Here is a 288358-nt window from a genome sequence, read left to right on the forward strand (position 1 = left end):
TTAATCCTAAATTGTGTGCCTAAACAATTTCCAGGGGTGCAACAGCTGAACTAGAGTTTGGAGCAATTTTCGGAGCAGCAAAATGTTACTTTTAGAGCACTAAATTTTTACCATAAAAGACAGAATTTCGAGAAGCTTGAGAAAGAAGGCTTAGATTCATATATATATATATATATATATATATATATATATATATATATATATATATATATATATATATATGCAAGCCGTTTAACATTCCCTAAATCATGCACAGTGAATATGAGCACTTCTATTTCAACAAAGTAGTATTTTCTTTATTCAACCCACTCAGCAAACAATGATGAAGTCCACATTACAAGTTACCAGGCCTGTCAAATTGTTTGAGATTTCAAATGTTGCTTTCCCAAGATGGTGACCATAACATTCGTAAAACTGAAAAAAAACTGACTTTTTGAGCAGCAGATATGTCATATTGTACTCCCAATTATTTTGGAGTAACTTTTTTAGGCATCAGCGAGCATATTACTTTTCACAAATATGTGGCATACACATACATCAATCATTGAACAAACTGTGCAATGTCTAGAGACTACAACTATAAGCCCCTTCTATATATTATAACGCTTTTCCGCAGGCCACTCATGTACTATAGCAAAGGTCGCTTAAGCGGTGTTTCTGCACAGGTTAGAACATGACCAAGAAATTTTAAACCATACCCCCCCCCCCCTGCATTTTTTTTCACGAAGAGGTCAGGTTTACGGCACTGTTTTCTGGCTTGCTTGCAAGGCGCGTTTGACCAGATTAAATAATAATGGCACGCGCCAGCTGGCCTCGCAAAGACACTGGATAACTATGGCATGTGGCGTTGCTATGGCAACTGACGTGGTCACGGCATGATCTAAAGTTGGTAGTGTACAAGCTCGATATGCCGAGAGTTTGTACACTTCCAGCTTTAGTTCTTAATGATTCCTAACATGGCGTGGCCGCACTTTCTGACAACAAAATTCATATTTTCAACGAAGTGTTGCTGGCTACGGCAACACATCTTTTGTGTTGTAGTTGCGTCGTCCCGCCGGAAAATATCTGCTGTGGTAAGCAGACTGACAGGCATGCGGCATTGTTACTTCATCTGGTCGATCGAGTTTCGCGAGTGTCTTGACCTAATGAGCTGCTATCGTACATTGCGGTTTAGTGTTAGGATCTGCCCGCATAGATTGATGATGCAAACTACAAGTGGCTAAAGTGGTCTCCATTTCTCGCCAAAAATAGGGCAAATGAGAAAATTTTGAGGCTCGTCGGGCGTTTCGGCGCAGTGTGGCGCAATTTCGGCAAATTTTATGGTTTCCGCACAGCTCGGCGCACAAATGAGGAATTTTATCAAATTGGCGCAATCAGCGCAGCTGTTGCACCCCTGTATTTGAGCATCACGTAGAAATTTTAAAATGTCTTTTTCGTATTTTCACGACATTGGCTCAATAAAATTTTCCAACCATCGTATGCTAGGTCTAGCACCCACTGAACACAATGTACTTCATTTTTATGGAGTAGAAGTTATGTGGGACTCCCCTAGTAGACGACTTCAATATTTCGATCGTCACTGTGTTTGGCACGGAATCTTAGTGTTATCTCGACCCAAATTCTCTTCTTGCATGTTTTCTCCGTTGCCGAGCAACATGTCGCGCAAGAGAGGTGTTTTTGGGATAGTGAAACTACTGTTACTACTAGGCAAAAAATTGTTTTGCTCTTTAGTGACCCTTTAAAGAATGAAAGCGTACTTCTCTTTATGACAGAACTGCTGCAGGAATTAAACCTTCAGTTTTCTTACCTAAAGCTAACGCCTTACTCAAACTAGGATGAGACAGCTGAAACTAAATTAGGAGCAGTTTTTGGAGCAGCAAAATTTAAATTTTGGAGCAGTTAGCAGCCTTTACTGAGTGGCGCTGGGAGCTTAAAATACCTAGGTTTAGCATAGTGGGGGCACCAGTGCATATTTTATTTGGCTTATAGTACACATTTCAATGAAACATACTTTATAGGAAGTTTTTGAACAGATTATTGCTTTGTATGAACTGGACTACTTTTTTACATAACACACACGTGACCTATCTAACTCTCGTAACACATGAAATAATATCTAAAAAGGTTTTGTTGAAAGCTAGGTTCTGCAGAAACATTTAAATATAAACACACATCACACTCAAAAAGAATATAAAAATTGTGATTGCAGAAGAATCTTAGTGACGTAACAGTGGTCGTTCGCTTAAAAAAAAGCCTGACAAGATAGCGTCAAGAGCCTTTAACAAACAAAAGCATGCTGCACTACCGTTCGCGGCCACCTCATGCAGGACCATCTCCAAGAGTGCAACGCGAGAGCCAAGAAATCTCGCCGCATAGAGTATCTCGTAAAGCACGCGCATATGACACTAAGTGATAAGCGAGTGATACCGATAACGCCTCTCCACATGAGCAACCACGCACTAATATTAGGGCACAAGTTGGCCAGTTTTATATTTTTTCAATATCTATAGGTCATCACCGTCGATGAAGAACTCCCAATAATAAATCGACTTGCGATTGCTGCCTGTGCCGCTCCTTGACTCGCGTAAAGTGCTCGCGCACCACAGGTGAAAAAATCCAGGTCTATGCAAACAAACCGCGGATCATAGAGAGGCAGGTTGTATTGCAAAAAAAGAAGAAAAGAAAGAAAACGAAGTCACAGTGCCGCCGACCGAAACAGTGATTGAGATAAGCCAAAAGCTTGTGTAGGCCAGGGCCGGCACGCATGCAGCGACACCTCTTTAAGCACTTGTTGCGAGTTTCAATTACAAAACGAAGCAGTCACGAATCGCCATTATTGAAAACTGTGCCCAAGTGATTGCCGATGCGTAATGAGTGACGAATAAAGCACCAAGGTACCCTTTATTATCGTTTACAATAGTTTGAACACTCGTTTTGTCACCGCGGCTTCGCATGTAACCGAGTGTTTTTCTCTACCTGCAGACACTGATGTGCGCAATTCATTTGCGACGGCTTTTTAAATGCAAAATTCAATGAGAACTCGCCAGTATAAATAAATTAGTAGCTGACGGGTGTCCACTGGGAATAGGTTGCACACATTCTGCCGCTTACGGAACCCATTTTGAGAACCCATTGGACGTGCCAGAGCATCTAGGAGACGCGTTGGATGCAGGGAAAAATAACTCCACGTTTACAGCTACTCGCTCACAGCAAACACGTACTCGTAGGTCACTGCATGCAGCAGCGTCAACATGAAAGTCACAATGCTTGAAGGAACCCGCTATGCACGACAGAGAACCGGAGAGTCAACCCCGCTATGCTTGCCACCCAACTCGATGGTTTTCGCTAGCCGACAGTGGCACTAGTCCACAGAGCCTTGCTAGTAGAAGCAGCAAGCTCGATGCAAGGCAGCACAATTTTGTGGGGTCACGCATATTTTCTAAAGTTTAAAGATTATGGCTGCATCATGGGAGCCTTTGTGACTAGAAAGATGGAAAGCGAAATAAAAAACACATTTGGGGGCGTCTTATTAGTCGAACTAACTTTTTTTACCCTGTGAAGCTGAGGTCGGCATCAAAAATTTAGCTTTCCAGGCTAATTCGGTGCAGTTCAGTGCAGTTTTCTTGATTACTATGCTTTTAGTGCAGCTTGGCGCAAAAAAACCCCCAAAACCGATGATGTATTAAACATGCGCATTGTGAGCAGCTGTCTCACTCCTTACTAATGCATGTGTGTTGGCTGTACAGGCCCAGGTCACAACAGCCTCTTTTTCCTTACACATTAGCTTATTACAAAGTTATCAAAGATGGATTGGCTGCATCTTCGACACAGGAGGTTGTGTGCAAGTCTTGTGTGCACAAGGTATTGAGCAGTGCTTATGCTCAGATCCAGAGGTTTCAACAGCAGGGTTTCCAGATGATTCGGTCATTAGATCCTGCGAAAAGGTGGCGAGGTGGATCAAACATTTAGCAAATGCGAAGTCTGTGAGAAAATCATGAAAGCCGCTTTAGCCTCCTGCCCTACGTTCAAGTTCTTTATTGATACAAGTTCTTATTAGTACATGAAAGTATACAACACTTGTTAGGCTTGTTCACAAGACGGCGCACAATTAGGAGTGTCACATCCAGATATGATGCGACAGTGGTATGTACGGCTCTCAAAAGGCTGGGCAGCACTTGCACTTTGTTAAGCTCGGGGCCAAAGGCAAAACCAAAAATAAAGGTGAAGGCAGTCTGAAACATCGAAGCTCCTCCATTTCTTGTGTTACAGGAGTAGTGTACAAGACTCCTCAGTCATGTGCCAACAGTCATGCGCCAACATGCACCTACCAGTCTGGTAGGTGCATGTTAGATTACGGGGGCACCAGAAGAAATGCGAAAAAAATATCCGAATACAAGCTTGTCTGCTTATTGAACACAGTGTCACTGAAAGCTAATGTTTAACAACATCAGCGGTGCAACAGGTGAAAACAACTTGCAGCAATTTCAGGAGCAGCAAAATATTACTTTTGGAGCACTAAAATGTCAACTTCGAGCAGGCTACAGGGAAAAAAATATACGATTTTCATCACTAGATACCAAATTTTGAGCAGTATAAAAAAGAAAGCTTACATTTAGGAACAAAATATGTATAAACCATTGAACATCACCTAAACTGTGCAGTGTACACATGAGCAGTGCTACTTAAATGAAAGTGGTATTTTGAACCATCCCACTGAGCCAACAATGACAAAGTCCATATTAGCATTTGCTGTGCCTGTAAAATCATTTGACAGACTCTGCGAATTTAAATATTGATCTGCCAAGCTTGCGACTATGAAATTTGGGAGATTCCTAAAACAGAAGAGCACAGGTGGTGAAAAAAAACAACATAAATCTGGTGAACAATTTAGTTTGCTTTTAAAGGGAAGAAATATCATACACTGCTCCAAATTATTTCCAGTAGCATATTTAAACATCAGTGATTAGACTGATACTCATAATTAGGCAGTGTACAAAGGCATGAGTAAGTGAACATAATGTGCAGTGTCCCGTGACTAGGGATAACAGCCCCTTCGAAATATCAATACGCTTTTTCGCAAAGCAACGGTGTAAAATGGCAAAGGTGGCCTAATTAGGATTCCCTGCACGGGTTAGAATCCCAAGCCAAAAAAGTTTTCTAATCACTACACCTCCCCTTTTTCCCACCGCGGGGTTAGGCATCGCTTCGGCTCTCCCTTGAAGGCGCGTTCGAACAGGTAAAGTGACAACGGCGTGCACCCGTTGACCTAGCGACAGTACCGCAAATGTCTATCGCCAGGACAGTGGCCGGGACGACGCAACTTCAAGACAAAAAAAAAAGGAGGGGAGGGGGGATCAGACCTTTCTATGAAATAGGGAGTGTCCAGGTTTTTAAGCTTTATTCACAAACTGTGCAATGTTATACGGCAGCTCTTGGAAGATGAATCAGTTTTCGAATCTTACCAATTTTTCGCCTGTAGATCAAAACAGCGTTCAGAGGAAGTGACAGTGGCTATGGGCCCACCCTACAGACGTAATCTATAGGCAAAGAACCGTGTGAGCTGAGGTCGTAGATGGCGAAGGCGTTGCCAGAAATTTTTTTCGAAGAGGGCGCCACCTTGATTAGAATGGGTCTCATCTAGGCAACTAGATGTGGTAGACCGTTATTTTCTGCGGCCCTATATACCATAGGAAAATATTGGGAGGGCAGAGGCACGGGCCTGGTGTGCCACCCCCTCGCTACGGTACTGGTGGATGGAAACCAGTGTGGTCGAGTACACGCATAGAGATGGAGAGCCGGAGAGGAGGGTTGGAGTGGTACAGGCTACTGTTAGGTTACCTTGGTGAGAGAAGTAGCTCTAAGTGGGGCGGCACATGTATGATGTAAGAAAGAAGGTTTCGTCCAACGTGCTGGCCGAACACACAGAAGCAACTGACAATGAAATAGACTGTAATAGGGTGAAATCACCAAAATAAAGGGAAAAGAATTGGACTTCCGGGCTATATCTAGACTCTGACAATTCAGACAACAACAGGGCACATTCTTGAGTGTAATGACAATGACAGCAACTTCCCCCAGATATACACACCTACATCCTATTTTGAAATATAGATATTTGGACTGTTCGCACATTAATTTTTATTTGTGAGCGTGGCTCCCATGCGGAAACTTGAATGTTTCGCTTTTATCCGAGCATTCATGGTCGGTGCTCACGTTAACCCCATAGTTGAATAACAGCGACAACACAAACAGAGAGAGGTGAAAGTGGTACTGCAAGCCGCCGTAAGAGTACCCTCACGTATGTAGTGCACTGTGGCATGCCGCCGGTAGCTTTTGCTGTCTTTCCGGATTGTGTAGTCTGCAGAAGTCTGCACACATGGAGCCAGAGCAAAACAACGCAGTTCGAAAATGAAGACACTGCAAAGTCTCTGTAAAAGCACACATGCAACTGCCAGCTTTCCTTTGCCAGTGCGAGGCAAGATCACGTGACCCAACCCTGCACGTCACAGCGATTGCAGCACTCGCGCCTCCCGTGGTGGACCTCACGCCCAATATGTTATGGAAACTGCATGACCGACCCTTGGTACACTGGATGGTTCAGCAAGTAATAGAGGAAGACAAGAGTGGTCGATGCAGGGTGAATCAGTGGTCGAAAAGACAGTGACAAGAGACTTTTCGAAAACAGTCAACCATAGATTCTTGGCTTTCTAACCCATTTGTAAGTAGTGTAAATAAACATTTTGTATATTATAAAAACCAAAAGTCCGTGAATTGCTGAATCAAACCCTTTTATGGCATATTCTGTCCTGTCATGCAAGTTTTGGTTCATGTCAAACATTAGTTGGCAAAAAATAAGAGCTCACTTATACACACAAAAATTAAAGCTCACTTATACACACTTCGCGCCTGGGGCTCAATCTGACCCACCAAAGGTTTTTTTAAACTAGACTCGTTCGGTCTCAAGCTCCCTAAAATAATACTTACCCTTACTCACTCAAGCACATGGCTTAATTTGAGTATGAGTGTGTCTAGACTTAGTCAACTCATAAGTGAGTTGCTGACTTAAGGTGTCGAGTTAGGGAGACGATCACAGAGTGCCCAAACTTAATAAGCGAGATTAATTCGATCGATCAGATAGATACTATACAGACCGGCTGACAGACAGATATGGTTAAGGTGCTTCTAGGTCGCTCAAAATGCTCTGCTTTAAAGAGCAGGTGACTACCTGGAGCTCAGCCCTTAAGGGAAGCGTCACTTTGAGACTTCAGCTTTTCTGGTTTCTATGAATAGAAAGCATTTACGAGACATTTTGAAACTTGCCACTCTGTACTAGCACTGGTGTCCAAGTGATAGCCGACACACTGCCCTAAACAATCCTTGCAGTGCAAACCACAGGTGAACAGCACGAGAAAAAGGAATTCCTTGTTATCATGGTAGGACGACAACACTTGCTAGGCTAAAAAAAAAGAAATAATTGGAAAACTGATGTGTTTTTGAAACACCCTACAGCGTTGGACAGACCTTGTGTAGAATGTACTGCCATCTAGCAGGCACCTAGCGCATTTCTGCAATGTTGAAGGCTGGGCGCGCTCCACCTCTGCAGGCACAGAATGTCCATATTAACGTGTGGTGGCAGATAGGGGTGGCAGTGCCAACAAATTTTCGTATGCCATGTTTCTCAGACTAAGGAAACTAGGATGCTAAAAAATATTTCCAGGAAATCAATCTTTTTGTTATTAGACTTCCTCGTGGCTCACGCGAAGGGCCAGATCAGTTGCTTATTTTACTGCTTACAATTAAATGCCTGTTTATGTTCTCCGATCTATCCAGATGTGGGACAACACAGGCATTCATCACAGCATGTTCTTTCATGGCATGCCGGAATGAAACAGTTTTTGCACCGTGTGAATGCAGGCACAGACAAACCGGACTTGTTCACAAGCTTCAAAGCTGCATCACGGCTACTGATGCTTGACTCTGCTGCTGTTTACAGGAATACTTTGTCGATTACATTGCGATAACAATTACACATTAGCTACGTAGCTTCTCATGTCATCGATTCGCATATAATGGACTGGTTGTGCTCGAATATGTTGCTCATTGTTACTTGTTTATTGTGGAGTTTATAAGGCAACAATTGGTGGTGTGGTTTGCACACGTATTGCATCACTATGTGTACTTTTCAAGCATTCCTTGTGCTCTTTCAGAGGGGGTGGCCAGTTTCATAGGGCAAACCGAATGCTGTGACCCTCCCCCTGTTACTTTTTTATACCCCAAGAAGAGAAAATATGTTATTTCAAATGGTGATCCTCCCTCATAAAAAAATCTTGTATCCACCTCTGTGTACCGTAAAATGTTAATAGATGTTTCAAGTGTGTCAACACTGTTAAAAACTAAAAAAATACTGTTCTGAAAAATCTGTTATCCTTAACTGTGGGTGCGCTCTCACTGTTTAGGCACAAAGGTGGTTTCGCAAATGTTCAGTAGGTGATACACAACTGCCCTGCTGCAAACGGCGTGAAATTGTAAGGTGCGAATAAGCCCCAGAAGGGATGATGTGAACCAAAATATTTTTCACCTACTGTGCTGTTTCTGAGCACATGCCCCCCAAAATGGTATTCAATGAAATACCAGCTAATCAGCACGTACTTTGACGATACGCTTTTCATTTTTCTTTTTCACGCATAGAAGACTAAAAGTTTAAAAATTTTTGCTTGTATGTTAACGCTATATATAGCGTACGTTGATGACTAAAGCAGCAAGGAATTATTTATTCGAAATATAAAGAAATAATAAAAGGTTTGATTTCAAGTTAGATGTGCGAAAAATCGGAGGGGCTATTTTGTAGGTATTCTATCTAGAACAGAGAAGACATGAAAGAAAAGAATAAAATGGAGCCACACTAGCTTGGTCAGGCTATTTTTATGGTCAAGTTATAAGAATAGCCATAGAAGATGCATAGAACAGGTGGAGGCTGCATTGCATCTATAAACTGGAGACAAAATGGCATCCCAACAACATAGATTCGATTGAAATGAAGCGCTTGAGCCCAAAGAATAGAATTTGCCTGTTTGTACCTTACTTACCATAATTCTGCTGCAAAAATCACTACAAAATGGCTCCTCCGACTTCCAACATCACCTAGCTTCTACTCAAGACGCAAATAAATAGCTGAAGTCATCCCAGTCTGCAAACTCAAGCTTTGAAAAACAACACGTGCCAATATTCATGATGTGCTGTATTCATTTTATATTTTTACATGTGTTGAAAGCATTTACGAATTCTCTTAGCTTGTCTACAAGCTTTTTGATTCCTCTTGTTCTTTATTCTATCTCCTCCAATTCCAAATAAAACGCTTACGAATGAACCCCCACGTCGACATAGGCCGTTTCCAGCAAATTACGCTTGGCAATGGTGTAACAGAGCTTCCTTAGCCCCCAGCTGTATAGCCTCTTCTCAGCCACCCTGCACCTCATGAATAGCAAATAACTAAAGCAATCCTTACCTATCATGAAGCTTTTAAAAATGCGGTGACCACTACAGTCCAATTAAAGGGCCCTTAAACTACCTCCGATAATTTTTTTCGAACGTTTGAAGTAAACACGTGCATCATATGCAAAATGCTGCATGATCAATGATTATCCACGTGGAGGCGCAGCAAGCCACCAGTGCTCCACAAATTCCAAGAAACGATTCCCCCATGCCTTTGGGGCTGGCACGTGACATCAAGGAGTTGAATCTGACGTGCAGAATGAATATGCTGAAATTAGTCAAGCAAGCACCTATGACTTCCTACTAGCCTGCAAGAAGCTGTCCACGCCACTCGTCGTTTGTCGAGATGCCCGCATGCACGCACGTGCTTGCAAATCAGGTACTGTGGTCCATAGGACAGGGTTCATACCGACCCTATTCGTATAAGCACTGGCTGGTACAGCAACAGGGATTCGCCAACAAGCACACAGTTGACAGAGCGCGGAGTCGCGGCAACCGTAACAAGACAGTGTTTGGGGCAATATGTCATGGGTGATTTATGCCGCGCAAGATTGGGAGAGGTGCTCGGCAAGAGCGCAAAGCGACTTCGGGAGAGGTACCAAAGGAGGGTTGTGAAAAAGAAGAATGAAAGGAGTGATTACTGTGCTTAGATCATCCAACACATTTAGCTCCGTTATTACAGCACCTTTTCCAAATTTTTAACGCCTTTATGGTTGTTGTGCACTTGTGCACAACGTCTTCACCAGAACTGAATTTCAACCACTGGGTGGGTAAATATTGCATCTGGTTTTTGGCTGCATGGAGTATAGCACTTATTGCGCGCCAGCACTGTTCAGGTAATAAAATGATCCTTGGTGTATGACTGTGAGATTGGTGGCCTCCAAATCAAGCGGCCAATGTTTAGACCAGCAATGCTATTTCCACTGATACACACTGTCAAACGTGCGACTCTGGTGTAGCATGACATCTACATTGATTTTATTAGGATGGTTCAGAAAACTTAGGTTGGCAGACTTGTGCACAGAAGCAGCATCACTCGTTGAAGAATGGGGGGCGTTTACATTATTAAAACCACACAAAGATAACAGACAAGGCAAACATAGAAATTCAGATGAATTATTACTTGAAATTTCATATTTTGTTTCTGACTCGCCACGAGTGAATTTTCAAAACGAACTGAAAGGTATTGTTGGGCTTGCAAAGCAAAAAAAAACGAAAAAGTAACTCAAACCTCCTTTTGTTGTCTGCCAAGCTAACCCCGCTAGTAGCAACATAATTACCACCACAACTTTCTTTGCTGCGAAGTAACTGACATAAATGTTGATGCTACTTTGATTTACTCGTATTGATGTCACGAAGCTTTTAAACGTCACTGTTCATTTTATCTAATGTGGCTAGCAAGTTACACAAGCCTTGTCTAGCGTTGTAACCTCCTACACAGAGAACTGCCTCTAGTTGCAATGGGCCACGCTCCACATAATGGCCACGCTGAACCCACGGCAGACTGCGGTAGTTGGCCTTGTTTTAGGTGCATCGTAAAGATGCGGTTATACCAAAAGGTGCAATATGTGCTACGTGCATGCACCATTTAGCGCACACTGCCGATCTACTGCACAAGTTTGGCACCCATACACATAAAATTAGCATTGGTGACAGGCAGACACTTTTCTAAAAGATACCCGAGACATAGGCAGATGACATAGGCTCCCGTCATGTTGCGGTAAACTTAGACAAATTGCAAATTAAAAGATTGTCTGTACTCTACTATGTACCCTCGAATCGAAATAAAAAAGATCGTTCACTCGGGCCACACGTACGCGACTAGCTTCGACTGTTCGTCCTACTTACTCGCACACTGCGTTGTGCGGTTGATTACGGTGCACGAGAAAGGTATGAACAAGAAGGCACTCGTACAGAAGAACAGTAACTTATACTCACAAATGTAATATGGCTCGTCACTGGCGTTGCTGAGGCAGCTAAAATTTTCTTTTCTCTGCCCAGAACCCGGATGACAAAATCAGTGTTGCCAGGTCTTGGCAAGGAAGCGTTGACAAAATCGGACAAAATCGCCCGAAATGTGGCCAGGGAAGTATTTATTCACAACAAAATTAAAAATGATTTCAAGCCTCCTTAACAAAAGTGATATTTAGCACTCAGAAAGGCAGCGATGGTGTAGTCAACCAGCAAATGCCAAAATCTTCTGTCGCTCAGCTTGGCGAGCTGGTATCATGGCCGAGGTGGTGGTTGTGAAACGAATTTCACAATTTCAGTCTCAAGTGAGACTGTGAAACGAATTTTTTTAAATGAAGTAGCATGCGATTGATAGCTTTTATGCAGCACCAGCTGTCTGTATCACCAACGAAACAAGCGTACTACTTCTTGCGACTTTGCTATGCTTGTGTTGCGTGTCACACGGACACCTATTATAGCGGCGAAAATAAGACAGTTGCGATCTGCGCATCGCAATTTCCGACTCTTATGCCGTAATTTAGCTAACATCTTCGCCAAAGGTTTGCGTGATTCTGCGCCAAACACAACCTGAGAGGTCTGATCACGATCGAAAGACACCGTTACAAAGCATCAGCAAGAAAAATCTGGCGATCCTCGCAAAATCGCAAAAACCAGCATCAGCTGATCCGATTGCAGCATATATTTCATTTCATCATGCCGGAGTTCCGGATGGTATGTAGCTGCAGTAGTCTTGAACTAGACACGTTTGAAAAGCCACGGTTGTACGTGCGAGATTGACGCGTAAATACCAAGCGAGAATGACGGCGGTAAAGTGGTGAAGAAGCGCACAATTTTCGTCCTAATTAAATTAAGTGGTAGTATAAGGCGCTAGGCGTTGCCACAAGGTTAGGTTCAAACTATACAGTTCAATACAATACCGGATAAGCCACACCGTGGCTTCGATGCTTCACCCAGAAATAAACACTGACTACGCCCTTGAAAACGTGACTTAACATGGTCACATGTTTGTGTACTTTCAATCTCAGATACACCTCGCTCTGATTGCGACATACACCAGACCGCGTGAGCACAATACGGCAGCACGTAAAATACAATAACTAAGCGTATACACGTGCATGCATCATTAGTAAGAAATGTGCAAAGCCATAACAGTCCATCTACGCCTGTCCGCTATTAACTTAGTCCTAACAACATTACATGTATACACTCTGAGAAAGTACCTAATTATGCTACCAGTGAGCGTATGAGCAAAACGTCACAAAATTAACGAGGAATATGGTAGAGTGTGCACGACACGAGCGCTAATTTGCAACATTTTTGACAGCTCTGCTGCTCGGTTCGAAGCGATCGGTCGAATTATTACTTGTGTTTTAAGACATAGCAATTGTACCTGCTTCTTTTCGTTGCAACAATAATATAGCACACTACATTATCACTGTTTCATATATTAAACCATGGAGCCACCACAGCAGTATGGGATGGTTGTTTGAGATAGAGCTCTAGTCTCAGGGCTCTGATGACAGAGAAACAAAGAAGAAACAATTTTGCATATGACAACTCAACCATGAAATTTATGTACTACATAAATTATATTAGAAGCATTATCTCGATCGGGCTGCAATTGAAAAGAATTTTTGAGGCAACTTTACCAAAGTACACATATATTTACAGATTTCACCGACTTTACTCAGCCCATTGTGTGCTGTGTGTTGGTGTTACTGTGTTCCGCGAATGGTGCTGAAGTCTAAATCAGGATGCTGACAGCATAGCACCAAAAGTCAACTGAGCCTAGCTGTTTCAACTGAGCACCTCATATTCGTATATTATTTATTTTTATTTATTTAATTACAATACTGCCACTCTAATCCGAGAGCATAGCAGGAGGGCATACAAATGTGTGTACAAGAAACATGTGAATCTGCAGGCTTGATTCATGAGGAAGAACAAAAAAGAACATATGCACACAAAGACAGAATAATTGCACAACTTTACGCATAAACCCGCCTATATTGCAAGCTGTAGTAACAAGAAGAAGAAATAAACCAAAGAAACAAGCCCATCAAAAAGGTAAGAATAGTTCCAATACAAGGCTGCAGCAACGAAATACACAAGAAATTAACAGATTTGTAAGCTGGAAATGCTACACGTGTGCTGTTCGGTTAGCGCAACAATAAGTGTTATTTCTACACTGAATAATCAAGCATTTCGACGAACTTAGATAACAAGTCAGATATATGATGCATATTTTCTCCGAAATTCGCCTCAAGTGGTTCAACCATCAAATCCTTTAAGAAAATGCGTAGATTTCAAATAACATACTGATAGCGACACCGTTCATCGTGTCTGAGCTTCTACATGCGCCATGTGGCATGACCGATTCCACACATACATTCCAGCATTTTCCCCAGTCTTGAATTCTATCATGCTTGCCTCGACAACCTACTCATCGCGAGTTCATCAGATCAGCAAAGTTCACATCTGAATTTTGTAATCCAACATCTGAACAAGGCACAATTTTCAGCGTAAGCAGGTGTGCATTTGATGTCCAAAAGCTAGCCTAGTCCCATCCTCATGTTCTCACCATCCAGTATTCAGCTCTACCCAGGCAAATTTATAGGTGTTGAGAGCTTCCCACCTCCGAATAATAGATGCTGATAAGCCCTACAAGCTCCTTAGTTTTATTTTTGTGAACTACGTACTATACTAACGTTTTGTACCATGGTGCAGGCCATTATACATATTTCCTCCACTTCGTGCTATTGATACGCAGAAATGCTACTATATTGAGCTCCCTTAGACCAAGAACTCTCATACCAACTTTCAGGGATCAACAGATGCTTGCGCGACAGTTTATGCTACTCCCCGAATATCCAATGAGAGTTCCACTATACATCATCGTACCACATCTTGAATGCAATTTGTGCTAAATCACCGACTCGTCAAAGGAGTGCATATGGCGGCCAATCAGTTCCCTGACATGTCCTGAAAACTTATGCCATTATCTGAGCAGCATCACAGCATTTTTTTGTGGAGACTAAAGCCAATATATTCTCAAAAATGTCACTGTATCATGTAGGCGGCCCTGTAAACATACCCTGCAATGTGACAATGCGACTGAATCTTGAAGTGCCACAAAACAATTTACTCAGGTGATACGTACACCCACCTGATGCTATACTACACCTCGAGTTATTTGCCTGGGAGAGTCTGGATTTCCCGTGTGCTTAAGTGTATGTGAAAGACTCTCTAATTGTGATATACTTAATTGTGCTTACAAGTGGGCATGAATGGTAAGTGCTAATGTCATTACATTATTACATGGAAGAAATTACGTGATTTCTTTGTCATAGAATACGTGAGTACATCTCTTATTGGTAAATGTTACACTGCCTCAGTTACAGTTGTCGCATCGATATTCCCATGAACTGCAGCAGATGTCAAAAATATTCAAAACATATTATAGGAGCTGTAAGATTGTCATTGATGCCCTGTCACATAGCCCAAACAACATGTTCAACTGTCCCAGAGAAATATACACCTTAAAAAAGTGGCGACTGGTTGACATGACAACAAATTCTGCCACCTGCAAGAAATATGAGCTTCGACGCTGCTGGACTTTCAGTGGTGCAGGATTGCTTGCCAGTAACCGGAAACATATTAGCTTCAACACATGCTGTGACTCAATAACTGACCATTTATGCCCACTTGCAAGCCCAATTAGGCATATTACTGGACTGTCTTTCATGGCCAAATACGCGGAAAATCCAAAGGCTTCGCCTGGCAGATAACGTAAGGTGTATGGCATCACGTGGGTTCACGTACCATTTGTGTGGAATGCTTTGCAGCACTTCATTGTTCAATCACATTGTGACATTGCTGCATGTGTTTGCAGGCCCAACCACTTGATTCAGCGTCGTTTCTGGGGATCTTATTGTGCCATTGACTATATTGCTGCCTTGCAAAAGACAAACTTGTAGGTTTGCGTTAAATTGCGTGGTTCAGTGTTGGGTGGAATGTATTCTTACTTCAGACATTTCTAGGTCACGCACTGTTGCTCCTGATTTTGTAGCTGCTGGCTGCATCACTCATATCTTCCTTGGTCCCAACAGATATAGAAAGCCAATATGGACCAACATTATTCCACTAAACCCTACCTCCCGATAAGCAATGGAATTAATGAAACATATATGCGTGACATTCAAGGCAGACATTCGTTACAATACTGTGAAATTTGGTTTAGGCCTGAATGTAGGTCTACCCAGTGACCGTGTTCTTTTACTCTGATCGACACGGAGCCCACCTTCCTGCCAGTAACTACACATCTCGTCTATGTTACATCATAATGAAGCTTCTACCTATAGCTGTATGACAGCGCATGGGAAGGCACATATGGTAGCAGTGAACTAGACTCATGTACACGCAGGCACAATGAAATGATATGGTCTAACCATCCCTCATTGGTGTCATGTTGCCAACTCTAAAAAATCTTTCTCTCAAATAACTTTTACTGAGGTTTCATGAAAACAAGACAGATGATTCATTTCCTATGCAGAATTCGTCATCAGTGCGTAAATGGCCTCAAACAGCAAAAATATCCCACTTACATAACATCAATAAGCATTCCCCACAATGCCAAGATTAAAATTGCATGTTAACTGGTTGTCAAGTCAGTCGGGCTAATAAAGCCTTTACCAGCATCATCTCTTAAGGCAAAGTGAAAATATTTTTTCTGTGTTTTATGCATTTGTTATATCTGAAATAATAATTTATGTGCGAAAATTGCCCCATTCAATTTGTGACACATGAGTTATGATGGCTACAAAAATTATTGCATAACAGATGTAATGTTATCATATGATTCAGTAAAATCTATGTTTTGCATGGGTTTACATATGTGCTAGTTCTCGAGTGCCGCAAATAGAAAGTGAGATTGTAATTAAAATTTTTATTACCTGGTACTTGTGCTCAAGTGCTAAGGTAAACAAAGTGTAGCTTAATGTTTGCTGTGAGCTTGACCCCTGCAACCAGACCTCACTTGAAAAAGGTTGAGCCACTATTCTAATTACCTGAATTTTCCATAAGTTGGAATAAAAAAAAGACGGTGTAGTTTTGCATCTTCAGCTTTGTCTCATTTGTAGATCAACAAGCTCGTGGTCGAAAGTCATGCTTAGTTGTCGTTCTTAACTTATTCACATCATAAAAGTGCTGAAGCTTGTGAAGCCACATTTGCAAAAATAAAGATTAAGACCGCGCATGTGTCCCTGAACAGCAAAAAGCAATATTGACGCAACCAATGTGATGAATGCTGTGAACCCTGTCGTACATCAAACGGTCCTCCAAACATTTGAGAGGCATGCTTGCTCATAACTCTGACATGGTTTAGTAATACAACTATAGGAGCCGGAAGGTTGAATAAAACTCACAGATCAAGTTGCTATGGATTCATGATATTAGAACAGTACAACGAAGAAGATAAAAAACAAATGAGTCTCAGGAACACAAGTGTCGATTCGCGGCTGAAGTTTATTCAAAATTACAAAACAGATATATACTACTACATTCATATGGCAATGTGCGAAATTAACCAGCAATACCAAAAAATAAAAAAACAAGTTGCACACAAAGTGAAGGATTTGTTTACCCTGCAGTATATTTGAAAGAAAGGTGATGCATGATTGTTTTTCATTTTGACTGTACCTTCTCAATTGGTTCCTTTTTTTTTCAAAACATCATCACAGGACAACTCGGGAAGCCTGTGCTCGCGCACGTTACTTAAAAGTCTCTTCTCCTTCTTTGTCATGCCATTCTCAAACTAGAAAGCTCACTGGATCTCAAGATCAGTGATAGTATTTCTTCCCCTACTGGTTTATGTGAAAATCAATCCACTAGTAGGAGCTCTTTTCGACTCCACTGTTGCCATAATTGTTGTGTATCTTCTGCCTGTGTAGTTCTTTTTTGAGTCAATTCTAGCACACTGAAATATAGCTACTATTCAAACTCCCGGCAGTTTTTACCTTTTTTCATTTTATTTTTTATTTCGGCAAAACACATATAGGGTTTGCACACGAGGTAAGGCAAAAGGAGGACTTAAACCCCCTGACTGGGCCGTACCTCGCTGGGACAGCAGAGACAGCGGATTCGAAAGTTGCAATTTCACTAGAACATAATTAGTCAACATGAACATAATCACTAGTACAATAAGAACATAATCGCTAATTACAGTAAGAACGTAATGACAGTTGTCGCTGACAGTAAGTCAGTGCAGCAAATTTTCCTGCAGTTTACTGAATAAAACACACATTCAAGGCAAATGAAGTAAGAGGACAGCTAGTGAGGGCATTTTTTCATATTGAAAAAGTTGTTTGGAGCAAGGCACAGCATTAGATTTTAAGAAAGGCTATATAAATATAGGAACAAGTGAGCTCTATCTGTATACAATATTAATATAATAATAATAATAATATTAATATTAATAATATTAATAATAATAATCTAATAATAATAATAATAATAATAATAATAATAATAATAATAATAATAATGAACATGAGAGCCGAGTCTGACAGGGGCTATACGAAAAAGCACGTTGATTCTCATTCTCTGATCAGCTTCCCAGCCTCACTTTCGCTTAAGCAAGCCTGGCTTTATCCACTCATTGCAAACACAGTACAAATGTTTCTCTATATTATACACAGTCTCATTAGAGCAACAATTTGGTTTTTTTAATTCCAACACAGTTCAATTTTGCAATAATTAAAAGACGTCTCAAAGTTTACATGCCTCTCTTACTGATAGGCACAACTACTACACTAACATGTCAACGTGAATATAACAAATGGCTCAGACGTGAAAGGTGTTCAAAGATGACCACGCAGGCCATTGCTCATTTATTCGAAGAGCACCATCTGCATGCAGCCCCACCAGTGCCCTCTATAACATGTAACATGTAAGAGTGCCCCAGCAACGATGAAGGTGGTGAGCTTACTACAGAGAAATTTGGTGAGACAGTTTCTATAAACCTGAAAGCAAGAGTATTTTAATCACGTAAAGATGACTTGTGTGTGTGTATATGCCCCTCTTTGACATCATGGCGATAGGCAACAGGTCATCAGAACATTCTTATTGTGTTTGTGAGGTCGAGATTTCGGTTGGGAATGTTAAGTGTTCCCAGTGTTCAAGATCTCTTGCGGCATCCATTATAGCATAGGTTCATGGTTGGTGGTTAATGCGTTCGTTATGTCGCATTGTAGTCTGCCTTCATGTGTCGTTCACTTGCAGTCAGCACTTATGAGGGTATGTTAAAGAGTTGTACTGAGGCCATTGTTAGGAATCCAGCCAAGTATCTGCCATCAGTGCATAAGAGCCGGATTTGAGTAATTCCTTTCTTTTCCATCAGTGTGTATTCCTTTTATTGTTGTCTTGCAAGAAAGGCATCGAAGGTAGGTTTTCATGACTTTTCAGTGCTGTGCATGAACTGCTGGCATGCCTAAAAGGTTTTTTTGTTGTTGTTTTAGTGTTGTCTCAAACAGGGTCATACAGCCTCCTGTTTTTTTATAATATTTCGCTTCGTAGGATTGCTCTTTGCATGCTTCTTCAGCACTTTGTACTATTATGAAAGCAGGTACTAGCAGGTGTGGACTGTGGTGCTTTTATTGCGTGTGCCACATACTTCTCGCTCGATCCATTTGCACAAAATGCGAGAAGTCAAAGTATGGTGGTAACATTTGCTTTGAGTTTTCTGTTATTCTTATTTTAGTTTAGCCAGGTTTGGTGCCAGGATTGGTCTATACCGGGGGTGCACACAGGTTAAGCGAGGTTCTTCAGGAGGAGCAGAGAGGTGGGCAACTTGGCCATTGTGTTACGACTATGTTTCATCTTGGAAACATAGTCGTAACACATAGTCATAACACAACACAGGGGTCAGGAAAAAATTGGGGGATGGGGAGGGGCTCCAGTCTAGCCTCTCTGTGCCTGCCCTGGCACCACCCCCGATTCCAGCCTGTGTCATTTGACTGCTGACGACCTCGTGTGACAGCTCTCCCTTGCAATGTGCACTCATTGTTTGTGAGTTACTTACTCGCCTTATCAGTTGAAGGCTGTTCAAGTGATGAATACGAACCTCCGTCAGTTCTTGCTTAGTCGTTCTCTGATGGCGTATCCTCAGTATCTTTTCTCAGTCTACCCTTATTTTACTTGGCTGGAAGATCAGCAACATTACAACTTTGACCTCTTAGCATGTTTTTATGGTCTGTAAAAGTCATCACCGATCATTTCTCCGGCATTCCGTTTTGGATGGTTGGCACGTCAATAATTCTCTCAGCTGGTGAGTGTTTTGTAAGTAGGAATTTGTCACTGCAGCCTTCTGGTACTGGATGCAGTGCTTACTTAGCCAGCCTTATTGGCACAGCAGGAAACATTAAAATATGTGGACTAATAACTGCAGGTGCGCACTTTCTTGGTTTCGGCTGGTGTATCTTTGCAGTGGTGAGGTCCTGAGCATGTATTACTAGCTCGACAGGCAAAGCCTCTTCTTTTAGTTAGCTGCAAATCACGTGCAAAGATTACTAGTAACACTCGCTAAGATTGTAGCCCCTTCAGGTGTGAATTATGATGCACTGTCAACAGATGTGGCAAATTCAGATAGCATAATCACAAGGCACTCAATATTACATTCCAAGAAAGAAATTGATGTGTTCTTTTGTGTGAGCTTGAGCAAGCTATTACAATTTCTATGAAATTAAATACTTCATCATTCTGCTTTAAGTTATATTTAGCTTTGATATAAAAAGAATGAAATCTTATGCTCCTGATGTGTGTGCATTTAGTTGTTCATTGAATTATTTGAGGAGAAGAAAAGCAACACTTGACGTTGGTTTTAGAACAAGATTTGAATGACCCATCAAAGATAACAATTCCTTCACTAGAGTGATCATTTACAATTGTGAGCAGCAGACTGAGGTCAAGTAGGGATATACTTACTAGGGAGAAGGTTCAGTTCATCAAACGAACAATGTATTTTACTCTATTTTGGCATCAAGTTCACAAAGCTAGCATAAACAAATTGCATACACAAATGTGGCCACTGATGCTAAATGTTTATATTTGTTTCTCTTAGAAAAATGTTTCCATTTGAAAACATAAGGTCGCAGAAACCTTGAAAAAATGCTCGAACATGGGCCGTGTACTTATAACCTGTGATATAGGCGGAACTTTGTGTGGTGGAGGAATAGGGGGATGATGTCTTTGTTCTTCAGTGCAGGCAAGTCGAGTATGTTTTATTTGGTTCTCGGTATTCCATTGCTGAAAATTTCAAGGGTGGGCCATTTGCCCAGTGTCCCATTCCTCGGCTACACCACTGCCTTAACTATGAAGCACACATCTTGCACTTTTGCGACTTCAGTGGCTTAACAATTTAACTGCCTCTCTGGTGGACGAGACCATTTTAGCCGTTGATAATACAGATAAGCTAAATATTTTGATCTGCATGTCAAACTAAAAGCGAATAGGGTCGTTTCAGTTTTAAAAGCATTGAAGGAACATTTTCATATACCACATGAATATGAAAACCAACGAGAACATTATGTGTGTAGAGCAGTATAAGTCACAAAGATATAAAATAATGGAAGAGTGATATGCACCAGCTACTTTAACCAACTGAGCCGTTCCCTGCTTTTAGTTCTGTTTGACTCTCTAACTAATTATAGGACGTCCTGAAGACAAATACACCACAAAATTGCACACAGAGTATGTGATAATTAAGACAAATGAACAAGTTATTCGCTGATAACAATAATCCTGTTTGCTTTATACACTGAGTCTGGAGAAATAAAACTATAAAAATGTAACTAAGCTAGACTGAGAAACACTGTGAGAAAGAAATAGAAACATCTCACATGCAAATATACAAAAAATATGCACAGCTGCTGACAACACAGGCAACAGTCTTCAGTACTACAAACAGTCACTCACTCGTTGCTTAAGATTTATTCATAGATATTGCCTTTCAGTTGTAAGGACCAGTCCCGACACAAGCTGTCAAATGATCCTCCTGAAGTTTCGGAGATTACAGCAATTTTTGACACATTTTCCGGTTTGTAACATGTACGTTCATTTATTTTTCAAAAGACAGCCAAATGGTTTTAGCCACCCCACTAAACAAAAAATTTATAAAGTACAGTGAGTGTGCAATAAAACTCTCTACTTTACAGGAACCAGCTTGTCATATATGTGCAGAACACTTCCTTCTTTCCACGGACTTGAAAAAAAGCAGGCGGGATGGGGGCAGAGAGGGGTCTGTGGTCCTGTATTTGATCAAAACAACACGACGCCGTAAGCGTGCGTGTATCTTGTTTATAAACGATTTAGCCTACGTGTTATGTGTTGTATGCATCAGCACATATGAACTCACGGAAACGTGTTTATTGCGCGTCGTACTGCGGGTTCAATTTAGTATGCGTACTGCGTAAGGTAGCTGATGTTTGGTCTACAGTAGGGCAGTGTATATATATATATATATATATATATATATATATATATATATATATATATATATATATTGAAATGATCTACAAAAAATGTAGCACAACAAAAATGTAACTCGCGATGACCCACAGAGACAAGGTGCCCGACGCCCACGCACTCCATCACACTTTACTAACCGCTCGCTGCGATCTTGTAGGCAATTCGTGTGGTCATTGTGATACAAGATGCGAGCGTCGGTGCGTGTGTCAGATTACGGCAAATGCGTGGGTTGTACGATTCATTCAACGTAACGCAACTGACAACTCCAGATCCCACACGTCAAGAACTTGTGTGTCGTTAACTGGTACAGCGCTGTGAACGCAAAAAAACTAAATCGGTCGTAGCGACAGTATAGAAGGACACACGATACGATACGCTTTGCATCCGATATTCATGAAATCGAAAGCGCTTGGCATGGCATCGCCGGCATGATCCGACAAAACGAACGCCGGCGCACACGCGCGCCGGGTCCCGTCGAAGTGGGTCACGTACGGCAGTGGCATCCGCGGTTGCTTCAGCGCACAGATCTGCGCGATTTTCATCTGGGAAAGCACCGAATCGGATGTCTGACAGGCGACAAACACGATAAATGTTTATCAGTAAAATAGTCTACCTTGCACAACTTCAATCAACAATCTTACATATCAACTAGCTGTGCATGATTTATTGACAAAAATATATTACACACGCGCCCGGCATAATATTCTCTCGAACTTGAAAAATCGACACGTGAGCGGGACCAGAACAGCGCAGACGCAGAAATGAACTCATACCGGTTCAATGTTAGGCCAACGAAGTTGACTATTTAGCTGACGCCGGCAATAACGTTTGAACGACGGGCCAAGAATGCCAGCCTAATTGCATGGCTTCGCCCATAATGGATGCTGGTTGTACAACTCGGTCCAATGTGGCCGTTCTATTGCGCTGGCACAGCCAATAATGACGGGAATTTCTGAATTCTGGTCCCACAACACCGTTCTATTCGGCTGGCACAGCCATTATTGGCGGAATGTTGTCAAAGCTGGTCCAACGTCGCCGTTATTGTAGGCTGGCACAGCCATTACTGGCGGTACGTTGTCAATGCTGGTCCAACATTGCCGTTCTATCCGGCTGGCTCAGCCATTATTGGCTGCATGCTGTCAAACCTGGGCTATTCTCGGGCCATGAACTGCCGATCTATCCCCAACATTGGGCCAACGTTCTGTGCTGCCTGGGAGTGGGCCAAGTATTGATCCCTGCGGAACACCCTTGTTTGTTATTTCGAAGTTAAAAAGCGAGGAACCAACACACACAGCCTGTTGTCTGTCTGTTAAATAACTCTTTATAAGCTTCAGCACGGAATCGTCAACCCCTACTGCCCGTAGTTTAGAAATGAGGATGTCATGATTGATGGAGTAGAATGTTTTCAATAGATGTATGAAAATTGAAAACTGAGAACTGAAAGCAGTTATATCAATACCAACAATTCAAAAACACCCATATAGATACCAATTCAATCCACTGAAAACGTATGCCAGGGAGTCAGTTCACGAAGGCGTACCGAATTACCAACTGAAAATTGCGTGTTGTTACATAGCAGTCAGGCAAGTACCGGCTAAGTGTGGCCGGCAGCTTTCGGTGACAGCCAGCGTAGCTTACAGCGCGACGTTGGATCGTAAGCGCTCCTTGTGCGGACATCAACACAAGACAAATAGTTGATTGGGCTTCATGGATGTCTAAACTATACTTTACAGTGATACTCACACTTTAACGTTGTGTATACACGAAGAAGCGCCGGCAACATATATAGCAAGGTGGCCGCCACAACAGGTTTATTGCTCGCTGGGCCGGGCATTGGGTAAGACCGCTCTCGATGCGGTGAGTTGGAATAGTTAAAGATTCTGCATTCGAGTTTCGGAACATTTCCGATTCTTACCTGAAGTGAGTAGAACGATAAGCATGGCCAGACATACATTTATGCAGTGTAGCCGAATTGAACGACAGCTTTTTTTCTCACCTCCGCTGGGAAACCTTGCGAAGCGATCGAGAGAGCTCATTTACGTTTTGTCAATTTAGCGGCAAAAACGATTTTCTGTTTGTGTTAGAAGTGGTTTGCAGCTTCAGGTTTAAAAACACTGCAACTTTTAATCGTTACAGCAATACACAGATGATGCGGAAACGGCTGGTATACGCAGCGGCGCGAAAAAGGTGCATTATAGTTGCTGCGACACGTACGTGCACCGCAAAAATTACGTATGTTTGGTATCTGTTAAGGTAGCTTCTCTCCGTGCCGTCGAATCAAGCGTTTTTTATTCAACAACACCGAAAAATACCATGGCACACGCTACAATAACGTGCACGCTGCGCTGTGCTGGGAGAAACAGTACGTGCTCCAGTATTCACCAGCGCTTGCCAGTGAAAATTCCAGCGCTTCCAGCGCTTCACAGTACGCACCAGCATCACAGAGGTTGAGCCATTGCCCCTACCAGTGCGACACAGCTTTTTAACAGTGCGCCCAGCGAAGTCCCAGCGATTACAAGCGTGTACCTGTGCCAGAAAACGCACTGGCATCACGCTGTTTTTGCAATTGGGATTGCCATATCTTACAGATAGCTTGCACGTTTCATAGGTCTTTTATACACTTTTTTCACTATGAGCTTGCGCGATGGTAATTTCTTGTCTTTGCTTTTATTTTTCATATGCTATTTATTCGGCTTCTTTTTGGAATAAAGTTTAGTTGCGAGTCTGCGCCGTCGTTCGTCTTTTCTTTCTCATCCCTGTTGTCGTCGCAATACCATTCGTTTAAGGTGAAAATGTACCAACTCACTCAATTGTCCTTTCTTATTCAGTAGATGGGCTCTGACTATTGTAGGTGCGTTACACAAACAGCCACATTAAGCCTATTGTTCGAAGGTTAACGCGATCATGAAGTTAATGTATGGTTTTTAAGATTGCAGTGATCAGAAGCAGATCTGATGGGGCTGTGTACATCCCGTTGAGCGCATTTCATCTCTCATTTGTGTCGAGTGCTTCGAAAGCTCAAAGCCTTCAAAATGACGTTGTGGAATAATAACTGATCACAAGGCACGCGCTGCTAGCCCAGCTCCAGCCTATCAGCAGCGACTGAACTGAACAATACAATAGATAAACACATCGAGAAGAGTTCCCCTCGACTATAGGTTCGAGCAGAGGCATGCGATAAAATTTTTATTTCCACTGGGCATAACCGTATACGAAGTACTTGGCTTGGTTACATGAACCAGCAAGCATATCTTTAAGCACCTGTCTTCTTGAGTACTAAAAAAACATTTTCTTTTCAACGTGTGGTCGACCCGTACCTGCCACAGACGACTACAACAAGACAGCATCCACATTGGAATGACGCGGCGAAACATGTAAAATGACCACGACACATCTCCGTCTAAGTTTTTGACCCTGCCTGTGGGACCTGCTATTGCAGGTCAAAGCAGCATGTTCAGTCGGCAGTGACCGAACGCAGTGAAGTTTTCACCTGCAACAGCAGGTTCAGAAGTGGTGACTTGCTCTTGCAGGCCACCACTTCGAAGACCTCGAGCTTTACAATTCAGTCCAACTGGAAGTACCCAAGAGACAGAAAATATGAATTGATACCTTATTTGCAAGCTTAATACACTCCAACACGGAGCTATATTCGCTTCAAAAGGCGCTCTTTTGTTTATGCGTTATTTTCTAACTTACCACTGTTAAGCTGTGGCTTCTTTCAATAACAATAATTCAGCAAAAGGCACATGCCATACTCCGCCACACTGCCTACCACCCGCTTTTTCACGATTTACTTTTTTCCTTCCGACTCACCCTATTCACCACGGCGGCCAATCATTGTCCCCTCCACTACCTTTCATTTCGCAGATGTCCTCTCCGCCTCCTTTGTTGGGATTAATAATTTAGATACTCATTTGATTTGCATACATGCATACACAAGGAGACTCAGAGAAGAGAGAGCAAGCTAGCATCTGCCACCTGGAGGGATACAACACCTGGAAGAGAAAAGAGCCAGAGGAAAGAGAGATAGGAGTAAAGAAAAATAAAAGATGGGAAATGGGACAGGATTCAAATCATATGCACACCTGTGTGAAAGACATCAGTTGGAGATTCGAAAAAGACGAGTTCACTTGTAGAAACGTAGGCTCCTGCACCAATCTCCTCTTTCATCAGTGTGTATTGCCGTAGTTTGCGTTTCTGTTCCCCACCTAATAATCAGCCTCATAAAATGTTTCATCCTTGAACTACCCAACTTCGGCCTATTCTACGTCATGATCCAGTCATAGTGTTTTAGAAAATTCATTGAAACAAGTGTGGACGTCGAAATCAACTTCAATATGGGAGTGAGTGGATATTTATTCACTTCAATGCATCTGTGTCTCCTGTAAGAGCTACGGTAATATTGGCAAGCTCAATTCAACCACCAGGTCCCACAATAGAGTATCAGTGACATGTATCGAAATCGGCAAGTCTGTGCTTTCTGTGACATGGATATTCTGATAACAAAAGCGAGAGAAATGTCACTTGTAGCTGTAGTATAAGAATATGTGTCTAAGACAATAGGATGCAAAATATATTATAGAATGTTTTTGAAGTTTTTTTATCTGATACTGGAGGTTATACTACATCTGATACTATATCTGATACTACATCCTATTTTATATCTGACATTACAGGTTTATCTGATACTACAGGTAAACACAGGAGTATCTCCTTTGATGCTTAAAAAAACCTATATTGATATGAACCTAAATAAATAGAAGTTTTGTTTTTTAAATGTTTATTTTTTATAACATGAACAGGTGAATATCATATGTCTATCACAATCATTCTCACTGTGCTGAGCAGATGGCTGAGAAAACCTTAGTGAATAAGCAGCCAAATTCCTTCTGCTGAGCAGACTACATGAGTTTCTGCATATGTGATGGTGTAGATGATAAGCCGGAATATTGCAGTAGCGATGAAGCATTGACTAACCTGGTTCCTATCAGCAAATATATTCAGTACCCGTAAATGCAACTATTACGAACAGTTCCTTTTATTAGAAGCTGTGACACCAAAACGTTAGGGGAAATAGCACTGCACCTCTTTTCATAAGATCTAGCATCTATTAGCGAGCGAAAAGTACTCCTTGTGGCTGCATGTTAACATTGTTCCGACATTTAAACTGCATAAAGTGGCACACCATGTCTTTCTGGTGCATGAAATAAACATACTGGCTCATGAATTAAAGCCGTTGGCAATTGGACTAAACTTCGTAGGACTTGTATTAAACTCACTGACACGCGGCCTAACTAAGTTGGCGCTCGGAATAAATAAGCTGGCTCTTGGAATAATGTTTGGCACATGACATAAGCAGCTTGGCACTCAGAATATTTCAGTGATGATTGATAGATATGTAGGGTTTAACGTCCCAAAACCCCTATATGATTATGAGAGACGCTGTAGTGGAGGGCTCTGGAAATTTTGACCACCTGGGGTTCTTTAACATACACCTAAATCTGAGCACATGAGCCTACAACATTTCCGCCTCCTTCGGAAATGCAACCGCCACCGCCGGGATCCGAACCCGCGACCTGTGGGTCAGCAGCAGAGTACCTTTGCCAATAAACCACCGCGGCGGGGCCTATTTCAATGGCGTGCGGAATAATTAAGCTGGCACATATATTAAAGTGAGTGGAAAACCTGTAGTTGTTACCTCTGTATGCTATTGTCGAATGAAGCACACTCTTGCAAAATAGAGTGACGTTCTCTCCATTTAGGGAGTAACGGGGATGTCCACAATGTTCATCTTTAAAGGGCGAAACATTCCTACCTTTTCCCACGAAGAAACTGATTCTCCTTGTCTGAGTCAAGATGGCTGACCTCGCTAACCCAGGTTAGCGAAGCCGCCAGGCTTAGCGAATGTATCGATTCTTGACTGATATGGAGTACACAGCACTGACAATCAGAAAAAAAACGACCCCGATGATCTTGTTATGAAATAAAATGACTATAACAACAATCAGACAAACCTGTGCTGATGAAGACATCTCGAAACAGAACGACGGAGCTTGGAGGTTTCGATCGGCCAGTGATACGGCGTTAACTTTGGAACACTGCATGCTAGGCTTGCAGTATTTATATTTCGAAGATTCACATAGTGTAGTGATGTTATCCGCAATCTTACGGGGCCATAGGTCACGAGATGAGCCTTCAAATTGTAGACTCGATTGCAGCGAACCGATTTCGGCTCAGTAGTACATATGTTTGATGGATAGATGGATGTTCAACGTTATAAGCGGCTTGAGGTATACGAAAGGGCCACAGCCATGAAGTACAGGGTAGCTGACGCGATCAGGAAGAATGAAAGGATAGTAAAAAAAGCTCCCCGTGGCGACGTTCGTTAACGCACCCACATGAGTCTTTCGCAAATAGTTGTTGAGTCTGCCCATTCATAGATTACTCACTTACACTGCACGGCTGATGTACGCTGATGCAACACGTATATGCACATGCACATTCAGACATATAGTACATACACAAACATATTTAAATACAGAGCGAACTCAATAAAGACTTCAATCGTACGATCAGAGTACAATCAATAGTTTGCCACAGCGTCTAACACTTCGATGTGTTCGCTCACACCACTGTACGAAAACGCATAAGCTTATATAGCAACGACTTTCGACTGATCATAGCGGCACAAATTAAAAGAAGTCTTTGGTCAACGTTTTCTATCTTTCATGACCACAGAACAAGATACGCACAAATAAATATACTCTATATGATCGCTAGACAACTTCACGTTTATCAATGGTAGCACAATAATGAACGGCGCAATTACTAGAGCTTATGAAGTGTCCTCGAAAACGATGATCCCAGACCATGCATAAAATGCCAACAGCATTTCCAAGGCTGCGCCATCTCTCGAACACTGCCACAGGTTATTTTTTTCTGAAGCGTCCGAGAAGGCAAACGCTGGCCGCGTGCTTGCCATTTCGGAGGTCATGTCTTTTTTTCTATTTGTTGCATGAAGAGGGCCCAGCAAGGGCTCTGGCCAGATCTTGCGTTCATCGTCACATCGACTTCGTTTAGTTGTCCCACGTTAACGTTTGTTTGCAATCTATTTACGCACTTTCCAGAAGTGTGATCGTTAGCCATGGATGCAGTACACTGCCAGCACTTCAGTGACTCTGCTTTCGGTGCGCTAACGGCCATCTCAGTGGGGTACACGTACATTGCAACGCAAGTTGAGCGAAAGAAATAGGAGAAGATTACGTCGCACCAGGCTTTGTTATATCGTGAGTGACCTCATCGGCTGTTGGCGTCGCCGCAGCTCAAATACGTCACGGAGTGAACTAGCACTACAGTGCAGGAACTGAATCAAACATTATAGCATAATGTGCCTACATTTTTTACTCCTACAGATATGTCTCACGATTTGCTTCGCGTGTCAACTTGTGGTCATTGTGCCGCAATTGTGTTCTTAGAGGGGTGGCTGTAGTAGATACTGTTACTCTCTGAAATACTCTTTTACAAAGGTGAGTGAGAGCATTAGTACTTACTTGTTGTACACTGCTGTTACTAAATGTGAAGTTCTTGTTGAGTTTCATACGGCAAAGCCGAATAATGTGGGTGGGAGGAGCACACTGTACGCGTGCATAATTCCATTCTAATTCTCAGTGCTGGCATAAGCAATTCAAAACGCAAGTGATTAAACTTTTGGTTTTTTTGACAGAAGCCATTGATTCAGTTTTTAGAAGTGTAGTTATAATGCTCTTCGACGTTTCGCATTATTGTAACCCAGTCTGGCAAAGAAACGTTCGGTGAAACTTTGCACCGGTTTCCCTTCGTGCTGTCACCTGCCATGGTAGCTTAGCTGCATAGGGTGTCGTGTGATTATGATTGGGGGCCCAGGTTCAACTCCCGGCCATGGCAGCTGTATTTGAATAGGGGAAAATGCAAACAGCACCCGTGCGCTTATGTTTGGATTCACGGTAACGAATTTCAGTGGGTCGAAATTCATCCGTAGACCCCCATCACGGGGTGCCTGACTATCATACGGTGGTTGTGGCACGCTGAACTCGAGCAATCGTACATGACCGCGGTTTCACTCATGAACTGTGGAGTGGTGTCACGTTTGCTAGAGTGTTGAAAAATTAACTGTCATGTTTCTTTATGGGCCTCGTTGAATTGATGAGTGCTATTAGTACTGTGCGAAACTACGGACGCGTATGTTTAAAATGTATGTCAACACAAAAAAATCTATTATTTGAGTACAGTATATTGTATTCGATAAACCAAGACTGTTTAGGGAAGCAGAGCTTCCCTAAACAGTCGTGACAAATTTGTAGTATATTCGTGACAAATTGGTAGTATAAACAATGCGAGACACACATCGAAGTGTGAGAGCATCACGCAAGTGGCTGTAGACAAACAAAAAGAAAAGGATTTCACTGTATACCAATAAAACAAAACAAACGTTATTCCTGCATTGCTTTCATCAATCGCAGGTAAAAGTAATCGCATGCGACTTGCTGCAGCCGGCTAGGCTAGGCGTGCACATGTGCGCGTTCGAGACCCTCCGGTTTAGGGAAAACTGGAGCACTGTAGGAGAAACTTTGCTCCTTTGGGTCCTTGCCACGAAAGGACGCAACGTGTAAAGCGCCCGAAAGGGAGAAAGTCACTGCGCCGAAGGAGAAACCGAGCCCATTGCTCAATTCTCCTTTCCTCGTTTTTAGACTGTTTAAGAACAATTAGCGTACTATAGTTGTTCAATCTGTTAGCCACGCTCATGAAATCAGTTTTTATTTTAATTGTTAAAATTTGTTTTTTTGACAAATAAATAATTACCTTTGACATGGGGTATATAGATTAGCCAAGTCACAACAGCAGGTCCTGAAGCAGGGTCGAAAGCTTTGACGCAGATGTGTCACAGTCGGCCATACGTATTTTGCGCGTCATTCGAGTTTGGGGGCTGCATTGTTGCAATCGTGCATGGAAGGTATGGGGTGACCACACGGTGAAGAAAGGTTTCCTTTTTACTTAAGAAAAGAGGTGCTTAAAAATGATTGTTGGTTCATGAAACTAAGGCAAGTATTCCGGAAAAGGTTACGCCCACGTGAAATCAAAATTTCACCGCATGCCACTGCTTAAGCAAATATTCCTATGTAGGGTAAGTATTATGGATGTGTTGATCTAATGTATTGTCCATTTAAGCCGCTGCTGATAAGCTCGATCTAGGCGAACAGTGCGTACCTTGTACTCAGTTCATCCGCAACATATATTTTTGAGGCCAAGAGCTTTTAAAACACTTGAAAGAAATGACAGATGAAAGGCGCTGCAACGCAATGTACACAGCCTTATGAGATATGCTTCTGACCGCAGAAATCTTGGAGGCAGTACATAAACTACGTGATCGTGTTCGCCTTCGAACAATAGGCTTAATGTGGCTGCTTGTTTAACGCACCCACCATGGTCAATACGCATCGACTGCGTCGTTCATTTCTATCGGATGGACACACTAGCAATAGTTCCTCTCGAACGATCGGTGGTGAAAATTCAGAAGAAATCTATTGTGCCTAACCCTACTACACCAGAACTATGATGTGACAATAGGATGTCCAGTGCATTGCTGCTGTCTACCGGCACATTGTGGCGCAGCTCAGAGACTTCATAATGAAAAAAAACACACCTTTGTAGTGTGCGCTACTAGCTTCTAGAGTGACACCTGACAGACAGTCTGGTTAGCTCATAGAGAATCAGCGCTGGAGATTGCACGGTCACCCTGGTGGTCAAAGTGCGCACTTCTCAGCCGCTTCCGTAGCCGAGAGTGGCAGCGGGTAGAGGTGGTGCGGGCGCGCATTGCCATAAGAAAACCAAAGGGCGCTGGTGGTAATGCTGGAAATTTAAGTAAAAAACATGTAGAAAGAGGGAGGACGTATCTCTGTATGTTTTTTCTTATTCATATCAATAAGAAAGGAGGAGTCATTGCATCCAACTAGTTAGGCGAGCAAAGTATGTTCAGCTCTCACTCTCCGGTCTAGCTGTGTCGGGCTGGTTGCTTAAAGGCCAACTACAGCGGTTTTTCGACCATGGGAAGGTAATGATGTTTCTATGTTTCTGAGGCGCTCTTGTCATGAGCGCAATAGCTGAAATGCTCAGGAAATATGAAAATAAATTTGATATGCAAAAAAGTGCAATTTCGAAACCAAACCGGGCGACTGTGTGCTTATGACGTACTCATTGGCAAGAACCAGAGTCTCACCGGCGTGGAGTATAAAAACTATGATAACCAGACTTGCGAAGCACCGGCCAAAGAGCACAAAGGAAAGAAGAAAGCTTTCCTGTGCTATACCCGTGCCAAACACCGCCTTCGTCGCCTTGTGGCCGCATAATAAACGCTGTAGCGGCATAAGTAGCAATGCCAACGGCTGCGTCACTTCCGTTGACAGGCCAAACATGACGTCACACAGACAGTGTTGCGAAATATTCTGGCATGCGAGGTGAGCTTTTCGAGTCTATCTTGAAAATTTATTTGCAAACCATCAGTGCTTCTCTCAAAACTGTAATTTGGCATAAATGACGGCATTGTGCAAACGAATGTACCCAGAGAATTTCATTGAGATCCATTGACCTCAAAAAAATTGTCGGAGTTGGCCTTTAAGGGAATGGTGCGTGTCTGCTACATTTATTTGATCGTGAAGACAGACAGCTCTGGAAACAACGGCCAAGCAGTAGAAGGTAAAGGGCGTTTTGCTGGAAATAAAATTGGCATATACATGTAGCATGCGGCGTATGAAAATTTTTTATTTATCAAGACAGCTGAGCGTTGAGCCATGCACCTCAGTACTAACAAAGTTTCTCACACATTCATTCATCTGACCAACATCACTAAACTCCATCTCATGACATCGCGTGAAGAGAATGATATGGCAGGTAGTTTACAATACTTGTAAACAGGTACCTATAAAGCACATGTGCCTTATCCGCAATATTTTTGTGGGGCATGTTCTCCCACGTCTCCTAACATATGTATATTATGCTCTCGTAATAAATACTCGATGCTGAGATGCTTCTATGTGAATAACTTTGTGATATATACAGTGTTCTTGTTACGAACAAAGCAGCGGACTACTTGGAGCTTTGCTTTGTGGAGCCAGCCGATGGGGTAAGCTGATTTTTCAATGACTGCCAAGACTAAGTAACATCGGAATTGGTTCCTTGCTCATTGGTTCCTTGCAGGAACATTTTTTTGTTAATTTTTACTTGTCGTTGATTTCATCCAACGCAGAGTTTGTTTTCCTGCTTGCCTGTGTCGACTTAAATTAAGGGTGTCTGTTCAACATCAAGAATTGCTAGGCTTTCATGTACCAGACGTTTATAATTTTGAGGCACGCTGTAGTGTGGGTATCATGAATAATTGTGGCCTCTTGCAGTTCTTCATTGCGCACATATATATGTTGGTTCACGGGTGTTCTTTGTATTTGAACCCCATCGAAGTGCCGCCACCGTGGTTGAGAATCTAACCCGCGCCTTCATGCATACACAGCACATTTTTACACTCTTAAGGGTGTAAACTGGCTTGTCGCCAGAGGCATACACAATGAGTGTTTTCAGATACACCCTACTGAAAGGGTGTTAGCTGAACACCCTATACGAAGGGTTTCCAGCAAAACGTTAGGGTATTCTTATACTGCAACACTCTTCTGACAGGGTGCTGAAAGGGTGTGTTGTGCACCTTCTATATCTACTCGCACAGAACCACAAATAGGTATACGCACGAGACACGCTATCAACTGGAAAGGGTAATAACAAAATAGGTTCTCAGTTCTTGTCACAAAGAAGGCTAGTTGCTATATATATATATATATATATATATATATATATATATATATATATATATATATATATATATATATATATATATATATATATATATATATATATATATATATATATATATATATATATATATATATATATGATGCTACGATGACTGGGTGACGTGGGCCCGGCTCATACTCCATGTTTATTCTAATCTCTGACTTCTTCCTTTTCGGCTTCTACCAACCATCGCTTCCTTCATACGTCACATGATTCCCCCTCCCCCCGAAAGAAGGCATGGATTACGCACAACAAAAAGTAAACAAGGAGAGGTTGAGAAGTCACAAATGTCAAAATGCACAATTGGTTTCTTGGCCCCGTGGTGTTCCGTAAACTCACAAAACTTCAGAAAAGAGTGCAGCAGCCCGGTGAATGGGGGAGTTCTGGTGGGCGAGGTTGGCTGTGGGGTTCTGGAGAAGGTAACCGCGTCTTGTAAAACTGCACTGACCATGACGTGACTTGAGCACCTGCGAGGAACGAACAAGGTTGGAAGTCCTTGGAGCATTTTAAGGTCGAATCTCGTAGGCGCAGAATCCTCTGTCGTACGCGCTGTATTCTGTGTCGCGGCTGAGACAGAATTAGTGCTTGCAGCCTGCGTGTACAAGAACGGAAGTTCAAGGAATTATGTCTAGGTTCGTGCATTGTACAAATTATAGCGTTCAGTCTCTTTTGTACTTTTCTGTGGCGTTGGCTCCGTTGTCATGAACTAATGGGATGGTGTCTGAATCTTTGCGTGGTAGAACTGGTGACTTCTTGTCTTGTTCGGTGTTTCCTGAGGTTTCGGAGCTGTAATCTTGGGCGCAGTCTTGATATTTTGTGCCAAATGCGTTTCTGGCGCCGATCCCTTATGCAAAGATGCCTGACGTCTTGAATTTGTTTTAAGAGGCTGACTTTGCGTCGTCGTCCTTGTCGGTGTATCCGTTGGAGTGTCTGCGATTCTTGGACTTGCTTTTGCTGGCGTTGCTGATGTTGCTGTGGAACGCACTGCGGTGAGATCCCTTCTTGAACATCGCGCTCGTTTTCTTCACAACTTGATGTGGGCCCCTGTCGGCAGCTGGTATTTTGTGGGCTGTTGTCATGCACTTCGGGCAATGAAGATAATGCTTCAGAATTGGTAGAAAGTTCTTCAGAAGCTTCTTCTACCCTGTTCACTATAATAGGCTCTTGCGCATTGCAGCGTGCGACGTTTGATGCGTCGGAGCCGTCGGTGTTTCTTCCACTGTCGAGTGTGTATGGACTGGATGGCGATGCATGAACCCGTGTGCAAGGAGCAAGGCTCGACAGGGTATTTTCCCGATGCGCCAGGTCATCTACCATAAATACGGCGTCCTTATAAGGCAAACAGTGAGCGTTAGGAGCACTTGAAGAACCTCGTAATGAAAACCCAGGTGGTGGACCACGTATGCCAGACGAAGAGTGAACGGCATCAGGTGGTTGGGCAACATCTCGGGTCATATGCTGAAGCGATGACTTCGCAAATGCCGACTTTCGTGCATAAGGGAGGCGCGCTCGATGGCTGTGTTTTTCCCAAGATACGCGTTGTCGTCTGCCACTGAACTCGTGTGCCACTTCGTCTTTTGTCAGAGGTCGAATCTTGTTGTGCGTTCGAATGGTTGAAGACTGCCTGTAAAATTGACGACTGAGTGCAGTTGTCTGTGGATGGTGGGCTACAAGCAAGTCTTCGTCGTAGTCGTCATCGTATTTTTTAAACCAAACGGTCATTTCTTGTTTTATCTTTTGCCAAGACTCATCGTTGTCGAATATGTGGGTGAGGTAAAATTTAAATGCCTCACCGGTGACGTAGTCGCTGAAGTTCGTAACCATTTCCCGTTCCGACCAAGATGCAGCGGTAGCGTGGAACTCGAACAGGTCAAACCAGTTCTGTACAGGTCCGTCGTCCGCTGCTCCAGTGTACTTGGGGATGGGAAGGTCGGTCGATGATTCTGTCATGGTGCTGGTCGCTGTGGCGGCTAGGAGATGATTCCGTAGTCGATGTATGGTCAGGGCGTCTTGTGTAGAACTGCGTCGATGATGAGACACTGATGAAGTGGCTGGGAGGTCTTCATTCTGTCGACTCGTGTGATGCTACGATGACTGGGTGACGGGGGCCCGGCTCATACTCCATGTTTATTCTAATCTCTGACTTCTTCCTTTTCGGCTTCTACCAACCATCGCTACCTTCATACGTCATATATATATATATATATATATATATATATATATATATATATATTATATATAGATCTATACGTATGTATATATATATATACATATATATATATATATATATATATATATATATGAAAGCTTTTTGAAATACAGTGACATAACTCATAGCTTTTTAAAGCCAACTATACAAGTTCAGACTGCCTTTTATGGTTATACAATTAAATGCAAATACTTAGTGTTCAATAGCATAAGTGTCTTCGGTACATTTATTGGTGGCTCAGTGAGTCGATACAGCAAGGGCCCCAGTAACGCAGAATGTTATGCCAACGTTGAATGAAAGCGCCCAAATGTCAGTCAGCAACGTTGCCTAAAACCGCCTAATGTCCTCTTTTTTGATCACATGATAACGTTTTTGTAACATTCAGGACGATATGGCAACGTCCAGGATCACATTTTTATGATCACCGCAATGTCCTCGCAACATACCAGACACATAACGTCAACATACCAGCAACGTGATGAGAGCATACTAGTAAACTAATGTCAACGTTGCTGTGTGGCGTGTTCACTTTCATACGATGTGCGCAGAAAATATATACTACTGTGTGTGCGTTAGTATTAAACCTTGTTGACTTGTTACCGGAACCACCCCGATGCTTCTGGCTAGAAAACAAGCTCTGGTATGGTGTAAAAAATTGCATTACTATTGTCCATGCACAAAAACTGTTCCCTAACAGCTCTTTATCAACACATTCGTACATGCATAAACAAACGGTGTTGGAACAGCCAAGCTATAAAAATGTCAAAACACACTTGCGCCTGCCCGTAAGACCAAAAACACACTTTTTAAATCCCAAAGCTTCCAACACTTGTGATATACATACTCTATCTTTAGAGCATTGAAAAATGTGGTTTTGCTCTGTGTAAGCAATGACTACAATAAGCGAACATTTGTTGAGGGTGCAGTATTTTTATGTGCAGATTTGTAGCAATCACGAGGACATGCAGTCACACCGCATAGGCAGGAAAGAACATGCTGAAGTGCCTAATTGTCATATCGAAGAAAAAAGAAGAATTTATTACAAAGATTACTTACTTCTTATTTATCTGTCGTTGTCACAGAGCAAGACATGAATAGAAGTGCTACAAAACACATTTTAACCATTCAGTATTAAGTATGAACAGGGCACGTAGCAAGTTTCTTTCATTATGTCAACTGCTGGGTCGTAAAAAACAAATACAGGTGCGAAATTAAAACACAACTTGTTTATACAATCTTAGCCAAAAATTGACGAAAAAGGCTTTTAACTATAGTATTTATGATATCAGCGGGAAAGTGAATAGGCAAGGAAGAAGGCACTGGTGAAACTGCTGTGTGTTAAATACATAGGAGGACACGAATATCATCGACAGCCATTGCCTTGTCGATAATTTTTCAACAGTGATGCATGCATTTTATACAATATGGTTGCCACTGCTGTTGACTGTCTATGTCATGGTTTCATGAACAGAGACAATGTAGCAGCATTAAAAAACTGGTACATCCTACTCACGTGCAGCTTATTTTGGCGGAGCTTAAAAGGTTCAAAACAAGGACCTGTTTTCACCAAAACAAGAAAACCTGACAATATCTGTGCAGCAAAACTTGTTGCACATCAAAAGAAGCGTATCAGTTTGAAAGCAAATGAACTTCATGATTACTACCTGACACGCATTCAGTGAAAAGCGGCTAATTAAATGTGGCTGATTGATTACATGAAAAAATACGCCTTTCAAAGTTAAGGTAGCCGACACCCGGTCAGAAAAAGCGAAACGCGATCAGTGGAGCAACTGCTCAGTGTAATTCACGCATAACAGTAACATTCCAGCCACAACCAAGCGAGAAATATTGATCACAAAACAATCACAAATGGCATGCAACTATTTTTGTTTAGTTCATTACCAAGTTGTTGTCGTTTTGTCCATTGGATGATCAAACTGCCTTGACACAAATATTCTTGTTCGTTCAGTCCAGATTTTATTAATTTGTGTCTAGAGGTGAGCTCAAGTTATCTTAAGATTGTTATGCACTGCTCTACGTAACTGCCTAGTATTTTTCATTTATGCATTTTTTGTGTTGTGTGCGCCTCTAATTTTAGCGTTTTAAATTTTTTGGACTTGCAGTGAATGCAACTTCCAAGTTGATACTTTGTAGCGAGTGGTTATGTGCATCTTTGGAAGAGTGGCAGTGTACTCTCACTTGTTTTCGGTAATCGTTACGAAGGAAGTTGATTTTTTGAAGGTATTCAGAACGAGTGGAGTGACTGAGTACCCTATTTTTCACAAAAGTCATCATCATCATCAGCCTGACTACGTCCACTGCAGGACAAAGGCCTCTCCCATGTTCCGCCAGTTAACCCGGTCCTGTGCTTGCTGCTGCCAATTTATACCCGCAAACTTCTTAATCTCATCTGCCCACCTAACCTTCTGTCTCCCCCTAACCCGCTTGCCTTCTCTGGGAATCCAGTCAGTTACCCTTTATGACCAGCGGTTATCCTGTCTACGCGCTACATGCCCTGCCCATGTCCATTTCTTCTTCTTGATTTCAGCTATGATATCCTTAACCCCCGTTTGTTCCCTTATCCACTCTGCTCTCTTCTTGTCTCTTAAGGTTACACCTACCATTTTTCTTTCCATTGCTCGCTGCGTCGTCCTCAATTTAAGCTGAACCCTCTTTGTAAGTCTCCAGGTTTCTGCTCCGTAGCTAAGTACCGGCAAGATACAGCTGTTATATACCTTCCTCTTGAGGGATAGTGGCAATCTACCTGTCATAATTTGAGAGTGCTTGCCGAATGTGCTCCACCCCATTCTTATTCTTCTAGTTACTTCAATCTCGTGGTTCGGCTCTGCGGTTATTACCTGCCCTAAGTAGACATAGTCTTTTACAACTTCAAGTGCACTATTACCTATCTCGAATCGCTGCTCCTTGCCGAGGTTGTTGTACATTACTTTCGTTTTCTGCAGATTAATTTTAAGACCCACCTTTCTGCTCTCCTTGTCTAACTCCGTAATCATGAGTTGCAATTCGTCCCCCGAGTTACTCAGCAATGCAATGTCATCGGCGAAGCGCAGGTTACTAAGGTATTCTCCATTGACTCTTATCCCTAACTGTTCCCATTCTAGGCTTCTGAAAACCTCCTGTAAGCACGCGGTAAATAGCATTGGGGAAATTGTGTCCCCCTGCCTTACACCCTTCTTGAGTGGTATTCTGTTGCTTTCTTTATGAAGCACTAAGGTAGCAGTTGATCCCCTGTAGATTTCTTCCAGAATGTTTATGTATACTTCACCTACGCCCTGATTTCGCAGTGTTTGCATGACGGCTGATATTTCTACTGAATCAAACGCCTTCTCGTAATCTATGAAGGCTATGTATAGGGGTTGGTTATACTCTGAGCCTTTCTCTATTACCTGATTGATAGTATGAATGTGGTCAATTGTTCAGTAGCCTGTTCGAAATCCTGCTAGTTCCTTTGGTTGATTGAATTCTAATGTTTTCTTTACTCTGTTAGCAATTACCTTTGTGAATAGCTTGTATACTACAGAGAGCAAGCTGATCGGCCTGTAATTCTTCAAGTCCTTGTCATCTCCTTTCTTATGTATTAAGATGATGTTAGCGTTCTTCCAAGACTCTGGTACTCTTCCCGTCAGGAGACACCTCGTAAACAGGGTGGCTAGTTTTTCTAACACAATAATTTCTCCATCTTTCAGCAGATCTGATGTTACCTGATCCTCACCAGCAGCTTTGCCCCTTTGCATGCTCTCCAAAGCTTTTCTGACTTCTTCTATCATTACTGGTGGGGTGTAATCTGGGTTACTGCTAGTTCTTATAGGATTAAGGTCGTGGTTGTCTCGGCTACTGTACAGATCTCTGTAAAACTCGTCCGCTATTTTAACTATCCTATCCATATTGGTAGTTAATTTGCCTTCTTTGTCCCTTAGTGCATACATCCGACTTTTGCCTATCCCAAGTTTCCTCTTCAATGCTTTCAGACTTCCTCCGTTTTTCAGAGCGTGTTCAATACTTTCCATGTTATACCTTCTTACATCGCATACCTTACGTCTATTAATCAACTTCGAAAGCTCTGCCAGTTCTATTTTGTCTGTTGTACTTGACACTTTCATGATTTGACGCTTTTTAATTAGGTTCTTCGTTTCCTGGGAAAGCTTGCCAGTGTCCTGTCTAACTACCCTGCCTCCAACTTCCACTGCACACTCCGTAATGATACTCGTCAGATTATCATTCATTGTATCTACGCTAAGGTTGGTTTCCTCACTAAGAGCCGAGTACCTGTTCTGCAGCGACACTCTGAATTCCTGTACTTTCCCTCTCAGTACTAGCTGATTGATTAGCTTCTTGAGTATCAGTTTCTGTCGTTCCTTCTTCAAGTCTAGGCGAATTCGAGACCGTACCATTCTATGGTCACTGCATCGTACCTTGCCAATCACTTCCACATCCTGCACGATTCCAGGGTGTGCACTCATTATAAAGTCGATTTCGTTCTTATTTTCGCCATTAGGGCTCCTCCATGTCCACTTGCGGTTTTCTCATTTTCGGTAGAAGGTATTCAAAATCCGTAAATTATTGCGTTCTGCGAATTCTACTAGTAGCTCTCCTCTGGCGTTTCTAGTACCGATGCCATAATCTCCTACTGCCTGGTCTCCAGCCTGATTCTTCCCTACCTTTGCATTAAAGTCGCCCACCACTATAGTATACTGTGTTTTTACCTTACTTATTGCCGATTCCACGTCTTCATAGAAGCTTTCAACTGAAGCGTCATCATGGCTGGATGTAGGCGCGTAAGCCTGTACCACCTTCATCTTGTATCTTTTATTCAGTTTAATTATGATACCTACCACCCTTTCATTAATGCTATAGTATTCCTCTATGTTGCCAGCTATGTTTCTGTGAATTAGGAACCCCACTCCCAGTTCTCTTCTGTCTGCCAAGCCCCTGTAGCAAAGGACGTGCCCATTCTGTAGCACCGTATAGGCCTTATCTGTCCTGCTAACCTCACTGAGCCCTATTATATCCCATTTAACACCCTCTAGCTCCTTGAATAGTACAGCTAGACTTCCCTCACTAGATAAGGTTCTAGCATTAAACGTTGCCAAGTTCAGGTTCCAATGGCGGCCTGTCCGGATCCAGAGATTCTTAGCACCCTCTGCTGCGTTGCAGATCTGACCACCGCCGTGGTCAGTTGCTTCGCAGCTGCTGGGGACTGAGGGCCGTGAGTTATTTGACGTAAGCATGTGGGTGGTAGTGGCCAGATACTGCACCAGGGTGGCCAATCCTTCTCTGGTGAGGGAGTGCGTTCTCGGCGGTGTTTGCCGGTGAGGCCGCACCCCAGGCCTCTTAATGCAGTTCCATCAACACGCGGATTTTTTTTAATCCGGTTGGGAACTGCGCGGTACCGGGATTTGAACCACGGACCTCTTGCATGCGAGGCGGATGCTCTAACCCCTACGCCATCGCCGCATCTCATGGCCGTGATCGTATAGTGGTTAGTACCTTGCGTTGTGCCATAAAAGACACCTCATACAAAAGACAAGACTTGCTGCACCTTTTTTATAAGGGGTTCAACTGCAATGCCAGCCATAACCATCATATGCTTTGAGAGTAGGACAGCCAGGAAACCGTGTCTTGCTTTATGATAGCTAAAGATGAGGTTGACAAAGTATGAAAAGATGCGGCACTGCCCCCAACACTGCTTGACATGTCCGCACTACTCAACATGTGCGATGAAATAAATCAAAACGTACATCAAGCCTTATCATAACAGTTTCGTCTCGCACCAACAATATTTCTTCTATGCTATACAATGCATTAAAAACCTTTTTGGGTGATAATAAGAGCTAGAAAAACTTAATATTTAGTTTGTTACATAGAATAAATTATTTCCATTGTAGTACCACGGTTCAGCTGGGATACCTAGTGACCTATGATGGTACAAGCAAATGCGATTCAAATGCGATTCAGACATCGAGCGAGCTGTATATACGTGCGCGGCTCGGCTGTAGCACCGAAGAGGTAGAAGCGTGGGAGGGGGGGAGTGCAGTGCCTGCAGAGAGAGGGGGGGGGGGGTTCAAAAAAAGAAGCCACCCGCACACTGCAGCTAGCCAGTTCGGCGCGTGGTTCGGGTTTCTACCCCGTGCGCTGCTGCTGTAGAAAAGGTGTGTGTGCGCGTGAGTTTGGGAGAACGTGGGGCCAGCGTGACGGGGGCGTCGTGCATTTCGGGAGGGGGGTTCGTCAGAGGGGTCTGTCGCCGCTGAAAGCCCGCCCGGGGCGCGACTAACGGGCCTGCTGACAGATATACCACTCGAGCCTCTCCATTCTTCTGGCAGGATAGTTCCGCCTTTTCACTTGCCCCGATTATATACTAGTCTCTCTTTTTTTAAAATACTTTATTTACTTTAGAGCTGTTCTACTCGAGGCGTGGCACACGGAGGCACGCGCCTGTTTAATCGGTACGCGATACCGCGCCCTCTATATACGCCGGCTGCGCTCTGTCGCTGGTGGTCCCCGAAGACCCCCGGTGCCTCTCGGTTGCGTGTTACAGCCCAGCGTGGTACAACGCCGAGGCCAGTCAGCCGAGAGTGCGGCGACGCTCCAACGGTGCTCGGGGGTATGAATACAATGGCCCCCTTTTATCTGAGAGGGATAGGAGAGTAGCCTGCTCCCTCGGGACAAGATGTGAAGGTTGTCGAATGCTCGCGGTTCATTTTTTGTCGCCGTGTTCCTCGGTGATGTCGAATCTATATCCACAACGAAGTTGTATGGGCGGTAAGCAGCCAATATGTTTTTCTTTTTCGAACTTCATTGATAACGGGATCCCCAGAAAGAAGGAAAAATTCAGGCGCCCGCCTGCCTGCCCACTTACTTCCCTATAAGTCGTCCGTCTAAGGAAATATTAAATGCGCAACGAACGTAGGTTAAAAAAAAACTGTGGCCGGTTTCGTAAAGTTATCTTTCGCTGAAATTGTTCGGAAGGATAAGTGTCACACAAATGTGACGACGTGGGTATTATTAACGAAGAATGCCAATTGATGACAAACAGCACTTGCAGAAGAATTCGGTCCTGGGACCTTTGCAGAAGTTCTCCAATGAAATACCAACTAGCCGGCACAGACAACCTTGTTGAGTACCTGGGACCTTTATTCACAATGTCCTCACGTTAGAATGGCTCGCAAGACTAATTCTGGACAATTATGGTGCTGTAACAGTTCATAGTGCAGACATGCCGATCATTGACAAAGATAATCGGATATATATCGATACAAGAAAATTCACTTTATATTTAGAACCGGGCGCGTACATTTCGGATAGATGAAGTCAATAGCAGGGACGCAGAAGTGTTACAGTAAATCATGTAGGACATGCACAGTCGGGAAACCTAGTTAACTGGGGAAATTAGAAAGACCGGTTAGCATTATAGACCTCAACTTCGCTCTTTCAAGCATCTAACTTCTTCAATATGCGATGTTGATAAAGCAAAACTGTGACGTCGTATTGTGAGGGACATTATGGTCATGATTGAACGATGAGGACAGGTGTGTTTAATGAAAGAGCCAGTGTCAAACAATATACATCTTTTTATGTTGCAATACATGAAATTTTCAGCATCTTGATATGCACAAAGGAAAAGCAGTGCATAGTCCACGAGGACAGAAAAACGTAAGATGAGACACATGAGGCTGAAATATATATAGATTGGTGTTTCTGGAGGCAAACGGCTTGGATGCTTCATGTAACGCAAAAAGTGACCGTCGGCATCGGAGGCTTTAACACTGATGATGCAAGAAATTATCATCATGTGATGATGTCGTCCTGTGGTGTCACAGGATGTCAGAATTTGTGCCGTCACATCACGTCACAACTCGTGACGACGCCTTTACACAACATCGCCGCTTGGTCCACGTTAGTTGTGGCAAGCTGTACTGGAGCCAATCAGTATACACTCGACAGACAAGGAAAAAAAAGGGACTTTGACAAGTGCATGAGAAACCACGAGACTTTTTTTCTTTTTTTTCTCCTGATTTTTGGCGAATGCACACAGTGCAGCTATCCGAAACAAAGCCTAATAGGCATTATAAAGTGAAATACAATAGGAAACCATTATTACCCTGCGCTCGATAGGAAACAGGACTGTTTATTTAGAATGCTTAATGAAAGAGTACATATACTCGCGCTGTTGTCGTTCAGGTTCGCGATATTTATCGCCTCAGTGATGTTCAGGAGAAGGGATCGGCTACCGCATCTTTCAAAGCTGGAATTCGGCTTTGGACTTCAAAGCGTAACACTTCGAATTGTGTTACTGATTCGCCGAACCGGCTAAACAGAGGCTGAACACACGTAGGATTTATACACATATGCTTGCGTAAGGGCACTCAACGGCGATGCTCAATGTACCTATATGGTGTGAATATATCGATTTAACAGTCGTCGGATGTAGCTTCGGTATATTTGCTACCGTACATACTTAATTGCTGCGTTATTGTCAATGTTACAGTTCGAAAGGAATTATAGGGTCGTGAAGGAAATAGTTTTATCGGACTGCACTTAGACGAAATTAGCAACACCATAAGTCTGATTCATCGCACCTCTACCTCTGGCCTTCTTTCTAATAGCAGTACCGGAAGATAAAGCAAAGAAAAAAAAACACGCCTGGGAGGCAATATTCCGCGCCCCTATAATGCCACATCAAATGTAGCGCCGTCCACGTTCGTTGACAGCAATATACTTAAGCGGCGCCGAAATGCGTCAACTCCACCGAGAGGAAAGCCAGAAATCTCGGTAACAATGACGAACCGAATGCCCCCGAGCGTCACGGATCGCCACTCGAGTGGCTCGACGCAGAAAGGGAGCGGAGAAGTGCACACAGCATCCAGATTCGGCAAGTATAGCGCTAATGGCCCCCCGACGAGCCATCGGCAAAGTACACTCCGGCTCGCATTCGAAGCCCCCGCCCCCCCCCCCCCCCACACACACAGGGTGCGGACCCCTTACCAAAACAGAGAAACGTCACTGCAGGCTACGCCGAGCAGCGTAAAGCGACGGGGATAGTCGACTCGCTTTGGCAACGCGGCTTAAAGCTAACCTCTATTCCGGGCAAACCGAATTTGTTCCGGCGCTGCGCCAGCTATGGGCCCCCGGAGCGGCGGCACCCCGTGTTTCCTCGTGATCGCGTCAGGCAATGGCGTGGCGCCCCGTTTTATTTCAATACTGACGTCGCGTGCATGGCTGACACCGAAGCCCGTCCTATAGCTGGACGAGTCTGGAGCGCCGGCGGCGAATGACGTGTAGCGATAAGCCCATATGGCCGCGTCGAACACGTCGCCTGCGGGCGTGTTACGCGCAGCGTGATGCACACACATGCAGCGATTGCCTGACTCGTGCAGCCTTCCTTTCAGCTTGACTGACATCGTGGAGAGGTGCGCTATAGCTGGTGTTGTTCCAGTTTTCCGTGTTTTTCGTTGGCTGTAAATGATTCGATAATTTCGTATTGTAGACGCGTATTGCAACGAAGCTGAGAACGAAGATCCTGGAGCTCGAAATCGTGCTGCTGTATGCGTGCAGGTGCTAAAACAGGTATTACTGATCGTACACAACCTTCGTCCGTAAGCGAAACGATTACTGTTGAATGATTAAGCATGCGAGCGAACTGTGAATGATGTCGTAGAATGCGTCCTGCGTGAGAGATATATAGTCGGAGTGATTCGGTGAAGCTCAGCGCGCCACCTTACTTGCTGTACAGTCACTGGCAAGTGATCGTTCGTTTTATATTCATTTTATTGCGTTGAAGAGATGTCGTGTTCGATGATGGTAAATCAGAAGAAAAAAAATCACAAAATTTACGCTTGAAGCCAATGATATCCTAATCAGACCCACCTTAGCGGAAGGCTCCAGTTTAATTTCTACAACTTGAGATGATGCGCGCCAAAATAAATATACACACGTACACCCGTTGACAAAGTAAGTAGGGACGTGCGAGTGACGAACGCAATCCCACTCAAGTGCCTGGATATTTTTAGAAAAGTACCGCCATTCCTTTAACCTAGCCGCCGCACCGCCCATACTCCTCTCCCGCCTCTCGGGCCGCGACGAGCATCGCGCGTGTTATGAGCGTGACATAGCATTCTTGATAGGAAAGTGGAACGAGCCCGGTTATAGGGGCGGCGCCCGCAGGGTGGCTTTTCGGGACAAAAGTACAACATCATAAAAGTCAACTAAGGATACACATACAATCATACTTGTGGGCACGGGAACTGTATCAGGCACCGGAAATGCAATCTTTTAGAGTAGAATGATAATGAACACTAACCTGCATCACCAACAGAGAAGCAACTAACAGTCATACCGCCAGAACAGTTCACATGCCCTGTGGAGTTCACATATGCAAACTGAGTAGCATGTTGATATTGCCTGTCTTTGCTCGAAACTTTCCTAATGTGGTTCGACTTGAGTGAACAAGATCGCCAGGTCAGAGATGTCCAAGAGGAGTACATTGTCGACGATGTCGGCAAACAGAAATTGCATGGTGATGGCTCTGATGACCGTGGAACAAGCCATGATGCGAGGCAATCACTTGGCAATGAGGGCCTGCATTAGGAAGAGGAACTGATTAGACCCATACTAGTAGCTTATCAAGCAAACAGATTGTTTAAACGAGAACACTTCTCTAAAAAATGCAGAGGATCAGCTGACAATATCTGTCTGCAACATCTTATGAAAGCAGTGCAAGGACCGAAAGAAAGCTACGTAATCCCGGCTGCGGCAGCTGCATTTCCGATAAAGGCGGAAATGTTGTAGGACCGTGTGCTCAGATTATGGTGCACGTTAAAGAACCCCGGGTGGTTGAAATTTCCGGAGCCCTCCACTACGGCGTCTCTCATAATCATATGGTGGTTTTGGGACGTTAAACCCCACATATCAATCAAATCAGAAAGCTACGTAACAATCCAGCAGTGCAAAAAGACATCAGTGAGAAAACCTAACTAGTGCAGAGATGAAGTTCGTGAAGCTTTATTGAGCTGAATGATTGGCTCCTTACTCATTATTGATGGCAAAGAATACATTTCCAGCCTTTTTATGGTTTTATTTCAGTTCTTCAGCTTAAACATATTCAGTCTGCCTGGTTATTTTCAGGGTGGAAGGTTTGTTGAGGTATTTATATAAATGATGCACAAAGAAAATTGTTAAAGTTTAAAATTGCCATATTATATACTCCTTACCAAACATATGGCACTTACAGCGTAGTATTCCTTTCAGTCACTCATCAGTTGATTGTTGGCAAAGTAAGACGAAATTCCGCTGCTCCTTTTCTTCTTACGGCACGTGCAAATGTACCTTAAATGAACAAAAAATTTCATCCAAGACATTAAAATTAAATTATCAGCATGTTTTTTGGTACACCACCATATGCAGCAGAGTTATAACTATGGAGCAGATGTAAAATTGTTCCAAAAGGCTGGCCAGTTCAAGTTTAAAATTATAGACACATACTTAACACAGCAAAATATAGCAAAAACTACATAGACGCTTCGCCAAATATGCAGCCGGCATCCTCAGCCTGCCCTGGCACCAAATGAGCGGAGGTTGCACAGTTTCCTGCTTGTTTCGTAGGTCGCTCAGTATGCGGGCGCGGTCGCTGTCACGCGCCAGCTTGTCACACTAATGAACCATGACTCAAGAAGACTTCTCTTGCCCTACTTTTGTTGCCGAGCTGGCATTGTCTTTACTGAAGTCGAAGGCATGTCTCGTCGTCGAGCAGTGTTCGACGAGTTTTGGTCTTATGATGCACGGCATGGGTTGCTTTTGCAATGTCTCCATTGTGCTCTTTGAGTATTGTTGGTCGCTTCCCACCTATTTCACTCATGCGCTTGGTGTCACATACATCACTGATCAGCACTTGCAGTCATATAGATGGAAAACGTGGTTGGTGAATTGTAACGAAGCCATTATCTGAGCAGGTTTATCAACGATACCCAGAAACACGTGCAAAAGGGAACAAGGAGTGAACCACGAGAAAACGCACCCATTATTTCTCTACCTTACGTTGAAGGTTTTTCGGACTCTGTTCGAATAGCACTCCGTCTACTGGGAATTAAAACAATTTTCAAGCCTCATTGTACCTTGGTAAGCAAGCTCTGTAATCCCAAAGACAGCACCCCTGCGAATGATCAAAACAGCGTTGTTTACAAATTTCTGTGCAGTGGCTGCGACACCACTTATATTCGCAAAACTGGTAGGAAGGGGTGAACGAGTTTTATTGAACGCAAAGGGGACATCACAAAACTACGCATTTCCGGACAAAACTCATCAAACACTGCTTGAAAACGGGGCATGCCTTCACCTTCAGTAATTCGATGACACTGGCTCGGGAACGAAACAAAGGGAAGAAAAAGATTTTTGAGTCGTGGTTAGACCATCGTTACCAGCCAGTGTTCAACATCAATCACGGCCTTCATCCGCATGAGTAGACAGATACGAGAAAATCAGTTCATTCAGCCACCTCCACACATTTGGTGCCAGTGCACACTGAGTATGCCACTCAATTAGGAGTCGAAGTATCTGTGTAGATTTGTCATAATTGGTTCTGTAAAGTCGGAGTACATATTATAAACACTAAGTAGGCGTGTTTTATTTCCTTGTGAATTTGGCATATGCTCAGCTGTTTGAAGAGAAAAAATTGTTTATTCAAACAAAAAACAAATATATATAGACTTGCTTTCTATCTTTGCCTACATAATTCCCTCCCGTGGCCAATAAACATCGCTACTCGGCATTCATGTTAGCGTTGACTACCGATAATCTACCATCCAATAGTTATGCTATTGCCAGAGATCCGTTTTCTTGGAAATTGTTATCTATGCGTCTCTTCTTTTTGACTATACCACCTGTGTTTATTCAAGAAGTGGAACAGATGAATACCAAATTTTTGGTTAGTAGTTAGTTCAACGATTGCGGCTCAACCTACCAAATTGCTCCTTTCAAACTTAAAGCATCAAAACAAACTGGACCCGATTTCATGCGTACTCTTTGAGTGAAATTTCTGAATTTTTGTAGATTAGGACAAGCTTAGTTTTTCGCTCTGCACTTTGTCGTATAAGATTACAAACTTATGTACTTCCTCGTCATGAAGACAATGTATCAGTGGCTTCGCAGAGGCATTCCCTTCAATATCACGCTAAGCTGCAAATTCAGAACAAATCATGGCTAACTCTTGTACAATGCTTCATTATACTGGTATAAACTATGTTATAAACTTTTTCTCGTGCAAAGCAACAGAATAGCTGCATTTTACGACATTTTGCTTACAATAATTCATCTCGCTGACACTCAAATTACTGTAATACGCATCACTCAATAATGCCTCTGTCGGAGCTTCAAGCACACTGAACAAAATAGGGAAAAAACAAAGAAAGCATCGAAATTCCACTTGAAAGCAGCTTCTGTTACAATAAACCATTTACTTTCAGTGTTTCTGAAGATTTGCCTGTATTCTTGAAACATTGCTATCAAGCCGCAGCTGCACACCAGTCTTTGTGAGGCAGCACCTTGATGGGCATGATGTCAGATGTCCCTGCGACATATGTAAGATTCTTGTTCTGCTAGTTGCCTTTCTGCACATCTACACTGTGCACTCTTCCTTCAACAGAAGCGCAAAAATGGCACCCTTTTCGTTGCTTTACTCTCCAGCTGGTAACTATATTCACTGTTGGTGCTATTCATAATCGTTCTAGGAACCCTGCAGGGGGAGTGTAGTGAGTTGAGAGACACGAGAGATAGCTGGCGAGGTTCGAAAACCTGTTTAAGGGGATGTAAAATGTCACCTCCTCTACTTGATCACGTGGCTACTAGATGTGGCAGTTTGTATAAACAACGCCAGAACAAGTGACACGTGCTCTGGCGTTCTCTTTAACAGTGGACCCCTCTGCACATATACTGCGGGTGCTGTGCATAGTCCGCTTGATACTTATGTCGCTACATACAGAAGCTACCCGAAAACTGTCTTTTATTACGTCTTGGCTATCATTACACAAATCCCCTTTTTCATGCCTTGAAGTGAGTGAAAAAATGGTGATTTTATGGACATGAATGGCGGAAGGAATTTGCCAGCCGAAACATTACTAGCCTCATGCATCGCTAACACATGTATTGGTTGCCTTTTTCTTTTTCTTTCTCACATAGGCACTTGAAACCTTCAAGAGATGAATGGGGATCGCGGCGACATCGGTCATGATGTGGTAAGAGCATGGTGAGCCGACAGAGGGAAAGGTGAGGCCAAGCAGCACAACATTGATACTTAGAGGGCAGTCTCACAGTTACATACACGAATCCAGTGCTCAGATTCAGTAAAACATACGAGGGTCTATTCTTTCAGCTGTAAAACGAGTTCCACTCGAACCGCAATTAATTCGTGAGACTGATACAAATTGCACCCACTCAACTTTGAACAATGAATCTAATGATATAACATTCACGCAGATTGCTAATCCAAAAAGTGATAATTTAATTTGATATGCCTAAGGCAGTATTCAATTCAGTGTAAAAGTTACTAATATTCGCGCACTCCTACAAATACACAGCACAGTACACATGGTCGGGAAAGTTTAAAGGACTAAGCAAGCGAGAAAAATGCCTGTCGCTGTCTACACAAGTGCTAAAGAAAACATTGGTTGACATCATAGATCACCAAAATTGTTCAAATCATGACGCCATCAAGTGACATCGTCACTTCGTCTGAATTGGGCAGATCCCCGCGAAACGGACAAACCGCATGAGGTGCGGAAAGCTTTTGGTCAGGGAATACAGTCGACCGAGAAGCAGAAAAATATGGCTGCTTCGGCGTCCAAATCCTCAATTACAAACGCATATGGGATCTTGGGAGTCTTTTTAGGACAGAACTTTTACACCGCACCTGCGCACTAACTGCGCTTTCATGAATGTGATGGTGGACCTGTCAGAATCTGATCAGTTTGTGCGCATAATGCTGCAGATATTTTCATTCCAGTTTTAGAACAGCGGGACAGTGATGTGGTATGCGAAGTGATCGCACAAAACGATTGCTTCATTGGTGCTCACGTATTTGAGTCCTTGTAGCAAGCATGTGATATGGTTATCGCGAAAACTCACGCACAGTCTTTTTTTTCACGGTTCCAATTCTTTTGTTTCAAACTTAAAATTGCCTCCCCCTCCAACCCCCTTTGTGCTTTTACCATTTTGATCAATACGTTTTCACCACCATAAGCACGTTTTTTTACCATCTTGAGTATCTGGACAGCACGCTAGCTCATCGGGACCCTTGGCTTAGTGAGTGGAAGCGGCAAAACCAGTCCGGGTATTGCATTTGTCATTTGGGAAGTGTAGGGTAATAGGCGGCTCACATATTTGCGGCTGCACCCAGTGAGCACTCGACGAAGTTCATTGAAGAATTACGCTTGAGTACGTCTACGTTTTCTGCGAACGTCTCATTTTCTAGGTGTCTATGGAGGCCGATGCTGAAAGTGAATGCGTTATGTCCCGCTATGGTCAGTGAACGCCGCGTGCCTAGAAAGTAAGATATAACGTGGCCTACATGAGCGAACAGATAAATTGCCAAAGCTTAGCTTTGCTGGGGGTAAATGATAACCATCTTGTCTGTTTCGTGCATTTCAAGCTTCATTCCTGCTACCTCTGCTAGAAAAGCTAAAACAGATTTGCTAAAACAATCAAATGGCATCACATCAATGATCTTCAAGGACACAATGATCATTTGCAATACCTGCGTTACCATAATTTGAAAGTAAGTATTATGCTAGCAAACACAATTTTTATCAAGAAGTTGGCATACTGAAAATATTGTTTCCAAACTTCGGAAGGCGTCAAGATCCTTAACGTTTGTTTTGCTGCGCGTGGCTTGAACGCTGTAGAGCTCTGGCAGCCATCCGCACTTCTTCTTGCAGTCACGAAATCATGGCTCAATAACTCACAGTTTATAATATAGTTACTGCGCACATGCAAGTTTGTTTTCCACCAACTTGCCCGCAAACTATCCACTAAATTGTCTTAAGGCCCTTTTCAAGTCTGAAAGCGCCTCTATGAAGGTCACCAAAATCGAAACTGGGGGTCCGTAGCCTCTGAAGGTATCCGCCACGCACTGCTAAAAAAATCTGAGGGCTTAGTATTTTTCAGGAATGATTTGCAGACGATTCAAGCTACCTCTCAGCAACTGTCACCACTCTGTGCAATGTTTATAGAGGCTTCTTGGCCTTGTGACCTCCCCTCCCCCCCCCCAAAAAAAAAAAAAACGTGACGCGCGTCATGTCGCCACCCCTTCACATGTGCAGATTAGTCTCTCGAGAAAGGTCCATTATACACTACCCTTCAATCAGTGTCACGTGGAACACACACTGTCAAACATTCCTCACCTACCCGCGACACCATGTAATGTCCTACGAGTCTCAAAAATAGAAAAAAAGTGCCGCCATATCCACGAAGTGAATGATGATGAGTGGGCGAAGCTCTGGAGGAAAACCTGGTAAACCATGAATCTTCCGTACCTTTTGCCAGCTCGATTTTATTACAATGCTCCCCCTAGCGTACGTCGCCGCACTAAATCGAACGATTGCCTTTCACCAATGATGACACGTGCCCTTTGTGACATTATTCCTGTTTTATAACATCTCGCATCTTTCATCATCAACTACAAGTACCGCCGTCTAGTTTATAACATCTTGCATCTCTTCATCATCAGCTACAAGTCCCGCCATCTAGTGAACACTGAAAGAACTAAACAAGAGGTGGCTACATGCAGGAGACGGTGCCGCCATCTAGTGAACACTGCAAGAGCTAAACGAAAGGAGGCGACATACAGGAGACGGTACCGCCACCTAGTGACACTGCAAGAACTAAACGAGAGGTGGCAACATACAGGGGACGCACAGCCCACGCCTTAAGGAGCTTCGCCCCTAAAAGGCAAACTCAAGTTCTCTGTGTACATCCGAAACGCTTCTGCAGTCCCCTGGCTACAAAGGCGAGCAGCGAAGCAGGTCCTAGAATCCTCGGCACATTTACTAAACCACTTGGTCAGGAATGTGGCACGCTTTGTCCCTTGTGTCTTTCTGTCACTCCGCCCCGTCTTTTCTTTTTTTTTTTCAGCGGCCTCTTGGGGTTACATTGTGTATTGGAGACGTATCGACTACATTTAACCACTGGGCTAGGCACTGAAGTCTGAAATCTGGACAAATAAAGCATACGTGTTTCGGCGGCACAGTCATGTTTAGCAGCCTCACTTTTGACAAACGTCAGAACTGACACGAGACAACTTCATGGTTCTTTTCACAGGTTACGCGATACATGTTATTTTTGCGATACATGTTATTTGTTCAAAATATTTTGAGTCAAGTGTTGCTACGCAAAGTTAGTGAGCACTGGTATATACAAAACATGATGTAGTCCTGCTAATGTGCGAGAGATGTGAATTGGCAATAAAATAAAAAAAGAAACTTTGTACAAACCTGGCAAGCAGAACATGAGCGAACTTCGCTCTGTCTTACATTTTTATAATTAACTTATGACAATTTTGTCTGCATGAAAGGATTGCTGCTTCAATATTGAAAATTGCGGATTTCCATCTTGGACATTTTTTTCACCTTGTCCGTTATGCCTGAACAAGTTGATCCATAATTTTATTAATTCAAGCAGTTATTATTCATGAGCTCTTCGTCAGAACGTAAAACAACTTCGCATAGACATTGGGTACATTGTAGCCTAGAAACACTTCAATATAGTGGTTCTACACTAAAGAAGAAAAAAAATATGCACTCATAAACTTACATTGTTCTTTTTTATTGAAGCCTACATAACTTTTGATTGCTTTACCGGCTACAATTTTCATAGAAACTTTGCACAACGCTTTATAAAAAGGCTCAGGAAATTTTATTTAGTTATGTTAAACAGTTTTGCCACACTTCCAGTGCATTGGAAGCTTTTGCAGCAAAAGCACAGGTGTTTGCTCGCACTGTTTTGAGTGCTATGCAAAACTACTTCGGACTAGGCGACGATACTAGCAGTCATTAGCAAGTGGATAATGTAAGCTTTCTAATGCAATACAAGTCACGTCAATGGGCTGAGCGTAGAGCGTCAGCGAAGAGTGAATAAAATGCAGAGCGGATGCTCCCAGAGTGGGACCGCCATCTAATTAAATCATTTTGTTCATTTTGTTGAGCTAGTTGGTTCGTGCTTACTTAATTCTAAAAAGCTGCATACCACCGGGAAAGAAAATTAAGGACAGAACACAAAGGGCGTCACTAACAGCTAACTTTATTCTCTGAAAATCAGTGAAATATATAAGCGTAGCAACCTTGCGTACGCACATTGCTTGACATGCTAGTCAAAAAACACGCGATAAGAACGACAACAAAAGAATTATGACAAAAAAGCCACTAAACAAGAAAAGACTATGAAGAATGAAATTCCCCACCAAGCAGAGACACAGATGTAATACTAACATACGTATCACTTCTTTTTAATGTATTATGATTCCATACTTTGCGTGCTAAGGTGTCTATAATCTTTCAAAGGAAGGATACACTAAAAATCCTAGTCTCACACTTGCACGAACCACAATGCAATTGTGCCGGCCAATGTGCCGGTGCCCAAAGAACAGATTCAGGGAGCAAAAACTTCCTGTGAAAAATAAACTTTCGGCATATTTGCCAGCAAATTGTGGTTTCTGCAAATGTGAGGCTAGGTTTCTCAGTGTATCCGTTCTTGGAAAGATTAATGATACCTTGGCACGTCAAATTATGGAAGCATTCCACATAAATAGAAGGAAGATATGCATGTTAGTGGTATATCTGTGGCTCTGCGTGGTGGGGAATTTTCGTTTTTCGGAACTTTTTTCGTGTAGTGGCTTTTTTTGTCGTCATCTTTTGTTCTCAATCTCATTGCATGTTTTTTGACTAGCATCTGAAGCAATGTGTGCGCGCATGGTTGCTACGCTTATGTATTTCGCCGATTTTCCAAGAATAAAGTTAGCTTCGATTGACGCCTTTTCTGTTTTGTCCTCAATTTTGTTTCCCGATGGTATGCATCTTTGCATATTTTAGTAAGTACTGTTATTTGTCAATAACGAAACTCTTGCAACACCGAATTTTTTCTGTTTGCCTGTCCATCTAGTTACAGCAAGGGTAAGCTGTATACAGAAAAAATACAAGAAAGTAAAGCATCAAACCATGCACCAGAATGAAAATATTAGGATAAGCGAAACGAAAAAGATGCTGCCTAACTGCTCGCATCTCTAAATCTCACCAAAAGAGAATGCTCTTTTTTCAAAAGTGCAACGATAGCATGGTTACACAGGCGTCAGTTGACTTTGCAATCTCCTCCACCTCCAACTACTATCTCCCTGACCTTTTGATCTGGAATGAGTGCAGGAAACGCACTGTCTTCGAAGATGGGCCTAACCCATCAACTCACGTAAGGATTCCAAGAAACCTTTAAACTGCTTGTTATAGAGTGTAATGGTGCTCACAGAGTGTATCATAATATAACGTTCCTGTCAAAGCCACTGATCTTCTTGCATGTCACAGAAGAAAAGGAGCATTAAAGGGCTCAATTATCTTTTATAGACACAGCCTGAGCGCTCACACAAAATATTTGCATATCAATTTTTCTGTTGCAATAAGTAGTTAATGACACACTCATCGCGGATAGAACAGTCAGTTACCTAGAAAAATGTTTTACAGTGCTCCCTCACGATTTCGGTGTCAGAGGGCGCTAAACAAGTAAGATGGGACGTAACGTGGTTTCCATGCGAACATACCTGGCTACACGAATACAAAACCACGTGGAGGTGGTAACCGCACAGACAACTTTCCTGAATGAAGCCTTCCTGGGTGCAACAATAATTGCCTCTGACATGTAAATATGCATGACCCATCAAAATGCGCAGCCAAAGCAAAGACATCAGTCTTTGCGCTGACATGCAAGTTTGCTCCCTCTTCATTTGAAGAAGTCTGCTAGGAGAGCACTTGCAAGTGTAGTGGAATCCAACACAAACTTACGACGTAGAAGGCAGTGGGTTGTTTAGACAGAAACCAACGGGGTGTTCGGCAGTATTGGTATGACAAGCACTGTAACGTTGATTTTAAATGTGCTGTAGCATATATCACTTGATATTTTGAAGACAACAACCGTGCCTCCGCATATCTATACAACAAGTTAACTCAACTGCAAAGGCTGCTCGAGGCAAATGCAATTGGAGGGACAAAAGATACAAAGATGCAGCACCATCTTACAACTGAAACTTTTACAAAGCAGTGCAGATGTATATACTGTACTTTAATGAGAACACACAATCAACTCATGAAAAGTATAGGAAACGTGATTAGTAGCTTTTTGACTATATTACAGCAATTACGATAAAAATGTTCAGAAATAAAGGTGGACAAACACAACTTTCCAACGGCAAAGGCTGAACCTACAACCTTCGGATATTGGTTTAGGTGCCCTTACCAATTAGATAAAGCGGCGGCTGTCCTCTTGTAGATATTAGCGAGTGTTTCTGAGCACGTAAAACTGGGAGTGTTAGGGGGCACGCTTCGTTGCACGTTATCTTTCTGCGTGTTATTAGCTGACAGTAAGCCCTCCTACACTACCTAAAGGCATTAAGTCTACAGGAACCAGACCCTCGCTATGAATGAACAAAAAGAAACTTCAGGGGCTCATTTTTCTTTGTTAATGATTTTGTGTTCACCATGAGTTTAAAATATGTTACACACTTCTCCCTGTGATCAGAGCTGCAGCCTATTTAGTTCATTCAAGAGGTGGATCTGCACAGGCAAGAAAGTACACTGCCTGTACTTCAACACTTTCTCGTGACCTCCTTGAGTCTGCGAGAGACACTGTACATGCGCTGGACGCAGTTGCCTTATTCCTTTCTTGTGCCTTCGATGTGGCCAGTCACTTCTCTTCCCTCCTAGGATCCATCACATACGTAAGCAAACTCACAGCTACCAACAACAACACATCTTGAGTGAAACCTGCAATTTTAAAATGGCATGCTTACTCGGAGAATGCATCATCCACCTTGTTTGAGATGAGTCGATTGCCACAGAGCATTCTGCAAAGGCAAGTGCATGTTCTGCCTTTTAGACACTTTTGAATACCATGACACAAAAGCAGCATTGGCTTCCAAGCATAAGGATCATACCACCAATATGAGTGTTATTCTCTGAGAAATCGCCTTAAGTTCAAGAATTTATTCGCGGCTCATTCAAGAAGCAGCTAGGCTATTTCAGGAAGCTGGACCACATCCCAAGAAAGCTTCAAAGTGGGCATGACAGTCTACTCCCAGCCTATTGATTCTGCCTAGTGAAACACAAAAAAATCATCCACAAACAGGAGGATCTTACAGCACTAGAAGTCATCACCCTTTCTATATTATTTTTTTCTTTCAGCACAGGTCAAGTACAAGTTATTAAAATCAATGCAGTGATTAATGAAATACAAACAGCCTGTCAGCACAAAGGATCTACTGCTCTGCATCAAGGATGCTATAAAATTTCTTTGAGCAGTATCCTTCCCTGAAAAGTGTTCAACGTCACTGGCAGGTGTTTGGAAGTGTTTCTCACGCTGTTAATTGAGTCTACTTTTCCGGGCTCGATCATAAAAGTATATTTGTAACAGCAGGGTACTAGTATTGAATAGAGCACTGTATCAATTATTAGAGACCTGCACTTGACCAGTATTTAGAGGAACAATTATAACATATTGCTGGGTTTCTGTGCTGCACAATCTCTTGCTATGGGGATAACTTTTTAATGTTTATTTTGGTAGAATCTGTGAACTGCAAGTAGGTCGTCAAGCCCAGTATGAAGGTTTCGCGGCACAGGCTCCAGCATCTTGTTGCGACACGTGAGATTCCCGAATGTTCCATAGTCGAATCCCTGCACTTAACACAGCTTTTTACAAAATAGTCCATACGTTGGCTGTATAAGTCTCATCCATGCCCGGAAATGAGGTTCCGCATGCCCCCTAAATTGAAACGGCAACTCACAAGTATGATCCACCGCATTCGTCTTGGTGTAGCGTACACCAGACGATACGCACATATCATCGGTCGCAGTGACACCGGTCCTAATTGTGAACACTGTGATGTGCCAGAAACACTTGAGCACATATTTTGTGTCTGCCCAGCATACTCACGTGAACGACAAACACTGATTTTTTTCTATTGAACTATATCGCAATAGGTCATTAACTGATGAGACCATGTTGGGCCCTTGGCCAGACACCAACAGTGCAACTGCGGTCACAAGAGCAGTTATAACCTTTTTGGAAACAACTGGACTATGTGCGCGGCTATGAAATGTGTCTCAGCTAGAAAGAACACTACATACTCACCTCTCTATCTCACCATTATCATTCATTAATTTTTGTTTTCCCCTTTTCCTTCCCCCAGTGTAGAGTAGCAGGCTAGAGCAAGCTATCGCTCAGGCCGACCTCTCTGCCTTTTTGTAAATAAACTTACCTCCTCCCTCTCATCCATGGAAGCCATTGCTGCCTTTCTCATTGGGGCACACAAAAAGGGCCAGGAGGGCGGCCATGCACATGACTTTGCAGAGTGCTCTGTGTGGATCACTTTACCACAAGGTGGTAGAAGCGATTTCCAAGTAAATGTCCTGACTTCATATTGCAGGTTCAACTCGAGACGAGTTGCATCTAGCCGAGGATTTGCTTAGGCATGCGAGGTATCCTAGGCGTATTAAGGAGCTACAGACCATCTGAAGGACAGCAAGAAACGAAAACGGCTATTGCACTTAGCATGCACAGTGTTTTTCACAAACTCTACTAAAAAATAGGGAGAAAGTGCTGGAGTAGAAGTAGTGTTTACGGCCACCGAAACTTTCTGACCTACGCAGATTCATCAATCAGATGAAAGGATGAAGCACTGCCGCACTCATCACAGGCAAAAGCATGTAACCTGTGTTGAAGGCATGATGTACACAATCACTGACATGCAGCAGGAGCTACATGGGTCCGATGGGACGCTGTATTAAGGATGGACTCCGTGAAACCTTTATAGCATACAAACAACAGTGACAAGGCATTTCCGAATCTATAGGCGGGATTGTAGGTGTCTTTGAAGAAAGCGTAATACTTTCAAGTAGTCTTTATCAGGCGGTTATTCCACTCTGTTAATTTTTAAACATTAGGTCATTCAGGTTATGGTCAACATTTGAGTGATTAGCAATCGAGTGTCGATATTGGTTACACAATTATTCACAGAGTTGAAATAATTTATTCACTTTTCAATTATTTGCAAGCGGTTAAAGCAAATCAATAGTTGGGCCGCACGTCACCACGTTAATGGGGATACGCTTTACAGGCTGCGGTTGTATGAACTGCCATAATAGACTCATACTTTTTCTCCTCCCAGACTGATTAGAGTAAAATTACATTATTGCTATAAAACTAAGAAACCTGTACAAATATAGTAATGCTGACTTGAGCCAGACGCAGAAGGCCATGATAACAGACGCGACGGAAGAGTTTACGCCAAAACTGGTGGCCCGGGGAAACATGGCGAAACCGTTGTTTAAACGAACAAGGGGCAGCCACTCTTTCAAAGCGCCAGTTTTTGTAGCGTTAGCTACACTGGCCTCGCTGAGCCAATTTCGCGTGGCACTGGTCTGCGCATGCGCAATGATACTCTGCCACCGCCGCACGCGGCTCACCGATAGTGTGCGCGCAATTCGATGTGCTGTGCAGACGATCAGTGGTGTCGCGCACCGGAGCCGGCACCTCCCTCGCACTCGGCCGCGGCTGTGCGCGACTCGCCGCCGCCGGTGGTGTGCGCTTTCAGGAGGAGTGCCGTCATAGCCTTGGTAGACATATGGACGCCGACGCGCGCGGCTTCCCTGTGCAGTCGCCATCTGACACTGCGCTGGAGCCGCTTGATAGCGCTTTGACTGGCGTTTACCATGGTGGTATAGCCATAGAGAAGGAGAGTGCAAATGCTGCTCAACGGTACAGTAGAGCGGAGAAGCTTAACTCATCGAATCCCGAAGTAGTTGCCCGGCACAATAAATATATATGTGCCACATAATACGTATACCGTGTGTGTGTCAATGAAACAGCTGTAAGCATGATCATCAAGCTAATCCTAGACACTCTCGAAAGCTAAGAATAATCAGTTGAACCTTTGCTAACGCTACGTATATCCTGGCATAGCTGAGCTAAGCCACTGCCATTTTTTAAGACCTAATCACACATAGCAACCTAACAATACTTCTATTTTTACTTTATTTAGCGCATACATTGTATACACTACATAAATCAAGATATTGGAAGTGAATCTACAAAAAAATGACACATTTATTATTTTTGTTTGCACACAGTAGATTGCATCCATGTCACACGAGCACTTTTGCTCGCCAGAAGTGTTGATTTCGAAGTGCGGCAGTTTGGGCTAGTTGGTATGACATGACGATAGTTATAGCGCGAGAACAGAATGACGACGGGTCTTATTTCTCTATCGTGATCAACAATGATCGTTTCCAAGCGGTGCGAATTGATCTGGATCGAGTTAGCCCTAAACGAGAGTCAAACCGCCATTTGGGAGCCAAATCAAGATCAACACACGACAGCAACAGTTGGGAAGGCCAATATGGCGGCCAACAAGACAACAGGCCTATCGGGTATATACTTCAGTCGGACTCAGGGCAGAAAACAGAGCTGGATTTGAAGGCAAGTATGTTATCATTCTTTATTGTACTCTACTTGTCGCGTGTGCGAAACGGATCGCGCTTGCCGGCAACGGGCTCAGTCGTGTTGTATATCGCATGCACGAAATGCATCGTGAAGGTCAGCTTCGGCGTCTGCAGTTCACCTGTGCTTTGCGACCGCCTGGAATTCTGCCGCCATTGCCGTCGTCCTCCCGCACGCTCGCTCATCGAGTGCTCGCCTTTCATCGCCGCCGCGATGAGCACCAGGCTGATGATATTGGGTGGAGACCTCGTCGCTGTATTGGGAGTCGTCGAAAACACGTTGCGGGTTCTCGTAAAGAGCTTGCTTGTAGTATTTCGCGCGCTGTAAGTACACCAGCATGGGCTGGCGGGGCCTTTGCTAGCATCGGGACTCATTGAACATTGGTCGCCATTATAGTTGGCTTTCCCGTCAGTCGGTCTGAAGCAGCTAAGCGCCGTCCGTTGGCCGTGGCGACAGACTCGCGTTCGCGCGCTGCACTCGCTCGAGCTTGTGAAAAAAGGCCGCATTACCATGGATTTCTTCGGCGCTAGCTCAAAACCAGCTCGGCGCTGTTCTTGGCGGCGGCCAAGCGTACGCTGGCTCTCCTGTTTGAAGTTCGCTGGCGGCAGACACTCCGCGTGTAGCGCCGTGTTTGGTCTCGCGTTCATTTTTTTTTCATTTTATTGAGGTTGTTATGACTACATTTCTAGAAATTCACAACACTGATTAGACCCATAGCCATAGTCTAGTACGGGGTCTAACGGGAGAAAGTATACAATCAGAATACAATTTGTATATAAAAAAATCAGAACAGCAAAAAACGTTGATTTTCCAAAAACGAACAAAAATACAAGAAGATATCATTGGAATTTCAGGTGAAGTAAATGTTCAGAAGTGTATATAGAACACATTGTTGCACTTGTTCATAAATAACGAAATAATCAAGAACAGACAAACTTTAAACTATGTGTAAGGCTTGGTACATTGTCATTACTATTGATCTACATGTAGTAAATATTTTTAGTGTGCTCGAGAAAGCCTTAGAATCTTTAATCTGCAGTGGTATATTATTCCACACTTTAGGTCCTACGAACTGTAGTAAGCGCTCACCATATACGTTTTTGGTAGGTGGAACATGAAAATTCCGCAATGTCATGCATCTAGTGACGCGGGACGAGGAAGAAAAGATAGATACACCGAAAGGTACACTGTGTGCAATAACATTATTGATGGGGACTGCGGTTTTATGCTGCCGTAAATAATCAAAAGGTAGAATATCCAACTTGTGAAACACAGACGCACTGGGTTCATTATATGCCGCATAATTTATTATTCTAAGTGCACGCTTTTGTAATAATCGGATAGGATCAAGTTAAGTTTTAAAGGTCCATCCCCATGAGTCTAAGCAGTATGATAGATTACTATGAACAAACGAAAAATAAAGGACTCTGAGAATATTTCTGCTAAAATAATTTCTAGCAGCCAGTAGCATACTGCATCCAGGTGCTAGCTTAGCACAAAAAGAGTTAATTTGTTTTTTCCAGTGTAATTGGCTGTCGAACACTATACCGAGATATATAAATTCTTTTACATGCTCAAGTTGGCAGTTGTTCATTGTAAGTCGAAATGACTCACAGTTTACATTTCGGTAACGGGAGTGAAAAATGGTGTATTTGGTTTTGTTTGCATTGAGTGTTAATTTGTTCACTGTAATCCACTTAAAATATTTTCTAGTTCTTCATTAGCTCTACATTATAGATCGGCTATGTTACCGGCGGTAACTAATAAAGCTGTGTCATCAGCGTACACTAGCATCTCTGCCGATTTGAGTATGCATGGCAAATCATTTACGTATAGTGAGAATAACAGTGGCCCCAGGACCGACCCCTGAGGTACTCCTGTCGTTATGTTTAATAATGATGACGTAAGATCTTGCATGTTGACCATTTGATGACGTCCATCCATGTAGTTAGAAAGGAGGCTAAAACCTTTGCCGCGGAATCCATAGTGTTTTAATTTCATAAGCAGAATATCATGGTCGACGGTATCGAATGCCTTTTTTAAATCAACGAAGACAACTGCCACAAGAAGGTTGTTGTGCAGTGCCTTGTTAATCTTCTGTGATAACCATAACACAGCTGTTGATGTGGAATGGTGTGATCTAAATACATGCTGCTCCAGGCAAAAAGCATTACATTTTTTAAGAATAGGCGCATTCGTTTACCAAGAATCTTTTCGAATATGGTGTTTATTATGCTTAACACAGATATGGGCTGATAGCTTGAAGGATCAGAGCGATCGCCTTCTTTATCGACCGGCACAACTTTGGCGTTTTTTTACAAGATGGATACGTCGACGTGCGCAAGCAATGGTTGAATACGTGGCACAAGATGGAACTCAAAATATCAATGTTATCTTTCACTAAGCGAGCAGTAATACCATCCATTCCACTGGCTTTGTTCGTGCTTATATTGGCAACAGTGGCATGAATTTCATCCTCACTGATGTAGTGAAGAGCAAACGTATTTGTTAAGGTGGTTGAAAAACATTTCATTTCTCTACTAGAGAATTTCGCGGCTAAGGTAGAGCTGATTTCAGTAAAGAATAGATTAAATTTATCAAGTATACCTGCATCGACTACATCATGTGATACACGCTGTGTTGGTTCTTTACCGACAACTTCTTTTACAATTTGCCATGTTTGCTTTGAATCGCCTTGTGCTTGGAAAATGAGTCGAGAATATTAAACCTTTTTTGGTTGCCTCATTAGATTCAAGGATTGGTTTCTTAACAATTTGAATTGACCTAAATAATATTTATTTTCTTTATGCTGTCTCCACTTGTGGTACCACAAGTCTTTCTTCTTCAGCAATGCAAGGATCTCTGTTGTCATCCAAGGAGTTGGCGGGGTGTTATATGAGCGTGAGGACACGTTTGAACGACTGCATTGAATGGCATGGCGAAGGGCTTTTGTTATGTTTTTTAATTCAATGTTGGCGTCATCATCATAAAATGTTTCAAAATCGATGGAGAGAATGTGATTCCGTAATAAGTTGTAATTGATTTTGCTTGCATTGCTGAAAAATTGTGCATTCTTGTTTGGAGTTTTGCTTATGGAAACAAAGGTAGAAAGGTGATCTGCAATCGGTTCATTATAAACACCAGCGTTCACTTTCGATGGTACGTTAGTTAAGATGTGATCAATCGTTGTTGCCGACATACTAATTACTCTCGTAGGGGTATGCATGAGATTACGAAAACTGAATGAACTAACCGATTTTGTGTAATGAGTGTAACTAGTGTTTGCGGTGTCTATGTTCATATCCCCAACGATGACTGCTCGGTTCTGGTACTTAGTTGAAAGACAGAAAAGAATTTCTCCCATCCTATCGAGGAAATGCGCTGCGCTGCATTAGAATTTGGTGGACGGTAAACCACGCCAATTATGCCAAAACAGTGGTGTCTGATAAAAAGTGCTTCTAGATCGGGAGAGCTGTGGTTGAGGGAGGATATAACTGTATATGCGCAGCCTTTTTTTTTCACAAAAAGCGCCACTCCACCACCACGTGAACATCAGTCTCGCTAATGTGATATGGTTTCGTATCCGGGAAGGTTGACGTTCTCTCCTTTTTTCAACCATTTTTCTGTAGTTGCTAGCACATCAAAGTGGCTTGTATTTTTAGATAAGAAAGCAAGAAGCAAATTTAGAGTTTTCTTTATACTGCGGATGTTGCAGTGGAATATGTTAGTGTATGTCTTATCTATGAGCTGATCTACTTGAGCTATCGTGACAGCCATTTCTCTGAAAATTCTTGTGGCAAGTATTCAAGAAGAGCAGCTACACTAGTTTCGCGAGATCATCCTCGCATGTAACGTGAACTACCTTCGAGTTCTCAGACTTCCTAGCAAGGATTTTTCCTTCAGAAACCCAGACGAATCTCCAGTTCCTATCTTTCTTTTTCTGTATAGCCTTACCTAATAGAACATTATTTTCAAGACACAGATGTCCGTTCACGAACAAAGGTTGATCTGTACTGAAACCAAGAGTTGACGAGTTAAGCCTGTTATTTCTTGCTGACTTTACTAATAAATCTCGTTTGAAGCGAGACAAGAACTTAACGACAATTATTGGAACATTGTTTGTCTTCGTCGGCACTCGGTGAACAACATCAATATCTTTGGCGCTGACCTCGCTTGCTTGAGCTGAACGACATCGCTCGCTTAGGACTCCCCGACTTGTTAGCAGGATGGAGGTTCGCGCAGATGTGGCTTTGGCCGCTGCTCCTAAGCTGTTGCGCTACGGGGATCGAAATGAGTCTTTGACGATGGGTGACATCACGGTGAAACTATTACCATGTCACATCTCACGTATGTTTTAATTCAACCTTGCACGCATTTCTCATATGCATTTGTATTCATCCTATGTCACATGTGACTCACTATTTTACATATTTATTGCGCAGCCGTGGGCACACACCGTGCTGAAGACTGTGTGCGCTGCCGTATGCGATGCCTGTCATCCATCTATTTCGTCAGAGCAGCTTCAGAAGGACTGTGCGAGATGTGATGGTAAAGTTATTTGTGTGTTATATTTTAACGCTTGCTTTATATTAACGTGCACGTACTTGTCATATGCGTTCATCTTTATCTTCTGTCACGTGTGTCTAACTATTTGTACTATAATATTGTACGTGCAGCCGTGGGAACAAAACACACAGAAGGCTGCGTGCGCTGGCATCTCCAATGCATGTCATCTATAGCTTCCGTCGGAGGAGCTTCCCAAGGGGTGGACATTATTTAGACAACAAGACTGGCCTTGTACTCTTTCTCATCAATTCACTTAAAAGAATGGAGAAACTTCATGTGTATGTAGCAAAATAAAAGATTTCGATGTCTCACTTTTGTTTTTGTTGTTGCCGTAACTGCTAAAGCAGTTACACTGGGGTGGCTAACTACATTTTAGCGCGTTCTTTTCTGCGCAATTTTTCGCTCACTGCGCAAAAAAACAGGCAAATAAAGTATTAGGCTTGGAGGAAAATAAACAAAAAAACAATTTTTGAACTGGGACAAAAAGTTCATCCGATTGGAGTATTTGAGTGGGTCAACCGTTCGTCCGGCCGGGTGCAATTGTGAGGGATAACGGTTGCCTGGTAAGGTTCAAATGTGGGGATTCACAGTTTCTCTATAAGGTGCGAATGGGAGGACTAAATGTTAGTCCTTAGAGGTTAATTGTGCGTATAATGGTTACTCCCTAAGGTGTAAATGTGAGGAATAAATGTTAGCCCCTTAAGCTCTTCTGTTGGGACTAACTGTTAGATCCGGTGCCAATAGTATTTAAAGAAGTTATTTTTGTCACAGCCCCATTAGTCCCCAAAAGGGCGAATCACGCGCCCTTTTAACACCCTTTTGCCTTAGAGTGTGAGGTTGGGAAAAAAAGCAAGTGAGTGCGTAACTGAAACTTCAGTTGCGCTGTACAAGTTATAGCGTTGTCCTATGGATATTTTAGTGCATACAGTAAATAGGTCCTTTGCAAACAACCTTTTGTATCTCTTTTTTTATGCTGCTTTCCCTGTTTTTTCTTTACTGTTAAAAATCACTTTAAAAATGAAGTTGAAAGCGAAACTTGTGCGATTTCGATTTCGACTCACAACTGGTAGGTGTTCTGTGGACTAACTATCATCGTCGTCAAAATCCTAACAAAGTAGCATGGAGCATCTTATTTTTGTGTGTTCTCTCCCTGCGTTCTCGGTCAAAGGCGTCAAGTTAGGGTGGCTTAGTCAAGCGTGGGGAGTTGTTCAAGTGTGACCGATAACGACAACCTCTAGTACAGTACAGTACCCCCATGCAACAGCTAAAGATCATCAGTTAGCTCACTTGATGCGGGTCTTCCTACACAAAATAACGTTCACAGCAGAGACATGTGAGCGCATAGGTGCATGATCGGTGAATTCTGAGCAAACTTGATGCTGCTCACAAAGCGAATTCAGCTTTATTTCACCGTTTCAAATCAAGAAACTGCATCTATTGAACGGACGGTGGTACTCCGACTATCCCTAGCCGGTGAGCTTGTTGCCCTTATCTACAACGGTTAAGATTTCGGTCCTCCAACTGAGAAACTCCACAACCAGAAATGAACACGTCATGCATCCTCTACGCCGACACGCAACAAAGGGTTTACCTGCTGCACCCTTCGCTGCTTAAAGTGGCAAGGTAAATAACGTCTCGGCTCTTCTCCAACAGCCTCAATCCTAGAAGTGCATGATTGTAACAATGAGCAGCAGTGCGACAAGATGATCAGACAACAGACTTCCCCAGGTATGCATCACCATTTGTGCGAACTAAAGACAATTGTCCATAATTGTCATTTATAGAGCTCGCCAAGGTCACCAGCAGTTGCAGCTCGCACACGACTTCCAGCTCCAATCAGCCTCAACCTAATTTAATAGTTGACTGTTTGATAAATGCAGCTAAGCCTTTTGTGTTGTGACCAACTAGAAAAACACTGCAGTTGACCAAATGTATTATTCGTCCAGACAGCTGCATAAACGATGTGATACTTTCGCATGCACATCACGCTGGTACAGAAAGGGAAGCTCGCTTAACTGCTGACAGGTTACTAAGCCTACTCTGTCGACAACAAACATTCTACTTAAAGTACCTACCCTGCACTAGCATACTTAGTAAAAAAAATGGAATTAGGAAAAAACTACTACAGAGAGAAGGCATCGAAGCTTCCTTTACTGAAGAAAGAAGACTCCATTAAGACTGCAACCATTCATGTCTTGAACCCTAGAGGAAAAAGGTGGTGTTATGGGACAAGTAACGGCCAGAATCTACAACATTGAACTGAACGGTAGCATGTTAAGGAGAAAGAAGCACACCTGTGACATATGCCTCAGCCGTTTGTGTTGTGACCTACTATAAAAACAATGCAGGTGTATAAATGTCTCAGTCGCCCAGACAGCTGCATAAACATGGTGCTACTTCTACAACTACTGCATATAAAGCTGCGTGAAGTGATGTGAAGATAAAACGGTATCTCATTAGAAACTATGCCTGAGTTGTGTGTCTCCTCGCTGGACCTTCTCGATCAAGAGAATCGCAATAGGTAGGTGCATTTGTTCAAGCCGACATAAGCCTCACAGTCAAAGCGAAGCTGAAGCCAGACCTTGGACAAATGACAAGAGGACTGCAGTGATCTGGTGTTATCGGTGTGCTGCATAGTGTGCTGTGAAGGCTTGGCACCTCCTTGTTGGCGTCTCCCAGATTTGCTGTTGATGATATTGTTTGCAGATTACTGTGCCCTTTCACGATACTGCAATTTGTAGTTTAGGTTTTCTTACCAACACAGTGTTTTCAGTAGGTGTACTTTCTCTCTGTTGGTGTCTACTGTGCTTATTGTGAGTGATCGGCCTTCTCTATTAGTGTGCCATTTCAGCATGGTGCAACTTGATGTTTATATTTGCTTGCAGACAGTGTGTTCTGCAGGCCTGGTGTTTGCTGCGTGTTCCGTGAATGATAGATTTGGCAGTGACAGCGTAACATGCTTTTTTACGATTGCTTAATTTTTGGCTGATGTTTACTTACAGGCAGTTAATAAAAACACAAGAAATGCTTTCATGACGATGCGAGTTCCCAACAAAGCTATAGGAGCAGAGCACGTGAAATAGCTGCTCTACTGCATTTTCATCAGTCACAGACACTACCAGATACATGAGTACTGCAAACAGCTGTCAAGGCAGTTTCGAATTACAATGGGCATCCTTTTTTGTCCGAAAGTTAAGCATGTCTATAAATTTATTTCGACTTCAAGCATCCTTTTAAAATTTGTGCGATCGACCCGCCTCATCGAACGTTTGTCATATTCTAGTGTGTGTGTGTGTTTTCACTTCCTCCCGCTCTCTTTTCCTCTCTCATTCTGTTTTCCTTACCTTTCCGTCTTCCTTCCCAAGTGAAAGGTAGCAAACCAGATACTTGCTTTCCGGTGAACTTCCCTGCCCTTCTTCATACCATATCTCTCTCTTTTTGACCATGATTTTACTTTATTACAATATTCAATTACAGATTTTCCTGTTTGCATTTTTTCTCAAATCATTGCAATGCTTTTCGTGTTCCCCAAGAGTAAGGGCTCTGTGAAACAGCTGTTTTTCAAGCTCCATGGTTCCCATTGGGTCCACTTCCATAATTTTTGCCAATCGTAGGGTTTGTTGTGGCTCTTGCCTTGCATCATGCAAGCATTCAGGTTCCGTTTTAGTTGACCTGTTTCGTATGTGTTTAATTTGAAGCACTCTTTAAACCATGATTGTAGTGATACATCATAATGAAGGCACAGTTTGATTTAACTACTGCTCAGTTACTTCTTAGTATAATGGTTATGTTATTTTACAACCATACAGTAATATTTAAAATAGACAGGTAATTTATTCTTCAAGTCTGCATGCATACATGTTAAGATGAAGCCTGCCTACAACGGGCTTTTTGTAGCCTGGAATATCGGCGTCCTAAAAGGCTTGCCCTTGCACTTATCTTTTGTCATATAAATTCACTGTGTTTAGTGTATCTAGCTACAGACATAATAAGGCAAACCAACGGTCTCCACCACGTGTTTGTGTTGTTGTGTGTCTTTTTTGCGAATGCAGTCACTGTGTGTGAAGAACGTGTGGTGCGGGGCTATTGAGGCCTAGTCAGGTGACTCACGGTGGTGTTCAATGTATCCTGCACTTCGGTAATCATGCATTGTCAAATAAATAAATAAATACATATAGTGCAGATGTTTGCAGAAATCATATTCATAGAAGTATTAGTGTGTGATGAATATAGGCTGAGCTGTTGTCTGTTGTCTCTACTCAACCACACTTACTAGACTTCGTCAGCAAATAATGAGATGAGTACACGAAGCTGAAAATGTTGCTGCGCGTGCTATTGAGTGTTTCAGCGATTATGTTCTCCGTGTTTTCTCAACAATCGCCGTTAAACATGGGTTTTATTTCTATATACAATGTTGATGCAATGTGATTATTTGATTGTTGTTGCCACATTAATGCCATCACGTTATGGCAACGTGATAATTTGAATGTTGTTGCCTCGTTAAAAACAACACATTACGACAACGTCATTATTTGAATGTGGCTGCAACGTTAAAATACACTGTGTTATGGGAATGTAGTACTATAAACGTCGGTGCAATGTTATATTTTACCATGAAACGTTGCCTGACATTTGTTACATTAAGTCCACATTGAGTCAACGTTCTGAAATACCTGGAGTGCTTGGTATGCATACGATTGTGTAGACACACGAATACATTATACGATTGTGTAGCATACGATTGTGTAGACACACGAATACCAAAAGCAGTAGCCGGTCACTTCAACCAACAGAACCACAACTGTGACCAAGCAAAGCTTCATTTTCTAAACAGTGAGATGGGACGTATTGGTATATAACATAATAAAGAGTGCTTACCAATGCAAACGACAGGACAGGAAGGGCAGGAGGACAGACAAGACAGAGTGCTGAACTACCAACAATTCAATTCGTGCGAAGGTCTTCGCTTTTATACAGTTACCAGTCGCAATAGTCATGCGCGAAACACAATGAAAATGCATAAGTACATCACACCGACAATCAAAGGAACAACTTTTCCTTATCGGTGAGCGTGACAGAAAGGGTGCTAACACAAGCATCTTTCAATGAGCAATTCTTTTTGCCTCTATGATCTCGCGTGTGGTGCCATCCCTGCATCTAGCAACAATAGTACACTCTGAAAATATTGGCTGGCAGCCACACGTGCTGCAGTGAATGGACAGCCATCCTTGTTTATAGTGATGCACATTGTACATATGTTCCCTCAGCCTCTCATTTATACAATGACCTGTTTGACCAACGTATTACCTTCGACACGATAACAGCAGCTAATACACCACAATACAGATGCAATCTCTAACATTATTTGCATGTTTTGCACTGAAACGAGGGCGGGTGTGGACGGAGAACCGGACAGCTTGCACAGGCGACTCAATTTTCGAGAAGCCGTAACGACCATGTTCACATTACCTCGCTGTGCCACTTTCTTAATATTGTGCGCAAACTGATTTCTGTTATGTTCTACAAACTGATTTCCACTCACCATGAGAGAGGAAGCTCATGAACTCATATTTGATAGACAAATTAAAGTCCCTACACCCAACACGAATCAATGTAGCACGTGGCAATTTGGAATCGCTGAAAGCCATAGCATAATTGCGGCAGCATTTTGAGATGAGAAAGGTTGTACCTTTAAATAGACATAACCGGTATTGCATGGAATCACTCCTAGCCTACACATTGTACCACTAAATTATTTCTAAGTTTTTAAATTTTGTATATTGATATACATCTGTCTATATACACACCACTACGAAGTTTTTATTTTCTAAAACCTTTCAACTACAGCTTTCTTTTCTCTTTTGTCGCTTCAAAAACACTCCTACTGTGCCCCATTAAAGTCATTGCCAACCCACAAAGTTCTCTCTGTCTCCTTTTTTCCTCGTCTGTTAGCGCAAGCTAGCTACCTACCCCCAACCCGCCTTTTTCCATTCTTGTTTCTTTATTTTTCTGTTTCTCTCGGTGTGGCTCATTTGCTTTGAATTCTGGATTTCCCTATTTTTTGCCAACATGCCGCCAAATTTTTGAGGCAATTCCGTTGAGCGGACCACCTACGGGCATAGTGTAAGCACATTTTAACCAATGACCTTCCCAATTAAACACGTGCTCTTCCAATTACATCTGGTGCCACTTACCTTTGACATCTTAGCATTTAAAAGTACCTCACCTGCTTCTCCCTCGCTCCCTTTTTTAGCGCTCTTTTGTAATCAGTCTCTTTCATGGGTGTTCGAGGAGTGGCGTAAGTCGTTATCGTCGGTAGCCCTTTGTGATGGCTGGACGCGGGGACCATCTGCTGGCTTACAACTTTCTAGCGCTTTACTTTTTTCGTGTCTCTAGTGGCCACTGCTCCTACTTTGTTTCTTTATTCGTTTTTTTCCCTTTTTTATACCCTGCAAATACGTTGTGAAAATCTACCTGATAACTTCAAGTTAAGCTAGGACTGCACTCCTTTGCTTTATAGTTTTTTTCACACGGTGATTGCCAAGAGGGACATGCGCCACCACCAGGAGATGACGTCTCTACTAACCCCATTAAAACTAACATGTCGAGAATGAGAAGGCAAGGTACCTTTGATGAACATAGGGTCTCTTATCAAAATGTCAGCCAGCCTACCTGAGGACTTTCCACTTTTTCTCCTGGCTATCCCACTGTTCACAACAGTTTTTCTGATCCCAAGACAGTTTTCAAAGCATTCGAAACACTATGTGCTGCTTATATAAGCTCTGCACACACAAAATAGCCGTCTGATGTGCGATAAGCAAAGTATATTTGAGTGCCTTGTTGGGCTTTACAGGCTTTTACAGAGTATAAAAGAAGGAACACTCATAAATTCACACCTAACTCAGAATACATACAAGAATCATTAACTGTAGCAAAAAATTAGGAATGTGATAAACAACAACACACACTAAAGAGAGCTGCTCAAAAACATGTCTTGACAAAATACCCAATTAATGCAGTATATTAGGAATGCAAATACACAACATCAGTGCACTAGTAGAGATGCCCGGTTGGCAGCTAACTTCTGTGCTTAACATGCATCACGGAAGCAAGACCACAGCCCACAACAAATATATTCTTCACGTAACCCTTGAATGGTGAACTGAAGGCCGCGAAATCAAAGCGTGGCTGTGGTGACCGCGATTTCATTTGAGAAGGAAATGCTTTACACCTGCCTACTTTCACGAGGATGTATTTTGAACAACCCCAGGTTTTCAAAATTTTAGAAGCCCTCCAATCCAGTGTTCCTGATAATAAATCGTGGTTCTTACACGATAACATCAGTAAGTATTATTCTATATACACTTGATTGATTTGATTGATTTGTGGGGTTTAACGTCCCAAAACTACGATTTGATTATGAGAGACGCCGTAGTGGAGGACTCCGAAAATTTCGACCACCTGGGGTTCTTCAACGTGCACCCAAATCTGAGCACACGGGCCCACAACATTTCCGCCTCCTTAGGAAATACAGCCGTCGCCGCCGGGATTTGATCCCGCAACCTGCGGGTCAGCAGCCGGGTACCTTAGCCACTAGATCACCACGGTGGGGCATTCTAATTACACTTGACATGAAATGAAGCAAGGATGCATTTACCCCCCCCCCCCAATCCATGGACTCACGTTACAATATTCTAGTATGCCTTCTATCAGTTATTATTAACAATGTTAAACATGAATATGTATCACTGTAAAATATCCCACACGGTTGGGTATTCGCAAAGTTAGGTATGATGAAGTTCGACAGTAGGAAATCACTCTAATGCACTTATGAAACGAACTTCCCAAAGGCAATGAAATTACTAAGGTAACAAAAACATTACAATAGAATGTTCAGTGAAGGTTACAAAGAAGATAAAATCATTAATGTGCTGCTTTTAATCACAACACATAAAGTGTTTTGAAATGGCCAATGGCATATAAGGCATCAATTAAAACATGACATGTGAGTCTGGCGGGCAACTCACTCGGTAGATCTTGAAAAAACGAAATAGGCAATAAAGATCTTAGAAGGTAGCATGGCCACATTCATAAATGCGCTGTCTAGTTGAATTGAAATTTAGCCTTAAGAACAGAAAAAACACCTTGGCAGATTGTGTCCAGGAGGACACAAAGTAAAAAAATAATGATGTCATCTGCACAATCAACCAAGAATATTGAAATCTTACTAACTGAAATTTACTAACTGAAATTTTACTAATGGCTATTTTAAACCTTGACATTCGCCGCATCTCTAGTCTCAGCCTTTTTCATGAGTTTTTTTACAACACCCTTCGTCATCCCTAAATCGCCCCACCGGCCCGCATATCTCACCGCACGTGTCATTCGCTTCAAGTTGCCCGGCTGAGGATTAAGGCGACCACCTTTTGTATGTTCTTCTTTGCTCGGACAGCAAAAGACTGGAAGGACCTTCCCCATGATCTCGTCCCACTGAATGCTCATCATCATTTTTTGATCGACTATGTGTCCAATTTTTGTGATAAAAACTTTTGGCAACAAAAAAAATTATATGTTAACCCACCCCTTATGTGCTACACCCTCTAGGGGTCTCTAAGGAAAATAAAGTTATGTTATGTTATGAAATAAGCAGGTATGTTAGCATTGAAAAGTTGGAGGCAGTCGTGTTTCTACACAGTCTCACTTGAAAAATTCCGATTATATTGCTACGTGCCAGTGCATGGAGCTGATTCACGGTGCTCCGAGACAGCTTCTCACAGACCGTGGCCGTACATTTCTATCTTAAGTCATCGCCGACATTCTGCGTTCTTGTTCCACGCAACAAACACTGACAACCACTTACCACCCTCAAACAAACGGCCTCACGGAACGATTTACCCCCACTTTAACAAATATGCTCGCTATGTATGTGTCGCTCGACCACCGAGACTGTGACCTTCCCTTACCCTACGCAACTTTCGCGCATGATTCATCCCGTCACGACACAGCGGGCTTCTTGCCGTTCTACCCATTGTACGGAAGAGAGCCGACTTTACCACTGGACACAGTCATCTCAGCTCACACCTCGTCCACCAGCGAGTATGCCCGCGACGCGATTGCGCGAGCCGATCATGCCCGTCAGCTCGCTCGCGCTTGGCTGATGGCGTCGCAAACCAACCAATGCCGTCGGTACGATGCGGAACATAGAGACGTACATTTCGCTCCCGGTACCCTCGTTTTACTCTGGTCCCCTCATCGTCGGCTGGGCCTATCAGAAAAACTTCTGTCTCATTACACAGGACCCTACCGTATATTGCATCAAGTAACACCTGCCCCCTACGAGATCAGCCCCATCTGTCCATCATCATCTACCATGCGGCCCAATGATATAGTACACGTCTCGCGGATCAAGCCCTACAATAATGCGTCAAATAACGACCTTTAAAGCACCGGAACGGCGCCTCCGCCGCCGGGGTTCATGCTACGTGCCAGTGCATGGAGCTGAAGAAGAGAAAGCAGATAGACTGGCACGAGCTAATCTGTGGGGCTGGCGCTGCTCGCTTAACCGGCTGTAAATACATCGGTCAATTCCGCTCTGAGTCAGTCTCCTTTCCGTAACAATATTTATGCTCCTAGATATCCCGTTCCAAAGTTTAATTTTGCTTTTCATGATTACGCATGCAAGACAGTGAGGAACAGAACATTACTCCCTAGCGAAGCGAGCAGCCGGTTCTTGCTATCGCCAGCGAATAGCAAGAGTAACCGTTTTAATGTTTGTCCATGCCTTCAATTCATGATCAGAATAACTGCATGAAATCAGTCGGTGCTAGTGCTCGCTGTCCTGCACAAGTAATAATGCAAGCCGCAACTAGATTTCCAGCAGGATATCTGAGCACAGGCATGCTAGAATTCTTAAAAGTGATATTATGTAAGAATGTGACTGCCTCAAATATTCAACACATATGTGATCGCCTGCTGCGGTCACTATTAAGTTCCATAATTAAACTTAAGGGCACTGCTGACAGTAATAATGATTGTCTCAACTCGCGTCCTCTTGGATACATAGCTATCAGCATAGGCGGCTTTTGCATACATAACACACAGTGCTGACTTCTTTTTTAAGAAAAAAACAAAAGGGTTACTTTTGAACACCCAGAACATATTTGCTCCTTGAATACAGCTACCAGGTAACTCTGTGCAGCTCACTTTCCACAGGAAACAAGCCAAGCGCAGCTGCTGTGCACCAGCAGTCATGTTTTCCACAAGTCAGCATAGGTGATAGGCTAGTCCAGACGTCGTCCACACACTCTTCCTATGACGAGCATGTATAGGCTGAGAGGAAAACAAAAAAAAACAATCTACTGACGTGTCTGTTAGCGAAACAGAATTCGGAACTCTTTTTAGAATGATCAAGAACATTGTGTTTTAAAAGAGCAGGATGTACAAAAACAAGACATGTTACAACAGTATATATCCTCAACGTTTTTGGTGAACATGGCTGCAATCTTACGAAAGAATATGCATTTTTCACATAAGAGATGTGTCAAAAAATACTTGAATAGAGCTCTGGCAAAGTGCGTATACATGCCAATTCAGTGATAGGACAGGACATACATGATGGTATGCACTTTCATCAAGTATCCATTGAAGGTAACATATAAAATGAATTACGAAATTTATTTTGAACACGACAATTGTAACTTTCTTCCGGCTGCCTACATTAGGACGATTATACATATACCATCGAAAATTGGTTTCACTAAATTACTATTGTGTACTGCTAAATAATGGCTAATAGTTCAATGAATCCAGGTGGCTAAAAAAGCAGTGCCTTTCACTCACTCCTCGTATACCCATCTTTACAAGCTGTGTATTCAATAATAAAAAATGTGGAAATGCTAAGACAAAGCACCCATCTTGAACTACATACCATCCCAATAAAGCATGCAAGCTCTGCAACAATCTATAGTAACAAACATTCTGAAAGGCATTGGCCACGATTTGGCAATTCGCAATAAACATTTGATGAGACTCATTTCTGAAGTTGCATATTTCCTTCAATGCCAACAGCTTGGAAACATGCAGTCTTTATTCGTAATTGTCAGATGAATATATTGTACAATTTTTAATTTTCAAAGCAACACGTGCGTGCCTTAAGTATGCATACTATGATGTATAGCATTATTGCAAGGTTTGAGCGATAAATAATATATTCGTTTCTCCAAACACCACAGATCCCTTCTACAACTGTTGCATATGCCTAGAAAATATACTTAAGCTTGTAATCTGATGAAAAGACAATTAAAACATGCTGACCACGATTAAGAGCAAAAAAAAGCTTGACGTTTTGGCCCCCAAAAAGGAGCCCTAAAGGGCCACTCACCAGGTTTGAAAATTTTGAGCTGACAAGCGTAATGCGTACACGAGGCGTTCATGATCACGTCTGCCCAAATTTGCAACGCTACGCGTCGCGGAAATGAGTCAAATTTCCAGATGAACGCAGATTCCCCTCCCCTCTGCCGGCGTGCGCCTAGAATATGAGGGCATGACGTGCGTGTACGAATGGCCCTACGTACACGGCAACGCAATAATGTTAGTCCTCTACGTAGACGACTCTGCGCTGACGTTGCAGAAAGAGGTACGGGATATGGCAAAAATTATTTAGCACGGCATGCGTAGTTTATGTAATTTGTTGCTTGAAAAGATCAATAAAACTCTAGATAAATATTGATATGCAATAAGAAAATGCGAGCGTCTTTTTTTTCCATTTTTTTCCCATGAATTGCAACGAGATGCAGGGCTAATGTGTCGGCGTTTTGCATGCGTTCGTGCCCCCTCACACGGTCAGCGCATCGACCAGACGACCAGCGTAAAACGATCCTACGTGTTCGCACACTCATTGTGCTCTTCTATTCTAGCACGTCTAAGCCAGTGGTTCCAAACCATCTCGCAGAAACAGGCAGAAGACCACAAAAAAAAAACTGGCAGATTCCACGTACACTGGGAATCGATGGTATGCGAAGCGCGAATAAAAAGATGTTTATATTTCCCTTTGAAATCAGCACAACGTTACGAGGTCGAGGTAAGTGATGCCGTACATGACTATCGTGTCATGATCATCATGTTTGAATGTGTCGTTTACTTTCATCATCTATTCACATCACGTGATACCAAATTTAGTATATGTTGATCTAGCAAAACGGCCATGACCGCACCATGAGCGTTGTATGCTGTTATGTTTTTACATGACACGCGTGTCAGGATCATCATGTTTACACCAGTAGTATAGTTTGACATCCATCGACGTCACTTAACACCGAATTTAGTATTTGGAGCTAGCAAAACGGTCGCGAGCGCATTATGAAGGGCCCAATATACTCCAACGTAGCGTTGACGCGCGCGCGCGCTGGGCACAGTGACGCTACATTAGCAAAACGCGAGCACTCTATAGTCTGACGCCAGGCGCGACCAGCGTCCGCCGGCGCTGTCTGACGGCAACCGGCACAAAATGCCACATTCTGGATTTCGCGTCTATGCATTACCCAGACAATACTACGTCCCCCACTTTTCGGGACGGAGGGACGGCGGACACGCTGAAACGCGCGCGCGTCAAAGCAGTGCAGCGTGATGCGTGCCTGCGAGTATAAGGCAGGACCGGCGCATGGCGTGGCTACGCCGGCGTGACGCGACGAAATGAACGCCAGCGAGCGCGCGCACTGCGTGACGTCGAAATGTATTGGCGCCTTGACTATGACATGTAGTAATGTTCTCATATGACACGCACCTTATGATTATCATATTTGCACCAGTCACATACCATCGCCATCCATTGGCGCACGTAATACCGAATTTGGCTAATGTGAAGCTAGCGAAACGGCCACGAGCGCATCATCAGTGTGGCATGTAGTCATGTTGTTACACGACACGCATGTCGTGAATATCATGTTTGGATGTGTGTGTAATTTACCTATGTGATTCGCTCACGTCGCGTAATACCAAGTTTGGTACATGTGAAGGTAGCGAAACGGCCGCAAGCGCATCATGAGAGTAGCATGTAGTCATGTTGTTACATGAGACGCATCTCGCTTTTATCAAGTTTGCTCCAGTATCATACCTTCGTCATCAATTCACGTCCCGTAATACCAAATGTAGTATGCATGACGCTAACGAAACGGCCGCGAGCGCATTATGAGCATGGCATGTAGTGACATTGTTACATGACACACATGTCCTGATTTTCATGTAGAGGTCTGGCGCTTGCGTTTGCTATGCAGTCATATCATACCACACCAGTTTTGCAACATGCCATGTGAACGAATCCACCGCAATAGCTGCAGGATTAGTGAATGTAAATCATGAAATTCGTGACATACATATCATGATTTTCATATTGTGACTAGCCAAATATAATCTTCATACAGTGATGTTGTCCGTACCAAGTTTGGTATTGATACCGTTACCGAACGGCAAGGAGAGCTAAATGTCGTAGACGGCCAGATAGATAGATAGATAGATAGATAGATAGATAGATAGATAGATAGATAGATAGATAGATAGATAGATAGATAGATAGATAGATAGATAGATAGATAGATAGATAGATAGATAGATAGATACGCTCATTGTCGCCGAAGTTCGCTAAGAAATGCTTCGCATTTAATAACGCTCGTCAACAAAGCAACGTCACTCGTGTGCTCGAGGGTTGGAAATGTTTGTGAACGTCGTGCACACGTCACCTTTTGGTCGGATGCCGGAGAGGCTGGGGAAGAGATTTGGCTTGCGAAGGCAACGTGGAGGAGCGGCAAGGGTTTAGAGCTCGCCTCCCCTCCCCCTTGATTCGCGCAATTAAAAAAACCTGTTATCTCCACTCGTAATGAACCGATTCGAAACATTTTTGTGGCAAATTGTTCCTTATCGGACACCTAAAAACTTCCGATGTCTAACTAAAATTTGGTGTGGGGCCTCGTAAGTGGCCCTTTATTCATAAGTGACAAAGATTGTATTTTATTTGTAGCCAGTATGGATCTTAATGTTTTCTTGTGTTTTTGTGACCAGACGGGTATGAACTTGTCATTCATTAATAAATGCTATTCGAATTGGTGGTCTAATTGTTCTTATTGCTCGTAGCAGTAGAAATGCTTAGCAAAGTTTGAAAACCAAGTTTGGGCAAGGCGCATTTTGTAAATCACAACTAAATAATGAAATCTAAGCCTAGTAAAAACGAGCTGGATAAATAAACTGGGCTCTACCACCTGAACTACTGACCGAATCAGGGCTCGCACATTTAGGCAAGAGCGATTCGGCCATGCTAAGCCATCAAAATTTTGTTGGAAAATACAGTTCAAGTTTAATGAACGGCTCAAAGTTCATGGGTTCCGGGCGTATCAGGCAACCTTTGTTGCGGGTTTATAACGTAAGCTCAGATACGAATTAACGGGCTCCATGAACACCTAAGCATAGGTGAAGGTCTAGTGAGCAATAGCTAAGACGGGGCAACTTGCTGTATGCGAACTCGAGTAACACAGTAGTTCAAAGATGCGTGCCGGCGCGGATGCGTACACCGGCATGGGTCCGGCTACCCGCAGTAATTTCTTATGGCAGTTTTTTAAAAAAAAGGACGTACGACATATCAAACTGTCCTAGACACGTTGACTCCTATAGCACACAATATGAACAGGCATGCAAAAAAATCCCCGAATAAATAGATCCAAGCATTCGCGCCCTAGGCGTGATCATTCCTTAAAGCTAACTAACGCCATCTTCGCCAAATAATTATTTATCTAAAATATTGGTGTAATGCGCGAAGGGCTTCCTACCAACACCACTGCCGACAGAGGCGTACGCTGTCACAACTCTGCTCAAATCAGCCACCGAATTCCAACTGCGCACGCACGTGCCATGTGCTTCACACACCGAGGCATACTTCAATCGGAAGAAAAAGCTCACCCACGCTTGAATTCCCACAAAAATGCCTTCAACCTGATGAAATGACACACACAGAAAAGTTTTCTACATTAAAAAACGCCATTTATTGTCCAGATGAAACGAAAAACGTAGCACGGCGTCGTTTTCACACTCTCGGAGTTCAAACGCTGACAGCAGGAATGTGGTACATACCTGGAAAGTGCTCCAAAATACAACGCCACACATCTTCGCTTCAGGAGAGTTCATCTCCGTAATAAGAAGCACCGGCAGAACTCAAAACACCAATGCAGAGTGCAAGAACACCTCAAAAAAAACGAGAAAAATCGATGCAGAACCGAGCAGCTGCGAGCACACCCAAACACTTATCATGGTTCCAGCCCAGCAGACGCACATTGGCCACTAAAAAACTTTGGCGATCCATTCAATATAAAAAAGTATACGTAAATATATACACTCTAAATACGTGAAGCGCATACTAGTTTTATCTCTACAAACAAAAAATATAAAAGTGAAATTTGTGCGCGCAAATTTTAAAAAGTTTGTAGGTACAATACAAGTTTTAACAAATGAACAACAGTGGTAATAGTCACCCAAAAACACTCATGTCTTTTGAATTCCACTGTTGACGCGCCCCTTTACAAACAAGGTTTTATTGCAATGATTGATGGTGCTTATGCATAGGCGTGCCCACCATGGGGTGAGGGCGGCTCCTGGTTACTTAGGGGGCAATGTAAAGCCCTATAGATGCATAGAGAAATAGAGAGGGGGCACTGAAACACGAACAAGGGTTGCAGTGCCCGCTACTGATCACCTCATACATCACACCCCCCTGAAAAGATGTTAAACTGAATAGATAGCAAATATAAATTTTACGGCGTGCGCCGAAGCGTCTCATGCTATATATACATATATATGTATATATGTACGTATATATTGTTACGTAAAAATGACACGAGGTGTGTCTATTTAAAATCTATATTCAAAATGATGCGTATGACGTCGACTAAGATGGAAGCAGCACGCGCAACCCACAGACCACTTTTTCGTTGTCGTCTTTTCCCCGCTGATATACGTCAGCTACGTAGCATTACCCCCCGGCGGTAAAAGCGCCGTCTCGGTGCACATTAACTACGGTCTTCAGTAGGCAGGTGGTAAGGTTGTAGCCTGCTGACGTGCACAACATCACTGGGTGTGGTTGCAGGCAGGCTTGTGGTCTCAGATGCGGGAATAATCTCATAGGTGACGTCGGTTACCTGGCGGATGATACGGTAAGGACCCATGTAGCGAGACAATAACTTCTCTGATAAGCCAACTCGACGAACAGGGCACCACAGGAGAACAAGAGAACCGGGAGAGAAGTGAACGTCAGCATGCCGGCTGTCGTAGATGGCTTTCTGGGTGGCTTGCGAAGCCGAAAGTCTAGAGCGGGCTATCTGACGTGCGTGGTCGGCACGAGCAATAGCGTCGCGTGCATATTCGGTTGACGGCGTTGTAGTGGTTGGAAGTAAGGTGTCGAGTGGTAACGTCGGATCACGGCCATAAAGCAAATAAAAGGGTGAATAACCAGTGGTGTCGTGGCGCGAAGAATTGTACGCGAAGGTCACGTGAGGTAGCGCCAGGTCCCAGTCATGGTGGTCGGAGGACACATACATCGCGAGCATGTCCGTTAGGGTCCGATTTAGCCGTTCGGCAAGGCCATTTGTTTGGGGATGGTAGGAAGTGGTCAGCTTGTGGTGCGTCGAGGAAGAGCGCAGAAGATCGTCGATCACACGGGACAAAAATGCGCGGCCATGATCTGTGAGTAATTGGCGAGGAGCGCCATGCTGTAGGGTGACGTCGTGGAGCAAAAAGTCCGCAACGTCAGTAGCGGTGCTGGTGGGGAGCGCTCGAGTGATGGCATACCTAGTCGCGTAGTCTATAGCAACAGCAACCCACTTGTTGCCCGATTTCGACTCGGGAAAAGGACCGAGAAGATCTATACCAACACGGAAGAAAGGTTCGGTTGGGATGGAGATCGCTTGAAGAAGTCCAGCCGGGGGCGCAGTAGGTCGCTTCCTACGTTGGCATTTATCGCAGGAGGACACGTAACGGCGAACGGACCGGGCGAGACCGCGCCAAAAGAAGCGGCGACGCACGCGGTCCTACGTCTGAGATACACCCAGATGACCAGCAGTTGGTTCATCATGAAGCTCGTGCAGCACGGTTGAACGCAAATTTTTCGGCACGACAAGAAGGAGCTCAGGGCCATCTGGCTGGAGGCTACGACGGTACAGCATGCCATTCAGGAGGACGTACATGCGAAGTGACGTGTCGTTCGGAGCAGATTCGAGACGGTCAATAAGTTGTCGCAGAGAAGCATCACGACGTTGTTCGTCGGCAATCTGAAGCAACTGGGACATTGACATGACGCTGAGGCTAGGCTCGATGTCTGGTTCGTCAGGCTGATCAACAGGGTAGCGGGATAAGCAATCTGCGTCCAGATGGAGACGTCCAGACTTATATGGGCACGGCGGACCTTGCGGGAGCATGGCTCGTTTTAAGCCGTTTTTCTACCTCATGCAGGGCTTGTTAAGCTGCTTTGCTGCGCTGGCCAACCCGTTGGCCGCACAGTTCTCCTCGCCCTCGGACACTTTCCCGCCGCCCTTGCACCAGCGACTATCCGTCAAAGAGCCACATCGCCCACACGTGCCACATCTGGGTGACGTCATCGTCTCCCTGCTGCAACCTATGCAACTCGGGGCCGTGACGTCTACTGATGCGGTGCCTATAAAAGATCGTCTCCAACACTTTGTCTTCAATGGGCACGGCGGACCTTGCGGGAGCATGGCTCGTGTTAAGCCGTTTTTCGACCTCATGCAGGTTGGTTCAGTTTACACCAGTCTTAAAAGCAACAATCCTTTTCTGCTGGCCCTGCCGTGCCCCGATCAGTGCTGCAAATGTGCTTATGAATGCTTTCTTGTTCTAGAATTACTTCTTTGTGGAAATGTTGAAACCAATCCAGGTCCTAAAACCCAAGAATTATTGGTACAAATTTTGGAAGGGCAAGAGGCTCTGCGAGGAGAGGTGGCAGATCTGAAAGCGAAAACTGAAAGCCTTTTAGGGGACTTGAAGAGCCGTTTTTTTAGAATTGGATATTCACATTAACGAGCTTAAATCTAAAACTGCAAGATTAAACCACATCGACAACGCCATAAGATCCTTTTCTACTTCGGTGGAATCCCAGAAGCGCAAACTTGTCGACCTTGAAGACCGAAGCAGACGGTCGAATTTGGTGGTTTTTGGAATAACTGAAGACCGTAACGAAACAGAGGACGATCTTAAGCGAAAAGTCATTAAGGAAACATTTCAACAAAAACTGGGAGTTAAGTGCGAATCCGTAGGTCGAATCCACAGGCTAGGCAAAGGTCCAGTCAAAAGGCCAGTTATTTTGTTTTTCCAGGACTTTAATGAAAAAGTTGCTGTCCTCAAGAATGCAAAAAAACTAAAGGGCTCTAAAATTTACATACAGAATGACTACTCAGCACATACCCTGAAAAAACGAAAAATGCTCTGGGAAAGTGCCAAAAGTGAGAAAGCTGCTGGTAAAAAAGTTTACCTCGTACATGATAAACTGCACGTTGACGGCGATACTTTTTTCTGGAACGCAAAGTCTAATCAGCGGCAAAAAATCTCCACTCATTCTGATCAACGGCACGCGCCTTCACAATCCAGTGGGGTGATTAGCATTGAAACTCTCCCGGTTGACGTCGTAGACCCGTCTTCCGATGGTAACAGTAACAATCCTAACCCGTCCGCTCTGTGACAGTCATCTGAACTTGCCATCAGGGTCGTTAACTTAAATGCCCGCAGTCTCGTTAACAAAACGGCACAGCTTGAAGCCCTTTTGTTATGTCATAGCCCACATTGACCGTCATTAGGGAAACATGGCTTCACAGTGAAATACCTGATGACAACTTAGTTCCGCCAGGTTACAAAATATTTCGAAGAGACCGGCCAACTAGAGGTGGGGGTGTTGCAGTGATTTTAAAAACCAGTATCAAAGCATCCCTTCTAGCGCAATCACCAGATACTGAAAGCCTATGTTTAAGGGTTTCTTTCAGAAACAAAGTAATCATTGTCATCGCTGTGTACAGACCGCCTGATTCTGGGCCCAATTTTCTTGTAAATTTGCGATCTCATTTGGCCTCTTCCAGTAAAAATAAGCTTTTCATCCTAGGGGATTTTAATCTGCCCAACTTTGATTGGGACCGCTTGAAAAGAAGACCCGATTCTTGTCACAGTGACGTTATTCTCGACATTATGTTTTCACACAACCTTGTTCAAATAGTTCAGCAACCAACCCGAGTTTGTGGCAATTCATCCTCTCTACTTGACCTTGTTTTCCTGCCCAGATCTTTTGAAAAGTACCACGTGTCTGTGGAACACGGTTTCTCAGATCACAAAATTGTTTTTGCATCCATTTCCCTTCATTACAAAAATGCAAAAAGTTGCCCAGCTCTCAAAAAAGTGAAAGACTTTGCGAAAGCTAATGACACTGCAATTACTGAGTATTTAGAAAATACCTGGCCAAATTTCAATGATCACGATGTTGAAGTCCTTTGGAATAAATTTAAAAATATGTGTTTATTCTGTTTGCGAAACTTCGTACCCGATAAAGTCAAGAAGACCGCTAAATATACGCCCTGGATATCTAGATCTATAATTCACCTTAAACGCAAAGCCAAGCGCTTGCTAAAAAAAACGTACAGCGCCTCAACAACTCGCCGAAATTCGTGCTACCCTTTTCAATGCTATTACTCGTGCCAAAAATTTCTACTTTAACACTACTTTACCGAACTTCCTAAGAGAGGAACCACATAAATTCTGGAACTTTATTAGACAGCGCAATGAAAACATAACTGAAATTTCAGTCGACGGATCTAAATTGACTAATCCTCGAGCAATCGCGAATCACTTCAATTTGTTTCTCCATAGCGTATTTTCGCAGTCTCAGTTGAAACAGAGTATTTCAATAGCTTCATACCCTGATGTCAATATTGTTTCGCACAATGGTGTCTTAAATATGTTACTCCGATTAAAAAACAAATCGACGCCAGGGCCCGATTGCATCCCGAACGCATTTCTCCGTCGTTATGCTGAAACTTTGACGAAATTTCGTGCACTTATTTTTGAATCTTCTCTTCGTACGGCCACGCTACCTTCTGATTTTAAAATAGCCCGTATCGTACCTATTCCCAAAAAAGGCGACCCACTCTTAATTCCCAGCTACAGACCCATATCTATGTTATCATCCGCCTGTAAGTTACTTGAACACGTTGTTTCTACGTTCATTACACAATTTTTAGATACCCATCAAATCCTTTCTCCATTTCAACACGGGTTTCGCAAGGGATTCTCGACCGTCACTCAACTACTTACAGTTGTTCACCACGCTTCTTCAGTTCTTGATAAGGGGGGACAGGTTGACCTCATACCCTTAGATTTTAGTAAGGCCTTCGATCGCGTATCGCACGACAAATTAATCGATAAATTAGTTCAAATCGGGCTTCCAGCGTTCATCGTCTCTTGGCTAACTGCCTATTCAAGTAACCGTAGACAGTACGTCGACATTAATGGAAGCACTTCTGACGCTCTCCCTGTTACGTCTGGCGTACCGCAGGGAAGTGTGCTAGGCCCTTTACTTTTCCTTATTTTTTGTAATGACATTGTTAACGTTATAAACAGTCCGGTCCAAATACGTCTTTTTGCAGATGACTGTATACTTTTTAATGAAATTAATAGCATCGAGGACCAATTTGCGTTAAACTCGGCGTTAGAAAACGTTGCTTTTTGGAGTAAAACTACAAACATGCAATTAAACCATGACAATACAGTTTACCTCCGAATGACTAGGAAGAAACACCCCCTTGAATTCTCTTATTGTGCTTGTGACCAACCGCTTAAGCAAGTAGATGAACACAAATATCTTGGCGTAACATTAACCAGTACCTTAAGTTGGAACTCTCACATAACTAACATATACGCTGCCGCTTTCCGTAAACTTTGTTTATTACGACACAAACTCAAAACCGCTCCCTCTGAGGTAAAATACTTAGCATATACTTCTATAATTAAACCTAAACTTGAATATGCCTGCGTTATTTGGGATCCTCACACTAAAACCAATATCGAATGCCTCGAAAGAATTCAAAGAAGGGCCGTCCGCTTTATTTATGGTATGTACGGCCCAACAGACTCCGTTTCTGCCCAGATGGAAAGACATGGTATCCCAACATTAGAATCATGACGTAAATCATTTAGGCTAAAATTACTGCACCAAATGGTTAACCGGAAGCTCTTATTTGCTCACAGCCCCTACATTAGTCGCCTGGAAACATGGCGAGGTCGTCATTCACACTCCCTTGCCTTAACTCCGTATTTCTCCAAAACTAATCTCTTCAAATTTTCGTTTTTCCCGCGCACAATCTGTGAGTGGAACAATTTACCGTTTGCCGCCCTGCTATCGACAGATTCTATTGACGCACATGTTTTCCTGAGGATGTAAAAATGTTTTGCAGTTTTCTTTCTCTTACTTTCAGTGCCTTGTTGTTTCCCTTTGATTCCCTTTGCGATTCACACATTCCCACTTAAATCATCGCTGTTACGATAAGTTTGGTTGCATTGTTGTTGTATGTGTGTGATGATTGAATTATTGTATGCTGTGTGATGTTTGGCTTGATTGCCTTACTGCCTGTACCATTCCTGCTTGGGCTCCATGCCTGCAGTATCTTGTAAATAATAAATAAATAAATAAATTAAAATAAATAAGCAACCGAGTAGGAATACTCCCGTAGGCGTAATGCCCAACGACCAAGTCATCCAGTGGGGTCCTTCAGAGAAGAAAGCCAACACAGCGCGTGGTGATCTGTGATGACACGGAAAGGCGGCCATACAAGTAAGGACGGAATTTCGAAACCGCCCAAACAAGAGCGAGACATTCCCGTTCTGTTATAGAATAATTGCGTTCAGACTTAGAAAGCAGACGGCTCGCGTACGCGATTACACGGTCGTTGCCCCGCTGAATTTGCGCCAAAACTGCACCAATTCCGTGACCACTCGCGTCTCTTCGCACTTCTGTGGGAGCATCGGGGTCGAAATGTGCAAGAATAGGAGGTGTCGTTAGAGCGGTGATTAGCTGAGAGAAGGCGTCAGTGGAAGGCTCGTGAGATCACGACGAATAGAAATTGAAGGGTGTGGCGTCTGAACGTCGAGGGCTCGTCGGATGCATGAGCGCCGAGGTAGAGAAAGTCTGACGTGGTTGGTTTGACCAACGGCGGCGGCAATAGCGAGAAACGTGCCCAGGCTGGTGGCAGGAAAAACAAATAGGTCGGTCGTCGGGTGTTCGCCATTCCGAAGGGTTACGGAAGGGCATTGTTGGAGGTGAACAGCGAGCGTGTCCTCGGGAGTAGGACGGGACATCAGGGCGAGTCAGGGGACATGCTGAGGGAAGTCCGAGGTTCGCAAACTCCTGCCTCACCACAGCTTGTATTAACGCCACTGACGGCTGTTGTTGGTCAGAGGCGAGCGTTGCGAAAACGGGTGGCTGAAGAGGAGCCGGACAGGCGGCTTCGATTTCCCGACGAACAATACGTGTGACGTTGTCATACGTGGGGGACTGGCGGGCGGCTTCACACCATGAGGTCGCGGCCGTGTTGGGCAGCCGGGTGAATCGCTGAGTAATACGGCGGCTCTTGGCTTCTTCGAACCACCGGCACTCTTTAATGATGGCGTCGACGGTGGCAACGTTGTTGTAAACTAGTAGATTAAAAGCGTCGTCTGCTATGCCTTTCAGCACATGGGCCACTTTCTCCGACTCACTCATGTGCTCGTCAATCTGGCGGCATAGGGCGATGACGTCGTGAATGTACGCGACGTACGACTCCGTCGACGTCTTACACGGGTCGCCAATTGATTCCGCGCTGCGATCTGCCGCCCAATGGTGTCGCCAAAAAGGTCGCGGATATTTTCTTTAAACGAGTCCCAGCTCGTAATTTCCGCTTCGTGCGTCTCGAACCACACGCGCGGTGGGCCATCGAGGTAAAAAAGCACATTGGCAAGCATAAGAGTTGGGTCCCACCTATAGCTTGCGCTGACCCGTTCGTACCGGTTGATCCATTTGTCGACGTCAACGCCATCCTGACCGGAAAATACACCGGGATCCCGAGCAGGAAGTAGAACGACGTATGTAGAAGTCACGGTAGGGGCAGGTGGCGAAGACGATGGTTGTTCAACCTGTGACATGGTTGGACCTATGATGATGCGGCCGTTGCGGAGCTTCGTGATGAAGACGGAGAAGTACCCAGCACGCCCACCACAAAGATGTTACGTAAAAATGACACGAGGTGTGTCTATTTAAAATCTATATTCAAAATGATGCGTATGGCGTCGACTAAGATGGAAGCAGCACGCGCAACCCACAGACCACTTCCTCGTTGTCGTCTTTTCCCCGCTGATATACGTCAGCTACGTAGCAATATATATATATATATATATATATACATATATATATATATATATATATGTATATATATATATATATACATATATATATATATATATATATATATATATATATATATATATATATATATATATATATATATATATATATATATATATATACTGTGATGTAACGGTGAAGGCAACCTTTATTAGGCCCAGAAGACACGATGAAGCGACCACGCCCAAGGCACAGAACTCAGACAAACCAAGTCCCCACAGCAGATGAAGATGACGCCCACTCATGATGATGAATATGTGTAAAGATAGTATATGTGCTTAATGAATGCCTACACTAACTTCCACCCAACGTGAAAGCGGGCATCCTGACCGCAGTTCTTGGCCGCAGTTTAAAGCGAAGATGAACGCTGTATGGTAGGCTTCATGCGGGATACGTGGACTATTTCTGCTGCCCTGTAGCGGCGGTTCCTCGGAAGAAGAACGGGTGCCACGCGATAATTCACAGGAGACGTTTGCTCCAAGACAGTGTAGGGGCCAATAAAACGTAATTGAAACTTCTCGCACAGTCCGGGAAGGCGAATGGGTGTAAGAAGAAGGACTTCATCACCAGGGCTGAAAGACACGGCACGATGAGAGGCATCATATTCAAGCTTGCGATCCTGTTGGTTGGCTTCAGTGTTGACGTGAGCCAGCTGGCGGCAATGAAGTAGACGAGACACGTATTCTTCACTTGAAGATGAACATGGTTTGACAGGCGCAGAGAAGAACTAAACATCAAGGAAAAAAGAGGGGAAGCGACCATGGACGAGGTAGAACGGCGAGTAACCGGTTGTGCGCTGTACAGAGGTATTATACGCAAAAGTGACAAATGGCAAAATGGTGTCCCACTTTCTGTGGTCGGGTGCGATATACATCGCTATCGTATCTGACAGTGTACGATGAAAGCGCTCAGTCAGGCCGTTCGTCTGAGGATGGTAACTGGAGCTTGTTTTGTGTGTAGTGCCAGATGCCTTGAGCACTTATTCGACGAGTTCTGAAAGAAATACTCTTCCATGGTCACTCAGGATTACACGAGGAGCTCCGTGTCGAAAGATTATTGCTCGAAGGATGAAGTCGGCCACTTCCGAAGCTGATGCAGAAGCCACTGGAGCTGTTTCGGCGTAGCGGGTCAGGTGGTCGACAGCTGTAACTATCCAACGATTGCCCGTGACAGTAATAGGAAGCGGACCATAGAGGATGGTTGCAGGGGACACGGGAGCGGTTGTAATTGTCCACTTCGAGTCGATGTAGGTAGCTTGCGACGCTGACAAAGGGCGCATGAGGCAACGTACTTCGCGTCACAGGTGGACAAGCCCGGCCAGTAGTAGTGACATCTTATGCGGTCATACGTTTTCTGGAAGCCCATGTGTCCAGCAGGCATGTCGTCATAATATGTCTTGAGGACTTGAGCCCGAAGAGAGCGAGGTAGAACGGGCACCCAGCGTTGACCATCAGGGTGGTAGATATGATGATACAGGATGTGGTTGTTGAGCTTTAATTGCGTCAGCTGTCGGCAAAGACGGGCGTTAGGGAGCCGGCAAGTCCCGTCAAAACGGTCCATGATGCGGCGACAGTAAGGGTCAGCATGTTGCTGAGATAAGAAGAAACCGCACTCGCTTGGAGAAGTTGGGTCCACAGTAGCTAATGACGAAACATGTAGGGGAGAGACGGTCAAAAGCTTCTCGAGTTCGGCAGTGGCGGGTTTGTTAAGCTGCTCCGAAGAGAGCGGGCAACGCGAAAGTGCGTCGGCGTCTTGATGCTTGTTTCCTGACTTGTATGTGATCATGAAGACGTATTCTTCTAAGCAAATAATCTAGCGACCAAGGCGGCCGGACAAGTTCTTGATTGTCGAGAGCCAGCACAAGGCATGATGGTCCATAACCACAGTAAAGTGGCAGCCGTGGAGATAAGATCGAAACATTTGTATCCACCATACGACTGCTAGGCACTCTTGTTCGGTGATGGTATAATTCTTTTCGGTGGGGGTCAGTGCACGGCTCGCGTATGCGACGACTTTCTCGCGTGAAGATTTGTCTCGCTGTAGGAAAATTCCACCGATGCCTCGACCACTCGCGTCTGTATGCAGGAGCGTAGGTGCAGTTTTGTGGAAATGGCAGAGGACTGGTTCGGATGTGAGTGCACACTTCAGTTGGGCAAACGCCGCTTCACATTCAGGAGACCACACAAAGGCGACGCCTGATCCGAGCAACTTGTGCAATGGTGAAGCTATTGAGGCGAAGTCTCGAATGAATCGGCGAAAATAAGAAGCAAGGCCAAGGAAACTGCGCAATTCTTGCCTTTTTCAGGACGCGGGAAGTGTTGGACAGCGGAAATCTTGTCAGGATCGGGACGAATACCGTCCTTGCTTACGATGTGGCCTAACCCTTTAATCGTATTGCTCGCAAAACGGCACTTCTTGGTGTTCAGCTGAAGGCCTGCGCTTGCAAGGCACGCAAGAACTTCGTCCAGTCGTTGCAAGTGCTGAAGGAAAGTTGACGAGAAAATAACGATATCGTCTAAATAGCACAAGCAAGTCTTCCACTTCAAGCCTTGTAAAACTGTGTCGATCATCCGCTCTAACGTTGCTGGAGCATTGCAAAGGCCGAATGGCATGACGTTGAATTCATACAGCCCTTCTGGTGTTGAAAACGCTGTCTTTTTTTGTCATCGTCGTGCATGGGTAACCTGAACTTGAACGCAGGTCTAGGCTTGAGAAGTACTCAGCACCTTGCAGTGAATCCAAGGCATCGTCTATGCGCGGCATGGGGTAGACATCCTTGTGGGTAATCTTATTAAGTGCTCTGTAGTCCACGCAAAATTGCACGGAGCCATCTTTTTTCCTTACTAAAACAACAGGGGATGACCAAGGACTCGTGGAGGGACGTATAATGTCCCGTTGCAGCATATCGGCTACATTTTGTTCAATGATCTCACGCTCGGACGAAGACACGCGATATTATCAACGGCGTACGATGGAAGTGCCATCGGTCCGGATACGATGCCTATTATTGAACGTCTGTCCCAGAGATGTGGAATGGGAATCAAACAATCCTGTATGCTTTTGTAGCAAGGCAAGCAACTGATCTCTCTGTGAAGAGGTCAGTTCTGGACTAATAGTTGCAGCAAAAGCATAAACGCTTGATGAACGTCCAATAGAAGGAATGTCAGAACACGCTGGCATAAGTGGGACAACAGAGACAGGTTGAGATTCAGAAACGCAAGCCGTTGTGATGCCTTTAGGAATGAGAATTTTCTCAGAAGTCTGGTTTGTAGCATAGAGAAGTCCGGAGCCATTGTGGAACCACGAACTCAGCACAGCAAATTGCACAAAATGAAGAAGAAGAGCTATGAAAACACGAGCGGTGCACATAGCGGTAGGTCTAATGGCGTCCCCTTGAGCAGTGTACAGTGTGCTCCATCATAAGGGGTGGTGACTTTTCGCAGACGTGAGCACAAAGAACGATCGATCACAGACAAACGAGCACCAGGTTCTATTAAAGCGTCCAGGTACACACCTTCTATTAAAACAGATATTGTATTATATGGACGCACTGGAGGAATTTCTGTCTTTTCGCTCGATGCAGCTTTTCCTCCAAAAGCTGTAGAGGTTAGTTTTCCGGGCGTTGGTTGGTTAATTGCGAGACAGGTCTCAATGAAGACGTGGAAGGGTGGAGGGGTAAGGGTGAGCGGCGTCTAGTAGAGCGGTAAGAACTGGTTGGCTCAGATATCGCAGTTGGAGACGGTGAGCGACGTAGCGGTGGATCATGAGGACGACGTTTGAGAGCGTACCAGCTTGTCCCATCATACCGTCTGTAGGTGTCTTATCCACGACGCTCGTCCTGCCGACGCTTCCGGCGGACGCGTGCAATGTGGCCCCGATAGCCGCAGTAATAACAGATCGGACGAGGCGGCCGCCACGGTGGGTGAAAGGGCTGGCTAGGCGCACTCGGAGTCAACGAAGCCTGCGGGACAGGCGTCGAGTGTGCGGGCTTCGGTTGTACGACGGGTGGTGAGCCAGCGAGGACTTGTGCGTATGTCGGCTGGAGTCGAGGTACTGGAGAGTATACATACGCTGGCCTGGTCATGGACGCCAACTGTTCTTTGATAACGTCGCGCAAAACAGTGTTGGAGGGGGGAGGTGGACTCGGTGTCATTGAGAGGCCGAAATATCGCAGCTCTTTCCGTATAATCGCCCGAATCATGGCACGCAATGAGGCATCAGTCGGGGTGGTGTTTTCAGTGCTGTCCGGCGGTAACCGTTGAGATTCAAGTTCCTCTAGGCGTTGGCACGTGGCAACAACGTCAGCGACTGTAGTCGGGTTTTGAATGACCAAGGCATTGAACGCGACCGTGCCTATTCCTTTCAATAGATGACGAACTCTCTCTGATTCAGACATGGACGTGCTGAAACGGTGACAGAGAGGAAGCACATCCTCTATATAGGATGTGTAGGACTCACCGCATTGTTGCTTGCGAGCATCCAGTGTGTTCTTCGCGAGAGCTAAACGAATCACCAGGGTGCCGAAAATTTGGCGAACTTGTTGCTTGAAACGTGTCCAGTCCGTAATGTCCGTTTTATGATTCAAAACCATGTTTTCGCTACGCCTGTCAGATAGAAACATGGCGAAGCTCGGTGGGATCATCCCAGTTGTTAGTGGAACACGCTTGATGGAACTGGTCCGACCAATCATCCACATCTTCATCTCGAAGTCCGGCGAACGTGGGCGGCTCACGCTAGTGCGTGGTGATAATCCACGTTGGATAGGCCGCGGTAGCTGGGGCCGTGGAGGTAGACGCAGAAGCGCTGGTTGGCTCGTCCTATAGGCATGTTACCGGACACCTGGCACAAACGATGACCTGAGCGGAGCTCCAGGAGGGAGATCGGGCTGGGAGAGGACAGAAGATAGTAGAGCACACTCCACCACTTGTGATGTAACGGTGAAGGCAACCTTTATTAGGCCCAGAAGAAACGATGAAGCGACCACGCCCAAGGCGCAGAACTCAGACAAGCCAAGTCCCCACAGCAGATGAAGATGACGACCACTCATGATGATGAATATGTGTAAAGATAGTAGATGTGCTTAATGAATGCCTACAATATATATATATATATATTGAAATACAACGGTGCAGCTGACGCTTTATTGAAGCAACAGCAAAATGGCGCTGATCATGAAGAGGAACGTGCCGAAGACTGATGATGATAATTGATAGATGAGGAAGATGACGTACAATGAATTCTCACACTAATTTCCCCCGTCGACGGAAGCGGCCAGCCTGGCCGCGAATTACGCTGTGGAACGCATACAATAGGGCTTGAGACGCGAAACATGCACAATCTCTGTCCCGCGGCAGCGTTGGTCAGTGGGAACATGAACAGGTGTGACACGGTAGTTCACCGGTGAGGTCTGTTCGATAACTTTGTAAGGGCCAAGATAGCGTGACTCAAACTTTTCGCATAAGCCAGGCGTTCGCGCAGGAGTCCACAGAAGTACATTGTCGCCAGGGCGGTAGAGAACGACGCGGTGAGTGGCATCGTAACGATGTTTGCGATCTTCTTGGCTAGCTTCGGTGTTTACGCGGGCAAGACGACGGCATCGAGCAACGCGGGACAGAAACTGGTCCCAAACGAATGGTGAAGAGTTGACGGGGCCAGAAAAGAATGAAACGTCGAGTGGTGATGTCGGTTGGCGTCCGTATACTAGGAAAAAAGGGGAATAGCCTGTGGTTCGTTGAACTGACGTATTATATGCATACGTGACAAAGGGTAGTATGGCATCCCAATTGCGATGGTCCGGTCGGATATACATGGACAGCATGTCACACAGCGTGCGATGAAATCTTTCGGTTAAGCCATTGGTTTGCGGGTGATAGCTAGATGTTGTTTTATGAACTGTTTTTGATGCTTGAAGAACTTCACTGAGCGTGCTTGAAAGAAATGCCTTTCCCCGGTCGCTCAAAAGGACACGAGGGGCTCCATGACGTAGATAAATAGCATTCAAGAAGAAAGTTGCTACTTCCGAAGCACTTCCTGAAGTGATTGAGGCCGTCTCAGCGTACCGGGTCAAGTGATCAACCGCGGTGACTATCCACCTCTTGCCGTCTGATGTAGTTGGGAGGGGCCCGAAGAGGTCAATTCCGACGACAGAGAACGGCTCCGATGGACAAGGAAGTGGTTGTAGGGTCCCGACTGGAGGAGTAGTGGGCCGCTTGCGGTGTTGGCAAAGTGCGCACGAGGCAATATATTTAGCTACTGTCGTGGAAAGACCTGGCCAGAAAAATCGACTGCGGATGCGCTCGTATGTTTTGTAGTAACCCAAGTGTCCTGACGTCGGGTCGTCGTGGGAAGCGCGCAGAACTTCAGTGCGTAGTGCGCGTGGTACGACGGGAACCCATCGGTGGCCTTCCGGGTGCAAAATGTATCGATATAGCACATCGTCCTCCAACTTGAATAGTCGGAGTTGTTTCCGGAGCCTGGCATTAGGGGAAGACGAAGCACCGGTAAGCCGACCAATGATGTCAGTGCAATAAGAATCGGCTCGCTGGTGAGTAGCAAGTGCTGACGGACGGGTGGATGAAGGTAGAGAAGAAATGGATGATATCGACGAGGCGTCCTCCGTATAGCCAATTTGACAAGGGGATGTGACGTGCACCGAAAACTGCGGCAAAGGGCATCGTGACAAAGCGTCGGCATCTTGATGTTGTCTTCCAGTCTTGTAGATGACGTCAAAGTCATAAGATTGTAATCGGAGAATCCAGCGGCCAAGTCGTCCCGACAAGTTTTTGATTGTGGACAACCAGCAAAGAGCATGGTGGTCTGTCACAACAGTAAAATGTCGACCATGTAGGTACGGACGAAATTTTTGGATGGACCAGACAACAGCCAAGCACTCTTGTTCGGTTATCGAGTACCTCTTCTCTGCAGTGGTCAGAGTGCGGCTTGCATACGCGACAACTTTCTCGCGAAAGGCATGGTCGCGCTGGAGCAGTACGGCGCCGATTCCTTGTCCACTCGCGTCAGTGTGTAATATCGTAGGTGCCTTGTCATCGAAATAACAAAGCACCGGTGGGGATGTCAGTGCCTGCTTGAGTTCTTGGAATGAGGCTTCGCATTGATCATTCCAATCGAAGGAACCGGTACTAGCAAGGAGCTTGTGGAGAGGAGCGGCAATAGTGGCAAAGTTGCGAATGAAGCGGCGAAAGTACGATGCTAGTCCAAGAAAACTGCGTAGTTCTTTGGAGCGAAAGGGTCGCGGAAAGTTGAGGACTGCGGAAATTTTGTCCGGATCGGGCTGGATGCCATCTTTAGTAACGAGATGTCCTAGTACTTTTATAGCTGTGTTGCCAAAATGGCACTTCCTTGTGTTTAGTTGAAGTCCAGCGTTGGAGAGACATGTAAGCACTTGATCTAGGCGTTGCAGATGATCATCAAAAGTGGAAGAAAACACGACAATATCATCGAGGTAGCATAGACAAGTTTTCCACTTGAGGCCACGAAGAACAGTGTCGATCATCCTTTCAAATGTGGCGGGAGCATTACATAGACCGAATGGCATTACGTTAAACTCGTAAAGACCGTCCGGCGTAGAAAAGCCGGTCTTTTCTTTGTCTGCTTCGTCCATTGGTATTTGCCAATACCCGGACCGAAGGTCAAGGGTGGAGAAGTATTGGGCGCCTTGCAATGAGTCAAGTGCATCATCTATACGGGGCATCGGATATACATCCTTTCGGGTAATCTTGTTGAGCGCGCGGTAATCAACACAAAATCGTACCGATCCATCCTTCTTTTGTACCAACACAACGGGTGATGACCAAGAACTGGTAGAGGGTCGTATGATGTTTCTGTTTAGCATATCGGTCACGTTCTCCTCGATGATTTTGCGCTCGGCCAAGGAGACTCGGAGACTCGGTAGGGACGACAGCGTACAACAGTCTGACCTTCAGTGTCGATGCGATGATGCGCAACTGTGGTCTGTCCTAGTGCCGAAGCATTGGCGTCGAAGGAGGCCTGGTGTTTCCTGAGCAAATTCAGCAACGCCTCACGCTGAGAAGCAGAAAGGTCAGGATTTATCCCGGGAGCAAAGGAGGAGGACGTAACAGACTGGGCCTGTTGTGGCTGAGCCGTCAAGGCGTCAAGAGAGACCAAAGAAACTGGTTGGGTATCCACATAACATGACACTGCAGAACCTTGGGGTAGGAGGACGGGCTCTGGGGTAGGGTTCAGGCCAATGATTATCGCTGCACTGTCTTTGAACCGCACCAGGCTGGAGGGGACTACTACGCCGCGAACTAGACAGCTGCTGGAAGGGGTGATGAGGACGTCACCATTGGCAATATTCGGAGAAGTGATGGTGATGAGTTGCTCTTGACCCGGGAGTAGTATGGATTCGGAAGCTGTGAAGAAACGCAATGGTCTTTCGTCGACGCGTTCGCTGCAGTGATCGGTCTCAGTCATTTCGACTACACGTTGACGGCAAGAAATTAATGCAGATGCTGATGAGAGAAAATCCCAGCCTAAAATTAGTTCATGAGCACATGAAATTAAGACAGCGAAGGTGATGTGATGAAGAATACCATCAATGAAGACACGCGCTGTACATTGGGCCGATGGTCTAATTATTGCTCCATTGGCCCCAATCAAAGATGATCCAAGGTAGGGTGTCTTCACTTTCCGCAATCGAGAACACAAGTCGGCACGCATAACTGAAATAGTTGCTCCCGTGTCCACCAAAGCCAACACCCGCACACCTTCCACAGTTACCAATAACATGTTTGACGGTCGTTCAGGAGGACTTGGGTCATTTCGCCGCGATGCAGTTTTCCCTCCAAAAACTGCACTGTTTAGTTTTCCGATCGCTGGGCAGCGAGTTGAGAGACAGGCCGAAGTGGTGAAACAGAGCGTCGGAGTGGCGAAGGGGAGCGTGGTCGGGATGCACGTGTATTGTTGGTCGTGTTTGAAATGCGCACAGGAGACGGTGATCGGTGGTTGGAAGGACTGTCGGCATAACGGTAGTAACCTCGAGCATATGTGTCGTCTCGTTCAAAAGCGGCATAACCACGACGTTCATCTTGCTGCCGACGTCGACAGACCCGGGAAATGTGTCCTCGAATTCCACAGTAGTAGCAAATAGGACGTGGGGCCCGCCAGGAAGAATGGTAGGTAGGGTTCGGTGGACGGGCGACTAGAGGTGCGAGATGTTCGTGATCAGGTACAGGTGGTGGTGCTTGAGACGGCGAGGGTTGCATTGCAGCGATCTGTGCATACGAGGGGGGTTGGGCGCATGGTGGAGCACGGTGAATGCTTTGGAACGCTGACATTTCTTCCCTAATAATTCCACGCAGATCGCTAGAGGCGGGTTGAGCGGGAACGTTGTTAGAAGGAGGTAAAGTGTAGGCTTGCAATTCCTCACGAATAATGTCTCGAATGATGGTTCGGAGCTCCATACTGTTTGCCAGGGGGTTCTCAGAGAAGTCGGGTCGTAGGCGGGTTGACTGCAGGGTATCAAGCCGCTGGCATACCGAGACGACGTCGGAAACCGTCGAAGGGTTGTGTGCGACGAGGGCGTTGAAAGCGGTAGGTCCGATACCCTTCAGAAGGTGCCGGACACGATCACCTTCTGGCATGGTGTCGTCGATACGGCGGCAAAGTGCAAGCACATCCTCAATGTAGGAAGTGTAGGACTCACCGCAATGTTGAACGCGTTCTGCCAGTTTCTTGCGAGCAACTTCTGAACGGACGGTTGGTGTACCGAAAATGCGTCGGAGCTGGTCTTTGAAGGAAGACCAATCGCGGAAGTCGCTCTCATGGTTCAGGAACCACGTCTTGGCAACCTGAGAGACGTAGAACTGGACGCGTGCTAATTTCGATGCCTCGTTCCAGTTGTTGTAGACACCTACGCGGTCATAGTTGTCGAGCCAGTCTTCGACATCTTCGCCAGGCAGACCGGAGAAGGTTGGAGGCTCCCGAGGGGGGTTGTTGACCGGGCTAGGGTTGGCGGCTGGTGGTTGCGCCGGCGGGTGGTTCGGTTGGGCTTGCTCTTGGGCCATGGTGCTCTGCTGGCGCAAGCGACGTCCCGAACGGAGCTCCAGGAGCTGGCTTTGGATGGAGAGAGGTCGAAGAGATCGGGAAGCACCTTCCACCACTTGAAATACAACGGTGCAGCTGACGCTTTATTGAAGCAACAGCAAAATGGCGCTGATCATGAAGAGGAACGTGCCGAAGACTGATGATGATAATTGATAGATGAGGAAGATGACGTACAATGAATTCTCACAATATATATATATATATATATATATATATATATATATATTGCTACGATACTAAGGGGGCGCGTGGAGGAAGAGGAGAACGAGGTTGTCACGAGGGGTGATCGGCCAGATCCCTGGACTCTAGCATTCATCATCTCCTGTAAATAAAGGCATCGCACCGTAACAAGATTGGTGGAGGTGCGGGGTACAGCGGAGCTATCCAAGGCGAACGATCACGGAAGCGCTACCTCAAGAACTACGCCGAAGCCGCCGACTGGCTGGTCTACCACCGCTCTCTATGAATTCGATTGCTGACGGCGACACCACGCACTCTTCGTCTGGCGCTGCGTGGCCCCGACACATGGTACCACGAAGCTTCTCTGGGAGGGTCGGAGAAGACGTCGACGAATGGCTGAAAGACTTCAACCGTGTGAGTAAGTACAACTGCTGGGATGCGGCCTCCCGGTTGTCCAGCGTCGGATTGTTTCTTCAAGGGACGGCGTTGGTGTGGTTTGAAAACCACGAAGAAACAATAATGACCTGGGAAGCGTTGGAGAAAGAAATAGCGAGCAGCTTCGGGGACCCATTGATGAAGAGGAAGCGCGCTGAGCAAACTTCGATGCAGCGTGCTCAAGTCCCCGGTGAAACATGCACAACGTACATTGAAGAGATTCTGAAATTGTGCAAGTCTTTAGACCCACGCATGAAAGAAGATGACAAGGTAGGGCATCTTCTCAAAGGGGTTGCTGAGGATGTCTACAATTTCCTCATCGGCAAGGACACCTTGGCGTCGGTAGCGGACGTAATACAACACTGCCGCACGTTTGAGACCCTGAAGGCTAGGCGCATCACTCCCAAATTCGGTAGACTTGCCAACGTCACCACCGTCGCAAGTGTCGACGTCCCTCCAAAATCCTCCTGTGATCTTGCCTCAATGATCAGGCAAATCGTGCGCGAAGAACTTGGACGACGTGATGCTGTCAACCCGCCGAGAGCACCTGCTATCAACACCTCCCCGCCATACAACACAATGTGTGCTGCCGTTGTTGCCACGCTATATGATGTGCCCCAATCAAGAGCACCAGAGCCCCCAACCGACCACTTACATAATCGCCGTGGTTTCCAGAACGCCTCCCACCAACCACCCACAATGGTGTCTTCGTGGGACGATCATGGGCACATGGTGCCTCGTGGAAGGTTTGGCGACGTGCGTGAGGCCCCTGTGTGCTATAACTGCGGTTACCGTGGACATGTGGCTCGATTCTGTGGTCAAAGGCGTCGCCCCCAGCAGCGCTACTACGAGGGATCATGAGCTTCTTCTCGACAAAACCGCTGGCGCGGTGGTATGCGTTCAGTGCGGGACGCGTACGTTGGGGATGGCTTCCAGCAAACGACTCACAGTGATACACACGTAGGACGCAATTTCCACCGGAATTCACGCAACGACTCGCCTTCCTCCGTGCGAAGCTTGACGCCCCCCACAACACGGCGGCTCCGTTCCCCATCTCCTGGTCGAAGCGTCACCTCCCCGCCTCCGGGAAACTAGGTGGTGCAGACAATGGAGGTGAGGTCGCCGAACATTTGTCACTACATCCGCCTATGCTTCCACCCGTTTTTATGACGCAAAATAGGGTCCCCGTGCTTATTGATGGACTTCCTACAGTGGCTTTGATAGATACGGGAGCAGCTGTTTCAGTGATGAGTCTTCACTGCATATTGCGGCTAGGACATAAAGTGATGTTTCGCTAGGACAGTTGTGCATCATTTCGTGCAGTGAGTGGGGAGACATTGTGCCCGATCGGTGTGTGCGTTGTTAGTGTCACTTTGGGTGACAGATCTTCGAGGTTGAATTCGCCGTCCTGACCAGCTCCACCCATAGCATCATCTTCGGCATCGATTTTCAACGCGAGTGCGGGGCTACTGTAGATTCAGGTGCTGGCGAGATTATGCTATCGGCATTTGCTGACGATCCTAGGTGCTGTCAAGGATCTATCACCGTCATTGAGGATGTTGTCTTGCCGCCCAACTCGATGAAGACCATACGCGTTGACGCCCCTGCCTCGCACGCCGGAAAGTTTGATATTCTTGTGGAGCCCATTCGTCTCAATTGCGCCAAGAAAAATGTGCTTGTTCCACATTGTGTTCTGTCGATCAGTGATAGGCGATCGGCCTTATGAGAGTCGAACTATTCAAATGAACCTATTATGCTACCCTGCGGATTGCGACTCGCCCGCTTCGAACAAAACGCGACCAGTTTTATTGCATCTTTAAGTCACGAGAGAGTAGATCCTATTCGTGCAACGTACCATACAGAAGCCAACTTTCTGAGTATGGTAAACAAGTCGCTATCATCAGAAAAACGTGAAGCTTTGGTCGAAGTCCTTGTGAAGCACGCTACTATATTTGACTTTGCGCAGAAAGAAGAGCAAATAAGTGCACCCGATTCGCGTACTCGCCATGGGATTGACACAGGATCCGCTCACCCTATCTGACAGAAACCATACCGTGTATTATCTGCGGAGCGCAAGGTCATTACTCAACAGGTAGAAGAGATGTTAAAGAAAAGGGTCATCTAAGAGTCGTGTAGCCCTTGGGCTGCCCCTGTGATTCTTGTCGGAAAGAAGGATGGTACATGGCGATTCTGCGTGGATTACAGACGGCTCAACTCTGTTACTTAAAAGGATGTCTACCCGCTTTCCAGGATTGATGATGTCATCGATTGTTTACATTCGGCATCGTACTTCTCCGTGGATTTGAGATCTGGTTATTGGCAAATCCCCGTGCACCCAAATGACAAAGAGAAAACGGCCTTCATAACCCCAGATGGTCTATTTGAATTCAATGTAATGCCGTTTGGCCTATGCAGCGCTCCAGCTACGTTTGAGCACTTCATGGACTCTGGGTTACGTGGACTAAAGTGGGAAGTTTGTCTTTGCTACCTGGATGACACTATAATTTTTGGCTGTACATTCGATGAACACAAACATCGTCTAGACATTGTTCTCACTTGCCTTGAGAGAGCTAAGCTCACCCTGAACTCTAAGAAGTGTCACTTTGGCAGCCGTGAGACTCTCGTTCTCGGTCACCTGGTGCACAAGCATGGCGTTTGACCCGACCCCCAGAAAGTCGCCGCAGTCAGCAGCTTCAAACAACCTCAGTCGGTACGAGAGCTGCGAAGCTTTTTGGGCCTATGCTCATACTTCCGTCGCTTCGTGCCCAGGTTCGCCGATCTCGCTTACCCTTTGACGTCCCTACTCAACAAGAACGCACCTTTTCGGTGGTCAGCGGAATGCGAGCCGTCTTTTTCGCAACTCAAGTTTGTTCTTACGTCAGGGCCTGTACTTCGCCTTATGACCTATATGCTGCCACTGAAGTTCATACCGACGCCAGTGGTGTAGGTATTGGCGCCGTCTTGGTCCAACGCCATGGAGCTGCTGAACACGTTGTTGCCTATGCCAGTCGCTGTTTTAGTGAACCGGAGCGAAACTATACTGTCACAGAGCAGGAATGTCTCGCGGTCATATTCGCCGTGCACAAGTTTCGCCCTTATATCTATGGACGCCGATTCTCGATTGTCACGGACCACCATTATTTATGTTGGCTCACTGGACTACGGGACCCATCAGGTCGTCTTGCTCGTGGGGCGTTACGATTGCAAGAACACGACTTTGAAGTCTGTTACAAGAGCGGTCGTCGTCATGCCAACGCCGATTGCCTTTCACGACTTCCCCTTCCGACAACATAGTGTGACGCTGACAACTTTGATGAATATTTGGCTGTAGTAGATACTCCGTTTCCTGACCTAACAACTTTTCGAGCAGAGCAACGCAATGACAACAGTCTCGCTTCTTTCTTTACTTCCGGAACGAATGGTCAACGTGGTTTCGTCGTAAAGGATGGCGTTCTTTACAAAAAGAATTATTCCAGCGTAGGCCCTCGCCTACATCTAGTTGTGCCTACAAGTCTTCGACAACACGTACTTCGAGCAATGCACGACGACCCAACATCTGGCCATATGGGATTTTCTAGGACATTTTATCGCACGCAAGAACGCTTCTTCTGGCCGAAGATGCGTAAAAGTGTGACTGCATACGTAGCGAGCTGTGACCAATGTCAACGCCACAAGCGTCCTACAACTCCACCAGCCAGACTACTTCACCCATAGCACCCCCAAGTTCACCATTTGACGTCGTAGGTGTCGACCTGCTCGGCCCTTTTCCGCGATCAACGAACGGCAACCGATGGATTATTGTGGGCGTTGACCACCTCACACGTTATGCCGAAACTGCGGCGATTCCTGCGGCAACGGCCACTCAAGTTTCACAGTTCAAGCTGTCACACGTTATATTACGCCATAGATTCCCCCGTGTCATCATCAGTGATCGCGGGCGGCAATTTGTTGCCGATGTAGTTGAAGACCTTCTTCGTCTTGCTTCGTGCCATTTTCGTCACACTACCCCGCATCACCCGCAGGCTAATGGTTTTAAGGAACGAACAAATAGGACTCTCGTCAACATAACTTCTATGTATGTTTATTCTGGACACAAAACATGGGACGCGATTTTGCCATTTATAACTTTCGCCTACAATACTGCACAGCACGAAACAACGAGATACAGTCCATTTTATCTGCTCTACACACGCCAACCCAGCACAGCTCTCGACACTATCTTTCCTTTTTCTGAGACTGATCAACCTACTCTCACCGAAACCATTTGCCGCGCAGAAGAGGCCCGGCGCATCGCCTGTCTTCGAACTTTCGTCTCACAGAAATGCTCCAAGAACCGTTACGACAGAAGTCACCGGCACGTATGGTTTGAGAAAGGGGATTTGGTGTGGCTTTGGACGCCGCTTCGCAAGCGCGGCCTCTGCCAAAAGTTTCTGGCCAGCTACACCGGTCCGTTTGTTCCCCTGGAACGTCTCAGCGATGTCACGTACGTGATATCTCAGCTGTTGTCAACTGGCCGCCGCTCAAGCAAGACCAACGTCGTTCATGTTGCCCGTCTAAAACGCTATCATCATCGCAACGAAGCCTAACTCGCCCGGTGGGCATCGTCTGCAAAGGGGGAATTGCTACGATACTAAGGGCGCGCGTGGAAGAAGAGGAGAACGAGGTTGGCACGAGCGGTGATCGGCCAGATCCCTGGACTCTCGCATTCATCATCTCCTGTAAATAAAGGCAAAGCACCGTAACAAGATATATATATATATATATATATATATATATATATACATATCTGTGTGTGTGTGTGTGTTTGTGTGTCACTGTATGTGTCTGTGGGGCCGAGAGGTGAGAGGCGTGTGTCTCTCCCTCCTATCGTGCCCTTTCCCCCTTATCTTCGCGAAGGCGCTTCGTGCGCTGGCGTTGCCATCATCATCATCAGCAGCAGCAGCATCATCCTCATCAACACCATCATCATTATCATCATCATCAGCCTGACTACGCCCACCGCAGGACGAAGGCCTCTCCCATGTTCCGCCAGTTAAATCGGTCCTGTGCTTACTGCTGCCAATTTATACCCGCAAGCTTCCTAATGTCGTCTGCCCACCTAACCTTCTGTCTCCCCCGAACACGCGTGCCTTCTCTGGGAATCCAGTCAGTTCTCCTAATGACCAGCGGTTATCCTGTCTACGTGGTACATGCCCATTCCATCTCCATTTCCTCTTCTTGATTTCAGCTATGATATCCTTAACCCCCGTTTGTCCCCTAATCCACTCTGCTGTCTTCTTGTCTCTTAAGGTTACACCTACCATTTTTCTTTCCATTGCTCGCTGCGTCGTCCTCAATTTAAGCTGAACCCTCTTTGTAAGTCTCCAGGTTTCTGCTTCGTAGCTAAGTACCGGCAAGATACAGCTGTTATATACCTTCCTCTTGAGGGATAGTGGCAATGTAACTCATATTTTGAGAGTGCTTGCCAAATGTGCTCCACCCCATTCTTATTCTTCTAGATACTTCAATCTCGTGGTTTGGCTCTGTGGTTATTACCTACCCTAAGTAGACATACTCTTTTACAATTTGAAGTGCACTATTACCTATCTCGAAGTGCTGCTCTTTTCCGAGGTTGTTGTACATTACTTTCTTTTTCTGCAGATTAATTTTAAGGCCCACCTTTCTGCTCTCCCTGTCTAACTCCGTAATCATGAGTTGCAATTCGTCCCCTGAGTTACCCAGAAATGCAGTGTCATCGGCGAAGCGCAGGTTACTAAGGTACTCTCCATTAACTCTTATTCTTAACTGTTCCAATTCTAGGCTTCTGAAAACCTCCTGTAAGCACGCGGTAAATAGCATTGGGCAGATAGTGTCTCCCTGCCTAACATCCTTGTTGATTATTATTCTGTTGCTTTCTTTATGAAGCACTATGGTAGCAATTGATGCCTGTAGGTTTCTTTCAGGATGTTTATATACACTTCATCGACGCCCTGTTTCCGTGGTGTCTGCATGACGGCTGATATTTCATACCGAATCAAACGTTTTCTCCTAATCTATGAAGGCTATGTATAGTGGTTGGTTATATTCTGAGGATTTCTCTATCACTTGATTGATAAAAAGATTCATAAAAGATTTGGAGAGCATGCAAGCAGGCAAAGCTGCTTGTGAGGATCAGGTAACATCAGATCTGCTGAAAGATGGAGGAACGCTTGTGTTAGAAAAACTAGCCACCCTGTTTACGAGATGTCTCCTGACGGAAAGAGTATCAGAGTCTTGGAAGAACGCTAACATCATCTTAATACATAAGAAAAGAGATGACAAGGGTTTGAAGAATTACAGGCCGATCAGCTTGATCTCTGTAGTATACAAGCTATTTACAAAGGTAATTGCCAACAGAGTAAAGAAAACAATAGAATTCAATCAACTAAAGGAACAAGAAGGATTTTGAATAAGTCTCTTAACAATCGACATTGTCATACTGTGACCTTTATTTCTCGACCTAAAGAATCAATTTCCGTGCTTCCGCATGGTTGCAGAAGGTAGGGTCTTGTTTTCCTTTTTGACCAACCACGTCTCGTCTTCGAGAAACTTCTGAGAACGACTTGCGCTCGAAGGGCTTTTGTCCAAGCAAGGGTTTGGTAATAAATTCAAGTTTTTTTCTCTATTGCTTCTAGACATGAGTATGTGCTGTCCGTGAATTGTGACAGCAGCCCATTCATTTATTCACACTTATTGTGGACGATGTAAAGTGGTAAAGCACGTCGAACGATACAGTGCAAAAAGTTATCTTTTACATTTTCTCGATTATTCTTCGAGTACAATGTAAAATATGGGAATGTCTCAATCATTTTGATTTTGTCACCCCTAAGACACTGTCATTTTAGAAAAGGCAGTACAACAGGCACGTTGGCTATGCGTAGTATTTTAACTGCAAGCGTGCCTGCAGCTCGATTCCTGCACGTGCACCACCCGCGCCGGTGGTCTGGTGCTTATGGTGCTCAACTGTTGACCCGCAAGTTGCAGGATCAAATCCCGGCAGTTCACGGCGGCAACGATTTCTGTAGAGGTGAAATGGTTCGAAACTGGTGTAGTTACACTTAGGTGCATCTTAAGGAACCGCCGATGGTTTGAATTTTCGGAACACTTCAGTATGACGTCTCTCATGATTATATGACAACTTTAGGACGTTACCCGAACACTTTTTATAGCAAATATTATTGTACACCCTTCAGCTCTTAAACACCATCTTGAACGGCGTAATAATACCCTTATGCAACTTACACATTTCTCTCAGGGTCTACCAGCAACGAAAAGAGTGTTACACTATTTCAAAAAGCGTGTAATGTTTGAAAACACCCTTTTTACACCCATAAATTTATTGAAACGATGTGTTTCGATGTTCAATAATTGCGTATGTTTCCGTAAGATTCTTACGGAAATATAGGAAAAATATATAGCAAACATATGTATTCTTACGGAAACATACGAAATTATCGGACATCGCACACGGATCGTTTCAATAGGGAAGGGTGCAAACAACTCTGTGACAACAGTGCAACGCCAGATATGCTATGCTGCCATGGTGGTTTGCTTGATTACCCGTCCGTGTGTACCTACCCCGAACAGGCACAAATACGGCCACAGAAAAAGAAATATACGCAGCTACCACGTTCCTTTTTTGTTTTACTTACAGATGTCACCTGCGTGGTATCGTCGCAGCTTAGACTTATCTATGGTGGCATGTCAGCCAACACTTTCCTAGCACAAAACCGAGCACACAACTAGAAAATAAGGATGAAGGACTCACCATCGCGGCTCCGCACTGTCCCTTTTATGCCATATGCATAGACGCCGTTTGCTTTGACGCAATTTTCCTTTTTAGTGCTTTTAAATGCGCCGCATTTCTTAGTCGGGCCTAGTCCTGCATCGTTGATGGCGTCCACGTGCTCTTGCAGTCGAGTCGCAGGTGTGCGTCTCTCCCTCCTCCCCTCCTCGCTTACACCAACAGCAGCGGCAAGCGCGCGTTTGCACGCGCCCCGTCGCTCTCAACAACAGCTGCAGCGGTGTGGGAAAACGCATCTGTGCGCACATGCGCAGCTCTCCCCAATAATCCTCTCCCTCTACTGCGCGCTGTGTATATAAGTGGCGGATTGAGCGCTCGGGGTCAGACGCTGCGCTCCTTGGTCGGTGGCACGTTGCTCGGGTTCCCGATGAATTAGAATCAACAAGAGGTATGATACAATGCAACAGGAGCATCATACCGCTCGTTGAAGAGAACGTTACCTCTGTACCATCAACGTCATCTGCAACGGCGGAAGACAAGGCTGCGAAACGAAGAGCATACCATGATGAACGCAAGCGTTTGAAACGAATTGCGCACCCGAAACTTCATGCTCGAGAAGCTGCTGCCAAGCGTCAAGGCTGAGCTTTGGATCCGGAATTTTTCGCATGACAAGTATCGTCCGTTCGTGAACGTCGTGCTGCAGATCTTTCACTCGGGAAACGTGAAGCTGCTTAAGGATCCGACCGCTGCTTAAGAATCAATCGCTGCATATAAGGATGCACTAACGATGCACTTTAGAGACCATAAAGCAGTCGTTCTCGCCATCCAATACAACAACAGCAACCAAAAAAGAATAATATGTCGTTCCATCGCCTAGTTCTCGAGTTCTCAAATAATTACGCAAATAAATAATTACACAACAACCTATCTACCCCAATTACCCAACGTTAACGCGCTACACAACCCTAATGCGCCGCATTTAATCAAACCCTCATCGGGGAAGTGCGGGTCATTTTTTTTATGAGAGTAGCTTTCGGGACAACCTGTTTCTTCTAAACTGCAGCGTATTATTAACCGCGAAAAGGCTTTCGAGCTGTTCTTTCCCCAATAAAACACAGCAGCGGCGTACACTGTAAAAACGTTTGAGCCTTATAGGGACTTTTTGGATTGTGTTCTAGCGTGCATCCCAAAGGTAAGGGAAACACTTTCTAAATTGAAGTTTCACTAAGACCCTTGTTTGCGGTGTTTTTGTAGTGTCTCTGGGGAGTTTTGTTTTTTCGTTTGGCCACCAGCACTATGAAGTACAATTTAGTGTTTATGGGTAGTTTTGTTTTCCTCGTTTGAACACCACGCTAAAGCGAGAGCCATGCACTTCGAATGTTTCTAGTGGTTCGCCTGCTTTATTAAACTCATTCATTGATCACACTTGCTCGTATTTGGTTTAAAATTCAGTATTGAAGCTTCGCTAGTTGTTTATTTCTGATAAACTAGCTTTGTTTTTCATATAGACGGCCGGTTTGTGTTGGCAGAAGGCTTAAAAACGTTTGCTTACAAAGTAAATAGGATAAAAAAAGGAATTCAGGAGAAAACGTTGGTGTTGTTATTTACCTCAATTCAATTTGATGCGTTTAAGAAGTGCTTCGGAAGTTTTTCTGCTTTTCTTGAAAGCCTCAAGACACCCTTTTGTACGTGCTCGAAAAAATGTAGTTCTGGCACGAAGTTACTGTTTCGGAGACATTTAGCGCTATTAATCATCGCAAAAACATGTTATGCATTCGTGCATAAACAAGACGTTTGCATACAAGTGTGCACAGCACAGGAATCAAGCTCTGGACTAAACGCACTGAAAGCAAACACGGTAACCATGCACCACAGCGCCACTACTATCTTCCCAGGTTTATCAAGGGCATTTATATTGTTACGGAAGAAAGACGCCGTATCTACGAGGCCATGGATGAAATATATTTCAAACCAGCAGCAGCAGCGGCGTGACCGGTAGACCAGACAGTGAGTGGAAACCACTGTTCGTCTTCCTCGTCAGGCGCACATGCGTTGCGCCCCCTGAAATCTCAATTTGCATGTATGTAGCACAATCCCCGGTGGCATAAGCGCCATCTCGGCGCATCTAATTGTAAACGTCACTAAGAGAGTGGTAGGGCTTCAAGCGCGCAACATCTACAATATCGGTAGCCTCTTGGGCACATGAAGGCGATGGGGCGACAGGACTGATTTCAAATGTCACAGGAGTACCACACGAAGAACTCAGTATAGACCTGTGTAGCGAGTAAGCAGTTTTTATGGCAAGCCAACTTGACAGGTCGGAGACCAGAGCAGGACTGAAGAACCGGGCGGAAAGTGTACGTCGCGTGTCGTTGGTCACACAAACGTCGTTGCTTGTCTTGAGAGGTCAGAAGGTGAGTACGGGGGATTTCGCGTTGCGTGAGCGGCCCGAGTGACAGCGTCCATAGCATATTCACTGGTTGGTCCTGCAGGGGACGGTATGGCGGTGTCTAGAGGCAATGTTGGTTTTCAGCCAAACAGCAGAAAAAATGAAGAGTAACCAGCAGTAACATGGCGCGAACAATTATAGGCAAATGTGACGTATGGCAACGCAAGATCCTAGTCGGTGTGGTTAGTAGAAACATACTTAGCGAGTATGTCTGTAAGCGAACGATTTAGACGCTCCGTGAGTCCATTGGTTTGCAGATGGTATGACGTAGTGAGCTTGTGTCTCGTTTGACAGGACTGCAAGATGTCGGCTATCACCTTCGACAAAAAGGTGCAGCCATGGTCTGTAAGTAGCTGCCGTGGGGCTCCGTGTTGCAAAATCACGTCCTTGAGGAGGAAGTTGGTGACGTCTGTAGCGCAGCTTATTGAAAGAGCTCGTGTGATGGCATAACGCGTGGCGTAGTCGGTGGCCACAGCTATCCACTTGTTACCCGATGAAGACAAGGGTAAAGGGCCAGATATGTCCAAGCCAATTTGGAAGAACAGTTCTGACGAAATGTCAAGTGGTTTAAGGCGTCCGGTGGCAAGTGTCAATGGCGTTTTGCGACACTGACATTTCTCAGAGACAGCAACGTATCTTCTGACTGAGCGTGCAAGCACTAGCCAGAAAAAGCGTCAGCGTATTCGGTCGTAAGTGCGTGAGACACCAAGGTTACCGGCAGTCGGAAGGTCATGAAGTTCATTTAGAACTTCCGAGCGAAGGTGTTTCGGAATGACAAGCAGCAGGGCCGGCTCATCCGGCTCGAAATTTCGGCGGTATAATACACCATCGTGAAGCACAAATGAGCGATGGGACTGATTGGAAGATGGTGATTCAAGGCACTCAATGATAACACGCAAGGACGCATCACGGCGCTGTTCATCACCGATACATGTCATTTGTGAAAAGGAGAAAACGCAAAGGCTGGTGTCGGTGTCAAGTATAGTGTTCGAGTCAGCAACCGGGTAGCGAGACAGACAGTCTGCGTCCTGAAGTAGGCGTCCAGACTTATACGTCACCGTGTAGGTACACTCTTGCAGTCACAGAGCCCAGCGCCCGAACCGGCCAATAAGATCCTTCAGTGACATAAGCCAACATAGCGCATGATGGTCAGTTACTACAGAGAAATTTGTGCCATATGATAATGATTGGAACTTCGAGACTGCCCAAACAAGAGCGAGACACTCACGGTCTGTAATGAAATAATTGTGCTCAGCAGCTGTGAGGAGGCGGCTAGCGTAGGCGACAAGCCGGTCGTTTTTCCGTTGGCGTTGGGCTAGGACGGCTCCAATCATATGACCACTAGCATTGGTTCGGACTTCTCTCGCAGCGGATGGGTCAAAGTGAGCCAACATAGGTGGAGTCGTCAGAAGCGTGATTAGATAAGAAAAAGCAGCAGCTTGATCGGTACCCCACGTAAACACGACGTCTTTCTTCAGATGCTCAGTGAGAGGTCAAGCGGTGGTTGCGAAACCTTTCACAAACCTTCTAATATAATAACAAAGTCCTACAAAACTCCGGACTTCTTTAACTGACCGGGGTACAAGAAACCTGGTGACTGCACAAATTTTCTCCGGGTCCGGCTGCACATCAGATGCGTGGACAAGGTTACCCAACACTGTAACTTGCCGGCGTCCGAAGTGGCACTTCGACAAGTTTATTTGTAGGCCTGCAGTGGTGAATATGTCGAGAATAGCTCACAAATGCTGAAGGTTGGTTTCAAATGTTGGGGAATATACAACCACATCGTCAAGATAACAAATACAAGTTGACCATTTGAACCCTTGTAGCAGAGAGCCCATCATGCGCTCTAACGTGGCTGGGGCGTTGCATAGCCCAAACGGCATAACCTTGAACTGATATGCCTAGGCCGTCTGGAGTTACAAATGCAGTCTTCTCTAGGTCTTTTTCGTCGACAGCAATCTGCCAGTAGCCGGAATGTAGGTCTAATGAAGAAAAGTATCGAGCGCCGTGGAGACAATCGAGAGCGTCATCGATGCGGGGTAAAGGGCAAACGTCATTTTTCGTTATTCTATTCAGACGGCCGTAATCCATGCAGAAGGGCTACGTGCCATCTTTCTTTTTAACGAGCACAACGGGGGACGCCCAAGGGCTCGAAGAGGGTTCAATGATTGCCTTGACTAACATCTTGGTGACTTTTTGTTGAATTACTTTACGCTCGGTGGCAGCCACCCGTTATGGTCGCCGAATAATGGGATGAAAATCACCTGTGTTAAGGCGGTGCTTGACGAGTGAAGTCTGTCCGAGTTGACGGCAGTCAATTCCGAATATGTCGTGGTATGAAGCCAGAAGATGGCAGAGCGCGGCTGACTTCTCAGATTAGTGGTCCGGGGCAATCATGGAGCGTAAGGTTGCATCCAAAAACGTGGCATCCTGCGAGTGACGTGGGAGATCGGGACATAAGTCTGCCACAAAACAGGTGACGTGGTCGTCAATTAAGGATCTTAGCGTGGCGACGGATATTCCTTGTGGTAGCACTTGTTTTATAAAACCGAAATCAATAACAAGTGAATATTTTCGGTTAAAGGCCATGGTTATGACGGAGTGTAGGACAGTAATGTCACGCGCCAGGAGAACATCAGGAATAGGCGTCACGATATAATCACCGTCAGGCACAGGAGAGGGTTTTGCCAATTCAACAAATGTGAGAGCTTTAGGTGGTATCTGGAAGAAGTCACTGGTGCACAGGCTGTTCGGGAGTTCAGGGTGAGAATTCAGGAGAAGAGGAAGTTCTAAACAGAGAGTGCCGGTGGAACAGTCATTCAGGCCAGAATGCGTCGATAAGAAGTCCATCGTAAAGATGACGTCATGAGGGCAATTGTCGAGCACGGTAAATAAAACAGGAACATGGTGGCCGGCAAGGCTACTACGAGCGGTACACATTCAAATGAGGGCTACAGTTCCACCATCGGCGACACGGACAGCTTGTGTTGCGGCAGGCGTGAGTACTTTTGTTGAGGTGGCGACACAGACGAGCACTAATTACACTTGAGCTCCAGTGTCAACTAAAGCCTTCAAAGAAAGACTGTTCACATGCACTTCCAGCAAGTTCTTATTAGTAGGTACCATCAACAGAGGATTTGGGTCAGTCGCACTTGATGCAGTTCCAGGAGCTGCATAATCTAGTTGTCCATCCGGGAAGCTCCATAGGTAGTCAGCGATGGATAGCGGCGAGGTTGGGGCGACGGAGAACGGCTGCGTTGCGGTGGTGGTGAACGCGCGATAGACTGGCTGTTAGGGGCGTCGGAAGCCGGATACTCACGGCTGGGCGAATACCGACAAGGGTCCGTGTATGGCCGAGGAGAAGAAAATTGGCTCCAACGAAGGTGGGGGGGGTGGGGGAGGGCGTTTAAGTGCTGCGGCAGCAGCGGAGACATGGCCAACTCGGTGACAGCGGAAGCAGATTGGCTTGTCGTCTGCTGTCCTCCTCTCTGTCGGATTGTGAAATCTGGGCAGAGTGTATGAATTGTGTCGTAGGGCATTTATTGGCATTGATCTGTAGTCCGGTCGGGAAACGGAGCAGGTGATAGGAAAACCAAGGTTAGAAATTTCTTGCCGCACAACTGCCTGAATAACTGACACCACTGGAGGTGTTTGCATAATGTCCTGGTCGAGTTGAAGTGCATGAAATGGCTCCGAATGGGCTGCCTGAAGCTCGCGCCGAACTATTCGTGTGACATTCTCGTGCAAGGCTAGTGCGGCACTGAGACCGGTACACGTTGACGTGACAGCCATGTTTAGGAGCCGTGAAAATTGAGCCCGAACTCGGCGGTTTTTGGCCATTCCGAAGCAGCGGCATTCCTTAAATATGATATCGACGGTCGTAACGTTGTTGTGCACGAGCAAGTTGAAAGCGTCGTCCGCGATGCCCTTGAGTATGTGGCCCACCTTGTCGCTTTCGGTCATTTGCTCGTTCACTTAGCGGCACAACGCGAGCACGTCCTGTATGTACGAGACATACGACTCGGTTAATGACTGTAATCGGGTGGCGAGTTCTTGTCGTGCGGCCGTTTGTCGACTGGACGGGTCCCAAAAGATGTCACGTAGTCGGTCCTTAAAGATGTTCCAGCTGGAGAGCTCGGCCTCATGAGCGTCGAACCATACACGTGGGGTGCCATCCAAGTAAAAAATTACGTTGGCGAGCACCAGGGTTGGATCCCATCGGTGAGACTGGCTAACACGCTCGTACATGCGGAGCCAATAGTCGACGTCGAGGGCAGGCAGGGTGGAGAACGTACTGGGATCACGGGGGTGGGACATCGCAAGGTACGCAGTAGCTGGCGCTCCAGGTGATGGCGATGAGGGGGGTTATCATTAGAAGCCATGGCTGGAGGCTGGTCGGTGCGGCCACTGCGAAGCTTCGTGGTGAGTACGGGCAACGTTCCACCTCAACCAAATATGTTACGGAAGAGAGACGCCGTATCTACGAGGCTGTGGATGAATCATATTTCAAACCAGCAGCAGCAGCGGCGTGACCGGTAGACCAGACACCGAGCGGAAACCACACTTCGTTCTTCACTTCAGGCACACACGTGCGTGGCCCTCTAGAATCTCAATTTGCATGCATGTACCAATATGTACAAAGGGCTACTAGCACGTCGGCGATACTTCAAACTTTTGTTCTAGTTGCAGCAGTATGTGTCATTGCTTGTACAAAGCCACTCTATAAACTGAAGGGTGTCATGCAGGCCACGGTAAACACCTTAGGCTTTGAACTATTCGGCTTGCCGTGTGGTGCCGCTAGACAAATGTTAAACGTGTGCCTACTTGGGCACTTCTCCATACGTCGACAGTGCTTCACTCGCCGGAAACTCATGAAAACCAGTGGGACAAAAGGTATATTCAGATGGCCGAACATATGTGCATTCCAATGGCGTATGCTGTGGAGATCTTTTCGGTATTTCTACCTCGGACTGCGCGCGTCCTATGGCAGTGGCATGTTTTCAGCTGTTAGAGACCACCTTTGTTTCCATTGTAAATGGATGTCTGAGACTGCCGCAACGCAGAATCTTCGAAGACGAGGACGAAACAATGAGCAACACATCTGCATTATTTCAAGACTGTGCCGCGACTGACTATGAGCGGCCAGAGCGAGCGTGCCATCCTGATTTGTTCTCTGCCACCGGCACGTTCACCACCGCCGCCGTTTCCCATAGCATACAATAAATTAAAGATAAAATTTGCACACAAAAATGCTCACTCATAAGCGTGCGCATAATTTTTATGCAGCGGGAAAGGAAATGGGCGAAGGTTTGTCGCAGCGCCTACCCTCCCTATTAGGTCAATGCACGGAGCGGACTTCGCAGACCCTCCCCCTAGGTGATACAAGGATACTAAAGCGCCTACACTAAATCGCTTTACTGCACGCGTACTGTCATGAGCCAAACGCAGGGGCAGCAGCACCTGCCTTCTGTGCAGCTGAACTATAATTAGTATCCTTGATTACCACTTATTCGAATGTTGTATTTTAGTGCAGCACACACAAACTCAATACTTAGTTCATTTAGCACTCGTTGACTCACCAAAATCTTAATAATCAGCCTTTACTGTTGAATAATATAAAAATGCAATAAAAATGCCTAAAACAGGCCCTAATGTCAAGTTCAACCACCACAAATTAGCCGTCTACAGGTCTTCCACTAAAAATGAAGCTAATTTACAAGGACTTTGCTCTTATGAATGGCCATGTGTAAAGAATGGCCATTTGTACTTGCCACTCTTGCTGGGCAGATTTTAGCACGAATTAAAAACAAGTGCAGCATTACAGGCTTCTTCTACGAAACAGCTGTTCTTCATTAAAAAATTGTTTTTAACTCCTAGTATACCATACGCACAGAAGAAGACAGGTTGGCTTTTTGCTATTCTGAATTTTGCAGACATAACAAAGACACCCCGAAGAGTGTATCAAATAGACAGAATACTGAAAATCTTACTCATCGTAGCACTGTGTCGTCACCTGCATGTTAATAAAACTTTATCGATTCAACACGCCACTTCAAGCCCCACCGTGGTGGTCTAGTGACTAAGGTACTCGGCTGCTGACCCGCAGGTCGCGGGATCGGATCCCGGCTGCGGTGGCTGCATTTCCGATGGAGGCGGAAATGTTGTAGGCCCGTGTGTTCAGATTTGGGCGCACGTTAAAGAACCCCAGGTGGTCGAAATTTCCGTAGCCCTGCACTACTGCGTCTCTCATAATCATATGGTGGTTTTGAAACGTTAAACCCCACGTATCAATCAATCAAACGCCACTTCAAATATGCTACGATTGATGGAGCACCCAGTACTGTAGGCTTGAACAGAGCAAAAACTTTCTCCCTGTTTGCCTGTCACCTACTTATCTTCCACAACAGTTTGGAAGAGTGAAACATCTGTTCGACTTGCTTGGTAATAAAAGCACAAGCCATAACATTGAGGCAGCAGCATTTAAGCAATTCCTAGTGCATGCCTTAAATCAGTGAACATACAATGTTGGAAATATTTTATTGAAACTATAACAGCATCAGTTGTTATATCAATGGAAGCTTATATATATTTACATATTTGCATACAGCACCTATACTTAATACAAAACACTAGAAACATACACTACACGGCCCAAGCAACATATATTCACTACAGTATACCAATATAAAACAAGAGCCAAAATCTCATCATAACACAAGTCAACTTGTGCACTTCGCAGGGCACAATCCAAAGAATTTAAGCACAATCCGAAAAATTGGATATACAAGAAACTTGGAATCAGTCTACACATGAAGGTTAGCAAATTAGTACAATAAGGCTGGCATTACATTTAGGAAATATGCAACCATCCAAGAAGGCATGTTGTAGTTTTCATTGCATTACCTTTAAAGGCATCAACACTTGTATGATATGATTATAAATTCAGTTTTTTGCATAAAAGTCTAAATGAGGCCTGTGGAGTGCATTGCACATTCACTTAGCGAAATTTGTAAAAGTGTTCAGTCCTGCCAACAAAATAACAACATTGCATTCATGTATTGCTTCACATGTGTACTTACAAATATCTGAAAAATAATGTAATTTGGTGAAATTACTTATGCTTAGGAACTTTTTGGCATTATCACACAGCTATAATACACCAATGCTTTATTTGTACATGCGATCAGTTTACAGTACAGATCAGTTTACAATACTTCCATGCTAGTCAATGTCAACTGCAATCTAAGATGTTCTTCATCTTTAATACCTCACTTGATAGCTTGTGCATAATTAGCACTATAAAATAATCCAGGTGCCTGGGCTGGATAGTGAACTTGAAGTTAAGCATTCACAGCCCTAAAATTCAGAACTTTCATATTTGACAGGTGGTGGTTAGCATATCGTGTCCTAGAGCTTGGTATGGCACAAGGTTGAAACTAGTTTTACAAGAGATGTATACAGAGTGTAAAGCAGTTAGGACTTCAGTCCACAGCAGAAAAAAGTGCAATAAAAAACCAACATAGAAATAAAAATGAAGAGAACAGGGCAACGCAGAACTAAAGCTGAAGTTTACCGCATGTATGGTTATTTTTGTCACGTTCGTACTCATTCTGCGCCTGCATGATACTTTAAGCTTGTAATTCTTTCGTACTATGTGTGTGTATGTTTGTGGTAGGCTTTACACTTCCCTTTCAAGTAGAGCATTGTCCTGTGTGTTTCAGTCTCATTCTACTAGTATGTGAGCCTCTTTTCCGCTCGTTATTCAACTATCATTACTCAACAACTCACTAAGCTGCCCACCTAGTAGGAATAAGTTTGCTGTATAAAGATGGTTCAACTCAGTGTCGTTTCTAAAAATGCGAAATTTTCAAATGGGCACGCTATCGGCCAAGTTCCATGCAGTGCCGTGCGCAACACTTTGTGTCTTTGACAAGACACCGTGACAGTATTATCTCAAAGAATGTAAGATGTATAAAATGTTCGAGTTGGCGTACAGTGAGCCACAGGAGAGCGTTTCCACAATCCGTTGTCTTGTACACATACAGGTGGGTGAGCAACTCCTGCTGCTTTCCCAAGAATGTCTTCCTAAAAAAGATACAGGGAAGTCGATTAATCTTTTCGTATGCATAAAAAGGGATGTCTTAACACTCACTCGCAGACTTTCTAACAAAACATGAAACAATTAAAAAATTGAGATGCTCTTAAGTAGTTCTTTGTAAAATTTTCACTTAAAAAACACAGGACGAAAAATACATGATGGTGAAAAAATTTGAAACATCATAAGTGAACTCTTGTCCTCTTCGCTAGCACACCGACAGCTTTTTATCTCAGTGTAGTAAGCATCGTAGTGTAAATTGATGCAAATGCTAGTATGATGTTTTAATAAACCCGTTCTCGATAACGAAAAAATGCTTGAGGCTCATGTCCTTCGATTTATGAGTAGATTATGGAGCTTCAGGTGGCCAAAAATTCTGCACCTACTTACTACAGTGCAGACCTGTGCGCCGGTACCAAAACTGTTGGTGGCGGCGCACCGGTGTTCCCATCATGGGCCACGGCGTGTCAACGGCGTGGGTTCCATCGAATCGCGGGCAGCGTGGCGCGGGTAGGAGGGGAAAGGGGGATATGATTGCGATTCAAGAGTTGGTGGGTATAGTAACGTGTTCCTTGAATTTTCAAAAAAAATTCGTTTCCACAAAAGGGTGAAGCACTTGAAGTACCATCGGCATGGCTTAATTTTATTTATTTACAAATACTGATCTTTCAGTTTTCGAAACATACCAGGTGTAAACACAAATGTTCACCACCAAAAAATAAACTATTCTACAATATACATGTTAAATCGTAAATAAGTGGTACGTGTTAATCAACCACGAACTCCTAGAGAAAGGTATATATACAAGCCTAATCTTGGCGGTAGTTACCTACGGAGCAGAAACCTGGAGGCTTACAAAGAGGGTTCAGCTTAAACTGAGGACGATGCAGTGAACGATGGAAAGAAAAATGATAGGTGTAATCTTCACAGAGAAGAAGAGAGCATAGTGGGTCAGGGAACAAACCAGGGTTAAGGATATCATAGTTGAAATCAACAAGAAACGGACATGAGCCGGGAATGAAGCACGTAGGCACGAAACTGCTGCTCATTGAGGGCAACTGATTGGATCCCAGAGAAGGGAAGCGGGTTGGGGGGAGACAGAAGGTTAGGTGGGCAGATGAGATTCAGAAGTTTCCGGGTATAAATTGGCAGCAGCAAGCAAAGGACCGGGTTGAATAATAGGTCATGAGAGTGGGCTCTGCCCTGCAGTGGGCGTAGTCAGGCTGATGATGATGATATTACGCAATTATGTTTTACCATTGCTCAGAACTAAGTGTGCGCAGTCACCCGTTAAGCTCATTTCAAAGATGCACGCTTCATAGAAAAGCAAACAACAAACAAAAGAAACAGAATCAAGTCATTGATGTAACAGGAACAATATTTCGAGAATCAAACCACCGGGTATGGTGAGCAGAAAATGCAAGGAAGGATATGGGTGTACACTGGAACACCCGTATCCTTCCTTGATGTTTATAAGATGGTGCACACTGAAACCAGTGTGGACCATCTTATCTATACGAGATTGTGACACAATTGTAATTGCGCCGATGGTGCTGCAACGATAAAACATGCGCATGCACAGTAACGAGAGCCACTGGTCAAAAAGATGAAATACAAGCAGCACTGCTTTTTTTCGACAGATTTTCAAATATGTCATGTCTGTGGTCAGGTCACCCAACAAAAAACGGATATTCAATTTTGCCCGAAATCTCATGCGTCGACTGTCTGGGTTTTCTTGTCTAGTTGCTTACCGTGTGTTCGATATACCGATGTTTTCGAAGATATTGTACTGTTCCGAAACACTGTCATTTTAAATTTGTTGGGGAAGTTACACCAATTTATTCAATTGCAGGACAAGTACTAGACTTACATTCTCATTAGTATATACTAAATAAAGGGTCCATTTATTATTTGAAAATGTTATGAGTACGATATTTTTTCAGGTGCTAGACAATTGTCATGTTTCACTCTTATTGCAAAACAACAAAATAAACAGTAATGAGTGCATCTTGATTGTATCTGAGATAATTTTACAGACAACGCGGTCGTAAGCCAGTATTTCAAGTTTATTTGGGCGTTACTAATGATCTCGGCTACGTCACCTATACAAATATTAAACAAAAGCGGCGAAATCTCTGAGCCTCCGGAGCCCCTGACGTGTTCTGTACGTCAGATGACTTCGCGTCGGGCGCGAAGCCAGGGGGTGGCAAACCGAGAACGTGCCCCGCATCCAACTACTTTGTTTCGCCATAACATAGAGAGTAAAGATATGGACATGTTAAGGGGGTGCCCTTCCTGAAGTCAAGGTAGTGAAGTAACGTATGATAGTAGTTGGTGTGTATCTGAGTAAAACAACGTTGGCGCAAACCTTCAAAGAAGGTGGAAAAAAAAGACACGGAAAAGCGCGAACTCGCAACTGACTTTTAATAAACCGAAGTTCATTTTGGGAAACCCTCACGCATGCGTGCAAGCACACAGAAAGCACAATTATCATCAAACCTATCAGATATAAAAGCGAATTCATGATCATAGGATCACAGGAACGGAACGCTGATAGATTTTTCGCCAAATTGCCTAATAAACATCGCCCTGCCAATTCACGTGCCACTTTGTATTTGCTTCTTCGCAAAATTCTTCTGCAGTGGAGAAGCGGTGCAAAGAGCAATCTTTACAAATATGCAGCAAATGCAAGCCTGTGGCGCTTCTCATTGACAGCGCATGCTCCCTTAAGCGATCATTTACACATCGGCCCGACTGGCCAACGTACACCTTCCCACAGCTGTGCCGGAACAAGTAGACAACACCTACCACACAATTCAAAAACATTCTTTTGTGCTTCTTTTCACAATCAGCACTAAGTGCACCACGCGAACCGGTATAAATACGTGAAAGCCTACGAGGTAGCGAGAATACTACAGGGACCGGAAAACGAGACGTGACGTTCTGCAACGAATGAGCCACTCTGTGCACATACGGAAGGACAACAGGGTCATTCTTATGTGTTTTAACTGCGAAGAACTTCTTAGCGAACTTCGCCGCTTTTGAGCGTATCTAACTGTTTATCTAGCCACCTACGACATTTAGCTGTCCTGGCCGTTTCGATAATGGGCTAGTTAAGTTAACGCGCTCCGAACTCTGAAGAAGCACAACCGAGTGCGATTGGGTGCGACACCTGGAGCGGTGTGCTTCAGGGCTTAACCGCGATATCAGCCGACTGCCTTTGGGGGCCCGACAGTGCGGCGGCGGCAGTAGGAACGAGTAGGGAAAAAGCCAGAAGCACGTTATTGTGGTTTTTTCGGTAGTCACAATAGGTGCACGCTTTTGTGTACCGTCTCAAAGCCGGAGCGCACAGAGCGCGCTCCGTTATTATGCACCGGAAGTTGCTTTTTAACCGTTAAGTTTGCAGGAGCACACTCCGTTGGCTAGAGCACGCTAGAGCTGAGAAAAGTAACGCGCCCAAAGGTGTCAATACAAAACTTGGTATGGCATAACCTGACTGTATGAATAACATATTTGACTAGTCATAACATGAAAATTGGGGCATGTATACATGCCATGAATGTCAAGATTCACATTTCATGGTCCTGCAGCTCATGTGGTGGTTTCGTTCACATGGAATGCTGCAAAATTGGTGTGATATGACATGCTTGCATGGTGAACACAAGTGGCAAAACCTAACATGAAATTCACGACATGCGTGTCATGTTACAACATCACTACATGCCACGCTCATAATGTGCTCGCGGCCGTTCCGCTAGCGTAACATGTACCAACTTCGGTGTTTCGGTACGTGAATGGATAACAAAAGTATGTGACTGGTGCAAACATAATAACCATGAGGTACGTGTCATGTAACAACATAAATACATGCCGGGCTCATGATGCACTGGCGGCCGTTTCGCTTGCCTGACTTATACCAAATTTGGGAGTACGGGATGTGAATGGATGGCGAAGGTACGATACAGATCTAATTATGATATTTATGAAATGCGTGTCACGTAACAACATGACTATATGCTACGCTAATGATGCTCTCGAGGCAATTTCGCTGGCTTCAAATGTACCAAATTCGGTATTACGCGAAGCGAACGGATGACATAGCTAAATGACAAATCGAAACATGACAATCACAACATACGTGTCATGTAAGAACAAGACTACATACCATCTAGTGATGCACTCGCGGTCTTTTCGCGAGCTTCACATACGCCAAATTTGGTATTACGTGACTCTAACGAATGACGAAGGTATGTGACTGGTACAAGCATATTAGTCATGAGATGCGTGTCATGTGAGAACATGACTAGATGCCACCGTGAGGGTGCCAATACAGTCTGACGTGAAGCGGTGCACGTGCTTGCCGGCGTTCATTTCGTCTCGTCACGCGGGCGTTGCCACGCCAGAAGCCGGTCCTGCCATATACTCGCAGGCGTGCGCCGCGCTGCGTTGCTTTGACACTTGCGCGTTTAAGCGCGTTCGGCGTCCCTCTGTCTCGAAAAGAGGGAGACGGAGTGTTCTGAATAACGCAACGGTGCGAAATGCAGCTTGTCGCATTTCGCGCTGGTTGCCGTTGGGCCGCGACGATCGACGCTGGTCGCGCTTGGCGTCAGACTATATATAGTGCTCGCGTTTTGCTAACATAGCGTCACTGTGCCCAGCTTGCGCGCGCGTCAACGCTGCGTTGGAGTATGATGGGCCCTTCAGGATGTGGTGGCTGCTGTTTTGCTAGCTCCACATACAAAATTTGGTGTTACTTTACGTCGATGGATGATGAAATATACGACTTCTGCAAGCCTTATAATCCTGACATGCGTTTCATGTAAGAATTTGGCAACATACCACGCTCAAATCGTGCTCGCGGCCGTTTCAATAGCTCCCCATGTAGTAAATGAAAATCACAAGACGTGTATAGATGACGAAGGTAAACGGCACATCCAGAGATGATAATCATGACAGGAAAGTCAAGTTGGGCATCATTTACATCCACCTCATAACGCTGTGCTGAATTTAAAGTGACATATCAACCTTTCTCATTCACGCTTCGCATATCCTCGACTGACACTTTACGTGGGATCTGCCTTTTTTTTCTTTTGTACCTTAATCAATGTTTGCGTCATGGCGAAATTTTCTCAATAAAGGTTATCCACGGGAACATCATACAGTGTGCATACACACAAAAGCAATTTATTTGGACTTTACACGCAAAATGACAGGGATGATGGAAGCCTGTAGAGAATGTTTATATTCTTTTCGGAATAAAAAAAAAGGCAGATCCCACGTACAGAAGGAATGGGTGATATGCGAAGCCCGAATGAAAAAGGTTGCCCCACCGCGGTGGTCTAGTGGCTAAGGTACTCGGCTGCTGACCCGTAGGGCGTGGGATCGAATCTCGGCTGCGGCGGCTGCATTTCCGATGGAGGCGGAAATGTTGTAGGCCCGTGTGCTCCGGCTTGGGTGCACGTTAAAAAACACCAGGTGGTCAAAATTTCTGGAGCCCTCCACTACGGCGTCTCTCATAATTATATCGTGGTTTTGGGATTTTAAACCCCACAAATCAAATCATCATGGAATGAGAAACGTTGATATGTCACATTAAAATCAGCACAATTCAACGAGGTGGAGGTATATGATGCCTTACTTGACTTCCTTGTCATGGTTATCATGTTTTGATGCGTCGTTTACCTTAGTCATTTATTCAGGTAATGTGATACCAAATTTAGTATATATGGAGCAAGCGAAACGGCTGTGAGCACGCTAAGAGCGTGGCACGTTGTGATGTTCTTACATGACATGCGTGTGAGGATTATCATGTTTGCACCAGTCGTATATTTAATCAACCATTGACGCACCGTAAAACCAAATTTGGTATGTGGAGGTAGCAAAACGGCAGTGACCACATCCTGAGGGGCCCAATATACTCCAACGTAGCGTTGACGCGCGCATGCTGGGCACAGCGACGCTACGTTAGCGAAACGCGAACACTATATATATAGTCTAACGCCCGGCGAGACCAGCACGATCAGCGCCCGTTGGCGCGGCCCGATGGAAAACTGGTGCGATATGCGACATACTGCACTTCGCGCCTCTGTTCGTGACGGAGAGACGGCGGACGCGCTGAAACTAGCATGCGTCAAAGCAACGCGGCGCGACGCGTGCCTGCGAGTATGTGGCGGGACCGGTGCCTTGCGTCGCAACGCCGGCGTGATGCGAAAAAATGAACGCCGGTGACCACGCGCGCCGCGTCACGTCGAAGTGTATTCGTACCTTGATTGTGACACGTAGTCTTGTTTTCATATGACACGCATCTCATGATTATCATGTTTGCATGTGTCATTTGCCTATGTCGTTCATTCGCATCGCGTAATAACGAATTTGGTAGAAGTGAAGCTCGCGAAACGGCCACGAGCGCATGAGGATAGCATGTAGTCATGTTGTTAAATGACACAAATCTTATGTTTATCATGTTTGCACAAGTATCATACCTTTGTCATTCATTCACGTTCCGCCATACCAAATTTGGTATAAGTGAAGCTAGCAAAACTGCCGCCAGCACATCATGAGCGTGGCATGTAGTCGTGTTATTACGTGACACGCATCTCATGATTATTATGATTGCAGTAGTCACATACTTTCGTCATTCGTTCATGTACCATAATACCAAATTTGGTATATTCGACGCTGGCGAAACGACCGCGAACGCATCATGAGCGTGGCATGTAGTCATGTTGTTACATCACAAGCATTTCATTACTTTTATGTCTGGGTCTGTTGCTTGTCTCCGCTATGCAATCGTGTCATGCCATACCAGTTTTAAAACATGCCGTCTGAACGAAACCACCGCAAGAGCTGCAGTACTATGAAATGTATATCATGGCATTCATGACAAACATGTCTTAACTTCCATGTTACGACTAGTCAAATATGTTATCCATACAGAGATGTTATGTCATACCAAGTTTTGTATTCATAACATTATCAAAACGGCAAGGAGAACTAAATGTCAAAGGCGGTTAGATGATAGATAGATAGATAGATAGATAGATAGATAGATAGATAGATAGATAGATAGATAGATAGATAGATAGATAGATAGATAGATAGATAGATAGATAGATAGATAGATAGATAGATAGATAGATAGATAGATACGCTCAGAGTCACTGAAGTTTGCTAAGAAATGCTTCTCACTTAATTGTATAGGAAATAGGCAAAAACCATGGAAATGTGCTGGCCTTTGTTATGAAGAGCTGCGTTATCTTCGCTGTGAGAATTCATTAGTTGGGGGAATGAAACGATTCAGATGCGTTTAGTTTGGTTTTTTTCTCAATTACAGTGCCCTACACTCTATTTACTACAATTTCTACAGACGTTTCTGCATTTATGTCATTATAAAGCATGGGTGCAAAGAGAGCGCTAAGCGTTGATTCTATGAAAACTTTGAACCTCTTGGCTACACTCTTCTGGTTTACCCTTTCTCAATCGGCAACTCACAAAATGTAACAAAACCTTAAGTTCATCGCTCATACTAATCCTGCGAGACGCGAGGAAGAACAGGTGTGGCGGGGAAAAATTCACGGCAAAGCAGGGTAGAAAACAATTTAACACTCATATTTCTCGTACATGGACCCTTCTAGAGCATGTAACGTAATCATGTCACGTGAATAACTGTTCTGGCGTCACGAAGGGTGCCAAAAAAAGTGCAATCGCCAAGAGAAAACAGTACGCTGGACTATGTCTCTTCAGAAGCTGTTTCAGGACTCTTACATGAACAGCGCATGTAAGCATTGAAAGATGAGAGCAATCACGACACCACGAATTCCATTATCAGAAATGTAAAGCTGTAGGAAACAAAATGAAGTAATGTATTTTATGCCCAGATTGCCCGCTCCGGTGAAAATAGCATAAACGTTGACGCGCCGCAAGTTGTTGTGTGGCGGCGGCGGCGGCAGTGTAGCCTTTCTCGGAACTTAGGTGGCGGCGCGAACGGCGTGAGCGAGAACGGGTGGCGGTGGCGGCGTGGCGTGGTGGCGCACAGCTCTACTACAGTATCACTGATGGCCATATGAAGGTTTTCTGACGTTAAACACCAACAAATATGCTCTCTGTAATGAAACATGTGAAACACAAACCTATTGAACAACCCAAGCTTCTCTGTTCTGGCCTCTGATTGGTTTACTTGTTATTGCTTCATGGCAAAAATGAACAGCACATTGTTAATGATGACAAAAAAAGAGCCAGACGCAAACTAGCAGTTTCTACCTTGCCGGAAATTGTCTCCACAGCCACAATACTCTGTACTGATCACAAGCCCTATGGCAACATATTGTAAAACATAAATAACCAGAACGAAGGGTCAAAAGGACTCAGTAACAAGATTCAACAGATTAAACTGACTCATATCAATGCAACTAAATTAGCCATGTATAGGTGACACATATCCTAAAGCTATAAATATTCACATGTATTCGTGGCAAGTTCCAGTGCTGATAAGTGACTAATGAAGTGACAATACCATAAAATTCACAAGCTTTTTTTAAAAACAGAAAGTCACTAAACACATATCTGTAACATAATATGGTCATGATTATGTTTTTTAACATAATTTATCTTTCTAGCTACATCAACACAATCTTATGATGCTACCGTACCTTGATATACAATGTAATTTCTTTCTCTACGAGGCAGTCCAAATGAACAATGCAAAATTGTTATCGTGAATTTTCTTACTAGCTCGAGTTCTGGGCATAAGAGTAGAATGAATAGAAAACAAAGTTGGCATTAATGCAAACTTCATCATAAGGCAGCGCGATAACGACGGTCGTTTTTTAAGTGTATACTCTCTTTATCGCAACCCGAGAAATTGTGTCGCAGAATTTTGACTCTTTTATTGTGCACTCGCTTAAATTGGCTGGCCACTAGAACCTTCTGAGATATCCACTAGCGTTTTAAGACGCGCACCATCCATTATTGTGTGAGCTTGCTAACTTCGTTTTTTATTTTTAATTGCTCTTTTTACACAACACAAAGTGCCTCCTACTGTTGCTCAAGCGATAATAAAGATGCGTGAACAGAGTAAACATAAGTATTACCTACCATTTGTGTTCGTCATTGTGCCGCGAACGCAGTGCGCCCAAGAGCTGCTCCGTTGTACAGTGGCATGCTGTCACGCTCGCTTGAGTCACAGGGTCATTGCCACACCATCGCACTGGCATTGCGGTGTGTTGCGCTATTGTGAAACCACAGATTTCACGTCCAGCGACGAGAGCACAGTAAAGCTGCCGCACAAAACACGCGCACAACATCGTGACACATAGCCGTGCAGATCAAATGCGTCTCTCTGAAGGCGAAGTTTATGCTGTGACGGCTTCGCTTCACTACCCCTCACACATGTCGCTGGCGTAGTCTCCTAATCTCTGCCGGTATTTTGGAACTTGAAAGGCTCTCTTTTTGCACGTTCTTTTTTTATTTCTTCGTGTGAGGGCGTGTGCGTCGGTTTCTCTCTCGCGAGGGGCCGTCGCTGTTCAAAAGTCGATGCAGAGCTCGGTCGAACGGCATATTTTTTCGCTTTGTAGCGGTCGCTTGAGATGAGTCCCATTATTTTCTTCATTTGTTACTTATTTTTTTAAATGCGAAACATTTCTTAGTAAACTTCGGCGACATTGAGCGTATCTATCTATCTATCTATCTATCTATCTATCTATCTATCTATCTATCTATCTATCTATCTATCTATCTATCTATCTATCTATCTATCTATCTATCTATTTATCTATCTATCTATCTATCTATCTATCTATCTATCTATCTATCTATCTATCTATCTATCTATCTATCTATCTGCTTACGTTTGCAGGCTCTCGTGGTCACCCCCTTAACTTGGCGTGAACCAAATTAGCATGGCAGGGTAAGATGGTTTGACGAATATGACGCGCTGACAAAGACATGAATAATAGAGAGTTTTAGTGCTGGGTACCCAAGCAGTTTACGTACCCAGGACGTTGGTGCGGCGGTATTGCGCATGCGCTTAACCCCAAACAGATGCGCCGCAAGATCGCCGGGGCCAAGGGGCCATGCGTCCGCGCGGCCATAAACAACGCTGCCACCACTGGCCCCTAGCGGAGATGAGCTGCTCTCGCACACATGCTGGCGCATCATCATCGTGATGTCATTCACCTTTACGGCGAGTCAAACTTTACACTCACCTTCACTGGCGGTGGATCAATTGTGATTAAATTGTTTCCGCCAGAACCAAAGCTAGAATGGCATAGAACATTGAAACCAAAAAACGTGCGAGCCCCCGACCAGCTGAATAGGTGGCGCCATCTAGCGGGGCTATAGTGAACCAGGCAATCACAAAACTGGTATTGGAGAAACACTGTGCATTGTACGTCTCGTGAAAAATCGCACAGTGGCGTTATTACAGCTGAGTTACTTTTTAAAAATTTTCACCTCGTAAACATTACGCGTAGGCCAACAAATTCATCACTGTGGTGGGACGAAGTATCACATGTAGACACCATTGTTACACTAACCTTTTTTTTTTTACCTTTTTGCCTATACCAGGATACTGTACACGATAAAAAAGTCTCTTTTTCGCGCAACGGCGATTCATAAACGAGTAAGTAAAATGCAGTTACCATCACCATTTATTACAGAATTTTGTGCTGGGTACGCAAGCCTTTGGGGCGTTGCGGAGTTTGGGGCACATGGCGTTGCGTACCCAACCTATACCCAGTTGGAATGCCTTATAGCATAGAGTTTCCCAATATACACTAGAGGGAATTCTGGCGCTAGTGTCTATGGGAGCTGCAATGCACAGCGCTTCAGCAAGCATGGGAATGATGGGTAGTAAACACATTTGACTAAACTTCGTACTTCTGACCTGCTCTTGGCTCCGTGTGTGTTCGTGTGGCTTGAAGCTGTTTTCTCACGAAACAAAAATCAGCAAATGTTCAGCGATTGCGCTTCACCACCCTATTTTTTTCGAATTACCTTTCCAAATCGGGTCACGAAGTTCAAAAGGGTCAAATCTTTTTTTCAACACAAAATCGAAACACAGCAATAAACGAAGCCGCAAGTACGATTCACCACCCGCAAGTACTAAGACTAGGCAAATGTGTGTACTACACATCATTACCATGGTCGCTGAACGATCGGAGCGCCACAGTGCCCTCTAGTTCATTTTGAGAAATTCTATGCCTTATAGCACTGCGCACGCGAACGCGAGCAGCACGAAGGTCACATGCGGTCGCAGCGCCACATCTTCTTGTCGCGTGAGTATTGTTTAAGTACTTTTACGATTTTAAATGCTGAATAAACATACATAGTGGCATGAAGTAAACTACTTTCAATAAAGCATTTTTAAATAATATGACAGTTAACAATCCGAAACAGACGACAACATTTTCGTATGTGCCGCAGTTGCGACTGAGGCCGGCACCACCGATTCCAAGCAATCCAGGCGGCCGGTCGTAGTCCGACAGCGGCGACAACGGAACAACGGTGTCACGTGTAACTCTGTGTAACTTTTAGCTTGTACGTATTCTTTTTTACTTCAACGTGTTACCGGATACCGGCTTGCGTTTACCGTCTTACCGAAACGCATGTCTTCAAACATAATAGGAAGTTTTAGTGCTGGGTACGCATTCTCTTGGGGCGTTGCGGACTTGGGAGCCCGCGGCATCGCGTGCCCAACCCATACACAACCGGAATCCCTTTTAGTTGGCGCCATGGTGGCACGCACGCAAACACAAGCCGCACGCAGTTCACACGTGCTCGCAGTGACATAGCGTCTTGTTGCGTAGGTATTATTGATGTCTTTTTATTATTTAAAATGTTAAATTAAACATACATAGTAATCAGGACACTTTTTATTGTGTACAGTAATCTGGTATACGCAAAAAGTGAAAAATACAAGGTTACTGTTAAGACAGGGTCGACATAATGGCATGATTTGGCCGCAAAAGAGACACACACAAGAAAAGGAACACTCAAACGACAAGCACCTGTTCCTTTTCTTGCGTGTGTCTCTTTTGCGGCCAAATCATGCCATTAAGTAAATACCAACTAGGCCAACAATCAGTATTATTACAGGGTCGACATCTTGGGACATTTCGTGCAACTGCAGTCATGAACATGTTAGCTTACGCGTAATGTTTTTGAGGTAAAAATGAATAAAAAGGTTTCTCATTCGTAATATTGTCACTGCGCAGTTTTTGCACCAGATGTACAATGCACATTGTTTCTGCAATTCCAAAGTTGTGGTTGTCTGTTTCACTATGACCGCACTGGATGGCGCCACCTATTCAGCTGATCGGGGGCTGGCATATGCTTCTCAGTATCTATGTTCCAAGCCATTTTAGCTTTGGAAATCTGGCTGAAACCGTGTAATCACCATAAGTGCTCGCACTTCGGCTTATTTTAACTCGACGGCTAGAGTATGCGCAGTGCGGATACCGTGAGTTCTTGCTAAGGTGGACCGCGCGGACGCATGGCCCCATCGCCCCAGCGATCTTGCGACGCACCTGTTTGGGGTTTCGCGCATGCGCAATACCACCGCCCCAACGTCCTGGGTACACAAGCTGCTTGGGTACCCAGCACTAAAACTCCCTATTAAGCTTGTGATACGTAAAGGTTTACGTACGAACGTAAACGCGTATACCTTTATGTTCTCGTGAACAATAAATAGTGATACTAACTGCATTTACCTTACACATTTTCAATCGCCCTCGTGGCGAAATCAAGAGACTTTTTTTTATCGTGTACAGTATCCTGGTATAGGCAGAAAGGTGAAAAAAAACAAGGTTACTGTAATCACGGTGTCGACATCTTGTGACACTTCGTCCAACCACAGCCATGAACACGTTCGCTTACGCGTAATGTTTTCGAGATGAAAATTATTTCAAAAGTAGCTCAGTCGTAATAACGCCGCTACGCAGTTTTACCACGAGACGTACAATGCACATTGTTTCTGCAATGACAGTTTTGTGATTGCCTGGTTTACTATGGCCCCACTAGATGGCGCCACCTATTCAGCTGGTCGGGGTTCGCACGTTTTTTGCTTTACGTTCTAGGCCATTTTAGCTTAGGTAATCTGGGGGAAATAATTTATTCACTATTGATCCGTTGCCAGTGAAGGTGAGTGCGAAGTGTGGCTCGCTGGAAAGGTGAGTGACACCACGGGTGACATGATGCGCCAGCATGTGCGCGAGGGCAGCTCATCTCCGCTAGGAGGCCGGTGGTGGCGCGTTAATTATGGCCGCGCGGACGCATGGCTCCATCGCCCCAGCGATTTTGCGACACATCTGTTTGGGGTTTCACGCATGCGCAATACCGCCCCCTCCCAACGTCCTGGGTACGCAAGCCGCTTGGGTACCCAGCACTGAAACTCTGTATTGTTCATGAGAACGTGAAGGTATACACGTTTACGTATGAGGAGCTCGAAACGTTGGAAGACATGTGTTTCGGTAAGACGGTAAACGCAAACCGGTATCCGGTAACACATTGAAGGAAAGAAGTATACGTAAGAGCTAAACGTTACATAGATTTACAGGTCGCACCGATGCTCTGTTGTCACGCTTCTCGGGACTACGACCGGCCGCCTGGATTGCTTGGGATCGACGGTGCCGGCTTCAGTCTCAACTGCGGCTCATACGAAAAAGTTTTTTTTGTTTTAGGTTGATAACTGTCATATTAATTCAAAATTATTGATTGAAAGTGTTTTACTTAATGCCACTATGTACGTTTATTTTAACATTTTAAATCGTAAAAATACCTAAACAATACTTACGCGACAAAACGATATGACGCTGCGAGCGCACGTGACCTTCGTACGGCTCGCGTTTGCGTGTGCATTGCTATCATCATCATCATCATCAGCCTGACTACGTCCACTGCAAGAGAAAGGCCTCTCCATTGTTCCGCCAGTTAACCTGATCCTGTGCTTGCTGCTGCCAATTTACACCCGTAAACTTCTTAATCTCATCTGCCCACCTAACCTTCTGTCTCCCCTTAACCCGCTTGCCTTCTCTGGGAATCCAGTTAGTTTCTTAATGACCAGCGGTTATCCTGTCTACGCGCTACGTTCCCGGCCCATGTCCATGTTCTCTTCTTTATTTCAGCTATGATATCCTAAACCCCCGTTTGTTTCCTAATCCACTCTGCTCTATTCTTGTCTTTTAAGGTTATACCTACCACTCTTCTTTCCATCGCTTGCTGCGTCATCCTTAATTTAAGCTGAACCCTCTTTGTAAGTCTCCAAGTTTCTGCTTCATAGCTAAGTACCGGCAAGATACAGCTGTTATATACCTTCCTCTTGAGAGATAGTGGCAATCTAACTGTCATAATTTGAGACTGCTTGCCAAATGTGCTCGACCCCATTCTTATTCTTCTAGTTACTTCAATCCCGTGGTTTGGCTCCGTGGTTCTTACCTGCCCTAAGTAGACATAGTCTTTTATAATTTGAAGTGCACTATTAACTACTTCGAAGTGCTGCTCGTTTCCGAGGTTGTTGTACATTACTTTCGTTTTCTGCAGATTCATTTTAAGACCCACCTTTCTGCTCGCCTTGTCTAACTCCGTAATCATGAGTTGCCATTCGTCCCCTGAGTTACTCAGCAATGCAATGTCATCGGCGAAGCGCAGGTTACTAAGGTACTCTTCAATAAATCTAAGTCACTAACTGTTCCCATTCAAGGCTTCTGAAAACCTCCTGTTAGTAGCATTGGGAAGATTGTGTCCCCCTGCCTTACACCCTTCTTGATTGGTATTCTATTGCTTTCTTTATCAAGCACTATGGTAGCAGTTGATCCCCTATAGATTTCTTCCAGGATGTTTATATATACTTCATCGACGGCGCGATTCCGCAGTGTCTGCATGACGGCTGATATTCCGGCTGAATCAAACGCCTCCTCGTAATCTATGAAGGCTATGTGTAGTGGTTGGTTATATTCTGAGCATTTCTATATTACCTGATTGATAGTATGAATGTGGTCAATTGTTGAGTAGCCTGTTCCAAATCCTGCTTGTTCCTTTGGTTGATTGAATTCTAATGTTTTCTCTACTCTGTTAGCAATTACCATTGTAAATAGCTTGTATACTACTGAGAGCAAACTGATTGGCCTGTAATTTTTCAAGCCCTTGTCATCTCCTTTCTTATGTATTAAGGTTATGTAGGCGTTCTTCGAAGACTCTGGTACTCTTCCCGTCAAGAGCACCTCGTACACAGGGTCGCTAGTTTGCCTAACACAATCGGTTCTCCACTTTCAGCAGATCTGATGTTACCTGATTCTCACCAGCAGCTTTGCCTCTTTGCATGCTTTCCAAAGCTTTTCTTACTTCTTCTATCATTACTGGTGGGATGTCATCTGTGTTACTGCTGAATCTTATAGTATTAAGGTCATGATTGTCCCGGCTACTGTACAGATCTCTGTAAAACTCATCCGCTATGTTAACTATCCTATCCATATTGGCAGTTATTTTGCTTTCTTTATCCCTCAGTGGAATTCATCTGATTTTTGCCTATCCCAAGTTCTCTCTTGATTGCTTCGACGCTTCCTCTGTTTTTCAGAGCGTGTTCAATTCTCTCCATGTTATACCTTCTTATATCGCATACCTTACGCCTATTATTCAACTTCGAAAGCTCTGCCAGTTAGATTTAGTCGGTTGTACTTGAGACTCTCATGATTCGACGCTTCTTACTGAGGTTCTTCGTTTTCTGGGAAAGCTTGCCAGTCTCCTGTCTAACTACCCTGCCTCCAACTTCCCTGCACACTCAGTATTGATACTTGTGAGATTATGATTCATTGTATCTACGCTAAGGTTGGTTTCCTCACTAAGAGCCGAGTACCTGTTCTGAAGTGAGACTCTGAATTCCTGCACTTTCACTCTCACTGCTAGCTCATTAATTGGTTTCTTGCGTATCAGTTTCTGTCGTTCCTTCTTCAAGGCTAGGCGAATTCGAGGCCGCACCATTGTATGGTCACTGCTTCGTACCTTGCCAATCACGTCCACATCCTGCACGATGCCTGTGTGTGCACTCATAATAAAGTCTATTTTGTTCTTATTTTCGCCATTAGGGCTCCTCCATGTCCACTTGCGGTTTCCTCTTTTTGGTAGAAGGTATTCAAAATCCGTAAATAATTGCGTTTTGTGAATTCAACTAGCAGCTCGCCTCTGGCTTTTCTAGTACGAATGACATATTCTCCTACTGCATGGTCTCCAGCCTGCTTCTTCCCGACCTTTGAAAAAAGTCTCCCATCAGTATAGTATACTGTGTTTTTACTTTACACATTGCTGATTCCATGTCTACGTAGAAGCTTTCAACTGAAGTGTCATCATGGCTGGATGTAGGCGCGTAAGCCTGTACCACCTTCATCTTCTATCTTTGATTGAGTTTAATTGCGATACCTACCACCCTTTCATTATTGCTATAGTGTCGCTCTATGTAGCCAGCTAAGTTTCTGTGAATTAGGAACCCCACTCCCAGTTCTCTTCTGTCAGCCAAGCCTCAATAGCAAAGGACGTGTCCATTCTGTAGCACCGTATAGGCCTCATCTTTCCTCCTAACCTCACTGAGCCCTATTATATCCCATTTAACACCCTCTAGCTTTTCGAATAGTACAGCTAGACTTCCCTCATTAGATAAGGTTCTTGCATTAAGCGTTGCAAAGTTCAGGTTCCAATGGCGGCCCGTCCCGATCCAGAGATTGTTAGCACCCTCTGATGCGTTGCAGATCTGACCGCCGCCGTGGTCAGTTGGTTCGCAGCTGCTGGGGACTGAGGGCCGTGAGTTATTTGACGTATGCATGTGGAAGGTAGTGGCCAGATCCTGCACCAGGGTGGCCAATCCTTCTCTGGTGAGGGAGTGCGTTCCCGGCGAGGCTGCACCCCAGGCCTCTTAATGCAGTTCCATCACCACGCGAATTTTTTTTTTGATCCGGTCAAGAGCTGCGTGGCACCGGGATTTCAACCACGGACCTTTTGCATGCGAGGCGGATGCTCTAACCACTACGGCATTGTCAATGCCCGTTTACCCTTAGGTGACCATAATAAGCATTGTTTTGATTAACCGATGACTTTTACTGTGCGACCCATAGAAATCCAGCCGTATGAGCCCGTTTAGTTTTGTTAATGAGGCATTTTTGTTTAAGCGAGTTTGGTTTTCGGGAGTCCACTGTACTTTTCCTGCATGATGAGGAACTGAGTCGCAAGCTCATAGGCCCATGCTATTAGTGTTGTTTTGAGAAGCGTCCTGCTCTTAGCGTTGAGGGACCGGAAACTGTTAAACTTTAAGCGCTGCCTTTTGCATGCGTGCCTGTTGATTCATCATCGCCATGTGGTGAAGTCACTGTCTCTAAGCACAATAAATTTGCCGAACTTTACGCAGTCGTGTGAGGCATTTCAGATAAATGAACTTTTGTCCCCCGTCGCTTCAGAGAAGTCAGCAGTAGAGCCAGCCATTTTCACCGAGATTTCCTTGTTTTTTGCTGCACCGTCAGGCATTTTCGTTATCTCTCGGAATGGTCCGCCACCTATTATGTCGCTCTGGTTACGCGGAGCCTTGAAATGCGATACATGCTCCATACAAGTCTGATACACCAACTTGCTATTCGAGACAAAACATCACACGCCCCTTTCGAGGCGCAGCCAGAAACAAAGCCGCTGACGCATGTATGTCGCGTCGAGGTATATGTGCACTGATTTACAAAGCGCGAATCAGCTAAACAAATACACTGGCAGGGTTCACAGCACAGGGCAACGTGTTACTAAATCACGAAAACCCATGCCCACAAACCTTAGAGAAAGATGTTCTTTGGCATGCGAATACCTGGCGTCCCATACAGTAGTGCCATCTCAACTCGCGTGACGGGGACTCGCTCGCTGGATTGCGTGCCAACCGGTTGTGCCCTCGCGATCTCCGATGTCAGCGTAGCTCTGGCCGACTGGGCTGGCCCTACGTCATCTGCTGACACCGACAGTGCTATAAGACATTCTAAATGGGTATGGGTTGGGTACGCAACGCCATGAGCCACCATGCCCGCAACGCCCCAAGAGCTTGCGTACCCAGCACTAAAACTCTGTAATGTCACAGTCCTGTCGCGTACGCCGTCAAACGATTCCCGCCAGACAGTGGCACATACTCACGGGCGTGTATTTGCCGCTGGTATTCGGGTATGTGCCACAGGTGATAGAAACTTGATGTCTACCTAGGAACGACGAGAACACAGAAGGGCAATTTGAATTCGTGAGCGTTCAGCAAAACCCAACATTGGTAGCGTCGACCCAAAGAAGGCATAGAATAAATGTCAGTGTTAAGAAAATCCTGACATATGCAGTGTTCACTTCCCAACGAATGCAAATAATAAATTTTAGGGTCCCAGCAGTAATTGAACCTAAGCGTTCTGCGTGGCTGTCAAGCGTTTTACCACAGAGCAACGCCAGGTCTAGGAAGTACTTTTCAAATAAACACTAATCTTCGTGAAACTTCAATAGTGGTTGCTGCTCTGTTTCCCCATTACAGCCGTCACGTCGAGCTAACGTCAATTGTAGCTAGGTTTCATGCGCTGAAGTTGATTTATGTAGCAGTGTCTAGGGCAAGCATCATCGCGAGCATCAGCGTTTCATATCAGCTTCTAGTGTTGCTAATACGCATGTTCCAGTTAGCATTTTTGCGCAAGTGCGAACAACTGCTTATATAAACATCTGCAACTCTTCAACATATGTCTGTGCGTGCAGCATTTCTACATACATTTAGCGTCATTTGATGACGTGTCGCTCAATAATAAAGTTTCAACACGGTAATTTTTTCTTCCCGTGCTTCCAATAACATCGATTCCCAGATACAGTGGGTCTGCCGAATTTTTAGCGTCATTTCGTTACGTGTCGCTCAAAAAAACATCAACTTGGTCAACTTTCCTCCGCGTCCTTTACATGATGTCGATTCCCAGGTACGTGGGATCTGCCGAATTTTTTCTTACGGGTCTCCTCAACACCTGGTTTTAACTCCTGCGTTGGTGCACGCCACGCCTGCCCAATACGTTATGCAACAGGGTATACTGAGTGTGTTCGGTACCGATCAACCACATCAAAGATCTGCAGGGCTTTCCTTTAGCATTATATTGACTTGACGGCAAAACAACATAGACGAAGTTGTTTTGTGGTCGCAGTGCTGGTTGAACCCGAGCCCAAACTGTCTGAAGCGTGCCCTCTTCAGCATTCCGCCCAAAATATATCCTAAAACGATAGAAAGAAAAAAAGTATTATTTAACGTTCTGTGAATTTGTTAAGCATTCTGACAAATTTGTGCTTTCGTGTGAAAACTCACATCTTCCCCCGCACAGCAAAAAGCATGCCGGCCAGCACTAAGTGCAAATTGCAAAGAGCTCCGGAAACAAATAAAAATAATACATGCAAAAGGAGGTGAAATAAATGATTAATGGTGGTCTCATTCGTAATGTGTAACGTCAGATCGTGAATTTACCTTCTTTCTCCCCTGAATTATCTGCGTTATTTTTCAAGGAAATAAAATTGTGTTTGCAGAATTTTATTGCCCTTCTTGGTTACACCATACGGGCGTGTATGTGTGAATAAAGATATTATCTTGCCCATAAAACGCCAAATTCATCTATTTTGTGTTTTCATTGTGCGCGCGTTCTACTTCACGGCACACTGTGGCAGGTCATTTGAGAGTGAATGGCTGAGTTGTTTCGGTACTCTCAACCAAGTGCTCTTTATCGACGCGCCACCTATCCAGCGCTAATCTTCCATAGACCAACTTTCTATGGTAATACGTGGCGGGAGGAATGCATCAAAAGGCACATGAGACTCACACTAGGCTCTAATGCAATTCAACCTCGCAGGGGCGTCTGCACAAGCAGGCATTTGGTTGGTCTTTAGCGACACCACGGACCTGAGCTAACGGGCGAGTATCGACTCCCTCCTTCGCCTAGGCGTGCATGGTTTTGCCGTGTACGAAGAAAAGGGGATTCTGGGGGTTGAGCCGACGCCAGGTGATCAGACCTTTAGGGCCCCCCGGCAGAGGCAACAAACCCCTTCGGCCCCTGCTTCACGTAGACGGTGCCCCTAGACTCACCTACCCAAGAGAAATCGGCAGTCGCCTTTTCCTATTGCTCCCTCTTTATCTCTCTTCATTTTCGTCTTGATCATCACTTTTATGTTTTTTCTCTTGTTGTTTCTGTCTTTTACTTCCAAATTTCGTGGCCTCGAAGGGTAATCCTGTGCAAATAGCCTACCTTGGTCTAGGCGCATTTGATTATAGTGGTTTTTTACGACTGGCGTTGGCATGTTTTCAGTATTTACAAACTTGTGGCGTTCCCTCGATAGGCTCCATGGTGGGTGGTCACCAGCGCTTCTGGATAAAAGTAAAACCGGCATGCATAGAGCGTTTCTCTTACTTACCGATAGCACGGGCTTGTAGCAGGTACGCACTGATGACATAAACTTTTTCAACAGGTCAATTTAAACATTTCCACACTTTCATGTCATTCACTGTGAGAAAACTGGAAAGCAAGCCAGGACCGTCTCTCGCTTCGTAGTTGCCAGATGTCTTACTGAATTTCTTGGCTCTAATTACAAGGTAACCAAATGGCTACCTGGAACCTCCTCCTAAAATTTGGGTTAAAGAACCATTAGAAAATCTAGACCATCTCTCAGCTTTCAGTGACGTACTGATAACCGTAACACCGCACAGATTAATGAACACAACTCGCAGAGTAGTATCTGACACGGGCTTACGTGACCTGACCAAGACTGAACTTTTGTAGGGGTGGAAGAGCCAAAATGTGGCCAATGTACAGAGAAATATAATCAGAAGAGACAACAAAGAAACATCAACAAAACTCTTAATACTCAAGTTTGCTTCTAGTAAATTGCCAGAAACTATTCAAACAGGGTACACGAACACCTCTCTCAGGCCCTACATACAAAATCCCCGTCGTTGCTTCCAATGTCAAAGATATGGCCATGGCTCTAAAAGCTGTTGTGGTCGCCAATCCTGTACACACTGTGGAATCCTGGGCCATGTGCCTGAGAACTTGAAAGAGCAGCCAGGCTGTGTAAACTGTTATGAAAGCCATCCTGCATATTCACGCTCCTTTCCATACCGGAAGAAAGAAAATTTTAAGCAAGCAAGGAAAATGGTCTCGCCATTCTATGGCTCAACATATGCTAATGCGTCGTGTGAGGGGACACCGCCACACCAGTCCTCGCCACTCCCTCGGCCCACAGATACCAAGCTGGCGGTTGTGGCACCTGCTTGCTCCAAGGCGGCTGTAGTCCAGACTACTCCGCCTACCCCCGAAGAGAGACCGCGTCCTTCAGGGTCCTCAGGTTTCAAGGCCTCACCTCACCAGGTGAGACCCAGAATTCGAACAGCCGCCTAACACGTGCGGGCATTCAGTGCCTTCGAGAAGAGAATGGATACGTCAGTAGATTTGGTGCCGAAATAGCGGCGTGACTCCTTAGAGCGCGTCAAGAAAAAAAAACAGATAACGAGCCCTGGTGACGGCCCTGTTACTTGAATTCAAACTTTCGCCTAAACAGCCACTCGCTCCTTGTACACACAGCACTATATTTCTTTCATCATGAACACACAAATTATACAATGGAATGTCAGGGGCCTTCTCAGGAACCTTGACGATGTCCAAGAACTTTTTGTACGAACACTCACAAAAAGTGTTGTGTGTACAAGAAACCCACCTAAATCTAAAAAAACACCAAATTTCTACGTAAATACGCAATTTTCTGAAATGACCGTGATGATGCCGTAACATCGTCCGGAGGTGTTGCCATCATAGTGAAAAGAGGGATTGCATGCGCACACTTTCAACTCCAAACATCTCTTGAGGCAGTGGCTATTCGAGCTGTGCTTTTCGACAAACTGATCACAATTTGCACTTTTTACGTACCTCCAAGCTATCACTTATCAAAACATGACGGCCAGTTTTTATTCCATGAACTTCCGGAACCTTTTGTTCTCCTTGGAGACTAGAGAGAGAGAAAAATAAATAGAGGAAAGGCAGGGAGTTTAACCAAGCTTGGCTCGGTTGGTTACCCTACACTTGGGGTGGGGGAAAAGGAGAATAATAGAACGGAAAGAGACAGTAAAAAAGAGGAGTAAGAAAGAGAAGCTTGGAGACTAGAATGCGCATAGCGGGCTATAGGGTGATGCTCGTTGCGACGCTGGAGGTCGACTCAATCAACAGTTCCTTTTCTCGTCAAGCGCGTGTCTTCTGAATCGGAAAGAACCAACCTATTATAACCTCGCTAACAATACCTATTCCTCCATAGACCTAAACATAGTATTGTCATCGCTTGCAATTTAACTTACTGGAAAGTCATCACTTATCCCTGCGGAAGTGACCATTTCCCCGTAGTTTAGAGCACACCTACAACAACTGATTGCCCGCCACAGGTTCCCAAATGGCTATTATGCAAAGCGGACTGGAAGCAGTTTTATACCATCTGTAATGATGAATGTAGTGGGTCAAGCATAGCTCGGAAAACACATCGTCAGTGCTAAGCACGGGACGCTCGCACCAGACGTTATCGCTGCCTTCGCTGGCTAGGCCTACGCTCCTACCTGGTTTCAAATGGCAGTTCTGTCTGTCAAAGGTCTTTATTGTATTTGGTGGAGTTTGTTTGATCTCCTCGCAATTCTGGAGTGGCGAAGCCGGACTCGACCAGCCGCATTGACCACTTCATCCGCCACGAGCCCTCCGCCTAGGGCTCCCCAGGCCATCGTGTGCTCCGGCGCGGTCCGTCAGTGGGACCCTTTCATATTCAGCCGCACAGACGATCACGACATCAATGACTGGCTGGCTGCCTACGAACTCGTGAGTGTCTTGAACAAATGGGACGAAGCCACGATACTGACCACCGTCGGCATTTACCTCCGTGGCATTGCCCACTTGTGGCTTCGGAACCATGAAACCGATGTTCCAATCTGGACAGTGTTCAAGACAAAGTTCAGCGAAGTCTTCGGTCGTCCTGCTGTTCGCAAACTTCGTGCGGAGCAGCGCCTTCAGTCAAGATCTCAACTGCCTGATGAAAATTTCCCCAGTTACATAGAAGACGTCATTGACCAGTGCAAACGCGTCAATGCGAACATGGCAGAGGTGGACCACACCAAGCATATCTTCAAGGGTATCGACGAGGACGCATTTCAGATGCTTATTTCAAAAAGCCTGGCTACTGTCGCTCAAGTTACCGAGCTCTGCCAAAGCTATGATGAGCCCGCCGGCAACGTTTCGTCACCCGCCGTGCTGTCCCACATCAGGAATCGATGTTCGGCTTGACTCTCTCGCAAGACCCCGTCGTCCTCTCACAGATAAAAGATTTTGTACGCGAAGAAGTGGCCCGCCAACTGTCGCTTATCTCCGGCCTACCGGAGCGCAGTGCGCCGCTTAGCCCTACTCTGCAGACAATTATACAAGACCAAGTGGCTGAGGTCCTTCCTCCACTGCTGGTGCCACCAGTCAATGCGCCATTGACGTATGCAGAAGCAGCAGCACGGCCACGACCACACACTTTCCGAGCGCCTTTGCCGCCGCCACCCACTCCATTCACGTAAAAACGCGCGTTCATATGAGTACGACCACACGTTTCCCTACACTCCAGACCCCGAATTGCACACTCTTCGACCAAACCAACGACCACCTTCAGATCGCCGGTCTCCTTCTCCACGTTGTCGCTCGCCCTCCCCGATGCGTCGACGCCCCGCTGCAATAGACGCGGAAAACTAATTGACGCAGTTCCCGAGGCAAGAACTGCGTCCTCGTCGCAAAACACAAGCCCTTTTCCTTCGTCGCCGAATGTGATTAATGCCGTTTTTAAAGGTGTACCTGTAATTGCCCTTATTGATACTGGTGCCGGCATTTCTGTCATTTCCGAAAAAGATTGCCGTGCAATTGGAAAAGTGACAATGCATGCCATACTTGGGTTCGTTTCTTCATACTGCCTCTGCACAGCCTGTGCAGCCTGGGGCGGAGTGTACTGCCAGACTTGTAATTCAAAGAGTGCCTTACACAGTGCAGTTCATAGTACGCCCGCACTGTTCTCACGACATCATTTTAAGCGGGGATTTTCTCTCCCATCACCTAGCCGTCATTCATTGCGCCCGTGCCGAAGTAGTCTTTTGCCTTCTTGGTATTGCTCTACCTGCGGACAATCGTACTTCCTACAAGAAATTGGTCATTGGTGACGACACTCAGATTCCCCCACGCACTGCCGCCTTCGCACCTGTGTCGTGTTCCGCCGTCGTCGACGCTACCGCATTCTTCACGCCTTCCGCTGCTTTTGTTCATCGCCACCTATCACCACTCCCAACCGCTCTCGTTACTCTTCAAGATGGCCTGACCGACGTGCCTGTGGGGAATCCGTTTCCATTCACAATTACGCTGCTTCGGGGCGATTGTATCGGCTCAATCGGATCATTCGAAACCATCGCTACACTTGACGTTCCTGATGGATCATAGGAAGTCAGCGCCTTCTCTTGTAGTTCCGAGATGGCCCTTCCACTGCCTACATTTTCAACCATGTAATCGACGAAGACCTAAACCCACAACAGAGGTGTGAGCTTCTGAGCGTCATGACAAGTTTCGGTCATATTTTGACAGTCACAGCACTACGTTAGGTCGAACGTCTAATGTATGCCACCAAAGTGACACAGGAAATCATCAACCACTACGGCAGCGACCATACCGTGTTTCACGGACTGAACGCCGTGTCATCGATGAACAAATAGGTGACATGCTAAAGCGCGGCGTCGTTCAACTATCAAACAGTCCTTGGGCGTCGCCGGTTGTTTTAGTTAAAAACAAGGATGGCGAAATACGCTTTTGCGTATATTATCGTCGCCTAAACAAAATAACACAAAAGAATGTTTATCCTTTGCCTCGGATCGATGACGCCCTCGACTCTTTACAAGGCGCAGACTTCTTTCCCTGCCTTGATCTACGCTCTGGGTATGGGCAAGTGCTCATGAATCCGAATTATAGACCGAAAACTGCCTTTGTTAAACCAGACGGCTTATACGAATTCAACGTGATGCCACTCGACCTAGGCAATGTGCCTGCAACATTTGAGCGCATGATGGACACTATCCTACGAGGCTTCAAATGGAACACGTGTTTGTGCTACTTAGATGATGTGGTGGTATTGTCCCCCGATTTTTCCACGCACTATCGTCGCTTGGAACAGGTTCTATGCTACCTTTATGCAGCTGACTTCCAACTAAACTTGAAGAAGGGTCACTTTAGAGCACGCAAGCTGACCATTCTCGGACACGTCATGTGAAAGGATGGCGTTCTCCCTGACCCCGCTAAGCTACGTGCTGTCAGCGAGTTCCTGAGGCCCGCGTCTCTCAAGGAGCTGCGTAGTTTTATTGGGCTTTGCTCATACTTCCGCCGCTTCGTCCGGGATTTTGCTTAGATCATAGCACTCCTGACAGATCTACTTAAGGGAGACCGCAATCTATCTGCGTGGTATGCAGCCTGCTACAGTGCTTTTGCGAAGCTCCGTGAACTGCTAACAACACGGCACCTCAAGCGACGACAGGCTTTTCTCCCTTTTTTTACTCTGCTTGAGAGCCATGATCTACAATCGACACCATTCTCCCCTACCGACCCGTCTCCTCCGAAGGCACACCAGCTTTCAAAGCCGCTCGGTATGCGAAAGAGTGTCGACAATTAGCTCGCGCCCTTACAACACAAGAACAAGGGCTTAAAAAATTTCGTCACGACGATGGACGGTCCCACTACCAGTTTTCGCCCAACTCTTTTGTTTGGCTGTGGGTACATCCCACTGCTGCTCCTGGTACATCTACAAAGTTTGTCAGCAGATTCCATGGGCCTTATCACGTCATAGAGAAAACTTCCGCTGTCAACTATTTCATCGAGCCCTTCACGCCTAATCCGGAGCTGCGTCACCGAGGACGCGAAATCATACACGTGGATTGTCTCCAACCATATCATGAACCACTTGTTCTCACTACACCTTAGAACGCCTACTTGGCTCCGTCTTCAGCGAGGAGGTAATATGTGATGATGAATGTAGTGGGTCATGCATAGCTTGGAAAATACATCGTCAGTGCTAAGCACGGGACGCTCGCGCCGGACGTTATTGCTGCGTTCGCTGGCTAGGCCTACGCTCCTACCTGGTTTCAAATAACTGTTCTGACTGTCACAGTTCTTTATTATACACCACTCATTTAGGTTGGTGCGACATATGCACTTTAAGAATTGATGTGGCTGTCAACTACTTCACAGCGTTTTTAATTGATGCAGCAGCAAAATGCATTCCACAAACAAATGGACACTCCAAAAAACGGCGTGTGCCATGGTAGAACTCTGAGTGCCGAAATGCGGGTAAGCAGTAAAACAAAGCATGGAGGTTGCTTCTGAACTCACCGACAGCCTAAAATCTTCACTCGTTTAAGAAATTGAAGTCTCAGGCCACGTAGGCCGGCCACAAGAAAAAGTTGACAGGAGGTTTAGCAAGGATCAATTAACATGCAAAAGAGGCAAAAGTCTGGAACATGGTTTGTAGGGTAGCAGCAAGATGAGTACACATACTTCCACTTGTAAATGAACAGGGTGACTCCTAAGAAGATCACGCAAACTTCCTCGGTGCGCACTTTGAACAGGTGTCCAGCTCGTGACAATATACTGATGCTTTCCAAAAATACAGAACGAAACTACTAAAGCAAAAACTTGAACACATATGTACAAGATACGAGGCGTGCAACCAAGGTTTCAGCTTAGGTGAGCTTCAAGCATCACTGCATTCCTCCACAGATTCCGCTCCAGATTCTGACCATGTGGTTTATGAAATCTGAAAAAGCCTTCCGATCGAAACGCAAGAAACCTCAATTTGTTTGCACAATGCAATCTGTTTCTCTTGCACTATCCCTACTTCCTAGAAAGAGGCTGTTAGTATTCCCATTTTGAAACAGGGCAGAGACCCTTCAGTTTCGAGGTATAGGCCTATTGCGCTTACAAGCTTCCTGTGCAAACTTCTCGAAAAAAATTATAAACTGCCGTCTTGTACATTTCCTTGAAACAAAAAATTTGCTCGACCAACCCCAGTGTGGTTTTAGAGATGATAGGTACATCACCAACCATCTCGTTTATATCGTGGCACAGATCCGAGAAGCTTTCTTACACAAGCAATACTTCCTTTCTGTGTTTCTCGACATCGATAAGGCTTATGATACCACATGGTGCTTTGGAATATTAAAAGACCTGTCCCACCTTAACGTGCGTGGCAGAATGTTTACTATATTTGAAAGTTACTTGTCGAACCGGACATTTCGCGTTCGAGTGGGCAGCATTCTTTCTGAAGCATTTGTCTAATAGATAGGCCTGCCGCAAAAAGATGTACTTAGTTGCACACTATTTATTATCAAAATGAATACTTTGTGCTTGTCCCTTCTGCGCAATATACTTTATTGTACATATGTCGACGACACCCAACTTGGTTTTAAGTCTTGAAAATGGCCATGTGTTGGAAGCAGGTTCAGCTTGGTTTGCACACAGTCTTCAGTCGGGCAGAAAAAAGCGTGTTAAGACTGAATCCACAGAAAAACACGTGTGTCTTGTTCTCCAGGAAGAAAGGCATTCATTGCGAATTTGATATTCAACTGCATGGGCAACGTCTTTCCGTTAATACCGAAAACAGATTCTTAGGCCTAATCTCGTACACGAAGCCAACCTTCATACCACAAATCGAATATTTAAAAAAAAGCGCATAAAAGCTATGAAAGTGTTGTCACGCACTACCTAGGGAAGTGACAATAAATGTTTAACGACTTTGTATAGGAGCTTCATATGGACCCGCCTAGACTATGGGGCAATGGCATATCAGTCTGCGACACCTACTACCCTTGCAATGCTTGACCCTGTTCGTCATCCAGGCATCTGTCTCTCTACGGGTGCTTTTCGCACTAGCCCCGTGGGAAGCCTGTACGTGGAATCGAACGAATAGTCACTCCACCTACAGAGATGATACATGTGTTCTAAATATTATCTTAATGTAAATGAAGACAAGGATTACCCCTCACATTCCACAATTATTGATATGTCAAGCCTTGTTGTGTTCGAGAAGCAGCCTTCTATGAGAGAGCCCTACTCACTCCATGTGAGGGGCCTAGCGAATGAAACCGGTGTGCCACTTGAACACCGTTTGATGGCTCCCGCAGTGTGCCTGCCACCGTGGCATTAGAAGGCGATAGACTATGACGTGCCTTTCTTGAAGGTTACGAAGCATGCACCCATTGCATATATCCAGACATACTTCCTAGAAATACAACAGAAATACACATGTCCTGAGTTATTTACGGGTGTTTCCAAGTTCAACACTTGTGCCTCGTGCAAAGTTTTCGGCCCATCTTTTTCGGAAGCTGGCGTTCTGCTCTCTGATTCAAGATTTAACCGACAAAGCTTATGCGATACTTCCAGCCGGTAAACACATAAAATAAAACTACAGAAGGCGATAATATATACAGATTTGCTAGGCGTAGTAAAAGCTCTGAAAACTCTTGAAAACACAAAAACTCTGTCTTGCCTTACTTTATCCACTCTTATGCACAGTCTACTCAACTAAACAGCATGTTGTAGTCGGCTGGGTGCATGGACACAGCAACATTTATGGCAACGTTCTGGCGGACCAGCTTGTTGGATTCGCGAACATTACCGCTTCCAATACATCGACTTGAAACCTTTTCTCAAACGAAAGCTCAGGGGATATTGCACAGCATATTCGACACACACACAGATAATAAATTGCATGTCATAAGGCCACAACTTGGTCAATGGCTGCCAGTATCAAAAACACGCCACACAGATGTAATATTTACAAGGTTAATAACAGGACATATACGCACACAACACATTAATTTCTTTTGTCTGTGCGCAATACACCTTCGTGTGATAGGCGTGGAGAAGCACTCACCGTACTTAGCATTCTAATGCAGTGCGAAGCATTAGACACGCTGAGAAGACAATACTTTCCGTTACCCTACCGACAGCAGATACCACTTCATCCTGCAATGTTTGTTGGTAGGCAACTACTTTTTACACATAAATCGTTCATAGCTTTTTTTGAGAAAAGTTTGTACTTTTCATATCACATGCTCAGGCATTCCATTGGGGGACCTTTCCAGACAGGCCTCCACTGCTGTGGCTACACTGAACAAAGCCCTTGCCTTATAGTCTTTGGACGCAAGGGTGTGAACAATTGAGGCACCTGTGCTAGTGCCCTACATATCCACCATGGTTTTTATTAACACAAACGTTCGTCATCTATTAACACAAGACAATTTTCATGGCATGGTCATAATTTTATTCCTTCTATCTTTTTACCCGTCTTAGAACGAGGAATTTTAGGGCCCTTATACATCCGCTAATCGCAATCAATGTCCATATATATTGCCCCGTGAGCTGGCGCTCTTTGTCCATGAAGTGACCCCTGCGATATAAAGCACCAAACATCATCATCATCACCAGTAACACGCTGCTCGAACGTCCCACTACCTAAGCAATGCTGGCCCCATGGTCAAGCGTAGAGCTGGACGCTGGTACCCAGTGGCACTGGGTTTCGCGATGCCACGTTACACTCACTTGGCAATTTTTTAAAACCCCCTTGTTTTTAGCAAGGTTTAGTGAGATTTGGGCTGCAGTGACATTAACTAGCAGAGATGAAAGGTGGCAACTAGACACGAAGCACAGCCCGTGAGGCAATGCGCCCGGGCCGCTATTCCAGCCCAGATGGGCTAAAACAAGGCTATTTTCAATGCGAAGCGTTTGTTAGCAAACTTCAGAGAGTTCGACCTTCTATCTATCTATCTATCTATCTATCTATCTATCTATCTATCTATCTATCTATCTATCTATCTATCTATCTATCTATCTATCTATCTATCTATCTATCTATCTATATTTACAAGTCTTGGTTCGGAAGACCTTTATTAGGCCCGAGGAACCGGCAGCCGACAGCTGAGATGAACGAACCAAGATGATGATGCTACGTGACAACGATGAGGATGCATGAGCACCACATAATAATATTGATAATGTACAGATGAAGAGGATTGGTATACTAAATGCCCACACTAATTCCCCCCACGTGAAAGCGACCAGCCTGGCCACGGCAAGTCAAGGGGACAAAGAACGTCGCATGAATGGCTTCATACGGGAGACATCGACGACCTAAGTAGTTCGATAACGGCGATCTGCTGGTGCTACAAGCGGCGTCACGCGATATTTCACTGGTGCAGTTTCTTCAAGAACTGTGTACGGCCCGATAAACCGTGGCTGGAATTTGTCGCACAAACCAGGTGTGCGAATAGGCGTCAAAAGGAGCAGTTCGTCTTCAGGTTGAAAGGATACAGCACGATGCGATTCATCATAAATCAGCTTTCTGTCTTGCTGTCGGGCTTCAGTGTTTACATGAGCACGTTGGCGGCTCTCTGCGAGCCGTAAAACGTATTCCTCTGAAGAGGATGGAGATGAATTCGCGTGGCAGGTAAAGAAAGAGACGTCCAGGAAAGAAGTAGGGGAGCGTCCATAAACTAGGTAAAATGGTGAGTAGCCGGTTGTCCGCTGAATAGCCGTATTGTAGGCGAAAGTGACGAATGGTAGAACTACATCCCAGTTTTTGTGATCTGGTTGAATGTAGGCGGCGATCATGTCAGCAAGAGTGCAGTGGAATCGCTCAGTGAGGCCATTAGCTTGGGGATGATAACTAGAGGCAGTCTTGTGAGTTGTGCCAGAGGCGCGAAGTTCGTTCACTAGTTGTGAAAAGAAGGCCCTTCCACGGTCACTGAGCAATACACGTTGAGCACCATGACACAGTATAATGGCTCGGAAGATGAAATCGGCAATTTCAGAAGCTGAACCGGTAGTGACGGATGCCGTCTCGGCGTAGCGCGTCAAATGGTCAACTGCTGTTACTATCCATCGGTTTCCAGCAGCACTGACTAGAAGGGGGCCATAAAGATCAATGCCTACAACTTAGAATGGTGTGGCTGGGCACGGAAGAGGCTGTAGTGTACCGGCTGGAGCAGACTTGGGTAGTTTTCTACAATGGCAGGTAGTTCAGGACCCAACGTACCGAGCTACACTAGTGGTAATACATGGCTAATAAAACCGATATCGAAGGCGATCGTAGGTTTTGTGGTACCAAGGTCACCAGCTGTCGGATGGTCATGAGTGCTCTGAGGACTTCGGACTGAAGCGATCGGGGTAGAACGGGAACCCAGCGCTGACCGCCAGGATGGTAAATTTTGCGGTACAGCACCGAGTTGTCCAGCTTAAACTGCGAGAGTTGGCGACGGAGCCTCGCATTATGTGGACGGGAACTGCCAGTGAGGTAGCCTATAATACGTAGACAGTATGGGTCAGCCAGCTGTCGAGAAAAAAAATTGTGCGGGTCGTCCGAAGGCAGCTGGTCCATAGAAGCGAGAGAGGAAACCGCCGTAGACGTGGACTCCGAGGGTGTGTTGTTCAAAGTGATTGCGGAAACACTCAGGGGAGCCGCTGGTAGTGGGCAGCGAGAAAGAGCATCAGCGTCGCTATGCTTTCTGCCACACTTGTATACGATGTCAAATCATACTCTTGTAGGCATAGAATCCAGCGGCCGAGGCATCCCGACAAGTTCTTGAGTGTAGAAAGCCAACATAAAACGTGGTGGTCGGTCACAATGGTGAAATGGCGGCCGTGTAGATAGGGACGAAATTTCTGCACTGTCCAAACGATGGCGAGGCACTCCTTCTCGGTGATCATGTAGTTCCTCTCGGCTGCGGAGAGGACGCGGCTGGCGTACGCAACGACTCGCTCTCGCGAAGAGTTGTCGCGCTAGAGGAGCACGGCTCCTAAACCGTGGCCGTTAGCGTCTGTATGGAGAAAGGTCGGTGCACCATCGTGAAAATGAGAAAGTACAGGATCGGTCGTGAGGGCACTCTTCAACCTGTCGAAAGCCGATTCACATTCCTGAGACCACTGAAAGGGCGTACTAGAAGCAAGTAGCTTATGGAGTGGTGTGGCTATGGAGGCAAAGTTTTGTATGAATCGCCGAAAGTAAGAGGCGAGACCAAGGAAACTTCGCAAATCTTTCGGCTTGCCAAGGCTAGGGAAGCGAAGCACCGCAGCAGTTTTCTCGGGGTCTGGACGAATTCCGTCCTTGCTCACAACATGACCGTGGACCTTGATAGATCTGCTGGTGAATTGGCACTTCTTGGTGTTAACTTGAAGACCAGCGACCGCAAGGCAAGCCAGGACCTCGTCCAAGCGTTGCAGATGTTGAGTAAACGTCAATGAAAAAACAACAATGTCATCGAGGTAACATAGGCAAGTCTTCCATTTCAGGCCACGCAGCATGGTGTCAATCAAGCGCTCAAAAGTGGCGGGCGCATTGCATAGACCGAACGGCATAACATTGAATTAGTGTAGGCCGTCCGGGGTTGCAAACGCAGTTTTTTCTTTTGTCATCTTCTTGAATGGGGATTTGCCAATAGCCGGAACGCAAGTGAAGGCTTGAAAAGAATTTAGCACCTTGTAAGGAATCGAGGGCGTCGTCGATACGTTGCATGGGGTATACGTCCTTCCTAGTGATCTTGTTGAGTGCTCGCTAATCGACGCAAAATCGTATGGAACCGTCTTTTTTACGCACCAGAACCACTGGAGACGACCAAGGACTGGTTGAGGGTCGGATTATCTCCCGTTGCAGCATACCGTGTACGTTTTCCTCTATGATTTTTCGTTCGGCTAGGGAGACGCGGCACGGACGACGATGCACAATGGATGTTCCGTCGGTCTGTATACGATGTGCTGTAGCAGTTGTCTGACCCAGGCTGGATGAATGAACGTGAAAAGAGTTTGCATGCTTTCGCAATAAATCAAGCAGCTGCTGCTTCTGCGAGTCTGTCGAGTCCTTGTTGATGGCGGCTGTAAAGGCCGAGGAAGCAGGATGATCTCCAGGATGGCCTTTAGAGGAGGCATGGGTAAAAGGCACGACGCACACAGGCCCCAGATCAGCAACGCAGGCGACAGTAGTGCCCCGCGGCAGTAAAATTTTATCTGGGGTGGTGTTCGTAGCAGCGAGGACAGCTGATCCATTGTTGAAGCGAGCCACACCTGATGCGAGAGCTATGCCTTTATTAAGGCAACGGGGCGATGGAGTGACCAAAATGTCACCAGAGTCGACGTCGTTGGACAAAACTGTGACTAATTGATGTTCGTTCGGGGGTAACTCGATATCTACAGCAGCAATGAGTCGAAGTGACCTGCAGGTTTCGTCACTAAGCAAGTGGTCTGTCAGTAAGATGGACAACACGTTGTGCACAAGAAATAGCCGCGGAAGCAGATGAAAAAAAAAGTCCCAGCCTAAAATGAGTTCGTGGGAGCACGGGGATAGCACAGCGAATTGTATATGATGAAGAATGTCGTCGATTAGCACACGGGAAGTACAGAGAGCGGAAGGGCGAATCATTGTTCCCTGGGCTGTAACCAGTGTTGCTCCATCATAAGGCGTCGTGACTTTTCGAAGACGGGTACACGAATCAGCACGAATAATAGAAAACCCAGCCGCAGTGTCCACCAAAGCATCAACGTCCACTCTCTCAACTGTGACTGCCAACATATTGTAAGGGTGCGCTGGAGGAATTGGAGTTATGTGTTGGAATGCAGTCTGTCCTCTAAAAACTGCATCGCTTAGTTTTCCGGACGCCGATCAGAAGCGAGGGAAGCAGGCTGAAGAGGAGAAGAAGAGCGACGGCAGGGCGATGGTGAATGGCGTCGGGTTGATCAATGACTACTGCGCAGTTCAGCGGATGCTGGCGGAGATGGAGACCGACGCGGTGGTGACGAATAACGACGGCCCTGGTACAAGGCTCCTGCGGTACAGTCTCGTTCGCGTATGTCGTACCCTCGGCACTCATCTTGCTGGCGCTTGCGGCAAAAACGTGAAATGTGACCACGATAGCCACAATAATAACACGCAGGGCGAGTCGATCGATAAGGAGGGTAGTAGCTTGTGTTAGATGCACCGGGAGAGAGAGCAGTGAGAGGGACAGATGATGGCTCAGGCGGTGGTGATGGAAAGCTCTTGGGAAAGCTTCTGGGAGGTACGGCAGCAACCGACGCGTACGTTCGTGGCGGCGACGTCAAGCTGAAGGTGCCTGATGGTGCAGCGACGCCATGCGAGAACGTTGGGAGAGTACGAGCGAAAGTGGGCTGCAGGTGGGCCATGTGGGTCATGGACGTGAGCTCCTCCCTGATGACATCCCGCAATAACGTTGAAAAAGACTGAATGGGACACACTGAAGATAGTGTGAATCCCATTGATTCTAATTCTTCGCGTATAATCACCCTTATTGTGTCTCGTAGGTTTGGATCCGTCGTAATACGGGCCGCGTCACTGTCCGGTTGTAGGCGCATAGACTAAAGTTCTTCGAGGCACTGACAGGTTGTCGCAACGTCAGCAACGGTAGCCGGATTCTGGATTGCAAGGAATTGAATGCGACGGGTGCAATCCCCTTAAGAAGCTGTGTACCTTGTCTGACTCCGTCATTGGGGTGTCAACCCGGCGGCAAAGTGAAAGGACATCCTCGATGTAGGATGTATACGACTCCCCGATGTGCTGTTTCCGCGTCGCGAGAGCTTTCTTTGCGAGAGCTGAACGAACAGCCGGGGTGCCAAAGACTTGGCGAATCTGATCTTTGAAGGCTTACCAGTCGGTGATGTCGATGAAGCGGTTGAGGAACCACGTCTTCGTGACACCCGTGAGGTAGAATGAAACGTGAGCGAGTTTGTAGGTGTTATCCCACCGGTAAGCAGCGCCGACACGTTCGAAATCGTCCAGCCATTTCTCCACATCTTCCCCGCGCATACCAGCGAAGGAATGGGGCTCACGCTGGAGGCTGTTAATGACCTGAAAAGGCGTGGCACGCGGTGGCACATTGGGAACGGCTGCAGCACTGACCTCTTCTTGGTGCGACATATTTCCGGACACCTGGCCCAAGCGGTGACCTGAACGTAGCTCCAGGTGGTAGAGTGGTCGAGAGGATGACGGGGGATCTAACAGCACCTCCACCACGTATGAAGTCTTGGTTTGGAAGACCTTTACTAGGCCCGAGGAACCGGGAGCCGACAGCTGAGATGAACAAACCAAGATGATGATTCTACGTGACAACGATGAGGATGCATGAGAAACACATGATAATGATGATAATGTACAGATGAAGAGGATTAGTATACTAAATGTCCACAATATCTTCATATGTCCATCTATCATCTATCTATCAAGCCACATATGACTTTTAGCTCTCCTCGCCGTAGAGATGCTGTAGTCTATACCGAAATTGATATGGTATAACATGACTCTTTGACAAACATCAGTGTGCCCCGCCGCGGTGGTCTAGTGGCTAAGGTACTCGGCTGCTGACCCGCAGGTCGCGGGTTCAAATCCCGGCTGCGGCGGCTGCATTTCCGATGGAGGCGGAAATGTCGAGGCCCGTGTGCTCAGCTTTGGGTGCACGTTAAAGAACCCCAGGTGGTCAAAAATTTCCGGAGCCCTCCACTACGGCGTCTCTCATAATCATATGGTGGTTTTGGGACGTTAAACCCCACAAATCAATCAAACATCAGTGCGTAGCCATAACATGAAAATCACGATTTGGTTCTAATGAACGTCAATATTCAAATCTCATTGTCTTGCTGCTCTTGTGACGGTTTCATTCACATGACAATCGCTATACTGGTCATGTATGGGATGACTGCATGGTTAACGTGGGTGACAGGCCCTCGCGTAAAAATGATGTCATACGTGTCATATAAGAACATGAATACATGCCACGCTCATGATGCGCTCGTCGTCACCATGAGTTATTAAATGTGGCCCAGCCCAGGATACTGGTCGCCTCTTCTACATCATGGACAGAGCCACAGGACAGCATTTCCTAGTCGATACTGGAGCGGACGCAAGCATTATTCCTGATCGACGCTTCGAGTGAAAATGGACACCTGAGTCGTTTTTGCAAGCCTTCGATGGTACCGAGATTGCAGTTTACAGATAAAGTTCTGTCACGCTCAATCTTGGCTTCCGAAGAGCGTTTTGCTGGATTTTCGTTATTTTAGATATACGACGCGCTCTCATCGTAGCTGATTGATTTGATTGATTGAGATGTGAGATTTAACGTCCCAAAACCACCATAAGATTATTTGAGACGCCGTAGTGGAGGGCTCCGGAAATTTAGACCACCTGGGGTTCTTTATCGTGCGCCCAAATCTGAGCACACGGGCCTACAACATTTTCGCCTCCAACGGAAATGCGACCGACGCCGCCGGGATTCGATCCTGCGACCTGCGGGTCAGCATCCGAGTACCTTAGCCACTAGACCACCGTGGTGGGGCATCGGAGCTGATTTTTTCTACTACTATTGGCTCTTTGTTGACATAAAAAGCACCGTTTTATCGACTCTGTCACCCACTGTTATCATTACCCGTGTCCTACAACCGCCTCATTACCAACAGCACCGAAATGTACTATTCAAAACGAACCGTTCGCCAAGATCCTCCAGAAATTTTTCACTCTGATGCGCACGACGTACTGGACTCAATTGGTGCAACATGACGTCCGTCGCCTCATAGTCACATCCGGCCCTACGTTCTATTTTTTAGCTCTTCATTTGTCTATTGAGAAACTGTACGTCACTTCTGCAAAGTTCAAGCACATGCTCGAACTCGGCATCAACCGACCTTCTAGCAATTGGATGTCCCCGCTTCACATTGGTTGCGAAGCTTTATTGTGGTCCTGTAAGGCGCGTGCCAGTGCGCAGTGGGCGACTCCCACGTCGGGATCATTTGGCCAAGCATATCAGGCGCTCCACGGGCCTGGTTAACGGCCCAAAGTTGGTCGGCCAGGAGGGAGCTGCGTAGGGCTGGCTCACAACTGACCGACGTAGCGTTGGGGTTAGTGTACATTGCCTTGCACTACCAGTGCATGTGTGCCAGCGTGGAGACATCCCCACATGCGGGGCAAGCGTCATTAGTGAGCACGTCAGGATAAATAGCGTGAAGAGATCTCAGGTTAGGGTACGTGTCGGTATGCAGTAGTCTGAGCGTAAGGGCCTGTGACCTATCAGGATTTGGCTAGGGAGTGGATATAGTCTTCGCGCGAGGTAAAAATGTTTTGTTATTTCGTTGTACGTGGCAGGCGCGTCCCTAGATCCGCAACCCCATTGGCCCCGAATCGTTGCCCGGAACCCGCGTGGTCTGTTAAAGCACGCGTGGCCTCATGGGCAGACTCGTTGAGGTTCGGGGGAGCGCCTTGGACCTCCCCAACATGTGCAGGAAACCAAATCAGTATGTAGTGCTTAATACCATTGCAGCCACCACTCTGAAGCACGCGCAGGGCTTTCTTGGAGATTACACCACGCTCGAAAGCACAAATAGCTGACGTAGAGTCACTACAGATGACCCCCTTCTCACCTTCCAGGATGGCCAGGGCAATGACCACTTGCTTGGCAATCGTCGGATCGTCAGTGTGAACCGATGCGCAGTTGGTGATTTGCTTTTTGGAGTCGACGACGACTGTGGAAAAGGCGTGGTTCCCACGGTCGCTGCCGCATCGACAAAGTTGACGCCGCGCTCCTCACTCTGAATCTGTTTAAGAGTGGCAGCTCTAGCCCGTCGCCTACCACGATAGTGCTCGGGATGGACATTCATCGGTATCGGTGCCACGGTGATGAGGTCGCGATTCTCACGAGGCACCTGTCTCATCTTCTCGTCCACTTCAGCCGGAGAGTGACCGAGCTCTCGGAGTAAATGTCTGCTGGTCTGGGAGCTCGAAACGCGCGCGAGCTGGGTCCGCTCTTGCGCTTCGGCAATCTCCTCCAACGTATTGTGTGCTCCGAACTGGAGCAGGTGCTCGGTGCGCGTCCTGATCGGGATACCAAGGGCCCACTTGGTAATCTTTCTGAGCAAGACGTTGATCTTGTCACGCTCGGCACACTGCCAGTGGTGCATAGCCGCGACATATGAAAAGTGGTAGAGCACAAAGGCATTGACCAGGCGGTTTAGGGTGTCTTCCTTGAGGTCTTGGTAGTGGTTGGCCACCCGCCGAACCAGCCGAACTGCGTTATTTGTCTTGGCGGTGAGTGAGTATAGTTTTGCCGTTGGAACCATTGGACTCGATGTTCATGCCGAGGACCCGATTGGTGTCGACTCTGGGCATTGCGCTGCATTCTCCGGTGTAGAGCTGGATATCACTCTTCGATATCGGCTGCCAGTTTTTGGGCTTGGGCCCTCGCGTAGTGGGTTGGTAGAGGAGGAGCTAGGACTTGTTTGGGGAACATCTCAGGCCTGTGGGACGGAGGTAACCTTCCGTGGAGTCTATGGCCTCCTGCAGGGAGCGCTCGACTGGCCCGTCGCTGACACCTGTGCACCAAAGGTAATATCGTCCGCGTAAATTGTGTGGTTAATGCTTTCGATACAGGAGAGCCTCTTGGACAACTCGATCATGACAAGGTTCAACAGGGTGGGTGAAATCGCTGACCCTTGTGGCGTGCCACGCGAGCCCAGCTCGATCCCCTGGGAGACAAGGTCTCTCACTCTGAGGGTGGCTCTCCTACGAATCAATGATTTGATATATTTGTAGAATCTGACCCTAAGGCCAAGCTCAGCAATCGACTGCAACACGAAAAAGTGAATAACATTGTCCAAGGCTTTCTCTAAGTCGAGGCCGAGAATGGCCTGCATGTCTCGAGTGTTGAAGTTGATGACTTGGTGCTTGAGCAGCTTCTTGGCGTCTTGCGTAGACAGCTTGGCCTGAAAACCAATATTGGTGTGCGGGTAGAGCCCATTGTCTTCAAGGTACCGAGTGAACCTATTGAGGGCCACATGCTCGGCTACCTTTCCCACGCAGGATGTGAGCGAAATGAGGCACATGTTGTCCAAGTTGGGTGTTCTTTCTGGTTTGGGAATGAGCGCGGTGCGTACGACTTTCCACGGGTCGGGGACCTCACCGCTTTTCATTGCTTTGTTGATCATTTCGGTGAGGTAGTCGATTGACCGGTCGTCCAGATTGCGCAGGGTCTTATTAGTTATGCTTCGGGGCCCGTGGCAGACCTCCCATTGAGCCCGTGGGGCGCCTGCCGAACCTCTTCAAGGCATATCTCGGCGTCCAGTTCAGTGTTGGCCGGTCCCGAGTACTTGGGGTACGTTGTTGCGGGGTTCGAGTCGACAGGGAGGTACTTTTGCGCCAGCTGCTTCAAAACCTCCTCTTCTGAAGAGGACTGCTTGGCTTAGTGCATGGCTCGCGCTAGTACGTTCCACTGGTTAGTTTTGGTGTTAGTCTCGCTGAGCAGGTGCTTGAGCAGGTTCTGTGTCTTGCCATTACGTATCTGGACATCTACCGAGTAGCACACCTCGTCCCACTGCTGCTTAGAGAGGACGCGGCGGTGCTCCTCGATGGTCATGCTTAGGTCGGAGATTTTCTTGCGCAACCTGCGATTGAGGCGCTGGCCTTTCAAACGGGCGAGAAGTGACTGCTTGGCCTCGGGCACGTGTGCAAGGCAGCTGTCTATTTTTTCAACCGGAAGATCAGTACTAATATTCTTCGTGGTACTTATGACGTCCTCTGAGCTGGCTAATTCACTGCTCGAGGCTTGGCCTGGTTCCAGTTAGGGGTCGGTCGTTGCGGACTGTGCGAAACTGGTCCCAGTTTGTCCAAAAAAACTCCCGTGCCCTCTGTCGGACCACTAAGAACTGCGTCATCAAGACGTAATGGTCGCTACCTAAGTCAATGTTCGAGTTGGCCGACTGTACATCGGGGAGATTCTTGACGAGTGTCAAGTCGGGAGTCGAGCCTCTGCAGGATGAGGTGCCGAACCTAAAGGGAACGGCCATGTCGGTGATTAGAGTCAGGTCCATGTCAGTCGCGTTCTGCCACAGTTCCGCGCCCTTGCTGGTATTGTACGGGTAGCGCCAAGTGTGGTGCGGAGCATTAAAATCACCCGCCACAAGCAGGGGGTAGGGACCCGCCAAGTTGACGGCCTTCTTTATGAGGGCCCTGAAGCACTGTCGTCGGTGCTTAAGTCTATTGTACCTGTTGAGAAAAAAGATACTGCTTCGGTCCAAGCTGTGCGGCAGAATCTCGGTCATGACAAATTCAGCGCTGCTGGTGGTCATTTTGAGGTTGTGAGAGATGTGTGTGAGCTTCTTACTGGCCAAGGTGCAGACGCACGGGCCATCAGAATAACGCGAGACGGGCTGGTAACCAGTCAGTGTGACGTTTGGGGTTAATGTTTCCTGCAGCAGAATGACGAGGGGTTTCTCGCTAGATCATCGAATGTACTGCTGCAAGGACGCCTTTTTTACTGGGTAAGCCCCTGCTGTTCCATTGCCGAATGAGAAACGTCTCACTTGGCTTGGCCATCTTGGTGCTTTTGTTGGATGGTGCTGCCCTCAGATTGGCTACGAATAGGGTGGACAATGGGGTCCATAGCGCCGGGCTGGGGTTGTACGACGGCGGTTGAGGTCAGAGCGGGTTTCACTACGCTTTCGAGAAAGGACTCTACCTCGGATACTCGGTCGTTTTCCGCGGCCAGGGTGATCTGCAGTTGGCCTAAATTCTCCCCGAGCCTATTGATGCTTTCACTGAGCGCGGATAGCGTGTCTCGAAGCTCAGACCTGACTCGAATCGCTACACCTTCCTATTCGTAGGTGACGGCCCTCTTCTTGGGAGCACTTCGACTTTCACTGATGCTGTCGCCGGCTTCAGTACTGTGCCCCTCCATGGGTAGGGGCATTGTATCGGCGACGCATGCGGTGGCGGGTTGCGGTGGTGGGTTCCTCGCGTTCTTAATCTCGACAATTTCTGACATAAGCCTGTTTATGGTTTCTCTCATCGCTGCGTTCTCGCGTTTCAGCTGGGAAATATTGTGCGCGCTCTCCGCGTGCTCTGGGAGTGACCCCGACAGTACCTCAGCTGGCCCTCCTCGGACCGTGTCGGCCCAGGTTATAGAGCCCGACTTCTTGCTTCTCGCTGACACCCCGCTAGGCTGCTGTTGACGCCCGGTAGACCTGGATCGAGATCTAGAGCGGTTCCCAGACTTGTAGCGCCGCGCTCCTCCTCGGGACCGGGAGTGGCTCCTGGACCGGGAATGGCCCCTGGAATGCGACAGAGAACGTCGCCTAGAACAGCCCCCGGAACCACGTGACTGCTGGAAGTCCTGCCCATCCGTGGAGGGTGATAGTGGTGCCATGGCTTGGCCTTGATCGGTGGTGCGAGACTTTTCCCAGCGCCCTCATCGCATGACATACGGGATCTGGAACCTTTGCCATCAGTCCTTGTCAGCCGTGAGGAACTGCCCACCGGACAACCTGCACTTGGGGGTACACTTGTGTTGTGCGTTAGGATTTGAAGCCCCGAAGCGCCGACATATGACTTTGCCTGGGCTGGGACACACATCAGCACGGTGACCGAGCCGACCGCAAGCGTAGCAAATGTCGATTTTCTTGCGATAAATCGAACATTTCACAAGAGTTGGGCCGTAGCGTACAAAGTTTGGAACTCTATGACCGTCGAAGGCGACGATTACCATACCGGTGCTGCCTATGCGCTTGGCTGCCAGGGCGAGTGGATTTATTTCATTTACGATCTTGTTGTCAATATCATTCAGACCGTCGACGAGTGGAATACCTCGGATCACTCCCTTGCACGTGGAATGAGGGGCGGCGTCGTAGGCACTGACCTCGTATGTTCGGCCCATGACTACGATTTGCCAAACTTTGATGTAGTGGTTGGCATTGTCCCTTCTAGGTGTGCAGACAACCATAATATTCTGCTGCACGTTGGGGCATAGCATGTCGCCCCGCAAATCTTGGGCGCAGATGCTTGTGGCCGCCAGGATTGCATCAGCCACCACAGTGCAGCCGGTCTTGACAATATTGAGGCCTGCGCGGGGCCGAATCACGATCTTGGTATCCTCCCTGGAGAGCTGGGGCCTCCGGCCAGCGCGGATACTTCTAGCCTTGATGTTATTGCCACTGTTGTGGCCTCACAGGGCCTTCACCGTTGTCGACTTCGTCTCGTTGAGAGTAGCACCGTTAGGATTAGCGCATGCCGAGCGCGCGCCAGCTCTTCTGGCACCTGCAGACTGCTAACCTCGGTCTTCTGTCACCTCTTCGGGGGTTATGTCCTCCCCACCCTTTGATATTACATTTTTTTCCGGAAAATAAGCCCCGAGAAGAGCGAAAATGGGAGCCGGGAACGGTGACACGGCTGGTGTCGCGCCAGCGTGGGCTTACCTCGTTAGGCTTAGCCCAAGCGGTGGCCGGCTTTGGAGAAAAAAACAATTTAAAACGTGAAAATAGTCCACTCACGCAGCAGGCTTTGGCATCAAAATAGTCCTAGCACTTTCACTGGGGCGACACACACAAAGCTGAACGCACACTCAAAAATTCCCTTGAAGATCAATGTAGGAAGCAGGAGCCGCTCGATGGTCGTATGAACAACACAGACGCCACGCCACGTCTCCACCACTTCACATGGTGCCTGAAAATATTGGGGATTGGCGTTGATGTGGCAATTGTAGGGAGCTCAGCAATATCACAGTTCCTGATCGCTACGCGCTTCCGAATATCAAAGACTTAACGGTAGCGCTGCACAGTGCGACGATCATTTCTATGGTCGATGTTGTTCGCGCGTATCATCAGTTGCCAGTCTCCTAGGAAGATATACCAAAAACCGCAGTGTCCATACCTTTTGTGTTTTTTTTCCTCTTTCCATGTGACTTACGGCCTACGAAACGCTGGCCAATCATTCTAGCGGTTCATTGTCTCCGTTACCTGAGGCTTGCTTACCATGTTTTCCTACATCGACAACCTCCTTGTTGTAAGTTATTCCGCTGAAGAGCATGTTCAACACCGGTGGTTGTTGTTTTACCGCCTTACCAGCCGAAGAATTGTCATCAACGCCACCGAAATTGAAATTCATCGACAGCAACTCGAGTTTCTTGGACATGTCGATGAGAACAGCATTCAACCATTGCCATTCAAGGTTTCCTTCATCTAAGATTTTCCCCAACCGACTATCGTAGTCAATTTGTCAGGTTCGTCAATTTCTTTCGTCAGTTTGCGCATGATGGTGCACAACTTGTGGCCCCTCTGGACCCTCTGCTAAGCTCCAAACGGAAACAAGCGCTTCAGCGGACTGAAGAGGCCACTAATGTATTCACAAGTTTTGGATCTGCACTCGCCAGCATAATACTGCTGAAACATTTAGAGCCAGAACTACTCATCATGCACTAGTCTGTCCGAGACTTTCAGCACTTTTTAGAAAGTCGTTAGTTCAGTGTCTTGACCAACCATAAGCCCCTTGTGGAGCTCATGAACTGGTCGGCGTCTTGCTACTCGACATATCTTCCACATCTGGGAACTCACAACAATATTCATCACGTCAAAGGCACCGACAACATTCCTTCCGATGTTCTGAACCGTGTTATTGCCGTCTCCACGCAAACCGCAGAGCCATCTATCATTGACGTCAGCCTACATGCCACCCACCAGCGTGACGACACCGAGATGCGTACCCTCGGAAATTCGTCATTGCCCCTATAACTGGAGGACGTAGTCTTGACTTATGGTGATAGATTGGTACTGTGTGATTCCTCAACCAGCCCACCTCGACCTTTCGCTCCGGCCCCGCTTCACAGATATCTGTTTGATGCTGTACACGGTCTGTCGCATCCTGAATTACGCGCCACAAAGAAACTTTTTTTTGGTTTCTACGTGTGGCCTCAGCCCAACGCGCACGATCGAGACTAGGTGCGCCGTTTGTTCCGTTGTCAACGCTGTTTATTTAAGTGCTCTTCAACGGACTCCTCAAGCTTCTCAGATCGCCAAGCATGCACACGATCGCTTATCGACCACCAATAAATGGGCTTTTCAAGCATTTACACAGGCATCTCAAGTCCTCCCTCATGGCACGTGCATCAAGAGAGCAGTGGTCTGACTACCACTGGTCTTGCTTGGCATTAGAGTCGTCGTCAAAAGTGACAGGTGCTTCTCATGCACCGAGTTGGTCTATCGCAGTTCACTAGGCCTGCATTGCGAGTTCTTCCATTCCCCGGTCAAAGCACCTGTGCCACTACTCGGAGACTACGTTTCCGAACTGCAAATCATCTTCCACGAGATGCGCTTCATGCCTCCTAGCCCGAACGATGCGAGAGCTTTTTGTGTCTCTGCAGCTCACCTCAGCTAAACGTATCTTGAGTGCAACTGTGCTGTGCGAAAACCCTTACAGCCACACTACTTCGGACTAGAGTCCGGCCACGCCAATGGACGCTGGTCACGCCTGGCGTCAGACTATAATGTGCCTGTTTTTTGCTAATATAGCGTATATTGAAACATTCACTACATAGTAGTATATTGGAACATTCAAATGTGCTCGCGGTCGTTTTGCTAGCTCTATATATACCAAATTTGGTGTTACGTGATGCCAATGAATGACGAAATATATAACTGGTGCAAACCTCATAATCCTGAGACGCGTATTATGTAAGAACTTGGCACCACACCACGCTCATAGCGTACTTGTGGCCGTTTCGCTAGCTCCCCATGGGCTAAATTTGGTATTATGTGCCGTGAATAGATGATAAAGGTAAACGACTCATCCAACCATGACCATCATAAAACGAAAGTCATGTACGGCATCAGTTATTTCCATCTCCTGATGTTGGGCTGCATTTGAGCTAACATATCAACATTTCTCATTCGTGCTTCGCATGTCATTATTTCCGACTGTTCCTAGAATCTGGCATTTTTTTGGTTTGAAATTTATTCTCAGACTTCGTTCCACTGTCAGTGTGGTGTATTTGCGTAATAAGTACATTTTTACTGATACTGCACGTGTTTCAATGGTTGCAGTTTTCTCGACTATTGCCCAACCCTGATTTACTTGCGAAAAACTTCAGCTTCTTGCTTCCTCAGCTTCACCACTCTATGCCGTATTACAATTGTTGCGAATATGCGACATTGGAGACCAGCTAAATTTTGGTCTACCAGAAAAAGAGCGAGTCCGGCATGAGTGCTGTGATTAGAAGCACTTGAATGACTCTCTGAACGCAAGCGCGCCGGCCCGTTAGCGTTTGTTGCCTCGTGAAAGAGCAAGCGTTCTCTTTAAGCCTCTTCAAATTGGCCGGAGAGCTTTCTAGACCACCACAAGCTTTTCGTAGAAAAAAAATCGTGTTCGTGAGGCAAGCACAAACACATTCTCTGCCGAATGGCTTTACACTGCACAAAATTCAACAGGCTCCGAAAACAACTGACTGCCAAGGGCCCGGTTCAGTACCGACACTATTCCACACATACTGGTACTGTTCCAGAGCGAATACACCACAACGGCAATCACTCCGCTCTGACATATTTACATTACATGCCTGGTCACGAATGTGGGCGAAACTACCTTCTTGAACAATTCTTCCTAACCGTTTACATGCCATCCTAGAAGAGGCTAATAAAGCCTCATCCTAGAGCTCAGACTCGGACTTAGGTTTTAATATCAAAGTTTTTTTCTCTTTCTCTTGTCTTCTCTCTGCGACGCTGCCGCAGCTGCCACAAGAGTGGGCTCCCTCCCTAGACTGGAGGAAAAGTCAGACGAACGAAGGAAACTCCGGGAAACACGATATATTCTGGGTGTGGCAGAAGGAGGCACCGTTCCGGAATGCACTAGCGTTGTGTGGGTGGCATCGCATGATGGTGTGGCTGAAAGCGATGTTGTATCGAAGCAGATTTGCGTGAGACGTTGGAGAACGATTGTGTCTGACCGTTGACGTTGACGACGAATGTCGACGCACGATGTTCGAGAACTCAATGTAGTCCGAAGTATTGTGGCTGTTAGGGTTTTTGCACAACACAGTTGCACACAAAATGTGTTTAGCTGAAGTGAGCTGCAGGTACGCATAAAAATGGCTTGCTTCGCGCGGGCAAGAAAACATGGGGCGTATCTGCTGGAAGATGTTTTGCAGTTCGGAAACGTAGTCTCCGGGTAGTGGCACAGATGCTCTGACCGAGGGATGGGAGAACTCGAAATGCAGGCCTAGCGAACTGCCATAGACCAACTCGGAGCATGAGCAGCCGAGGCACTGTTGCTGACGACTCTAATATCAAGCAAGACCAGTGGTGGTTGGACGACCCACTTGTGGTGTTGCACGTGCCATGAAGGAGGACTTGAGATGCTTGCACAAATACTCGACCAGCTCATTTGTTTGTGGTTGACTAGTGATTGTGCGCAGGCGTGTCGTGCTGAGAGGCTTCAGGAGTTCGTGGAAGAGGGCTGAAACAAACTGCCGGCCGCAACTGGTGAATATAAAAGATCGGCAGCTGAACCATGCAATCCATATTGACACGGAAGCAGCTGGAGCTGTGGGTGCTGAAACGTCGGCGTTGGGTGTAGCTTCTAGCCACCATGTGTGGCAGTCGACGCATGTCAGTATGTAGCTGCAGCCCATGGAAGGTGGTAGAGGGCCGACCAGGTCCAAGTGTATGTCTAAACGCGCATCCGGTGGCAGGAAGTACTTTGCTGGAGAGACGGTTTGACGCTGAATTTTCGAGTGTTGACACCGGAAACAACAGCGCACCCAGTCTATATCGTGCGCGTTGGGCTGAGGCCAATTGTAGCAACTATAAATGAGTTCCTGTGTCACGCGAAATTCAGCATGTGACAGACTGTGTACAACATCGAAGAGATGTCTGTGAAACGGTGCCAGAACGAAAGGAAGAGGTTGGCAGGTTGAGGTATCACACACTACCGATGTATCATCATAATTCAAGACTACGTCCTCCAGATTTATGGACGTCGATGTATTTTCGAGGGTACGCTGCTCAGTGTCGTCACGCTGGTGGGTGGCGAGAAGGCTGACGTAGATAATAGATGGCTCTGCGGTTGGCGTAGAAATGACATCAACGCGGCTCAGAATATCGGCAGGATTGTCGTCGGTGCCTTCGACATGAAGAATAATGTTGTGAATTCCGAGATGTAGGAGAAATGTCACGTAGAAGGACGCCAATTAGTTCATGTGGTGAACAAGGGGCTCATGGTTAGTCAAGACACTGAACTCACCACCTTCTAGGAAGCACTGGAGGTGTCGGACAGCCGAGGGCATGGTGAGTAGTTCTGGCTCTGAATGTTTCAGCAGTGTTACACTCGTGAGTGCAGATTCAAAACTAGTGAATACATTGGCGGCCTCTTCAGTCCACTGAAGTGCTTGTTTCCGTTTGCAGCTTAGCAGAGGGTCCAGAAGGGCCACAAAGTGTGCACCATCATGCATAAATCATCAATAGGAATTGATGAACCCGACAAATTGACTACAATAGTCAGTCGTGGAAAATCTTCGATGACGAAAACCTTGGAGGGCAGTGGTCGAACGCCGTTCTCGTCAACAACATGTTCAAGAAACTTGTGTTCCAGTCAACCAATTTCAATTTCGGCGCATTGATGACAATTCTTTGGCTGGTAACGCGGTAAAACAACAACCAGTGGTGTTGAACATGCTCTTCAGCGGAATAACGTACCACAAGGAGGTCGTCGATCTAGGTAAATACAGAAAGCAAGCCTAGGGCGACGGAGTCAATGAAACAGTGGAATGATTGGCCAGCGTTTCTTAGGCAGTTGCAATGTAGAAAAATTTAAAAACTCAAATTTATGGAGACTGCGGTTTTCGGTGTCTTCCTTGGTGAATGGCAACTGATGATAGGCGCGAACAAAATCAATCTTAGGAAAGATCGTCACACAGTGCAGCGCTTCCGTGAAGTCTTTGATATTCGGAAGCGGGTAGTGATCAGGAACTGCGATGTTGCTGAGTTCCCTACAATCACCACATCAATGCCAATCCCCAGTATTTTAGGCACCAGATGAAGCGGTGACACCCAATTGCTAGGAGGTCGGTTCATACCCAGTTCAAGCATGTGCTTGAGCTTCGCAGAAGCAACGTCCAGTTTCTCATTATACAAACGCCGAGGTCGAAAATAGATCGTAGGGCCAGATGTGACTGTGGTGACAGACATCATGTTCCACTACTTGAGCCCCGTCCGGCTGGCGCATCAAAGTACAAAATTTCCGGAGGAGCTCGGCGAACGGTTCTTTCAGCATAGTATAAATTGGTGCGATTGACGATGTGGTGCTTGTGGGACACAGGTAACGGCAACGGCGGTTGACAGGGTTGATAAGACAGTACTTTTCCACGTCTACCACGGGCCCGTAGTGGTGCAAGAAATCAGCTCCGGTGAGAGCACGTTGGATAGTGAAAATCACGATAATCCAGCAAAACGCTCTTCGGAAGTCTTAGATTGAGCATAACAGAACGTTATGGGTAAACTGGAATGCTGGTATCCTTGACGGCTTGCAAAAGCTACACAGACATCCACTTTCGCTAGGAGCATTGATCAGGAATAGTCCATACGTCCGTTTCAGTGTCGACTACGAAATGCTGTCCTGTGTCTATGTTCATAGGGTAGTAGAAGCGACTTGTGTCTTGGGCCGGGTCACATTTAGTTAGTCACGATGGCGACGAGCGTATCATGAGCCTGGTATGTAGTCGTGTTCTTATATGGCACCTATGACATGATTTCCACGCGAGGGCCTGTCACCTATATTCGCCATGCAGTCATCTCATACCTGACCAGTTTTGCGATTGTCACGTGGATGACACCATTACAGAAGCAGTAAAACCGCGAGGTTTATATATTGACCTTGTTTACATGAATATCAAGATTTTTATTGTCTGGCTACTAACTGATGTACGTCACACAGTCATGCTGTACCATATCATTTTTGGTATATTTTGCAATATCCAAATGGGGAGGAGAGCTAAAAGTCGTAGGTGGCTTGATAGATAGATAGATACATTGATAAATAGCTAGATAGATAGATAGGTAGATACATAGATAGATAGATAGAAAATAAATAGATAGATAGGGTTAAACTCTCCGAAGTTTGCTAACAAATGCTTCACACTGACAATAGCCTTGTTTTAGCGCGGCTTGGCTAAAAGAATGGCACCGAAGCATTGTCTTATGGCCGGCGCTTTGTGTCCATGTGCTACCTTTCACCGCTGCTACTTTATGCCAACGCGGCCCCACCCTCACTAAATCTTGCTAAAAGAAGGAGGTTGAAAAAATTGCCCAGCTAGTTCAACGTGGTATTGCGAAATCCAGCGCCACTGGGTACCAGCGTCCAGCGCTATCATTGTATATGGGGCCAGCGTTGCTCTGGTAGTGGGACGTTGGACCAACGTGTTACTGGTGATGATGATGATGTTTGGTGCTTTGTGGCGCAAGGGTTATTTGATGGCCAAAAAGCACCAGTTGATGGGACAATAGATGTGAACAATGATTGTGATTAGCAGCTGTATAAGGGCCTCAAAATTCCTGGTGCTAATGTGGGTTAAAAGATTGAACGAATAACATCATGACGATGCCGTGTAAATTGCGTGGTGTTACTGAATGAAGAAAGTTTGTGATAATAAAAAATGGCAGCATATCCACGGAGTGATTGATGGATAGTGGGGCGAAGCATCCGTCCGTCCATTCGTTTTTGCTTCCGTCCATTCATGTGTGCGTCTGTGTGGCCGCCCGTCCGTGCGTGTGTCTGTTCGTGTGTCCGCACGTTCATCTGTGCGTTCGTCCCTGCTTTTGTCCATGCATCCGCTCCTACATACGTACACGCGTCCTTCCGTCCATGCAGCCATCCGTGCGTCCGCTCCACGCATTTGTCTGTGTCTGTTCGTCCACCTATTCAACACTTCAAGTACTACCATCTCGCATCTTTTCATCGTATATCCTTCATATAAAAGCACCACCATCCAACGGACATTCCAAGGACTGAAGGAGAGGAGGCAGACGCACATTTCCTTACGGCTTGCGCTTCGTGTCTACTTCCTGCCTTTAACCAACTCGAGTTCGTGGTATACACTAGTTTACGGTATTCATGGCACTGCGACAAAACGCGCGCTAAACCTTTCTAAAACCTCGGAGGTTACGTCCAGCGAGTATAACGTAGCAACCCTTTCTTGTTTTCTGTGCATTGTTGAATAATAAAAAGTTCGCAGCGTGCACGTTAACTAGAAGCCGCCCATTCCCCCTTAGCTGCCATTAGCCTGTACATTGAGCACTATCTTTTATTGTTCAACAACACACAGAAGAAATCTTTCACCGGCACCACCTTGGAGGTTAAAATGTTATACTTGTTACAAACTTCTACAACAACTACGAGGGACGAACGAGTGCCGCTATAAGGAGCTTCGCCCATAAAACCTTGGTGAACATGTATGGCATTTTCACAAGTGCCTCAATCGTTCACACCCTTGCGTCCAAGGGCCATGAGGCTAGTGCTTTTTTCAGTGCAGCCACCGCAGATCACGTACCCGGGCATTCCGTGGTGTGACCTCTCTCTGGAGAGGTCACACTACGGAATGTTTGGGTATGTGATATGAAAAGTACAAACTTCTCTAAAAAGCTAACAACAATTTACGTGTAAAAAGTTGTCCCCTACCAACGAACATTGCAGGATGAAGTGGTATCAGTTGTCGGTAGGGTAACCCAAAATGTTGTCTTCTCAGTGTGTCCTAGTCTTTACACAATATTAGAATGTGTTCTACGGTGAGTGCTTCCCCAGTTGTATCACAGAAAGGTGTATCCCTCCAGACAAAAGAAATGAGTGTGTTGTGTGTGTATGTCCTGTGTTTAACCTTGTATGTATAACTTCCGTGTGGCGGGATTTGTATACTAGTGGCCAATGACCAAGTTTCTGCTTGATGACATGTAATTTATTACCTGTGTGTGTGTGCAAATCTTTTTGACGTCGTTTTGTTTTCGCGCTATAGCTATCGTCACGCTCTTTAACACTGTGCATGAGGTGGCTGATACTCACGGACATATCAACATTGACTCAATGGATGAGACAAGTAATGTCCTCAACAATTATAGCAACAGATTCGTTTGGCTTTGAATTCATTATTCGGGGAATCGTGGTGCGTTCTCCCGCCTTTCGGTGTTTGCGAAGGTATCTAGGAACTTCCACCGGAATTCGTCCCACGTTGACCGCATGCGATTTCTGAACCATGTGCGAGCCTCATCCTGAAAAGGAAAATGGACGTACCCCAACGGCTGTGCGGCGTTCCACCCCTTAACGTTGGCTGTGCGCTCGAGCTCCTCAAGCCAGTTATCCGAGTTCTCACATGTGTTGCCGTGGAAGTCTACAGAAATTTAGGGGTGAAAACCGACACTTGTGTAGTACTTGGGCTGTTCATGGCGGGGCTACTGCTTGCTGGCATGGTCATGTTTTCCGGCCAAGGACCGAACTCTGGGCTCAGGCCTAACAAGCGGCGGCTGGCGCGGCAAATGGGTGTTTCGACAAGCGGAAGTCTTTGTGTACTAGATTCCGGGCTGTTGGATGGTGTCCTGGACATGTACACAGCTCCTCCACCAGTGTCATGACGCAAACACAACAGAAGTCGGAAATGGTAGAGCTCAATTTATTTGCATGCAAGACACTCGTAAAGTGGACGGGGCAAGAACTTCGTCTTCCTTTCTTGCTCTTCTCTGCAAGTTAAATGCTGCAATGTTTGAATTGATGTGACGTGAATAACCAATGAGCATAAATATCAGGCGTGAACACGATAATGAAGACTAGGAAGTCATGTCCAGCGCAATTTACCGCCGCCTCAAAACGTAGTGCCGATTTTGATGTGAAAATCAAACCTTCCTCGTTCGTGCTTCGCATAATATCGATTTTCAATACTTGGAATCTACCAGCTTTTCTGCCACGCGAAATTCAGCGCATTAAGCCGAAGTCACAAGCGCCCTGTGTATTGAAACGATGTCTACTTTGGGCGCGCCACTGGACGCCACTCACGTCGGTTGCGCCTCACGTCGGAGCTCACGTTTCGCTAGCCTCGTATCGCTGGGCACTGCTGCCTATTAGCTCCCAGAACAAACACTGACGTCGCTGCGGTCGCGGCGATGTGATGTCACAGCAAGGACTCACCTGCTCCGCCGGTGCTTTACCATTTTCTGCGCTCAACGTGTACAAGGTACGTAGCGATACCATGTGATCAATCAATCGTTTTCCTCGATTTTGTGATGACGTAAATTTCTCAAGATACCAAATGCAAGGTTTCACAACTAATAGAAGTTTTTGAAGCTGTACAAAATTTTCATTATTTAGCTTAGAATAAGCAGACTAGCTTCTGAACGGAAGATTTACTGGGAAAATGGTGATACAGGAGACGTTCTTCGTTTTTAGCGTGTGCACCAAGGAATGGGTTCTAAGAAAATATCCGAAGTGGTAGTCATGTGATTACAACTTGGCATAGACTCCAAATTTAAAAAGTATTTGTGCCGAAGTATCACAAATGAAACTGGGACGTTTTGAATTCACTATATACATTGCACTTTACCGTGCAAGTTGCACATTCATCTAGGCATAATATAAACAAATTGACAGGACTTGACTTGCTCCAGCAGGAGGAATTATATAAATATGACTGTCATATATCCGCGCTTAACATTTTCTTCAAATAAGCAAAATAATACTGCCACACACAAAATGATTTCGCAAATAATGAGATATTTTTCGTTTACTAGGACCTTATGTACAGGTTTTTCTCAACAGTCGCCAGAGATTACGTAGTCGTATACGCTGATTAGAGTGAAATGCTGCATTTTTCAACCGCCGGGTCAGAAACCCTAATGGGAGTTCCACGTGGGAGCCCTGCTGATGGCAACAATTTCAACACAAGAGTCCGAAATTCTGAATGAACGTTTCTTTTCATCGTGATGTAAAAACCCACCACAAAGAAGGAAGACACAGGACAACCTATGTCCTCCTTCTTTTGTGTGTACTTTTTGCGCAGGTTTTTTAAAATAATGGAGCTTAACCAACTCGCCCAGTTATATATACGCTACCACAGAACATTGTTTTTTTTACGGTGCATTGACCGCCGTCGTCCATCCAGTGGCGTAACCAAGGGATGGCGCACTGGGCCTGTGCCCAATCACCAAAAGTTTTTCCCCATGCAGAGAAAAAAATGACCATTTCAAGGGAATGCCCTTTCCCTGAAACAAAATGAAACAAAGTTTATAGGCTTCTGGGTGCAAGTAATAAGTAAACAAGCTTCACCTCGATGAGGCGACACCTGGTTTTGCACGTCATGTCCACGAATAGATAATCATTTGCAAGTAAATTCAACAATCATGTGGATATCTAAACTGATAGTTAGCAGCGCCACCGCACCATAGATATAATTCTGCACGAAGAGAGACTTTTACAGCAATATAAACTTCCGCCCCTAACCTCAACCCCACTTAACCTCAGTTATTTCGGTCAAGTGACGCTTCAAAAGTATTGCAAGAGAAACGCGAAACTAAACAAAGTGGTGAGTGAGCAAGTACACGAGAAAAACACACAACAGTGGCGGTGGTATTCTAAAGGGCGAGCGTATTCCGGTATACGTTGCGAGACTCAATACTGAACGTGAGCCCGGGGCTTGTCGCACAGGCCTGTGAAATTTCTGTCCTTATAGATACGTTTATTCATCTGGTAGAAATTATTATAAGGGAGGAGAAGCCCTGATCTATGAGAATGGAGTCACCCATGCACATTTCAACCTAATAATGTACCCAGGTAACGCAGAACTTTGAGTCAACGTAAATTGAATGTAAAGATTGTGAGGCAACATTAGATGGTAAAATATAACATTGCACCGACGTTTATTGTATTAGGTTGTCAAAACACAGTCTTCCTAATGTTGCAGCAACATTCAAATAATGATGTTGTCCTAACGTGTTTTCAACTAGGCAACAACGTTCAAATTATCACGTTGCCCTTACGTAATGGTATTATTGTGGCAACAACAATCAAATAATCACATTGCATCAACGTTGTATATAGACATCAAGTCCATGTTTAACAGCGAACGTAGAGACAAAATGGAGAGCATGATCGCTGAAACATCCAATAACACACATGACAACTTTTTCAACTTCGCGTACTCATTTCATTAATAGCTGACAGTGGCTAGTTAGTGTGGTTGAGTAAGAAATAGAAGAAGCATGAACAATACAGACAAAAGTTCAGCTTATGTTTTCACACACTAGTCATTTTATGAATCTGATTTCTTTATATAGCTGAACTCCAAGTTTCTGTTTATTCGTTTGTTTCACAATGCATGATTGCCGTAGTGCAGGAGAAAAACAACCGCCAGGAGCCACCTGACTAGGCCTCCATAACTCCGCACAATACGTTCTTCACACAAAGTGACTGCACTGGCCAAAAAAATAAACACAAGAACACAATCACATGGTGAAGTCCATCACGTCACCTTCTTATGTCTGCAGCTAGATACACTAAACACAGTGAATTCATACGTGAGAAAAGTATGTGCAACAGCAAGCCTTTTAGCACCCCAAATTTCCCGACTACAAAAAGCCTGCTGTGGGCAGGCTTCATCTTAACATGTATGCATGCAGACTTGAAGAATATATTACCTGTCAATTTTAACTAATACTGTAGTGTTGTGAAAATAACATTGGAACAATTATACTATGAAGTAACCGAGCAGTAGTTAAATCAAACTGTGCCTTCAATACGCTGAACACCACAATCAGGTTTTAAAGAGTGCTTTCAGAATAAACACACCAGAAATAGGTATACTAAAACGGGACGATCATGTTTGCAAGATGCAAGGAAACAGCCACAACAAACCCTACGATTTGCAAGAATTAGAGAAGTGGAACCTATAGAAACCGTGGAGCTAAAAAAAACAGCTGCTTCACAGAGCACTTACTCTTAGGGAACATCAAAAGCAATCCAATAATTTGAGAAAAATATGCAAACCGGAAAATCAGTAACTGTATATATAAAAAAGTAAAATCACGGTCAAATGATAGAGAGAGAGAGAGAGAGATGGTATGAAGAAAGGCAGGGAGGTTCACCGGAAAGCAAGTATCTGGTTTGCTGCCTTGCACTTGAAAAGGGAGACAGAAAATTAGGGAAAATGATGTGAGAGAGAAAAAAAGAACGCGAGGAAGCGAAAACACACGCACACACTAGAATGTCACAAACGTTCGTCGAGGCGGGGCGATCGCAGAAGCTTTAGTTGCACGGTCGAAGTCGGAATAAATGTATAGACATGCGGAGCTTTGAGGACAAAACTCGGTGCCCATTCTGGTTTGAAACTGCCTTGACAACTGTTTGCAGTACTCAAGTGTCTGGTAGTGTCTGTGACTGATAAAAATGCAATAGAGCAGCTATTACACGTGCTCTGCTCTTACAGCTTTGTTGGGAACTCGCATCGTCATGAAAACATTTCATGTCTTCTTAGTAACTGCGTTTAGGTACACTTCGGCCAAAAATAAGTAGTCGCAAGAAAGTGTGTTATTCTGTCACTGCCAAATCTATCATTCACGGCACACACAGCAAAGAACAGACCTGCAGAACAAACTGTCTGCAAGCAAATATAAACATTAAATCGCTCCGCAATGAAATGCCACACTATTATGGAAGAACGATCACTCACAACAATTACACTAGAAACCAACGTAGAGAAAGCACGCTTGCTGAAAAGACCGTGCTGTTGGTAAGAAAACCTAAACCACAAATTGCAGTGTTGTGAAAGGGCACAGTAATCTGCAAACAATAGCACCCACAGCGAATCTGGTAGACGCCAACAAGGAGATGCCGAGCCTGCACAACACACTATGCAGCACAAAAATAACACCAGACCACTACAGTCCTCTTGGTATTTGTCCAAGACCTGGCTCCAGCTTCGCTTTGATTGTAAGGCTTATGTCGGCTTGAACAAATGCACCCAACGATTGCGATTCTCTTGCTCGAGTAGGTCGAGCGAGAAGACACACAACTGAGGCAAAGCTGCTCTTGAGATACCATTCTATCTTGACATGACTTCACGCAGATTTCTATGCAGTAGCTGTAGAAGTAGCACCAGGTTTATGCAGCTGTGTGGGCGACTGACACATTTAGTCACCTGCATTGTTTTTATAGTTGGTCACAACACAAACGGCTGAGGCATACGTCACAGGTGTGCTTCTTTCTCCTTAACATGCTACCGTTCAGTTCAATGCTGTAGATTCTGGCTGTTACTTGTCCCATAATGTCACGGGTCCCGTTAATTAGGGAGGCGATTGCCGGGCTAATTCTAAGGGCCGAAGTATCGGCCCCCCAATCCGCACCACGAAAGCGTGGACAATTTAGAAGTGGTCCTTTTTGGCGCGCCAGCGGACGCCGGCTGTGGCCCAAAGAACAAGTCGGAGCCGAGAGTTGATAAACAAAACAAATATTATATTCTCAAAAATGGCAGATCAAAAACAATACACAAGAATGCATACTCCACAATAGTTACATACAATACGTCACCAATCAAACAACGTACTACACAGTACAATCAGCACACTTAAAACAACGGACACAGACAACGATACGCACTACAATGCAGTCGCATGCATCGAACAACCAAGACACTTAAAGACTAAAAAGTTCCAAAACTTATTCAGTCGAAAGTTCTTGGAACAAAAGTCTGAATGATACTCTTCCGAGAATCACTCACTAAAAGTCCAGCGTTGTTGTCGTTCCGCTGCCCCCGAAGTTTCTCTTCAAGGAAGCCTCGCGTCTTCGATTGGCCGTTCTCAAAGCACCAAACTTCTTCGCCGGTAACACGTCGGCTTCCCACGTGCAGCCGTTGCCACGCGTCTTCGCTCGCTGGCGGTAGACACACACTCTTACCTGTAGCTCAAGTCTTCACCCCTCATGTGGAAATCCTCTTCATCTCCTTCTTTGTCACTGATGACAAAAGGCTTCGCCGACAAGGCGGAACACCCTACGCACTCTGACGCAATATTCCTTCTTCTCCTGCTTTGTCGCTAAAGACAAAACCTTCGCCGATAGACACTGCGGAATACCCTGCGCACTCCGGCGCATACTTTCTTCTCCTGATCTCCATCTCTGCTGCTCGGTTAAATACCTTCCGCGCGAGATTCCAGAAAATTCTCAGCATTTCGTCGGCGCGATACGCAGCGAAGGCTGGGGAAAGCGCGAGACGGTTCGAGGGCCGTCCGCGACAGATGACGCAACCCTGCATCACCACGCCCCTTTCCATTGAGAACTTTCCAGGGCTTGCTCCGCCGCTGATGTGAGCAGGTTCGTCGGCCAACCTACGCTTCCGAGGGAGAGAGACGCACGCCTGGGGAGTCGTTGTATGTTTGTTTTCTTTTTTTTATGGTTGACCTCGAGGCGTCTCTCCGGCGCTTCGTCGTGAGAATTTGGCGGCGCGCCCTTTTTGAGCGCTCGTTTTGTGGCACTGCCCCTCACTTGAGAATATTATCTCATATTTTTCAAAACCACAAAAACGAGCGCGAACAGTCCCCACACTCTAAAAGACTGTAATATAGTCCATCGCTCATCGCACGTCACAGCCACAATAGAACACTCAATACAATTGTATATTGTAATTTAATCTCACAACACATGAAATATAACCACACGTACATGACTACAACACTCCATCACATATTCTATACAATACAAATGTACAAAGTTCTGTGTTTACAACAATTGTACAATTTTAAACATCACAACACCGTAACAAAAAATTTGACTCACTCGACATACAGTTGTGACACCGGATAACAACCATATTAACTTAACATATTGCACTCAGCACTGTCAAACACACTCTGATTCGACCTCCACACCTATCCCGTGTACTTCGAGCGGCGCTTGCGCCCTTTCCTGCGGTGCTCGCTCGATCTCTCCTTGTTTTTCCTCGTTCTTTCTCGGCGAGCCCTTTCCAACGACGGTATCTAAGGCGGTGTCTCAGCCATCGTTGTCACTTCTAACACTGTTAATGGGTGATAACGTTCAACCGATTTCGTTCGGTTATTCACCCGCTTGTTCATGTCACGACATTGGGCCTGGCTGGCCGACCCCGCCACCTTTACACTGTCGCTCGGTTGAGGTCGTGCCGACGTAAGTCCAGCCGCCCAGCACGTGAACTCATTCAACACGATCATCTCCTCATTCACTGTCTCTTGCACCGCGGCTTCACCTTCGGCTCGAGTGAGATCCGTCACTGAATGCTCCTTCACTCTATCTCGCGGTCGCTGGGTTGGCGAGGGCTCTATCTTAGTGTCTTCTCTCAAACGTTCCAGATCCTTCAGCCCTCGCACCCCTTCTATGTTTACGATGACGAGGTCGTACAGGGGGGTCGTCATGCATAGAGCAGTGACCTTCCCGCTGAAGTATGGGGTTTCAACCTCAATTTCTGCTCGGGGAAGCATCCGAACCGTACTGTCAATTAGGCAAACTGGTTTCGTTTTGCCTGCTAACTCACTTTCGCGTACCAAGTTTCTCCGCACGATAACCGTGGAGCTACCGGTGTCTCTTAACACCGTAATCTTCTTGCCCGCAACTTTTCCAGGCAGCGTTGGCATTCCCTTCGTAACACCGGTTGGCTGTTTTGTCATTACAGCACCAAAATAGGAAATTTCTCCCCTTTTTTTAACTCTACCAATCCATCGGTGACGGCATCACTATCGGATATCGGTGCTGCTAGCACACAAGATACCTGGTGAGTTTGACTCGCTCCGTTACGACAAGCGTCTGCTTTGTGCCCAGTCTCACCACACTTGAAATATTTTACTACCGTAGGGCTCGAAAAGTTATTACGACAGCTGTTCGCGCGATGTCCCTCTCGGTTACACATAAAACATCGCGGAACGCTCTCAAGTGCACGCTTCTTTTGTTCGGATGCCAAATTTTTCGAATCTTCAGGACACTCCTTCTTGACTTTGGCTAAATCTGTGCCCCCTTGTGCTTCCGAAAATTGGTCGGCCAATTCAAGCATGCCTTCAAGTGACTCAGCCTTCCTCTCTTTCAAGAACAGCGACAGGCTTGGGTGGCAACTAGTAAGAAATTGCTCTCTAATTAGGAGCTCTCTAAGCTCATCATACCCCTGTGCTGCGCCCGAAAGTTCGATCCATCTGTCGAAATAATGGCTAAGTCGGGTGGCGTACTGCGTAGCCGTCTCACCATCAGCTGGCTTTCTCGTCCGAAATTTGTCCCGGAATCCTTCCACAGTAAATATAAATTGTTTCAGTAAGGCAGCTTTTACCTTTGCATAGTTGGCTGCATCGCTCGGCGTGAGCCTACCGTACACACTGAGCGCTTCACCACTCAAGCAAGTACTCAAAGCAGTTGCCCAGTGATGTTCCGACCAATTCTGGCTCCTCGCAATCGTCTCAAATCTGTGAAGGTACACGTCAAGGTCGTCCTTCATTTCATCAAACGCTACGAGCAGCTTGCTTGGGTTCAAGCGGAAGCCATGATCTTCCCGTTTGCCGCTTTCAACTCTAGCTTGGACGGGAGTTTCACTTCGCTGTTGCAAACAGAGCCGCTCGAGTTCCATCTCGTGCTGCCGCTGCTGTTCCTTTTCCTCTCTTTCTTCTTTCAGCTGTCGCTCCTTTACCTCTCGTCTCTCGCCCTCTCAGCGGCCAGCTTTTCTCTCTCCAGCTCTAACTTCAATTGCTGTTCTCTTTCTTCTTTCCGCTGATGCTCCTTTGCCTCTCTTTCTTCTTTCAGCTGTCGCTCCTTTGCCTTTCTTCTTTCTCTCTCTCAGCTGCCAACCTTTCTCTCTCCAACTCAGCTGCTTTTTCTTCCTTGGCCCTTTCAGCTGCCAACCTCTCTCGTTCCAACTCAGCTGCTTTTTCTTCCTTGGCTTTCTCAGCTGCCAACCTTTCTCTCTCCACCGCCTCTTTCTCCTTCTGGCTTACCCATTTCCGTAGTTCGGAGCCAGAAAGACCCATCTTCTCACCAAGAGCAACTAACTTTTCGAGATCCATGGTGTCTCGCAAATAAAGTCTTGCCGCGTGCGAAAAATATCTGCCTAAATCAGTATATCAAAACACTCTCCTGCACTCGTTAACGAGAACACCGAGCAACACACAAAATCGTTCCGATAGCAGTATCAACAACTCGAGGCTCTTTCTCACTACTTTGGACACACTGTGCTTCAAGAAGGTCCTGTCGTGGACGCCAGATTTATTGTCACTGGTCCCGTTAATTGGGGAGGCGATCGCCGGGCTAATTCCAAGGGCCAAAGTGTCGGCCCCCCGATCCGCACCACGAAAGCGTGGACAATTTAGAAGTGGTCCTGTTTCGCGCGCCAGCGGACGCACGCTGTGGCCCAAAGAACAAGTCAGAGCCGAGAATTGATAAACAAAACAAAAGTATATTCTCGATTGTGGCAGATCAAAACCATACACAAGTATGCACAATCGACAATAGTTGAATACAGTATGTCACCAATCAAACACCCTCCTACACAGTACAATCAACCACACTCGAAACAACGGACACAGACAACAATACGCACTACAATGCAGTCGCATGCATCGAACAACCAAGACACCTAAAGACTAAATAGATTGAAAACTTATTCAGTCGAAAGTTTTTGAAACAAAAGTCTGAATGATACTCTTCCGAGAATCACTCACTCAAAGTCCAGCGTTGTTGTCGTTCCGCTGCGCCCTAAGTTTCTCTTCCAGGAAACCTCGCGTCTTTATTTGGCCGTTCTCCAAGCACCAAACGTCTTCGCTGGTAACACGTCGGCTTCCCACGTGCAGCTGTTGCCACACGTCTTCACTCGCTGGTGGTAGACACACACTCTTGCCAGTAGCTCGAGTCTTCACCCCTAAGGTGGAAATCCTCTTCATCTTCTTTTTTGTCACTGAGGAAAAAAGGCTTCGCCGAGAAGGCGGAACACCCTACGCACTCTGGCGCAATATTCCTTCTTCTCCTGCTTTGTTACTAAGAACAAAACCTTCGCTAACAGACACGGCGGAACACCCTGCGCACTCCTGCGCATACTTTCTTCTTCTGATCTACCATCTCTGCTGCTCGGTTAAATACCTTCGCGCGAGATTCCAGAAAATTCTTATCATTTCGTCGGCACGATACGCAGCGAAGGCTGGGGAAAGTGCGACACGATTCGAGGGCTGTCCGCGACATGACGCAATTCTGCATCACCACGCCCCTTTCCATCGAGAACTTTCCAGGGCTTGCTCGGCCGCCGATGTGAGGAGGTTCGTCGGCGAACCTACGCTTCCGAGGGAGAGAGACGTGCGCCCGGGAAGTCTTTGTATGTTTGTTTTCTTATTTTATAGTTGACCCCGAGGCGTCTTTTCGGCGGTTCTTTGCGAGAATTTGGTGGCGCTCCCTTTTGGAGTGCTCGTTTTGTGACACATAACACCGCCTTTTTCCTCTGAGATTCAAGACATGAATGGTTGCAGTCTTAATGGAGTCGTCTTTCTTCAGTAAAAGAAGCTTCGATGCCTTCTCTTTGTAGTAGTTTTTTCCAATTCATTTTTTTCCACTAAGTCTGCTTGTGCAGGGTTGGTATTTTAAGCAGAATGTTTGTTGTCGACAGAGTAAGCATGGTTAGCTGTCAGCAGTTGGGCGAGCTTTCCTTTCTGTACCAGCGTGATGTGCATGCATAAGTAGCACATCGTTTTTGCAGCTGTCTGGACGAATAATACATTTGGTCAACTTCAGTGTTTTTCTAGTTGGTCACAACACAGTTGGTCACAACACAAAAGGCTTAGCTGCATTTATAAAACAGTCAACTATTAAATTCGGTTGATGCTGATTTTAGCTGGAAGTCGTGTGCGAGCTGCCACTGCTTGGTGACCTTGGCGAACTCTGTACATGATAATTATGGACTATTGTCGCTACTTCGCACAAATGGGGATTCATACCTGGGGAGGTCTGTTGCCTGATCACCTTGTCGCGCTGCTGCTCGTTGTTACGTTCATACACTTCTATGATTGAGGAAGTGGGGGAAGAGCTGAGACGTTATTTAGCTTGGCATTTTAAGCAGTGAAGGGTGCAGCGGGTTTACCCTTTGTTGCGTGTCGGCGTAGAGTGTGCATGAAGTGTTCATTTCTGGTTGTGGAGTCACCTCAGTTGGAGGACCGAAATCTAAAGTGTTGTAAATAAGGGCAACAGGTCCGCTGGCTACCGAAAGTCGGAATATCGCCGTCCGTTCGATAGATGCAGTTTCTTGACTTGCCACGGAAAATAAAGCTAAAATCGTGGTGTGAACAGCATCCAGTTCACCCACAAATTTTCGATAATGCATTTACGTGCTAAGATGTATCTGCTGTGGACGTTATTTTGTGTATGAAGATCCGCATCAAGTGAGCTCACGATGATGCTTAGCTGTTGCGTGAAGGTACTGTGCATTTTTCACTAGAGGTTGTCGTTATTGGTCACACTTGAACGGCTCCTCACGCTTGTCTTAGCCACCCTAACTTGACGCCTTTGACCGAGAATGCAGAGCGAAAACACACGAAAATAAGATGCTCCGTGCTACTGAGTTGAAATCAAAAATGCAAAAGTTTTGATATTAACTTCATTTTCAAAGTGATTTTGTAACAGTAAAAAACAGGTAAGGCACCATAAAAAAGCGAGACAAAAGTTGTTTGCAAAGGTCCGAATTACTGTACGCACTAAAATAACCCTAGGACAATGCTTTGACTTGTAAACTGAAGTTTCAGTTACGCACTCGTCACTTGCTTTTTTTTTGCCCCCTCATGGCGCGTTTTGCATGGTTTCAATGTTGCGCTTATCAGATGTGACCAAAACAAAAATGCAGTCATGATTGCAAATAATATTACGATTGGTACGAAGAATATCTAAAATTACCTAGTTATAAAACAAACAAAAGCCTTTAAGATTGGCACTAGCTTTATTAGTCTCGGAGGCTCTACATTGCCAAATTAGGTGCCGCCTTGCATCATAGGCTGGTATAAGCACGTGATAGCACTTCGTGCTCCAAATAATGGAGAGTTCCGCCACGGTCCCTTCACCAGTAGTTAACAATGTGAAATTTTAGTTCATATAGAGTCTGCGAGGCTGCATTTATCGGCTTTGTGTTCTGCGGTGCCCCCTCCTGTCCGTGTAGAACTAAGCAAGGCGTTCAGTGGCGGCAACGGCTTCCACCTGACCACTCCTCACTCTGCATTATTGGGTAAGTAGCGGGGTTTGCATTCTTCTATTTTCTAACCCTTTTTGCCATCGCATGTTTCGTCGCTCTAATTGCGACGTAAGTCACGTTCACTGCCGGTGTCAGACGGGCACTTTTGATCGTGATTTGGCACCTGAATTGCGGTTTGACTTCCATTTCGCGAAAACTCGTTTCAAAATGATTTGCACCACTTAGCAACGATCATTGTTGATCGCGATAAAGAAATCAGACCCGTCGTCGTTCTATTCTCGCGCTATAACTATAGTCATGTCATACCAACTAGCCCAAGCTGCTACACTTCCAAATCAACACTTCTGGCGAGCAAAAGTGCTCGTGTGACACGGATGTAATCTTCTGTATGCAACCAAAAGCTATAAATGTGTCATTTTGCGTACATTTACTTTCAATATCTTGGTTTAGTTAGTGTATATGATGTATGCACAAAATAAAGTAAAAATATATCAACTATTTATTCTCAGAATCATTTTAGGTTGCTCTGTGTGACAATGCCTACTAAATATTGGCCCTTCGTATGAGTAGCAGCCCGTTGTTCGTTTAAAGAACGATTTCTCCATGTTTCTCTGTGCCATCTGTTTTGCCGTAACCTCTTCCGGCGTGTCTGTTATCATGAACTTCGGCGTTTGGCTCAAGTCAGCGTTACTATATTTGTACAAGTTTCTTCGTTTTATAGCATTATTATAAATTTACTCCAATTAGTCTGTGAGGAGAGCAAGTATGATTCTGTTATGGCAGTTGAAACAACCGCAGCCTGTAAAGCGTATTCCTATCAAAGTGGTCACGTGCGGCACAACCATTCATTTACTTTAACCACTTACAAATAACTGAAAAGTGAATAAATGTATGCAACTTTGTTAATATATGTGTAACAAATCTCGACACTCGCGTGCTAGCCACTGAAATGTTGACCATAACCTGAATGACTTAATGTTTAAAAATTAACAGAGCAGAATAATCCCCTGATAAAGACTACTTGAAAGTACTAAGCTGTCTTCAAAGACACCTACAATCCCACTTATAGAATCGCAAAAGCCTTGTCACTGTTGTTTGTATGCTATAAAGGTTTCAAGGAGTCTATCCTTAACACAGCGTCCCATCTGACCTATGTAGCACCTGCTGCATGTCACCGATTGTGTAAATCATGTCTTTAACACAGGTTGCATATTTCTGCCTGTGATGAGCGTGGAAATGTTTCCTTCTTTTCATCTGATCAATGAATTTGCGTAGGTCAGAAAGTTTTGGGAGCCATAAATAGTAGTTCAACTCCAGCACTTTCTCTCTATCTTCTAGTAGAGTTTGCGAGAAACACTGTGCATGCTAATTGCGACAGCCGTCTTTTTTTGCAGCCTTTCAAAGGGTCTGTAGCTCCTTCCTACGCCTAGGACACCTCGCATGCCTAAGCAAATCCTCGGTTAGAGGCAACTCGTCTGGAGTTGAACCTGCAATATGAAGTCTAGACACTTGAAAATTGCTTCTACTACCTTGTGGTAAAGTGATCCACACAGAGCACTCACTCTGTAAGGCCATGTGCATGGCAGCCTTCTTCGCCTTTTTTGTGTGCCCCAATGAGAAAGGCAACAGTGACTTCCATGGACAAGATTTATATACTGCTGCTACGCAGTCTACGCAGTCACCCCTGGAAAAGCAACCGAGTCGGTTTTGAGGCGTCGGGTTTCTTCAAAACTTTCGGTTGGAGTCTAAACGATCTCTCAGTTTCATACCCAACCAGACAGACTTTTATCGAATGTTTACATTACCCCCAACCTATGCACCAGTTTGTAAAAAGCTATGTTAAGCGCAGGAATTCAATTGTAAAACATTCGGGAATCTGATGTGTTGCCACAAGATGATGGAGCTTGTGCTGCAAAATCTTCACACTGGGCTTGAAACCCCACTTGCAGTTCACAGATTCTACCAAAATAAACATTAAAAAGTTATCCCCATAGCAAGAGATTGTACAGCACTGAAACCCAGCAATATGTTATTATTGTTCCTTTCAATACTGGTCAAGTGCAGGTCTCTAAGAATTGATACAGTGCTCGATTCAATAATAATACCCTGCTGTTACAAATACATCTTTATGAACTATCCAGGAAAAGTAGACTCAATTAACAGCGTGAGAAACACTTCCAAACACCTTCCAGTGACATTCAACATTTTTCAGGAAAGAATACTGCTCAAAGAAATTCAATAGCATCCTTGATGCAGAGCAGTAGATCCTTTGGGCTTACAGGCTGTTTGTAATTTTTTAATCACTGCATTGATTTTCAATAACTTGTACTTGACCTGTGCTGAAAGAAAAATTATTATTGAAAGGTTGATGAATTCTAGTGGTGTAAGATCCTCCTGTTTGTGGATGGTTCTTTAGTGTTTCACTAGGCAGAATCTATAGGCTGGGAGTAGACTGTCATGCCCACTTTGAAGCTTTCTTGGGATGTGGTCCAACTTCCTGAATTAGCGTAGCTGCTTCTTGAATGAAGAACGAATAAATTCTTGAACTTAAGGCGATTTCTCAGAGAATAACACTCATATTGGTGGTATGATCCTTATGCTTGGAAGCCAATGCTGCTTTTGTGTCATGGTATTCAAAAGTGTCTAAAAGGCAGAACATGCACTTGCCTTTGCAGAATGCTCTGTGGCTATCGTTTCATCTCAGACAAGGTGGATGATGCAATCTCCGAATAAACATCCCATTTTAAGATTGCGGGTTTCACTCAAGATTAGTTGTTGGTAGCTGTGAGTTTGCTTACGTATATGATGAATCTTAGGCGTGAAGAGGAGTGGCTGGACACATCGACGGCCCGAAAAGGAACAAAGCGACGGTGTACATTGCATGTACAGTGTCTCTCGCAGACTCAAGGAGGTAGGGAGAAAGTGTTGAAGTACAGGCATTGTACTTTCTTGCTTGTGAAGTTCCTCCTATCGCATGAACTAATAAGGCTGCAGCTCTGATCACAGGCAGAAGTGTGTAACATGTTTTAAACTCATGGTGAACACAATATTTTAACAAAGAAAAATGAGCCCCTAAATTGTTATTTTGTTCATTTATACCGAGGGTATCGAGCCTGTAGACTTAATGTCTTTGGGTAGTGTACGAAGGCCTATTGTCAGCTACTAACACGTAGAAAGGTCACGTGCTACGTACCGTGCCCATTAACACTCCTAGGTGTATATGCACGGAGACCCTCAATAATGTCGACCAGAGGACAGCCGCCACTTCAGCTAATTGATAAGAGCATCGAATGCATTATCCGAAGGTTGTAGATTCCGTCTTTGCCGGTGGAAATTTTTGTGTTGGTCCACATTAATTTCTGAACATTTTTATCGAAATCGCTGTACAATACTCAAAAAGCTACTAATAACGTCTCCTATATTTTTCATGGGCTGATTGTCTGTTCTCATTGAAGGACTGTATATACATCTGCACTGCTTTGTGAAAAGTATCAGTTGTAAGGTAATGCTGCCTCTTTGTATCATTTGTCCCTCAAATTGCATTTGCTCGAAGCAGCCTTTGCAGCTGAGTTAACTTGTCGTATAGAATTGGGGGGGGCACGGCTGTTGTCTTCAAATTATCAAGTGATATATGATGGAACACACTTAAAATCAACCTTACAGTGCTTGTCATACCATTACTTGCAGCACACCCCTTTGGTTTCTCTCTAAACAACCCACTGCCTACTACGTTATAAAATTGTGGTGGCTTCCACCATAGAGTTTCTCAATATACACTAGAGGGAACTCTGGCGCTAGTGTCTATGGCAGCTACAACTCACGGCGTTTCAACGAGCATGGGAATGATGGGTAGGACACACATTTGTCTAATTTTCGTAATTCGGGCCTGCTTCTGGCTCCGTGTGTGTTCGTGAGGCTTGAAGCTGTTTTTTTCACGAAAACACAAATTAGCTATTGTTTGCCGTTTGCGCTTCACAACCTCATTCTTTTAGGCTTACAATTTTGAATCAAGTCACTAAGTTCGAAAGAGTTGACTCTTTCTTTCAAAACAGAACCGTAACCAGCAATACATGAAGCCGCAAGTACAATTCGTCGCTCACAAGTACGAAGACTAGACAAATTTGTTTACTACACATCATTCCCATGGTCGCTGAACGATCGCAGCGCCAGAGTGCCCTATAGTTAAAAAATTTTGGGAAACTCTATGGCTTCCGCAACTCTTGCAAGTGCTCTCCTAGCAGACTTCTTCAACTGAAGAGGGGGCAGGCTTGCATGGGAGCACAAAGGCTGATGTCCTTGCTTTGGCTGCGCATTTTTATAGGTCATGCATATTTATATCTCAGAGGCAATCATTGCTGCACCCGGAAAGCCTTCAATGAAGAAAGTTGTCTGCGGTGAACACATGTATGCGGTTTCATGCACACGTAGACAGCTATGTTCGCATGAAAACCACCTTACGTCTCACCTCACTTGTTTAGCGCCCTCTGAAACCGAAATCGTGACTGAGTTCTGTAAAACCTTTTTCTAGGTAACTATTTCATCCACAATGAGTGTGTCATTAACAACTTATTGCAACAGAGAAAAACACTACGCAAATATTTTCGTGAGTGTGCAGGCTGTGTCTATGAAAGATAATTGAGCCCTTCAATGCTGCTTTTGTTTTGTGACATGCATGAAGGTTAGTGGCTCAGACAGGAACCTTGCATAATGATACACTCTATGAGCACCGTTGCAGTCTATAAACAGCACTTTAAAGGTTTCTCGGAATCCTTGCGTGGGCTGATGAGTTTGACCCCTTTTCGATGACAGTGTGTTTCTTGCACTTAGTCCAGGTCAAAGGGTCAGGGAGATAGTAGAGGTGGTGGAGATTGCAAGGTCAACTGACACATGTGTGCGCATGCTATCGCTGCACTTGTGAGAGAAAGAGCATTCTCTTTTGGTGAGATTCAGAGATGCGAGCAGTCAGCCTGCATCTTTTTCGTTTCGCTTATCCTAATATTTTTATTTTGGTGCGTCGTTTGGTGCTTTTATTTTTTGTATTTTTTCTGTATACAGCTTACCCTTGCTGTAACTAGATGGACAGGTGAACAGAAAAACTTTGGTGTTGCAAGGTTTTCGTTATTGGAAAATACCAAAGTGCTTACTGAAATACGCAGGGATGCTTACCACCGGAAACGAAATTGAGCACAGAACAAAAAAGGCATCACTTGGAACAAACTTTATTCTTGAAAAATCAGCATAGCAACCATACGTGTGCACATTGCCTCACATACAAGTCAAAAAACATGGAATAAGATTGGCAACAAAAGAATGATGACAAAAATTCGCTAAACAAAAAAAACTCTAAGAAACAAAAATTTTCCACCACTCAGAGCAACAGTTGTAACTCTAATATGCGTATCTCCCTTCTTTTTAATGTAGAATGCTTCCGTAATTTCATGTGCCAAGGTATCATTACTCTTTCCAAGGGTGGTTACACTGTAAAACCTTGCCTCATATTTGCAGAAACCACAATGTGCTCGCAATTATGAAGAAAGTTTTTTTATCGGGAAGTTCTTGCTCCCTAATTCTGTCCTTTATGCCCCGGCACATTTTCCTGCACATTGTGGTTCCTGCAAGTGACAGGCTAGGTTTTTCAGTGTATCGTATCTTGGAAAGAGTAATGACACACTAGCACGCAATATATGAAAGCATACTCTAATAAAAGAAGTTATACGCACGTTAGTATTACATCTTTGTCTCTGCGTGGTGGGGAATTTTATTCTTTATAATCGTTTTTCGTTTAGTGGCTTTTTTGTCATAGTTCTTTTGTTGTCAATCTTATCGCGTGTTTTTTGACTAGCACGTGAAGCAATGTGCGTGCGCAAGGTTGCTAAGCTTATATATTTCGCTGATTTTCCGAGAATAAAGTTAGCTGTGAGCGACGCTCTTTGTGTTCTGTCCTCAATTTTCTTCTCCAATGGTATGCATCTCTTTAGAATTAAGTAAGCATGTACCGAATAGCCCAACAAAATCATTTATTAAGGTGGTGGTCCCATACTTGCAGCACCCGCTCTGCATTTTATTCACTGTTTGCTGACGTTCTATGCTCAGCCTATTGATGTGAATTGTGTTGAATCAGAAAGCTTACTTTCTCCACTTTTTAATGATAGCTAGCATTGTCGCCTAGTCTGGAGCGGTTTTGCATAGCACTCAAAACAGTGCGAGCAAAGACCAGTGCTTTTTCTGTACAAGCCTCTGTTACAGTGGAAGTGTAGCAAAACTGTTCAACATAGCCATATGAAATTTCCTGAGCCTGTTCATAAAGCATTATTCAAAGTTTCTATGACAAAACTTAGCCAGTAAAGCAATCCAAAGTCAAGCAGGATTCAATAAAAATGAGCAAAACAGTGTAGGTTTATGAGTGAATAACTTTTTTTGTGTAGAGCAATATTTAATGGGTTTCCAGGCTACAATGTACCTAATGTCTATGCGAGGTTGGTTCGCGTTTGGACAAATAGCTCATGAATAATAACTTCTTGAACTCACAATTTTATGAATCCACGTGTTCAGGCATTACCGAAGAAATGGAAAACTGTCCAAAATGAAAATTTGCAAGTTTAAAAAATGAACGAGCAAGCCTCTCGATGCAGAGAAAATTGTCATAAGTTAATTATAAAAATGTAAGACAGAGTAAATTTAACTCATTTTTCTACTTGCCAGGTTTGTAGAAATTTAATTTTTTTTTGTTTATTGCTAATTCACAATATCGCACAATAGCAGGACTGTCATGTTTTGTAATTACGAGAGGTCGTTACCTTTGCATAGCAGCGCTTGACTCAAAAGATTTTCAACAAATAATAAATATTGCAAAGATTTTTTGGTGGTGGCGTCATCTGTGGAAAGAACCATGAAGTTTCCTCGTGTCAGTTCAGAACTGACGTTTTTCAAAAATGATTAAATTTTTGAGCACAGTGATTAAATTTAGTCGCTACGTCTCCAATACACAATGTCATCCCAAGAGGCTGATGAAAAAAAAGAAAGAAAGAGATGGACTGAGAGAAAGAAAGAAGAGAACAAAGCGTGCGACATTACTGACTAAGTGGTTTGCCCGTTGTGCCGAGGATTCCAAGACCTGCTTGGCTGCTCTCCTTTGTAGCCAGGGGACTGCAGAAGCGTGTCTGAAGTACACAGAGAACTTGACCTTGCCTTTTATTTTTGAGACTCAAAGGACATTACCTGGTGGTCTTTCCTTCGCGGGGAGGTGAGGAATGTTTAGCAGTATGTGTTCCACGTGACACTGGTTGAAGGGTAGTATATCGTTGGACCTTTTCCGAGAGACTAGCCTGCACATGTGAAAGGGTGGCGACAGGACGCGCATCGCGTTTTTTTTTCTTGGGAGAGGAGGGGAGGTCACAAGACCAAGCAGCCTCTATAAACATTGCACAGAGTGGCGAAACGTCTAACTGAGAGGTAGCTTGAATTGTCTGCAAATCATTTCTCAAAAGTACTAAGCCCCCAAGATTTTCTACCAGTGCGTGGCGGATAACTTCAGAGGCTACGAGCCCCCAGTTTAGATTTCGGTGACCTACATAAAGGCGCTTTTCAGACTTGAAAAGGGCCAACTGACAAGTTTGTGGATAGTTTGCGGGCAAGTTGGTGGAAAACAATCTTGCGTTTGTGCAGTAACTTTGTTATAAACCTTGAGTTAATGAGTCATATTTTCCTGAGGTAGCAGGAATAAAGTTTGAGCTGCACAAAATAGACAAGATGGTCACCATTTACCTCTAGCAAATCTTAGCTTCGGCAAATAATCTGTTTGCTCATCTAGGTCATGTTACATCTTCCTTTCTAGGCATCCGGCCTTTACTCACCATAGCGGGACATAACCCATTTACTCTCAGCATCGGCCACCATAGACACCTAGAAAATAGGACGTTCGCAAAAAACGTAGACGTACTCAATTGTACTTCTTCAATGAACTTCGTCGAGGCCTCACTGGGCGCAGCCACAAATGTGTGAGCCGACTATTCCCCTACACTTCCCAAATGACAAATGCAATACCCGGTTTTGCAGCTTCCACTCGCTAAGCCAAGGGTCCCAATGAGCTAGCGTGCAGTCCAGATACTGAAGATGGTAAAAGCACAAAAGGGGTGGGAGGGGGGAGGCAATTTTAAGTTTGAAACAAAAGACTTGGAACCTTGAAAAAATAAGACTGTGCGTGAGTTTTCGCGATAACCATATCACATGCTAGTGCTAGGCGTACTCACATAGGTGAGCACTAATGAAGCATTTGTTTCGTGTGATCAATTCGTATGACACACCAATCTGCTGCTGTTCTAAAACTGGAATGAAAATATCTGCAGTACCATGAGCACAAACTGATCAGGTTCTGGCAGGTCTACCGTCGCATTTGTGAAAGCCCAGTAAGTGCGCAGGTGGGGTGTGAAATTTCTGTCCCAAAAAGACTACAAAGATCCCAAATGCGTTGGGCTTAGAGGAATTGAGCGCCGAAGCAGCCATCCTTTTCTGCTTCTAGGTCGACTGTATTCCCTCGCCAAAAGCTTTCTGCACCTCATGCGGTTTGTCAGATTCTCGGAGATATGCCCAAGACAAAGCCGCGATGCCACTTGATGACGTCATGATTTCAAAAGTTTTGGTGATTTATCATGTCAACCAATAATTTTATTTAGCACTTGTGCAGACAGCGCAAGGCACATTTTGTGTTTTATAAGGCGTCTAAACTTTCCCAACCATGTGCACTGTGCTGCTTATTTTACAGGAGTACGATATTATTAACTTTTCACACTGTATTGAATACTGTCAAAGGCTTATCAAATTAAATACCCACTTGTTGGATTAGAAATCGGCGTGAAATATGATATCTTTAGACTTGTTGTTCAAAGTTCCGTGGGTGCGATTTGCATCTGTCTTACAAATTAATTGCAATGCGAGCAGAACTCGTTTTATAGCTGAAAGAATTGACTCTCATATGTTTCACTAAATCTAAGCACTGCATTCGTGTATGTAAGTGTGAGAGCAACATCTAAGTATGAATGTTGCGCTGCTTGACCTCATCTTTACCTCTGTTGGCTCACCACGCTTGCACCACATCATGACCGATGTCACCTCGATCCCTATTCATATTCTCAAAGGTTTCATGTAGCTATGTCAGAAAGGGCAACCGACACAACTGTTTAGCGATGCACGAGACTAGTAATGTTTTGGCTGGCAAATTCGTTGCGCTGTTCATGCCCATTAAATCGCAATTTTTTCGCTCACTGCAAGGCATGAAAAAGGGGCTTTGTGGAATGACAGCGAGGAAGTCGTTAAATATAGTTTTCCGGGTAGCTTCTGTAGGTATCGACGTAAGTATCAAGTGGACCATGCGCAACAGCCGCACTATATGTTTAGAGGGGTCAACTGTTAAAGGTAACGCTGGAGCACGTGTGATCTGCTCTGGTGTTTTTTTACAGACTGCCACATCTAGTCGCCACGTGATCAAGTAGAGTAGGTGACATTTATGATCCTCTGAAACGGGTTTGCAAACCTCGCCAGCTATCGCTCGTGTCTCTCAACTCACCATATTCCCCTTGTAGGTTTCATAGAACGAATATGAATAGCATCGGCAATGAATAATGCTACTGGCTGCAGAGTAAAACCCCAAAAAGGGAGCCGTCTTAGCACTTCTGATGAAAGAAGAGTACACAATGTAAAGCAGAGGCGGAGAAAAAGAAGTAGCAGGACAGTAAGCTTACATATCCCGCAGGGACGTCTGACATCATGCCCACCAAGGTGCTGCCTCACAAAAACAGGTGTGCAGCGGCGGCCTGCTAGCAATGTTTCAAACAAACAGGTAGATCTTCAAAAACACTGAAATTACAAGGTTCAACGGAACAGAAGCTGCTCTCAAAAGGAACTTTGCTGCTTTTGTCTTTTTTCAATTTTTGTTAAGTGTGCTTTAAGCTCCGACAGGGGTATTAAGGAGCGATGCGTATTAGAGTAACTTGAGTGTCAGAGAGACGGTATGTTGTAAACGAAATGTCGTAAAATGCAGCCATTCTGTTGCTTCGCTGGAGGCAAAATGTTGCTAACAGAAGTTATACCAGTATAATGAAGGCTAGGCATTGTACGTGATCCGAGTTTGGCATGTTTTGTTATGAATTTGCAGTTTAACATGATATTCAAGGGAAGGCCTCTGCGAAGCCACTGATACAGTGTCTTCATGGCGAGGAAGTACATAAATGTTCTATCTTATACGAAAGTGTAGAGTAAAAACTAAGCTTGTCCTAATGTAAAAATTTGGGAAATTTCACTCAAGGCAAATTCATGAAATTGGGTCAAGCTTGTTTTGATGCTTTAAATTTTGAAAGAGCAATCTGATCAAGTGAGCAGCCCTCATTGAGCTAACAACTTACAAAAATTTGGTGGTCAACTGTTGCGCTTCTTGAAGTACCACAGGTGGTGGAGCCAAATAGAAGAGATGCATAGATAACAATTTCAAGAAAACAGTTCACTGGCAAGGGCATAATTATGAGATGGTAGATTATCGGTATGACCGACTTCACTGATACTCTCGTATGTGTCTACTCATCAGAATGGAGGCCGTGATTGTTGCTGCACGCTGGCTGGTCACGATGGTTTAACCACGACTCGAAAAGCTTTCTCTTCCCTCTCTTTTGATCCCGAGCCAGTGTCATGGAATTACGAAAGTCGAAAACATGCCCCATGTTCAAGCAGTGTTTGATTAGTTTTGTCTGAGGATGCGGGGTTTTTGTGATGTCCCGTTTGCGTTCATTAAAACTACTTGACCACTTCCTGCCAGTTATGGCAATATAAGTTGTGTCGCAGCCACCGCACAAGAACTTGTAAACAGCCCTGTTTTGATTATTCACAGAAGTGCTGTCTTTGCAATTAGAGAGCACGTTTGCCAAGGTACAATGAGGCTTGAAAATTGTTTTGTTTCCCAGTGAACAAAGTGCTATTCGAACTGTCTGAAAGACCTTCAACGTAAGGTACAGAAAAAATGATTTTGTGTTTTGTCGCGGCACACGCCTTGTTCTAGTTTGCATGTGTTTCTGTGTGTCGTTAATAGACCTGCTCAGATAATGGCTTCGTTACAATTTACCAACCACGTTTTCCATTTATATGACTGCAAGTGCTGATAAGTGATGTATTCGACACTACATGCATGAGTGAAATAGGCAGGAAGAGACCAATAAGGCTCAGAGAGGACAAAGGAGACATTGCAATAGCCACCAATGCCGCGCAATAGATAAAACTCGTCGAACACTGCTCGACAATGGGAGATGCCTTCGGCTTCAGTAATGAGACAACGCCAGCTCGGCCACAAAAGTAGGGCAAGAGAAATCTTCTCGAGTCGTGATTCATTAGTGTGACAAGTTGACGCGCGACAACAACCGCGGCCGCATCCTAAGCGACCTACGAGACAAGCAGTAAACTGTTCAACCTCCGGTCATTTGGTGCCAGGAAATACTGAGGATGCCAACTGGATATTTGGCGAAACGTCTGTGCAGTTTTTGCTATATTTCGCTGTGTTAAGTACGAGTCTATATTTTTCATCATGAACTGGCCTGTCTTTTGGAACATTTTCACATCTGCTCCTTAGTTTTACCTCTGCTGCATACTGTGGCGTACCAAAAAGCATGCTGATACTTTTATTGTGATGTTTTGGATAAATTTTTTTTATTTTGTTTTAGGTAAATGTACACGTACCAGAAGTAGAAAATGAGCAGCAGAAATTCATTTTACTTTGCCACCAATGCAGCTGATGAGGAGTGACAGAAAGGAATATTACGTTGTGAGTGCCATCTGTTAGGTAAGCACCATATTACATGGCAATTTTATACTACTAACAATTTTATTTGTGCATAACTTATAATTACTTCAACAAACACTGCCACCCTTAAAAAACTAGGTAGACTGAACATGTTTGAGCTGAAGATCTGAAATAAGACCGTAGAAAGCTCGAAATGTTCATTCTTTGCCATCATTATTGAGTAAGAAGCCAATGATTTAGCTCATTAAAGCTTCACAAATATGATCTCTGCACTATTGAAGTTTTCTCACTGCTGGATTGTTACATAGCTTTCTGTCAGTCCTGGCACAGCTTTCATGGGATGTTGCAGACAGATTTCGTCAGCCAATTTTCTGCATTTATTTAGAGAAGTGTTCCTGCTTAATTATTTTGTTTGCTTGATACGCTACTAGTATGGGTCTAATCACGTCCTCTTCCTGTTGCAGACCCTCATTGTCAACCGATTGCCTCACATCATGGCTTGTTCCACGGTCGTCGCAGCCATCACCCTGCAATTGCTGTTTGCCGACATTGTCGACAGCGAACCCCTTTATGACGTACCCTGACTTGGCAAGCTTGTTCACTCAAGTCGAACCACATTGGCAAATTCTCAAGCAAATAGTGGCAATTTCAACATGCTGCTCAGTTCGTATATGTGAACTCCACTCGGTATGTGAACTGTTGTGGCGGTATGGCTGTTACTTCCTTCTCTGATGGTGATGCAGGTTGGTGTCCATTTGTCATTGTACTCTAAAGGTTTGCATTTCCTGTGCCTGCTGCTGTTCCTGTGCCCACAAGTATGATTGTATGTGTATCCTTAGTTGACATTTGACACCGGCATTTGACACCGGGATTTGTCGACATTGAGAACGCCGGCGTGTTGCCCGAACAAACCCCTGCCATGCTATGTCGATGCTTAAATTGAATGCTGCGCTTATAGCAAGCCGCATTCTTTATCAGCTGTCCCTGATATCAGCATCACCAAGCAAGTTCAAACGCCTAGAGGCAATGCACAAAATGAGTCTTCGCTTGGCGATGGGAGTTCCTCAGGCGGCATCAAACACGGAGGTCACAAATGAAGCCGAGTCTCTTCCGCTCCACCTTTCGGCGTCTTAGGCCTTATTGACGCAGCTCTCAAGACTGGGGGAGTCTTTCGCAGGCACGGCGCTTCTCCGGTGGCTAAGAGCAACAACTGGCTCACATTTGAACGCGGCACTGAACACACTTCGATATTTAGGCTTGAAACTTTCTAAACAGCGCCCTATGTACCCGCTATGTTCTTTTGTGGATGTTGCGTGTAACTTCAGCGTACCCAAGCTACCAGCGAAGCACACCATTCCAGCTGCGGAAGCAAAATTTCTTGTGCTGAACCACTTGATCACCATCTACCGCGGCCACCTACAAGTGTATATCGACGGATCAGTGTGCACACAGACGGATACACAAATGGAAAACACTAGACAGTTATGCAGAGCACTGCATAACAATCTAAAGATAACTTGAGCTCACCTCTAGATACAAATAATAAAATCTGGACTGAACAAACGAGAATAATTGTGTCAAAACAATTTATTATTCAATGGACAAAAGGACAACTTTGCAATGAACTGAACAGAAAATAGTTGCATGCCTTGTGTATTTGTTTCGGGGTCAATATTTCTCACTTGGTTCTGGCTGGGAGGTCACTGTTTTGCGCGAATTACACTGAGCAGTTGCTCCAATGATCGCGTTTGGCTTTTTCTGAACGGGTGTCAGCTACCTTAACTTTCAAATGCGTATTTTATATGTAATCAATCGGCCACATTTATTGAGCCCCTTTTCACTGAATGCGTGTCAGGCAGTAGTCATGAAGTTCTGTTGCTTTCAAACTGATAAGCTTGTTTTGATGTGCAACATGCTTTGCTACACAGATATTGGCCGTTTTTTTCGTTTTGGTAAAAACAAGTTCTTGTTTTGAACATTTTAAGCTCCGTCAAAAGACGTTTCACCTGAGAGGGATGTGTAAGTTTTTTAATACTGCTATATTGTCTCTGTTGACGAAATCATGACATAAACAGTCCCCAGCAGTGGCAACCATCAATGTATACAATGCATACATTACTGTTGGAAAATTACCGATAAGGCAATGGCTGCCTATGATATTCGTGTCCTCCCCTGCATTTAACACACAGCAGTTTCGCCAATGCCTTCTTTCCTATTCACTTTCCCGCTCATATTGTAAAAACTATATATAAAAGCTTTTTTCGTTAAACTTTTGCTGAAATTGTATAAACAATTTTTGTTTTCTTATTGCACCTGTACAGTAAAAGCTCGCTAATTTGAACTGCAAGGTGAAGCCACCTCAGTTTGAATTAACGAAAGTTCAAACTAACGAAAGTGAAGAACAACGATAGTACACTGCGAGTAGGGCATAAGAATTTAATATTGAAAAAAATCTGTGATTGATGTGTGCCTTCTTCCTTTGAAGGCGACAGCCAGCACTTTTTGCTCTAATGAGCGAATTTGGCGGAGGCCTCTTCTCCACCTTCTTCAAAACTCAAGAGAAGACGGGCGGCAATCAATCTGGTCATGACTTCTGCAGCAGGGGGACGCGCTGGTGCTTCGTGCCCTCCTCATCATCGTCACTGGTTGCGACAGCTTCTGCACTTCTCACCTCATATATTATGTCGGCATCCGTGAGTGCACCATACACACCTGCACTTGAGTTCACATCGACGTAGTCCGCAAAGCAGACGCCTTCTAAAACGTCCGCCATGGGGTCGTTTACGGCGTTATCGAGTACTGGTAACTCGTCAGCTTGCAGAACTTCGGTGCTGAAGCGACAGTGGCGAAAGCAATTTGCTATCGTAAGTGCTGTCACTTGATCCCAAGCACGCACAAGCATGTGCAGTGCCCTTAGGAGTGTCACTTGGTAGTTATTGCACAAAATAATTCGTTCCAACATATGACGCCGATAAAATGATTTTAAATTTCTAATTATACCCTGGTCCATGGGCTTCTGTATGGCTGTCGTGTTAGCTGGAAGGAAGGCCAGCTCAACGGCCTTCGTTTCAACGTTGACTTTATGAGCCGAACAGTTGTCCACAAAAAACAGGACTTTGCGGTCACAACATTCGAAATTCTTGTTAAGCTTCCCCAGCCACTTCGCAAACATTTCCCCCGTCATGCAGGCCTTTTTGTTGGCCGCGTAGTCTGATGGGAGGGATCGGATGTTCTTGGCAACGAGGACTTCTCGATTTGCTTATCACAAACAGAGGCAACTTCTCGGTCCCGGTCATGTTTGCAGCAACCATCGCACTTATCCGTTCATTACTTTTCTTCCCTCCTGTGCTCTGGTCACTTATACACGTGATAGTTTTAAGGGGCAGCAATTTGAAATGTAAGACTGTTTCATCCGCATTAAATATGTCTTGTGGAGAATACTTCTCCATGTAGCCTTGAAGCACTTCGCAGCGCCAACATTCACACCTTTTCATGTTGACGGCGTTCATTTCGCCCTACACAGCACGAAAAACAAGGTCGTAGCGCTCGCGAAAACGGTGCAACCACCCATCTGAAGCAACGAAGTCATCGTAGTCTAGCTGCAGGGCGAAGTCCGCTGCCTTTGCCAGTATAACTGGGCCACTCAGTGATATGTCCTGCGAACGCACTTCCTCTATCCAAATGAGAAGCGCTTTCTCGAGGTCGGGATACTTTGCGGGCCGCAACCTCCTCCATTTGCTCGCAACTTCTGCCTCTAAGGTGTCTTTAATAGTCCTATTTTTACATAAATAGATAGCGTCGCTTTCAGTATTCCATGCTTTTTCGTGATATCTTGTTTAGGCAAGAGTCCGGCGTCCACTTCCCGCAGGGTATCAGCTTTTTCCTGAAGTGTTTTGGCACACGCCATCAAGTATTGGCCGCGGGCACATGCCATCAAGTCGGAGCAGCAGAATCGCGCCAGACGGGAAGCTACTACCGGCACTACCGCAACAAATGTTAGCCGAGGTATAACACCAACACAAAGAATCGTGACAGTCGCAAGCTACTCCCAGCTTCAACAACCGAGGTGTACGACGCACGCCCGAGACTGAGACGGCAAAGAAGGCTCGGCCACAGAACACTACACTACCATTTAGAGAAGGGAAACTGCACCTTTGACAGTGCAACGAAAATAAGGGTAAGGGTGGCGTTGTGAATTCATTTATTTGACCTAGAGACGGCGCTGGTAGGTCTATCATCATCAATGCGCTAAAGCGTTATGGCGGCTGCTTTGGTAGCAGTTGCGGGGGGTCGCGGTGCACGCCTGCAGGTTTATGGGTATTTATACACTGCTACTGTAATATAATAATAATAATAATAATGACTTTATTTCGCATCAAGGATACATGATGCAGGAGACCTGCAGAAAAAGCTGGCGTGATGCCAGCTTGACAAGGCCGCAGGCCCCCCTATTGTGGGGTAGTATTCGCGCACACGGCACCCTGACGTTACTATAAATATTTTAGCTATGCCGCCAGGTGACCGAGAGGCCTCAACTAGCAAAAAAACACGCCAAGCAATTAAGCTATCATTGTTTATAGACAATCGTGAATGCAGCAGTATACATGTATACAGGGAACACTGTCTCTCAAAGAGTTGAACAATACATAAAAAAGAAAAAAAACAGTGGTAGCCATCTGTTCATTAAAATTACCCGCTGGAATTGTGTAACTTTGTCGTTTGGCTCGTTCAGTCAGACAACAATATTTACACTGGACACCCCTTGCACAGTACTTGGTACTGTGCTGTTCATTGGCTTTCTCACCACACATGCTCTCAAAAAGTGCAGTGTAAGTACGATTGACCTGAGCCGCAATATGATATGTGACAATGCATTAGAGAGGAGCGTATTGCGTTTAGTAAGAAGAAATGACCCAACAATGTTGTGCTAGGTATCCCTGCATATAACATTGTTTTCACTATTTTGTTTAGAATCTGTGTTTTTACCTGCACGTCCGATCTTTTTGCGACTAGCTAGATCAACTTCCAGTTGTGGTAAGCAAGTTCATCGCGGAAAAACACATTTACAGGATCGTGTTGAAAAAAAAACTTGGTTTACGTTTCAAAAGAGGCACTTTCATTAGTAACAGTTGGCGAATAAAGAAAGCCTGAGTCGAAAAATTTTAGCAAGTCAACATTCTTGTCAAAGTTGTCACAGATGACAAGTTAAGAGAATTACTACCCTTGCCATTGCTCGCCTATTGTAGATCAGCTGACAGGCGAGATACAGGATGCGTGCTCGTGCTCCCAAAAGCACTCATTCATGAAAAAGAACTTATGCACCAGTGGATAGCACTCGCAATACGCTACACATGACATACATGCATACAATAAGGACATATGGAACACTAGTAACTCTATAGACAGCTGAGAAGTGCTTGAAGTCACGCTAGCAATGTTAGAAAAAGAGGCAGTGAACAATCATTGCAGTCAAATCTGCATGATGAAATTTTCTACGATGTTTATTCAAAGATTAATGGCTATTTCCTAATCTTTAAGTATTTGCGCGTCAGACTGAAGAGTTATGTGCACAGCGCAATCTGCTACTTCTCAGCGAAAGTGCTGAAGTGATTGTTCTGGCTCAGTAGCCATCTGCTTGATGAAGAACGCAGGCACCAATGTTGGCGAATATTGTCGATCCCACCTGTTGTGGGGTGCACACAGGATTTACGTTGTTGCATGCAAAATAATCACTAGCTTTTTGTAATTTATGAGGAGTTGTGCACAGTTCATGGACCAACTGTGAGGAGTAAAACAATCGTTGGGACTTGGTGTTGAGACTTCTGAAATGGCTGCACAAATGCGTACGAAAAAGAATGGAGCACCACGCCAAGCATCCAGACCAAGCAAACTGTTCAACTGGACAGGATATTGCAATAGGTTGAGGACTAACAGTTATTGGTCTGTAAGACAATGTTCCCTTTGTTGGCCTCGCTACAATTTGCACAAATGTAGCCGATATGTCCAGATATCACAAAGATAGGTTCCAAAAAGGCTTACCGACCAACTCAAAAACTAAAGGACATCAAGTGGATAAGCATTTTTGAACTGCCACCGATAAAACAGGGATGATTTGTTTTCTCACACTGTTGCACAGGTGACAACGCTTCATAGTGTACGCAATTGCAGAAACAACACAGTGGTGCCACCACTCCTTTACACAAGAACCAAAAAAATTCAAGCAGTTAGCTTAATTCAGTTAGAAAATGACGGCTAGCATTTTCCAAGTCAAAAAAGGAATTTTCAGTATATAACTTCATAAAGTGTGGGCCACACGTAGAGCTAACATATACTGTGAAACACTCACCACAGTAATAAGCACGATAAACATTGATGACATCACTAATTCTCATCCAGAATCGGCCTCCTACATGACAATGTACATCCTTGCGCTCCAATCAGAACCAATTAGAAGATAAAATATTTTTGGTAGGAAACACTAATTGGTCGCCCTCCTAGCCTGTGCCAGCACCGTGTGGTAATTTATTCTTCTTTCACTCGAAACAGTGGCTCGAGGTACGATTTTGAAGACAGTGCGAAATTCAAGATCACCGTTCAAAACAGGTTAAATTACTAAGTGGTGATCTTTTATTGAGATTAACTAAAGAAACTACTGCGATGGTACGACAAGCACAAAAAAGTTAGGAGTGATTCTGTGGAAAAGTGAAGTAGGTTTTCGCTAAACTAAGCCCACCAATAAATAATGCCACCCACACGTAGTGGGTCGACTGCAAGAGCGGCTCCACCATCTGGAGGAAAGAAAGAAGATTTGCGTGTCTCTTCTCGGCAAGAGAGCCAGCCACGACAGACGCATCGTCCTAGAGCTAGCTACCCGGTTGTTCAATATATCTCCCAGTACTTGTGACTCATCGTGACAAACTGGTGGAGGTGCCGGGTAGTCTCACGGATGCTGCAGACCCCCCCAGTAAGCCGTAATACGAGTCCAGTGCCAGTCAATACTCCCGTGCATCGGACGAGCCGCCGAATCAAGGGATTGCCTCTGGAAGTTAACGATACTGCTACCACCACGTCAACAAACATGACCAGCACTTCGGTACAAACCTTGCCAACCGGCACGGGAAGCACGTCGTCGAACCAATATACGTTGGAAAGCCCACGGGCACCGACGACGTTCCATGGTACAGAGAGCGAAGACGTAGAGGACTGGTTGGCGGACTTCGAGCGCGTAGCCAACTTGAATCAGTGGGACAACGCGGCGAAACTGGGTCGTGTCTACTTCTATCTCGAAGACGGGGCTCGCACGTGGTATCAAAATCGAGAGGAGCAGCTGACGACGTGGCCAGAATTCTCTCGTAGACTTCTGCAGACATATGCCAGTGCTGACCGCCAAGAAAGAGCTGAACGAGCTATTCTTGCCCGCGTCCAGTCGACCCACTACGTGTCTGCAAGAGCGCCGCGTCACGTTCTCAGCCCAGCGAGCAATCAACGTGCAGAATGACGGAATGCGTGTCGACGTACTCTGTATTTCTGAACAGAGCGTGACGCTTCCTCCCCGAGCCAGTGTTCTAGTCGACGTAACATGCTGTGGTTTGAGCGATGGCGATGTGGTGGCCGAGACAAATTTAGAGCACCTCCTGCAGCAAGGCATATGTGTAGCGATAAGTGTAATTCACGTTCGCGACGGCCGATCTGAATTGCTCGTTACCAACTTTAGCAACGAGCATCGACACCTTTTCCGTGGCACTTCGATAGCGTTTGCCCACGAAGTAGCAAACGTAACCAACTGTCCCACGTCAGAAATAGTGGATAACGCAGACACATCAATGAGCAACATTGACATCAATCCTGATCTGTCCACCGATAACCAGACTGCGCTGCGAGCGCTCTTGTTCGAGTACAGGTCTTGCTTCGCAAGTTGCTCAAAGATCCGCCAGACGTCTATCCCTCAGCACAGGATCATCACGTACGAGGACGCACGCCCACTACACCAGCCCCCCTACCGCGTGTCGGCTAAAGAACGTGAAGCGATACGTACGCAAGTTCGCGAGATGCTTGACGATGGCGTTATCGAACCATCCAACAGCCCGTGGTCATCTCCAGTCGTGCTTGTTAAAAAGAAGGACGGATCGCTACGCTTCTGCGTCGATTACCGAAAGCTCAACAACGTGACCAAAAAGGATGTATACCCGCTACCGCGTATCGACGATTCGCTGGATAGACTTCGTCGTGCCCATTATTTCACTTCTCTCGACCTCAAAAGCGGGTACTGGCAAATCGAGGTAGATCAGCGAGACCGCGAAAAGACAGCCTTCGTGACTCCAGACGGCCTATACCAATTTCGAGTACTCCCTTTCGGCTTGTGTTCAGCGCCGGCAACTTTCCAGCGAATGATGGACACTGTCCTCACAGGGCTCAAGTGGCAGACTTGTCTTGTCAACCTTGATGATGTGGTGGTCTTCTCTGCCACGTTCGAGCAGCACCTACAGCGCCTGCGCAGCGTGCTGGAGGCTATCCGATCGGCGGACCTCACTCTAAAGCCACAGAAGTGCCACTTCGGCTATGAAGAACTGAAATTTCTTGGACATGTAGTTAGCGCTGAAGGAGTCCGGCCCGATCCAGACAAGCTTGCCGCTGTTGCCGAATTACCAGCTCCTGTCAATAAGAAAGCCGTCCAGCGCTTCCTTGGTTTGTGCGCCTACTATCGCCGGTTCATTCATGGCTTTTCACAGATAGCAGAACCTCTGACTCGTCTCACAAGGGACGACACGCCGTTTGTCTGGGAAAACGAGCAACAAGCAGCTTTTCATGAACTGCGACAGCGCATGCAATCAGCACACGTTCTCGCTCATTTCGAAGATGATGCTGACACGGAGGTCCATACTGACGCTAGTAACGTTGGGCTTGGTGCAGTGCTCGTTCAGCGTCAAGACGACATCGAAAGGGTGATAGCCTACGCCAGCCGCTCTCTATCCCGTGCCGAGGCGAATTATTCCACTACGGAGAAAGAGTGCCTCGCAGTCGTGTGGGCAATCACCAAGTTTCGCCCGTACCTTTATGGTCGTCTCTTCAAGGTAGTGACAGACCACCATGCCCTCTGCTGGTTGGCAAGCCTGCGCGACCCTTCAGGACGGCTAGCACGGTGGAGCTTGCGGCTGCAGGAATTTGACGTCACCATCGTCCATAGGTCCGGCCGTAAGCATGAAGACGCTGACACACTGTCACGCGCACCCCTTCATGTCGTCAGTCAGGAAGCAAAGGAAGACGAAGGCTTCCTGGGCGCCATTAGCTCATCAGACTTGAGTAAACTGTAGCGGGATGACGCAGAGATTCGTCCGATCATCGATCATTTAGAGGGCCAGGGCACAATCATACCACGTCATTTATCCCGCTCGTTGCCGTCGTTCTGCCTTCGAGATGGTGTGCTGTACAAGAAGAACGCTCGTTCGAACAACCGTACCTACCTCCTGGTGGTTCCTCGAGACATGCGAGACGACGTCCTTGTCGCTTGCCATGACGAACCCACATCCGGTCATCTGGGCTACTCACGGACACTTGCCAGAGTGAGCGAGAGGTACTATTGGCCAGGACTTTCGGCAAGCGTCAAGAAGTACGTCAAGAGCTGTCGGGAATGTCAGCGTCGAAAGCAACCATCTGTTAAGCCAGCTGGTTTGCTTCAGCCCATTGAAGCACCCTGCACGCCGTTCGACCAAGTCGGCATGGACATTCTCGGGCCATTCCCCCTATCTGCGGACAGCAACAAATGGGTGATCGTCGCGACCGACTATCTGACACGCTACGCTGAGTCGCAGGCGATCCCACGAGCCACGGCTTCTGAGGTAGCACAATTTTTCATGTGCCACATCGTGTTACGACACGGTGCTCCTTCCAGTATAATAACGGACAGAGGGACGGCATTCACGGCGCAGCTTATGCACGAGGTTTTCAAACTGAGCAACACCAGACATCGAAAGACAACTGCGTACCACCCGCAAACCAACGGACTTACCGAGCGACTGAATAAGACCATCGCAGACATGATCTCAATGTACATCGACGTACAGCACAAAACATGGGACCGGATCTTACCTTACGTGACCTTCGCGTATAATACCGCCGTGCAAGAGACCACGCGATTCACGCCATTTCAGCTTCTCTACGGCCGCAAAGTGCAGACAATGCTGGACCCTATGCTACCGTGTCAAGACGAAGACGAGTTGGCAATTGACGCCGATGAATTCGCAGAGCGTGCTGAGGAAGCCCGGCAGCTCGCGCGACTACACATCGGCCAGCAACAGCAGGCAGACGCACGGCGCTATAACATCCGCCACAGTGAAGTATTTTACAACCCCGGAGACCAAGTTTGAGTGTGGGCGCCCGTCCGCCGCCGTGGCCTTAGTGAAAAGTTACTGAGCCGGTACTTTGGCCCTTATAAAGTGTTACGTCGCGTCAGTGACGTGAACTACGAAGTGGTTCCGGACTCAACATCGCAGGCACGGAGTAGGACACGACCGAGGCCGGATGTCGTTCATGTGTTGCGCATGAAACCATTTATTGCGCGTTGTTCATAACTTTTTTCTGGCCGTACAGCGTTCTTTGTGTTATTTATTTATTTTTGTGAACTTGCTTCTTCGTTCACCGATTTTTCCTATATTGGCACGCTCGTTCATTTCTATGTTTACTTTATCCGAATTTCCAATTTTTTTTCCGCGTGCCTATGTCGTAACATCGTGGTGGTGCTATGGACTTTTCTTTTCCCCTTTTGGGACTTTTTCTTTTCTTTTCGAAAGGGGGGATAATGCCACCCACACGTAGTGGGTCGACTGCAAGAGCGGCTCTACCATCTGGAGGAAAGAAAGAAGATTTGCGTGTCTCTTCTCGGCTCGAGAGCCAGCCACGACTGACGCATCGTCCTAGAGCTAGCTACCCGGTTGTTCAATATATCTTCCAGTACTTGTGACTCATCGTGACAATACTATAATTATTGAATATTTACTTTCTTGGAACCAAATGGCCCTTACTTTTTGAATGACCTTCAAAGTTTTTATGCTTTGCATGGACAGATGAATAAATGAGTTTTTTTTATGCCAATGGTGCGTAGTCATCAAAGACACTGCTCGAACGATGGACAACGGCACAAGCTGAATTTACATTTTTATTCTTCACTACTTCCTAACTGTCTGCCGCACTCTTAACAGGGGTATCATACAAAACTAGTTCTTTTGGCTACATATTTCACAGCAATATCAAGGAAATATCTGTTAGTAGACATTCGAATTATCAACATGTACAAAGACTGACCAACTTTGATTATAGCTACTAAGTGTACTCAGTCATTTTTCTGTTAAAATTAACATGCCTTTAAAATTACCTTGTCATGCGTCAGGTATTTTACATATAACAATTAATATTACAGTAAAAGGTCGTGGTTTCAACTTGGTTAAGAATATAGCACAGCCCTGTGTATTTCTTTTTTGGGAAATCTCTCGACAATTTGAACATATTGTTATCCACAACAGCTAATTCAAACTGGGAGCCCCTTGTTTTCGTTGCTGCTCGCACAAGTCTGTCCAGAGTGATCACAACATTTTACCAATTCAAACCAAACTAAATTAATTTGAGTGGAAAACCAACTGAACCGCAGCATTTCTGAGCCGATGAGATTACGGAAGCTTAACTGGAACCCTTGGACAAGCTAGAAATGATGGTCATGGGCTCACAGTGGAATAAATGCAAGCAAATGCAAATTCCTGATTACTTTTCATTTGGATTGCGTTAACTCTGTCTTGTAAAAAAACATGTTTTGGAAGCATAGGTATTTGCATACATTTCGACATTAGGGCTCACTGCTTGTGTGCATGTCGGTGCTTGTTTTTGGCGTATCATCAGCCTGATTACACCCACTGCAGGACAAAGGTCTTTCTCATGATCGGCCAATAGAGTTGGCCCTGTGATTTCTGCAGCCACGTTATACATACAACCTTTTTTGTCATTGGCCCACCTAACCGTCGGTCTTCACATCATGTGTTTTCCTTTTCTGTGAGTCCAGTTAGTTACCCTTAATGACCAGCAGTTATTCTGCCTGCGTACTACGTGCCCAGCTCATGTCCTCTTCTTGATTTCAACTAGAATACCTTTAACACCAATTTGTTCCCTGACCCACTCTGCTCTCTTCTTGCATGTTAAGGTTACACCTATCATTTTCCTTTCCATTGCTCGCTGCGTCATCCTCCACTAGAGCTGAACCCTCATTGTAAGCCTCCTGGTTTCTGCTCCCTAGGTAAGTACGGGTAAGACTCAGTTGTTATATACATTCCTCCAAGGTTAGTGGCGCATTATCATTAATGACTTGAGAATGCTTGCCAATTGTGATCCACTCATTCTTATTCTTTTTTATTTTTCTATGTATCTTACTCTCATGAATTGGCTCCGCGATTGCTATTTCTGCAAGGCATGTCTTGCGTAATAAAAGCACGAGTTCTTGCACAGTTTTTTAGAACTTTGATAGTATCACTTTCAACATGCACGTGCTATCAGTAACAGTTTCAACACTACTATAGCTGTACATACCCCTGCCTTGCATTCACAGCAATTTATACACAATGTCAAAAAGAAGTGCTGATGAATCTGCACACTACAAGCCCATTTGTTACCTAGATATATGTGATACTCTATGCTAAGTTTGACACGTAGAGTGAAGTACAGTATTTGCATTCCATGACATGCACTTTCCAAGAATTCTAAAGCCTGCACATTTCCTGTAAACTGAGTAATTCATAAAGCAAGAAACAACAATCTGTGCACCAAATTTCGTACAGCTTCAACATACCGTACGCTATCACTGTTATTCAGTATTAGGCTTCCATTTGTCCGCCTGGCATATTGGTAGCGCATCGCGTTGTCACTATGGCAACTGTAGACCTTCTTACGACTGGATATGCGTTGCTTGGAAATCAATGGTCTCTCTTTATTCCAGTTTTTTGAGAGAAAAAAAAACAGACTCATGAGCATGGTAAGACAGAATTGGTTCAACAAATTATGTTCAAAAAATAAAGTGGCGTCAACCATACCTTGCGAGGATTTTGGCCCATGAGCTTGCTTTCAGTAATGACACGTTATCCACTGACGAGGTAGGTTCAGGGTGATGAGGCACTGATATGAGCAATTCCTTGCTGGCTACGGTTGAGTTGTAAGAAAAAAAAACAGAGTCCTGGTTACTCTTGTAAAAGTGTGAATGGATTTGTGATGCATGACTAAGAAGAATCCATATGAGAACACTGTACATAAGAAACGCAGTGCGGATAACACTATGCTGTTTTCGTTAATTTGTCTTGTGGACTGCATTATAATGAATTTGTTTTTGTGACGTTCTTCAGAGAACAAAGCTAGGTGATTCTTCAACTCGATGGACAATATGAGTCATGCAAATGTATCATGCTTCATTGCAGACTTACGAAAAATGTACAAATGCGTATATGTACTAAATGTTCACTTGGCTCTACAACATATATAACTTATGAGCATATATTGCAGCAGACTCCTTTTGAGCAGAAACAGGTAGAACTTATGCCATGATCTGTGCAACAAACTTTAGCCGTAAAGAGATTTTCAGCGAATGTAACAACAAAGCAAACGATCTCAAACATTCACAAGGTGTGCATCCCAATTGCTGTACAAGTCGAAAATCCTTATGAAATGACAAAAACCGTAGCTAATGAAAAATAAAAGGACCATGTTCAGATGCAAAGTAGCGCATTTTAAGTCACCGGCGAACACACCCACATTGTGCAAGATTATTCCGTCTCTTTAGGCAGTCTCCGAGAAATTTGCCGGCGTTGAATTTTCCCGCTGGAGGCTGCGCAGCCGGACGTCGGTGAAGCGAAGCAGCTGACATGGTTCACAGCCTCTAGACACGTTCGCTTCGTCGTAGCGGCCCGTAAAGTCTGAAACACAAGCTCACATTGATATATCAAAGCTTAATTAAAACGGAGCCTCGCAATGCCGATCGAGAAAAAGTACCGCGGCTAACCACGGACACTTTGGACAAATCAACCGACACAAACGCAACTGATGCCAACGGGCTGCTGCTTTTCAAGCATCAAAATAGTCTCAATACTTGAACTAAAACAATCACCGCTCTTATATTATTTGTGAAGTTAAGACAAAAATATTTTATTCAGTTTGATATAAATAACGTGGTAGTAATTATTATATAACAGTGTTTCGATTCAATCTGAAATAAAAATTTCAGCCGCGTTGAGCGCCCCTAACAAGAAAAATTCACACTAACTTATCCGACCGCTGTAAGAAGAGTTAGTAGTTCCACTATACGCGCAAATAGTGAAACTCCCCGTGGTCGATTTTTTCGCTCTCTGCGGCTATCGCGGGAACTTCAGAGTTTCCGGGGCCTGGCCAGGTGTTCTGTGGCCTGGCTGGGCGAAGCTAAGACGCACCCGACTTGCTGTATGCTGGCCACGCCATCTGTCGCCTCACACTGGCAACTTCGCAAGATTTTCAAAGGCTCCGAGATTGGCGCAAAAAAAAAACAAAAAACAAATTTTCGAGGTTACTTGGGACAGAGAGCAGGCAGCCGCCGAGAGAGAGAGATTGTGGGGGCGAGGGGAGTGGAGTAAGTGACGCTATTTTCTGCACTCTGGCCTCCGTGCCAGTTTCTGCGTTTTTCTCTCCGCTCCCTGTCAACACCACCTCGTAACTCGGCCGCCCTATAGAGTGCCAAATAAGCCGCCGGCGTAGTGGCGCGTAGAATTACACACGACGGAACCTACTCGCGTTCGAATTAACGGACTTTTTTATTCATAGGCTTTTATGGCGCTTGGCCGGTCCATAACTTACAGTTAGAATTAACTATTAATTCGCAATATTGAAGTTCAAATTAACAATTTTACTCTGTTTTTTACGACCCACCAGTTGACATAGTAGGAAAGAAACTTGCATTGTGCCTTGTTCATATCTATTACTGTATGCTTAAAACGTGTTCTGTAACGCTCCTATTCTTGTCTTGCTCTGTGACAACGACAAATAAATTAGAAGTAAGTATTCTTGGTAAACAAATGTCTTCTTTTTTTCTTTCATATGGCATTCAGGCACTTCGTCTTGTTCTTTCCTGACTAAGCTGTGTGACTGCATGTCCTCATGGTTGCTACGATTCTGCACATAAAAATACTGCACCTTCAAGACATATCACTCATTGTATTCATTGCTTACACCGAGCAAAACCACAATTTTTAATGCTCTAAAAATTCGCTATGTATGTCACATGTGTTGGAAGCTTTAGGATTTGAAAAGTGCGTTTTTGGTCTTACGGACATGCACAAGTGTGTTTTGACATTTTCGTAGCTTGGCTGTTCTAAAACCACTTGTTTATGCATGTAAAAATGCGTTGATAAAGAGCTGTTAGGAAACAGTTTTTGTGCATGGAAGATAATAATGCAATTTTTCACACCATACCAGAGCTTTTTGCCTAGCCAGGAGCTTCAGGGTGGTTACCGTAACAAGTCAACATGCCTTTCATTATAACGCACACGCAGTAGTATATATTGTCTGTGCACGTCGCATGAAAGTCAACACGTTACATAGCAATGTTGACATCACGTTACTGGTATTCTGCCATCACGTTGCTGGTATGCTAATATCACGTTGCTGGTATGTTGACAACACATTGCTGCTGTGTTGCAAAAACATTGCCGTGATATTAAAAATTGGATTCTGGACGTTGCCGTATCGTCCTGAATGTTACAAGAACGTTATCATGTGATCAAAAAAGACGACGTTAAACGACGATAAAATTCTGCGTTACTTGGGTAGAAAGATGTCTTTATTCCTTGTCGAAATCGCATGATTATCCACTAATAAATTTTTTGTATGCCAACAGAAGAGAGTTCTTGATTTTCACTCCCTTCGGAACACAGCTGTCATGGCCACAAAAGGAATCCGTCATCGGAGTTAGCAGTGCGACACAGGCCTTTTCACTCCTCTCAGATGGCTACACGACACAGCACCTGATTGGGCAGAAGTAAACTTTTTATTCGTGCACCTGAAAGACAACCAGTTTTGTTTCTTCGTTCATCTGCAGCTTGAGACAAACAAACAGTCATCTCAAAACGCAGAGCAGCGCACGACGCGAGTGTAGGCGCGCTGTGGCTGGCATCGAAGAGTCTGTGCCATGACGTCATCCGCCAGGTGGCGCGACTCGAACTTCTTGGGGCTAATAGATTGTTTCAAGGTTGCAAGCATTGTTCTCTTATTGCTCACTATCAAAAAGTGTAGGCACTAGTTTTCAAACGTTGAATAAAGAATACGGCACAATACAAACGTATTTTTTCCGTTATTGTCTTGAAATGACGCTAAATTTAGCAGAATGGTAAGTAGTGGCGCTAAGTACCACCCCGTTTCAAGCAGTTACTGTTCCCATCTCTACACCACTATACAAACCTAAACGGCGCAACTTTTGCAGTCGTTCGCTCAGTCGAACGCAATCATTGCGGAGGGCAACAGCACTAGTAGCCAACAGCAGCAGGGGCTCATCTATGTTCCCCAGGCTCAGCGTGCGCTGGTGCTTGCCTTTATGGAAGAACATCCCCAGTTCGCGGCGAAAGCCATCGAGCTGCGGCACGGCGTCACCGTCGCTGACCGGCGGCGGCTGTGGCAAGAGCTCAGCGACGCGCTGAACCATGCAGGCCCTGCGCAGGAGTGGCAGGCTTGGTGGCGCAGGCCGGTGCACGAGGCCCGCCGTGACGCCGCCGCCATCAGAGAGGCACAAGCATGAGTGACCGTCGAATGGTGCGGGCGTTTCGTTTTTTGACATTGGTGTATATTTTCAGCTGGGGCACTATACTCGGCGACAGCTTTTCTTGATGTTGGAGCGAAGGCTACGGAGGCGGGGCCTCCGCACATTTGTGTTACTACGCAAGTAGTCCGGCAGCTTGCCGCCGATTTCGGTTCCAGTTACGGTTTTCGCTTGCTCGCTTTGCTAGTGTGCTATTATAGCAAAATGTATGCATGCAAAATGGGAACGTCAGAGTTAAACTTTGATGAGAGTGCATACATGCAGCTAGTTACTGTGCTAGTGATATACTGGTACATATAAAATTTTCGGTTGTTCAGAACGTTTTCCCAGCATTATTTAGCCTTTATAACAGGGAAGTTTAGGTTCCGTGTTCAGCCCAGTATATACGGGTACGCGCCACACGTGATCGAATGTTAACGTTTACGGTATTGAGCCCTGGTACAGGCGAAGCGGAAGGCCGGTTGCGGCACGATCTGGCCACGGGCCTGTCTTGTTTCAGTTTTGCTGTATTCGGTTTACGCCCTCAAAGGCTGTCAGCAATGATCGGCGCAGACTGCGCCTCAGTGTTCGAGAAGCTTCACAATTGTTGTAGATCGTTGTTAAGATTGCGCGCAAGACGCGAACAGTGAAGCTTATTTCAGAGCTTGCGCGGCCACCAGTGATAAGGCTGGAAAGTTCGATGCGTGATGTATAAAAGACGGCGCGTCCCAACGATGAGCAGCTTTTCCACGTACACTCCTTTTCCATGTACAGCGTCCCATACTTGTTCTATCCTTATAATGAAGAAAGTTTTATTTATTCGGGCCAAGTAGCTATTAGAATCAGAAAATAAAAATAGGTACTGTTTCTTGGCGCGCGCGCATGCAGGCGGTTTGGCTCTATAGCTTCCACAGTGCTGTCAAGAAAAGCTGTCGCCGAGTATAGAGGGGGTTGGCTGCCTAGCTTCCGTAACCAGGTTCTACAGTTGACTGGGATGACACGCTTCAGTGGCGTCTCTTGTATCCCCTATCAACAGGTAAGCACTCTGCCGCAACAATATCACGGGTTTGATAGGAAGTGCAGTGTCAAACGTGTTCAACGTCATCCACTTGTGTTACGTTATAGGCAAGCTGCCTATATATATATACGTATTCGTCTGCAAAATAAAGCCATTCTGCATTGGTTCATTCGGTCACTCTGGGCCAGCTCGGTCACCAGTATCACGGGATTGATAAGAAGTGCAGTGTCAAACGTGTTCAATGTCATCCACTTGTGTTACGTCATAGGCAAGCTGCCTTTATATATATACATATTCGTCTGCAAAATAAAGCCGTTCTGCATTGGTTCACTCGGTCACTCTGGGCAGCTCGGTCTGGGCTAGTTACTACAGTGGTGACGAGGATGGGATTCACAATTTATGAGCGCTTGAGGTAAACACTCACCACCACGGAACGTCGATGGGCATGACCATGGCTACGAGTCCCGGCACCCCAAGCTTCGACGAAAATTAAGATAAGTGGGAGATTTACTTGACTCAGCTGGAGGCCTTCTTTGACGCAAATGATGTTAGCAAAGCGGAAAAGAAAAGGGCGTTTTTTATTTCAACGCTATCAGCGAAAATAGTAGGCATGATTGCGGGACACTGCGCTCTACGCAAAGTAAAAGAGCTGAGTTACGAGGAAGCACTCGCTTTCCTAATTGCCCACTATGCGCCGAAGTGTAACGAAGTAGCCGCCAGTTACAAGTTTTTCACTAAAAATCAAACTGACACTGAATCTGTCCGAGACTATGTGGTTGAACTTCGCAAGCTGACAGATAAGTGTAATTTTGGCACCAGCCTTCACCAAGTGTTACGTGACCGCATCGTTTGTGGCATTCGAAATCGCGCTGTGCAGCAGACGCTGCTCGAAAGAAGTGAGCCCATGCTGGCGGAAGCGACAAACATTGCTACGGCTGCTGAAACTGCTGCGCAGGAGGTTAGCGCCATGACCAAACAGGATGTGGCAATGGTATGCGGTTTAACTGAAAAATCGCGCCGGTATAAAACCACCGTCAGCAATAAGAAGCAATGGGCTGCCGATTGCCCACGCTGCGGAGGATGTGATCATCAAGCAAATGACTGCCCGCACAAAAGAGAGCAATGTTTTTGCTGTGGGAAGACTGGTCATTTCGCAAGAAAGTGCCGCTCCAAATCGTGGCTCAAGGCTTGTAGCAGGCAGGCTGGCAGTGCTTAAGCTGTTCACACCGAGAACACTGAATCTAAAACAGAGGAAAGTAATATTTCAACAGTTTTCGCTGTACTATAGACACGGGAAAAGCAACGTTTACTACAGGTGTTTCGCAGGGTCATTCGTTGGGGGGACGTACCCTTAAATATGATCATTGTTACGGGTTTGCCATTTTCAATAATCCCTCAAGAAGTGTATATGAAACATCGCCTGAGCTGGCTGCGCTTATCAAAATACAAAAACGACTCTCAGCTGCTGCCTCGGCAAGCTGCCCATTGTCGGTGAACTGCAGCTTCAAGCTCAGTTTTCTGGCAAAACGGTCCCTGCCACCATGATCGTTATAGGGTGTTCTGTCCCTAGACTTTGCGGAAGGGATTTAATCCAAGCATTGTCAATAATTAAGAGAGAGTTCCGCGGAACAGTGCAATCAATGTCAGTCACTCGCGATAGTCTCTGCACAGAGTTACCTGCACTTTTCGAATCTAGGCTTGGAAGAATTCAGGGGCTTCCGGTGAAATTTCACCTTCGAGAAGACGTGCACCCTAAGTTCCACAAGGCATGGCCTATCCCGTACGCTCTTCGTGAGAAAGTGGAAAGGGAACTGGAACGCTTAGTGAGTGAAGGCATATTGTCACCTATAGCACATTCAGAGTGGGCGGCACCAATTGTGCCGGTAATAAAGAAAGATGGGTCCCTTCGCATCTGCGGTGACTTTGAAACCACAAATAATACTGCGTGCGTAACTGACCAATATCCACTACCCAACATCGAAGATATTTTCGCGTAATTTCGTGAGGGATCTCTTTTCACTACATTGGATCTGAAGGACACGTATAATCAGCTCCCCTTAGATCAGGAAGCGAAGAAGCTGGCCGTTGTGAATACGCACAAGGGCCTGTTCTGTTATACCCGTCTTTTGTATGGAGTTGCCTCGGCTGCCGCGATTTTTCAGTGCCGCATGGAAACCGCCCTGGCTGGTCTTCCAACCGTGCAGGTGTACTTGGACGATGTACTAATAGCCGAGCGTCAAGACGGTAACGACTCTGTTCTCTGGGATGTCTTACACCATCTGCAGGAAAACGGTGTCAAGCTGATGGCAGAAAAGTGTCACTTCCGTAAAGACTCAATCGTCTACTTGGGGCACCGGACTGACAAAACGGCTTACACCCGTTGGAAAGGAACCTCGCTGCAATACGCGATTCACCACGGCCTACTAGTTTAAGCGAACTGCACTCGTTTTTAAGTCTGCAGTCGTATTATCACACATTGCTACCGCACATGTCGGCAATCTTGGCCCCGTTGTATAAGCTGCTCGAAAAAGAGCATAAATGGAAGGGGGGTGCAGCTCAAGAAAATTCTTATCTAAAGGCGAAACGAACGTTTCTCAGCTCATCTGTGCTGGCATATTTTGTGCCTGACCAACCAGTGCGGTTGGAATGCGATGCATCACCGTCGAGTTTAGGTGCTGTCATTTCGCTTCGAATGGGCAACGTCAATAAACCCATCGCTTTCCGTTCACGCACACTGACGCGTGCGGAAAAAATTATTCGCAGCTCGAGAGGGAAGCTCTGGCGCTGGTGTTCGGAGTCTCAAAGGTTCAAGACTACCTGTTGGGCCGCGACTTTGTGCTGGTGACGGACCACCAACCACTTGTGGGCTTGCTACGACAAGATCGACCAGTGCCTCCAGTGGCGTCGGCGCGTATCCAGGGGTGGGCTCTGTTTCTGGGTTCATACCGGTACCGTATCGAGTACAGGGCCGGGAAATATAATGCCAATGCATAAAGCACTTTACCGTTTGCCAGTGCCGACACGAGAGGTTGTTCACTCCAAAACCTTGCCAGAATATGTGCTGTCCACACAGCAGCTTGACAGTACGTACGTGCCAGCGGGTGCTTTAAAGGCGCTTACCAGTGCGGACAAAGATCTTTGTATTGTCCAAAACTTCATACGTAATGGATTGCCAAAACGTCTCTCAACATGTCACAGTCATCTCGCACCTTATTTTTGAAGAAGACTGGAACTGCCGAGCGTCGAAGGTCTGCTCTACTAGGGTCATAGAGTTATCATACCCAGCAAGGCGCGGGAGCCCATGCTATCAGAGTTACACCGGTCACACCAGGGAGAGTCGGCAATGAAAACGTCTGGCTCCGACGTTGTTTTGGTGGCCAGGGTTGGATGGTAAGATTGAAAGTCTGTTTCGTTCATGCATGCCATGTGTACAAGCTCAAGCAATGCCGCATAATCAGGAGCCTATCAGTTGGACAGAAACAGGGATGAAGTGGTTACGGCTTCACATTGATTACGCTGGGCCAATTGAGGGGCGCATGCTGTTCATAGTCGTTGATCTGCACACGAAGTGAATCGAGGCCCTTTCGTCGGATCAGAAACTACCGAAGTCACAATTACATGGCGTTTTGGTAAGCCGAAAACTGTAGTGTCTGATAGCGGACCCCAGTTTGCAAGTCAGCAGTTTGTTATTTATTTATTTTTTATTTATTACATACTGCAGTCCTATAAAGACCAAGCAGGAGGGCAGATGGGAAAGTTACATGTATCGCATGGAAGCGGTGATGACATATTAATTAGCATGTTTTGGTCATACACACGAACAGTATAGGTATATAAACAAATACATACATACATACATTTATACACACATTTTCAGGCAAAAAAAAAACGTTGCACAGTGCAAAACTCATTGTAAACTAGAAAGTTGCAACGATCACACTGTCTCTAGGTCAAGCAAACAAAATAATTATACAGTAGAGCTCGTACATACAAGGACCATCCTAAATTTTTCAGCTTCAAAAAAAAAATCAAATACGCACTTTTCCTAAGAAAGAATGAAAACCCACGACTAAAACATCCTCAACCATTCGAGAGCTACACAAATACTAGAAAAGCACCAGCAATCGGTCAGCAAACCTCTGAAACAAAGACGATAATTATTCTAGGGCAGCAAACACCTTCGCTGAAAAAGCGGCCGCAGTTCGCGCAGAGAAAACCAAACTCGGTAATGCATTCCAATCCGCAATTGTCCGCGAGAAGAAAGAGTATTTGAATAGATTTGTGCGAGCTTTGTAAGGAAGAAGATTGTGTGAGTGGCGATGTCTCGATGCTCGAGGTAAGAACGGCTTGACATAAGGGTTTGCGTTAAGCTTCAGGTGGCCATGAAAAAGCGAAAACAAAACTTTTAGGCGGGCTAGTTTACGTCGCTGCTCTAAAGTTCAAATTCCATTTTGCACCATCAACGAAGATGGCGAAACAGTGGATCTGTACTTGTTGAAAATAAAACGCACTGCCCGGCGCTGCACCATTTCTAGCTTTTGCTTGTCTTTCTTAGAAAAGGGGTCCCAAACAGTATTGGCGTATTCAAGCTTAGGTAACACTAAGGTCTTATAAGCCAACAGTTTTGCTTCTGTAGGGGCAGCTTTAAGTTTGTGCCTTATGAACCCAAGCCTGCGCATGGCAGCCGCGCAGGCATTTTCAATGTGCTTATACCACGATAACGTATTGGTAATTGTCACCCCTAGATATTTGTATTCCGGGTTTTCTTTGACAGTCACTCCATCGATACAGTAGGAAAACTTAAGCGGCTCTCTTTTATTTGTGATTCGCAGTAGAACAGTCTTGTCCGAGTTTAACTTCATGAACCACGACGTGCACCATTGGCCAACACGTGTCAAGCTGTCATTTAAGAATATTTCATCCTCAGTACATGTAATTTTTCTAAAAATTATGCAATAATCTGCAAATAATTGTATTTGAACATCAGACGAGACAATTGAAGTTATATCTTTTACATAAATTAAAAAGAGAATTGGGCCCAAGACGCTTCCCTGTGGAACACCCGATGAGACAGGTAATGCGCCTGATGAGCACCCAGAGATCTCCACATATTGAGTCCTGTTGGAAAGGTAAGATTTAATCCAGTTAACAAGAAAATCGGGTATACCAATGTTTAGCAGTTTGCCTATAAGCTTATCATGAGGAACACGATCGATTGCTTTGCTGAAGCCGAGGAATACTAAGTCAATCTGGCTGGCTGAATCAAAGGCAGAGGCAATCTCGTGCACCGTAGCTATCAGCTGTTTGTGCATCGATAGCCCTTTACGGAAACCGTGCTGAAATTCGGAAAGTAAGCCGTTACGTTCAAGAAAGTCTGTTATGTAGTGAGCAACAATGTGCTCCATCAATTTACAGCATGTAGACGTTAAAGTGGTCGGGCGATAGTTTTCTATCCGTAATCGATCGCCCTTCTTGTGTGTGGCCAATATGCGAGCAACTAGCCAGTCATAAGGCAAAATGGCAGACACTAAGGACAAACGAAAAATTTCAGTTAAAATGTGAGATATTGGTTCGGCGTATCTGCGCAAGAATGCGTTGGGTATGCCATCTGGTCCACTAGATGACTTGTCTCGCACACTGACCAACAGTGATAACACGCCGTTTTGACATACAAAATCTTCAGGAGGGCAGGCTGTAGGAACCAAGGGATAACTGTCATCGTGTGGTGCGGAAAATACTGAATGGAAGTAGTCGTTTGCCTTGTCGGCCACTAAAAGGGCATCGGTAATAGGAGAATAATTATGTTGGATTTGTTCTAGTTTACCACTTTTGGAGGCTAGATAACGCCAAAATTTTTCCGCGCTTTATTGGATGACGTTTGGCAGCGTTATTCCAAAATATTTGTCTCTAGAAGTCGCCAGAGTTGTGGAGAGCTCAGTCTGCAGCGTCTGTATCTGCTGAAAACTTACGACCTGTTTTTTTCTTGCGCGTTTTAGTCTTCTTTTTAAGTGTATTACGTTCCGATCAATCCAGGGACTTTTGCGCCGTGACTTGATGTGGCGTAAGGGAACGTGCTTGTCAATACAGTCCTTCACAGTTCTCTTGAATGTTTTTCAAAGCGTTCGTGGATCAGTATCAGAAATATTGTCAACAAGCTTCCACAGTCTGTCAAGTACGGATTGATCATCAGCACGCGTAAAATCTTTGATTGTTTTAAGTACAGGCCTATTAGGTACACACTTATCAAAATCGCATGTAAGAAGTACTATTCAATGGTCCGATACTCCCGGCTCCAAACTTAATTCATACTCGGTAAATGCGTTGCTTACGAAAACAAGGTCTAATATTGAGCCGCTGTCACCATGTTTATGCGTGATCGTGCGTACTACTTGTTGTAAATCGCATGCTAGCATTATATCCACCAATGGGCAATCAAGCAAATCAGTAACATTTTTCCGAGACCAGTCGATTAACGGTAAATTACTCACCTGCCATTATAATTTTTTTATGAACCAGGGAAGACATGTATCTGTGCAGAGAAGATAAGTACTGAGATGGCGATGAGGGCGAACAATACGCAGCGCACACTGTAAGAATGTGGCCCCAGCAGTTGGCTTTTAGAAGTAAACTTTCATGTTCATCAATTTGGGGCAACACTGTAGCAAAAAACGTGCTCTTCAATATTATCGCTACCCCACCACCGCGGGAAACGCGATCGCGGCGAAATATCTGGTGCGAGGGACCGATTAGCATATCATCCGTGATCCCCTCGTGAAGCCAAGTTTCTGTTATGATTGATACATGCGGGTCATAGTTCAGAAGCAGATCTTCCAGTTTATCAATTTTATTTACAACACTGCGGAAATTTGCATTTAGGACACGCAGCTGCCTCGAGTCCCGCCGATGTACCTGTCAATTGGTTTTCCGTGACCCAGGAGCATTAATGATAACACGGCAGTTCTTGGAATCATCCCACGCATAAAGGGTTCCATCAAGTTTCAGCTTATCATGAATAAGATACGCTTCCTTGCCGTTAGCTTTACCATTCTTCGCTGTTTTCCACAAAGCTTACGCTTGCGTAGGGTAGCTCTGCTAAAATCATTTTGCACAAATATGTCTGTCCCTTTCAAGTTCTTCGCACGGCGCAAAATTGTCTCTTTCTCAAGAAAATCTTGAAAGTAAACAATAATTGGCCTTTTAGTGGCACCAGGCCTTAAAATGCGATGGATTCGAGCGACAGAGCTGCACTTCTGTTTAAGCTTCCGTTCGAAAATGCCGTCTATAACCTTTCTTCTTAAGCTTTCATCGTTTTCTTCGCTGTCCTCTTCAACGCCGAAGACGACAAGGTTAGAACGGCGGCTTCGGTCTTCCAAATCGACAAGTTTCTGAGACTGTTGCTCAATGACCCATTCGAGATTTGATACCTTTGTCTGTAGTGTGTCAATTTGCAAAGTTTTCTCCCGAACTTCAAGGAGCAGTTTGTCGAGATCATTCCATCGAGTGTCGAAATTCGCAACAGTATTTTCAGTCATTGTTAGTCGTTCTCGAACATCAGTAAGTTTCTTTAAGATGGTTTCCTGGCCACTCTAAATTTTCGCGAACGTTTCCTCAACGGTAGGACCTGGGTTCTCTTCCATGTCCCCACAAAGAAGAAGTACACATATACGCAAGCAGTTTTGAACATACAAGACACAGGACCGTGGGCACGGCAAAATAATCAGCATTGGATCATCGCAGCGAAGTGCCGACACGGTTTCACGAACCTGTGTGGTGAACAAAAATTTCTGGATAGGCGACATTGTTCCCGCTGCCTCGCCGCGCCCACTGGTGAACTGCATGAACTGCAGCCACGGTTGATCCTTTGTAGGTTGGACCGATGACGTCACAGTCGCGGGAAGACCCCAGTGCAGAAGACCGAGGCTGCGCAGCTGTGGTTGTTGGGGCAGCAGCAATGGTTGATAGCCGATGTCTTCGATGTGGTAATCTCGACACGTTGAACCCGTGCACGCGCCTACCTGAGTTGCGCAGGCGTATTCATCCGCTCCAAATACCGGTTTAGCGCCGATACTTGCGACGAAAAGGCAGACCTGTGTGGTGAACAAAAATTTCTGGATGAGCGACATGGTTCCCGCTGCCTCGCCACGCCCACTGGTGCACTGCAGCCACGGTTGATCCTCTATAGGTTGGACCGATGACGTCACAGTCGCTGGAAGACCCCAGTGCAGAAGACTGAGGCTGCGCAGCTGTGGTTGTTGGGGCAGCAGCAATGATTGATAGCCTTTGTCTTCGATGTGGTAATCTTCTCGACACGTTGAACCCGTGCACGCGCCTAACTGAGTTTCGCAGGCGTATTCATCCGCTTCAAATACCGGTTTGGCGCCGATACTTGCGACGAAAAGGCAGACCTGTGTGGTGAACAAAAATTTCTGGATGAGCGACATGGTTCCCGCTGCCTCGCCGCGCCCACTGGTGCACTGCAGCCACGGTTGATCCTTTATAGGTTGGACCGATGACGTCACAGTCGCTGGAAGACCCCAGTGCAGAAGACTGAGGCTGCGCAGCTGTGGTTGTTGGGGCAGCAGCAATGATTGATAGCCTTTGTCTTCGATGTGGTAATCTTCTCGACACGTTGAACCCGTGCACGCGCCTAACTGAGTTTCGCAGGCGTATTCATCCGCTCCAAATACCAGTTTGGAGCTGATACTTGCGACGAAAAGGCAGACCTGTGTGGTGAACAAAAATTTATGGATGAGCGACATGGTTCCCGCTGCCTCGCCGCGCCCACTCATGACAGATAACAACATAACGCAGTTTGCCCAGTTCATGACAGATAACAACATAACGCATCTGCGCAGTGCCCCTTACCACCCGCAATCGAATGGCTTTGCGGTACGCGCAGTTCACACTATCGAGGACGGTCTAGTTAAACACTCGCTGGTAAACGACCTCGACGGTTAACTAGCACGTGTATTGCTAGGCTACTGACGCACGCCTCTACCGTGCGGACATCTCCTTCGGAACTGTTGCTTAATTATCAAGTGCGTTCACGCTTGGATACTTGTGTGCCATCTTTCTCTCGGAGTCATTCGCAGCCTTCCAGATTCCAGCCTGGAGACCCGGTGTGTGTGGGTGCGCCACTTTGGACAGGAAAGGCGGTGTTGCGTAGGCGTCGTCAGAGGCTCTGAATGTTCGCGCATCGTGAAAGTCGACACACCAGAAGGGCCGAAGCAGCGCCACTTAGACCAGATTCATCCGCGAATGTCACCCGGGGCTCCAAAGGTGGACACTTCTGAATCGATACCGCCCCGCTGCGACAACGCGGAGCAGCAAGCGTCACTACGGGAGCAGCTATTAAGCCCGGTCACTCCAGCTCGCATGAACGCTGTTTCCGTTCCTTCTGCAACGCCACCAACATCTCTTCCAGCGATGGCTGCTTCTCCAACTCCTCTAGTCTTACCCGACTACGAAGGTCCGTGCAAAGACTCAATCTTTAAAAGAAAGGGAGAAGTGAAAAGAAGTGCAGTGTCAACCGTGTTCAACGTCATACACTTGTGTTCCGTCATAGGCAAGCCGCATAAGTATATATATATATATATATATATATATATATATATATATATATATATATATATATATATTTGTCTGCAAAATAAATCCATTCTGCATTGGTTCAAAGTCCGGCTCGGTCACTCTGGGCGAGTTACTACAGGGTTCCTGAGCGGTGCCGTGACAGAGTTGGATATCTGAAGGGGGGCCTTTAGCAGAACCTTGTTAAACGGGAATATAGCGCAGGAGAAAGAACTCAAAAGCGGGTAGGTTTGTTAACTAAAGTCTCAGTTTGCAGCCCTTGCAGTACAGGGTATTTATCATAAGACACGCAATGCCTGCTGGCAAGTGGATGCACTAAAATGGTAATAAATTTTATTCATGACCACTGAATAGCTGCAGAACAATTCGGCAGATGTTTAGTAGGTAAGGTTTTAAAATAGCCAGTGTAACGAATACCCACTTTCTGAAAGATCATGCTTACGACACTTTCCAGCAGGCGGATGTTGCCCCTGCTGTAGCTGAAATGGAGGTGGAGGCCACTGTAGCGGCTGCAGATGGCAGTGACACAGTAACACGCAAGCATCTGAGAACTGTGTGCTTTATTGAGCACAGGACCGGAGTCTTGAGCAAGGCGACAAGGTGCTCAAGGGGAGTAGACCCGTTGTTTGCATATTACATAAGAGGCGTAAACATTCTTCATGCTCTATCATGATGACTGAAACCAACTTGAACTGTAAATAAGAACCATGCATTGTATTGAGGCCACGGTACGATATGTGCAATGATAAACTACCGGGCAAAAGGTTGGGTAGCCCTGAAAAGGGCTGTTTGATGGCGAGAGATGCATTTGAGGAGATGATAAAGAGTACTTCCAGAAAATGTTTGTTGGTCCGCACTAGGAGGGCATAGCTTGTACACGAAGCTTCACACTTTCAAAGGATGCAATCAATCAAGCGGATCTTCAACTGAGGGGAAATTGTTGGGCCCGTTGCAATTCTTCGCCGCAGCAGCTTCCAGCCACGAGCTGGTTTAGAATTTACCGGCAGCTCACTTAAACATTTCCACCGCGATGACTCATCGCAGGTGCTCCGGAAGATGAAAACATACCACTCGCATCGCTTCTGCAGCATGGCGTATGGCAGCAGCACAGGAGAAGGCGGCAGCGGCGCAGGAGGGCGTCCTGCAGGCAGTCCGTTTCTTGGCACGGGCCATGGCTGAGGGCATTCTGCGAGAAAGGGGTACGTAGTTTATTTTTTGTCGTGTGTTTAATGTTTTTTCTTGTCGTCATTTATTATGATTTACCGGTTTCAATGTGTTTAGGTGCTGCTGTTGAAGTTCAATTTTATACGCTTTGGGAGACATATACATAGTTTAGTTTGTTTTTTGTCATGTTTTCAACGTTTTATCCTTCATTATTCGTTTGGTGTTTTTGGTATGTTTACGTGTGGCTGTTCATGTTCTAATTTATACATTTTTGTTCGAATTGAGTACATATTACTAGATTTAGGTTAGCATTTACATTGTACAAAGAGTACAGCATTTTTTATGTTCGATATATGCATTTCTCAATGTATGTTCGAGCTGCTCCAGTGGCCCTGTTTTTTCCCCACAATTCAAAGGTGTCTAATCAATCCCATGGAGATCACGAGTGTATAGTTGACGTTCTCTGTCAATGTTTCTGTGATATTTGTATTGCCCCACTGTTTTCTAGCTCACTGCGCTTTTTATGCAGCATTACCACATAGAATAATAATGTGATATCTTTTGCATCACACTGTTTTGAAGCTCACCATGATATTTTCATTTCAGCCCAATGAGCCTAAGGTACAACAACTACATTCTAAGTCTTTTTTGAGAGCACTATGCTAGTAAGTGGTCAATGCGCACAGTTTCCAAAATGAAAATGGTCATCATCACAGCAACATGCCAGCGATTGATTTCGTCTAGTTTTCATTGTATATGACTCGTCGCGGGAATAAATTTTGAACGTGGTATGGTTTGGGAGCCGCGAGATCGCTAAGTCAATTATTCATGTTGAATGTTACTAAAACAACTCGCCTGTTGTTTTCTGTCTTGATTTACGTATTTTTTTAGCATTGCATCATGACTGCAGTCGAGAATTCAAATCAAATGTTATTTCAACATTTATACAATGTTTAGGACGATGAACAAAAAACCAGCACAACTTGACGAGCAGAATTTCTCGTCAAGCCTGGCGTGCACAATTGAATGCTTGTAGTCAGTCAATATTGGAAGAGACTGACTTGTGTATCATGTGTTCATGTAACAAGTTACTAATAGAATCGCAATTTTTATGCGTTCTGGTGAAAGAAAATCTGTGACGTTGCTGCATTGTTCGAACAATTTTTCATGGCAATTTACAGCACAAGGTGCCGCTCATATATGCTTGCTTCAGTCTAGTTTGTTGTGACTGTGATCACTGATATGGAAAAGGGTGTTTCTGTTGCATATTTCATGGGCCATTTAAAGAAAATGCAGCATTTTCACATGGCCACCATGTTTCATATTGAAGCACAAGTACTTTGTGTACTCAAGTGTGGCAAACACAGCCCTGTCATGTCTAGATTCACTAGAATCAGTATAAATAAATTATGTGTGTGATATGAAAGCATAAAAACTCACCGTTCCTGTGTATTTCAAAAAAGGCTCAAGACAGCGCTGCGCTGATGCTGTCTCTGAGCAGCACGTTGGGTGGTGTGAGCATACGGCTCTCTCTTGGCTCCCCGTCGTCATTCTCAGCTGGTGGCATGTCCCCAACATACTCGTCCAAGGTCCAGTCACCAGCATGCAACGCAATATTGTGGAGAGCAACGTAAGCAAGATGATTTGCGCTGCTTAATCGGGGTAGAGAGCATCGTTCGATAGTGCTGCAAGCAGCGGAACTTGCTCTTCAACACTGCGATACATATTTCCACAACATTGCGCATGAATGCGTGTTCTTTGTTTTATCGGCCTTCGGAAGTGTTGCACGGTTGACTGCCAAGGACTGGAAATAGGAGCCATGGCTCTAGGGGATACCCTGCGTCTCCTGCAATAAAAACATAAAAGCTGAGTGCTCTGTCCCAGTTAAAGCACATTAATACTTACCAAGCAGATATTCGCCAGGCTGCAGATGTGCAGCTAGGCGTGCATGCAGTGGGTTGTGATCCCACACCCAGAAAACTTGGCACGAACCTGGAAATTGTGGGTCCATGGCTAGGATGCGCAGTCATGCGTTGCACACCTGCGATGAGATGCGATATAAAATAAAACTGCAATTATACTCAGAATAAATCCCTTTTTTCTACACATATGCAGGAAACAATGCGCACTAGTACAGTCATTGGTACAAGAAGCTTCATTTAGAAGGAAACACAGGGTGTAGCACACTGAGGAGAAGGAGAGGCAATAAACCGTCCTCTGCTGTACACACGGCTACGACTTCCATTGAATGATCAATAAGTGAAAATTCCAAAGCCAGCTCATGCAATTGTGATTGTAAGCACTTTCGTGTAGGAAATACTTCCCTGTTGTGTATATATTTCTGCTACGTCTGCTGCCCATACTACTGGTTACCTCTAAAATGCACAACTCAATTGCGCATGCACGCCAGTACAAAAACGGCAACTGGCTCACGCACAAAACACTTTCCACGTATTATTACCGAGGCCCCTCGAGCCACCAACTAGCTCGCACCCAGTTCCCTGCAGGTTCTTTTTTATTTGTTGCATTATTACTTTTTCCAGCTTTGGCGTCACAACTGAACAATTTCTCTGATAGCCGAGTAAGAAAGGATCCTAATGGTACTTACGAATATGACTTTCAGGGCGTCATAGCCCTTTCTGGACATGAAGCTCGCCGTGTCAGCCAGTCTGAATCCCTCTTGCTTGCGAATGGTGACCAACGTGCCTTCAACACACGCCAGCACGCCTGGGATGCAACCGCGTAGCACAAACTCCGCCTTTGCCTCATCCTTATCATCTGTAAGTAGGAAGTCCACCTGCTTTTTTCTAGCAGCAACCAGAAGCAACCGGTGTCGAAAAATCGCAGTGCACGCAACACTTTCCTCTCTGTGAAAAAGCCACTGGCTCGCTGGCATCCGATGATAGGGACAAGTTCGTCGCACAAGCTACGCACTGTTCGATCGGACAGACGAGAACATTGCCGGAACTCTTCTTCAGTGAACTTTTCAAATGCATCTATAACCTCACTTAGTCATCTCTGATCGGCTGCAGCTTCCGCACAGGCGAGACGAAAAACCGTGGCAGAGGGAAACGCCATGTTGTCTTAGTGCCTGGGTGCTGAAAAGTCGCTAAGCCCTTACATTTCAACCCAATCCAGGCCACCTTGCAGCCATTTCGAACTATCCTGTTCGTTTCGGACGGTCTCTCCGAGTGTTCCTTCGCCTTGCTCCGAAAACCGGAGAAAAACATTCACGTGACACCCCAGCCCACGTCTCTCAAAACGTCACAGCATTCGTCACGGCTCGTATGGGCAAATCGCATGCGACTGAATGGAACAGACCGCCTTTGTCCGGATTTGGAATTTGTATATAATCGCACCACAGGTGTTATACCATAGGCCCAGGCCAATGGTCAAGAATGGTCTGGAAAAATACAGCGTGAACGTCATGCAGTATAACGTCTGATTATTATTGCATCCAACCATGAAAGTGACGCCTTATTTTTATATTTTTTGTACAACTAACAGAAGATATCTCTCTAACGCACATAATTTTATGTGATAGAAGCGTTGAAATACTTCAGATGTCTTAACATGTGAAATACGCAACGAGTGTGTGTAAGAAAGGCCTAGCTATTACAGAGCTCCCAAACCTATGTTAGCTTGTCGCTTTACGCATACGCAGAGAGCCCTTCGCTGATTGCAAAAGGAACAACTATCGCGTAGTTCCACTTCACAAATGTACTTTCAATATGGTGGTTATAATCAGTCAATGTCACACGCAGAGCCATCGGTTCCCTCACGGCAACGTTTCACCAAACAGCGAGACCGAAGCTAGGCTAGTAATTGAGAACGGGATTCGCACAGGGCCCGATAACACATTGTTGGCTCCTCTTTAAGACGAAGCTCGTGAAGCAAGGTTTGCAATTGTGTTTGTAACTGTTGTCCAATTCTTGTTACACCCTATACTTAACGGTGTCACTACTGCCGTGTCCGCCAATTGCGGCAATATATATATATATATATATATATATATATATATATATATATATATATATATATATATATATATATATATATATATATATATATATATATATATTATGACGACTCGGTTGTAACGAGGTTTATTCGTCGTGAACTCGGGAACGAACAAGCGCAACGGACCCGACAAAGAAGCCCTTGTGCCAAGAAGATGATGATTGTCAGCCAGAACATATGATGATGATTGACTGCTGTTTAGATGAGGATGAAGCGCATAATAGATGCCTACACTGATTCCCCCCCGCCCCCGTGGAAGCGGCCAGCCTGGCCGCTGCGGGCGGGTAGTCAAGGTGACGAAGAACGTCGTGTGAAATGCTTCATGCGGGAAACGTGTACAATTTCGGTGCTGCGGTAACTGCGGTCAGTTGGCACGACAAGAGGCGTCACACGATAGTTGACAGGTGAAGTCTGCTCTAAAACAACATATGGGCCGATGAATCGAGGCTGGAACTTGTCGCAGAGACCAGGTGTGCGAATTGGTGTCAATAGCAGCACCTCGTCACCCGGTCGGAATGATACCACACGATGAGAGGTGTCGTAGACGGCCTTCCTTGCTTGATGCGTAGCTTCCGTGTTCATACGAGCGCGCTGGCGGCACTGGGCAAATCGAGAAATATATTCTTCGCAAGAAGATGGTGATGTAGGGTCATTGCTGGTGAAGAAGGAAACATCGATAAAGAAAGTAGGTGAACGTCCGTAAACGAGATAAAACGGTGAGTAGCCTGTTGTGCGCTGAACAGCGGTGTTGTAGGCGAAAGTGAGGAATGGTAGAAGTTTATCGCAGTTTCTGTGATCCGGTTGAATGTATACGACGATCATGTCGGCAAGGGTTCGATGAAATCTCTCGGTCAGACCATTTGTTTGAGGATGGTAGCTAGACGCCATCTTGTGTGTGGTACCAGAAACGCGAAGAACTTTCTCTGGCGTTTCATTCGTAGCAATGACGAGCGCGGAGCCATGGTGAAAGCGTACGACACCTGATTCAAGGGCTATGCCTTTTGCGACACAAGTCGACGAAGGGGACAGCAAGACGTCACCGTGGTCGATGTCCTTAGAGATCAAGGTCACAATTCGTTCTTGATGTGGCGGTAGTTCGAGATCTTCGCGAGCGAACAGGCGTAGAGGCTTGTAGACGCCTTCGTCGAACATGGAGTCCGTATTAGTTTGGTGCAGAATCTGTTCACCACAACATATAGCGGCTGAAGAAGAAGATAGGAAGTCCCACCCTAGAATTAGCTGGTGAGAGCACCGGGTAAGCACAGTAAACTCGATTGAATGCAAAATGTCATCAATAAACACACCAGCAGTACAAAGAGCAAAAGGGCGGATAGCGTTCCCCTGGGCTTCGACTAGATTGGGTCCATTATAAGTTGTCATTACTTTTTCAGGCGTTTGCACAAATCATACCTAATCACAGAAACTGTAGCACCGGTGTCCATCGAAGCGTCCACGAGAACTCCTTCCACCGTAACAGAAACCATGTTGAACGGGGGTGCTGGAGGAATATGAGTCCTACTGTTACATGCAGTTTCTCCTCCGAAAACTGCATCATTTAGTTTTCCGACCGGTTGTCAGTAGTAAACGAGGCTGGTCGAAGAGGAGAGGAGGAGCGACGGAAGGGCGAAGGTGATCGGCGTCGGCTTGAACGGTAAGTGTTCCGCGTCTCAGTCGACGCGGGCGGAGATGGAGACCGCTGCTATCCAGATGAATAGCGCCGAGCGTAAGAATCCCCTCTGGAAAAGTCCCGTTCGCGGATGTCATACCCGTGACGCTCGTCCTGCTGGCGCTTGCGGCAGAAGCGCGATATATGACCACGATATCCACAGTAAAAGCATGTTGGGCGAGACGGGCGCCAAGGCGGGTAGTAGAGGGCGTTCGGCATACCGGGAGATAGCGCACTCAAGTGGACTGACGGAGGGTCGGGTGGGATTGGCCAAAAGTGGACCGGTGGTGCAGCAGCAACCGGCGTGAATGATGGCAGCGGTGAAGTAGAGTTTACGTTGCGAGGAGGCGCGGCCGCAACTTGCGCGTACGTTGGAGGGCTAGACGGAGGTGGCTGGACGTAGGCTGGACCGGTGAATGATGTTAGTTCCTCCCTTACGATGTCACGAAGGGCCATGCTTGAAGGCTATGTGACAGATGGAGAAGGTTGTGAGATGCCCATTGATTGAAGTTCTTCTCGTATGATCTCCCGTATCATGTCACGTAGGTCCCGGTCTGCGGTACGGTGTTCACTATTGCCCGACTGAAGGCGAACAGAATCAAGTTCGTCGAGACGCTGACACGTAGAGACGATGTCAGTGACAGTAGAAGGATTCTGGACAACAAGGGCATTGTAGGCAATGCTTCCGATGCCCTTCAGGATGTGGCGCAGTGTGTCTGACTCGGACATCGAAGAATTGACGCGCCGGCAAAGCGCAAGGACATCCTCGATAGAAGATGTGTATGACTCGCCGGGATGTTGTTGGCGAGTATCTAGGGCCCTCCTTGCTAGAGCGGATGAAACGGCTGGCGTGCCGAATACTTGGCGAAGCTGCTGCTTGAAGGCAGGCCAGTCGGTGAAGTCGATCTCATGGTTCAAGAACCATGTCTTGGCAACGCCCGTGAGATAAAGCGATACTCGACGGAGCTTGTTAGAGTCGTCCCAGTGATTAGTTGCACTTACTCGCTCGTAGTTATCGAGCCAGTCCTCCACATCTTCGCCGCGGAGACCAGCGAAGATCGGAGAGTCACTCTGGTGGTTTACGATGTAAAGAGGAGGGGCTTGCGGTGCAGTGACGGCTTGCGGCGCAGACACGGGAGCAGAAAGGGCATCTACCCACTCACTCTGAGACATGTTGGCGGACTGAGGGTCCAAGCGGCGGCCTGAACGGAGCTCCAGCGAGTAGGCGTTGTAAGGAGAAGTACTGGAAACGTCGATCCACCTACAGCACGTATGACGACTCGGTTTAACAAGGTTTATTCGTCGTGAACTCGGGAACGAACAAGCGCAACGGACCCGACAAAGAAGCGCTCGTACCAAGAAGATGATGATCGTCAGCCAGAACATATGATGATGATTGACTGCTGTTCAGATGAGGATGAAGCGCATATTAGATGCCTACAATATATATATATATATATAGAATGGAATGAGAATTTTTATTGGCATGAAAGTATGAACCCTCGAGTAACGTACAAGGCGAGACAGAAAATTTCCTTAAAGTTGTCCGTGCGCTAGCCCCTTATGGCAGGAAGACAGAGACCAGGGACTACATATATTAGTTTCTCAATGTGTTTCTAGCGGCTTTTATCTTTTCTCCTGCAAATTGGTAACCTTGTTTACCAAGAAAATAAATCAATGAATATACAAAAAACAAACAAAACAAAAAATTACAGCAAATGCACGAGGTGAACGATGACGACTGGGGCAAGGGAATGGATGGCTGGACAGACAGATGGAAGAATGGACGCACGCACGGACGAATGTTTACACGAATGCACAGAGGGACGCACGAACTGACGGACGGAAGCGCGGACGGATGGACGCATTGGTGGATGCATGGGGGGATGCTTGGACGGACGCACAGACTGACGCGTGGGCAAACACAGGGACGGGCGCAAGGACGGATGGACGCACAGACAAATGGATAGACGGAAGCAAGGATGGGTGCATGAATGGACGCATGGAAGTACGAGCGGATGCACGGACGGACCCACGCATGGACGCACAGACCGAAATATGGAATGACTCATAGACGACCTCAGGGACGGACCCATGGATGAACGCACGAGATGACACACAGATAGACACACAGATAAACAGACGGACGCAATGGCGGATGCATGAATGGACGGGCGGATGCATGTATGAACGGAATGAACGCATGGACAGACGGATGGATGCATGGACGAACACAAGGATGGATGAATTAACACATAATTGAACACATGGATGCACGCACGAGAGAACGCGCAGGCGGACGAACGCACGGATGGACGCATGGACAGATGGATGGTAGCAAAAAGAAACGCATCGATGGAAGCACGAATGAACTGACTGACCCTTCAACCCACTCATCATTTTTCACTCGTTGAATATGCTGTGATTTGTATTATTTAACATACTAGTAACATCCTCTAGTATTGTACCGTTAGCATTCTTAGGGTATATGCATTTAGCTATATGTACAAGTACTGCGCTCTACGGCCGGTTCAAGAACTATTGAGAGGAGGCTACATAAGATTACGATGAGACGCTCAGTGCACGCTTTAAGGAGCTTTGCCCCTACAACACGAAAAGTTGTGTAAAGTGGAGTCAACATTGCTGTCACCGCTGTTGGTGCCCGTAGCAAAGTAAGTTGGCGTACCTGACTGCAGGTAAATCTCCTCCTCCACGCTGCGCTTCTTACATGACAAGCGCGGGGAGATGATTCAGACTCCAACCAAAAGTTTTGAAGACATTCGTCGTTTCGAAACCGACTTGGTTCATTCCTCTGGGATGACTTCGGGGCTACGTAGTGGCAGCGTCTTCAAAGTACTGGCGGGGAGGGTGATGAGCCCCCCTCTCTCTTTCTCGCGTTACCATGGAGCGCAGGCTATGTGTATACACTGGGCAAGGGCTCCGAGAGAGCGGTTGGTGTTATGGGCTGTCATCTGTATGCGCCACGACTCGAGTAATAACCTCCTCCTCTAGTTCGGCTCGCTTTCAAGGATGGACATCGCTTCGAAATTTATTCGGTGATTCAACTTCTCTGCATATTCAGTGACTGCGCTGCGATCTTTGTAGAGCTTCCGCACATCGTTTGCGTAGTGCTTCAGTCGTACCGCCGATATACGAAGCGGGGCATTCGGTGCGTGTAATTTTGCAAACGACACTGGGGTCCTGTCCATTGTTGGCGGGTCTTTCAGGCAGGAGAGAAGGCGGCCCAGCGTACACGAAGGCACGTGCGCGATCCAAACCTCTTCCTTCTTGAAGATCCGCGCAAAGATCTCGCTGGTTCTCTGAACGTATGGGATTGGTACGCGTTTCGGAGGGCTGCCAATTATGGAGGACTGGGGTTTTCGTACCCTCTGTTGATCTGCGCGGTGGGTGGTGGCTCTAATGAAATTTTTGGGTATCTGTTTTTTTCTGAGGTCCGGCTTTTCGACGGTGGTGTTGGATAGCGGGGACTATGATCGGAAGGTTTCAGCTCTTTTAGAAGGGGACGCATACACGCAAATAATAAAAGTCCCAACAAAGCTAACCAATACACAGCTAAATAAGCTACTCACGGAAACTTTTAAGCATTACGCGGATCTCAAAAAACTTCTGCAACAGATTCGCACCGAGTTTCTATGGACTACTGAAACTTCACTAGCCCGACGTCCCCTTCTGACCGATTGTAGAATTCCCTTCCCGCACTTTCTTCCTCACATGTAGACTTTCCTTCCTCCCCTTTCATATTTTGTACAAGTCTTCGTCTTCCTAACTCGGAAGACACCAACTCATGTCTGTTAGTTCAGCCACTTCATGCAGCTCGTGTCAAGTGTGAGCATCGATGATGACGAGAGCCTGGTCTGGTTTGACGTCGCTCCGTTATTTACCTGTGTGCCAGCGCCCTGAGCTGTCTCCTCTGCCAGTTCTGTGCGTGAGGGGGGCGCAAGCCGGAGTGAATTGACTGCTTTGGTAGTTGTCGAGCTCAGCCATCTACTGGAGTTCTGCCTGTCCATTACTTACTTCACCTACAAAGGAACTATTTTCAGGCAGAACAGTGGAACCGCAATGCGAGCTTCCTTCTCCGTCATGATGGCAAACCTTACAATGGAGTAAATACAAGAGAAAGCACTCAGCTCCTTCTCGCCGCTACCCAAGCTTTTTCTCCGTTATTTGGGCGATTTTTTTGCGTCATGAAGACGTCTGAAGTTGAAAACTTCAAGAAGCACGTAAATTCCGGAAACCCAGCCATACAATTCACGACCGAGTGGGAAAAGACCGCTGCTTGCGTTTTCTCCACGTCCAGGTGGCAAGAAAGCGCAACGACGCGGAGATCTTTGTTCACAGGAAGCCGACACACACTGGCCGCTACCTTCAATTGGATTCTTTCCACCCCGCCTGCCACAAGGCCTCGGTTGTGACCACACAACTTCAGAGAGCTAAAAATTTATGCTCTAATGATATGCAGCGAAAGAAAGTAGAGGCACGTGTAATTGCGGACCTCAGAAGCAACGGTTACCCAAAAATCTTCATTCAACTGCCAGCCACCGCGCAGAGATACAGAGGAAACGGAAACTCTAATCAACCTTAATTGGCAGCGCCCCAAAACGCGTACCGGTCCCACATGCTCAAGGAACCAGCGAGATGTTGGCACAGATATTCAAGAAGGAAGGAGTTTGCATCGTGCATGTGCCTTTGTGTACGCTGGGCCACCTCCTCCCCCGCCCAAAAAAACGGGCAACAATGCATAGGACCCCCGGTGTTGCTACAAATTCCGTGCGCCGAGTGCCCCTCTTCGTATTTTGGCGAGAGAAAAACCTACCGGAATTACTGATGCAACACGCCAACGAGGAGCCGAAGCTCTACAAAGAGAGCAGCGCCGTCGCCGAACATGCTGAGATGTTAGATCACCGGATAAATTTTGAAGCGACGGCCATCTTTGAAACCGAGGTGAACTAGAGGAGAAGGTTATCACTCGAGTCGCGGGACAAACAAAGGACAGCCCATACCTTTAACCGCTCTCTCGGAACCCTTCCCCCAATATGTATACATGGACTGCGCTCCACGGTAAAACGAGAAAGAGAGAAGGATGTCATTATCCTTCCCGAGTGTGCTTTGAAGACGCCGCTAGTAGGTAGCCCCGCAGTCACTCCTGAGGAAGAAACCAAGTCAGTTTCGAAGCGTCGTGCTTTTTAAAAACTTTCGGTTGGAATCGAAATCACCTCCCAGTTACACACCCAACCTGACAGACTTCTGTCAAATGTTTCCATTCCGGACAAAAACATTTTTAAGCAGGAAAGTGCACGGTGCCAAAAGTAAAATATGACTGCAGTGCCCTTAAGTTCTCGCGACCTCCACGTAGCCCACTTCTCCTGCGGTGCTTTGAAAGTGAGTTTATTCTTGTAACAGTGGCTAAGTCAACAGTAAGAGCCAAGCTGTAGAGTAAATTTTTATAGTCGGTGACAACCCAAGAATAATTGTAAGCTCCACCCAAGAAGCCTCAATGCCCTTATTTTTCATGCCTCCGCGCTACTAATGTAGTTCAGAATAGGGGCTATAACTTTGACGCATACAAGCATTATCTTTCAACTCTTGATTGGTATTGACATAAATAATCCGAAGCTCAATAAACGAACTTGAGAAGGCGCGGACTTCCACGTTAGCTTAGCAATATACCTGTTGTTTAAATGGCATCCCCTACTTTGCTCTTCTCGGAGTCCACAAAAAAGCAATGTACTTCTTTCGAAAGCGATATTTCTGCCTGGCACCTATGGTTGTATTAAACAAACAATGACACATATAACGAATGTTTAAAGTTAGAAATTGTTCTTTTGCTGCTTCACAAAATGAAACAGGGGCAATGCTCACATGTCATTAAGTTGTTCGCAAATTTTAGGTGAACTTTCGCTGCCAGATTTCTTGACTGGTTTCTGTATTTATGGCAACTATCACTGAAAGCGAAGAATTCAATAGTGATTTGAGATTGACTTCATTAATTTCGATTCTTGTGCTGCCGTAAATACCAAATATGCGTCTCCCATCACTGTGCTGGTCACCGTGTCTGGGGTAAACGTTGTTTGATTCAAAAGAATTGACAGTAGATCCACGAGGTGAATGATGATGAAATCGGGCGATGCGCCTGGAAGTAATACCGTGAAAGTTTCTTCCGTTAGTTCGCCTGGCGATATGCATGCTTCCTCGCCGCTTCCCATTGTCGAACGTTTTGAAGATCTGCTTCGCGAAGTTGACGTGCTGCCTCGGTCTCTCGTTCCCGTACGGAAGGATCTTGCCGACGCTGACGTGCCGCTGCAGCTTCTTGTTCACGTACGGTGGTATCTTGCCGACGCTGCCTTGTTGGTGTGGCTTCTTGTTCCCGTACAGCAAGACCTTGCTGACACTGTCATTCCACTGCAGCTTCTGCTTCGCGAAGTTGACGTGCTGCCTCGGTCTCTCGTTCCCGTACGGAAGGATCTTGCCGACGCTGACGTGCCGCTGCAGCTTCTTGTTCACGTACGGTGGTATCTTGCCGACGCTGCCTTGTTGGTGTGGCTTCTTGTTCCCGTACAGCAAGACCTTGCTGACACTGACATTCCGCTGCAGCTTCTTGTTCACGTACAGCGGGATCTTGCCGATGCTGCCTTGCTGATGTGGCTTCTTGTTCCCGTACAGGAGGATCTTGCTGATGTTGCCTTGCTGGTGTGGCCTCTCGTTCCCGTACGGAAGGATCTTGCCGACGCTGGCGTGCCGCTGCAGCTTCTTGTGCACCTACGGCGGGATCTTGCCGACGCTGCCTTGCTGATGTGGCTTGTCGCTCCCGTGCAGCAGAATCTTTGCGGCGAGATCGCGCAGCTTCCCGGCGCGCTTCTGCCTCGCGTGCTCTCACTTCGGGGTCCTGTCTGCAAGCGCGCGCCGCCGCTGCCCTGCGTGCCCGCCTTTCGGCATCCCTATCTGTACGAGCACTTACCGATGGCAACGAGCATCGGCAACTACAAACCTGTATCGATATGGTTTAGGTTATAAAACCAATGCTTTAGAAAACACCAGGCGTCTTTCGTTAAGCAGCTGGCGTCTTCTTTTTGTTTTGCTTTAAAAACATCTGGCATCTTTTGTTGGTTTATTTCATCAATCAACGGCATTTTCAACCAAAACTTTAATTGTTTAAGCAAGCACAGGAAAAATCTCACCAGGCACTACCTTGGAGGTAAACAATGGCTGCTACTGCGAGTGAGAGACAGCAGAAGTCGGCTTTTAACACTTCTACTTTACTAACGTTTCCTACTGGAACACGCCAATGGCTGCTGATGGGGAATGAGAGACAGAAGAAGAACATAAACTTTATTTGTCGAATCCAGACGATTCGAGTCTGGCGTTTTTAGTGGGCCTCGACACCCACCGCGGACGCGGTTTAAAGACCTTGTTTCGAAGTGGCTTCCTCGGCACGCTGGACGGCCCACAGTTGTGCTGCCAAGTTCGAGCTGAGCAGCGCGGCCTTCTAACGCGAGCGGAGGCTGGTGGTGAAAGAGTGAGACCAATCGGCACTGTTCGAATTCTTTATTAGGCCCTGATACTCCCACAGCATGTGACTAAGGGTGGCAACCTCGCCGCATGACGTGCGTCTGTTTATAGTGTATATGTCTGGATACATGGCCAGCATAAGTCTGGGGTTTGTGTATGAATCTGTTTGTAATTGTCCAAAGTGTACCGCTTGCGTTCTGTTTAGCCTTTCGGGAGGGAATGGGTATATGCGTCGTTGTAACTGGCAATGTGCAGTCATGTCGTGAAACCTGCTCATATGATCCTCCCATGCCCAGACGTCTGCAGCACCCCGCGGGGACTTGTCGTCCTCCGGCGATGCTCAGTGAGTGAGGCTTCGAGCAACGCGGTGAGCTGCTTTGTTGGGGGTGCTCAGACGGGTGTGTGCCGGGATCTATAACAGATGCCTTCGGTTATCGAAGTCGACCTCTCCTGGATGTATGGGATGTCGTTGGAGTATGTGAAACGCTTCTTGAGAGATGCGTCCATTGGCAAAATTGCGAATTGCTGTTTGCGAATCACTAATCACGTATGTGGCACTGGTCTGTGTGAGGGCCAGTGCTATAGCCGCTTCCTCTGCCGCTTCAGCGTGTGCCGTGTTCACAGTGAGGCTTGTGATGTATTTGCTGTGATGGCCGGCAACTACTGCCGCAAAACAATTTTTATTGGCATAACGCGCGGCATCAGTGAAAATCGCTTCAGTGTCGTTGGAATAGCTTTGAGTAATGCGTTGTGCCCTGGCTTTACGCCGTCCTGTATGGTGTTGGGGGTGCATGTTGCGAGGCAATGGGGGTACGTATACTTGCTGGCGTACCGATCTTGAACTTTCGACTTTGATGCCGTGCTGCGTATGGTACGTGATGCCGATTTTTTAGAGTAGGTGTCAGCCTGGGGGGGTCTTGGATATGCACTCGAGCTGGGAAACTTGTTGCGCCTCCACGAGCTCCTTGAGGGTGTTATCTAACCCTAGCTTTAGGAGTTTGCTGGTGCTAACTCCGGGCGCCAGCCCCAACGTGAACTTGTACGTCTTGCATGTCAGGGCGTTAAGTTTGTCTTTTTCCGCAACTCTTCATTTGTGAAACGGGGCCGTGTACATTAGTTGTGAAATAACAAAGGCTTGTATATGAGTCGTGTGACGTTGCCTTCGCGCATGCCCGCATGTTTGTTCGTGATGCGTTGGATGAGCCGCATCGTGCTGGTGGACTTTGCCATTATCCTGTGCAGTGCTTCACCATTGCCGCCGTTCTACTCCATCATCCCCCCCAGTACCCCGATGTTATTTATCATTGGGATTGGTGAGCCGTTTGATGACGTTAGTTTGATTTCTTGTTCTTCTGAAGGTATGTAGTCTTTGGGCGGGCGTCCCTTTTTCACCGGTCTATATAGCAGTAATTCGGAGTTTTCGGCCTAGCAGGTGAGTGCCGTGCCTACGAGGTAATGTTCCACGCAATCTATGGCCACCTGTAAGCGATCCTCGATTTCTCCGTCACTGCCAATTGTCGTCCAGATCGTAATATCATCCACGTATAGCGTGTGTTTCAGTCCTTCAATTTGATGTAATTGCTCGGGTAACCCCAGCAGGACGACGTCGAAGAGCATCGGCGACATAAACGAGCCCGGCGGTGTGCCAGAGCTTCCAATGTTGATTTGATTTGATTCTAGTTGTCCCACTCGCATGCGTGTGGTTATTCCCGTGAGGAAGTCTTGGACGTAGTTGTACATTCGCATTCCGAGGTTCAATCTGTCTATTTGTCACAATATGACGTCGTGACGAACGTTATCGAAGGCCTTCTTCAGGTCCAGGCCAAGGAAGGCTCTTATTAAGCACCCTGGATTTTCTATGATTTGATGCTTTAGTAGCAGAAGAGCGTCCTGTATGGAGAGATGTCTTCTGAACCCGATCATTGTGTGTCGTAATAGGTTGTTGTCCTCGAGGTAATCTATTAGTTCATTGAGAAACGCATGCTCCATCAGTTTACCTACACATGATGTTAGGGAGATAGGGCGCAGGTTCTGCAGCTGCACTTTCTTGCCAAATTTTGGTATAAGAATGATTTGTGCTTCTTTCTATGGCTGGGGTAACTTTCCACGCAATATAATCTGTGAGTTTCTCTAGTGATCTGTTATTGAGGTTGCTCAGTGCCCCGTTCGATATTCAATCTAGGCTTGGGGCTGACTTGGTATTGAGTTTGATGAGGGCTGCCTCGATTTCGGAAATTTAGAATTCTGCATCTAGGATGGCGTTGCTTTCTCCTCTGTAGTCCGGATTTACCCCCTGTGGTCCGGATGTACATGCGGGGGCGTTTGGGATATGTAATGGAGTTCCGCCTCCCGTAGGAAATCTTGCTCCGTTCCCCCATAAGCGTGTATAATTTTGTATATGCCTTGCCTCTGTGAGGTCTTGGTGTTTGCGGGATCTATGAGGCACCGCAGTATTTATTTGTTTTTAAATAAATAAATAATAAATTCACTTTCATTCGGGTGCCACAGTATCTGCTATATGCGACTTGTAGCGAGCTGACCATTCATCTGCGCGTATTTTTTCTTCCCATTGCTAATGTTGCCAGTTAAGTGCGTGATTTTCTATTTCTTTTTTGAGCTGTGCTATTCGTTTTCGCAGTCTCCTATCATGTCGTTGTTGTTTCCAGCGGCGATGCAGTTTGGTCTTGGCTTGACACATGTGCAGTAACCGGGTGTCTATTCTATTAAGCCCAGCTGTTGACGGCATCAATTCCATCACCCTCTCGATGTCCCGCTGAAGTTGGTCGGTACATTGCTAATTTTCTTTGATGCCTTCAATCTGTTGCTTGTCTCGATTTTTTCGTAGTAGTTCACAATTGGTTATCTTCAATTGGCGACCGGCATAGCGTTCTGTGGGCCGCCTTCTGCTTCTATAGAGATAATGTAATGGTCACTGCCCAAGTCTTGCATGGTGTTTCTGCAAGTCACCATTCGTGTATTGCACGTAAAGGTAAGGTCCGGCGTGGTGTCAGTGCTAACGCTGTTGCCCTGCCTAGCTGGTGCCGCTGGGTCAGTGACCAGCTCGAGGCCAGCGAGTTGCGCCGTTTCCCAGAAATACCGCCTTTCGGCAAATCGTGTTTGTCACCCCACGCCACATGAACCGCGTTGAAATCGCCTCCAATGAAGATTTGTTTCCCCTGGGCGAAATCGAGTGCTCGTTTGAAGAGGACGTGAAAGTGGTGTTTGTGGTATCTCGGACTGCTATAGACGTTGAGTACGAAGATGCTGTCAGGCGTCTGACGTGGTGGAATTAGCTCGACGAGGATGTTTTCAATATTCTTGACTTGGGTGTCGTGTTCGATAACCGAGAGCTCTCGCTTGACCAGTGTGGTGACGTTTGGATTCTCCGCCTTGTCTGTTATAGACTGGTACCCTGAAAGTTCGGCGGGGCCGTTTGTTTTCTACAGTATGATGACGTCTGGGCGTCCGGGGATCGTTTTCAGGTATTGTTGTAGGTGCGTACATTTGTTTTTGTAACTTCTGCAGTTCCACTACATATTTTATGCTTTTGTTTCGAAGAGTGTCTTGCCATGGTTATGTGGTGCTACATGTGTGGCACCGCTTTGCCATGCGACGTCACCAGCGCGCTGTTGGCAGCTTCTAGTCTGGATAATTTGAGATAAATGCTCTCCAAGCTCTGTTGAATCGTACGCGTGATAGTCGCGGTGGTAGTTTCCTTGAGACTGCTCACGCCAGCCTCGAGTGCTTTCATTCGGGTGTCGCCTGTTGCTGCGCGCGTACGCTTGGGACATACTGACCTTTTAAGGGTGATAGCCGGTCCGCGTTTAGTATCGTGGCCTTCAACCTCACCGTCCTCTATGAGTTCTTGTGTTTTCTGCATTGGATGTTGATCAGTCTCACTGTGAGCGGCAGACTGGAGCTTTTGTACGAATTCATCCTTTACGTGAATCTGTGCCTGCATGCATTCCATTTGCTTTTGCATAGTTTGTATCGTCTGTGTTAACTCAGCTATCTCCGCGTCTGTCTTAGTGTGTGTTTTGCAGCCAGCCTCCGCGCTTGTTGCGCGTTTTCCTTTGACCACATCTGCAAAGCTCACCGAATCAGTTGCCTTGGCGTCCCTCGTTGGGGTCCGTCCAGGTGGTCGGCTGTGAGCTCGGCATCGCTGCTGCTTTCGGGGTCCCGGTGTGCGGCTACGAGATCAGGAGTGGCTTCGACTGTGTGTCCTGGATATTCAGCGGGGTTTACTGGTGAAATAGTTGGTGGCAGTGGCCTCTGCCTTCTCGTTAGCCCTGCGTCGTTCCCATTGTTTCGTCGTCACAATGTAGGGCGTTTTTTACCTTGCACGGCAGTTGTGGTCCGCCGTCATGTGCGCGCCCCCACACAGCTTGCAATGGGTGGAACACTGGTGGTTGGGGCCTGGGTTAAGGCCGTCACAACCACGACACACTTTGTGCTTGGGCTTTGGGCACACGTCCATGCGGTGACCAAGTCTCCCGCAGCAGTGACACATGTCGATTTGCTTACGATACAAGGTGCAGCGAAGAAGAGCGCCGCCGTACCTGACGTAAGTGGGCACTCGCGGTCCTTCAAACGCCACTATGACAGTCGTGGTGTTGTTGAGTTGTTTGGCTGCCAGGGCGTAAGGGTTAAGTGCGTGAACGATGCTGGTGTGAATGGACTTGACGTCTTCTTCCAGCGGATGCCCTTGATTATTCCCTTCACCATGTTGTCGGGGGCCGTCTCGTACGCACTAACCTTGGTGTGGCGGTTGCCGATGGTGATGGCTTGAAGCCGTTTGTGCTTATCGGCGTGAGAGACATGGGGTGTGCTCACGACGATGACGTTTTGATAATTATTGGAGCACACCGTGTCCTCCCCTGCTTCATGCGCCGGTACGTTGGCCGCGCGGTAAATCGCCGATGCGAGGCGCACGGTTCCAGCAGTGGTGGCCACGTCGAGGCCTCCTCGTGGTCGTATCACAATCTTGAAATCGCTCCGCGGGAGTAGTGGCCTTTTGCTGTTTCTGATGACTTGCTGCTTGATGTTACGCTTGTCGACGCGAACGCTGCCGGTTGCAGTCCGTTCCCTCGACGGTGCAGGAGGGGGCCCCGTTCTGGGTGTTGCTCTGCGCGTTTACGCGGTTAACTTTGGTCTTACATCCGATGGTGCACCAATCCTTGCCTCGAGAAACTCTTCTGGGGAGATATGCTCCCCGTTCACTTGGACTTCTATCGTTGATGAGCGAAGAAAGCGCCCGCGTCAGAGGAGACGCTCAGCGCGTCTCGTCGGGTGGCTGGCTTGCGTGAGCGTCGGGCGAAAGGAGCTCGGGTTGAAAACCTTTCAAATCTGGCAAGAAAGTCTTTTCTAACCTTGAATTTCGGTGCCAGTGTAATCCTGGTGAGTTTCCGCTTGCGTTGTAAAATTTATGGGCTGAATGACCGAAAATCACTGACAAATATTTCTTGGAAGACGGAGCCCACGTGATGTGCGTCCGCTGTCTTTGACGACCCGAGAGACAGAAGAATTCGGCTTTTAGTTGACGCGCACGCTGCGAATTTTTTTTATTGTTCAAAAACGCGCAGGAGAAATCTCCCACTGGCACTACCTTGGAAGTGAAAGCTTAAGACCGGTTACACACTACGGCTACGACTACGACTACGAGGGACGAACGGGTCCCGCTATAAGGAGCTTCACCCCTAAAAAAGGACGTAGCGCGCACTGTGCCTAACAGTGCACGGGTAACTGCGTACGTTGTCGGTAAGATAATAGAGAGTTTTAGTACTGCGGAATGGTGCTACGTACGCATCACGCAAGCGCCTTGCGTTACGTGGCGTCGTTTGCCACTAATCGGCTTTTAGTACGCCGTAGTACCCGCGTACGCAAAGAGCGGGATGCGTGTTGCGTCATCTGGTAGATCAAAATAGAAGTACGTTTTCTTGACAACCAGTGTGAGCCAGTCCAAGTGTTACAGCCAGATTATGGCCATATTTTAAGCCACAGAGCCAGTCGGTGCTTGACTTCGATGCCGCCATTTTGCAAAACGAAGTCTCGCGCTGTCGCAAACTTGTTCGAGAGCGGCGCGATCACCTCATACGTACGCACGCACGCATCTCATGCGTGCGTACGTAGAGGCTGCGTACAAAATGCGCTACGTGCGCGTTGTGGTCTGCGCATGCGCACCACGCAGAACGTGGCGTCCTTACGTACGCAATTCCACCACGTACGCAGCGTACGCAGTACTAAAACTCTCTAATGCCAAGGCGATGTACGCGGCTAAAGTGGTGGTGACTGAAAGCTGTAGGTGATTTTCTTTTGCTTCGACAACTTGCGCTCAATCAGCTTGAACATTCAGCTTTTTCAAAGCAGGGCCAAGTTTTGCTGCAACAGGGGCCACTGCCTTCATTGAAAGTGGTGGTGGTGGTATAGATTAGAAGAGGAAGAAGGCGCCTAATTTCTGCAGCCCAGTAGGGAGCACAGCACAGCGTCTGAAAGTGTCTGTGCAAAGGTGCGTCTGTGCAAACAAGAGGGTTTTCTCTCTCAAGGGAATGCGAGTGAATGCAACGCCGACTAAATTTCAAGGCCGAAAGGCTGCCGCAGTGACGTCAGAGGGTGGGGGCCCAGTTACGCCACGAACGCGGCGGAAAGCCTGTGTTTCGTTCACGTTTTAGGAAAACCAATGCTCCCACTCTCGCAGCTGCTGCGGCTTGATTGGGCCGAATAAAAGACGTGGAAAAAAAAGTCTTACTGAGCATGCTCAGTTGGGCAACTGGGCCCCCAACCTCTGACGTCACTGCGGCAGCCTTTCGGCCTTGAAATTTAGTCGGCGTTGGTGAATGGCATTCCAGACTTTTCTTTTACAGTGGAATGCAATGCATCCATCTTTCTTTCGTGGAGCTGTAATATATTATAACCTAGTAATCTATATGCGCGATACATGCACGCAACACATGCAAAATGAAAACCTGCTAATATTATATTCCTATGGATGAAACAATTTTCTAAAAAAACGAAATGTTTTTTTTCGCTCAGCAATAACTTTAGCGGCATCGCTTCAGTGACGATAACGATCGATGTAGCTGATCGTGGTTTATTGTGGTCGCTCTGTTAAGCACGATCAATGCAGTGATATTACATAGCTCGCGTCATTTCTCAGTTTGAACAAGCTCGCACGGCTTTTTATACGAGGCGTTATTACTTCGAGCGTGAGACTTGCGCTTACGCAGCCGACACTTTAATTTGACAGTTAATTATGAGCCGGTGGCAATGACGCAGCTGTGCCAATCGCCACACGTCTAAATATTCACACACACATACACGATTACCACAATGCGCTTTACAATGCATGCACCAATGCATATTCTCCCCACCTTGTTTGTTTGCTCTTGTACTGTGTCACGCTAGCCTGCAGGTCCTCTGGGTGACTTTTTTCTAGCACCTCACCTGCACTTTCAACACTCATATGTGCGCACACTACAGTGCATATCACAAAAGATCACCGACATTCCCGCGTTGCGACAATATAGTAAAGAGTCACTCAAGCACATGTGACAATGCTGATGCCATGGCTCTAGGGGGTGGTAATTAACAGACTCACACATTCCACAAAACGCAGGCACACACATTCAGCCTTCACCTTCGCCTTATTTCACACGAATGGCCATGACGACAATCGACGAGAGTAGTGATCCTTGCGGCGCAGAGAACAGACGCCGTGTTGCTGCTTCGCGCTGCCAAACCGGAGGAACGCAGTGAGTCTCTGCCGCTTTGGTGTACCTCAAACGCTGCAAAATCATAAACGCCAGCATCGATTGACAGCCGACGATGCTTATGGCCAGTGGATGAAATAGCTTTTTCTTGCAAAGAAAACACCACAGAAAACAGAATAGACACCTGCCGGTCTTGGTGGAGCGGCTCATCGCCTCTTGTCGCCTTGGAGGAACGAAATACATGCTCGTCGTGAATGGCATCATACTGATTGATATGTGGGGTTTAACGTCCCAAAACCACTATATGATTATGAGAGACGCCGTAGTGGAGGGCTCCGGAAATTTAGACCACCTGGGGTTCTTTAACGTGCACCCAAATCTGAGCACACGGGCCTACAACATTTCCGCCTCCATCGGAAATGCAGCCGCCGCAGCCGGGATTCGAACCCGCGCCCTGCGGGTCAGCAGCCGAGTACCTTAGCCACTAGACCACCGCGGCGGGGCAATGGCATCATACTGAATTTGTCATTGGTTCATCCTAACTGTTGCGTTATTGTATTGAGCGGCTGCAGGTGGGCGCGCCTAATACAAATGGACAGTGGTACACTTTACTTTTTATTCTTATAGCTTGTCACCGACTATAATTTTGCAGTGAAAGCAGTTATGCGATCGACATTCGGGTCATGTGCAGCGCCTTAGTTGCCTGCCACCACCGCCGCCGCCACAACCGGTGTCCTTAACCACATCGCACGAAATCATAATAAACCTAGTAATACCGACACATTGGGACTCGAACCCGGGCCCACTGGGTGCCAGCCCAGTAGTCTACCACTCAGCCAGGCCAAGTTTTTTGCGGTATTGCCTGTTTCCAGAAACTATGTGCATGAACAATGCCCTAAATGTGGCGAAAACAAGTGGTGGGAGTCCTACTGAAGAGACACTAGCGTGAAAATTTCTTGATAGCTTTCAGGGTGTGGTGAGTAAAGCGTTTACTCAATAAGCCAAGGACATCGGACGCACTCAAGACAACCTGATTACACGAACACGTTCTTTTTATTGGACGAGGACAAGAACACACACAAAAAAATCTCACAAAAACATCAGGACGATACGAGGTGAAAACGTCTACTGGCAAGTTGCTGTCCATGCGAGACGTAAGTCTACATCTCAACATTTAACACACTTTCCTCCCGCGCCACCAAGTTTTTAAAACGACACTCACGCGCACCGTTGTTGCGGTGACCGTAGCACAGGACAACATGGCGTTGAGTCAGCCACGGTGGCGTCCTCGATGGGAACACACCTTCTCGTGTAACTCACTGGCTCGAGCTTACGTCGACGTCTCGCACCCTGACATCTTGCTGGCGTCCAGGTCACGCTCGACGGGGCGAGCGTCCAGGACACAGGGTCGAAAGCCCCGACAACCATCGAAGCCATCGTATATGTTGATGCGTGGCAGTTCAGTGTGGCTACACTCTCATCTGTTGTGCCTTGGGTGGCATCTTGCGCCTCGGCTATGTCCACAATATGCTGTGCCATATCCGTTGGGCCTACTGACTCCGTCACTGAGCCGTAAGAATGATTGCACTGTGCGTCGACATTCCCGGAGCGTCAGCAATGCGAACAAAGAGGCACCTTGCCCTCACGATGCACATGCCCCGTTCTGTTACAGAGCAGGCACTGCATAGGCTGACCGGGGACGAGCACTAGGGCTGCTTCACCAGCACTGTAGATCTGGTATGGCAGATCATCCACACTGATTCCAGTGTTGAGCTTGATTAGCACAGTGCATGTTGTCGAACACCTTTTGCTAAAACCTTCAACACGCCAACGCTCCCGAGTCCCTTCCGTCACGCCGCCGAACGCTGCCTGTACTGTACGTACATTCTCGTCCGCCACAGCATATAATAGCCAGTAATTTCACAGTCTGGCGGCCTCGCCTGCTGCGCCTGGAGGTCTATGAAAAGTCAGCTTTTCCCTTGACCTAGAGTTTCTTTAGTTGAAGTATTTCCTTCAGTGAATCTGGGTTGTTTAACGCGATGTCATGCAAGGTTCTTTTAGATGTTTAGTAAGAAGAGCTCTATAAGGTTTAAACCTACAAAAGAATTAACAAAGGGACAAAGCCGTTTGTACCAAAACTCAAACAAGAAGTTTAATTGAAAAGTAAAAAGACGAAAATCTCTCATAAACTAAACAACTGATAAACAGTTACTGGACATGGCGAAATCCATCTATCAACACTCGACAAAGAAGCTTAAAGTGTTCAATTGAATCTAACGCCCGAATGGGGCTGCGCGATGGAGTAGGGCAAGATATCTGTTCGGTCTCACCCACACGCTGAATCCCGGCGACGATGAGCAAACCGGAACGCGGTGTTTCGGGCTTCAGGACGCGGGCAGGATGGGGATGAAGGAACGCTGGCTGTGACGACACGTCGAGAAACCACACAGGAACGTGGTGGCTCTGGCTTTAGCAGTTTGGACCCGTCGGTGACGAGAGATTGCAGGTTATGGCGACACGTCAGGGAACCAGGGTCAACCTGACAAAGCAGCTGGGCGCACAGCTTGGGCCCGTAGCCCGACGGCTGTGGCTTGCCTGTTGGAACCGAAATCCGCAGGCCCTGGGTAGGAAATCAGGACCGGATGGCCACGGTCTTCTCGAGCGGGAACACGACGGCAGGAGGCCCCGGCCGGTTGAAGTACTGAAGGGTCAGGTCCGACGCCTTACGGCCCATCTTGAGCAGTCGTTCCGGTGACGACCTCCCGCTTGCCCCGTCTTCTTCGAACTCCCCTTGATCTGCTCTGCTCAGGCTTCTACTTACGCTCTGGCCTACATGTCTCGTCACGATAGAAGATTCTGTGCTTTCATGGTACCCAACCATTGGACCTCGAAATCTCCGTGGTCTATGATCATTGGTTACCTTATCTTTTATTTTGTTCACGGGGTGCCACGCATCCTCGTGCACGCGACGTCTTCACTGCCGTCTTCATTGTCGTTGTCTAGGCAGCACGATGCATGCACTCTGTTTTCTTCTGTTTCTGTGACGCACACTTTCCAAAGGCACGCACTTTGAACGCGCACTCCACTCATCACATGTGACTATTCACACTTGGTTTATATGATAAGCACCTAACGCCAACACGTCGGAAAGCAGTCGTTCTTTGTCCAAAGTGCCCCGAAAACTTTGACATTGAAAGGCCTTACCTAAATATTTTCGTGCAAAATTACTACTTTCAAAACAACACCTCCTGTTGGCAGAATCGGCCAGCTGATCTCGAAATTCTTGTCACTTTCACTTGTAAACCTGCTTCCGCGGCCACCAATAATCACCTTCGCTGCTCTGAGGAAGCCCATGATTCTTGCGTCCGACGCATGTGGTTGCTGGCAAAAGAATGAGACTGAGCCTGGCCGGTGCTTTAGACTTGTTGGTCCCTGGCGACGTTTGGTGTTAGGCACCACCACGGAAGCGAGTCAAGGGGGGGGAGGTGTTAACCTCCTCCCACACCTGGTCGTGCGTGGCCTATCTCTGTCTGTACAAAAGGGAATGCTGGAGGTTCAGCCGACGCCAGGTGATTGGACCTTTGACGCCCCCCGGCAAAAGCAACACACACCTTTGTTTTCGGCTTCACGAAGATGGCACCCCTGGGCTGACCCACCCAGCATAAACCCGTACTCGCCTTTTCTTATCTCTCTTTCCCTACATCTTCATCTTCTCTCCTCTCTAAATCAATCCTGTCATTTTCTCTTTTCCATTTACTTTATTGTTTTCTGGTGGCGAGGGTTAACCTCGCGTAGGTATCAAAGCATGGGTATGCTATATCCGGTTATTGTGATAGCGTAGGCTTTGCGTTGTGCAGATTTCGTTCAAGTCTTGCCACGTCCCCTTGTTAGGTTCTGTGGTGGGCCGAACACAAGCAGTATTTTATGGCTAAACAAGCTTCCTTTTTCCTTGATCGCCCTCAGAAAAGAGGGCACACTGAAGCGCCCTTTCAGTTCTTCTTGCGAAGCACTGAGAAGTTTCCAAAGTATCACGTAATCCATAGTGAGGGCAACTTAACTGCTCGCAAACGGTCTCCATTTTTGATGGCGAAATGCTTTGGAAACACCATTGAACCAGGCTACAAGGCCAAAAAAACGCCCTGCGGAGAATCCCTACGCGAACTGAAGGAGAGAGAGAATTTTCAGAAATTGATTGACTTGAAACGTATTGGTGACGTACCAGTAACCGTGTCTGGACATAAAACTATGAACATGAGCCATGATGTAATATCGGAAGATGACTTCTTGCACTTCAGCGATGAGGAACTTCTAGATGGCTTTCAGAATCAAAATATTATAATGGTTGAAAAAATCGTGATTCACCCAGAGTGAGCGGATCCACACTAAACATATACTACTAACCTTTCACAGCTGTGTACCCCCTGCCACCCTAGATGCAGGCTACATAAAACTTAGCATGAGGCCGTACATGCTAAACCCTCAGCGATGGTTTACGTGCCAGCGGTACGGGCATGGATCCAAGACATGCTGGGGAAAGAGACATATGCCAAATGCTGCTCCAATGAACACAGGTCTGATGATGGCGAATCATCTCCACATTGTGTGAACTATGATGGAAGTCATCTAGCCTACTGTAGATTATGTCCTGAATTGAAGATTGATAAAAAGATAATCTCACTAAAAGTAAAAGAAAACAAAACATTTCGTGAAGCAAGCAACCATCTGTCATACCTTTATCACACCAGTTTTGCCTACGTGGTGCAACGGGGGTTAGTGCCACAAGTGCCTCAGCAGTCTACTGCAGTCACCAGCAGTGGCCCAGTAGTCACTTCGTACACCCCTCAGGTGGCTGCTGCTTTTGCTGCACCACCAACATCAAAGATATGTCTGCAGCCCCCCACTCAACAGGCCCCGAAGCTGAATCGAATTCCAAGGCCGGAGACGCAAGTCTCTGAGCCCGTTCTTCGACCTGCCAACGCCTTGGAGAATGCTAAGGAAATCAATGGACGAATACTAGCGTCATCGACGCCCAAAGATCAGCGCTATTTGGAGCGCAACTAAAAAGAAACTTGCCGTAACCTGTCCGTCAAAGCGTCGCTGACCTCTTTTCACACATACCTTCTTTTCACACATATCTTACCTTCTTTTCACACATATCTCTAACATGTTCATTTGAACACAGGACACATAGACTTTTCTTCGCTATGACCACGCAAACTCTACAGTGGAATGCCAGGGGCATGTTTTATAACCTTTATGATATCAAAGACTCACTAAATGATTATCATCTTAGTGTTCTCTCTATAGCAAACTCATTTAAACTGAACTCACACCAATTTCCTAAATCAATACGTGATTTTTCGCAAAGACCGAAATGGTGACAATTCCTCATCGGGAGGTGTGGCAATAATTTTACAACGAAGCTTAGCATGCCAGCACATTCCGCTACAAAGCTCTATTGAGGCTATGGCTGTTCGCGCTAATTTATTTAATCATTTGATAACTATCTGTTCGCTTCACATACCCCCCCCCCCAGAAATCGTTTAATAAAATAGAGTTTGAAAAGCTGATTGATCAGCTCCCAGAATCGTATATTTCAATTGAAGATTTTAATGTTCACAGAGTGTTATGGGCTGATACCAGATGTAGTGTGAGAGGTTGCGCTATGGAAAGCTTTCTTCGCTCATCCGGAGCATGTCTGTTCAATAAGGAAAAGCCAACATACTACATTATCACACACTATATATATTCATTCAGAGAGTTAGCCATTGCGTCGCCATGACTCCTACCTTACCTAGTTTGGAAAATTATTAATAATTCGTATGCAAGTGACCATTTTCCAACACTTTTAAAAACAAGACAACGGGATGACCGACTTTTTATTGTAAAAACCAGAACTTTCATGATGAAAACTGGGAAAAATACAAAGAGCTATGTACACTACGCCTCGAAGATTTCGAGCACTTGGGCATAGAAGAGATGGCCAACTATATCGCCCATTATCTCCTCACTTGTGCAAAAAATTGTATACCGCAGTCTAGCAATATTAAGATCAACGCAAAGTCATGGTGGAATCGGGAGTGTAAAATTTCCAAAAAACAGCAAAACAAAGCATGAAGGACTTTTCCGCTACCCAACATTATAAAACTTGATGAACTTCAGAAGTTGCAAAGTGAGTGTCAGGCGTATTCGCCATATTGCCAAACGCGGAAGCTGGACACACTACATATTCTGAATAAACTCCTACACAAATCCCCGCAAGTTGTATATTAGGGTGCATAAACTTGAAGAACAAGACACAAACTCCTTCCCTTTTGTGAATGACTGCGGTGATACAATAGAAGAACAGGCAAACACTCTTGGCGAAACTTTGAGAAAATATCAAGCTCAGAAAGGTACACTGCAGAGTTCTTTCGCCACAAAAGTGTAGCTGAAAATGTATTTCTGCGCCCGAAAAAGCCTGTATCAGAATTATACAATAAACCACTAACACAACATGCATTGAAGTTTGCCCTTCGTTCCTGTGAAAATTCTGCACATGGCTCTTATACAATGATCTATGAAATGATCAGAAACCTTCCTGATGAAACTCTAAAATGCTTTTTAGCACTTCTCAACAATATTTTCACTATAGGCAAAACACCCTCTGCTTGGAAAGAGGCAATACTCCTAAAGTTCCTTAAACAGGGCAAAGATTCCTTTTCAGTAAATAGTTACAGGCCTATTGTACTCTGAAGCTGCCTACTCACAGTGTTTGAAAAACAATTAATCACCGTTTGGTCTATTAGCATGCAACCATATATTGGACCTGCGCAAGTCTGGCTTCGGTACAGCTAGATCCACAACTGACAATCTTGTCTTCCTCTAGTCATATATACCTGACACATTAGGACACAATCAATGCTGTCTTTCTGTTTTCGTTGACCTTGAAAAGACATATGATACTGCCTGGCGATATGGACTACTGCAAGACTTATCGTCCTATGCAATATGCAGTCGGTTGATTACCATATTAAGAGAAAACCTGTCTGAAAAGAAGTTTTGTGTAAAAATAGGCAGTGTGTTATCACGCGGAATTCTTAAAGAAAACGGAATGCCGCAGAGTGGAGTATTAACCTGCACGCTTTTTATAGTTATAATTGAACTGTCTTCGCTCTGTTATTTCTCTTGCGGTGTTGTACTCTGTTTATGTATATGACATCCAAATCAGTTTCAAATCTTGTAACTCGACTCTATGCGAACGCCATGTACAATTAGGTGTTAACCACCTTGACAAATAGGTTGGTAAGAATGGTTTTAAATTCAACGCTGACAAGACCACTAGTGTGCTTTTCTCCAGACAAAACGGTGAACATACGGACCCCTGCAAACAAATGAATGGACAAAACTTAGTCGTCTTGAAAGAACTAAAATTTCTCGGTGTAATTTTTTATTTCGATTTCACCTTCATGCAGCACATAAAACAGCTCAAGTTAAAATGTCTCAAGACCATGAACCTTTTGAAGTATCTATTGAATCAGTCATGGGGGACGGACAGTAGCTGTCTCATATCTGTGCTTAGAAACCTGGTTTTGTCATGCATGGACTATGGATGCATAGTATATCAGTCAGCTACAAAGACAGCACCTGAAATGTTCGACCCTGTATTCCACTTAGGAATCCGGCTGGCTCTTAGTGCATTCTGTATCAGCCCTGTCCAAAGCCTTTATGCAGAGTGAGGTCAGTGGCCGCTGGACTATCAGCGCACATCTGGGAGTCCCCTATGCAATTAAACTCATGCCCATGAAGCAGCACCCATGCAAACACTTGTGAATGATGCGTGCACTACTCACTTACATGCAAACCATCCTCCTATCGCCCCACCGTTTTCATCGGCAATAAGACCTGTAGTAGAAAAACTTTGAATTTGTGTCGATGAATTACTGAACACTGACCACGCTAAACACAATCCCCTTGGCAGCAGTGTCCGGTCACTTGTGACAGGTCTTTCAAAGACCTCAAAGTAAAAATTGCTTTAGTGTGTTATTTATGCAACATTTCTTTGCCCTCGAGCACAAATATTTTGCAGCCGTATTCTTCCCTGATGTTTCAAACCTCAAGAATATGTATCCTGTGCAGCCTACGGACAAACCTTCTCCGACACCAGAACCGTGCATACACTTACCAGCATTTTCACAGCGGAAGTCTATGGTATCCTGCTTTTAATACAGCACATTATACAACACAAGACATCAAAGTCTATAGTGTACACAGATAATTTGAGTGTTGTCACTGCCCTGTCTTATGGCAAGTACAGCAAGAACCCCACTTCAATCAAGCTCCTAATGAAATATGTGCAGCCTATAACCAAAAAACTTTCTATTGTGTTTTGCTGGGTGCCAGATCATTCTGGGATTGAGGGCAGTGAAATATCGGACAAGAATGCACAAAAAGCAGCAGATCGGCAAGCCATAGAGGTAACCACTGTTCCCGGTTCGGATCAAAAACCTACCATACTAAGAGGATCACGCAACCATTGGTAAGATGTATGGGACAAACAGGTCGACAATAAACTCCACCTAGTGACACCTCAACTAAGGAAAGTTATCCCCCCAAAACGCAGCAGGTTCACTGAAGTCACTCTAACACGGCTCAGAATAGTCCACGCTTATGCCACTCATAATTATCTTTCAGCAGGCTCTAATCCACCTATATGTATACACTGTGGAGAGGGCCATGACCGTTTTGCATGTCTTCATTCAATGTCCTGTGCTTCCCCAAGCAAGACTGACCCATTTCAGGTAGCTCTACCGGTATCATATTCCACTTCATCCTTCGCCAATCTATCACTTGATGAGTTTAGGAGACTTCTTCAATATATTGGGAAAGTGAAATTCTTAACAATCATATCATTCCATCCTAGCCACCAAGCTGTGCCTCAAGTGTGAGGTACCACCTACGGCAAAAAACACAAGTATTTCTGAGCCTTCGCAGTTCTTGCTCAGGCAAGGACTTCAGCCGTGAGGGTCTTAAACCTTGTCGACTCATTTATCGTCATAGACACTCATCGCCAACGAAATTAGGATTTTTTAACAAAGTGACATTCCTTTTAAATGCAGTGTATTTTAAATATTATAGATGTTTACTAGACATCATTTGTTTTATTTTTTATACTAATAACCTGAAATGATATGAAGCTTGTACCGGCGCTCTTTGGCCATAGATGCCCTTGCGCCAATAAAACCTAATAATAATATTATAATTGAACTTATTGGCAAACTTGCCCTGCCATGCTTGATATCGGGAAAGCAATCGCATAAGCACGAAATATAAAGCGTTTCAGAACAGGGAAAACGCAGTCGTTGCACAATGCGAATAGCGTAATGAGGTGGTCGTTGAAAGCTCAAACCCATTACAAAAGCTTGTTCTAGTTCACCCAATAACTGTGGCGTATACCCACTTCAGGCATATTTCCTCATCGTTTGCAGCCACTGCATGAACAACTGGCACAAAATTCCTTGCAGGTGTTTAGCGAATACCATGTTTCTTAGAAGATTGAGGAATAATAGCCAAGTGAATGCCAGCCTACTACAAAAAAAATTTAATTATTGATGTCATAGTGGGTATTAAGTAAGTGTGCTTGCATAAGGTACCAATGGGTGTTCAGAAAAGGCTCTGAAAGACCGCTAATATATCTTTCGCTGTGCCTGTGCTGCGCCTTTCGCGCAGGCCTGGCGTTTTTTGCTGTAAATATGTGTATAAACATCTTCATGTGTTGGAAATGAAATGAGAGTTTTCAACACTTTTGTGGTGTACATTTAATTCATCACTCAATCGCAGATTTCATTCTGGCAAAGCGTTATTCATAGCATTTTCGCAAAATGCTGTGATTGTGATTTCTGAAAATGTGATTTATGATTCCTGTCTCCTGTGTAAACTTATTTGCTTTTATTCATTTATTTATTTATTTACATATCCTGTTGAACATTGTACCCTATCTTGTTACTTGTCCCCCTTTATGTAATGCCTTCGAGCCTTTAAGGACGAAATAAATGAAAAAAAATGAAATGAAATGAAAATAATGAGGCTAACCAATCAGTGGCTCATCTCCTCACTAGTGGGTCGAAGCCTTGTTTTGAAGGCACCAGAGGAAGGGTTTTTTCTAAATTGCAGAGCAGATGGCTATGTACAATCGTAAGTGTGGTTGTTTCTGGTAGATAAAAGTATGGTCATATGTTTTTTTCTTTTCTTTCCAGTGATTTATGTTCGTGGACTAGTGCGGTCCCACCGGGAAGTCAGGGAGCTGGCTGACAATCTTATTGAACGAATTGATGCGTTAAAAAGCCAGCTACGAAACAACCGTCCAATAAATCAAGAATACCTACAGGACATGCGTAATCTCTACCAGCTGGTCTTTGGTGATACCATTAGATGTAAGTCTGAAAATTTTTCTCGTGCTCTATTTCTCTTCTGAAGTGCCAGACACGTAATACGAGTTGCGCCGACGGTTGGCCACAAAGACTCGGCGCCGAATTTTCGACTGTCGATTATGAGTGTGACTTGACACGACCAAGACCAAAGGAGCAGTTTTATAATCGAAGTTAGGGTCTGATTCATGTTTAAATGTTCTAGAATGGTAGGCTGAATATCGGCCGTGAGCGAATATACATAGCAGGGTGGGTTACGCAGGTATGCTGCAGAAGATGTAATTTCTATGGTTACGCTTACTGGGTCCTAACAGACGGCGCATTTTTTGGCTAGACACTTTTTTAAACGACAAGGAAGTGTTCATTTTGTACATTTGTAAGTTTGTGTCAGCAAATAATGTCTGGAAGGGGTCATGAATGACCTTCCAAGGAAGCGTCGAAAGTCATCAGTTCTGAAGCTTTTCGTTTCGCGAATCTACACACCACGAATGTACAATCATGAGGACGCTTGAACCAGAGAAAGTAAGTAATGCTAGCGAGCGTCGTGACGTTGATTGCACGTATGGTAGTGCTCATTCCCTTCAGAGGCCTCCGCACTATTAGTACTTAGTTGGTAATGTTGGACAGCTTGGTACTTTTGAATACGAATATATTTCTTGAGGCTTGTTCACACCGAAAGCGGGGGGTGGGGGGCCAAAGCGGCGAGGTGGCAACGCGGCAAGCTACAAAAACCACTTCTATAGGCGTCGAAAGTGGGACAAAAACGAGGCAGCAAGTGCAATCGCTCTCGGAGGAACGTTTTGCCACCTGCCGAGGCACGCCGTTTCGCCGCAGCCAATCACTGTGGCACGCAGCGGAGGTGCGGTGGTGGCGCGGGTGTGCGTTTGGGAGAAGCATTACCACGTTATACCGACACGTGCGCGAAATCCCAAGCTGCCCACCTCTTCTGCCACGCGGGCTGCCGAAAGAGGCATGCAGTCCGAACCTCTCCCACAGCAACGGCTGCGGGCGCGCACGCCCCTAGCAGCCGTAGCCCCCCCCCCCCCCCCCTCATGTCACACTTCGGCGTCGGCAGCTGTCCGCCTGTAGGAAGAAAAACAGAGAAGAAAACATTACGCCAAATGAGTCATGCCCAACTTGTCGGCACAACACGTGATCAAAACGCAGAGCTTGTGGTAGGTTTTAGTACTCTCGGTACTGTTCCGCCTTTGAACCACCTGCGTGAGCCGGCCGGTCTGCGCCAAACCAGCGCATTTCGATTAAAATTTACCGGGCGCCGCACTCCGAAGTATCGGCTAGTCTCGTAACTGGCGTGATTTTGCGGAAATAGTCACGTGTTGAGTGAGTGAGTGAGAACTACTCTATTATGGTCCAGTGCAGACACTGAGGTTGCCACGCGTCACCCGGCTACTCCCACGTGGGGACCGGCAGGTCTAGCCTTACGGCCCTGTCGCGGGCACACTAGATGACCAGGATTTGGTCCTGAAGTCCTGGGCTGTGCTGGGCCGACTTTTATGGCTTCAAAACGGGTTGGCGTGCCAAGGCTGGGTGCGTGACGTCATGCTCCCTCCCGTTTTTTCCCTTGGTGTCAGCAACAGCTGCGGTCACGGGTAAGGTCCCTAGATGAAACAAGGTAGCGTCACTCATTGTTCTCGAGCCGTCCTCCTCGCTTTCTCGATTACTTCTCTTTTTCTCTGCCATGCACGTCTGTAATTGGTGCATTACTTGCACGTGATCTTGCAAATGGCTGGTGGTGTTATTTATTATTATGCAAAAGGTTCAAATCGAGTACGCATGCGCATATGGCTCCAGCCGGATTCTCACCGTGACCAAAAACAAAATCGTAGCCAGAGCATAAACTGAAGAGGAAGAGCGTTTCGGTGTGCGCTAAGTCGACCAAGATTGTTTCGCCATGCTCGTTCAATGCAACATCTGTGTTTTTCAGTAATGCTGCGTTGCCGTAAACAACAGAAAATGGTTTCGCTCTCTTCAACTTACCTCGTGCTTTCCGAGATGAAGCGCACCATGAAGTGCAACTATAAACCATTTCACGCAAGTGCTTTCGTGCAACTCCGTCAACGTATGTCGACGCGGATCTGTGAAGCGAGTTCACTTGTCGGTTTTTATTGAAACGCCAGGCGCGCGTCTAATGCGTTTCTAGTGCATGTCAGTTGGTACAAATACATGTGGGTATGCACGCATACAGAACAGCTGTAGGTTGCAATCAACGCACCTTCAGAAACATTTCACTCTTGACCAGTTCCCGCTTGAGCCGAAACGCGCTGCTTCGAGACACCTCACCAGTAGAACTCTCACTTTTCAGGAAGTTCCCAGCACCACATCGGAATCACTTGGCATCACGATTGTCCAAATGGATACATTTAAAAAAAAAACGTCATCGCAGTGCTGCCGGACGAGTGTTCGTACCAGTCTGGTCGTAATTTTTTTTTTCTTGCGTGTGCACAAGCCGGTTGTAATCAATCGTCACAACGTCACGCCCTGTGGCCACTTACAGGATCCAGCAAGAAGCACGTTCACTGTGTCACAGCACGAACAAAACACAGTCGGAGAAGTGGGCTAGTTAGAACTGGACGAAATACCGCGGTCGTGGAACTAAAATGTACTACGCGAGACGCCATGGCTAGTGGTGTAAAGTATAGAACTGCCCAACGTTGCCGGTTGAGTAACGCACATCCCGCTTGCTCTTGTATTTTGCGTTTATGTTCATAAAGGTAACTGTTTATTCTACGTCTTATTTCGTTCCATTTTGTTTTATTTACATCTATTCACCGTAGCAACAGAACCCAATCATTCGCTTTTGGATGAAAGTTTTAAACCTTCTAGGGGGCGCTTCAGGCAAATAAGCGAGGAGGAAAAGGGAGGGTGTCGCTACCTTGGAAACTTGTTTCATCTAGGGACCTTAGTCACGGGCGCCTATTCTCGCCCCCTAGCAACTGGAGCCCACACCTTCTTGACTTGAACGTGACTTGCCAGCGCGTCAATGCAGTGCGTTTGAAACGCATTTGTAGCGTTTGTGCTGCGAGCGTTTGTGCAGCGTTTGTGTTGATACGAAGCTGACTTTATTGCCATCAGGTGCAATGACAGGTGCAGTGCTTCGCCGCTCGTTTTGTTGTCGTTCGCCCTCTCTCCTCTCTACGCCCATGTTTCTCGCGCGTTCATGCCTCACTCTCGACCATTCGCTGGCTGGGCGCCTCTCAAGAACATCCGGAAATGTGTTCTCGACACGCCGTTTTGAAACGCCAACGCCGAGCCGAGAACTCTGTTTGTTTTGATAACTTGATAGTATTTTTCAACCGTGCGCGCAAGCAAATAGAGCTGTAAACGCATACCACATTTCTAGCGACAGGAAAACGCCACGTGCGGCCAACGCCGCTATTGGCTGCATGGTGCAAAAAAAAGTGTCGCTATATCCACAAGGCGAATCACGGTGAGTGGGTGAAGGCCAAACCTCATAAGCGCGAAAATGCACGCGACAGTGACAAGCGACGCGACGTAGATCGGCTTCGCGTGATCAGTCGCTAGCGCAGGCAAACCTCATTCACGCGACGGCTTCGGCGAGCGAATTCCACTGTTGCTGGCATGAGGCCATCTACTCGCACCAAGAAAACCACGTAGCGAGCGGTATGCAATTTAAAAATAAGATATATTGTTGTGCATTGAAAGGGAAAGTGTTTATCAGTGCCTTGCAGCACTTCTTTATATGCACATGCGTAATAAAAATTGCATTATTTCTTGTTGCGCATACGTGACTCGGGCAGGGTCACGTGCACCTATGTAGTCTTTGTCTTTTCCGGTATTTCGCTATTGGCTGTTTGAGCCCAGCATTTCAGGGCGATGAGCGACGGTTTCGAAATCTGGAGAACCGAGCGATCGCGCGAAAACGAGCACGCGACACGTCGCGCGAACGCCCTGTTTCGTCGCTCATAGCGTCGCTCGTCGCTGTCACGTGCATTTTCGCGCTTATGAGGTTTGGCCCTGAAGCTCCCGAGGTAAACCTGGTAAACCATGAACCCTCCGTAACTTTTGCCCGCTCGATTTTATAACAATGCTCTTCCTAGCGTACGACGCCGCAATAAATTGAATGCTTGCCTTCCACCAATGACATGCGCGATATGTGACATCATTCCTATCTTATAACACCTCGCATTTTTTATCATAAACTACAAGTACAAACACTTACCCAAGCCCTGCGGCACTGCACACAATGTACCCTGAACGGTTTCCAAGCCCGGACTGCCCCCTGTGTGGTGGTTATGCGGACTTCGAGCATGTACTGTGGGGCTGCGCCTCTGCCGGTCCCCCTTTCACCCAAGAGGAAATGAAGCGACTCATTAAGGCCCAGGACCAGACCTCTCAAATCCTGGCCGTCCAGAGGGCCCGCGCGAGGGCCGTCAGGTTTAACCTGATGGTCCCCGAGTGGGCCTAGCCAGGTGACGCTGAGTTTACTCGCGTCTATTGTGGACCGAATAAAGTTGTTTCACTCACTCACTCACAAGTACCGCCATCCAGTTTATAACATCTTGCATGTTTTTATCATCAGCTTCAAGTACAGCCATTTCGTGAATGCTGCAAGAACTAAACGAGAGGTGGCTACAAACAAGGGACGCACAGCCTACGCCTTGAGAAGCTTCGCCCTTAAATATTGTTATTGTTATAACGCTAGGTTCTCACATGCGAAACGCTGTTGTGTACGTTACACAAAGCATTCTCAATTCCCCACGACTCTCTTCGAGAAGATGGGGGAATGATTCAGTGTGTGTCACCAACGTCGACGTGACTCGTGATAGACTTTTGTATGACGAGGGGTGCCTACGAAAATTGCGACTTCTCGTTTCGCTTGTACCCTCTCTATGTGACGTACGACTCCAATGTCTCACTGACAAGTGTATAGCAGTGTCTGCTATCTTCGGATTGTGTTTTCTCACCATGTTCCTAAGGATATTCACAAGGCATTTAATTTGCGAACTATGCTGTTGCTGCGTCGAGTACACACAGCACTCCGCTGTAAAAAAATGGAAGACTCCACGTACAGTGGGAATCGACGCCATGCGAAGCATGAATGGGAAATGTGGATATGTTAGTTTAAGATCAGTCCCATGTTACAAGGTGGAGGTAAACGGTGCCGTACATGACTTTCGTACCATTATGACTATGTTTGGATGTGTCGTCTTTGTCATCTAATCATGTCATGTGATACCAAATTTAGTACATGTGGAGCTAGCGAAACGGCCGCAAGCATGCTATAAGCGTGGTATGTCGTCATGTTCTCACATCACACGCGTGTCAAGATTGTCATGTTTGCACCTGTCATATAATTTGTCATCCTTTGGCGTCACGTAACACCAAATTTGATGTATGTGGAGCTAGCAAAACGGGTGCGAGCGCATTATGAAGGGCCCAATATACTCTAATGTAGCGTTGACGCGCGCGATATAAATATCATCATGAAACGCCGGAAGAAGAAGAAAGAAGACTGCTGCCTGGAGCGAGCACGCGCTGCTTCACTACTTCTAATAAACCGTATTCGTTCTAAGCAGTCCCTGGTCTCGGTCGTCTTAATAATAGTGCCGTGAACCAGGATACTACCTCCTCGCCGGCAAGAAATGTCAACCTGCCACAGAGCTTCAGAGAAGAAAACGGCGGAGGAGCAGTGGATCGACCTGGATCGAGCGACGAGACCACGGTGGACAGTACGAGCATCAGAACGAACGATTGACAAGTAAGGAGTGATTGTTAACCGCCTCAATATGAGCAAAGAAGTTATAACGAAGAAAAGGAAAGGGCTTCGCTCCCAGATCACGCGACTGATTAAAGCAGCCGAGCAGCAAATTAGTAATGGAGCTAACCAGGAGCAGCTGCTTACAACGCAGGCGCAGATAAAAACAATAAGCAACAGTCTCAAGAGCGCGAACGAGCAAATGGACAAGTTTCTAACAGAACACAATGCCGAAGCTGAATTTGAAAGCGTCATAGAGTACGACATGATATTAACGACGATCTTATCTGCAATGGAATTCAGACTTCGACCGCCTGAACAATCGGATTCAAGTGATAGGACAAGGCAGGTGACGCCCTCAAGTACAGGACAAGAAGCAACGGAATTGATAAGCTACCAAAGCTTGAAATGATAAAGTTTGAGAGAAAACTTTGGAGTGGAACCACTTTTGGTCTCAGTATGAGTCGGCAGTTCACCTGAGACCGAACATGAGCAAGGGACAGAAGTTCAATTACTTGTTAGCATCACTAACCGGAAAAGCGGCAGCTGCTATTGAAGGGCTTCAGTACTCGGCAGAGAAAAATTATGATGACGCAATCAAAATACTACAAAAAACGTTCGGCAATCGAGAACATTCCATTGAAATGCACTTGAATGAGCTATTGAGTTTGGAGAAAGTGAGGTCTGTTCAAGATACCGATGACTTAAATAGGCTAGTACAAAGAGTGCAAGTTAACATATTGGCACTCAAGTCACTAAATGTGGAAACCGAGAGCTATGTGCCGATGTGGTTACCGGTATTGAAAAGAGAAATTCACCAGAATTATCAGTGCAGTTCAAGTCAAAAGAGGCTATGAGAAACAGCTCAGCTTCAGAAAACGGCGAGCAAAACAACGCAACCGGAAAGCGTGTGAGGAAAAGCTAGACAGGTTTATGTTATTCTTAAGAGAGCAAGCGGCTTTTCGTGAAGAAACACAATGTGAACAAGAGAAGATAACTGCAAAACCAAGAGAGAACCGCGGACAGATGCGCACAACTTCAAGCTTCTATAGCTCAGCGGACAGAATACGCTCATTCTGTAAGCGGAAAACCCACGCAACCGAAAACTGTCGTAGGATCATTCCAATGGATGAAAACAAAGCTATGCTTACCAAAAATAGAGCGTGCTTGAGATAGAGACGACCAAACCACATTGCACGCATTTGCAAGGCACAAGTAAAATGCAAGCAATGCAAGGGACCACATGCGACGTCAGTGTGTAGAACGGTGATGCAAAAAACAAGGGCAGAGCTGATCTTGACAGTGCAAGCCGAAGCAACGACGTCTACGCTACACGCAACCGAAAACATCAAGCATAAGTTTGTGCTTTCGCGGACGGCTGTAGCATGCGTAAAAGGAGAAACATGTGGCCGACATTGCCATTTGTTATTAGACAGCGGAAGTCAACGTTCATTTATTGAAGCGGGATTAGCGAAAGAAATAGGTGCGAAGGTGTTGCGACAGGAAAGGCTGACGATTGGTTCATTTGGAGGAGACGAAAAGGTTGAATTAATGAACGTGGTGCCAGTGACGGTAAGACCACGAGAAACAAGCACGACAACAGTGATTTAAGCGTTACAAGTCGACGTTATCTCACACAGATGTATACCCACTCCAACTAAGAAACTCAGGGAGAAAATGAAAAAGCTAAATATGCAAGTGGCTGATTACAGGAGCAAGACGACTGCAACAGATTCTGTAAAACTACTGATCGGCTCAGACTACTATTGGGAATTTTTTACTGGTAGAATTGAAAGAATCGAGGACAGACTGATGGCAGTAGAAACTATACTGGGATGGGTACTGCAAGGGCCGTCAGAGCAAAGCAAGGCAAAACTAACACATAATCAAGCAGTCATGGTTCTGAAGGTCGAAGCTGCGGAGACAGAACTCCAGCAAGAGCTAGAGAAGTTCTGAAGCCTGGAGTCAATGGGGATCACAAGAAATAGTTTGGATAACACCTGAAATGAAGTGGTCGAAAAAATCGAGCGCAAGATTGTACAACAAAACGGTCGCTATCAAGTCAGCTTGTCATAAAAACAGGACGTAAACTTGGAAAGCAACAAGAAAATGCGATAAAACGATAAAAAGACTACAGCAACTGACTAAAAGGCTGCAGAAAAATTAAGACATGCTGTATCGCTACGACAAAGCTATATCAGAGTATATGGCATTAGGAGTCGCAGAGGAGGTCTGAGAGCCATCAGAACAGCCAAATGCACTTTGCTACTACATGTCACATCATGCGATCATTAGAGAGGACGGAGCCACAACAAAGGTTCGAGTAGTGTTTGACGCCTCATCACATTCTCGAAAAGGCATGTCTTTAAACGAGAACCTAGAGGCAGGACCCAATTTGAATGAGGACATGCTATCCCTGCTCATTAATTTCCGAGAAGAAAAGGTGGCATTAGTTGAAGATGTTGAAAAGGCATTTCTACAAATCTCTATACATGAAGAGGATAGAGATGCAATGAGATTTCTGTGGTGGAAGCATGACGCTGAAGGAAGGTTAATGAATGAAGTGCAAACATGGCGCATGACAAGAGTAACGTTCGGAACAACACCAAGCACGTTTATACTGGCAGCTACAATTAAACAACATTTGAAACAAGTGGAAGACCAGTTTCCTGATACGACAAGGACACAGCAGAAAGTGATCTACGTGGATGATGTCATTTTGGGAGCAGCAACGCTTAAGGAAGCAGTCAAGTTGTACAAAGAGGCAAAGGAAGCGTTCAGAGAGGCAGCGATGAATTTGAGAAAATGGACATCCAATGAAGAGTGATTAAACAAAATAATTGATGAAAACGAAAGGGACAATTCGCACATAGATATTCGATCTAGAGGACTTACAATGCTTCTGGGCTTGATATGGAAACACTCAAAGGTCATGATTTGCTTTCCTATGGAAAAGTAGAATTTATTAACAGATACAACGTACTTGACAAAAAGGGCTGTGTTACAAACCAAAGCGAAGATATTTGACCCACTCGGTTTGTTGTCGCCATTCCCAGTACGCGCGAAAATAGGACTGCAGAGACTGTGGAAAACGAACGTAACGTGGGACGACCAGCTCCCTAAAGATGAATGCGACAAATGGAAGAACCTTATGTCTGAAGCGGAGGACTTTCAAATTCTAGAAATCCCACGATGCTACGCAAGCAAGAATCAACCAGTAAAAGCATACAAGCTGCATGTATTTGCCGACGCGAGCCCATTAGCATACGGAGCGGCCGCATACTTGATGGCAGTATACCACGATGGAAGCGAAGAATCAAGGCTGATAACAGCAAAAAGCCGCGTAGGTGCAATTAAAGAGCTTACATTAAAAAAAGAGCTGATGTAGCTCCAATTAAAGAGCTGACAACTGATGGCAGCAGTGGTAGCATTAAGATTATGCGACTACATCAAAGGTCACTTCAACGAAAGAATTCAGGAAATACACTGCTGGACGAACTCGATCATTGTGCTTCCCTCGATCAAGGGAACAAGCAAAAGGGATTCGTTTGTTGCCAACAGAATCGCAGAAATGAGAGAAAAACACTTCAATCGAGCTGGTCATTCGTTCAAAGTGACGACAACCCTGCTGACCTACTTACCCGAGGAATAAGCGCAAAGGCATTGATAACGTCAAAGTTATGGCGGAACGGTCCCGAATGAATAGCATCACTGGAAAAGAACTTAGTAAGCATAATTGGCACAAATACAGACGTGGAAGACCAGCATAAAACACAATGTCACCAATGCATGGGAAGAGCCGAAATTGAGCCAATCTTGGAAATCAAAAGGTATTCATCATACGGACGGATTATAAGAGTGATAGAATGGGTGTTCAGATTCACAAACAACACAAGAAAGGAAAATCACAAAGGGCCGTTGACAGGAAAAAAGATAACAAATGCAGAGAAATACTGGATAAGACAGAGCCAAATATCACTGAGACAAACAAAGGGTGAGGCCTAATCAAACACTCAATCATTTGAAATTAATGGACACGAAGTCTACCTTGATGACGATGGAACCATCAGACAGAAGGGACGATTGCAGTACAACCAAGAATTCAACAAGCACGTAATTATAATTCCGAAGAATGGGCATTTCACGAAACTGCTAATACGTCACGTGCATAAAATGGTATCACATGAAGGAGTTCAAGTGACGCTAGCGCAACTTCGAACTAAGTTCTGGATATTGCAGGGTAGATAAGCAGTGAAAAGAGTTCTAATTAAATGTGTCGTCTGCAAGAGGCATAACTCCAGACCGGCGACTCAAGACATACCTCCACTTCCGGCAGACAGGGTCACTGAAGCAGAGCCATTCAAAGTTACGGGAGTTGACTTCACAGGACCTGTTTACGCAAACGACAAGTACCAAATTGTGAAGCAACATGTACTGATATTCACCTGCGCGTCAACAAGAGTACACTTGGAAGTTACCAACGATTTGTCATCGTGAAGTTTTCTACAAGAATTCCGACGATTTACAGCTCGATAGGGAATGCCAGCAGTAATCTACACGGACAATGCCAAAACATTTACAAAAGCTGGAAAGGAAAACAACAGAAGGCTCGAAACAATTAAAAACGAGGTCCTAAAGAATTACTGCAGTTGCCAACAAATTCAGTGGAGAACGATAGCCGAGTGCGCGCCAAGGTGGGGAGGATTTTACGAGTGTCTCATAAGAAGCTTGAAGACATCGATGCGAAAAATAATATCGAAAAGCACAGCTTCAGCAGAGAAGCTACACACTATTGTAGCAGAAGTTGAAGGAACACTCAACGATCGACCATTGACTTACGTATATGGAGAACCTGACGAGCCAATGCCACTAACGCCGGCCGACATCATAGGTGGATGCCGACAGCTTCAAGACGGACAAACAAGACTGTACAACGGTGACATTGAAGACGCATGGCGACGCAGATGCAAACTTGTGCGCGCTTGGGGGAAAAGATGGCATCAAGAATACATCAAGGAAAATGCCACGTCTCGACTTTGGCTACGGCCAAAGTCGAGACGTGGCAAGCAAAACCACTCTCAGCGGGTGACATCGTGTTGGTTGAGGACAAGGCTCCAAGAACATTTTGGAAAATGTGCCGGATTGAAAAACTCTACCCTGGGCGAGACGGAATAACAAGAGCTTGTCTCCTTCGCACAGGCGAAAAAGAGCTTCTAAGAGGATTGGTGAACCACAAATACCCTATGGAAGGTTGTTTCAAAGAGCCCGCGAGAGCTTATCACATTTCAACTTGGGCGCACGGGAGCCTATGAAATATCATCATCAAACGCCGGAAGTAGAAGAAACCAGACTGCTGCTTGGAGGGAGCACGCGCTACTTCACTTCTTCTAATAAACCGTATTCGTTCGAAGCAGTCCCTGGTCTCGATCGTCTTAATACGCGCACGCTGGGCACAGTGACGCTACGTTAGCAAAACGCGAGCACACTATTGTAGGGCGCCAGTCGTGACCAGCGTCTGTTGGCGCGGCCCGGCGGCAACCGGGGCAAGTTGCGACATGCTGCATTTCGTGCCGATGCATTACCCGACAACACTCCGTCAACGTCTTTTCGTAACATAGAGACGCCGGACGCGCTTAAACGCGCCTGCGTCAAAGAGAAGCAGCGCGGCGCGCGCCGGCGAGTATATGGCAGGACTGGCGCCTGGCGTGGCAACGCCGGCGTGATGCGACGAAATGAACGCCGATGAGCACGCGCACCGCGTCACGTCGAAATGTATTGGCACCTTGCCTGTGGCATGTAGTCATATTCTTACATGACACGCATCTCATGATATATCATGTTTGCACTAGGCACATGCATTCGTCATCCATTGGCGTCAGTAATACCAAATTTCGCATATGTGAAGCTAGTCGAACGACCACGAGTGCATTAGTGTGGTATGTAGTCATGTTGTTACATAACTCCCGTGACGTGATTATCATGTTTCGATGTGTCATTTACCTATGTCGTGTATTCGCGTCGCGTAACACCAAGTTTTGTACATGTGAAGCTAGCGAAACGGCCACGAGTGCATCATGAGCGTAGAATATAGTCGTGTTGTCACAACCATGGATCTCATGATTGTGATGTTTGCACCAGTCCCATGCCTTCTTCATACGTTCATGTACTGAAATACCGAATTTGCGATATGTGACGCCAGCGAAACGGCCGCGAGCGCATCATGAGCGTGGCATGTAGTCAAGTCGTTACATGACATGCATGTCATGATTTTCATGTTATGGTCGGTGGTATGTTTCCATGCAGTCATTCCATACCATACCAGTTTTGCTACATGTTAAGTGAACGAAGCCACCGCTTGATCTGCTGGACCATGAAATGTAAATCTCAATATTTATTACATACAATTCATGATTTTAGTGTTCTGACTAGTTAGATATGTTCTTTACACAGTCATGTTATGCCACACTGAGATTGTTATGGATACTTTTATCGAAACGGCCAGGAGAGCTATAAGTCGTAGGTGGATAGATAGATAGATAGGTAGATACGCTGAAAGTCGCTGAAGTTCGCTAAGAAATGCTTCGCGTTTAAAAGTATTCCGAGATCGGAGTAAATCCCTTGTTTTCTAGCATCACCCCTATTCCGAGCACTTTTCGCTCCGGGCATCCGGAGGAAAGTTTTTGCTCCAGCAGTCTAGAGGAATTGCGTGGCGCGCCCGGAGCACTTTTAACAGATAATCTGTTTGTGGCTTACCGGAGAAATTGCGTGGCGTTGCTGGAGTGCTTTTTTTGGCAATTTATGCCAGCTGGTCGGAGTGATTACGAGGCTCCTCTGGAGCATTTTCTGCGGATTTTTCACTTCCTCTATCCGGAGCTTTTATGTGGTACCCCCGGAGTATTTTACCTATGTACTTCGTTCGGGCAGAATTTCAATTAGGTGGATCAGTATTTTTTTCCGCTGTTCATTTACTATATGCTGACTGTTTCACGCATTGATTAGATGAAAGAAGTCTCAATTTTTATGCAAACGCTGCAGAGTTACAGTGTATTCTTTTTCACAAAGCTTTAGCAGGAGAAATTCAAGAAAACACTTGAGTTCCTATTGTTTTATTTATTTCAAAAAGCGACCAAAAATAAAATGCAAAAAACCACCAAAAATAAAACACAATAAGACAGATAACATGAAATCAACAGCAGTCAGGTTTGAATCGCAGCGCTTGAAAATGAAGCCCTTAATGTTGCAAAAATACACGACAAACAAAGAAAGCGTGGCCACCGGCAACAGCTCTTTACCATCCCCGAAAGAACATCCATCATATTAATTGATGACGCAAGGATTCGGCTTATTCTTCTCCCAAATAATGTTCCAATAATTATGTACACATGAGAACTGCAAACACTGCTAGAGGCACAAAAACTGAGAACACTGAAGCCACGGACACTAAATAAACCCTGTACTGCCACACACACACCGACACAGTACAAACACACACACGCACAAGACAGGGTGAGCGTTTAATGTTAAGAAGCACGTCCGATGTAATCCGGTGTGAAACAGCCTCAACATCATGAAAACACACCACCTGACGCACCAAAGTTGGAAACTGGCCAAAGTTTTCTATATATTTTTAAATCAATAGCTCTACCTTTGCGGAAACATTGATTGATTGATTTATTGATATGTAGAGTTTAATGTCTCAAAACCATCCTATGATAATAAGATAAGCTGAAGTGGAGGGCTCCGGAAAATTTGACCACCTGGGGTTCTTTAACATACACCAAAACATGAGCGCACGGGCGTACAGCAATTTCGCCTCCATCGGAAATGCAGCCGCCGCAGCTGGGATTTGATCCCGCGACGTTCAAGTCAGCAGCAGAGTACCTTAGCCACTAGACCACTGTGGCGGGGCTTTGCGGAAACATTCAGAAGCAGCTGTCGACTAAAGTATTCTTATACCTTTACTCTAGTAGACGACATCAGAAATGTCCCTCCTGGTTGTTTCCGAAATTTTCGCAATATTTGTGCTGATTATTAATAGAGTCGCATTTTAGTGTGTGCTCATCGTCATACATTTAGCAAAGTGGAATTTAAGGGTTTTCATGGTTGCAGCCTGTTTTGAAGAAAAACGTAACTTCATCTTCTTTAGAAAACAAGTTTGGAGATAAATCATTATAGTTTTTTATTTGCACTGCCCACTCTATTTTGATTGTTGTTGTAGTGGACATTTTTTTTTAATGTAGTGATTGAAGGAGCATGTATTTCTTCGACACACATAGCCTGAAGCACGAAATCAGAATAAGTTCACTACAACAAAAAAAATTAAAAAACAATAAAAGACACAAACACTACGCCACTTTAGAGAACCTCATTTTCACAGAAATAGGGGAAGGTCGACCAGTTATATGACCTAAAGGTCCGTGGAAACGTTCGGAGGCCACAGATGTGATGCACGTGCAAGGGTCACGACGAGCGTCCCTGGCCTAAAGAAATTTTCTTTTCCCCTCTACTCTTCACTGGCCACCGTTGTTCCCTTGTCCCGGTGAAAACTACGTTTCAGCACTAATGATACTCCCGCGTTCCGACAAAAAAAAACAACTGCGGTCACAGCCATAGCGGCACGACTGAAAAGGAAAAAAATGCGGCAGCAGGACAGCAATCTCTCCCATTATCTTTGAGTTTCATGTCTCTTCTGTCTAGAATGTTGAGCCGGGCTGTCATGTGAGGTAACTTCACTAACACCCCGCCCCCACCCCATTTCTCAGAACCGTAGAGCACCGCATTACTCGTACTGCCGAGCTACTCCTTCATTTTCTTTTAGGGGCCAAGCTCCTTATATCGGCACCCGTTTGTCCCTCGTAGCCGTTGTAGTATGTAACAAGTATAACATTTCAACTTCCGAGGTGGTGCCGGTGAGAGCGTGCACTTCTGTACGTTCTTGAACATTAAAATATAGTGCTCAATGTACATCTCAAGGGCTGCTAATGGGGAATGGGGGCAGTGTCCTGCCGTAAGTAAGGCATTGTGAGACTTTTTATGGCGTCCTAGATGATAGCGCGTGGCGTGTATCTTGAAGGCCAAGCGATTCTTGCTTTAGATGAAAAAAAATTGGCCGATCCCATGTACAGTGCAAATCAATGATATGCAAAGCCTGAGTGAGGAAGGTTGATATGTCACTTTGAAATCCCCCCACGTTACGAGGGGGAGGTAAATTAGGCCGTGCACGACTTCCGTGTCATGATTATCATGTTGCGGTGTGTCGTTTACATTCGCCATATATTCACGTAACGTGATGCCAAATTCAGTATATGTGAAGCAAGTGAAACGGCCGTGAGCACGCTATGGCTGTGATATGTTGTCATTTTCTTGTGTGACACGCTTGTCAGGATTATCATGTTTGCACCAGTGATATACCTTCGTCATCCATCGACGCCACGTAACACCGAATTCGGTATATGTGGAGATAGCGAACCTGCCGCGAGTGCATCATGAAGGACACAATATACCCCAACGTGACCTTGACGCGCGCACACGCTAGACACAGCGATGCTATACGTTAGCAAAACGAGAGAACTATATTATAGTCTTACGCCAGGCGTGACCGGGTTGACCAGCGTCCATCGACGCGGCCCAGTGGTAATCGGTGGGAAATGTGACATGCTGCGTTTCACGCCAATTCGTTACCCAGACATCTGGCTAATTTCGTGGGGGAGGGACGCCGGACGCACTGAAACGTGCGCGCGTCAAAGTAACGCAGCGCTGCGCGCACCTGCAAGTATAATGCCTAGTTCACACTGAAACATCCGCTTTCTAAAGCGACCGAAATTCCCCTGCCGCCGAAATGCAGCGTCGTTCGCACTGGACGCGCCCCGCGCCGCCGAATATGCCATTCACTATGGGGCGAACGCGGGATGAATGCGCTGTTACCTGGTTGTTGTCGTGGCTCGCAAATGTCACTACGCTATCCGGTGGCGTATACTTCGATCATTCTCGTACGCAGGAAGCAAGAAAAGTCAGTATACTGCCCACTTTGCTGGCCAGTGGCTGTCTTGTAATGCACGAAGAGCAAAAAAAGCCAGCGACGCCAGCGGCGTTGGCGGGTTCGTTTTGCTCTGCAACACCGCAACAAGCTCGGTCACGCCAACAGCAAGCTCGGTAACCTCTTCCACGAAATACGGACGCGAAGTAGGCACAGAGTAGGTTAAACTCCCGTTGGTTTGAACATTCAGTTACGTGCACTGCGGCATAACAAGTGAGTAGGGCTTGGCCGCCATTTTTCAAAATTCCTTGACTAGCGCTCCTATTGGTCCGCGGTGACCGATTCGGCGGCAGACGCCGCAAAAATCGGTCCGAGAGCGATCGGCGCGGAGAGGGCCCTTTCGGCGGATCTCGCCGCCGCCGAACCGGATTCGGAGAACTTTCGGCGGCCGAAATGCTCAGTCTGAACGAGGCCTAAAGCCACGTTCACACTGCGCATATCACTGAGGCCACGTTCACACTGAGCCACTGTCTTGCTACAAGACGTGCGCAAGCAAGGGGTTTGCAAGCAGTGAATTTCAGAAGCGAGTTGAATACAAATCTAATCGCGGTATAACCAAATCGAACACATCAACAAACCTCGTACTCTTCTGATAGGTTTTCAATATTAGGAAGTGTTCTTTAAATATACTCTTAAAACTGCAGAACAGTTTATTTGAAACAAGAATTCAAAAACTGTCATCAAATATTATTATGAATATGAAAAATTCAATAACGTGGTGTACAGCAGTGACCAGAACTTCGAAGTAGTTCTCAACTGTAAGTCGGAATACCGCAGCAACTACATTATTCAACTTTGTTCCCAGTTTTTAAAGTGAATTGCGGCATAAAATTTAAACAAATTTGAACCGCACATCATGAATTCCTGTGAATATTTATTGAAATAGGCGAAATCGTCTCAACATATACACTGGCACAGGGAGTATGTAAAAATCCAGGGCTAAAAGCTGTATCTGTAAAAACAATTTACATGAAAAAAGAGTTGCATCTTTATTATTCGTGAAGATAAATACCGCCATAGTCCCTAACTTCAATGATGAAAACAGAAAATCATTATTGCGGTACAGCTTCTCCTTAGTAAATACAGAATAAAAGGGCAGCATTCAGAATACAATGCTTTATCTGGTAATGTTTAGAGCATCAACAGTGTTGCCAATATTTGGACCAGCATTTATTGCGGCAATTCTCAGCTTACAACAATAAATAAAACCTTCAGCTGATCCCATGTATTGCTGCTTCTTGGTTGTGCAACGAGGGCTGAATTTTGTCAAAATATTCAGTATTTCTTATATGTTCCGTTTTATTAAACTAGCGAATGCCAAATGATTCATTATTGAAATATTCGCACACGCCTAGCAATGTTGTCGCTAGTAATAACCCACCATCTCTTAGTGTGAATGTGGTAGGGCATCTATAAACACCACGAGTGCTTTTTGTGCTGTATCTCAACCCTCGATGAACAGAGCCCTGCTGTGTTCATGTTTCAAGGGTAACAAATGGAAAAAGAACGTACCTAGTTAAAACTCGTGCCATGAAAGGTGTGTTCGAAAAAGCCTATTTGGTAAAATTTGCTCTAAATCTTTTCGTCCATTAGCAAAAAAGAGCAGTGCATAGCACATATTTTTTTACTTTTAGCCTACATCAGTTAACTAAACATCAGCCTGTTCATAATAACTTACTTGTTTATTGTTACATTATTTGTGCAATAAATATGAAAACACAAGGCCCGACAGCACAAATACCTCTGCTGAGATAGATATACATTCAGACAGCAAGTCACAAAAAGGTACTTTTTAGAATTCAGCATATGCCAAACAGAAAATTCCGTGAGTGCCAATACATCAGAGCAAGTCTTGCCTAAATCACGAGTGGTAACCTGACTAAGCTATAATTGTTAACATCAATGAAATGTATTTTCTGAGAAGCTATAGGAGCATTCATTTTCTGGATCAAGTTCAGTCTAATAGCTACATAATCCGGGTGCTTTGTCACAATAAAATAAATAAACTAAATGAATGCGAAATCTCACATGAACTTGTTGTCCAGAAACAAAATAATAAAATGTAATAATATATTTGCTTTTCAGATAATTCTGGACTTGAAAATTTGAAAGTGAGAAGAATTACTTGCGATTCCGAACTGCTTGGGGAATGTGAGATCTATATGGATTGTTACTAGAGCCATGTGAATGACTTTATGAATTGGTCACGAAAACAACATATGCAGTACCACACACCGCATTCAGATGTTTTTATTTTTGGCTTTTGGGATGAAAACTACTTTTAACCAGGGATAAATTTTGCATATAAATCACAAGCCTGACATCTAAGTACATGCATATTGCCATGTGTGTTTTATTTCAACAAAGTCTGGTTTCACCCACAAAGACTCTAAGCAACACTCGGCGCAGACGACGCAGCAGTGTTTGAGAAGCTCCACGGCAACGGGAAATCACACTGTGAAGTTTGAGGATAGGACGCGAGTAGTCTAGAGTTTACGCAGCCACGAGCAATAATCCCAGGAATTTTCAATAGGCCGTGTAAAGCAGACTCGCGGTACTGCTTGTCAGATTAATAATGGCTGACGCACTGTTTAGCACTATCAGAGCAGACTATATATTGCGGGTAGTTTGGCTAACCACTCTTCAGGCAAATGTTTGCTGAAATAAAAGCTTGGTCTATATCCCACCGACAACTTTTGTTTCCACGTCTCTTCAAGAGACTATAAATCGAGAAATCTGAAACTTCAATTTTTGAAATATGCATATGTATAACTGCAAAATTGTGAAATGCAATACTAACAGCTATCTGTTTTTCTTCCTTTTATAGTGAAATCGTTTGGTGAAGTAGAGCAGTATAAGTACCACTGGTAATGGATACTATGTGGCAAAATCCAGTGATCCTTAGAGCAACTGGCATCCCAAGCTATCTAGCACAGTGTAAAAATGAAGCTTTTGAAGCAAATCTAAAAATGAAGCAATTACGTGCTGCTCATAATAGCCTGCTTGTGGTCCCCCAATTTCTAGGATTACCAATTGGATGTAAAGAGGTGTTATAATCTCACAGCAGAAGTCCTTGGACACAATTATTGTTAAAGTTCTGGCGTACAGCTAATGAGTTAACAATTACCACAAATACAACGCAGTTCATTGTCTTTGATTCTAGCTATAATGCCCCTTCACCTACCCCTGATATTACTATCAACGACCACAGACATTTTCGTAACACTGAGTTCGCATTCTTGAAAGTTGTCAAATGCTAATCTGAAGAACCAATATCACATTGCACGTTTAGGACAAAGGATAGCTCATCATCGTCTCTAATCTTGTTTCATCATCCAGTAGCAACTTGCTTTTATTAACGGAAACATGGCTTAATAGTGACGTAAGCGATCAGGAAGTTCTAGCTGACTTACCTAATTTTCAGATCTTCCGTAAGGACCGGGACGGCAGAATGGGAGGAGGGGTGCTCATTGCTGTTAGCCAGGACCTACCCGCAACTTTTGTGAATATTTCGTCAGACTTGGAAATACTATGGATAAAACACCAAGCTGTACCGCAATCAGTTTTAATTGGCGTGTGCTACAGGCCCCCACATAGGAATCCTGACTTTCCCGGCAAGCTTAATTCGGTGCTAAATGAACTTTCAACAAAGTACCCTAATGCCCATATTATCTTGTTTGGCGACTTTAATTTCCCGAATATTGACTGGCCTAATCTAACTGTTAACGGAGGGCTACAGAGTGAGGCGAGTGAATTTGTTAATGCATGTCTAAGTTTCAACCTAGCTCAAGTTGTCACCAAACCAACCCGCGTAACCCAAGACTGTGAAAACATATTAGACCTAATACTAACCAGTATTCCTGATAGTGTAACATCTATTTCCTACTTGTCAGAAATAAGCGACCATAAAGTAATTCAAGCCGACATTTTACTCACTCCTCCAAAACAACGAACCACCAAAAAAAACCATACGACTCTATGATAAAGGAAACTACACTGCTATAAATGATGAATTAAACTGTTTTCTTCCAATATTCAAAGATAATTTTCTTTATCGCACGGTGCATAATAACTGGAAGCTATTTAAGGATAAATGTGATACACTGGTCGAAAAATTCATCCCTAAGCTCAGTTTCCGTGCCTGTTCCCAAAAACCATGGTTCACTAAAACGCTCAAAAAATTAGAAAATAAGAAAAAACACCTTTTTCGTTCCGCCAAGCAGCAGAATATCGAAAACGCATGGTTAAAATATTATGCTGCTGAAAAAGCTTACCTCACGGCAATACAAAACGCTAAGCACTCTTTTTTTTCACTCTCATATACCGAAAATGCTTGCTAGTAGCCCTAGGCAATTTTGGCAGGTCATAAATCCCAACCACTCGTGCACTATCACTCTCACTAATGAAGCAGGTGACGTGGCCACTGACTCGGAATGTGCCGACCTGTTTAATAGAGCTTTCTCATCGGTTTTAGCACAGAAACTGACATTCCACCCCCACCACCGCCTACCGTAGTCAGTACTTCCATGCCGCCAATCCTTTTTGTTGAACCCGGAGTTTTGGCAATCATTGATAAACTTAAATTATCTTCATCATCAGGTATCGACAACATAAATTCAAAATTTCTAAAGAACACTCAACAGATCTGTGCAAAATTTTTGTGTCTACTTTACTCGCAGTCTCTTTCCACGGGTGAGCTTCCTAGTGATTGGAAACACGGAAATATCACCCCAGTATTCAAATCAGGTATTAGAGAGTCACCCCTCAATTACCGACCAATTTCATTAACTAGCATTCCATGAAAAATCATCGAACATGTCATCTACACCCGGATTATGGACTTCCTAGACTCAAATAACTTTTTCGATTCCGCACAGCATGGCTTTCGTAAAGGTTTGTCGTGCGAGACTCAACTGGCTATGTTTTCGCACGAGTTGCATATTAACTTGGATTCTAACGTACAGACTGATGCCATAATCCTGGACTTTGCGAAGGCATTCGATAAAGTACCACATAAACGCCTTCTGTTGAAACTTTCCCGCTTAAACCTACACCCCGACGTCCTAAAGTGGATCCGTGAATTTTTTAATTAACCGCACTCAAGCTGTCTCTGTTAACAATCCTACCTCTACTTCACTTCCGGTAACATCTGGTGTCCCGCAGGGGTCGGTTCTGGGCCCGATTTTATTCCTGATATTTATTAACGATCTTCCATCTCATGTATCCTGTAAAATCCGAATGTTTGCCGACGATTGTATTATTTACCACACTGTTTGTAACGCTTCTGACCAATTAGCTCTACAGAGTGATCTTAACATTGTAAAACAATGGTGCGACGATTGGCTAATGGAACTTAACCCTCACAAATGCAAAGCCTTATCCTTCACCCGCCGCCGTTCTCCACTTGTTTTTCCATATTCCATCAGTAATATTCCAGTTGAAACTGTTAATTCTTTTAAATATCTGGGGGTCACACTCTGCAACGATCTTTCATGGGGTTTGCATATCACGAAAGTCATATCATCGGCAAACAAAACATTGGGATTCTTGCGACGTCATCTACGTAACGCACCTAGAAATGTAAAATTATTAGCTTACAAAAGCCTTGTTAGAACTAAACTTGAATATGCTTCCCCAATCTGGAGCCCGCATCAGGCCTATCTTGAAGACGTCCTTGAGTGTATTCAAAACCGTGCCGCTAGGTTTATCAATAATTCTTACTACAGTGACGTCAGCGTATCTTCACTAAAGGCAGAACTTCAACTGCCCCTCCTTTCCCTCCGCCGCCGTATCGCCAGTCTTTCGTTATTTCATAAGTTTTTTCACAGCTCGATGCGCATGCCACCTTATTTTGTTCCCCCAGCGTACATCTCTCAACGAACTAATCATCCACTTCAAGTCGGACGCCCACGTGCACGCACCGTTACTTTTTCAACATCATTTTTTCATCGCACGGCAGTTGCCTGGAATGGCCTTTCAGGCGACATTCCTGCCATTACTTGTACTTCTACCTTCACAACCAGTATCACTAATCATCTTTCACTTTAGGACAAACGATTGTTTTCTGCTCAATTTTTATGCACCCACCCCTTATGTAATGCCCCGCAAGGGGTCTTTAAGGAAATAAAATGAAAAAAAAAATGAAATGAAATACTAAAACATTTAATAAAGCACGATCATTCTTTAACTTGTCAAAAATATATTACGCCTTTGTCCACAGTCATATTACGTACGGCATCATGTAATGGGAGATCGCCTCTCCATCTCGTATGCACCCACTTCAACGTCTTCATACCAAGCCCATTCACATCTTAATGTTTGGTACTCCGTTTCCACTTTTTCAGCAACGTATAGAAGTAACATTGTCCAATTCACTCTTATATAAACTGGAGATTGTATTTAGTTCTCTTAACGGTTCTGTTGGGGGCGAGCGACGATGACGGAGGCGAAATAAAATACAAGAAGCAGGCACTCACTGCACCCAAATTGTGTTGGCAGAGTCCTTGTGTCTTCTGGAAGTCGTTGCACTAATATAACGTTGAAATCACAAAGTGGCGTCGATAAAACATTAATTAAAGTAGAAGCCGTAATGGAAGCATTCGCTCACTACAGCTTCTTCTTTCTCCCCAACAACACAGGGGTCAGGTGAAAATTGGAGGAGGGGGGGGGGGCGTCCATTCTTTCTGTGCCTACCCTGGCACCACCCCCGATTCCAGCCTGTATCATTTGACTGTTGATGACCTCGTGTGACAGCTCTCCCTCTTGCACTCATTGTTTGTCAGTTACTTACTCGCCTTATCAGTTGAAGGTTGTTTATGTGATGAAGACAAACCTCCGTCCGTTCTTGTTTTGTCATTTGCTGATGGCGTATCCTCAGTCTCTTTTCTCAGTGTACCCTTATTTCACTAGGCTCGAAGATTACGAACGTTACAACTTTCAACTCTTGGCATGTTTTAATGGACTGTAAAATATTCACCGCTCTTTTCTCTGGCTTTCTGTTTTGAATGATTGGCATGTCAGTACTTCTCCTCTCAGCTGGTGAGTGTTTTTTAAGTAGGACTTTGTCGCTGCAGCCTCCTGGTACTGGATGCAGTGCTCACTTAGCCAGCTTTATTGGCACAACATAAAACATGAAAAGTGTGAACTAGTCACTACAGGTGTGCTCTTTCTTGGTTGCGGTTGCTGTATCTTTGCAGTGGTGATGTCCTGAGTATGTATTACTGGCTCGACAGGCAAAGCTTCTTCTTTTGGTTAGCTGCCAATAACGTGGGAAGTGTACTATTAAAACTTTCTAAGATTAGAGCCCCTTTAGGTGTGAATTATGATGCACTGTCAATAAATGTAGCAACTTCAGATAGCAAAATCACAAGGCACTCAATATTACAATTCAAGGAAAAAAGATGTGTTCTTTTGTGTGAGCTTCAGCAAGCCATTACAATATCTATGAAATTAAACACTTCATCAATCTGCTGTAAGTTATATTTAGTTTCGATACAAAAAGAATGAAATCTTAAGCTCCTGTTTTGTGTGCAAATATTTTTTCATTGCAGATTACGGGAGAAGAAAAGCAACACTTGGCGTTGGTTTTAGAACACAATTTGAATGACCCATCAAAGATAACAGTTCATTCACCAAAGTGATCAGCTACGGCTGTGTGCAGCAGACTCGGGTTTAGTCAGGGCGTACTGACTAGAGAGAAGGTTCAGCTCATCTGACAAAATATATATTTTACTCTATTCTGGTTTCAAGTTGACACAGCTAGCATAAACAAGTTGCATACAGAACTGTAGCCACTGATGCTAAAGGGTTATATTTGTTTTTCTTAGAAAAATGTTTTATTTGAAAACATAGGGTCGCATAAACCTTGACGAAATGCTTGAACATGGGCCTTGGAATTATAACCTGTGTTATAGGCGAAACAATGTGTGGTGAAAGAAGAAGGGGTGACATCCTTGATCTTCAGTGCAGGCAAGACGAGTATGTGTTTTTTTATTTCTCGGTATCCCATTGCTGAAAATTTCAGGGGTGGGCCATTTAGCCAATGTGACATTTCTTGGCTACACCACTACAATAACTATGAAGCCCCCATCTTGCACGTTTGTGCCTTTAGTGGCTAATCAACTAAACTGCCTTTCTGGTGGATGTGACCACTTCAGCCATCGATAATACAGAAAGATAAATATCTTGATCTGAATGTCAAACAAAAAGTGAAAAGGGTCGTTACAGTTTGAAAAGCCTTGAGGAAACATGTCGACATACTCCATGATCATGAAAATCAATGAGAACTTCTTGTGTGTAGAGCAGTATAAGCCACAAAGGTATAAATTATGGGAACAGTGATATGCACCAGCTACTTTGGCCAGCTGAGCCGTTCCTTGCTTTTATTTCTGTTTGACTCTCACACTGATTATAGGACTTCCTGAAGAAACATACACTACAAAAGTGCACACAGAGTATGTGAAAATTAAGACAAATGAACTGGTTATTCGCTGATAACTACAATTCTGTTTGCTCTTCTGCACTGAGTCTGGAGAAGTGAGATTATAAGATTATGACTGAGCTAAATCAAGAAACACTGTGAAAAAAAATTTTAAGATCTCACATGCCAAATATACAAAAAAATGCACAGCTGCTGACACCACAGGCAACAGTCTTCGGTACTACAAACAGTCAACCGTAGCTTAAAATTTATTCATAGATATTGCCTTTTAGTTATGTGGACCAGTCCTGACGCCAGCTGGCAAATGATGCTCCTCATGTTCTGGAGATTACAGCAATTTTCGACACACTTCCTGGTTTGTAACGTGTACGTCCATTGACTTCTCGAAAGACATCCAGCTGGCCTTAGCCAACCCACTAAACGCAAAATGAATAAAGGACAGCGAGTGTGAAATAAAACTTTCTACTTTATAGGAACCAGCTTGCACGGTCTGTGCAGAGCACTTACTTCTTTCCACATCCTTAAAAAGAAGGAGAGAGGGGTTCGGAGAGGGGTCTGTGGTTCTGTATTTGATCAAAACAACACGACGCCGTAAGCGTGCGTGTATCTTGTTTATAAACGAGTTAGCCTACGTGTTATGTGTTTTATGCATCAGCGCATATGAACTCACGGAAATATTTTTATTGTGCGTAGTACTGCGGCCGGGCTCAATTAAGTCTTCGTACTGCGTAACCTAGCTGATGTTTTTGCTACAGCAGGGCAATGTATATATATCAAAATATTCAACAAGAAAACGTTCCACAGCAAAATTGTAACTCGCGACGACCCACGGAGACAAAGCACTCGATATAATATTACTCATTCAAAATATATACAAAAATGTATCACTCATGCGCCCGGCATATCGCTCTTTCGAACTTGAAAAATTGACACGTTAGTGGAACCAGAACAGCGCCAAAAGCAGCAGGCGCAGAGATTAGCTCATACCAGTCCATGTTATGCCACCGCAGTTGACACTTTAGCTGGCGCCGGCAATGCCGTTCACACGATGGGCCAATAATGACAACCTAATTGCATGGCTCCGCCCATATTGGCTGCTCGTTGTACATTTCGGTCCAATGTGGCCATTATAATACGCTGGTACGACCGATATTGGCGGAAAGTTTTAAATGCTGGTCCCACATCACCTTTATATCCGACTAGCACAACCATTATTTGCGGAACATTGTCAATGCTGGTTCTACATCGCTATTCTTTTCAGCTGGCCGAGCCATTATTGGTGGTACGTTGTCACTGCTGTTCCGAGATTATTGTTATATTCGACTGACACTGCCATTATTGGCGGTACGTTGTCAACCTGGGCCAATCTTGGGCCATGAACTGCTTGTCTATCCCCAACATCGGGCCAACGTTCTGTGCTGCCTGGGCACCAATTACAGACGGCGATGGCAGAGAAACAAAGGGTTAAGCGAGAGAGTGGGTAGGATGGCTCGAGAACAATTAGTGACGCTACCATAGAAACTTGTTTCATCTAGGAAGGTCTGCGTCCACTGGGTGCCAAAGCAGATGTGCCGTGTACGGAATCCTTCAGGCGTTTACGTCCAATGAGGTACCTCGAGCAAGGTTGCCCTCCCGAACGTTAACGTCCGGCCAGGCAAACGAGTCTTTCGAGCTTCTGGCTCTGTCTGATCTGCTAACGTGGCCTGTTTTTTCTTCTATTGTGCGTTTCACGCGGGCATGTGCAGTGAGGCGAAGCTGATGCTTGATGCACGTGCTTGCGCGTTTTCGCTACCACTCCGTTGCCTCAATTCTTAGCGCCGTCGGGGGGCCTCATCACATATATACATCAATCTTGTTACATGCTGCATATGCGCACCATCGTAGTTTCAGAGTCTGCTTCAAAATTTCGAAGTGCGCTGAAGGTAAGTTACAATGCCCTAAAGCCAACTAGCTCGTCTTGCAGTAAGTAACGGTAGACAATGACCCAGCCATGCATCCTGAGTTAGAGGAGATAGTTTTGAGTCTCCAGAGAGTTCGAGTACGTTTGGTCAGCGACACAGGAGTGACAGAAAACAGCAGCGTAGTGATGGTGAGCGAAAGTAGGGATTAATCTACACTGTCAAGCAGGTCGGTGCACTCGTTCAGCTGGTAGCGGGTCGCGTTCAGCATGTAGTCGGTCTCGTTCATGTGGCGGTTCTTGGTGCACCTTTTATGATGCTTAAAATGTACCCCAAATAATTGGTGTATAACGTCACTGCTGAGGTCACTGCAAAGCGCCGCAGACAGGAATGCACGGCGGGCCCTAGACACCCTCAATCGTACCATAAGGGGAAGTTGTCAGCTGTGTGCTACGATGGCATTTCTTTATAGTAGGAGCCACAGATTGATATACTGGTTATTACCAAGAACCGCTATTGCTCAAAATAACATCCTGTATGCTTTAGTTTTTACTATTGTCTTTTTCACAAACTCAATATTGCTTATTTGTGTTACACAAGAACTAAGACATCAAACAGGTAATATAGATATCGATTTATCTACCTAATTTTGACAGTTTGCCCAAAGTCGTTTGATTGATGACTCAAATTTTTTCATGCAGGTTCTCATGCTGCAAGGCTGGCACAACACGCGTATTGGCGCGCGCGTGCAGAGCGCCTTCGAAATGCATGTGACAAGGCAGAAGGTGAATTTTTTCTTTTCAACCTGTCCCGGGCCATGGGCACTCCGCAGAACCAATTGGACACGACCATACTTAACAACTACCTGTCCGAAATTGCAAGTCTGATGTTGGCCCCGCACCCTGATGTAATTTTGGTTTTTACATTCTGCTTTTATTATCTCGCTTGGTTTTACTACAAGCAGTTTTTAGTTCGTATTTAAACGCAAGCTCCCAAGACTACATTAGCTAGTGGCATATACTTTGCAGCTTGCCAGCCTGTTATCCTGAGAAGACTAGAATTTATGCGATGTACTTGGCAGATTGCTCTATATTTAGGTAAATTTCGCACAACACAAAAGGTTATCTTTATTTATTTAATGAATTTTGTTTATTATATACATCTACAGATGATGCAACGAGCCTTTGGGCTTCAGACATAAGAAGGGATGTCTACTCAGGCCAGTAACCCATGGCTTGCCGGTGCCGCTTGAGCATTGTTTAGAACCACAGCTGTTTCATAAATTATCTGAACAGGTTTAAGTACCCAAAAAAGAAAATGTTTTGCTTTTTTTACAATTTAATTGCTCTGTTCCGCAGACAGGCTTTTGTTAACAGAATAGTGTGTAAAGCTTTTCCTCCTCTTTCAGCCAGCAATAATAAGAAAACTCACCTACGTTTCTTCACCAGTCGTTATCTTTTTGCCACTTTTTTATGATTTCGCTCATATCCCCGAACGCAATGAAAGTTGGCCGTTGTGAATACATACATGCCACTTGATATCGTATGCTTTATAGTCAGTGGTTGCCGTTATAATACAAGCAGAGGAAACTGTGGTTGATGCACTGGAACAACTGCAGTAGCTTAGCACATTTACTAAAGACACCTAGCAGATCAATTGAAAAGTGGTTTAGTAACATCATTAACAAAAGTGATACCTGATTTGGTTTTTCTCTAGGTTTAAAGCCCTTCAAACTCTGCTTGACGAGGTGTGCGTTCCCTCGACATACAGCATTGCTTTAAGCACCATCAGAAATGGGGAATTGTGCTCGTGAACCTCAAACACCCCACTTCAGCGTAAAATTCGAGTAGAGTTGTCTACAATGCAGAATGCGGAAATTGCGACGCAACCTACATAGTTGGTAATACCAAGATAATTCACGTGGCTTTAGGAACACCAAGAACTGAATCGTAGTTGAGACACCCATGCAACGCCTTCGCACACGAAGCTTGTCGAGTAGTTCCGGACAACTAGGCACGTGTTTGTCTTAAAAGCGTCACGACACCTATCTTTCAACCATAATCCATGTTGTGTGTGTTGATTCTTGTACGTCTACATACCAGCAGGCAAAATTTGAGCAAAATCAGACGGGCTCGTATTTATATACGAATATTTTTATAAACGAGCAAGTGGACTGAGAGTCGCGCAATATTGTTGTGATCGCTAGCCATGATGGCTCGGAGCACTTGCTGTGCGAGCTGCTGAACGGTCTATGTTCTGGAGGACGATAGTGTTTAATGGTCAGCTGCGGTTGCAATCGACCTTTTTTTGCGTTGTTCAACTTACCACTAGAACTAATTATGTTCCAGCGGTTGAAACAATGCCACCAAGTCACTCATGGAGAGTTGGTACTTGCAGCAAGCGATTTTAGAGGTCTTAAAGTTTCCTGTGAATGCGCAATGCATATGCTGCTTGCCACTGCCGATAAATATTTTGAAACTTCTCGCAGGCAGTGCCGTAGTTGAGCATCATTCTAGCTATTTTGTTTACCGGAACAGAATGCATTCGACAAAATTTAAGCAAAGATTTGTCCAAAACGACTATCGTGAGCAACCCTAGCTCCGCACTGAAATGCCGTGTGCTTCCGCTCAAGTATACATATGCCATACACAAAAACCGATGAAAAATGGTCCCAAAGAGCAGCATTGCTAGGACAGCTTATTTATTATGTTCAGCGCCGAAATCCGTGCATGCACCTGTGCCAGCAAACAAAACTCTGCACGCTTTGCCAGTTTCACGGCGCTAAAAAGCAGCTGGCAACTGCTCGAGAATGCAGCGCTGATGAACCTGCGCATTCCAAGCTCACTTTTCAATTTTACACGCGACAAATAAAACTACTAATCATTGCAGAAAGTCGTCTGCAACGTCTCTCACATTATTTTGGCCGTCGGCATCCTGGTTCACACCGTCTTCGACGCTTTATTCGTCACTAGAGCTGTTGGCGATGTAGTCGAGCTTAAAATGCGCAACGTACACGACGACGTCACTGCCTGTGGCGGTGGTATTGGTAACACACCGCAACAATTCCAGCCCACTGATATGGGTGGACCACGTGGTAAGCAAAACTTGCAACACTGACCGCGTGCAGAAGGCGTTGTATGGTAGCAGACGACGACACTGCTCCTCCGGCTTGTGACGTAACGTACGCATTCACAAATTGACGCTCGCCTGCGGTGGGCGTACTTTACGGCTCAATAGTTCTACGGCTTACTATAGACTGAAATAGTCTCTTACAGTGCTGTTTTCTTACGTGTACAAGCATATTTGATCCCCTACTTTCGTTTTTCGCCGAAAACTGTCCATTGAGAGTGACCATGTCATGACCTTTTTGAAGAATGTGGCGAAGCTGTCTTGTGAATTGTAGTTACTAAAATAGCATCCGGAGTATACTGAGTTTTGGTCAACCGACTCCCCGAATGCGTCTATAACTGCGATTGGTATTGAATTATATCCAATTTGGAGGGGAAAGTCGGAAGTTTCTTTTCGCTATAGTTGACCGCAGGCTGTCTTTAGTCACCACAGCAGCTAACGATAGGCCATCTTGAAACACTACAGCATACGTATTGTCTTGTTAAGCAGAGCAACTGGTCATTACTATCCTCATTCTTCAACGCCAATCTTCTCAAGAATGCAATTATTTCGCAGTACTGCTTATTTCGTTCAAAATATAGCTGGCGCAAATATACTAAAGAAACCATTTCTCCGTCACTTGTGACAATTTGTGGAAATGCTGCTGTTCTTTCAGGTGACTTCCTCAGAGTAGTAGTAAGAACAAAATGTTGAATTACTCTTTCTAGTGTCAAGTTTTGATCAACCGTCCTATAACTAAAATATTAATGTAAAAACCAGCTTACGGGGTTGCTCTATTCGTTTATTTAGTTTGTATTCTGTGCATTCGCAAGTTTGTCTTGTCAAGTATCTTGATAAAGATGCAGCTGTGGCCCCTTTCAAAGTCAAGCTGAAAAAAACAGAAAATGTTTGAGGCCCATACAGGTTTCCTGTTCATTTCAGATTCAGCGGGCAAGAGGTTTAGCTTGCTTTTTACGCTAAACTCTGACGTACTGAACTAGAGTATATTTTTTATCGTTTGTGTTGATGGTGTGCTCAGTCGTCAGTATAAAGAAAGCGTGTGTGAACCACCAAGTACAGTCTCAACAAAAGGAGGAAGGGTGGCCTTTCAGAGCCTTTTAAACACTCTTTTGGTAACTTCTACAAGCACGCTGGCGTGCTAGCCACTGCTGCACTAGTCATCTCCAATTTGGTGTGGTATTTTGTCCTCGTTCGAGGCAGCGGGGTACCCAGCACTCACATTCAATGAGTATGGTGGTTGTCGAGGATCAAGTATTATGTCTAAGACCTTTGTAGCGGGTGTAATTTGATGAACAACTTGTTAGGCAGTTTGCATTGTGTAGCACCTACTTGTTCCCTTGCTGTTCCAAAACACTTCATTAATCATATATTAACGCAATTCTTTTGCGGGAATCAAGCCTCCCTAAGGTCAGTTCACAACGGAGTTTCAAACACCTGCTTGTGACTAGCCTAGAATACTGGTTGGGCACACGGAGAATCTGTGTTCAATGTCCGCCGTGCCCTTGATGTTTTTCATTTACTAAGTTTTTAAAAAAAAGTGCACTATGGCGTGGTCTCCTATGGCTCCACTGACTGACTTCCGTCGCGGAAGTGACATTTCAATATACTAAGAGATTCCAAAGAAAAAACTTCGCCCCTCATCTGCTTGTTTTAGTGAAAATGTCGTACAAAGACGATAGTCTTGCGTTTAAGATAGGTAACGAAACGTTCATTTGATGTTCTGCGCGAGAAAATCGGTGAACTGTATGCTGGAGGTGGTGCATTAAATTTTCTCACCCCATGCAGTCAAGGTGAACGAGTGCTTCGAGACACCTTAAACACGAGCGCTATGTGGCAGTTATCTTCAAAAACAAAAGAAGGTTCGCGCGCCTGTCTCAGATGCGATAAGGTGTAAAAAGCGAAGCGGCAGACAGGGGCCACCAACGTGTCGTCTTAGCGATGCCTCAGAAACTCCTTTTTGAGCTTAGCGTTACATTGTCAGCGCACGGCGATAAACGCTAAGGTCCTTAGAATTACTTATGTATGCCTTCTCTGGTATAAAGACACACATACAGAATAGTGATGTCTTGTTATGGTGGCCCAGATGTGCGCAATGTTTGCTTTTAATTCACAGTTGCAGAAATCTGAACGCTGTAACTTGAACAATATCGGTAGGCACTGCGAATGGGTTGGCCGTTTAATGTATTGTTTGGAGCCATTGGGGGTATCGTTAGGGCGGACAAACAGGCAAACGGACGGACAGACAGACATACGGACAGACAGACAGACAGACAGACAGACAGACAGACAGACAGACAGACAGACAGGCAGACCAATTATTTTCTGTTGAAGTACGCCAAGAAAGACTAACGTGTTTTAAAAATGGACCATCTCCCCAATGGGAACCCTTATAGGTTGCGAAGCAGCAGCGGTGCGCACGGCGTTGACCCGGTTGAAATTGGCGGCGACGTGGGTGCTGGAAGAACGGTTTGAAGTAATCACGAGAACCAACGCACGCAGCATGATATTTCCAATGGCGGTTTGAAGAGAAAACTCGTTTTAGTGTTTTCTTGGCTAAACCTTGCATTGAAATGCAAAGAGTTGGGAGGCGGGACGCGTACAAGACGCACATGGCTTTCTTGACTCGCGTCTCGTTGGTGTTACCCGCACACCGTCTGTATTCTGGGAAGCTATCCGTATTCTTGGGTCACACCTCGTCGCTGTCGCTGGTCTTCTAAATGCCAAAGCTTGCTCTCGGCTTCCCTGGCTCGCACCTCGTCGGTTTTGACATCGCCTTTCGCGAACGCGATCAGCTTTTCTAATTCTCGCAAGGCCGGCGCCAGCCGGGAAAGGTACGCGCACACTTGCTGGAAACATGCCGCGACGGCTTCCTGCCCTTCACTTCGATCACGTGGCAAGCAGCCGCGTGCTGTCCACTTTGTCGGCACCACGAGATTCTCGAAGCGGGCGCGGCACATGCACCCGCCGATTCGCGGCTTTTTCTCGCCGACGGAAGGATAGAGGTGGTGCGTGTGAGATTATGCCCACGTGAGGTGTGGGCTCTAGTCACATCGACTAAATTTCAAGGTCGAAAGGCTGCCGCAGTGACGTCGAAGGGTGGGGGCCCAGTTACGCCGCGAACGCGGCAGAAAGCCTGTGTTTCGTTCACGTTTTAGGAGAACCAACGCTCCCGCTCTCGCAGCTGCTGCGGCTTGATTGGGCCGAATAATAGATGTGGAAAAAATGTCTTACTGAGCATGCTCAGTTGGGCAACTGGGCCCCCAACCTCTGACGTCACAGCGGCAGCCTTTCGGCTTTGAAATTTAGTCGGCGTTGGCTCTAGCGTTGCGAGCAGCGGAGAGGGGGAAGCGAAAGAGAGCTGACTGCGGGAAGCGCGCGGGAGGGGAGCGATGCGAACGGAGGGACAGCGTAACACAGGCTAGTCAAAGAGCTGCTTCGCAACAAAAAAGCAGAAGGAGAGCATTGGCAGCGCTAAATCGAAACAGTGACCTCTCGATTCTCAGGGCGCGGCACTAACCACTACGCCATGAAGCACACGTTGTCTGGAAGGCTACAGCAAGCCATTTAAGTACACCATACCATTGCAAGCATTTAGACGGCAAGCCCTTTGAATACAACCTACAGTGTTTTGCACTCCTTAGAACCTCAAAACTTAAGCGCGTTTTTGTTAGCAGTGGCGAGATGCCGCGATGAGCATGCGTCGGGCGATCGGGCGATCTCTAAAAGTTGTCGCTTCCTTGAAGCTCTGCCTCCACGAGCATAGCCTCTCCTGCGCACGCGCTTATAAGACTCGTAATTTGGGAGTTGTTGCATTTGCGCAGAAACCAACGTAAGACAGTTCAGAGGGCCGAAGAACTGACGGAACGCCGCAGCGATGCAAGCAGAACGTTTGCATCGCTGCGCAAATGCGAACAAATGGTTATACAAACATCTTCAACGTTTTAACATATGTTGGCATGTGAAACATATGTACATATATTTAGGGTCAATTTATGACCGGTCGTTGAGTATAAAACTTCAAAACATGTTCTCCTTCCCCTCGGATGCTTCGATTATAGTCCATTTTGAAGATGAGTGGGATCTGCTGAATTTTTTTCTTGGAAATACTAAACTGTATCTTTTCAAGTTATGTCGCTTGCGTTGCGCAAATGCCCTTCAATAAACCTAGGTATCAGCTTGTGAACATGAAGGATCACTTAGACCATGGAATTGTTCCGTTTGCATTGATGTGGCGTTGCGTCAGTTCTTGGGCCCTCTGGACTGCCTTTCGTTGGTTTGGGAGATTGGGGTCCTGAGTGCCTCCTCCCAGTCAGACTCACTGGATAGAGGTTCTCGAGGTAACGCGGAACATATGCAGAGCATCTGTTCGAGTAAACAGTACGCTTCTGAGCAGTCTGGGCATTGTGAATTTTTATGTGCGAGTTGTAATGGCCGAGTCGGCCCTTGATGGGTACGATCTCGATTGTGGCACGCGAAAGGCGACGTCTTGCGCGCGTTCGAGCTTTGCATGTTGTAAAGGGTATTCGATTCTGTCGTTTTGGTTGTAGGAGGGAATTTCGTGGAACGTGAGTAATCGGTCACTAAACTGTACGTCGGGGCCCAGTTCTTCGGTGGCTGATTGATCGTCACATCGGGTCAGTTCTCGCGCTCGATCATGAGCGATTTCATTGAGGTTGTGTTGCTGTGAGTGGATGTCTTTGCACATGTGGGCCGGGAACAAAGAGAGGTAATGCAAGCTAATGCATTCTCACGTTTGTAGAATGTGGGCTGTTCTTTGAGAGATGCTGCCGCTTTCGTAAGCCCGAATGGTGGCGCGAGAGTCTGTGAAGACGTGAGTGTGTGAGGGGTCTATCATTGCTAAAGCTATATCGACCTCCTCGGCTATGACGCTCGTTGTTAGCCTAGCCAAGGCGGATGAGCGCAGGCCTCCATCACCATCTACTACCGCAAGTGCGGAGGTAGTTATTGTATTGCGCCGCATTGACAAAGATCGTTCTATCGTTCTGATGCTAGCGGTACTGATTTCTAGCAATAGTTCTGATTCTAGCGGTATGGTAGAGGATTGCGCGAGCGCAGGCCAGGCATCTGTCTTTGTTTTGTTGCGGGTGAACAATTCGCGGAAATTGCATTACCATGTAGGTAGCGCGAACGGCTCTGGGGAGGGTTACTGCACGTTTCAGGTAGGGATGTGAGGACATGCCAGTCTGGCTTAGAAGTCTGTGACCTGCCTTAGTGGAGGAGAGGTGGATCACTTGGGTCGTCGTCTGGGCCTCGATCATTTCATCGATGTTGTTGTGCATGCCCAGTTGATGAAGACGGGAAGTACTCGGGGTTGGGGGTAAACCAAAGACTTGTTTTATGCTTTTGCGCATGAGCGTGTTAAGTTTCATATTTCCCACTTGCGTCCACCTGTGGGCAGAGGCGACGTATTTAATGTGGCTCATCAGTATCACGTGATATATGCACAAAATGTTGGCCTCTCAAAGGCCTCGTGTGATTGATATGTGGGGTTTAACGTCCCAAAACCAGTATATGATTATGAGAGACGCCGTAGTGGAGGGTTCCGGAAATTTCGACCACCTGGGGTTCTTTAACGTGCACGCAAATTTGAGCACACGGGCCTACAACATCAAAGGCCTCGTCTGTGGCCCGAGCCTCGCTGAATGAGTTGGAGAATGTTTTCCGTTTTAGCTGCGATGTGTGTTAATATTCATGCATGGCAGGCAGTGGCCTCGACTAGGAGGCCGAGAATGCGTATTTAGTCCACGCGGGGCATTCGTGGCCTGTCTTTGGCGTGTAGTGCTATGGGTAGTTTTTACAAGGGCGTTAAATTACGGACGCCTTGGCGAGATGGCCGGTATAGTGGGAACTTTGATTTCGTGGGTGACAGTCCGAGTCCAGTGTTTTTGATGTATGTGTCTGTGGAATCGAGAGCAGTTTGAAGGGCCGGCTCTAACTCTCCCAAGAAACCTCTCGGGCACCAGGCGGTGATGTCATCTGCGTATATAGCATGATTTATGTTAGAGATACCGCGGAGTTTGTGAGACAGTCCCTTCATTGCTCGATTAAATAGGAGTGGAGAATTGACTGCCCTTGTGGTGTCCCGTTGGAACCTGATGTGTAAATGTCGGAGATGAGTTGCGATATTTGAAGCTGGTCTTTTCGGTCTTGTAGTAAAGAACGAATGTATGCCTGGAATATTTTTTCCGAGAAGAAGGCTGGCAATTATTTCCAGTATAAAGTGGTGGGAGAGGCTGTCGAATGCTTCAGTGAGGTCTAGGGCGAGGATGCCACGGACATCTCTCGTTGTTGAGTCGAAGGTCTGCTTCTTTAGTAATAGCATCACGTCTTGTGGTGATAAATGCGGACGGAACCCAGCAATGTTGAAAGGGAAGGGTTCGTGATCCTCTGTGCATCGCGACACACGAGTCAGAATGGTATGTTCAGATGCTTTTCCTATACATTACTGTAGGAAAATTGGACGCAGATTGTCGAAGTTTGGTCATTTACCTGGTTTTGATAGAA

The sequence above is a fragment of the Rhipicephalus microplus genome, chromosome 1 (assembly GCF_043290135.1).
Source record: "Rhipicephalus microplus isolate Deutch F79 chromosome 1, USDA_Rmic, whole genome shotgun sequence".
NCBI classification, from domain to species: domain Eukaryota; kingdom Metazoa; phylum Arthropoda; class Arachnida; order Ixodida; family Ixodidae; genus Rhipicephalus; species Rhipicephalus microplus.